The 253746-nt window shown below is 42.4% G+C and overlaps 1 protein-coding gene across 13 annotated transcripts; it reads left to right on the top strand.

The window, feature by feature from the left end:
• The first annotated feature begins 26662 nt into the window (after window positions 1-26662).
• esrrga (estrogen-related receptor gamma a) lies at window positions 26663-243337 on the top strand. 13 transcript variants are annotated; one of them, XM_037542216.1, is made up of 9 exons: window positions 33883-34070; window positions 149502-149624; window positions 163221-163349; window positions 179709-180127; window positions 183271-183399; window positions 212169-212279; window positions 215664-215846; window positions 235949-236218; window positions 239344-243337. In XM_037542216.1, the coding sequence occupies exons 2-9, from the start codon at window positions 149593-149595 to the stop codon at window positions 239586-239588; spliced, it is 1518 nt and encodes a 505-aa protein (XP_037398113.1). In that variant the 5' UTR covers window positions 33883-34070; window positions 149502-149592; the 3' UTR covers window positions 239589-243337. The 13 variants fall into 13 exon arrangements, with proteins under 13 accessions (XP_037398118.1, XP_037398113.1, XP_037398117.1 ...); XM_017720328.2 differs by lacking the exons at window positions 33883-34070; window positions 149502-149624 and adding an exon at window positions 151709-151981 and having other exon boundaries at window positions 179712-180127; window positions 239344-239588; XM_017720333.2 differs by lacking the exons at window positions 33883-34070; window positions 149502-149624 and adding an exon at window positions 151710-151985.
• Window positions 243338-253746: the final 10409 nt, after the last annotated feature.

The following is a 253746-nucleotide window of genomic DNA, read 5'->3' on the forward strand; positions in this document are numbered from 1 at the left end:
TTCAGGTTCTTGCTTTCTTCTTCTTCACAGTGCAGCACATGGGCGTTGAGGACGGCCGACCGCTTCGCCAGCGGCACCGAGTCTGTGGTCCTGGATTACGGTGAGCTGCAGGCTGAGCTTGCTAAGTGCTGTATGGAAACAGGTTCCTGGTGTCGCATAACCTGCCATAATGGTGCGTAAGCTGCATCAGGAGCATCGTCAGCACAGTCACTTCGTTCTCTTCGAACATATAGAAACCTCTGAGCAGCACCTTTGGCAGAGACCAGGTGATCCTGCAACATCAAGAGAATGTTGTCCCAAAGTGACACGGCTTCATCGCGGTCAGGCACTAGAGATGAAGCTCAAAGGGGAGTCCCAGTTATTCACAATTTCAGCGTAATTTTGCTGTTGAGATGTAAACTAAGACCTTCAGGGCAGTGTGAGGTGCATAATAGAGAAACTCAGCGTTCTTTACGGTGGTGATACAAACCAGAGGCCCAATGTCTACAATTCAAATATAGCATTTTTTGCATCCAAAATGACTGTATAATATAGAATATGTGGAAAGATTTGTAGCCATTTCACCAACGCTGGTTCCATTCACCACTATTTCAAGTCTGACTCTTTAATGTTCTGCCTTTCACATCAAACCACTCAGGTGCAACCCCAATTCCAAAAGTTGGGACGTTGTGTAAAACATAAATAAAAACAGAATACGATGATTTGCAAATCCTTTTCAACAGATATTCAATTAAATACACAACAAAGACGAGATATTTCATGTTCAAACGGATAAACTTTATTGTTTTTTGCAAATATTCACTCATTTTAATTTGATGCCTGCGACACGTTCCAGAGAAGTTGGGACAGGGGCAACAAAAGACTGGGAAAGTTGAGGAATGCTCAAAAAACACCTGTTGGGAACATTCCACAGGTGAACAGGTTAACTGGAAACAGGTGAGTGTCATGATTGGGTATAAAGGGAGCGTCCCTGAAAGGCTCAGTCGTTCACAAGCAGGGACGGGCGAGGTTCACCACTTAGTGAACAACTGCGTGAGCAAATGGTCCAACAGTTTAAGATCAACGTTTCTCAACGTGCAACTGCAAGGAATTTAGGGATTTCATCATCTACAGTCCATAATATCATCAGAAGATTCAGAGAATCTGGAGAAATCTCTGCAGGTAAGCGGCCAGGCAGAAAACCAGCACTGAATGCCGTGACCTTCGACCCCTCAGGCGGCGCTGCATTAAAAACCCACATCATTCTGTAGTGGATATTCCCACATGAGCTCAGGAACACTTCGGAAAACCACTGTCAGTGAACTCAGTTCGTCGCTCCATCTACAAGTGCAGGTTAAAACTCTGCCATGCAAAGCGAAGCCACATATCAACACCACCCAGAAACGCCGCCGGCTTCTCTGGGCCGAGCTCATCTGAGATGGACTGACGCAGAGTGGAAAAGTGTCCTGTGGTCTGACGCGTCCACATTTCACACTGTTTCTGGAAATCATGGACGTCGTGTCCTCCGGGCCAAAGAGGAAAAGGACTGTCCGGATTGTTTTCAGTGCAAAGTTCAAAAGCCAGCATCTCTGATGGTGTGGGGGGGTGTTAGTGCCCATGGCAGGGGTAACCTGCACATCTGTGAAGGCCCATTAATGCTGAAAGGTCCATACAGGTTTTGGAGCAACATCTGCTGCCATCCAAGCAGCGTCTTTTTCAGGGACATCCTGCTTATTTCAGCAAGACGACGCCAAGCCACATTCTGCACGTGTTACAACAGCGTGGCTTCGTAGTAAAAGAGTGCGGGTACTAGACTGGCCTGCCTGCAGTCCAGACCGTCTCCCATTGAAAATGTGTGGCGCATTATGAAGCGCAAAATACGACAGCGGAGACCCCCGGACTGCTGAGCAGCTGAAGCTGGACATCAAGCAGGAATGGGAAAGAATTCCACCTACAAAGCTTCAACAATCAGTGTCCTCAGTTCCCAAACGCTTACTGAGTGTTAAAGGAAAGGTGATGTAACTCAGTGGGAAACACGCCCCTGTCCCAACTTCTCTGGACCGTGCTGCAGGCATTAAATTCAAAATGAGTGAATATTTGCAAAAAACAATAAAGTTTATCCGTTTGAACATTAAATATCTCGTCTTTGTAGTGGATTCAGTTGAATATGGGTTGAAAAGGATTTGCAGATCATCGTATTCTGTTTTTATTTATGTTTTACACAATGTCCCAACTTCACTGGAATTGGGGTTGTACTTTGTTCATGGCTTTTTCAATTATGCAGACGTTTTGAAAAATCAGTGGAATTCCCTTTAAATCTCTTAAATCCCAGGCTTATTACTTCCTAAGGCCTGTTATTCAGTAACTGCATGGAAAACAGTTCAAACTGCCGGATCTGTTTACAGTAATAGTTTGTTCAGTGCAGTGTTTTTCCATCTAATCCCAGTCTGTTGCCTCTCTGGCGTACGGCCGATTACCACGGATGAGAATTTCAGCACATTTCATTGTTGCTATTCCCTTAGCAAACTCTGTAAATTTACTCGGGGATCAGACAGATGTTTCCTGAGATTCACCCTGAAGATTTATCCTCACTGTAAGTGTTTTTAGATTAATCAGTCGTGTGTTAGTCGCCGTCTCTGTGGCTCTATTATTAAACCATGTTACTGCAATAGCAAGCCAGGCTAAAGTACAGCCTCCACCCAACAGGGTTAGGTTGAAGTCCACACTTTCTGATTCATCAAAAGCATGCTTATGTGTTCGTGTGCATGCGACTCAGCCTTCTTTCTCTATTCATATTCATTTTAATACTGATTTTTATGGGATTAGCTTGTAAAGCTCATCTGGTTCAAACAACATAGGACGGTATGGATCATAGGACAGTTTACAAGACTTGTTAGCAAGTCTACTAAAGTGGGTCCAAGTTTTTGTTTAGGTTGTTTTTCTCAATTTTTTAAATTAATCAATTAAAACAAAATGTTTTCATCTCCACTACTTAATAAAAAGTTTTTTGTTCTCTACTGTAGGAAAATGACTGGTTTTACTGTGCAATTACAGTTAGTTATATTACTTTCACAGTAATTTACCATATAAACACTGGGTAAGATTACTGTGATATAGCTGTATTTTCCTGTATTTGTAAATAACAGCTGTAGCCCAGTATTGTACATTTACATATCGCTGCTGTTGGAAGAAAACCTCCTTTTTTGACATTTTTCTTTTTTGACATAATTTTAATAAGCCTGATGTTCTTTACATTGTGTATAAATTACATGATGAATGGACAAAAAGAAATGTCCCAAAATGACTTAGAAAAAATTCTGGTTCCATTGACTTCCATTAAAAGTGAAGTCGGGTTTTTCCTTTTGCTGTAAAGTCGCCATTTTGGAGATACGAGGTTTTCTTCCGACAGCAGTGATATGAAAGAAAATGACTTGAATGAATTTTACCAGGCTTATACACTTTTTAACTTGAACAAAAATATAGACAAGACAAACTACAAGACAATGAGTCAGTAGAAATGACCATCTGTGTTTACCATAGCTGCACTATATATGCACAGCATATCCCAACTACACACATTTAAATGTAATTTGCTGTGTTATTTATAAAAATAAGCTGATTTCACAATGAAATGATGAATATTTTTATAGTAAAAAGTAAATGTTAAATAGCGGGGAATGATTAACGTGTTCGATGTTTGAGGAAAATGACCACAGGACACAGATGCAGATAGAGATTAGGCTGGAAGGTTCATAGTTACTAAGGTTATTTTCACAACACAGCTGTTTTGGTAGCACTTGATATCATAACTTTATCATCAACTCGTATGATGAGTGTGAAGGTTTATTTCAAGGCATCATTCTGGCTAGAGCAGACTCTGGGTGCCTGTTGAAATGAGCCCTTGTAAATGTTTATGTAGGCTTTTGTCAGTTGTCTCGACAACCTTATATAGGTGTCCTGCAGCCATATGAACACTGTCTTACAGTAAGGTGTGCCCAGGTTTTAGAGGGAGCTGTGCAGGGTTTGTGTGCGCCTGTATTTCTCTGTATATGCAGAGAATCCATAACACTCAGCACGAGCAGACAGATTGCCGAGAAGCCGCGGAGCTGTCCCAGGTGCTGTTTTGTTGGATGTTCTTGTTTATGAATTATTAAGGATGTCCCATTGACTAGGCTTTTCTGCTGATCAGTGCCACACAGGGTCCACACTGGCACGGCAGAAAGGATCTCGTTGTTCCTGTTTGATGTCCCTCTCGGCTGCATTTACTGGCTTAAAACGAAAAGTCTGGCGTCCTGGCCAGGGACATCGCTTATGCATAATACCCTCCTGGCGCACAGAACTGAGCTCATCGTGTTTTTTTGGCTTCTTTTTTTTTTTTGGAGTCACATTCAACTTTGCTGACCTGTGCACGTTTGACGATGCCGCACATGTTTGAACCAAGCGGGCGGATAAACTCCACACTCAAATTGGTGCGAGAAAGCAGTATATTAATAAGAAAACAAATCTGTGTTTTAGTTGTATGTAAATCGGAATGCAATTTGCAGGGAGAGTGTCCAATGGGACGCTGCCGTAACGAGCAGCCGTCAGTATCGGTGAGGGAATTTTGCGCATATATTTATTCAGCAACTTGGAGCACATCTGTTGCTGTGAATCATAATTTGAGTCGCAGCTTGGTGCCCCCGTAATTACAAAAACCAAATACCTTTGCTCTCACTTAAAAGCCTTCATCTTTCACGCACATCAAACAGCGAACAAGAGATATGGCTTCAAAGCAGGTCCGCTTTTAAGGTAAACTCCGCTAAAGGTGAGATGAGGGTCTAGATGGTTGGGGTTGTTCCCTGTGGAATTGATTTAGACAGCCGTTCTCTGCACCACAGAGTGGAATGCATTTTTAGATTTGTTTTCATTTTCTTATGATTTATCTTTTCCTTTTTTTAAAACATGGTGTTTTGTTTTTTTCTGCTTCCTTAGGGAGATGTAATGGAGCATTCTGGTCTAAAAGTAGCCTGTAATGCTGCACTGCAGCCCTTGGCCTGTTACTACAACTCCCAGCATGCATTATGCTGAACATGAATAAAAACATCTGTGGTGCACGTGATACACAGCGCTGTCCTCAGTTGGTCACCTCCCTTTTTTCCTTTGTTCAAATGAGTTAATGAGCATCTAGCCATAAACATGTCGAACATCTCAGTCCAGAGTTTTCACCGTAAAGCATTTGGCTTCCTAGCTTTGCTTCCATCTGAGACACATTATCAGAGCTTTATTATCAAGCACTCCTTCCTGTGTCTCTAAGCCAGGATATCCCACAGGACTATACGACTGTAAGGCGAGCAGGCGTGTTTTAAACCGGCGTAGCGATGGTTCAACTGTTACTTTGGCCAGAACCTCATTTGAACTCTGAGCATGCCTTCATCCTTTATACTGTCCTAGAATTATGGAATTTGCTTCATAACTGTGTAGCTCTACATTCACACTCACAGTTAAAGTATGGAGGAAAGAATTAATCACTCTGAGAGTCTGTCCCCTCCTCCAATCACAGCATAGCAGCAGTTCAGTGTCATCATCACTCAGCCAATCCACAGATAGGGTTTAATTTTTATTGTTTCGTTTGCAGTGAAGTTGGTTTCATGTTCGCAAATTTAGATTTGCTTTGAAACGGTGTGCGAAAAACAGGTTATGTTTAAATGATCATTGTTAGCAACAGGACAAACAGTTCTCCCGTCGTTTTCATTGAAATATAAGTAGAACACACTGTATTATAACCTCTATGAAAGATAAGCAACCCTATACAAATGGTGGTGCAAATGGCAAACATAGGGGTCCAAGCACTAGGCGTCATTATGGAGCCAGTAGAACAAATACTGGCAAACTTGGTACACACTGACGTTTTGATCTTGGTATTGTGAGTAATCACTTTTTAACAAAAAAATAAGAAATTCCCAGAAAACTATCATTTTTGGACATAACATGCATTTGCATAGTTATTGAACTGCTTATTGAATTGATGCCACCAGACGCTGCTACAGGGGTTTTTAAACTCTTCACCTTTTTCTTTGCTCATGAGTTTGTCTGTCCGATATCAAGTGCTATTCTGATCAATTGTATTGGAAACCACCTTCGTGATGCAATGAAAAAGCCTCTTCATACATTTATTTATTTATGTTCATTCTGAAAAAGGACTTACGACTGAAATGTCAAGCATATATTTACAAAGGTGGAAAATGAGAGTACGCACAATTGGCTGGTGCAGTGAAGCGTTTCAGGGTTCCAGAGGGTTAAATCCTAAACAGTCCAGTCGTACAGGCTTCAGCAGTGTTACTCGCTCTGGCAGCATCTTCCCCTGTTTCTGTAGACTTTTCAATACCTAGTGTTTTATATAAAACAGACCTGATAGAGCCGTTAGTCTTTGGAACATTTTAAATAGTAAAATGCATCTGTATTAATGTGCCGCAGGAGCCGGATGGATTCTTACCAAAAGTGAGCCGTTTATGTTTAAGCACCTGTTTTTCTTTTTTTATTTACCCACTTTTCTTTCCTTACAGTTTAGTTACAGCCTTTGTCCGTTGTTTCCAGAGGTTTCCCCCGTATCATGTGTCATCATCTTTCTTCTGAGTGTCTCTGGTGAGGCCCAGGCTTCAGGCAGAGGTTGTTGCATTGCATTGGTTTCCCGTTGACCGCATTCTGACCTTAATCATGCACCTTCAGACTGTTCCCAGGTCAGCTGAAGAAGGACGACTCTGAACAACACCGTGTTGTGATGTCTTCTGTCGCGGAGGAGGCATGTCCCGCACGGAGAACATGGGAGCCTGAAGATAATGCCCCATTCCATATTGATGCCTATCAGCCCTGGAGATGGGAACCATGTTTCATCCTGTGAGATCCTCCGTGCTCCTTGGCAGACGCAGCCCTCGCTGCATAATCATATTAATTTATGCCCTGCATCAATTATGCATTCAGATTCTCCTGATAGCTTGTCACTTTTTATCCATTAGTCTTTGTGCGCTGGGTGGTGGGATGGGTAAATAAATAGGAAACACAACACGCCCTGAGATGCTTCGGGGGGGTTTGAAGTGCGAGGGGGTGTTGGGTTGGCGAGGCGTCCTGATGCATTTGTGGAGATTTAAGGGTTATTACACGAAGAGGGGCGGGGATCCTTAATTCTTCTTATCTCGTTTGACACCTCGGCAGGTTTGTTAATGGCAGGGAGGGCGGGGCCCACGGGGCTGGAGGTGTCACATCTGAATTCTACTTAACAAAGAGGAAGAAGTTCACCAGGAGCGCCGCTGTAAATGATCACGCCGAGGAATGCAAATGGTCCCCGGACAAGACAGGCCACCGCTCCAGTGACAAGGCAATTACCTGAGAAGAGGTAACTGGCATGGTGGGGTTGAACGAGACAGTGTTAGGCTGATCAAACGCCCTTAAAAACAGGATTCTTCAAGACTTCTTGGATTGGAGATGAAGAGTTCATTAGCAAAAAGCTTCTTTTAAAATATATACATTTGAATCTTTTAAAAAACAAGCTGGCTGTGGTGTTAATCTGAACCCTTAATACACTTTGAATGCTGTTATTGTTCGCTGTGAAGGCCTTGCAGGTTCACGTTCTACAGCTGAAACAGTCAAGCGCCAGCACTGCTTTCAAGCAGAACCCGATAACTCTGTTCAGCCAATCAGCGCTCAGTATTCAGGTCAGATGATGTAACACTGCTGCCAACTGTTTTCAGCAGAACCTCATTTGGCTCCTTTCTCCCTACAAAGTGCAGCATGTAGGTCTTAGAGTAGTAACTACTGCAGCTAAACAGAGCCCAGTGTCTCTAACAGAGAACCACTCTGATTCAGTCATGTGAGCTCAGTTACATACTGGACATAAAGCCCAATGTTTGGGTGTAGCAGCAAAAACTTGAGCAGTGAGCCGTTTGAGTTTCAGCCTTAGGACTTTCTGAGCGGTGGTCTTATACCAAATCAAATCTAATCAAATTTATTTGTTTTAGCATGAATGTAAAACCCCCAGGTGAGCAAGCCAGGGGCAACAGTGGCCAGGAGAACCTCCCTCAGAGCTGAGGGAGAAACCTTGGGAGGAACCAAGGCTCACCAGGGGGGACCCGTCCTCCTCTGGTCAGACTACCTACAGAGTTATTAGTGTTAGTAGTAGGAATATAGATTTTTAATTCACTGCACATTAATGTTGAGCTAATCAAAACAACCCAGCTGCAATTTGATTGATATTTTCCTGGAATGCACAATAAAAACCATGATTTATGAACATTAATTAAACAGAGATATCTGTTCCTGCATGCGAGAACTTCAGAGACAGCTGAAGGAGAAACTGAGCGTAGGAACTTTACGTTATGCTGAGGTTCTCGACGCTCTGAACGAGCTACGAATAGAGGCCCAGGTGGAGAATCTTCAGGCTGAGAACACGAGTGTAATGCGGTCAGTCGGTCAGTTACAGGCCAGGTTCTTTACAGAAGCACACATTGGTTTTTCTGTGCCTCAAAGAACCCTTTACGGAACCTTTATCTTTCAGAATGTGCTTATGAGTTTGTTTTCACAAGAGGTCAGAGAGATGATCCAAGAGGGTCACGTAAAAAGTCCTTAATATAAATAATGTATTATTATAAATAAACAACATTAACAGAAAAAATAAAATCCATAAATATAAATAAAAAATCTAAATTGAGCAATAATGAAGAACCACCACCTTTGGGTTCCTGAAGACCCTTTCAATGGATTGTTCTTTAAAGGGGAATTCCACTCATTTGCAAAAATCTCTGCCTGATTAAATTGTTACTCATTACTAAAATCCTTCATGGTGTTTTGGTGTGAAATGCTCTGTTCTAGAGAAACTTACCGAGTCAGAATTGTTCACAGTGGTGGTGATAGGAACCAGATGGCTGAAGCCTCTAAAAGCTCCCTCACAGTTATAAAGTTATGAGAAGAAAAGCTCACAAAAATCTCCAAAGCCCAAGACGGTATTTTACAATAATAATAATAATAATAATAATAAACAAGGTTTTTGCATAATTTTGCATTTTTTAATCCATTCATGGTGGGACTGTGGATGCAGGGTGTTAAAAGTAAAATCAGAATGGACATCACAGCCGCTGGTTCCGTTCACCCACGCTGTAAAGGAATCTGAGCTGCTTTTAAGTTTCATTTGGAAAAGAAATTTGGGAAAATCAACCCTTTTAAGAACCATTACTGTAAATAATAATCAAGCTTTTTAAAGCTCTATATAATATAAAGGTCCTATACCAATTAATGCTGTGCACGTGTGGAAGCTTCTCTTCGTTTGCTGTGGACCCACGTTTTCTTTTTTCATAAGCGACACAGCTTTTTTTGGTTTTGGCAGGACAGTAGGAGCCACTCCGTCAGTCTGTGCTCGCTGCTCATGGCAAAGCTCATTTGTTTAAGTATATGCCATCTGGATAGAGAGTTAATGAGGAGTGTCTCTCCCGGGCTAATAGAGCAGGCCGACTGCGGTGACACCGCCCTGGCTGGAGCACGCTGGGCGTGGGGCTGCTGGAGGAGGCGCCCTGGCTTCACATCAGCAAGAAGGGTTAGATAGAATACTTTGAGCATGCAGTGACGGCTGAACTCACTGTCTTAAAGGTATTTAGTAATGTATTCTACTGCAATAAATGACACGCTCAGAATACATTTCAAACACATATTAATAAGGCACATGGAAAATATCTGCTGTTGTCATTTTAACTCACAATGAAGAATATTTACTTATTTAAATTAAGTTATAAAATACAGTAATTTGGCCCTCACTCGCAAAACACCACTGCCATCTCATAACTAAGCAAAAAAAATGTACAAATATGAAGTCTTGCACTGGCTCATCACATTGATTTATCAGTCTACTCAGGCTTTAGGAGCTCTTTGGGAAGTTTATAAAGTCGTCCTTCTTTAAAGTATGTCTTTACACACTGCGCTGATTTTTTAAAAATGGTTAATAAATAAAATAATAAAATGATGGTGTTTCTTTTAAAGATTTAATTGTTTCTTTTAAAGATTTTAAGCAATCTAAATGCATTCTAAAAAAAAGCAGCAGTGTTCTGAATACTGGCTTTATAAAACGTAGCCTGGCCTCAGTACAGATGCTTCATTTCTGTATTCCCAATACTTCTAATCCATTACATCCCAGCTCTGTCAGCAAGCAGCACCGGAGGATGTGCTTTCCCTGCTTTCCCTGTGTTTGTACAGCCTCAGCCATCATTATTCTCAACGGGGAATTCCACAGATTGTCCTGAATTTCTGCAAAGTTCAACCACTGAGATGTAAACAGAGCCGTTTAGAGCGGTTCGGTGTGAAACGCTCTGTTCTGGAGAAACTTACCAAGTCAGAGCTGTTCACAGTGGCGGTGATAGGAACCAGATGTCCAAAGCGTTTAATGGCTTTAAAAGCTCTCACAGAAAGTCTTTACATGAAGTGGTTATGAATCCACTGCCTGATGCCTGAGACACTGTTTTACTATCGCTTTGGGATTAGATTTCACTCTAAACATTGTTTCAAAACACATTGTGTACCTGCAGGACATTGTAAAGCAAAACAGTCCCCAAAGAAAACATTAAATTCAGGTTACCTGCTATTTTACTAACGTTACACCTGAAGACGGGAAGTGGTGGGACACCCCGTTAACGAAGCCCTTCATTATACAGCAAACAGTGACTGGTTAGTACCAAAGCCAAAAATACTGTCTATTGCTTTTCTAATAAAAAGTGATGAAGAAAAAAAAATAGAGCCGATCCACAAGATGCATGTTGATCGTACGTCTCACAGAAAAAGTACCGAGCTTTGTTTCAGTCTCAAAGGTCCCGCAGGGGGTCATCTTCATTTGAACACTAACAAGTTCCCTAAAGAACCTTTAAATGGATGATTCTTTCAAGAACCCCAAAATGAGATGTGTGAGGGGAGGAAACTGGCACAAGGGTTCTTTGAGCAGTGCCACCGAGGAACCACTTCAGGTTCCCTGACTGAAAAAAAGATTTATGAATGTAAAGAATCTTTTAATACCTTCCAATAAAAATGTTCTACAGCAACATAAGGATCTTTTCCAGAACCTTTACATTACGTGGAGGTTTTCAACACTTTTAAAGCGTTCATACTCACATATTTCACTCATAGAACTGGTTCTCTAAGGAACCGTGCACTGAAGGGTTTTAGGGAACCAAAATTGGTGGTTCTGTAGTGTTGCTGAAACGTAACAAACATACAAAGGCACCTTTATTTTTAAGGTGTTGTGTTTAAGGTGCTCCTATACCGACTCTGAAGGTTACGTCCAAGCCGAGAACCATTTAGGTTCCTTTATTTTAGCGGTGTTAGTGTTTTGTGTGGACGGTTCTGCAAAGAGAACAGGTTGAGAGAATGAGTTAAAATGATATTTCCTTTTAGATTTTAAGGGAGAATCTGAACTGTTCACAGTGGTGGTGATAGGAACCAGAAGTCCTAAGTGTGAAGCTGTTACATATAATGGTTATGAGTTCTCTGCCCGAAGCCTGAGACGCTGTTTTATAACGGCTTTGAGATGAGATTTTATTTTTATTAAACACATTTATGGTAGAGAAATACATGTCGGACATTATACATTTTGATATAGTCTCCAGTGAAAATGTACTCATTTCAGCTTGACTACAATTCTACCATTATTTCATATTAAATATAGCTGAGCAGACGCATATCGGCTCACTGGTCATTTTGAAAGAGTCAGTAAAATGTCTATCTTTGCGTTGTAAACAGGGTGACCCCTGGTTCCCATCACCACCACTGTAAAGACATCAGTCAGTAAGTTTGTCTACAGCTCTGTTTGTGTCTCAGTGGATAAATTATGCAGACGTTTCCTCTTTATCGTACTATTTTAACGTCAGTGTGAACATCACGTTCATCACACTCACTCAGGAGCTTTGATAGAAATGTTATTTTTTTCTCAGGATATGATAAAACCTCATTACCACGCCAGTAATGACTTTACTGTCCTGGCCCTTGCTGTTAAAATGTGAGCAGGTTCTGCATCTGCAGATTCAGTAAATGGAGTTTCTCTTATGTAACAGGAGGAAGCTGCGCTCAGGTTACCGCAGGCTGGAGTTACACTTCAATTAAAGCCCAAATGCAGGCAATCTGAGCCCATTTCAGCCTGAGAGCTTCAGCACTTTCTTATGTTACACGGCGACGGGATAGATATCCAACACCTCTCATCATTTTCTGCTCATGCAAAAAAAAAGAGAGAGAGAGAGAGAGATGAATGGATGGATGGATGGATGGATGGATGGATGGATGGATGGATGGATGGATGGATGGATGGATGGATGGATGGATGGATGGAGGTTTCCTCTGAGGCCGTGTGTGTGTCCTGCTCTGGACTTTTAATTCTCAGGTCCACATGTTTTAGAATTCGGCTCTGTGATGATTCTGAGATCAGTTGGGTTCTTTTATTAAAATCACGATGTAGTTCTTTGATGTTTTGTAAAACGTTTCTTCTCGTTTTAAAACAAGTGTCACAAGTAAAACAAGGATCAGCTCCTTGTGGTGAAACAACGGGTTGAGGGTAATCGGGACATGTGGAGGTGAGTAAGAGGGGAAAACTCTCCCTCATCATGATGCTGCATTAGAAATCACTCAGAGACGGACCACCACACACCTTCTTCTGGGGCTCATTAGGAGCAGAACGCAGTGACATCATCTGGAACTGTGACACCGCAAAGAACCACTGAAATGCACAAAAGGATCTGATCTATGATGTAAACCCTGTTCTATTAGTTCTGTAGCACCGAACAGGGACGTAGAACCGTTTTGGGAATATTTAAAGCCCACTGGACTTGGGGGGAAAAGGCGTGATAAGGACACTCCTCCACCACCACACTTTCAAAATTTCAGCACCATGGACAGCGTGTTTCCCCCCAACGACTCCTCACTGTGATGTTGCTGATGCTGGTAACCAGCCAGGCTGAAAGATTCTCCCGGATAAATGCGGAACCAGAACCCAGAGCTTTGATCGAGCTGGATTAAATTAATATACGAAGACTTTAGTGAGTTTGTAGAAGTTCAGATGCTCAAAGCTCGATCAGCGCGGTTTGGGTTCTGTGATTGATCTGATGGTGAATGAGGTCCATATTGTGCTTTTTCTGTACATTAATGTAAACATCCGAATAGTTGATGCTTCTCTTTAAGGATGTTTTCCTCTCCACTTGAGCGCTGTTCAGTCCAAAGAGCAGCCGTCCGCTCAGGGAACGTTAGATTAATAAAAATAAAGGCCTCTCTGAGCTTCATTACTGCTGATTACAGTGCTCAATGTGGGCCTGTGCGAGAGCGCGAGACTCAGGGAGAGAGAGACGGACCTGATGGATGTTTTGACTCGGGCGTCCCAAACAGCAGCTCCTCTCTCCTCTTTCAGCAGGACGGAATATTCGGCTCTTTATGCATCAGTTTATGGGCCGTGAGATTAGATATGAATATGAGCCGCGACCGTCAATCAGAAGACAACTTAAGCGCAGATTGGGGTTTGGGGTTGCAAGGAAATGACTGGAAAAAGGAGGGAGGCTGAAGTTTTAATTAATTATTATTATTATTATTATTAATATAAATATTAATATCAGCCAAAGTCGCCTCTTATAATAACTACTCAATGTATAGTTCTGAGCGTGCAGAGTCGGAATGACCTGCAGCCTAAAAGCGTTTTTGTTTTGATGTGTTAACGTTTGTAAATCGTGCATTGGGTGAATAAAGGCGCACGAGGAAATGATCAGCGGACGATGCTTTGAAGCAGCAGGTGGAACTCTGGACAGGTCATTGTCACAGTCTATTTTATAGTCTGTAGCTTATAGTCTGTAGTTTATCGTCTGTAGCTTACAGTCTGTAGTTTATCGTCTATAGCTTACAGTCTGTAGTTTATAGTCTGTAGTTTATAGTCATTTATAGACTGTAGCTCATAGTCTGTATCTTATAATCTATAGTTTATAATCTGTAATTTATAGTCTAGTTTATAGTCTGTAGTTTATACTCTGTAGTTTATAGTCTGTAGCTTATAGTCTGTAGTTAAGTCTGTAGTTTATAGTCTAGTTTATAGTCTGTAGTTTATAGTCTGTATCTTATAGTCTGTAGCTTATAGTCTGTATGTTAGTCTGTAGTTTATAGTCTGTTGTTTATTGTCTGTAGTTTATTGTCTGTAGTTTATAGTCCATAGCTTAGTCTGTAGCTTATAGTCTGTAGTTTGTATTCTATAGCTTATAGTCTGTAGTTTATAGTCTGTAGTTTATAGTCTGTAGTTTATAGTCCATAGTTTAGTCTGTAGTTTATAGTCTGTAGTGTATAGTCTGTAGTTTATAGTCTTTAGCTTAGTCAATAGTTAATAGCCTGTATCTTATAGTCTGTATCTTATAGTCTGTAGTTTATAGTTTGTAGCTTATAGTCTGTAGCTTATAGCCTGTAGCTTATAGTCTGTAGTTTGTAGTCCATAGTTTGTCCATAGTAGTTTAGTCTGTTGCTCATAGTCTGTAGTTTGTAGTTCATAGTTTGTTGTCCATAGTTTATAGTCTGTAGCTTAGTCTGTAGTTTATAGTTTGTAGCTTATAGTTTGTAGTTTATAGTCTGTAGATTATAGCCTGTAGCTCATAGCCTGTAGTCCGTAGATTATTGTCTATAGTTTATAGTCTGTAGCTTAGTCTGTAGTTTATAGTCTGTAGTTTAGTCTGTAGTTTACAGTTTGTAGCTTATAGTATGTAGTTTATAGTCCATAGCTTAGTTTGTAGTTTATAGTTTGTATCTTATAGTCTGTAGTTTATATTCTGTAGATTATAGCCTGTAGCTCATAGTCTGTAGTTTGTAGTCCATAGTTTATAGCCTGTAGCTTATAGTCTGTAGTTTATAGTCCATAGCTTAGTCTGTAGTTCATAGTTTGTATCTTATAGTCCATAGTTTATAGTCCATAGCTTAGTCTGTAGTTTATAGTTTGTAGCTTATAGTCTGTAGTTTATAGTCCATAGCTTAGTCTGTAGTTTATAGTTTGTAGCTTATAGTCTGTAGTTTATAGTCCATAGCTTAGTCTGTAGTTTATAGTTTGTAGCTTATAGTCTGTAGTTTATAGTCCATAGCTTAGTCTGTAGTTTATAGTTTGTAGCTTATAGTCTGTAGTTTATAGTCCATAGCTTAGTCTGTAGTTTATAGTTTGTAGCTTATAGTCTGTAGTTTATAGTCCATAGCTTAGTCTGTAGTTTATAGTTTGTAGCTTATAGTCTGTAGTTTATAGTCCATAGCTAAGTCTGTAGTTTATAGTTTGTAGCTTATAGTCTGTAGTTTATAGTCTGTGTCTTATAGTCCATAGTTTATAGTCCGTAGTTTATAGTCCATAGCTTAGTCTGTAGTTTATAGTTTGTATCTTATAGTCCATAGTTTATAGTCCATAGCTTAGTCTGTAGTTTATAGTTTGTAGCTTATAGTCTGTAGTTTATAGTCCATAGCTTAGTCTGTAGTTTATAGTTTGTAGCTTATAGTCTGTAGTTTATAGTCTGTGTCTTATAGTCCATAGTTTATAGTCTGTAGTTTATAGTCCATAGCTTAGTCTGTAGTTTATAGTGCGTAGATTATCGTCTGTATCTTATAGTCTGTAGTTTATAGCTTTTAACGGCATCTTATTTGTTTATAAGCAGCAACTTTTCACTGGCATCTTGAAGCTCCTCCTCATTGCTCTTATTCTCTGTGTGTGTTCTTGTAGTGCTGCACTTGTGGGGACCCCATGTCCTCGCTATGAATGGACTATATGAAATTTTTCTCAAGTGAAGACGCTTTGCTGGTCCTGTTGTTTCCACCACAGTTACTTTTTTACAAGAAAACATAATAAAACATAAACAAAAACACAAACAAAACAGCAGAAAAATTGCCTTTGGGACACTGAGGTTAGTTTTAGGTTTAGGTTTAGGTTTAAGTGTGGTGTTATTTAGCTACAGCAACGAAAATCAATAGAAACCTCTGTACGTCCTCATATGTATAGCAAGACAAAGATGAGTGTGTGTGTAACTTATAATCATGGTCAGCAGTCTATAGGCACTGCAGTAAATGACCATGAAACAAACAAGACATCGGTAAAACACATAAGGAGAACAGCCCACGCCGTGCTGCACTCTTATCATTAGTGGATTACGGGACTTTTCCCGTAGCACAACTGCGCATGCTCCTAGTCTGCACGCTGCTTTCATCTGAAACACTTACCGTGGGCTGAGGAGGGAAGGGAGGTCAGAGGAGGTGAGAGTTGCTCTCCACTCAAATGGACAGCAGGTTTAAAGGCATGGAGCTCCATCAGAGTGACCCCCACCGGCCAGCGTGAGACTTTTACTGCCTGAGATTCACGCACAGGCAGATTTCAGCACTTAGCCGTCTTAATGCCCCCCCACAACACCCCACAACACCTACCCCCTCACAACACCCCCCCACCCCACGCCTCACAACACCCCCCCAGCCCCCCCACAACACCCCCCCAACCCACGCCCCACAACACCCCCCCCACCCCACGCCCCACAACACCCCCCCACCACACCCCCCAGCTGGTCCACTACACAGCGCTGAAGTCAGGGAAATCTGACACACCGTGGATTTTAAATGTGACTATATTAGCATTTATGGCTTTTCCTGACCTCCAGCTTATAGAAGTCACGAGCATGCACATTTATATTTATTAAAATGGGCCATTCTTAAAACTCAGACACACGTCAGTCTCATATCACCACATATATAAACATACATCTATTTAACAATATATGACAGCATGGATTACATGTATAGATGTGTACATGTATTACATATAGATGATCATATGAGCACATATTACTCAGAAATGGACTTTCATGTTTTTATTGCATGTGTGCTGCTCGTTTCGATTTTTTGCATTAAAGAGGTTTTTGTATCAGTCAGTATATCTGATCCCTGACATACATTCCAAAATACTGTATTCTGTTTTACATATATAATGTATATGTAAATATAAGTGTGTGTATATATATATATAAGTATATATATGAATGTAGATATATTTGGAGTCTTTATGATGTCCGTGTCTTTGGCCATACAGCGGGTCTCAGTGTGTTGAATATTAATATCCATAATGTGTGTTGGTTGATCAGCCGGTCGAATGAGCGGCGGTGAGACCAGCTTTACACACAGACAGAGTGACGGACAGTGACGGACAGTGACGGACACAGCGGTTTGGTCAGGAATCACAAATCCGTCACAAACAAGGCAAAACACAAGGACACGCGCACTGCGCTCGTGCACGCGCGTGTCTGAGCGATCGGACGGCTTCCGTTCCTCCGTTTGTCCGTCCAGTCGCCTCCTCGCGTCCCTGGATTTACTGATCGATCGCCGCTGTAATCCGGCGATTACATCTGATTTCATTTTCAGAATAATTAAAGTGAACCATCACTAAATCGAGAGGGGGGCGGAGTGGGGACCCCTCGGATGAAGGTGTGCGTGTGGGGGAGGGTGGGTGGAGGTGGTGGAGGTGGTCTCCTCTCCCCGAGAATCCTGATTACGTGATTAGATTGATAGGCTGAAGGCCAGACAGATATGATTAAATTAGCATATGACAGAAAGCGCAGTTCGCGGTAAATCCCGCGCGGCGGCGGCGGCGGCGGCGGCGGATCACAGCCCTGCCGGCGGAGCTGCATTAGATGGCAGCAAAGAGGCTTTATTCCGCTGCTGTTGCGGGACAGCGAGCTCGCGCAGGACACCCGGCTGATCTGTCAGATCAACGCGGAATGAACAGTTTGGCAGTTTCACCAGATCCTAAAGCCCTGAGCGCCCGAACGCGCTGCCGCTCTTCTCTGGGACTCATTAATAAGCTAAAGACCCAGAGCTCAAGCCCTTAAACTCCCAGGTTGGGTGAACTATAATACATATCATATTATTACATATAAACTATAACGCTTATTACTCAGGAACTACAGGGACTTCAGTGCGCACTGGCTGAGCTGGTCACAGTAAGGACCCTGGTCATGTAAGGAGCTCATCTGGAGCATTTTCAAGTCTGAAAAGCATGAAACAATATTTAGGAGAACAAGCTACACTAAGTACTGTAACTTATGGTACACACCGAGATACTTAAGTAAAAGTATTGATGCTTGGGTAAAATAATGGCACGAGTAAAATTCTTCTCCCAAAACAACTTGAGGAGAAGAACAAAAGGACCAGGTGAAAATCTGAGTGACTTGGAGAACTTCAGTGAACCGTCTCGGTCCATCCAGCATCTCCCAGCCTAGAAACTGAAGACCGTTCGGCTTTGTTCTCGCGCTTTAGCCTAAAATAAAATGCTGAAGCTCCAAAGTCAGAGGTTAGTCCAATCCCAAAGCAGTGCAGACGCTGTTACCAACAAAGCACACTGAAATGGTCAAGCGTAGCTGAGCAAGAAGGAGGTCCACTGAGGTAAAAATATTAGAAAATCAGGAGAAACAAAGCCGCCAATATTTTACTCAAACGCACGAGTAAGAGTTACTAGTCACTACCCAGCTCTGGGAACACGTGGTCATGTCCAGGCTTTCTGCCAATACGATGTTATATGACCCTCGGCTTTTACCAAGCTGCCTTGTTGATGAGGATGATGAAGGAGCTGTCCGAGGTGCTGAACGTGCTGGAATCCCTAAAATCCCTATTAAAATGATCAGAAGCACAAAACACTGAAGGTAAACAGTTTCCATCAGGGAGAACTGAGTGGCTCTGAAATCACTTTTTACACACAAGCAAAGTTTCAGTTTCAGATTTATTTACAACTTAGTTCCAAGTTTAAGTTGAATAAAAACTGGCTTTAAACTCAGGATCACAGATGAGCTCCTTTACTATGTTGATCTGTAGGCGTCTGTTCATAAACATAAACCAGCCCAAACTCATTTACTATAAAATGAAATGGTGTTTGTAGAAATTCAGAAAAAAGCCGCGTCAGTCTCGACTGCATATGTGGACATATTTCTATATTGAGCTCTATTTACACAAAGTTAGGTTAGTTCATCATTTATGTTGAACAGACTCTCCCAAAGTTTTACGCTGCTGCGCTGACGTTGAACCGCGTGCTGCACTGGGTCGGTATGACCAACAGGTCAAAACCAGCTCTAAACAAAGTGACCGCTGGGCCCTGATTGGTGCTCTGGCTTTGCGCTTCTTTCGTTTTGACCTGTTACGTTTTTATACACACAGAAACCAAAAGGAGCGACAGATTTCTCAAAATGTAGGAGGAAAAAGTCGGATATTAGACTCTGAAATGTGGTGGAGTGAAAGGAAAAAGTCGCCCAGAACGGAGAAACTTCAGTACAGAGACACCAAAAATACTAAAGTACAGAAACTAATTACATTTACTCAGTTACTCAGTTACTCAGTTACTCAGATACTCAGTTACTGTCCACCACTGGTACCATGAGCAGATATGGGTGTTTGCCAAGTGCTAAAATATCTGCTGAACTTTAATTCTAACATTAACATGCTGTGACTCTGCTTTTCACTATGGATCATTTCAATGGGTCTTTTTAGCAATTTGAAGGATGACCTGCTGTAGTCTGATGAAGCATATATGTGGAAAAGAAAGGATATAAAAATGTATTTAAAGTTATTTAGAAATTAGTTTTACATGCACCACAAAATATTATCAATATTTCAATATCATCGCTGCCCAAAAAATACATACCAACATTTTTGCTGATTTTACTTCTCTTTACCATTTGAACATGTGAGCTGTCCTTTATACCATGTACGAAATTCATGACCAGTGGTCCAGCAGAAATGCTCAAAATCACTCTCACATTAAAAATGAAGGTTTTTGAAGCCGTTATCTCCTCCTGTATAGTACATTTGGAGCTATTGGTGGCGACGCAGCACACTTATGGAAATGTGTCTCTATATGAACATCATCACTCCAATTCCTGTATATGTTCACATTTTACGACTGCATATTGTTTCTGAGTAAGTGTGCAGAGAGGTCGTTATTTTTATAACAACCCAGAAATGATTATTCAATAGCATTGGGCCTTCTCAGCCATAATGGCCAGCCTCTTGATTGATTCACCAAATTTATTACCCAGAACCAATTAGACTTAAGTTTAATAAATAAGTCATAAATTCAATCAGCGGAATATTATTGGATTAAGATTCATCGTTTAGGTCATGGAAATATATTTCTTCCAACTACATTATCAGCACTGAGCCATAAATAACCCCAGACTGGGGCGGATATCGCCAGTGATATCATTACTGCGTAAACAAAGAACACACTGTAACCACGCGACTGAATCGCCACAAGGTGGAAGGGGCAGAAAATGGAAAATGCGCGAGGGAGGAGGATCCACTATTCCCGGGGTGTAGGATGTGTTGGAGCAGGGGCTTGCGTTTCCACCCAGGGGAGAGATATATGGCGGGGCACTTGAGGAATGGACAAACTGAGGGAATGGCTGGGAAGGCTCTAGGCTGCTCTCACCTCCAGCTTCGGTGGACGATCTAAAACAATACACCCTGCGCTATATCTGTCATCTAATGGCTGGCGTCAGCCTGTCGTCGCCCGCTTCTGCCCTGATCTCGCCTCTGAAAGAACAGTATGGGCCCAGGTGGCAGCGATACAGCACCGTTACACTGCGTCTCCAGTTTATTAATATTCCCTCCCTTGAGTTTCACTGTGCATTGGAGACTGAAGGTGGGATACGACCTTTGGCGCCTTGTCCCTGTTCGAAGTGCGCTTTCGGAAGTTAAGGGCGCAACAGAGATGCGGAACTTTTCCCCTTCGTCAGCACTTTATGGGGATTCGGTTGCATGTTAGTCCTCGGTTTGTGTCTTGGGCTTGATTGATTGTTCTCTTTTAATTGGGAGACCGGTCTCCTTCAACTTCTCCCACTTTCTGTTTAGCTGACTGGCAAGTGTCTGAGCATCACTTTCATCGAGCTGCTCAGACAGAAACTTTACTTTTCTCCGCTCAGATTTGCAGGGACGTTCATAAAGAGCTCTGTAAAGGTGCCAATTTGGTTATTTTAAACCACACACTTAAGTGAAACTGCTCAATAAAAAGGTTCTTTAAAGAACCAAAAGTGGATCTTCAGTGGCATCACTTCAAAAAAAAGCCCTCTTTAGTAAAGAACACCTTTATTTTGAAGACTGTTATTTCTGGGCAGGTACAGAAACTACACAAAAATGTTTTGTTGAAAACAAATCTTTAAAAGGAGACTAAATAATGTGATTCAAATTTATTAGTGAGATGTGTTTTTGTTCAAAAAGGCAAGAGTGCTGCCCCTTAGAGGCCATTCTGTTGGTGGAATGGAAATTGAATTTAATTTATTTAATTACTCTCATCAAATAAAATAGTGCTACTGTCAAACCGCGCATCTCAATTTTTTGTGTTCGTTTTTCATGGCATGGTCTGAAAATGCCAGAAGTTCTTTAGTGTGCGAAAGTTTCATGATGAACAGACGCACAGAAATGATCCAAAATGGCTTGGAATAAACATTTTCACTTTAATTTACATCAAAAGCTAAGATTAAGATTAAGTGACCCTTATTAGTCCCTCAGTGGGCAAATTTCACCTCTGCATTTAACCCACCCGAGCAGTAAAACACCACATACACACTAGTGAACACACACTAGAGGGCAGTGAGCACATTTGCCCAGAGCAGTGGGCAGCCCTATCCACAGCACCAAGGGAGCAGTGGGGGGTTAGGTGCTTTACTCAAGGTCACTTCAGTCACGTACTGTCGGCTTGAGGGATCAAACTGCCACCCTTCCGGTCACAAGTCTGGCTCCCTAACCTCCAGCCCACGGCTGCCCTGTAAGGTTTTTGTACAACAGCAATGATATATTTTTCCAGTAGCTCTGTTCATCAGCGAAACTCTTGCTCTAACATGTTTTGATAAAGTGTTGAGCTGCTAGTGAGCAATGAGGGGTGAAAAGGAGGGCGAGAACCCCCTGCTGTAAAAACTAGTCATACATCTCCACAAAGACAGCCAGGCCAGGATACAAGACAGCACCAGACCGCAGCTGACTTGATATCAAAAGTCTCGTACTACTGCCTGTGTTTGCGTCTAGTTTAGCAAGTTATTTCCATCATTTTCATCTAACAGATGTATTTCAACAACATTATTTGCAAAAAAATGCACAGTTCTACTGACGGACCTCCAAAAGAGGCCATAACTGCACTTTATGGCTACCGGGAAAAAGGCTGAGTTAGCCAGTGTCAGCTGCATTCAGAGGCATGTATACACAAACGCTCGTACCTACCACAGGTGTAGCGGTGAAAGAGTCCCCCCAAAACGTGCCGTTAGAGAGAACTAGGCATCTGAAATCGGACAGAGGTTGACTCTCACTTAAAAAAGCTTCGTATTTGATTTGCGAGTCACATTCTGCCTTTTTTTGGTCACATGGCCAGTTTTTTGTGGCTTTCCAAAGCAAGAGAATAGCAAGTTAACTCCTGCGTGACTGTCCAGTGCTGTAGGCCCTTTTCCTTTAGCCCGTAAAACCCCTTTCTCGCGTCTAAACCTACAAGCATTAAGTACTATTATTCTGTCTTACAGACCAATTCTATCGATTTTCAAAATTTCTGCCTAATGAAAAGATTAAGAAAGTCTGAAATGCTGCACTGAGGAGAAGCTTACTGAGTCAGAACTGTTCACAGGGGTGGTGACAGGAACCAGATCTCTAATCAGGTTAAAGCCTCTAGAAATTCCTTCACTGTAGCTTATAGGAAATGGCTAAGAATGCACTGCCTGATGCCTGAGACATAAATTTCATCTGCACTTTAGTTTAGAATTGCCCAGTAAACAGAAATACTACTGTTTACATACATGCAATACCCTCATGTGCAACACCACAGCTTACATTCACATTTATGGCATTTGGCTGACGCTCTTATCCAGAGTGACTTACAGTTTGATGATTTTACACAGGGAGGCGAAGGTGGTGTTGGGAGTCTTGCCCAAGGACTCTTATTGGTGTAGTGTAGGGTGTTTACCCCAGTCTACAGCGTAGAAGACAGAGGTGTTACCCACTACACCAACCAACCACACACAGCTGCCACGTCCTTTTATATCCGCACTTTTTATTTCACTTATTTTATTTTTTATTATTTTATTTAAAATTATTTTAGCTTCATTTTCTACTTTTACTTTTCTTAATAACTTTAAATTACATAGTCTTTCTTTTAATATTTAGCATTTAATATTTTCATTAGTCTGTCATGCATCCCTCTGGCTCAGAGGTTTCCATGGACTCCAACTCCCAGAATCCTGTAGGAGATCACATGACTCTTGACCCTCCAGCACGCTCCAGTCACAGATCTCTCTCACCTGAATACTGGTCTGTAACACCTGCTGACCTCTCATTAGCTTTAGTATAAAGCCCGGGCTTTGAGTTCAGCTTTTGGCTGATCTTCTGTATTTTGACTCGTCTGTTTTTGCCTTTTGTGATGTTTGTCTGTCTTTACTCCCCGTCCCTTACTGGATCTGACCTGGTGGTTCTATCACGTTACACAGTCTATATTTTTGCTTTATTCCTAGTTCAACTTTCTTTGTTTATGCACTGTATGGCCTGCTACCCAATTCCGTTGTGCCCTGTGCAGTGACAGTAAAAAATCTTGAATTTAAAGTAGCGTTTGAGAAGGTTTTGGCCTAAAATACATTCATGGTGAAAAGGTACATGGAGGGTGTTCTGAGGCAAAATCTCAAAGAATTTACTACTTGGTTAAAATAAAGAGCCCAGATTTAGGAGCGCTCTGCATCACGTTCAACACTACAGGTTAAAAAGATGTGTGGCTTCACTGGTCATGTTGGCTAGTGATTAAAATGGCTCCATTTCCATTGTAGTCAAAGTGACTCCTGGTTCCTGTCCACCACTGTAACTATTTCACATCGGACCACTCGGAGTCACGCTGTTCACATCTCAGGGACTGAATTACTTGGAAATTTTGAAAAACTGGTGGAATTTCCTTTTAATGTTGCCAAGTAACAGCATGTTTGATGCAATCAAAAGGTCCAGTGAGCTGAGCTGAGATGCAGTTGAGGAGCTGCTGTGAGCAGAAACTAGAAACAATGCGACACCCGACAGAGAAAAGATCTCCAATCCCTCAGAGCTCTAACACCTCACTGCAGTGAGAAAACAGCCAGATAGCAGCTGCTGCTCGCTTCTGATACTTACACAGAAAAACCTAAACAGCAACAGGACAAGAAGAGCACCTGATACATTTCTAAAATGGAAAAGCTTTGAAGCGTCTATTCACACAGACTCCAATATTCTGTGTTTTGAAACTGTTTAGTAAAACACTTCATAGAGTTCACACTTCAAAAGCAAACCTTCCTTTCAAAGTGTAGCATGTGTAGCATAAACTTTACATACATACTGAAGAAGACTAAGATTAAAATGGGATATTACTTACATACACTGTATTGCCAAAAGTTTTCACTCCCCCATCCAAATCACTGAATTCAGGTGTTCCAGTCTCTTCCGTGGCCACAGGTGTGTAAAGCCGAGCCCCTCGGCCTGCAGACTGCTTCTACAGACATTAGTGAAAGAATGGGTCGCTCTCAGGAGCTCAGTGAATTCCAGCGTGGTACCGTGATCGGACGCCACCTGTGCAGCAAGTCCAGTCGTGAAATTTCCTCACTACTAAATATTCCACAGTCCACTGTCAGTGGGATTATAACAAAGTGGAAGCGATTGGGAACGCAATGCAAAGCGTGGAATGCAGTGGTGTAAAGCGCCGCCACTGGACTCTAGAGCAGTGGAGACGAGTTCTCTGGAGTGACCAGTCACGCTTCTCCGTCTGGGAATCTGATGGACGAGTCTGGGTTTGGCGGTTGCCAGGAGACGGTACTTGTCTGACTGCACTGTGCTGAGTGTAAAGTTTGGTGGAGGGGGGATCATGGTGTGGGGGTGTTTTTCAGGAGTTGGGCTCGGCCCCTTAGTTCCAGTGAGAGGAACTCTTAAAGCTTCAGCACCAAGAGATTTTGGACAATTTCACGCTCCCAACTTTGTGGGAACAGTTTGGGGACGGCCCCTTCCTGTTCCAACATGACTGACCACCAGTGCACAAAGCAGGTCCATAAAGACGTGGATGAGCCAGTTTGGTGTGGAAGGACTTGACTGGCCTGCACAGAGTCCTGACCTCAACCCCACAGAACACCTTTGGGATGAATTAGAGCGGAGACTGTGAGCCAGGCCTTCGCGTCCAACATCAGTGTCTGACCTCACAAATGTGCTTCTGGAAGAACGGTCAGAAATTCCCATAAACACTCCTAACCCTTGTGGAAAGCCTTCCCAGAAGAGTTGAAGCTGTTATAGCTGCAAAGGGTGGGCCGAAATCATATTAAACCCTATGGATTAAGAATGGGATGTCACTCAAATTCATATAGGTGTGAAGGCAGTTGACCGAATACTTTTGGCAATATAGTGTAATTACAGACAACTTTCTCTTGTGCATTATATGGCCAAAAGTATGTGGACATGTGACCTATATGAGGTTTTTGGACATCTCATTCCAAAACCATGGGCATTAATATAATGCCGCGATTTCACAGCACTTACAGTTGACTGGGGCAGATCTAGCAGGGCAGAAATTTCTCTAACTGAAAGGTGTTATCCTGTAACAGCACCTCATTTAGAGTCACTGAGCTCTTAAGTACAACACATTCCGCTGCCTATGGAGCTTGCATGGCTATATGCGTGAGTTTATGCACCAGTTAGCAATGGGTGTGGCTAAAACACTGATTCCATAATTAGAAGGAGTGTCCACATACTTTTAGCCATATAGATATACATATATTCAAAGAATTCTGGTAACATGCGCCATCGAGTATTATGGGACACTTAAGACCTAACCCTCCTGTATTTATTTTAGGTAATCTGTAATAGTGCTTAGCAGTGAAGCTAAGTGATGGTTAATAGATAAACAACAGGAAAGAATGAGGTTTTGTGGGAAGTTGGTCCTTAAAGGAGAATTCCACCTTTTATCTTCTGTTCTACTGTTGGGGTGTAAACAAAGTCATCCAGAGTGGTCTGAGGTGAAAAGGTTCATTGTAGAGAAACTGACTGACTCGGGTTCTTTACAGTGGTGGTGATAGGAACCAGACGTCTGATGCGTTTAAAACGTATTTTAACACATCTATTTTAATCCAGCCGTGGTGGATGGGCACGAAAACGCAAGACAGACCCCAAGGAAGACATTTTCCACAACTGGTACCTTCATCACTGTTACGTATAGAACTTTCTCTGGAGGTTCTGGATGGTAAATAAAATGTCTATATATCAGTGTCGTAGTCATGGCGACGCCTGGTTCCCATCAGCACCACTGTGAAGACATCAGTCTCTAAGTTTCTCTGCAGTGAGGCGCTTCATATCAAACCTCTCCGAATGAGTCTGTTTACACATCAAGGACTGGGATAATCAGAAATGTAGAAAAATGGGTGGGGTTCCCCTTTAAAGTGGCATGTATTAGACTGCGGAGCTTCGCGATGGGTTTAGGGACTTGTCGGTGGACATCTGGGTCCAGTACGTGCGCAGTGCTTCAAATATGACCCAGAGCCTCTTTAGAGGACAGCGGCGGCGCTCCAAACTCCAAACGTCACGGCGTTTGAGGAGCGCGTGTTTGGAAAGCCGGTGGGCGCGCGGCTGCGCGGCTGGGGTCGAGGCTGGCCGCTGAAGAGTTTTGGGAGCAGTCTGTACCTTTAAGCGCCGGTGTTCACCTGCCTGCCCAGCACGCGGCTCGCCGACAAGGTAACTGGAGCTTTCTCTCTTAAACACGGCTGAATTTCACACACACGCCGAGGCTTCTGCGCCTCCGGGCTGAAGCAGGTCAGCCGCAGCGCCGCCTCAGAGGAGGAAGACTAGCGTCTCGGTAAACAGCTCGTCTGAGTTCGTAGCGCAGAGGAAGAGCGGGATTCTCGAAAGTCCGGTAGCGTTAACTCGCCTGCGTCCTTCAGAAGTGAAGAGCCTCATCATCGTTTTGTCCTTGAACGGTTCGGTTCCGGTGGGCACGCTTAGGTCGGGTAACGTGCGCCTGAGGTGAGGAATGCAACTGGCCCGGGACAGCCTCGAGTCTGACCCGCTTCAGAACCCGTCCAGCCGTGCGTTTTGCAGCCTAAACGCGCGTCAGTGCGCGGATGGTGTGCCGTTGGTTCGGATCTGCCGCCGCGTGTCCAGCTAATGCAGCTGAAGCTCACTCTATTATGTCCAAAAGTTTGTAGACACCTCCTCCTTCGAAGTTTAAAACTGCTGCCTTCAGTAAGTGAGACCTGTGCAGAGCTTTTAAAGGGGGTTCCACGCACTTTTCAACATTTCTGCCCCATCTGAGATGTAAACAAAGGCGCGCGGGGAGGTTTGATGTGAAGTTCTGTGGTTCTAGTGAAACTCACTGAGTCAGAACGGGTCACAGTGGTGGTGATAGGAACCAGACGTCTACAATTTCAGTGACTCTAAACGTTATTGCACAAAATGGTTATGAATACATAGCTTTAAAATTTTGGCCATTGTAAAGCAAAAGAGACCCCCCCCCCCCCCCACACACACACACACACACACACACCACCCCCCCATATTGTTTTCATATTTACTGCTATTTTACCATCATCAGTATTACATATAAAAATCTCTGATCGTTGTGGAAATAAAGTGACTGATTAAAAAGGCTACAGATTCCCTGACCTCTGGTTCCTGTCCACACCACTGTAAAGAATTCTGAGCTGATGTTTCTCTGTAGTGAACCATTTCACGCCAAAACACTCTGAATGAGTTTGTTTACATCTTGATCGTTGATTTATGCAAACCTTTAGAACAGTTGGTGGAATTCCCCTTTAAATATGTTTTAGGACGCAATGTTATCTGATATCATAAAACAGGTTCTCGGGCATCGGGTGGAGTGTCACAACCGTTTCGTGTAGCTGTCTGCTTCACTATATCACCACCACTGTGAGCTGTTCTCTCGCTTCTCTGAGCTTCTCTGGATCAGAGCCGTCCACATCAAACCACTCTGAATGACTGTTTACATATCAGCAGTCAGATTATGAGTAAACTTCAAAAGATCGATTCTCTATTGAGGTCATATGACATTTCTGGACGACTCAGAAACCGTATGCGTGGTCAGTGTCAGTGCATTAGCATATTTAATTTGCAGCATGTTTACATAATATACATCAAAGGCTGCTTTTTTAATCAGGATTATAGATGCAGCCCATTTTCTTTAATGCAGGTGAACCACTGCTGTTATGTGTTTATACTAAACTGGGCCTTGACTAGTAGATCGGTTTGCCCCAGCAAAGCGTAGCTACGTGTCTAAATGTTTGTAAACGCCTGCTTTTCAAATCAAGGGTATTCATAGTGAGATTTGCTGCAGTAACAGCCTCCACTGTCTGGGAAGGTTTTACACTAGAACTTTGCTGTGAGTGTTTGATTGCATTCGGCCACAAGAACATAAGCGAGGTCTTGGATGTTTGGTTCTGGTTCACTCCAACTCATCCCAAAGGTACACCGTCAGAAATAAAGGTCCTAAACTGTCTCTGGGTCAGTTCCCCTCCTGTCACTGGGGTGGAACCCTAAAGGCTTCATCTCAGTCCCATTAGTCAGGGAACATAACTAGAATTAGAATTAAGAACCATGTGTCTCTGTGTCTGCACACTGTGAAATTAGACCTCTGCATTTAACCCATCCAAGCAGTGAAACACCCACAGACATGCACACTAGTGAACACACACACTAGGGGGCAGTGAGCACACTTGCCCGGAGCGGTGGGCAGCCCTATCCATGGCGCCCGGGAGCAGTTGGGGGTTAGGTGTCTTGCTCAAGGGCACTTCAGTCATGTGCTGTCAGTGCTGGGGATCGAACCAGCAACCTTCCGGTCACAGGGCTGGTTACCTGACCTCCAGCCCACGACTGCCCTATAATCCACTGAGATGATCTGTTCTAAGCTGGAATGACTCCACACACCACGCCTCGCCTCGCCTCCAGGCTTTTATTCTACTGCTCTGTTTTAAAACATTCGGTTATGAAAAGGAACAAATACCAACTTTTCACCTGGAGAACCTGATTTAAGCTCCACAATCAGACCTTAAACCCACTGCTGGAGCTTTGTGGGAACATTTTTACTGTTTGTACCTTGATGAACGAAAAATGTTCCTGAACAGATCCTTCTTTTCTGACAGTGTATTGGATGGAGCTCCATTGCACCAGAATGCAGTCCTGCTGCTCCTCAGCCCAACACTGTGAGGCTTTATAGCCCTCTGGTCAATGCTTGGCATTGGGCATTCTGACCATTTTATCGCTCTGCTTTATCTGGAGATTATACAAGCTGCCTGTGCCGAGTTGAACACTTGTGCTGTAAATTGGTGCCTTAAAGAAGCTTTATTCACTAATTAGAAGGGGTGTCTGGATACTTTTGGACAGTGTATCTCTATCTCTAATGCCTCATTCACAAATCAGATGAGTTGAGCCTGTCAGTGAAGGGCAGCCCATTCTTCAACACAAGCAGCGTCACTGCTACAGTGTTTGCAGTGTTGGTGCCAGAGACGGTGTTTAATTATGGAATATTTATGGACACTCAGTTGACCTTAAGAACCCTTTTGCATTAACCAGTACCACTTTTCTGCATAATAATAATTATTTGTATTTCCCAAACTGTCATTCTGTCTGTCTGTTGACCAGTTTCATGACTACTGGCCGTGCACGGGGGACCATCACAATAGAGCCTGTGGCATCAGGGAGACTCAAAGCAACTGACCCCTCTAACATCTTTATTGGGCCCTTTATATCGCAGCTGACGCAGTTGTCCAGAACAGTTGTTGCCAAACGTTTTTAATGCCAGTGCCTATATGGACACTGTTAGAAATAAAGGTACAGCAGTGGTTTTAAGGTTATATAAGTTTCTCCAAAAGATGCATATCGCTGTTGTTGGAACAAAACCTCATCTCCCCCAAAATGGTCACTTTCCAGGAGAAGGAAAATACATACTTTACTTTCAATGTAAGTCAATGGAACCAGAATGTTTTCCAAGTCATTTTTGGCCATTTATTTTGGTCCATCCTTCATGAAATTGACACACAATATAAAGGCCAACATGCGTTTTCAAATATTGTCAAAAACTGAAAATCGACAAAAAAATGGAGATGTGAGGTTTTGTTCCGACAGCAGCGACATGCATATATTTATAAAACTTAACGTTCTAAAAAGAAGCAATGAAATAAAAGACTGGAGGCGAGGCAGGGTGTGTGGAGTCAGTGCAACTTATAAAAAACATAACTGGTATGGAATATGATACAGTTATGTTCCCTAACTAAAGGTACTGAAGCTGTACCCTTAAGGGTTCCACCCCAGCCTCCTCCCCACCCTCTCATTCCCAAACTGGGAGCCGCCACTGGGCCTTGACCCGCAGTTTGAAAACCTCTGCACCAACTTCACTGAGACATGGCAATAGTGAGTAAACAAACAAATTACATTAACTGCGTTTACACGGTTATTCTTTAGTTTATGAATCTAAGAGTTGTTTAATAGACTAGTCCTTTTATAGCTCTGTATACATGCACGCCAACACAGTCTGACTCAACTGTGGCATGAATTGCCCTCTTCTTGTCACTTCTAAGTTTATACTCAAATGAGTTTCCATGTTTTAAAGGATCTGTATCCTTTCATTTTGTTTATTTTTCTCAGAGATGCTCTTATAACTTTTATGTGGGTTTATGTACCAAAACCAGCTTTTATTCACTTTTATATGAGACCTCCTGAGAATTAAACAAGCCGTTTTTGTTACTGTGCCCTTAAGACTGACATATGTAAACGAGCTCTCATCTAATTGGCTGCCCTGTATTGTGCCTCATTTTTAGAGCAGTCTGGGCTGAAACACTCCTTATAACTTCACTGTGAATGACTGGGGCTAAACTGCTGTAGACAGAATAGTTGGATATATGAATGGATGTGAAAATGTGTTTGTTTTGAAACTTTAACAGACCCTTATTAGTCTCACAACAGGGAAATTTTACCTCTGCGTTTAACCCATCTGTGAAGTGAAACACCACATACACACTAGTGAGCGCACACACACACACACACACACACACTAGGGGGCATGAGCACACTTGCCCGGAGCGGTGAGCAGCCCTATCCACAGCGCCCAGGGAGCAGGTGGGGGTTAGGTGTCTTGCTCAAGGACACCTCAGTCACATGCTGTCGGCTCTGGGGATCAAACCGGCGACTTTCTGGTCAGAGGGGGTTGGTTCCCTGACCTCCAGCCCACGACTGCCCCAATATGTTAACAATGTTTACGTATTACATTAAAGTTTTTCATATCAAAAATGTGAGGAAAATTCAGTTTTAATCATCATTTAATCATCAGGTCCTAAAATCATGTCATAGTTAGACTGGTAGTCGTGGTTAGACTAGTATGGAACTATTGATGAGCGTATAAACATCGTTTTTATTTTCACATGGAGCTGCATTCATTTCTCTTTCTGTACACTATAAGATCGTAGCTCCGCCCTCTGTTTCTGACCCTATGCCTTTCTGCATTCGGCTAGTGCTTTCGAACAGCCTTAGGTGGCGTGTTTAGGTGCAGCTGCAGGTTCCGGGCTGTGGAAAAAGCGCTCCTTGCTTTGGGTTCCGTTGTTTGCACACTCTGCTGTGTCTGTGGCTTTCCTGCAAGCAGTCACACTTGCGAGCACCTGAAGTGCTGATTTATGAAGAGCTCAGGAAGTGTTCCTTTTGCAGAAATGTGAGCCCTCCTGAAATAGACGTTTGTTTGTTTGTTGTTTTGTGGGGTCGAACAGGGGACGATCTTTACAGCAGAAGGTCCAGCAGGGAGGGGGGATGTTCAGGGTGTATTGAGGGGTTGGGACCACTGCCTCCAAAGTGTCCCACCAGCTTCAGCCTCAAGATACATTTGTACACAGATGGTCACCACCTCAGCCCTGTGGACTCTTGATCAGCGGATTTTTTTACTGAATTCAGTGGACAGGAAGTCTAGATGCTCTCTGAATATAACATGTCTGGTTCATTCTTCACTTTTCAGCCTATAGTTATCAGTTGTTCGTTTGCGCCCATCAGAAACGTTACAACAACCAGTGATGGTGACAAACGAAAACTCTAAAGGACCCCAGTAATTCAGTGAAAACGTAGGGCAGGTTAAAATACGCCAACATCATTAGCGTCTCTTTCACTTAGGCTAGTGTTTTGTTTTATGGCCCTTCATTTAACTGACAAATTAAGGTCTTCTCAGTATGGAGAGCCGGAGTTCACCGAGTTAACTGATGCTCAGCCAGGCTTAAAAGAGACCGTGTTTGTTGACATTAACTATGTCTGTCTATGCACACAAGAGCCTAAGTTCTCATTTAGTCTAGGGAAATGGACCAAACTAACAGTTAAGTGATACTTTTTTAATCCACAAACGGGGAAATTCCACCTCCGCATTTAACCCATCCGTGAAGTGAAACACCACATACACACTAGTGAACACACACACTAGGGGCAGTGAGCACACTTGCCCGGAGCGGTGGGCAGCCCTATCCACGGCGCCCAGGGAGCAGTTGGGGGTTAGGGGTCTTGCTCAAGGACACCTCAGTCACAGACCGTCGGCGCTGGGGATCAAACCAGCAACCTTCCGGTCACGGGGCCAGTTCCCTAACCTCCAGCACACGACTGCCCCCCTAGTTGTTTGTGAAATTTTGAGTCAGTTGGGATGGATGGTGGCTTTCCATTAGCAGCATTTGGAGATCTCCAGTTTAATCATGACCCGTATCTGCTTTTGGCTTAGTGTCCTAACACTTACTTGCAAACGTGGATGTTAGGAGAGTGTTTTCTACTTGGCTTTCGTTCAGTTGGGCCCAAAGTTTGGACTGATATGCTGTGCTGTAGCTGAAATAATGTCAATTTGCATAACACATTGACAAATTAAATCATTCTTAAAAGCAAAAAAGATGACCGACGTGCCCTGAGACTGCGGACTGTAGGCTCCTGTTGATTTGTCCCGTTGAAGTGCTGAAGTTATCCCAGACAGCTGGTCCTGTGTTGAGGGTAATCTGGACAAATCCAGACTATTCTTTGTATACAAATGGTTTGACTGGATGAAAAGAAGCCGTTTAAACTTCAAAAGAAATACTAAAATATTGTCGCTGTCGGGATTAAAGTCTTTTGCGGTGTTTTTTTTACACCGCGCCAGCTGCGCTTCGTGTTGCGATAAAATTCCACAATCCAAAATTACTTATCTCCCACAAACATGTTTATTGACCTTCTGTTGAAAAGCTACTGCTTTGGAGATATGAGATTTTGTTCCGACAGCGATGACATGAATACGCTTGGATTCTTGGACGTTTTGTGACCAGGAACAAAATCCATTGTTTCCTCATCGCACAACCAAAAACCAGGGCAATCCAGGGAAATCCTGGAGGGGTGGGAACCATAAATGCAGTGTCGCCCTCTTTTTTACTTCCCTTTATTTGCTTGTTTAACAGGCACAGTGCAGGCTAATCGACTGCACTGTTTCATGATGTAAAAGCACCAGATTTGACTTCTCATCTGCTGTCCCTGGGCAGGTGGATGCTTACAAATATGAGCAATAAAAGACAGTCAAAGCCGTATTAAAGGGCAGAGACTACAGAGCATCTCTTCTTCTGCAGCAGTCAGAGCTGCGCACCACTACACGAGCATGACGGGAGCAAACTGGTCAGCTAGTAATCTTGTTTTGTTGTGTTTTTTTAGTTGTTTGTTGTTGTTGTTGTGTTTTTGTTTTTTTTATCTTCCTCTTTCTCCTTTTTTCTGTCTCTCTCCCTTTCTGTCCTCTCTCCTTCATTCCCCTGCCCCTTACTTGCCAAGCCAGGGTCCTGCTTAATGATTTTGAGAGAAGCACTGAGCAGCCCTTGATTCGGACTAGCCGAGGGAAAAACAGGCAGGCAGGCAGGCAGGCACCCCCCCTTCTCTGTGTGTGTGTGTGTGTGCATGTGTGTGTGCAAGTGTTTGTGGTCGCTGCACTGAGGAAGAGGAGGAAAAGCGAGAGGCAGCCGGCGGGCGGACGTCCTTGTCCTTGGGAAGAAGAGAGAGAGACAGAGAGGGAGAGAGAGAAGAAAAAAACAGAAAACCTGCACACGAGAAGTCATTGAGGCAAGCCAGGATCCAGCGTAAGTAAGGCACACATACCTCTGACTGGCAGAGACGACGGGGGGCACGAGGGACCCGCTGACCCACCAGGCTGCGCTGAGCCACCGTGCTGCTGCTTGTGTGGCGCTTGCTTCTTTAAATGCCTAATGCTTTTGACAGGGGATTAGGTGGGACGCAAAACGCCGTATGGCTCTAAGTTAGGGCTGCCAAACTTTGTTCACAGCCCGGGCAGCTTTGTTATTATAGGACCCTTTTTTGGCTTCTGAAGGATCTTTTTTGCCATATTGTGGTCTTTATTTCTGAGGTCGTTTACAGTGCTGTAAGTTAAACGTAGTCTTAGGCACGTTTCCATAGGCGCTATGTTGGATTTCTATGGCATGCAGATGCATGTTGGGCCACATTGTTAAAATAAGGTGCTTTGGAGTGAAGCCACTTCCCTGAACATGTGAACTGAATGGCTACAAATGGTTGAACCTAAAGTGGCTCTTCTATGTAACCGAGCCAAAGAGACTGTGATGTTCAAGCATGCGTGATTTACGCTGCAGATGCAGTGATGTTGTCAGGTTTGGGAGCTGCTGGTAAAGCAGGGATGCAGCAGTGCAACATATCGTGCTGTATCGAATTGCATTCGTGCCATATTGTTGCATCATGACCCCATGTTGGTTTGTGGCTATTGTGTTAGCTTGTGGCCAGTGTGTTAGGTCAGGACACTATGAAGCACAACTTCTGTTTCTAATAGTGCACTTTTATAATGTTGGACGTCCTGAAAAACTGAAAATGGAAACATTTAACATATTAATGTGAGGCGCAGTGCCAGACACTCTTTATTGTAGTGTAACGTATCACAGGAATGGACGATACTTAGGGTGACCCTATGCCTAGCCATACAGCAAAAATATCATATAATGATACATATTTGGCGATAACATTAATGTAGTCTGTAAAAGTGGGTGCTGTGTTGTGTTCCTATGGTATGAAGTTGCATGTGGGCCACTTTCCTGAACATGTGAACTGAATGATTACAATACTTGAAAGGTTATTTAGGGAACCTGCATGATTTAAATAGTAGTAAATGCAGTGTTAGCAGTTTTCAGGACTGCTGGTAAAGCAGGGATGTATCAGTACATCATATCGTATTGTATCGTATCACCTCACTGTATCATGACGTGCGTGCTAGCTTGTGGCTATTGTGTTAGCCTGGGGCTTATATATTACCTTAGCTTTAGATCAGGACACTATTAAGCTTAAACTTTCCTTTTGTTGCACTTTTATAATGTTAAATACTCTAATAAGCTGAATTGAATGCGTTAATGTTGCACCTTGGAGCTCACTTGGTTTCGAACGCTCCTTATTTTTGCCGTATCAAAAATATATTAAATTTAGACAAAAGTGTGTCATGGGGTGGGCAATATGTGGGGTGACCATACGTCCTCTCTTTTCAAAGAACATCCTCTTTTTGGGAGCTAGGTCAGGATTATGGTCACCAAAAATGGTCACCCTAGTGACGTGGCAAAAATATAGCCTGATGTTCTTACAGACGGTGTCCACGACTTGGTCAGAGAAGCGAACTGTTTATCACAATAGCGTTAAAATATTCTCATATTATCCGCCTCTGATTACAGCTCTGTGGTAAAATGTCACACTGTATGTAGTATCCGGATGCTGATTGCCATAATTTAGCATTTTATGATAACTGTAATTATGTAGAGCATGAAGGAAAGTCACTGTAGCCATATGCCGGCCAATTGAGGTCACTCGCGCAATTAAGCACACTCAGTTAATTAAACATTTAGTGGTCAATCTCGCCACGTATTTGGCTCGAACTTTCACCAGCTGAACAGACATTCCGTGCCTTGCTAGCATTGCTGGTCAATTTTTGTTGGCTTCTTTTGTGGCTAAACTGCCTCTGCCTCACTCTGCTTATGCATCACTCCCTAATTGATACCCGGAGCCTTCTGAATGTAGCTCATCTATTAATACCCTCAGCAGTGATGCCTGCCACAGCACTGCCGCGCGTTTGAACTGGAAACCAAAGATCCGCCTGTCTGTAAACTGCTCACATCATCAACTTCCCGTCCGCTGTGCAGCCGAGTGGGCAAAGCCGTCCGGTCCAGCAGCCGACGCCTTTGTACAGGGATTGGCCGACAGCGCTGATCACATGTACGCCAACATGTCAACGTCTCCGCTCTCTTCTCTTGGTGTTACAGAAAGCACTTTTTCTTTTTTTTAAATAAGGAACCCCCCCCCCCCCCCCAAATATTGTTTCAAGTCTTGTGTTTGGACAGCATATCTCTCTGTTCCTTTTAAGCCTCTATTTACTTCTAATCCATGGTTTGCTTTGCAGAGCGAAAGGCTTCTGAAATCCTGTAGACTTAGAGCAAAGTTGATCTGCTGATTAGTATTCCCCTGACATAATGTATCTGTCAAGTTTTCCGGACTTCTTCCTTCTTTCCAATGTATTCTAGGGCATGGGCACAGAGTGGGCCTATTTGGTTTAGCTGGATTTCGTTCGCGGTTTGCGAGAGGACCCTATGCATTAATGGGCGAATACCGAGGTCTTTTGATTTCCCATGAAGTTGGTCATCCGAAGCCCACGCAGGCACTCAGTCGCATACGCATCTATTAATTGGCTTGGAAGGAGATGTTTGGATAGTTAATCCATCAGATTAATGCATGCTTCTGGAAAGATTTATTTCTTCATGCCAACCGCTGCCCAAGTGTCCCTTAAAGAAGTCGTCAAGTACTGGACTATTATTGAGTGAAATACTGCTTTGCTGATCTTGTAGCGTTGAGCAATGTTCTGCATGTTTATTCTGGGTGTTGTTCTCCTGCAGTTATTCTCTGGGTTTATTCTGACAGTAAAGACTCTGAATGTGAAGGCGGGGCTAATTCGCCTTTGCGGGGAGGAGGTGTGTCAGAGCAGACAGGCGCTGGAACTGAAAGAGTGCAGACGTGAGCTGAGTGTAGAGCGAGCTGTTAGCCCAAAGCTTTGCTTATTGAACGCTGTGGCTGTAGCCGACTACAGCCTTTTAATAAAGCACTACAACTTGTGCATGACCTGTGTCTTCTTCCATAGCGGTAAATGCTACATTTTCAGAATAAAGCCAGAGAATAGCTGCAGAACACAACAAGCAGAATAAGCATGCAGAACATTTCTTGAGCATGCGCCAGTAGCATTTCTTAAATGCTCCGAGATTGAGCTTTAGATGCCTGTGGGTTTGTTGCATTGGTAATGCAGTGGTGTCCTTCGGTTCTCATACATCCCAACTTCCAACTTTGCTTGGGTCATGTCTGAAATGAGGCTTCTCAGAGGGAATTAATCTTCAGTGCTTTGTTAGTCCACACTCTGAAGTATCCTTCACCTCTTGAATAATTAACAAGCAGCTAAACAGTCTGGTAGATAAATCCAATCAATCTGAGAGAAGCACACTGTGGAGATATTGCTTGGCCTGCACTCATAAAGCATCTAGAGTAGGAAAGGATGCCTGTACACCTGCCGTAGGAAACCTGTTTAAGAACCATCTGCTGAAAGATTCTTCAGGGAACTAAAAAGGTTCTTCTGTGGTGCTTTTTTTGGAGAAGCATTCCACTCGATTGTAATGTCATTGTTGTGTTACGTTGTATTACTTTATATCACTCAGCCTCGTTGGTTTGACAGAATTCATACTTTTTTTTATTGTTTTATTTCATTGGGAAAACCTGTGACGTCAGCCGATCATGACTGCTAGTCTAGCCACTGATTTATAGGCTAATAAATAGGACCAAGCTGGCATTAGTGTAACTCACCTTAGTCGTTAGACAGAATTATAAAGTGGTTCTAAAGTCAGACTGAGGTAAGGTGTTGAGGCTTGGTGTCCTTCTCATCTCATTGGTCATTTCTGTCATTTATATGGCTGCGATATGATATTCGGCTTCCTAGCAGTGACATTACCTGTCTTGCAGCTGCCAAAACTCCAACCCAAAGCAGCTGTAGTTTTTACCTTCAAGGTACATCATCAGACTAGTTTTCCTAGTCAGTAAACCAGGAAATCTAGAGGCTACTGCAGCACTGCTATTGTGCTATAGCTCAAGCGAACAATGTTGTGATTTTAGCATTTTTCATTTTGGCCACCGTGTCCATTTAAGGGTGTAGGACCTAATCGCTCTACAAGCAGTGGAGAAGCTGAGCCCAGATTAGTACAAGTGGCAGAGACCTCCTGAGCTTATTTAGGAATGGCCAGAAGAGCACCATGGCTACTCCGGGATTAGCTGTGAGAAAGCCTTGATTTCCAGGTAACAGTGTTAATCAGATAAAGCAGGTCGAGGCTCTGCAAGCACTCGGCCTGACTGGGAACTTTCAAATTCAAGCCAGTTGTCATCAATGCCGCAAATGAGAGAACCACAGTCGTTTCTTCTTTACACATGATGCACACAGCGGATCATTTGACCCTCATCAGCTCCGCAGCGAAACTACAAAATCCACATCACTGTGAACTATTAGTGACTCTGGGCTTTCTAGTCTGGCAGCTGCAGCAGTTCTGGACTGCATTTTTAACCATGTATTATTTAGATATTAACTTTAACACTTATTATTTATTACCTGCTACAAATGATTTGTTACCTATGAAACTGTATTATATTATATAGAGGCCCTTAAAAGAACATTCTAGCCCAGATGAAAGATCAAAGTCATTGATACATTTGTTGTAAATGTACCATTTATACACTTAGAAATGTATACATGTATAATATACCTCCTGCAGCGGCGCCACAGTCATCCCTGGAGCGAGATCTTTCTGGTTTCAGGATAAACACCTTCTGATGATGTGTCCTGAAGGTGGGAGGAATAAATGGGTTTTGGGATGAACGCATGAGGCTTAGCTAAAGCAGAAGGAAGCCACGTTGCGGAATATTACGTTTGTATTGTTTAGCCACTACATCAATGGTGGAGGAGGCGGGGTCCCGGTTATTGTAAAGGTATGATGTATTTGCATAAGGCATGTTGGGTATTGCAGTGAGACAACACTGATGGAGGAAAACACAAAATTAGATACGATGAATTCTGTAAAACCGAATAATGCAGAACGTCATACGACACGGCGAGTAACGTACCGGATGTCTCCGGGGTTAAAGCCTTTAGAGTTAACACCAACTGATTAAAACCAAATTGCTTGCTAAAATGTTCCACATCAAATGTGATTTTATGTCATGTTGAGCAGAGATGCAGGTGAGACTGGAGTGATTCTGGACTCTGCAGTGCCAGAGTTGCCTGCGAAAAAAAGAAACATAAATTCTGTTAGAAGCTCCTCAAATTTTCCCTTCTTGCCCCTTTTCTCCATTTATAGAAGGCTCCCTGCGTTTTCTTTAAGACTAAGTGTGTTACACCTTCCCTCAAACTCTTAACAGATCGATACCTATAGATCCTCTAATTGGAAGCCATTCGTTATGGGGTTTATAAAGCTAGTAATTATTGTGTGTAATCTTGCAGAAAATTAAATTTAGGGTTGTGTACACTGTATTGGGGAGAAGTTTTGCTCCTTTTTCCCCTGCTGTATTCACTATCTGTCAGCTGTTCTACGGCCCCACTTTTTCATGTCTAGTGCTGTGTGGCCAATTTTAGTATTTCTAGCATAATATAGGCACAGCCAAAAGCTCAGACTGGGAACTGCAGTAAGAAGCAATTGTTGGGGGGCACTTAGACTACAAGCGGTAATGGGATTATGGCCAAAAATTTAATACGGAGGGGTTGTTGCGTGGGAAAACCAATAATGTAAGCCTGAATGAGGGAAGTAGGAGTATACTCTTTATAAAACGGTCTGGAAAAAGGGTAGTCAAAATGGTAATATGGCCTTATGAATACCTAAATAAGATGTTTACCCCAAGCAAGTTTAAAATGAGGTTTAAATGAAATATTGTCTGTAATAATTGTGAATGTGCTGATTCAGGGACCTTTATAACCCTTAAGGTCGTATGGCATTTCCAGAAGACTGCTAGGCAGAAATGTACGTGGCTGCAATGACAGCCTCAACTCTTTACACTAGATGTTGGAACACTGCTGTGAGGATTTGATTGCATTCAGCCAGAGCTTTTGTGAAGTCAGGTACTGATGTTGAGTGGTCAGTTCTGGAGTACAACCTCCACTCCAACTCATACCAGAGGTGTTGGAGCCCGATGCTGGAGGACTTTATACCCTCTAGCCTACGCTTGGCAGTCCGCATGCTGAGCTTAGGGTCACGTTCAGCTGCTACGCAGTGTCACAGTCTATTGGCAGTGCTTTGCTATGAGATTCATACAGCTGTGTCAGCAGTGGGTGCACTGTAAAGTAGCTACATCGACAAGTTAGAAGGAGGTTTTGGATGTACAGTGTATTTAGTCACTTGTTTTACATTGGGACTAACTGATGCTGTTAAAGTGAGTGGACTTGGTCACTTTATGGTCACAGACTGTTTAACTGACCTGCATCACCTTCTCACTTTCATAAAAGCAATACAGGTTTAACTGGTAAGCTTAAACACAGAGCAGTTAAAATTACGAATGCATATAATAAACAAACACCTGAGACAACATGTTATAAACACCACAGAAACCTTCTACTGATGGAAAATCTGAAAAATATGAGCCAGTTAACCAAAATGATATTTATATTAGGGGTGGGTCATATGGCAAAAACATTACTTCATGATACATCAAACATTTTCACAATACACAACAAAATATTGCAATATTTCATTTCAGCTACAGCGCTGTGTGGAAGTTTTAGGCATTTAACCAGTTTCCCTCAGCAGTGAGTTTCTCACAATATACATCAGAATAAAGTCGTATTCATAATTCAGATAAACAGAAAAACAATAAACAGTAACAAGAATTTCTCGGGTCCATATTTTTCCTGGACACCTTCACAGCCGCCACAGAGACTCGTTAATATCATCAATTACATCATGAGCTCAATTTACTGAGCACTGATTGGTCAAACCAGGAGCTGCTTTATAACTACATATAATACTGGACTTCCTCGAGGAGGAGAGGCTTGGAGATGGGCTAACAAACACACCAACATCCAGAACATCACTGTTTATTATTATATAATATCATTATTAATTAATATTCTGTACATTTAGTTTATTCAAATATTAACACTTTTCTCAACAAATAAACACAAACTACACAAATAAATAGATTTTGAAAACAAGTCTTGGGGCCTCAGACTTTCACACAGTACTGTATATATACTGTATTGCACTGATATTGAACAGGCCCAATTATTCTTTCTTTGAAATAAAACATGCAGGTCTGCGTTCTTTAAGTAATGATGATATCCAGTATGGTCAGGAATCATATTATGACATCTTTTTTTTTATTATTATGATGATAGATATCATTACATTCCCCACCCCTGATTTATGTTATTTAAGACTTTGTGACTCTGCTTTTGATATTTGAGTTTAGGAAATGTGACAAGTGAGAACTGACCATCATATCATACCTTTGGAGTCTGTTTAATTAATAAAACTTACATTATTGATGACCTTAAATTATATTGCTCAGTATTGTTGGTTATTTTAGGCCCTTAAGATAATGTATTGCATCGCAGAGTTTTTGAGTATTTGGTAGAGCCCAGATATGAATCTGCTAACTGTGCATCTCGTGCATGTCATGGCGTGTGCTTGTGAAACACCAGCTTGCATAAAACCGTTCGCATGACATGCTGTTTTCGTTTCACGTGCTATTTTCAGGTATTGAGAGTGTGATATTCTAAAAGCTGCAGTAAACATCTATGGCTGAGCATGAAGGTCCGTTCATTCACTAAAAATCCTCTTATTTCAGTGCAACACTAGCGACGCTGCTGGTCCTGGAAAACTGAAAGGCCAGTAAATTCAGGCAGATGTGAGCACAGCGTAAGTGTATCCGCACCAGCCTATGTTTATGCCAAACGTCCATATTGTCTTGCAGGAACTAGATGGTGGTAAATTACTGGAATCAATCTGATGAGAAGCTCCATTCTGTGGCGTTTTGCAGGCGTGCTCAATACTCGAGGGCTGGAACAGGTGTAAATGCTGATCGAACGGATCGTAACTGAATATTGTTCTGCTCACATTTCAGGAATGAGCCACATTACCTGGCTTCAAAGACAGCAGCGTTCCTGAGTGCATTAAGTAATTTTGCCTCTTTAACATGCGGGAGACTTCTTATTCCGGTCTAGATTTTAGAATTGGGCCACCAACACCATAACCTCTCACACAGTCTGTCTGCATGGTGATATCAGTCAAAAATAGCCCTAGTTTCTAGCTCCAAAAGTCTGCCTCCCCCCCACCCCCTGAAAAAAAAGTGCACAATATTTTGACTAAGGCTCATACGAGGCTTTTTACTGTGCTAACTTACCAGTCAGATATGCAAATTGGCTTTTGTTTAGCTGCATAAATGAAAATTGCTAATCAATTTTACCCCTTATTTCATGGCCTGTGGTTCCTGCCCCGCCCCCACCAGCTGGTTAATCATGCACAAGCTGAACACTTCATTACCCAGGACATGTTTGCCCCTCAGCGCTTTCTCGCTGGTAAATTAGTTCTTTCTATTTATACAGGTAAGGCAGGTCAGAGGTCTCCGGGTTGCGAAAGGTAAGGGGATGAAATTAATATAGCGGCGGGCTCTTCTGGCCGAGAGCCTCCCAGAAGAAAAGCCCTCCAAACTTAAACAGTTTCATAAGGAGAAATGAATTGGCACCGTAGGAGTGCGCCTCTTTTTTGTTCCAGCCTCGGATTGGTCCCGCTGTGTTCTTTCCGTGCTCCGGAGCACTGCCGCTCCTTTGAAGCCGGTGAACTGGATTCAGAGAAGCCTGTTTCCTCCACGGCGCCTGTCCTATCTGTCTCCACACCTTCTCAGTGCTAGTGGTGTTTGTGGTCTATGCGTACGCTTCTGTCGAACTCTTCTTAGGCTGCATTGAAGCGCACCATTTTGTTCTGGTTCATCGTTCTGATGCCACTTTTGGTTCCCCAGCGCAGCGGATCTCCAACTGGGGGCTGGGACTGGGAGGCACTAAGGGGGCTGAATCTCAGAAGTTAGTAAGTTTTCCTTTGGTCAGTTTATTGAATCTGCTTTGGCCATATTTAAAAATGTAATAGCTATTTGAAAAAGGTAGATGCTGCATAACACGATTCAGTTTAAATACACGCCAATCAATCCGAATTCACAGCCATATTTCACCCAATAATCCCGATATCTGTCATGTCACAGAACCGGACCACGTCTCTCGGTAGTGAAATGGAGTGTCTCGATAGGGCATTGGGCCTCATTCTCTCACCGTTCTTCTCAGTTTTTCAGAGGATTCTGTCATTCACCCGTGTTCTCTTAGCTGGGGTTTGTTCTTGGGTAACAGCAGAACCTCCACACACTCAAGAGCACAAAGGTGAGAACAGTTCTGTGCTTTATCAACACGTCATGTGTCTGACGAAGATATTGGTGAATGAGGCCTCTTAAGCGAAAGTACTGACTGAGGGCAGGGGCAGTTGAGGGTGGGAGGCACCTGGTGGCGTTTGGCCCACAGGGGGCACATAGGCGCTTACTATCAACAAATAAGCATTTATACTAAAAATATTTGAGAAGTGCTACTTTAGGAAACCATTCTTTAAGAAAGAAACGTTTCTGTAAACCTCGACATACAAAACACAGGTTTTAATGATCATTTTTAACCTTACGCTTCCATTCGGTCCCAGTCCCGATTTCCCGAGAGCATCGTAGCACGAAGATATTTCTTAAATGGTAGAACGAGTATTACACTGAACACTCTCTCTACCAGTTACGATGATCTTAACACTAAGATGCTTAGAGAAACTGGACCCAGAGCAAAGTCAGCTCAAACTTTACCCCATGAAATGAGTTTTTTGTCAGTGTTTCATTTCTTGTGCACACCTGTCCTCGAGAAATCAGTCGGTGAGACTGCTCCATCTGCAAGACGAGACAAATATTTTGGACATGTCAGAAATCCATCCCCACAGTCTCAACTGTATCTTAAGGACATTGCAAATCAAGTCCGGGAGAGCATAACTGGCCTCTCTCTCGGGGTGGGTGGGACACTCCTCCCTCTCCCTACATGCTTCAGTAAAACATGGAATGTCTTTTACAAGCTTCAAATGTCCATATGGAACCTAGAAAGGGCAAAAATTGTTTATGTGAATTACTGTTAGCTTAGCACTAAAGATATTGGACATTTAGGCCCAAACTGATGGCCTAGATCTAAAAGTCACAGGTCAAGACTGGACAAGAAACTCTGTAAATAACCAACGTTAAGAATGAGATGCTTTAAGCATTTAAGTCACATCGTGTACATTTGGCTCAAATGAGATTGAAGTTTAAGGAACCTCCACATAATGTCAAGATACCAAAATACCCAAGAACCACAACGCCGAAGCCAAGATCTGTTTAAGAACCTTTCGTTTTCAGAGCGTACAGGATGGTCCTTTAAATAGCTTTTGAGCCTCCTAAAAAGAGTGATGTGTCCAGTAGAAGTGTAGGGGGCTTCATTGGGGCTTTATGGGGGATGAGTTGAAAGGGATCTGTTTCAAAGGTGCTTCAGATGAAGAGCCGGTTTGCCTTTAGGTCTGTTGACCTTGGTCACACTGGGTATGGGGCCTGCCCATGTGCTGAGGCAACACATTCACCCAGGCTTAACCCCAGCCTTTGGCATTAGCCGAGGTGCGCAGGGGTGTCGAGTGGCACGTGAGCTCCACATCTTTCTTCCTTCTACCGAAGTGACACTGGCACTTCATTGAGCCATCTCTCCGTTTCTGTAGAGGGTCAAGCCTCTTATAACAGGAAGTATTAGTGCAGAGTGGATAGCTCCGAGGTTGCTTTACGATACCCGCTCCCCCAAGCTCTTCATAGAGAATTAGCCCATGCCAGTGCGCTTCTGCCCCACTCAAGGCTGGAGCGGGGCAGCTGTAAGGAGATTCAACAGCTTCGGTAAAGCCTTTAGTGGAGTCCCTCACTCGCCATCTCTTCACTCGCCCTTTATCCAGCCGACAGCCCACACCCTCGCCCATCATCTGTCTCCTAAAAATACTAAAAATACGCCGCCGCCTTCCCCTGGTCCTGCAGCATCTGATTTCAACTTGGAGGCCTATTTTTAATCCACGGCCGCAGCGATAAGACACTCTGCCATTTATTCATTAAGTGACCTGGCTGTGCCGTGCTGTGTCATATTTTCCCTTGGCCCTCTTGCTATGTGCGGGAGTATGGAGTGGGGGGGGGGTCATCTCCTCGCTGTTGATTCGCTCGCAGCCACTGGACCTTGTATCACATCACTGCTCAAGTATTTTCATTGAAACCAGAGCACCCACATCACGTGTATTTACATATAAATATACACCTGCAGCACAAGCCGAATCAGGGCGAGTGAGGCGGGGGAGGAGGGGGCTCCATGTTTTTTTCCATTCCATTCCTAGCTCGCTAATGTTTACATCCATTAATAGCTAATTCCCTCATCTTAGCGCATTTAGACTCACGACGTGTTTGTAATGCTTGGCAGGGTAGGCAGTGGAAAGTAGACGTTTCAATTACTTGCGGTAGGGATTTGGTAGAGTTTGGCTTGTGGTGGGAGTGAATGAGGGGGGAACGTTTGTTGTTCTTAAGTGGACACCAGCAGCTGCTTCCCCAGCAGGAGAGCAGGCGAAGATGGACTCCATTCTTTCCATTTCTGAAGTGTCCTCCACAGTGGACAGCTCTTGCCAAAATGGTTGCAGGATTTGAGCATCTAACTGACCTGGATTCCTGCGCTCTTGGTGGCCCTGGGTCAGTTGCCTGTTTAATTGCTAACATAACGTCCCAGTGTGATTCATACTGAAAGATGAATAAGACGGCGCAGGCGGAGAGGTAGGGGAGCTTTGCGAGAGATGGCCTTGGCTTCACCGCAGGTCGCGTATAGATTGATGAGAGGTTTCAGCGAGTGCTGTCTGTAGGGTATGCAGGCGGGGAGGGGCTCGGCTAAGCTGCGTTTCGTTGGAGTTCACGGTCGTTGACCTCCATGTTTCTATGTAAAGAAAAAGCTGCGTTGTTTCATTGTTATTTTTGGAAATTGGAAGCAGCATATATTCCAAGGGCATTGATGAGCTGTTGAAACCTTTTCAAATTCTGTTCAAGGGTCTTTCAATGTAGGAAAAGTTCACCTTTCAAAGCTACCTTTTGAAAATCTACCTTCACATACACTGCCCTCATTTTGTGCCATTCCAAAAAGTGTGTTCAGTTTAATGTGCTATGGAACGACGCACGACGTTCCGAGACTATTCCTTCAGGCTGCTGGCCTTTGGCCCTGATAAAAGATCCACCTCTGACATTGGAGCAGGTTCTTTGCAGACTTCTCAGAATTATTCTACAGGATTTCTCCACACAAAGATTCTACCAAAGAACTTAAGTTTAAAGTTATTTGACCAAATACTTTTGGAATCACTGTACATCCATGCCTGTTATACTTCAGAACATAAAAAAATCTAAATATTAATAAATTAACTTTCACACCAAACTAAGAGCAGAAGAGACCACAATCGTAAAGACTGCCCAGCTGAAATATTGACATTTCTTAGCCAGACAAGTGCCCAAATGCAGACGGTGCAAAGTAATTTAATTTAAATAACTTTTGAGCACTGAAGCATCACCAGCTGTTTGATATCTTTCTTTGTGGAGATTCATCTTTCCGACCCACACAAGCAAGCTTTGATAATTGATCATTCGACTTTGAATATTTCCATGTTGAACTGCTGCTGTAATACTTTGGAAGGAAGCATATTCACCAGAGGGGAACCCTCAGGGTCCTGTAGACGGCTAGTGATTTCTGAGAGCTTAAAAATACATGTCTGTAATGTTTAGTTCATTTCTATTCAGTAGACTCTATTCAGTATTCAGTAGACATGCCTGTACTACTCTTGTTTCAGTATGAAGTTTTGGAGCTCAGTGGAAAATTGGCCAATCAGAAATAGTTTTTCTTTGTGGTAGATGCATATATATATATATATGTGTGTGTGTGTGTGTGTGTATAATATAGGCATGCTCTCCTATTGGTTAGGACTGCAGGAGTTGATGGGATATCCTAATGCATTAGATCAACTATTGGCATAATTACAAAGCAACAGAGGAGTCAATAAATTTTTTCATTTAATTTTATTTCATTTTGGTAGGACCAATTTTGGACAGGATGTCCCTCCAGGCCTTCTGGAAGTTCTAGATACTCTGAATGCGAGCAGGAGCCCAATCAATGAGTTGATAGAACTGGAAGACAGGGGTGGCAGCTCTGTACCAGGCTTCTCTACTGAAGTACTCACTGAAACTGTTAACATGTCCGTCACAAGCTTCGTATGTCTGTGGTTAATCTAGAACTGCCAGCTTACTGCTAACACACCAGTAGAATCCTCCAGGGATGCCAGCAGAAATTTGCATTGCTGTGCAGGTGTTTTGCTCATGTTTTGATTGACTTTTGACATTTGTGGCTCAAATTGAAGGCCTAGCTCTAATAATCACGGTTCACACTGACATTCGTTCGTGGTAAACTATGTTTGTGATGATTTCTGCCATAGTGAACTGCGCTGTGCTCAGGAATCTGTCTATTCTGGAGCTTTCCTTCCTTGGAGCCAAAGTAGAGCAGTGGCTGGAGAGCCGCTGTGTGTACAGTGGCCTCCTAGCAGGGAGCTGCTCTGGCTCCAGTACAGTAGATAAGGCTGCGGAGTGCTGGGGGAGAGCGGGCGCTCCCAGAGTGACACCAGCCACTCTGTGATCTGGCGTGCTTTCATTCGCTGGCAGATTAAAAAGCCTCTCGGTGCGCCCCGGCGCTGGAGCGCCGCGCGCTTTTCCCGCACTCCCCCTCCGTCAGGGAGAAGCAGAAAGAGGCAAACGAATGAATCAGAGCCGTACTGGAGCTCTGGGTGCCGCAGGCCTTCCCTAACAGCCCCTCTCCCCCCACCCGTCCTTTCCTTTATCTATCTAATTCAATTGCATTCTATTTGTCTAGCACTTTCTGCAATACACATTGTCATCAATCTGTCTCTTCCTTTCTTCCTCACACAGAAACAACACCCTTGGTTCACAATAAAGGTATAAAAAATCTACTGACCGGACTTTTTTCCTCTTGCTTTTGCTGTGTGCAGTGTCGGCGGAGGTGGAGATGGAGAGTTGCTAATCCGTGGCGCTGGCCGAGCGGAAAGGGCAGACATATTTATAGCAAACTGAATCACTCGCCTACAAATGCACAACAAAAGCGCAGGCCTGTGCCATTTCGGCGCTCTACAGTACAATTACAGCAAAGCTCCGTGCAAATATGGCTTTGAGTCGCCGTGGCCTGGCTCTCTTCGCGCTTCCTTTCCAGCGGGACGCTAACCTGCTTTGAGGAAACAGGTGGTTCACACACAGCGGCTATGCAAGCACTATTCTCGTGCTGATCTTGTTTCCTTATCTGTGTTCAGTGTAAACGAAAGTGCTCACCCCCTGCTTTTCTCTCTGTTAGTGGTTTAGAACTGCTTGAGTACATGAACACAAGCATGAAGCAGCAACTGTCAGCACTTAGTAATGCTAGTTAGCCAGCTGTCAGTTTTGGGTCACTGAGATTCATCTAGACACCAGCTGCAACACGAAAATGCCACCTTGGAGTTACAGCTCAGCTGATTCCCTGTTAGCTGAAGCTCTATACACTTTGTGTGTACAGAGCTTCCAATAGGGGTCAAGGCCTACCTTGTGACCCATAGCCGTGGTGTGGTGGACACAGCGTCAGCACTGATTGACTTTGCTGAGACGGATCCATAGACACATCACACTGGCCACAAACAGACAAACAGAGCAGAACATCAGTTCAGTCCAGTGAACGCAGTGTGTTCTTAGTAGTGTACCAGTAACACTGAATTTGCTTATTTAAGTTGAATATGTGCAAATGACTTTAAAAAATGGAGTGATTTCCACTGAAGACCCACTCCTTCTGCTGCATTTGTACAATGTAAAAAATGAAAGATCAGCTTAATTTAATGGTTAACATGCATTTCCGGTTTTGTGCAGCAGACATTGTCTCAGAGTTTTCTGACTTTTGGGCTTAACTTTAAAAAAAATAAGTATCTAAAATTCAGTTTATTAACCATCGCATAATAAATTTATATCGGATTGTTGTCAGTGAACTCTGGATTTTAGGTCACCGATACTGAGCCACGTCAAAAACAACATTGTAAATAAAATTGAAAAAGTTGGAAGCCTTTTTTGGAACTAAGCATTTTATATTGTGCTAAACCAACTAATCCCAAATTCATCGCTCTGTCAACAATACATTTTATATAAGCCAAATGTTTTACAGAAATATGAAAAATCCCCAATAACAGTATCAAACAAGGTCCCACTTTATTCAGGTAGTAGTAGATTATGTGCATCTTCAAATTATTAACAAACTATCTGGTAACAGTTTACAGTTTAATCCCAACAGTTTTAGGACTAGGACCAGGTTGAAGGTCAGCTTTAGGTGTTGAGGTTGAAGGTTAGGATTAGGGCCAGTTTAGAGTGAGAGAATGGTAAAGTGTATATGTATATTGACATGCTGTAAAAAAGGGGGTAAAGTAAAATACCGAAGAGACTGGATTGTGTACTCCAGCTCTGGTTTTGAGTCACCTTGGGTCCTATTCTAAGCTCTGTTATGATTCTACTTTATAAACATTGTTTATTTTTAAGAACGCTCTATTTTTAAGGTTTATCAGGAGTTTCAGAGCCCCTGTATAAGGCAGAAATGAGTGTGAAATAGAAGTCACAGTGGAGTAGCGTGAACGTAAGTGTGAAGCTGCAGTATGCTGCACTCTTTCCCATCTCTTACACTGTGTGTGAGTGTTAGTGGAATGTACCTGCCCTGAGTGTGTGAGTCTGTGTGTGTGAGTGTATCTTGCAGTGGCATTAGTCAGAGGAGGTATTTTGGGAGTGCAGACTGTTGGCTCTCAGTTTGAGCTCCGTCAGCGTGACATTTTCATGAATCATGTTGTTTCGCGGAGATGCATGACTTTCTCTCTCTCTCTCTCTCTCTCGTCTCTCTGAAGTGAAGCAGAGAGTTCTATTTGGGTGCAGGAGCACCTCACTCTGCACCCCTCACTTCCACCTTGGAGGGGGTTACGCACCACTGCTGCTTCTCCAAAAAGAGAGTTCTCCTCTGGGCCACTGGGACAGAGACGTCCCTCCGGACTGTGCCCACGAGGCAACTCCAGCGTGCATCTGTTTCTGCTTTGTGCTTTTACTGCTAACGTGTCTTCACTAGAACCTCGTCCTGGCTTTGAACTTGAGGAAATGTGTTCAAGTGAAATTTATGATCTTTGACCACAGCTTGAGGCTTGACTTAGACAGCTGTGTCGGATCAGACCTAGAGGAATTAGGGGACCAAGGACAAAAGGTTCTAGAGCCGTATTGCAGACATTTGGCAAGATGTTTTGCAAATTCGTATTACAGAAGAAAATCTTATCCTAATTTAAGAATTATGTCTTAATTTATCTCAAGTTAGGGAACCCTGTACTACTCAGTCCGGCCCGTTCATCAGTTGTTATGTCTGGTGGCTATTCTTGACTGTTAGAGCTAGGACTTCAATTTGGGCCATAAAACAGAAGGAAAACAACACCTCAGTGACAATGCTGACATCTGCTAGCATCCCTATAGGATCCCAGTAGTTTGTGAGCGGGAAGCTATCAGCGATTTGCACGAACACCTTCTGTGGAGGCTGAAGCCTCTTATTCGAATTTTCCCGTTCCACCTTAAACAGTTCAGCAGTTACATCATGACGCATTTATGCAACAGAATGTAACATGTGCAGCATTTAAGGTGGAACAGAACATTTGTTGGCACCAGAGTGTAACTGCTGCACTGTTTAAGGTAGGACGGAAATTCAGAAGGCAGTTCTAGATTAAATACAGAGATTTGAAGCTTCTGAAAGACATTACATGCTTTGCTTCACACTTGTGACAGACATGTTCGTTTACCTTGTAGCAGTTTAACAGACTCTGTCAGTAGTGAGCTCTGATATACAGCTGCTCACTTCCCATTGAGTAGGCTGCTGTTCACATTCAGTCACTGATGTGTCCAGGAATTCCAGAAGGCTTAGCCTGACGTTCAGTGACATTTATTTTTAGTTCCCAGGAATCTTTCAGACTTCTCCGAAGGCCTGGATTGCTCTGAGGTTTCCACTCTGCTTATGACTGTTACCAAGCAACCAACAATATGTGCTCAGCTGAAATGTAAACGCGTAATCAAATAATAATGATGATAATAATAATAATAATCAAAAAATAAAAAAATGACAGTGAACTGGAAGAAAAGTAAAGTTCGTAATATTTTGAATGCGCCCCCTGCTGTAATGAGCCGTCGCTGCCCCCAGTTTCAGTTTCCATTTACCAAGGCTTTATCGTGTGAGCTTAGCTAACATGATTCCTCCTATTAAACAGCACCATGGTCAAATTGGTGTCCTCATTATTCACCATCACTGCAGTATTTTACTTCATCAGCATTAACACAAACAGATTAGACAGAAAGAAGATTTTTTTACCACAATATGAATAAAAGTGACTCCATTATACCAGCTATACTAGCTATATGTGAACTTGTTATACTGGCCTTCAGAGTTTTATAAAACAGCTCTTTTCAGTAGAATGGCTAATGGTAGATGCGTGGGGTTGTTTGTTGTGCTCAAAGATTTGACAATATTTAGGAGATATTGTCTAGTTAGACTGCGATGGACTGGCGACCTGTCCAGGGTGTATCCTGCCTTCCGCCCGATGACCGCTGGGATAGGCTCCAGCACGCCCCCGCGACCCTGAGGGAGAAGCAGCTTAGAAAATGAATGGATGGATGTCTAGTTGGAATGCTTTTGTAATACAGTTTTCTTATCTGGCGTTAGGGTAAGATTATCAACTTAGGAACTGTTTTTATGTAATAGCTAATTTCAGTTCTAATTGAAGTTGTCATGGTGACTAGACTGATTTCAGAGTTAGGACGATTCTGTAACATGGCGACTGATCACCCCTTTTCTGTTTTCCTTATTATTCTGCATTTAACAACGTGTAGAAAACTTGCAATTGTGTGGCTGCCATCAAATAACCTTTTTTAAAATATATATATATATATATATATGATCCCAAAAATTTAGACTGTGTACCACTAACTAGTTCTGTCCTTATTTGGGAATAAATGAAAAGCAGGAATTTCTAAAACTATTTAAAAAGACTTGGAGATAATGACTCTTAACAACTGTGCAAGACATGGTAGACGCACAAATGGTGGCCATCGGATAAATGGTGTTTAAAGCTTTGACAGGCACAGGAAAATCAATCTTACAGCAGACCTGAAAACAGCCACAGATGTTTATGATGCCTGTCCTTCCTGTGAGAAGACAACTCAGTTAAAGGATGTGTAGCTGCTGAGACGACAAAGAACAAGTTTGCGTTGGAACGTCAGAACTGGACGTCTGGTCAGCTGAGATGTGGAGTAATGTTTTGTGGACTGTAGAGTCTAAATTTACAATCGAGATTAATTGAATCAAGCAAGAAACCAACTTCTTAGACTAAAACCTGGAGGTGTGGAAAAATATCCCTGCAGATTTCTTTGAAAAACCGAAAACAAGAGTCTTGAAAGAATGAAAGCTGCAATAAAGCAAAGGGTGTGCACAGTAAATAGTGAAAAGTCTGATATTATATTTAGTTGTGTAGTTTTCTGTAAAACAGGTGTTTTACGCTTTTTTCCTGATACTGAAATAAATGAAGCGGTGGTCTCTGACTTTTGCACATTACTGTAATTGTAATACTGTAAACGCATTATTATCGGTGGGACTGTTCCTTGGCCACATCATAAGATGCCTGGCCCCCTTGATTGCTAGCAAATGAATTTGCCTCTTATATAAGCCATCAGATAAATGTGAGCACATGTGTGGATTTGTGTGCGCAGACATGTGAATAGTCACCGAAGTTCCCACGACTCGGCAGCCAGTATGCTGGCAGCAATAATACGCTGTCATGAATATGCTTATCTTTACACTTGTGATGACAGTGTTGATTCCATGTGAAGGCGCAGAGAGCTCTTCATGCTGGATGGCGAGCGCTTGTACTGGCACAGAGAAAATGTAGCTGTCTGAGTCTGAAAGTAAGACGTTGCTCCCTGTTTTGCGCACGTTGTAGGTTTTTCTTGAATGGTGAGTGGCTTGGCAGATGTCTCTGGCCGTGGAACATGATGATGTATATGGCAAAGATTACTCTAGAGCCCCAGAGGAACCTTGTCATTCCCTGCTACTGCTCTTCGGACCAGCAACACCTCAGCTCGCTCGCTTTTGCTTTCTCTCTCTCTCCCTCTCTTTTTCTTTCTTTCCCTCTCTCTCTCTCTCCTGCACACACACACATAAGCTCACGCCCAGTGATATCTTCCTCACATCAGCAGTTGTGCTGGGTGAACAGAAATGCTTACACCCAGCGTTCTGGCTCACTCGCCCTGCTATCTCCCAGTGCGGTGGGGCCTGGTGGCTTTCTTTACCTGCGATGAGCAGGCAGATAGGCAGTGGAGCAGGTAGGCCAGCTGTGGGCTGGGGCCAGGAGAACCAGGTGATAGCCCTGCTAGATATAGCAATGGTAGAGGAGAATATGGCATGGACAGCCTGGACCCCATGCCTTTGTTTTCAAGCTTGGCCTGGATTGCCGCTGCTCTAGGAGGGCCGATTCCAGTTAGCACAACATGCTCAGAGCTTACCTTTCGGGTTGCTGACTTCATCTGAAAACAGTCAGATGAGCAACTGGTTAAGGGCCTTGCTGGGTAGAGGAGAGGGTGGTATGGGCAGCCCCAGTGCTGCTGGCCTGCTACTTCTGAGTTTTCAGGCTTAGGCCTGATTTCTGTTCCTCTGGTAGGGCCAATTCCTGTTTGACCAGTACAGAGGATCTGAGGTCACCTTTTGAGTTGCCACCTTCGTCTGACTGGAGTCTGGGATCCTTTTTCCTCCTTTTTGGTGCATTGAATTAGCTCGTTTGCACTAGTTTACAAAGGGTGGCAATGCTGACTGTCAGCTTATAGGTGTATAGGCCTGTTTCACAAAAAGCTTTCAGCTAAAATTTAAATAATGAAATAATAAAACTTCTAATTTGATTTTTTTCTTCCTTGTGTTACATGTTGTATACAGTTTAGGGCTTGATGTTTGTTTCACATCAGAAACTTTTCATTTGTATTTATTATTGTATTATTTATTTATTTGGTCATATAGTCATATGTGTGCACAGGTATAGCTGGGTTACATGTATAAACCGTTACTGTATAAGCCTTTCGTGCTCAGATTACACCACGATGCTCTTGCTGACCTTCGTTGGCTCTTTAATGAGGTTTTCAATGATATGTTATCGCCAAGCTCCCACTGCTGTACCAAGATCACTCAGACTGGTCTTCCTCCTCGTTGTTGCAGTTCTGGCCCAGATGTGGACGTTAGCAGGTATTCAGGTAAATCATCTTTTAGTTTGTTGCAGTTTTACTGTTGAATACTTTGGGCAATGCTTAAAACCTAACATTGAATATTAATAAATTAGCCTCTTCGCAATTTGCTGAAGTGGTTGTTGAACAAAGCCATGTTCTTACGCAGAGTCGTGTTTAATATGGTAAATATGTTTAATTCTGACTGATTTGCAAACTAATGCATTAGATCCTTAGTTAGTTTTCCCTACTCCAAGCATGACTGTGGTGGAGTCGTGCTTTGCGATGTCTCTGAGTGGATGGGATGTGTGTTTATGCCATTTATGCCACCACGTCTGTTTACCTTGTAGTTCATCGCTATTAAAATCAGGGGATCAGCTGAACTGCATGAGCAGGTCTCCTGTGCTCTTGTAAGATAGCAGGCTTAAAAACGCTTGAAACAGAACCTCAAAGCACCAAGCTTCTTTAACAGATCCTGGTTTTTTCTTCAGCAAGTAGAGAAAATGTGACATTTGTCAGGTTTTTGTAGCGCACTGAGCATGTAATTCTTTTTGTCGGCAAAGTTTCGTCGTTTTGCTTTAAGTGTAGTTGACAGAAATAATTAATTAGCATTGCAGACTCCTACCTGAATCGGCTGTGGGTAGCAGAAGCCGTCTCGCCCGAAACAAACACTTTGCGGTAACAATGGCATCAAACACGGGAGTTTATAAATGTCATGTTATTTTGCAAAATATTCTGATAAGTTTTATCTTGATGCCTCGCTGTGAAAACTCTAAAAAGAGAGCTATGAACGTTGGCGCACAGTCAGACGTGTTAAACGGCGCCCGCGGGACCTCATTCGTGTAAGGCTCCTCATTTTATCTGTCAACCTCGTGACGTCTCTGGAGAGACGGGACGAGGTACGCGTTGGCACAGATTAATGGACGCGTTCCCCCCTCCGTACTTATTATAATGAATTAATTCAGCGTAGACGCAGCAGCTTTAGAGTGAAACATTTCCACGTTTGAAGGGAGCGGAGCCCAACACGGAGATTTCCTTTCCTTCTTTTAAATGGGTTTTACGCCATGGCCTGTAATCCTAGCCCAGCCTGTACTAGCAGCATATTTTTGGAATAAGAGGTCACGCTTTATCAAAAGGCTTTTGACGATCCTCTGCCTCCCAGTATGTCTGCCGAGAAGCCCCGCAGCCTGTCTGTACCCAAAGATTCTCCACAAATGCAGCTCGTCTTTCCATGAGGCTGGGCTGGGCCTGTGTGAGAGAAGCTGGGCTCCACTGTGTCGAAGGATTTTAACCTGCATTGCACTCAGTAATGAAGATGTCCACCGAGCAGATATAATTCAAAAGGCCAAGGTTCAGAAGCTCCAGGGAATTCTGCATCTACAGGATTATTGCCTCTCTCTCTCACTCTTTCTCCTTCTCTCCCCCAACCTCCCTCCCTCTATGAAGCCTGGATATATCTTTCCTTCCCCCTTGCTGAGCAGAATGGTGGAAGCGACATCTGAAAGCCGATCAGTCCACATAAAAGCAATGTGAGGGCAGTGGGTATGGGGCCTAGACTTTATCACAGCCCCCGCAATCTAGCAGTCTGACTACGTCCTTACTTTGGGATGAAATATATCGTTCATGTACCAAGATCAAAAAAGCTCATTTTTTAATGAATAGAGAAAAAGTGCAGGGCAACTTTTTAGGGATTTAGGGATTTAGGGATGTCCCGATCACATCTGAAAGGTCAGTATTGCAGAATTCCCAGGCATATTTTGTATTGACTGTATAAAGACAAATGAAATTTTGAGTTGCACAGAGATTAAATATAAATAATATTACTGTAAAAATGTAACACAGCAGCAGCAATAAGAACCAGACGTCCCAAGAGTCTAATGCCTCTAAACGCTTCTATCATTAACCAGTGTTGTCTTATCTGGGATTTTGCTTTAAGAACACGACATGAATCTGATGGAGACTTTTTCTATGCAAGTTGCTGGGAACATTTTCAGATATTAATGAATGAGGCATGTTATTTTTGTGAAAATCATATATATTTACATTTATAATGTAATCATTTACATTATATACACACAGGAAGGTGGTCAGAGGGGCGGTGGAGTTCGAGTCGGCAGCGTCTGAGATGTTTAAAACGCAGAGTTAGAAGAGAAAAACGTCTCCCAGTGAAAGCCGCGTTTTACAGTAGGAATAAATGGAGCTCATTATGCTGGTAGTGAACTACGCTGCCTGACTCAGCCGCCTCAGAACCAGAGAAACGGACCTTAAACAGGAGTCAGGACCCTGCTGGGGTTCATCCTAAAGTCAGGAAAGGATTTAGGAGGTTTAGTCCAGTTAGGATGTTTGTGTGACGCTGTTTTCTGATCTGGAGTTAATGATGAGATCATGAAGGGAGGATCTGATATTCTGGAATAGCTACTGAACTGAATTCAGTCCTACTTAAAGCTATATATATAATTTATGTTCTGTACACATTTTATATATGTCACTGTTGTTGGATCAAAACCTCGTATCTCCAAAATGAGAACTTTATAGGAGAAGGAAAAACCTACTTTACTTTTAATGGAAGTCAATGGAACCTTTTCCAAGTCATTCCAAGTTGTTTCGGTCCAGTCTTCCTGAAATTTCCATGCAATGTAAGGAGCAACAGGCATTTCCAAATATCTCAAAAACTGAAATACAACGAAAATAGAGATATAACTTTTTGTTCTGACAGTGACATGCGCGCACACACACACACACACACACACACACAGACACACACAAACACAAAACCCAGAGCTGCTCAATAAACCGTCACATCAAATCCCCTCTGAATGTCTTTGCTAACAGCTGATATCTCAATTACTGAATTATGCAGAAATTAAAAATAGAACTCTCTTATAGGGCCATTTTCTCTATTTGCATCATTTACTTTTAAAGTAGTGTCACTGTAAAATAAAAGAAGCAGTTCAAAGACCCGAATGTATCGATTCGGGGTGTGGTGACCTGTACCTAGTCTAACATAACTTGGAGGAATGAGTGGGTCAAAAAACATGATCCCTCTCATCCCTACACAGAGCAAAATCAGGGAGATTGTGGATGAAGACATGCTGTTCAGCTGTGACTGTAAATAGTGTTTATGCACACGACTGGATCATGTAGCTGTTATTATAGTACCTCATCAGACTCATTAATGCCAGCGTCTGTTGGCTTCAGTGGGATTTGTTCAGCACAGAGGTCCCCCATCCTGACGTCTTTGCTTTATTTGGTGCCAATATTTGAGCCGGTGAGTTAAGCCATAAGTTTCATGTGACTGACCATGTTAGAAACACGGAGACCTGACATGGTAACAACACTGATTGGCACCATTTTTCTTGGTTCTTCACTTGGTGGTCATGAAAACAGCCAGCATGTGTTGCTCAAAGCTACACATCACAAACTGCTGCTTAAATGTTTGTGTACGAGCGTTTTAAGATTAGTGCTCTTTGTTCAAATGTTTTAGAAACAAAGCCCATGACTTTTCAACACCAGATAGGATTTGTACCATTTGGCAAAAAGGGCTGCCCAGGTTTGCTCAACCAGCCAAACGGTGTCCCTCTGGTGAGAATATGTGAAGGCCTACATAGATATTCTGTAGAGATGTGGTGAGGTGTCTAGGTATGATGTCCAGGATCCAGTCTTGGGGTCAGAGTCTGGGCTGTCCTCTCCACATTAATCAGTCCTCATTGCTCTGCTTCAGGAGTTGGGCCGTGCAGCAGTAGTCCCAGGGCCGCAAATCCTCCTGACCTCCACTGTGACCTGCTGGCCCACTGCTAAACAGAGGGCTCCTCTCCACCGGCAAATAAATACAGCAAGCTACACTTTACAGTCCACTGCAGCCCCTGAGACCAGACCCCGTTCTCTAGCCTCTCTCTCTTTGTCTGTCTGAGTTATATCACTGCACAGTATCATATCTTGGCAAGTGCAATGATCTTAAATCTGGTCAATGTCTAATCAAAGTTTATTTTAGAGATCTTTGTAGTCGAGTCCAAGTCAATACAGAGACCAGGGTCTGTATTACAGGAACTTCCTCTCTTTTTGTCAAAAGATCTGATGGGTCAAGAAAAAGTTTTCACAAATTCGAATTCGAACAGAAGCAAATCAGATCTTAATTTAGGAATCTTATCTTACAGCATCTTCTCTCCAGTTAGGAAATCTTAACTTACTCGTTTGAAGTGGACAGTTGACTGCCACGTATGTTACCGTACGCACAGCTGAAACGTAAACACGGCATCAAAGCAATCAAGCTAGTCAGCCAGACATCTAACGGTTACTGCCGTTACTGACTTAAAAAGGTCAAATAAAACTAAAGCGTGATAAACTGAGAGTTAATATTGTATCAGCGCCCCCTGCTGTTTATCAGAGCATCTGTGCTCCACAGTTTCAGTCTCCATTTCCCAAACAATTTAGCCGAGCATGCTAACGTTACTCCTCGTAATAAACAGACACTCGTTCAGCTCCGCCTCCTCATTATTCACCACCATCACTGTAATACTCCATCATCTACATTAACACAGGAAGGTGATCAGAGGGGGGGTGGAGTTCGAGTCGGCAGCGTCTGAGATGTTTAAAACGCAGAGTTAGAAGAGAAAAACATCTCCCAGTGAAAGCCGCGTTTTACAGTAGGAATAAATGGAGCTCATTATGCTGGTAGTGAACTACGCTGCCTGACTCAGCCGCCTCAGAACCAGAGAAACGGGCCTTAAACAGGAGTCAGGACCCTGCTGGGGTTCATCCTAAAGTTAGGACAGGATTTAGGAGGTTTAGTCCGGTTAGGATGTTTGTGTGACGCTGTTTTCTGATCTGGAGTTCATGATGAGATGATGAAGGGAGGAGCTGATATTCTGGAATAGCTACTGAACTGAATTCAGTCCGTAATGAACTCGTCATGGTGTCTAAGCAGATAAGATACGTTTTCAGACTTAATAAGATTCTGTAATACGGCCCCTGGAGTGGCCGAGAAACAAGACTGAGTCTGGTTTCAGATTTTTTTCAAGTAAAAAAAAAAAAGTGCAATTTGTTCGATGTTAATTGTACACTCATTGTTCTTACGTATATATTATATAAATTTTAGAATTGAATATATAGTCTAAAACATTGCTACATTGTCCTTTATGTATTAAAGTAACAATGGCTGTTGTAGGGAGAAGTTAATGATATTACATGGCCACATAAAACAGGGAAAATAGCTGAAAATACAGCAGAAGATATCCAAAGTTTAACTACAGTAATTGATGTTGTTTTTAAAAAATGTAAGTCAAAAGTTCAAAAGCATAAAATGTTCTTACAACAATCTTAAAAGACAAATCTTAGAGACATCAGCCAGATTTAAGATAATTCCACTTGCCGATATGTCACTTTTTGCTGTGTGGGAGTCTAAATGCAGAGTCTGCAGGGAAGAAGTATTTGTTTTTTGGGGGAACGGTACTGAAGCCATCGCCTCCATTTGCAGTGCAATCCTTCCTACCTCGTATCATTAGCATGTTGGTTTAGCGCTTGTTATAAAAAGCGAAGCTGTCTCCGGGGAATCTCCACACGCTCACAGCTCACACAGCACCTTGAAGAGAAAACGCTGCAGGCTTCCTTTTGTTTAGGTTAGTTGAATAGCTGGAGTCAAGCATGTCACCTGTGTTATGTTTCCCCCTCATGAATATTCAGGGAACGCATCTTCGTAGTGAAAGTGCGAGAGAAAAAGAGGAGCAAGCAACTTGGTTCTGATGAGTCTTTGTGGTCTGTTGTGGTGGCTGGCATGTTTGAAGCCTGGAGAAAATGGAAAGCTTTCGCTCGGCCTTCGCAATAATGGAAATGTATGCAAGAGCGAGACGGAAAGAGACAAAACAATTCGGCGAAACTGTTTTGAAGCCGAGCGGCTGATGAGACTGAAATGCCTCAGTACGTACACATGAATATCTGCATTTGCACATATGGTAGCCTGTTGTTTTTGCATTACATTTGAATTATTTTGTGGAGTGCCTCCCTAAATTTGAGTCGTCGCCCCTCTGAACATTCATAAAAAGCTTTAATCGGGAATATTGTTCTACTGCTCAGATATTGGATTGGATTTTTGGTCTTAATAGCTGCTACAGTTTTAGTACAATTTGTCATCTTTATCAATGTTTAGTTGTATCAAAAGAAAGAAGAGGCCTAGTTTAGCTTGAGAGATGCTGCGTTGGGTCAGTGGCCTCAGATGTCTAACTGGTATGTTGAGTCGGTGGGGTTCTGCCTAAGAGCAGTGGCCCCCTGTGAGTTTAGCATTTTTTAGAGAGTTGATAAAACAGAGTTCATAATTTCTTGAATTTTTGTTTGTTTTCTTAAGAACAGACTTATAACTAAGACTTGGCTTCTCCAGACGAATCTCTTGGCTGTTTGTTAGCTGTTGTTACCCGGTTCATCGGGAACACGCTGTTTTGTTTTTGTGCATGTGTCTGGTGGGTCACGTGGGGCCCAGTGGCTGTGTGTCCGGCTGTGTCCCTTATTCAGCATGGCGCCGGGGGGACAGATGGGGCCGCTGAGAGCTGCCCGCAGCAGTGGAGTGGCCCAGACGGGGAAGCGCCCCATTCACACCTCGAGCCGCTGCTTCCAGCCCAGGAGCAGGAGGAACCAGGCCATGCTCTCCTCCCTGCCATCTTTCTCTTCCTTTCTTCTGGAAAGTCTGGAAGCATCATTGTTCTGCAGTGCTTCCAGTGAGTGACCTGCTTTCATTCTTCACACACACACACACACACACACACATATATATATATATATATATATATATTCAGTCTGTCAGGCAGTGAAAATTCTAGTGTGTGATATACTGTCATTGGTTATTTGCCAATACAGCTTTCAAAAGGTGGAGTTTTTGCATTTCTGGGAACAAAACCAGCAACTCAGAATTGAATAATGTTCCTAGAAAGCTTCATGATCAGACGTACAGAGACCCTGTGTTCAGGTTTTGAATCATGCCACTGTCTTGCTTCTACTGATTGCACTTTCTTTGTGAGACTGACCAGCGACTGACTGCCTGAGTACATGGTCTTTTGTATGTCTTTGTATGTGCTCAGGTTGTCAACCCTTGGTCAGTCTCACAAGCAGAAGGTGTGGGGATTGGTCCCTTTTTGAATCATGGCACTATATTGCTTCTACTGATTGCAGTTTTCTTTGGGTCAAGTGTTAAGTTGACCCTTCCTGTGTGTAGCCTTTGTGCTCTGAAAATGAATAACCTCAAGCTACAGGGTTTCATTTGTGTGCAGGAATGGCCAGTTATAGATGGTTAAATACACAGACGGCATATCACATTTACTATCTATAAACTACACAAGAATTAAGTTACTGTAGCTGGACAGCAGCTCAGATGAAGGGATGTGTGGTTTCAAGGAAGACTGAGCATATTACCAGCTGTGTGTGTGTATCTCTACAGGGCAGAGTAACCCAGCGTAATGCTTCTTATTGAAAAGCAGTTGTGTCGCTGTGACATGGAAATTTGAATACTAATTACAAAATTAGGGGAGACAATGTAATTTGGTGGGTGCTCAGTTGAGAGAGCATGATGCCCGGGGAGATTTCCCTCACAAGAGTTTCATGCCACTGTACATAACTCCTCTTTCCCCCCTTTTTTAAAATATATTAGCAAATGCCAAGTTAATGAGCAAAGTTTTTCTTTTGCTGTGGAGGCGCATCACTTTCAGCCCTGCTGCACACTTGTAAATTAGCCACAGAGTGCGCTAGCATCACCTGTTGAGATGCCGTCTGGTGTGTGAAATGAGCCTCCCGCTGAACCTCGGTATAGGTGGAAGTTGCCCTCGGTTGCAGGTCTCAGATCAGTTTCACAGATCCCTTTCGGAAAGGCTCGGGCTGAAATGTGGAGAACAAAATCTGGTCCTGCGTCAGCCAGAAGAGTGAAAGCTTACCTTGAGCCTGAGGCTTGGAACCTGACTGGTTCAGAAATGGGCAATCAGTGACATAGAAACTGGGCCTGAATATACCTTCTGTAGAGGCACACTGAGGAGCAAAGCTTGCACACAGAGAGCACTGTCTGTCATTGAGCCCCGTTGATTTGCCCAGTGCTAATTCAAAAGCATCTGAGGCGAGCAGCTCTACCTGTCTATGATGCTTCCCTGCTGAAAAGGTGTAATATAATGACCAGACAGATCCGGAGTCTGCACCCCACCCCCCCATCCCCCCACCCCCCCACTCCCTCGTCTCCAAGCATCTCATGTTCTCAGGTAGCATCTAATCTAGAAACGATATTGATACGACCTACAGAAAATACATAAATAAATAAATAAATAAATAAATAAATAAATAAATAAATAAATAAATCACTGCTCTCTTTTGCCCAAACTGAGGCTCTTAACCCTTAGTGTTCGCTCTGTATTCAAAACAAGGGCAGATGAGCGTGTCCGTAGCCAGAGTGGGGTTTGAAAGAGGCAGGCAGGCAAAAAATGAGGAAAAAGGTTTCAATTTCTAACAGAGTCATGAAAACCCAATTAAGCCTCTCTGCAAAGAAACATCAAGTACTTTCACACAGCGGCTGCGTGCCTGTGGGAATTTGAGTAAGTTCAATTACTTTGGGATTAATTTGGGGGTCAGGAGGGTTCATCTGTGGAGTGCTCAGAGTGGAGGATGGGGGAGAGCGAGAGGCTGACTGGTGTGTTGAGTCTCTAGTAGTGTGCTGGTTTCTGGTGTAAAAGAGCGTAGCTCAAATGAGGAACATCGTCTCCTGGGTGGATTTCCAAGTGACGCTCCGCACACAACTGTGAGCAACTGTTGCAAACTGTTCCACATATTTACATTCGACCCAATGAGAAATTAAAGCAGAGCTGAATTCATTGAAGGGTAACAAAGGCAAATTTGTGCGAAGCGATGAAATGAAAACTCATCTAAAAAGAAAAAGGAGGGGCTTTCAACCGGCCAGGCGTTGGTTCCATCACCAGGAGATCATGAGTTCCATCTCTGGTGATGATACAAGTTTTGGAGTCCAAAACAGCACAATTGGCCTCTTTCACTGGGTGGGTAGGATGGCCCTTCACCTCCCTCTATGTGTACATCACTCAGCGCAGCGCCACCATGCTGGCCGTTCAGAACTGGCGTTTAACGCTCTCCGCTGGGTGGTAGTGGCACCTTGCATAGGTTGGATTCATATGACTCGTGGAATCGTGTTGTGCCCTAGTCTTCAGCCTCCAAGTGCAGTAGTATTGTGTGATTAGGGCAGACCTCGCTAGGTGGAGTTGGACATGACTAAACTGGGGAGAATATTGGAAAAATGACAAATAAAAAAGAAAAATTGCAATTTTCTGCCCAGCTGTTTTTGTTTCCACTGTTGTTTTTGACGTGTACCTTAGGCTTCCCTGACTTCTCCATGACCTACAGATAAGGAATTATGTTTATTATATATTTTCACATTTCTGTATCCTAAAGATGTGTTTGAGCAGTGTCTATTCAGCTCTCTGTAAGTGGCAACATTCTTTTTTTAAAACACTCCCATTTCCTCCCTAGTCTAACTACATCTCTCCTCCAAGCTGTTTGTGTCTGTGTCTTGTAAGAGGCCCATGAGTAGAATCTGTCACGTGATACTAAATTGATGCATAAATGCATTTACATAATTTTAAGTATCAACAAACGTTTTTCCACTGAAGCTGAACCAAAAGTTTTGTTGATATTCATAAAATATATCCAACGATTTCGGTTTCCATAGCCATATCAGGATACTTTTTGGCGCTTAAAAAAGTCAGTTGTATAGAAACGTTAGGAAAGATGGGAGGTAGTTTTTGTGTTGTGTGAATGTAACCGTGGTGACAAATTTGTCAATGTCGCTTTCAGCCTGTATGGTTTAGAAAGAATTCGATGGTTTAGAAGATTAGAAATGAGCAGATCAGAGGGACGGTGAAGGTGGAGCAGTTTGGAGATAAAGCCAGAGAGGCCAGGTTGAGATGGTTTGGACATGTGTTGAGGAGGAATAGTGGATATATTGGGCAAAGAATGTTGGAGATGGAGCTGCCGGGTAGAAGGAGAAGAGGTAGACCTCAGAGAAGGTTTATGGATGTAGTGAAGGTGGACATGGAGATGGTTGGTGTGAAAGTAGAGGAGGCAGTGGATAGGGCAAGATGGAGGCAGATGATCCGCTGTGGTGACCCCTAAAGGGAGTAGCCGAAAGAAGAAGAAGCTTTCAGCCTGTATGGTTTTGATTATCTGCAGTAACACAGCCCATGTGGCCAAGCTGGACTGGGTAGTCGGGAGAATGGCTAGAGTTGGTAGAGATCATCAGATTCAGGGTGTGATTTGTATCTGGTGCTCGTTTACACAACAGGCTACTTTTCCCGTTGCGTACCAGACTTACTAATATAGCAGTAAGTGAATCATGGGGCCGTCGTGGGCTGGAGGTCAGGGAACCAGCCCTGTGACCAGAAGGTCGCCGGTTCGATCCCCTGAGCTGACAGTACGTAACTGAAGTGTCCTTGAGCGAGACACCTAACCCCCAACTGCTCCCCGGGCGTCGGGGATAGGGCTGCCCACCGCTCCAGGCAAGTGTGCTCACTGCCCCCTAGTGTGCGTGTTCACTAGTGCGTATGTGGTGTTTCACTACTCGGGTGGGTTAAATGCGGAGGTGAAATTCTCCTGTCGTGGGACTAATAAGGGTCACTTATGTGAAGCTAAGAGCCAGCTGGCCAGCTTGATCATCTCCCATAGCAAAATAACTGAGAGTGTGAACGCACTGAACATGTTCAGTTTACTAGCAATAAAAGAAATCATCATGTAGCTGGTGGTTTTACTCTGGCCCTGGTAGGTGGAGTCTAAACAGAGATTGCTAAAATTTCTCGTTAGGTTTAAAGAGATTTTTACCAACATTTTGAAAAGCTTGTCCAGCTTTGCTGCAGTCACTGTGGATCAGTGTATTTGTGAGTGGAGCTGGATAGATGAATATACAGTGGGTATACAGTATCATTGGGGATATATTAATATTATATTATATTAATATAGTATTGTACGTTAAGAGATGTGGTTTATTGGATGAGTAAAATAAAGTTAGTTTTCATTGGGATGTCCTCCTAAACCTCTCATTCGCTAGCGTTCTTATTCCTTATTCCGCCCTAAACGTCAAGAAGTTTTGCTTATCAGCCTGTAAATGTATATCGTACAGTAGAGAAGCTTCCTGAAAACATCTTTTTTTCTCCTACCCAGTGTTCCAAATGTAAGATTCCTATTCCAGATAGCGTTCTCACGTCAGAGGCCTCCTAGATAAGATGCTTTTCTCGCAGGAGCTCAAGTCAGCATTTTACCCCATCTCCAAACTTTGACTAACAGAACAGGAGACAGTAATACAGAACCTGAGGTAGAGTATGAGCTGGCAGAACATCTAAAATTACCATCATTAACTCTTTCACACAGACACAGAGAAGAACTGAAGGATTCTCTACCAGCTCCTGGTTTTCATTTAATAAACAATCTGAATATCGTCTCTGTTGACACCATTTAAAAACATCGCCTGTCTTTATGTTGTGTCTATTTCATAAAAATGGTCCAAAAGTAGTCTGAACATATTTTTTATGTTATTATACATTAAAAGTTACATTGTTCTCAAAGCATTTCTGATTTTTCTGTGGGTTTATATACAGTGGTGGACAGTAACTGAGTAACTGAGTAAATGTAATTGGTTTCTGTACTTTAGTATTTTTGGTGTATCTGTACTGAAGTTTCTCCATTCTGGACTTTCTCCTTTCACTCCACTACATTTCAGAGTCTAATATCCGACTTTTCCTCCTACATTTTGAGAAATCTGTCGTTCCTTTTGGAATTTTACCTTGGGTGTCTCTACTTTATCTCAGGTACGTGGTTTGTGTACTTTGTCCAGCGCTGGTTTATAAATCAAAAGTCATAATTCATTTTTACATTCCTTTTTCAAAGCTCTGCTTATCCGATTAAACAGGCTATTTTTGTTATTGTGCCTTTAAGACTAACGGATGTAAAGTGTCTCTGTTCTGATTGATCTGCATGGTGCCTCCTTCAAAAAGCAGTCTGGTCCGAAACACTCATGACATCAGTGTGAATGGGCGGGGCTGAAGTGCTGTAGGCTGAGTGGGTGAATTTATGTTAAAGTGTTATTTTTTGTGAAATCACAAAAAACAGTGAATTCAAAGTGTCCCAAAGTCCCAAAACAAAGAGTAGAGTCCCAAAACAAACATGAATGGACATATATACGCGCAATCTCTGCGGCATAACAGCCCAACTTCACTATATTTACAAGACATTTCATTAGTTTTATTTTCCACATTTTCCTAATTTATACCTTTATAGAATTTATACATTCTCCAGAAAGTGGGAGTCCTAAGATTGTGCACCAGATGGTAAAAGAGCATGGATGTGAGGGAATTGGGGCAGGGCTTAGAGGTGGTGTACTTTTGTTAGTGGCATATTTTGGTACAATCCAGCAGCAAAAGTTTAGCAGGTTGTCCCCAGACAAGCTTTCTCATTATGGGATCACCTCTGTCCCTGCGAGACTGTGCTACTGCATTGGTCTAGAAAAAAAACAGGTGCAATAATGCATCAGACCAGTAGATCCTGAACAGAGCAACACTGAATTCTCTACTGGCAACAAAAACGTTTTCCAAAGCAGCATAAAGCCGTGGTGTGATGATAAAGGAAGACAGCATAAAAAAGTGCTTGTGTTTGCTTACGTTTCGCTTTCAGCAAAATGCAAATGCCTACCCGCAAAGTGATTTCAGAGCTGCTTGTGTAACCTGTCGAGTGTTTCGGAGTGTGCTGTAGCTGGTAGGCATCTACAGTGGCGGCAGGAGTAGCTATTCCAATGTTAATGAGCCTGTTACAGGGACGTAGCCCTCTTTTATTCTCTCCGCAGAGGCCGAGACGCATTATGGAGGTCCCTGTCAACTCGTTTTAATGCGCGCCGTTCTGGGCAGGGGTCAGCGTTCTTCATAGAAGTGACTGGTTGTGGAAAGGCGCCTCTCAGAGATGGAGAGGGCCGCTGGAGGAGTGATCTGACATGTTTTATAAAACAGTGTCATGAGGCAGCCCGTTGAAGTGGAAAAATGACTCGTTGCTGCTAAACCGCAACAAATGGAGGAGAGAGGGAAGCAGAGAAAGAGAGAGAGGAACTCAGAAGCCTGTGTCATGCAAGATGTGGAAGAGTAGAACTGACGCGGTTGATGTGGCAAAAATGCTCGTTTTTGGCCGTTATAGCCAGTGAGTGGACGTGTCACAGATACAAAACCGAGGGCTGCGGTTTGGATATTAGCTTCCATTACCTGTAGGCTTCATACAGTGTATGTCTAGCAGGTACCACTTCACCTGAACCCTGATCAAACATGACATGGCAGATGTCAGATGCTGTCTTGAGTTTTGTAATATAATGGTCATGTTATCGTTCCTGGTAATTGTCTTGACATATGTGGCCAGAAGTATGTGGACACCCCTCCTAATGTTGTTTCAGCCACACCCATTGCCGACAGGTCTATAAAATCAAGCACACATTCCCACAGACACACTCCAAAATCTTGTGGAAAGCCTTCATAGAAGAGTGGAAGCTGTTATAGCTGCAAAGGGGGTCCAACTCCATATTAATGCGTGTAGTTTTTGAATGGGATGTGCAACAAGCTCATTTTGGTGTGATGGTCAGGTGGCCACATACTTTTGGATATATAGTGTAAGTCATAATGTTTGCCATAACCACTTATTTCACATGCTTATTTTTGCTGTGCCGTCTAGTTTGCCCTTATGACATCAGACATTATGGCATATATCATGTCAAATAACAGTGATGGTACTATGAATATTAATCTGTCATGACAACTCAAGTAATATGTAGCAGGTTTCAAGTTACCATCCAGCGTTTCTTCTGAAATCATGAGTATTAATAGGGAGCTTGTCCGCCTTTTGCTGCACTAACAGCCTCACCTTTTCTGGCAAGGCTTTACACTAGATATTATAACATTACTGTGAGGATTTGGTTGTATTCAGCTGCAAAAGCATTCTTGAGGTCAGATGCTGATATTGGATGATTAGTTCTGGTTCACAAACTCCAACTCATCCCGAAGGTATTGCTCCATCACTCCAAAGAATGCTGTTCTACCGGTCCCCGACCCAACTCTGGGGGCTTTATACCCGTCTAGCCGACATCTGGCATTGGGCATAGTGATTATAGGCTCATGCAGCTGCTCAGTAGCATCCCATTCCATTGGCAGTGCTTTTCTATGGAGATTAGACAAGCTGTAAAGGCCTGTGTCAGCAATGGTTTCAATTTAAAGTAACTGAATTCACTAATTAGCCAGGCTGCATGGACTCTTTAGGAAATATAGTGAAGATGCTGAGCAAAACTGAAGAAACAGCCATTGCAGTACATGTCATAAAACCTGATAAAAGGAAAAAAATAGTGAATCTGATTTTTTGCCAAACTGTCGGCCACATAGTCTTCTAAACATGGAGCATTACAGATGGAGCAATCACCAGCAATTGACTTAACTCTAAATGTAAAGGTTTCAGACCCCACGTGGACAAATTATGGGCACTTAAAGGGGCCATTCCAGCCTAAAACAAGCATTTAATGTTATTTATTATGTTATGTAATATTCTGTGGCACATCACTGTATCCCACAGCCTTCAGCTAAAATGAATGATTTATGACCCACTGGGAAATCCACTGATATAGAGGCTAATAAACACACATGATATTCAGCTTCCTAGCAGTAAAAACTGACTCCTGGGACTTCTCTGGCACCGCTGGAGTTGATGTAGCAACGGTTACATTTCTCCCGTTGGCCGGAGTGCCGCTTCATCAGTGACCCGCGACAGATTCTACCGTTTCTTTCTTTGGGAACCAACTGTATTCAGCATTAGTACAGTCAATTATGCTCATAATCCATAAAACATGAAGATAAGATGATGAAATGATGTTTGGAGTATTAGCGTGATTTACCTATGAAGGCCTTTTGGACTCCCTCCACTCTCCCTCCAATGTAGACTGAAGGTTTCAGAGCCGACTTGGGCAAAATATGGGCACTTAACAGTGATCTGTGACAAATTCTACCTTTTCTCTCTTGGTCAGAATTGCTGCATGCACCACTGGGGAGATGTAATCTGTAAACATTAGACTTTCATGTTTGGCTGTGCGTCTTCGCCCGGTTGCTGGCGATGTGGGTGGGAGCAGAGTGCTGCAGTGGGCTAAAGTACAGGTTTTGAAGCCCCGGCACCTCTAAATGGAGTTCAAGCTGTCATTATCTGTCCACACAGATAAACTCAAATTACACCTCAATACCTCGGCTGTTAAGTTGTTTTCTTTGTCGTGGCGCTCTCTCTGTCTCTCTCTCTCTCTCTCTCTGTCTCTCTCTCTCTCTCTCTCTGTCTCTCTCTCTCTCTCTCTCTCTCTCGCGCTCTCTCTCTCTCGCTCTCTCGCTCGCCCCGGTAGGGGAGGAGAAAGTGTCGAGCAGGTGCATTCACGCAGAGGTAAGCACTCGGCATACGTAAGTGCAATTCCGAAATCATCGTCTTGCTGAGAAACACTTGAAATTGTTCTCTAATGGCTCGGGCTTTGTCATATGGCTTTGATTATAATGTGAAAATTGCATTGCCATGCCTTCAGCGCCGGATGGGATGGAAGCGTAATTGGTACGTGCATCGAATGCCTCCTTGTCAGAGAGCTAAAAGGGGATACCCCCCACCACCACCACCACCATACCACCACCCCCCACCCACCCTCCCGACCTGGTGCCCTGCTCTCTGCATTTCCTCCGGTCATCTCTAGCATCTCCGTCAGCCTGTCACAAGTTTTCTAAGTGGGTTATCTATCAGCGCTCTTAAATATGCGTATCTCCTGCAATCTCAGCCACGGCTGCTGTTTCTCTGCCTAGATCACACCAGTTATAATACAATTGCTATGCAGAGGGTGAACAACCTCTCATTTTTAATATACATCCTATTATTTATATATACATTTATTTGTCTGTGCTGTGATAGGCGCTTTATCGTTGACCTGTTACTCATTTAGGATGGTTGAGAGTTCTAGGCCTGCACATAAATACGTATTAATTTATTTCTTTAACATGCAAATGGGCAGAACGAGACCACCCCGAGTTGCAAAAGTGCCTTTGTTGGTGTTGTGGTGGGCAAGAGCTGCCATGCACACGTAGAAGAAACAGGAGTGTAAGAGTCCAGCGCGGCATATTGTACCGATCAGGTTGAGCCTTTTACTTCAACAGGTATCTAACGGTACATTCAGCAGTACTTAATGATCCTACGTTATTTAGAGGGATTTGATTTAAATTGTTTCCACAGAAGCTCAGTCAGTGGTGGTGATTGGAACCAGACCCCTGAAGAGGTTAAATCCTCTGGAAGCGTCACAGACAGATCTTAAATGATTCTGCGTAGACTGCCTAAAGCAACTCTTACCATCATCAACATTGTAAAAGCTCAGAAAATGTGTGTAGGTTCACTGGTATTTTTGGATAGTATAGAAAATATAGAATGGCAGTTTTTGGTTCCTGTCACCAGCACTGTAAAGAAATCTCTACAGTGAACCATTTACATCAATCCGGTCTGACTGTTTACATACTAACGCCTGAGTTTAGAAAAATCAGCGGAATATTAGCTCAGGGCTAACGTACAGTATAAGCACACGTAATTATAAAATATTGTACTTTTCTGATGTTGAATGCTCTAATAAAATAAAGCATTAATGGAAACATTAATATATTGACATAAAGCAGATTTTCAGCTGTTAATGTTGTATCAAAAATGTGTTGAATCAAGACTCCACTGTATCATATTGAACCAAATTATGGATTTTGTGAATCGTTACACCTCTCGCTCATTATTGTTTCCATTTTTTTCCTTCTCTCATGCGCTCTCTCATTTTTGGAAGCCCATTCCCTCCGGGTGGAGGAGAAAAACGCCTCCTTCTCTGTTTCCGGAAGCGTTTTAATCTTAACTCAGCGTGTGAAAATATTGACTTCGTACTGTGAAGTAATGGCTGACACCCTTTACACCCTGACCTCAGAATAATGACTCTTTTTGAGATGTTGTGATCGCATGTTGAAATGATGAGTTATTAAATTCTAAGACAGTAAGTCACTGTTATGAGATACTAAGGGGGCTTTCACACCTACCTCGTTTCCTCCAGACCCCCCGACTCTGGCAGGTGTGAAAGATTCCTAAGACCTCAGTCCAGACCAACGGACTAAAACGTGGTCTGACCAAAAGAGGTGGTCTCGGTCCAGATCAAACTCAGCCATGGTTGGGTTCGTTTGCACTTTCAGAGCTGTTGCAGAAAGTTGAGGCCAGCTGTCATCACCCATTAAATAACAGGAGAAGAAAAGGAACCAGAGGAGAAGTGGAAATGAGCCGCGCTGGTGGTGCGTGGGGAGAGGAGAGGTGAAATATTTACCTTTAATTTGATCCAAAGAAAAAGTTTCTAATTTTCTGAGCGGATATTCATCTTTCTCCACTCAAACGGAAAGTGTTACCCACAACACGTCGGTGTCAGGCGCTCCTCTACTAGCCAATCAATGGCAACTATAGGGAGGCGCAGCCTGCATAGGGGACGTTGACCGGATGTAGGTGTAGGCGTGTCATTCAGGGGTCTTTAGTGCTGAAATGTAATGTAAAATGTGTGCAGTGTAACAAAACCATGACGCTTGGTTCGGACCCTGATCCAGACCTTCAGGTGTGAAAATGCCCTACGTCATTACTTTGCTACAGCAAGTCATTCTTTCCACATAGTTTGGTCAAAATTTTGAGAACATGAGTCATTGGTTTGACAAATACAGACATATTTCATTCTCAGAAGACATTTCTCTTTTAATGTGCTTTTGATTGAGCTCTAATACTTTACCTTTAATAAGCCAATGTTAATAACACTTTAATAACAACATCATTTTCTTTTTATGTTTTTATTTTGCTTTTATGTACATCGTACTTCCTTTTAATTATGTCTTATTACTTGTTAAGCTACTGTAACTGTGATTTTTCACTTGCTCGTTGATTTTCTTTTGCTTTGTTAACATAAAGCATATTGAGTTGCCTTTGTGTGTCTAATTAATATGAATTTCAAATCCCACTCAGTGATTCTGAAGCACTGCCCACTGGCTTCCAGCATACGTCTTCTGTTTACATTTCTAAATGTACGGAATGTGGTAATCTATAATCTACTGTAAAGGTAGAGATTAGATTAGGTTGAAAAGGTATTCCTTTAATATACATTCGGTTGAATCTAAGTCAGATTGTTGGTATGAAGGTGTAAAGGTGAAGGTGAGCATCTCTAAAGCATCTACAGTGAACCGTCAAGATAAAGTGCTGCCCTATTTTCCCCTCAGCTATACCTCTGTATGATTTGGCTCCAGGCGCACTCTCCCCGAGCCGCCGTGTGAACAGCTGTTTGGGTCATTTTACATTTCTTCCAACCTGCACCCGTTCGGGCTTTTTGTCTTTTTTCTCTCCCTCCCCTCACTCTCGCTCCTCCGTGCTGTATAAACCCTTTTGAGGAGGAATATTGTTTGGAGGTTGAGTGTGCAGCTGCACCTGTGACGTGAAAACAGCCGGCAAAAGAGCGAGGCACAAAAACGCACACATGAAAAGCTCTGTTTTATTGATGAGCCCTTTTTTTGTTTATTTTAGCTTTTGAGAGTTTGAGTGAGATCAAGCAGCACATATACACACATTCTAATGCACAGCTAGCCAGGAGGCTGTAGCATCAGGGCCTGTGTTGCTTATCTGTGTGTTTTTGTACTTGTAGAACTGAAACGTACAAAAACCAGAGTAAACTGTCAGAGTCAACAAAACGGATCTGATCTTTTTTAAAACCTGCAAGGTTAAACTGTTTACAAAGGTTAGAACATGATATATAGAAATGGTCATATATATGAAGACTTTACATCCGTTTAAAGTGCTTCCAGTCATTTTGGGAGACTCAGATTTTCTAAGAAGTTCTTCCAACAGCGTTAAGTTGTATTTTCAGGTTTGCGGGATCCAAGAATCCCAAACACATTCAGTGACGTTGAGGTCTGGACTCTGGGGTGTTCTTCTTTTCTGGTCTGTTTCCTTTTTGTCAGTAAGGACTACTTGACGGCTACACATCCTTTCAGACCCATAGTACTGAGTTGTCATCTCACATGGGAGAGTGGACAGAACCACTTTTCACATCTGTAATAAAAGTCTTTCATCTCTCAAACATTAACGCTGTGACTACCATGTCCTGACATTGTACAAAAACAAGTGTGTGTGTGTGTGTGTGTGTGTGTGTGTGTGTGTGTGTGTGTGTTTTCTTACGCAAACACACTCTAATAAATTCTCCCTAATTCATTTTTTATTCTCCCCAGGGAGCAGCCTGCAGATTTGTCTCAACAGAGGAAGCATCGGGTTACCTCCTCTAAATAATTGATGCCCCTTGCTTCTCTCCCAGCCGTGGCCGAAATCTCAAAATATTCACTGGCCTGAGTAAATATGAAGATTGCCGCAGAGAGAGAGAGTTTGTGTGTGTGTGTGTGTGTGTGTGTGTGTGAGGGGCAGTGTGGCTGATGCACTGGCACTGACACAGTTTTAAGCCACTGCTCTAACTGTAATGGTGCTTTTCTCCGCCACATTAAGGCTGCATGCAGGCTGAACAGGGGTTAAGTGGTGTGTGGTGTATGTTTGGTTGTCCTGTTTTAAACTCACTTTGCACACACACACACACACACACACACACACACACGCATGTGTGCATCTCACCCCAGGGGACTTCTGCATCTATTGTTCTGGCACGAGACCCTGCTGCATATTCAGGTGGAAGTGCCAGCCAAAAAACGCAGAAGGCTTCGGTACTGAGAAAGCGTAAATGATGAGGGGTCCTGTGGTCAAGCGCACTTAATAACTCGCCACTTTCCTTTATGCTTTCGCTTTAATGACTGAGAAATGGCCCAGGTCCCATTGTTGGTGCCCACCACCCCATACTGCTAATTTTGGCTGTTAATATTTCACTAAAGTAGCCGTCATGCAGGATCTGTATTTGTTTTGTCATGATGAGGCCTGTGTGAAGGTTTCGTCTGGGGTGCGTTCACTCAGGGCCGTGTTCTGCACGCTGGGAACACCGAGCCCTGATTTTAATACAGGTCACAAAGGTTTACTTGTTGGTTTGCAATAAAATTTAACATGATAAATAAATCTTGCATTTCTTCTTTGTAAGATAAGAACTGGTAAACACTCCATCACTCCAAGTGAACATTCCATACTCATGTTTTAGTTTTACATGCATGAGGGGAAAAAGCCGTGCTTTGACCAAGTGATGCTCCTTATGTCCCTAGAACATTCTAGTAGTTTGTTAGTGGCAAGCTAACGCTGTTCGGCTATTTTAGATTAAACACAGACATCTGAAGCTACTTAAATACATTCTGTTTCCTCTGGTTTATGACAGACATACTAGCAGGTATTTATCCTGTAGAAGTTTCACAGTGACTCAGTGGCTCTTTATGCTGATGGTTAATAACCTGGTGGGCCTTCTCTTCAGCTCTTTAAGCAATAACCAGTAGGAGAGGTCATGTAACTATTTCTACCTAGAACCACAGAGAATAATGATTCCTGATTGGCCAGTTTCCAGTATTTAAAGAATTAAACTCCATCCAGAGCCTAATAATAAAACAAGAGTAGTACTGTAATACTTGCAGAGTTTAAATGCAAGTATGGAGTTTAAATAAAAATGGATTTAATTAGACAGACCTGTCCAGGGTGTGTCCTGCCTTCTGCCCAACAACTGCTGGGAGGGGCTCCAGCTCCCCTCGCAACCCAGAAGAACCCCTGATGAATTGATGAATCAGTGGCCTGATGCCTGTGACATTTGTTGTACGATACTGTAAGAAGGTTTTAGCCTGAAATAGACTATGTTTCAAAAACGTATTCACTCCCCCATCCAGATCACTGAGTTCAGGTGTTCCAGTCACTTCCATGGCCACAGGTGTATAAAGCCGAGCCCCTCGGCCTGCAGACTGCTTCTACAGACATTAGTGAAAGAATGGGTCGCTCTCAGGAGCTCAGTGAATTCCAGCGTGGTACCGTGATCGGACGCCACCTGTGCAGCAAGTCCAGTCGGGAAATTTCCTCACTACTAAATATTCCACAGTCCACTGTCAGTGGGATTATAACAAAGTGGAAGCGATTGGGAACGACAGCAGCTCAGCCACGAAGTGGTCGGCCACGTAAAATGACAGAGCGGTCAGCGGATGCTGAGGGGCATAGTGCGCAGAGGTCACCGACTTTCTGCAGAGTCCACCACTGCAGACCTCAGAACTTCATGTGGCCTATTTATTACATGAAATGGTTATGAATCCACTGCCTGGTGATTGAGGCGATTTTTGCAACAAGATTTTGGCCTAAAATGTTTTTTTTTTTAATCCATTCATGGTGGAGTGGACCCTGCAGGCTGATATAGGGTAAAATAGTCAGATATGCCATCATTTTACCAATTTCAGCCTCACGCATAAACCCTCAGAAGACACATGTAGGTTCACTGGGTCTCTTGAATAAATAAAATGCTATAATTTAGTTTGTGGCTGTAAATGATGACCCTTGGATTCTATCACCACCACATCAAACCGCTCTGAATGACTTCTACCACTGAATGATACAGAAATTGTGTATTATTTCTCCTTTAACTTAAAATTTACATCATTTTCTTAAAATTTAAAAGAAGGCCCATTTTGATGGGCAGTGTGCGAGCAATGAAACCCCTCTTTGTACTGGCTGTGTTGAAATCTCGGGACGGGTAAAGTGATCTTCCTCAACACGTCTTCTTGAAAGAAATGGAGGATGCCTGTGACGGGTGTGTAAAGACTGCGATATTAGGTGTGGCGCGTGGGGATAGCGTTTCTGCCGTTAAAAGTATTGCGGTACAGGAGTTCTCTTACCAGCCACCTAATGGAACAGAGATGGACAACACAGCTGGGTTAGGTGACTCCCGCTTTCTCCCACATGCACAAACACTTTATTTCATTCTTCTTCCATATGGTGGGAGTCCACTTAAGCTCTGCTACAACACACCTACACACAGCATAGACATACACACAGGCACACACTCGTCTGAACCACCCACTCAGCAATCCCACCAGATTAGCTCTTAGAGAGGCTTGTCAACCTCAGGTCTCTTCTTTTCTCTTCTGGTTTCACCTCATGCTGACCCTGGCTACCAATTAGCGTCCTCCTAGGCCCCCTTTCTCTCACCTCTCATGCCGTGTCTGTTCACACTCCCTGGCCGCTTTAGCTAAACGGCTGGGTGGGAGTCTCCATAAACGGGTTAATATCTCAGGCTCAGGTCCCTCACTGGCTGGCTAAAGGTGAAGGTTTTAGTCCCCCGACTGTTGGATGGACTTAGTTTGCAGCCTGGCCAGATCTGTAACAGGGTTAGGGTAACAGTTCTACAATTTAGGGCCCAGTTTGGCCCATAAAGTAAATTCATCATCATTGGTAACTGTCCTGGATACAAACCGAACTTTTAGAAATGTTTTCTGAACATTTAATTGTGAAATTTGATTGTTGCCGGCCTCCATTTCAGAATTACAATGAATTTGTTCAGATTAAACATTAAATGTCTTTGTACTGCGTTTGTTTACATACAGATCGAAGTGGATTCACAGATCACTGCTTTCTGTTTTTATTTGTGTTTCACATTCTGGGTCTGTAAATTACTAAACCTGCCGAGATTTTCTCTTAGTTTTGTTACACTATTCAAATGTAATTACATAGTCAAAACAGACCTTTCAGTTAATGTCATATTAATTAATAAATACATAGAAAATGGTCATATTAAAACAACCCATTGTGTCACATCATTAACAATAAGCCAGATTCTTGATTCTGTGTAACCTTTGAAGTGTAGTGAATTTTGCCTGCCTCTGAATATATATATATATATATATATATATATATATATATATATATATATATATATATTTATATAATATTTGCTGAATAACATATTTGAACAAAAATATGGTGCATTTTATATGTTATGTTTTATTTTACTTTAGTATCCTAAACAAACTCAGCAAATACAAAGAAATTGCCCTAAAATTCACAGAAAAATACCATATTTCAGGTTGTTCCTTGTACAGGATGTGTTCTCTTACTTTCACTTAATCAACAAGATGTGTTTGAACAGGGGGTGTTCAGACTTTTTCATTCTATATCGACTGCACTGGGATTTCTGCCTTTTTCAGTATCATATGTGGCAAAAATGTAAAGGATTTTTCTTTCCACAACACAAGATTTAATAAAAGGCACATTGTTGTTTTGACAGATTGCAGTTCTCTGCAGGAAGTACAGGGGGCGACATGGTTTCACTGCAGCATCAAATAAGGAATCATTTCTTTCACAAATTGAACCTCCCAGTGAGGGGAAATAAGAGGGAATGACAGGAAAGGCATCATGTTTCGAGATGAACTTTTTAAGGCTGATGCAATTTCTGACATTTAATCTGCGTTTCTTACATGAATCTCCTGATGTCTTAATGCTGTTGTGTTTATTTGAAATCACAGGGCATCCAGCAGCAACAAAAGCCTTGTGCAACTTTTACACAGTCATAAAAAAACAAGTTTCTGATTCTACATGCTGATGTGGCCAGCAGGCACCACAGTTCTTCTGGCAGCACAAAGCCGAGGTCTTTAATGTTTTAACTTATCGACTTCACTTTTTTTTTTGTAAATATATACTCATTCTGAAATTGATGCCTGCAACATGTTCCAAAAAAATTGGGACAGGAGCAGTTTAAGACTCTAAGAATTAAGACAACAATGTTGAAAAAGTCTTAATTCATCGCTTGACTCAGTCATTATTACTATTACGTGCCATTTCTGACTCGTATGAACCCTCTGAACAGTGATTCTTCTGAATATCCTGTCTTCAGTTTGGATCTTCAGGCTCCTCTGTGGCTGTACCTATCTTGTAGCTGGTCATTCCCTACAACTCTTTCAAGCATAATGGTCTTCTTAATGGCTTGTTCTCCTCAGAATAGGTCCAAAATAAGAAATTCAGTTTGGTTATCTAGGTTTCGAGTGAGAGATGAGGCTTCATTTGTTTGCGTATGCATTAGCTTGTTCTGTTTGCTGTCCAAGATTCTCTCAAAAGTCTTCACCAACACCGGAGTTCTAAGGCATCTCTAGTTTTCCTGTTTTGCTTGTTTAATGTCCAGCCTTCACATCCATGACGAACCACAGAGAAAACCAGCTCTGATCTTTGTTTGTTGAGATTGTTGAGAATCGTTGCATTTAAAGATCCTTGTTCTCCGAGTGCTGCTCTGTCGTATTTCTGGAGTGCTGGATCCTCTGTTTCTAATAACTGATCTGAGTCGGCAAAAGCTGTCCACCGTCTCCACATCTTCTCCATCCATGTAAAGTTAGCCGTCTTTCCTCTCGTCGTACTCAGATATCCAGGAAAGCTTTATGAGCCTTTATGCTTTTATGAGCAAGGAAGGGTTGAGGCTCGCCGCTCGTGTCTGTCATGGTACGGGTGAGTGTTAGTGAGCAACTTGCACACCTATGAAACCTTTGAACTGAACGTGTTTTGAAGTGATATATGCTGCCTTTTAGATGCTTTAGAGACGTTACAACAGTTAGAACAGCATGGCTGCATAGTCACAGAGTGCAGGTGCTCAGCTAGTCTGCCTGTCTCCTCGCCCCATACAGTTCCACAAATGAAGACTTTAAAAACTGCTGAGTGACAAAAAGTTCTGCTTTTAAAACGGGATCGGTTCGAGGCTTCGGTCCTCAAACGTTCGTGAAGTGCTGGTAAAATTAAACGTGATGTAACCAAGTGATAAACATGCTCCTGTCCCAACTTGTAAGGCCGAAATAAAACACGCTGATTGGCCGTCTGCTGGTTCTAATCTGATTGGATGAAGGTGCTTCCCTTAGTCTAATTAGTTGTGTTTAACCGGAGTGTTGATACGGGAGAGTTAAATATACAGCTTTTTCTTCTTTCTTCAAGAAGCTCTTGTTTACCCAGCGCGTAGGATCTGATTACAGCCGTACGATCTGTTCTTTGGGCCTCCGGAGTAAAGCCTATAGACCCATGATTGAAAGCCTGCGAATGCAAACCCTCCAGTGGTGGCTTAGCAGAGCAGTGAGAGAAGCTTTGACACTAACGCAATAGTTTGTGTCTGACACTCACCCTTGATTTTCTGTCTGCGCGCTTTGGTGACACTGCGCAAGTCACCACACACCTATACACACACACACACACACACACACACACACAGACACACACACAGACATCAACACACCTACATACACACACACTCACACACCTACACACAGACACCTACACACACCTACACACAGACACCTACACACACCTACACACATACGCACACCTACACACACACACAGTGATTCTTTCTTTGCCGTGGTGGTGGGGAATTAACTCGGTGGCCCTGTTTGATCACGCCTCAGCAGTTCCCCCCCCCCACTCTTCTGCCGGAGCCCTGGGGCCTCCACTGTCTACTGCTGAGCTTCACAGCACAATCACATGTACTGCTGTCATGTTCCACACACGAGCTGGAGGAAGTACTGACTGAAGCGCTGGGAACTGACACTATTCCTGTAATGAGGGAAAGGCACACAATCCTGATTCGATCCTGATGGCTAATAAATATACCGTCACTGTCGTAACACCACCCTAGAGTGTCTTCACAGGAGGAGGAAAAACATTAAACGACGGTAACACGATTACTCACCCGAAACATACAGTACCGTGAAAAACGTCAGAGACTCGTTCATTTGTTTAATTAGCGATCAATACGGCTGCATCATCAACTGACGCTTGATATTTAAACACCTAAATATCACCTTTTCCAGTAGGCCTATGCAGTGTGTCCATCCAAGTTCAGTCTTAGAAGTTGGCTGCATTTTCTGCCTCTTACAATCCAAGCAGTCACAGACGTATTCAGTGATGCTGAGGTCTGGACTCTGGGGTGGTCAGTCCATTAAGAACATCAGCAGCTTCTTTTGATTTCCTTTTCCAATCTCCTACGAAAAATCTCGCTGTACTTATTGGTCGTTTTGATAATTGGAAGTTTTATAAATTAAGGGTTGTCTTTTACGCAGTGCTGTATTATTTTTTTTAAAGCAGATAATGTTTAAAATGGTGTAAATAAGAAAAAAAAGCTGATGTGTACAAGTTTAAAGGTTATTGGTCATTTATTAAAGACGGCGTTGAACTTTGAGTGTTAGAGCTAGGCCTTCAGTTTCAGCCATGAATATAAAAACTTCTGAATAATGCTAATTTCTGCTAGCTACCCTATGGGATTTTTAGTAGTATATTAGCGTTGAGCTAACGCTTGTGCACATGAACATTTTGTTTTGTGGCCATTCTTCACAATCTAGATTAAAGACATGAAACTGGAGGAGGCAGTGAGCACACTTGCCCGGAGCAGTGGGCAGCCCAATCCGCAGCGCCCGGGGAGCAGTTGGGGGTTAGGGGTCTTGCTCAAGGACACCTCAGTCATGGACTGTCGGCTCTGGGGATCGAACCAGCAACCTTCCGGTCACAGGGCTGGTTCCCAAGCCTCCAGCCCACGACTGCCCCTAAAACCCGGTTACACAGTCAGTGACGTATATAGGACTCCTAGAATAATGCGATCGCTTGATTCCACTGTCAGTTCCCGATTTTGCTGGTGGATAAGTTGATATGTAAGGCTGTCCAGCGGCTCTATGCCACATGGAAGGAAACTCTGTCTGGACAATTTTCTGCTGGACCTTTAAGATTTTAGCCTTTTTGTTTCCAGCCGAAACGTAACAGTGCAATAAGAGTATTTCTACGGTTCTTCCAGAGTTTGAATACAGCAAGGCTGATTCTGTTAAATAAAAATGAACCAGAAATTACAGTTGTATATTTTTTTATTCCAGGAAATGACTCGTCCTTCTCTGAAGGCCTAGAAAGCCTGAGGGTTCTCCGCTGATGAAGGAGTAGACTGGCTCTAACGTGGTAGATCTTTTTTAAGCTCTCCAATATAATCAAGGCTATGGTGGAAGCACTGGCCAACTAAAATGGACACACAAACACTCAGACCCTTGAGAGGGACAAATTAGGGCATAGGCAGTCATGATTTCCTAAATAGGGTCAGTCATGAATGTATTTTAATGCATCATGTTCCACATTTCAGTGAGTAAAATATATACATATACAGCAATTCAGTGGAACAAACAAGCATTTGACAAATTAAAGTGGAGACGGGACTTTTTCTTTTCTGATACTGATACTTAAACCTTGAGTGTCGGCCGATACGGACAGATCTGACATTATTCCGTTAAAAACGAAAGAGCTTCAAATTGAGCTGTTTTTAATTGAAATTGTAATCTGTCATTTTGACCTGTATAACTGTGTGAATGTGTGCTATTTCATAGATCAATGGATTGATTTGTTACAGGATTGGATTTTATTTGTAATAAAATTTCGTTGTATTACCATGAATGGTGGTAATTTTTCATAATCAGAAATGTGTGGATGTAGTTACTATTTACACACAAACACACACACACACACACACACACACACACACACACACACACAGAAAAGCAGTCATAACTAATGTACACTGATGTTTATTGATATATATGTGCATATGTTATGTGTACATTGGTTATGACTGCATTTCTATTTCTATTATGTTATTGTCCCATTCAATTGCAATATATAATAATCTAACAGCTATAGACACTCATCATTATATATCATTTTTAAAAACATACAGTAAAATGAACAGATCAATACGATCAATACAATTCCAAAAACTGAAAAGAGCCCAATACAAAAATGATTGAGGGAGCTTTGAAATGCATTAAACACGGCAGACGTCTGCTCCCTGGTTCCTGTCGCCACCACTGTGAACAGTTCTGACTCGTTTTTCTGGAACAGAGCGTTTCACACTCTGAGCCTCTCTGAATGACTTGGTTTACATTTCAAGCACAGCCTTACTGAAAAAAAACTGAGAGATAAGTTGAATTTCCCTTTCAAGCCTGTCATAACCTCTGCTATAAGCAGCCAATGGCTGCTTTCCTGTGTCCAGTTCGGTCCAGTATAACTGAGTGGACTGCTATCTCGCCTACTGAGAGACGTGGAAGTCTTCCTCAGGTTGTCGTGCTAAGCTGTGCTGGTGAAGCTGTGCTGGTGAAGCTGTGCTGGTGCAGAGTATTAAAGCTTAATTTTTTAGGCCTGGCTGACACGAGAGGGGAGGAGAGAGGAACTAAGAGAAGAGGAGACTTGAGCAGAGTGCTGTGTGTGTGTGTGTGTGTGTGTGTGTGTGTGTGTGTGTGTGTGTGTGTGTGTGTGTGTGTGTGTGCTGTCTGGGGAGCTTAGCGTGAGACATGGAGGAATAAACAGAAAGGGCAGTGTTTGGGCTGCACCTCTCCTCCTCTCCCCCCTCCTCCTCTCACTGTTTTCTCTCTTTCTTTTTTCTCTCTTGCTCATTTGCTCTTCCACTCACTATTTAGATCCCTCTCCGCTGCTTTTCTCCCTCCCTCCCTCTCCTCTCGCATCTTTGTGTCTATGTGAGGCGTGTGTTTGTGTGCATGTGCGATCGCGCCACTCTGTGCTTTGGGGACCGGCAGAATGTCTGTTTTGAGGACAACAGCAGGGGGCTAATGAAAAGGCTTTGTTGATTTTAACGAATTACCAGCCACTGTAGCCAAAATAAATATAATCAGCTTTTTGGATTAGTTGTCACAGACGATTTTACCTACTGACGGTGATTAAATACCCGAGCAGACAGAGCCGACCAGTTCTCTCTGCCTCTCTCTCCAGTGACCCATCTCCCTCGCTCGGTAAAATGCCAGTAAATAGCAGCAAATAAAGACTTGGAGCATTAGTTATCTGAAATAAACAGTGACACCCTATATAATATTGGGTTGAACTTCAAAGGAGTTTTGTTGCAGCAGAATGTGGACTCCAAACGCCTGCTTGCTCATGTGTTGGCATGGGGAGCTGGGTATTCAGGCCTAATGAGACGTGTGCTTGCAGTTTTTTGGGCCGCTGTTTAGCGGATTTCGTTTCTGGTGCACTGTGAAATCGATCTAATGTGTTGTAGTGTTGTGTGATTGGCTGGCGAGAGTGAGGTACAGTAGAGTAGAAACAGTGGGGTCAGTGACTTTAAAGGGGCAAAATAAAATAAACCAAAGGAAATAAATGTATTAATCTCTACGTCAGTTGTGAACGTGCCTTTTTAGCACCTGACAGCAGTGCTGCCGTCTTTAGAACGAGATTGTTTTTAAATGCTAGGAAAATCTGCTCCTGATGTGTCTTGCAGTTTGGAGGAACTTCCAAAAACAAGTGCTTTTGGGTGAAGTTTTGGGGTCAGGCTGTTTGAATGCAGAAGGCAAGCAGATAGCTAACATCACTGCTGAGATGAATGCCTACTGCAGTCACGAATGAGAAAGGACATTATTCAGAGAACGGATTACTCAATCGACAGAAAGGACAACAAGCTGAAGGCTAAAGCAATGTAGCGGGACAAGTAGACCTCAGATTGGTTTGTTTTTCTCGCTTGAGGCTAAAACTTGCCTCTGGTTGTCTCTGGAAAGCTCATAGTGCTCAACATGGTGTCTGTTTACTGCCCTTCAGTAAAATCAGCTGTCTGTTAGAGCTTGTTGTGGAGAAATGCGCAGTAGCCAGAACAAGCTGAAAAATCTTTTTTGCATTATTTGAGATTAAACGCTACAAACTATTTATGCTGCCAGATTTGATCAGTTTGAATATGTTTGTGAAACATTAATGTGGCTTTTAGTTTCAGTTTTATAGGTCTTTCCCCATTCAAAGCGATAAGAGCCTGGTCTTATCTGACTGGAAATAACTGCCCAGGGGTGTTGCTAAGATGACTATCAAGTGGATAGGCTTTCCTATAAAGATGTTGCCTGTATTTATTAGCCTATAGATCAGTGGATACACTAGCTTTCAGGATTAGTTGACACCACAGGGATTCCCTGTGGTTGTATGACGCAGACACCTGTAGAGTCCCTCTATTATTGGCATTGCTGGACACTGAAGGACGACTGACAGTCAAGCTCTACTGCTACCTGCTTCAGACCAGCTGCCCACGCCCCAGCTACCGCCACCTGCCCTGGACTAGCTGCCCACCCTACACTGAAGTTCTCATAGACCCCCAGCTATTCCTACTACTAATACTACTGCTATTAATATTAGTAGTATAATAACTCTGTAGGTAGTCTGACCAGAGGACGGGTCCCCACTGGTGAGCCTTGGTTCCTCCCAAGGTTTCTTCCTCAGCTCTGAGGGAGGTTCTCCTGGCCACTGTCACCCCCCTGGCTTGCTCACCTGGGGGTTTTACATTCCTGTTAAAACTTTATCTTTAGTTGAATTCTGTGAAGCTGCTTTGTGACATCATCAGTTGTAAAAAGCGCTACAAATAAATTTGACTTGACCGTAGCGACTGTACATGACTGGCAAAGTCACACACATTTCATACAAAGCTGGAAAGAAAGGTCTTTTCATTTACTGCATTAAGGCTGGCAGTCATATTTTAATCAGATGTATTTTTTTTTTCTCAGGCTTTCACGAATCTCTATTGATGATCAAAAACATAAAAATGATACATAATTGTTACTTCTGAAGAAAATATAATACTTTGTACAGAATACTATACATCAAATAACATTAGACACCAGTTTTAGTCTGGAATGCAAGTTTACAGTAGCAAGGTGGTGAATACGAACGAACAGCCTTAGATTGGACAGTTTAGTTGAGACTAAACCAACTACTTTTTGAATATATATATATATATATATCAGTTTTAACTGTAGAAGCCACGAAGATCCCGTCCCTTTTATGTGCAAGAAGACTTAAAAGTGTCAGCATCACTGTTGAGATATTGGAGCAAAAAGAGAATCAGTGGTTTTGCCTATTCCCAGCACTGATACTCAGGCAGTGTGTATGCATGTCTTTTGGGATTTGGTGGGAATGCTGAGGGGATGAGCTGGGATGGCTAGCTTCTGCCAAAATGACTGTACCTTAAGAAGTTGTTCATCCAGACCTGCTAATGTTGCTAAGAGTGAGTGAAGGCAAGCAGGGAGCAGTTAGTGTGGTCTTATTTGCATGAGACTAACAGGATTCTGCCAGCTTTCATTCAGTCTGAGCAGCATTAGCACTTTTTAGGTGAAGTCTCCTGTGAAATGGTGAAGGAGCGATAAAACAGATCTTATCTTTACATCTACCCGCAGAGAACTCTGCAATCTGACGCACCTAGACTGACTGCATCCCCTGTTTTATTTACACCTCTTTTGTTTCGCCCCAGCCACAGTTCTTGCACGGTCGTCACTTTGTACAGAACTCTGCATTTATTTGGCGCCACCCCGTTCATACATGCAGACACGTTCAGGTATAAATGCGGGTCCCGTTTCTCTTTTCCTCTCTCCTTTCTTTCCGCTGGATTTGAGGAATTTTTTGACAGCCGGCCCGTTCGCATTTGCACCCGCGACATGAAGCAAAACGATCCTTCAAAGTTAGCGGCAAGTATGCAGAGAAGTTGAGTGGAGTCTCAGAAGCCGAGATCTAAGACGAGAAGAACAATGGGCCTCCCCTGACAAATAGTTAAAAAAGCCTTAAGACTCCAGTTTAGATCTGTAATGTCATGGTGAATACAAATGAAGGAGCTGTCACTCTCAATTTGGCTGAAGGCCTTTTGATGTTTCTCTTCTGAGGGCTGTGGCTACGAGGGGGAAACAGGTACCCAAATGCAGTCCAGGCCACTTTTTCCAGTTTAGCCCCATGTCTGCAACATAATCATGTGGGAAAAAAAGCTCCCAGTTCCAGACATTAGTTCACAGAAGACAGTACCTTGTTGAAGCGTGTGGGTGTGGACACAAATTACTGGGGATCTGAACTACTGCTCACTTTTGGAATGAGTGTATTTGAAATGCTAAGAAGAAAGAAAGCAGCGATTAGTCAATTCTGTTTGACCTGTATTGAATTAAAAACATTTAAAACTTTAATATTTTTTTTTTTCTGTGCTCTTTCCAAATTTTATGCCTGTTACATGTTCCATAAAAGTTGGGACAGTTTTGCTTTTTACAAGACTTAAGAATTGTTTTGGGACCAAATACATCAATTGGTCCAGTTTTGAAAGTGCAATTTTTGCCATTCTCCCATACAGGAGCTTCATTTTCGTGACTGCAGATCAACCAGTCTAGCACCCTCACTGTGATTATACAGCCATGTGGTTGTAAAACATGCAGAATGTAGCTTGCTGTATATCTATAGATCTTTCAGTATCAATAGAGGCTTGACAGATGTGCTTCCACCCATGCCATGGGCACTAAAACATCTATGAACCATTACACATCCTGGATTTTGAACTTTGGCCTAGAAACCACACATACATGACATCCATAAACCAGCAGTGGACAAAGTAAACAAACCATGTACCTGAGTTAAAGTACATACCCACGGTAAAATAATCACTCCGGTAAAGTAGAAGCTCCTCCCTTTAGACCTCCACTTGAGTAAAAGTACTAAAGTATTTCCCTTCAAATGTACTTAAGTATAAAGTAAAAGTACTAAAAGAGTAATTCTGGCTCTGATGTCCTGTTATCATTTTTATAACCAGACTGGCTTCATGAACTCATTTCAGGTGAAAGTCCTCCAGCGTCTCTCTTGGTAAACCAGTCTTTTAATAGAACGTCATTAATTAGTGACGCTGACGTCTATTAAAATGATCAGAAGCACAAAACACTGAAGGTAAACAGTTTCCATCAGGGAGAACCGAGTGGCTCTGAAATCACTTTTTACACACAAGCAAAGTTTCAGTTTCAGATTTATTTACAACTTAGTTCCAAGTTTAAGTTGAATAAAAACTGGCTTTAAACTCAGGATCACAGATGAGCTCCTTTACTATGTTGATCTGTAGGCGTCTGTTCATAAACATAAACCAGCCCAAACTCATTTACTATAAAATGAAATGGTGTTTGTAGAAATTCAGAAAAAAGCCGCGTCAGTCTCGACTGCATATGTGGACATATTTCTATATTGAGCTCTATTTACACAAAGTTAGGTTAGTTCATCATTTATGTTGAACAGACTCTCCCAAAGTTTTACGCTGCTGCGCTGACGTTGAACCGCGTGCTGCACTGGGTCGGTATGACCAACAGGTCAAAACCAGCTCTAAACAAAGTGACCGCTGGGCCCTGATTGGTGCTCTGGCTTTGCGCTTCTTTCGTTTTGACATGTTACGTTTTTATACACACAGAAACCAAAAGGAACGACAGATTTCTCAAAATGTAGGAGGAAAAAGTCGGATATTAGACTCTGAAATGTAGTGGAGTGAAAGGAAAAAGTCCATAACGGAGAAACTTCAGTACAGATACACCAAAAATACTCAGTTGTCTGAATCATCAGACAACAATACATGTTTCCACTCTACTTCAGTCCATTTCAGATGAGCTTAAGCCCAGAAAAGTCAGCAGTGTTTTGGACGTATTGTGACGTATGGCTTCCACTAAGCACAAGACTATCTATCACAAATGTAGTGCTGTCTGAGGGATCGAAGGTCCTGAGTATTCAGTTGTGTGTTTTGTCCTTTATGCACAGATTTCTCTGGATTCCTTTAATCTTTTAATGATATTATGTGCCTCTATTATAGAGGGTCAAAAATAAAATCTTGTCCATCATCCATGAGGAATGTTGTTTTTGGAGTATTTGCTGAAACATTTTTGGAGAGCTTCAACCCGTCCTTACTCATAAAAGACTAGACCTTTCCTGGAAGCTCCTTTTATACACGAGCATGACTGCATAACGTATTTAACATGTTTTCTGAAATGGATTTACACGCCACCCCTTTCTGTTTTTATTTGCATGTCACATATTGTCCCAACTTGTCTAGAAAACAGCTGAATAATCTAATAATATTCTATGAAAAATTATGGTTATATTGGCTATATTTGCTTTTACATGCCAAGATATCATTTTTTGAGGTGCAAAGAATTTAACAGAACCGTTATTTCCATCAAATCCAGTCTGATGTTAGCTTTTCCATGCAGGAAACTGTGAAAGGGGGACTGACTATAGCAAGCTGGTGTGTTTTACGCCGCAGTGTCAGGGGAACGCCCTCGTATGAAGGAATAGCCGTGGCTGGGATGAAGGTGTGAGCCCTGAGAGCTACTGACATTCGTGGTGTGGAAAACGTTTCTGCTAAGGCTAAACAGAGAAGGAACAAATAGAACCCGTGCATTCACTCTCACTCACTCCCCACAGAGCTGAAAGGAGAACTGCTGTGCTCAAACCTCTTCAGACTAAATCTGTTAAACACCCATGGAGGTCCTGCAGAAAACGCAGTGTTTCAGAGTTTCCCAGTGCTGGACCAACGTTCTGCACAGCTTTGTTTTTTCCCTCCTCTAAACTGACCCAGCACACGAGGGGCTTGTTAATTAGTTAATTGTTGAATCAGGAATACTAGATGAGGGAAAAGCACAAAAATCTGCCGATTGTGGTCCCCTGGACTGGGATTAGGAGTGAGGCCTGAACAATGCGAACTTATGTGTCCAGTACCAATTTTGAGGAGATAAAAATTGCAGTGACCAACAACATTGACCCTAATTTCATGTTTATATTTTAAAATTTCCACTTTATACTCTATATATTTATATACTTTTTTTTAAATGTGCTTATTAACAAATAACTGGTAGGGCTGACATAGTACTGAGGATCAGGGAGGAGATGAGGTGCTGATGGGGACGTCGAAGCGTTGTTGTAGGAAACTGACAGTACAGATGGGAATTTACAGGGCATTAGATTGGAACGAGGTGCGAATTCAGGCATGGTCCTCCTCCTTTGGCACCACTCCACCACCCCACTCCACCCCCAATTTCACTTATTCCATAACTTGATTTAGCAGTACTGGAATTCTCCATATTCACTCCATGTAGTTTTTAGAGTTTGCATGCAAATTGGTCTGTGTTAGTTTGCCATAACTGAATATGTTAGCGTAGAAGAAAGTGTCAGTAATGTGGGCTGTGGTGCTCAAAGTCAGTGAAAAGTCCAAAATGTGTTTTCAGCGTTGAAGTTAAAGCAGTTCGGTAGAATAATCCATATGTGTTTTGAAAACAAACAGCAACTAGTTGTCTGGAGAATCTTTGGAAATCAGCTGAAAATGTGTGTGTGTGTGTGTGTGTGTGTGTGTGTGTGTGTGTGTGTGTGTGTGTGAGACAGAGAGAGCTTTGCCCCCTGTGTGACTCCTCCACGCAGGTGAGGGCTCAGCGGTGCCCATAGGTGAGGATTAGTGCGCGAGGCTCCGGACTCATTACCAGTGGGTTGTGGGTTCAAATCCTAATGAATATTCATTCCAGATGATAATGATGATCCCATGGTTCTTCAGCCCCCTCTCCCCCCACCCCCCCCTAAACACACACACACACACACACACACTCTGCAGTTCTGCTCCCCTCCCCCTCCCCTTCTTGCTCAGGTTGATAAAACACTTGCCAAGCTGGCATCCCCTAAGAAATTATTAATTATCTGGTTAATGTGCACCAGGCTGTGAGTCGGCTGATTAATCACCAATAAGGGGGATGCGTGCTGGAGGGGGGGCTCTATTTTCTTTCTCTAAGTAACTCTTCCTCCCTCCTCAGCCCCCCCCCCCCGGACCACAGACACATCAGCTTTTGTCTTATCTTTAAAAAAAATTCTATGCCTATAGCTCATGAGTGGTTTTTATGTCTACTGATTTCATTCAAGTGCGATTCTTTAGGAAATCAGAGTTTATAGTATTATTGAATACAGTATGCACTCATTTTGCACGTATGGGATACTGGGAATGGGTATATTTACTGGTCACAGTGGATATTATTAATTAGTACCCTGATCGTAACATGTTTGCTTGACTTTAGTGTTTAAATCTCAGATGTGACTTGAAAGAAAATACAACCCCATTTCTAAAAAGTTGGAAATTACTTTATATTTAACTGAACATTGTACGAAGACAGCAATATGAAATATTGAAACTGAGAAATTGTACTGACCATTTTGAATTTGATGCCAGCAACATGTTCCAAAAAAGTTGGGACAGGGGCCTGTTTACTGCTGTGTTTCATCACCTCTTCTTTAACAGCGCTTTGTAAGTGTTTGGGAACTGAGGAGACGCTGCTGTAGTTCTGACAGTGAAATGTTTTCCCATTATCATGTTTTTTATTTCATAATGCCCCGGATGTTTTCAGTGGTGACCGGTCTGGACTGCAGACAGGTCAGTTTAGCACCTGGACTCTTTTAATATGGAGCAATGCTGCTGTAATACATGCAGAATGTAGTTTGACATTGTTTTACTGAATAATCAAGGCCTTCCCTGAAAAAGACGTCGTCTGGATGGCAGCATATGTGCACTAATGCCCTCTATACCATCACGGATGCTGGCTTTTAAACTGTGCACTGATAATAAGCCAGATGATCTCCTTTCCTTCACTTTAAAGGTTCAGCGTCCATGATTTCCAAAAAGATTTGTCAGACCACAGGATACTTTTCCACTTCACCTCAGTCCATCCTGAATTAGCTTGAACCCAGAGAAGGCGGCAGTGTTTCTGGATCCTGTTTATATATGGTTTCTTTTTTGCATGTTAGAGTTTTAACTTGCATTTATGGTTACAGAGACAGTTGGCAGTTATTAGTTGTGAGATGTTTCTCCAGATGTTTTTAGCATTACACAACTTTATCAGTCTTTTGTTGCCATGACACATCACCAAATAAAACATGAAGGGAGCTGTACTGTCAAGTCAAGAGGCTTTATTGTCATTCCATCTATGTACAAGTACACAGTGGAGTAAAATCACGTTCCTCCAGGAACATCATGGAGCAACATGGAACAATATGATATTATACTGAGAGATGTTAGAGGAGAATTTAATCTCATTGGCCAAGAAAGGAGGGAGGATGAGCTTACAGTAAGAAAAAAAGCTGTAGGTAATAAATGTATGTGATGGATTGGTCTTATATGTTCTTCTCTCTGTGATTCTGCTTACGCGTTACCCTCTCTCAGTCATACTCAGTTTTATCACTGGTTGTACACAGGTTTGGTCAATAGTTTTTTTTTTTTTTTTGCTTACTCCGTGTCCCCTGGTACCAGTCGTGCTGTGTAGGTCTAATGTGGTGACCTGGGCTGGACTTCAGTAATGGAGCTGCAGTGCTTTTCTGAGTATAATCTCTTGCGTTTCTCCGTCCATCAAATTGCAGGGCCAGATTTTGGGGTCCATTGCAAACAGGCCTTCATATTTTCCTTTCTGTTGAAATGCGTTAACACAGCTAGTTTGCTGTTTGGGACTGTTTTGCACTATGTCTGTGTGTGTGTGTGTGTGTGTGTGTGTGTGTGTGTGTGTGTGTGTGTGTAAGAACATTGCTGTGTGAAGCCATTGATCTCTCACTGTATCTTCCAGAGAGAGCGACCTCTTACCCCCAGCTGGGATTAAACATTTAATAGCGTATTACAGCATTTAGCCCTAGTTCCAGCCACCATAGGCTTAAGTCTCTTTTCCACAGTCATCTCTTTCTCTCTCTCTCTCTCTCTCTCTCTCTCTCTCTCTCTCTTTCTCTCTCTCTCTCTCTCTCTCTCTCTCTCTTTCTCTCTCTCTCTCTCTCTCTCTCTCTGTCTCTCTCTCTCTCTGTCTCTCTCCAATCTGTGAAATTGGGAAGGAATGGAAGAAATTGCATTGTAAACGAAATCCCCAGCATGCAGCATGTGATCTCTCTCTCTATTCTAGCCGAGCTGGTTAACAGCGAGGGATGGTCCGAGAGAGGATGTGGGTTGCCCCGGCCTGGTGCTCGCCAAAATCCCAACAAACATTACATTCCCCTCGCTGACGGCAGGCTCGACTGAGCCAAACAATGTTCAGGGCTCCGGGTTCAGCATTTGCATTCGAATTATTTCTGCCGCTAGTCCTTCCAGGCCTTCCTGAGCACAATACGATAAGTAAAGCCAAGTTTACTTTAGTTAATCGCTGCTATTCCCAAAAGGACGGCAGATAAGGGAGAAGGGAGGGAGGAGGAAAGAGAGAGAGAGTGAGAGGGAGAGAGAGAGAGTGAGAGGGAGAGAGAGAGAGTGAGAGAGAATGACAGTCTGTGTGGGTAAACAGGAGGAAAACAAAAAAGAGTGCAGCACTTTCACATTTTGGCTTATGGATGGGGTTTTTCAAAGCCCTCTGAACATTAAGCTCCTAAGTGGTAATGAACCACTTAAAAGTATGTTTGGTGACTTCACAACAATGAAGTGGGGACCCTCACTCAGTATTTGAAGAAATAATTTTGTTTACTGTGTAAAATCTTTGTAAAATAATGGAATAAAACTTTAACTTAACTTTAATGCTCATTTCACACACATTGTGCAATTTTGGACTTCGGCTGGCCAGTTTGTGATAGAATGTTCATACGACGTGAACAAAGAGCAGCTGTTGTAAATTAATCAAAATGACTGTATGAAAAAGTTGCTCTGAACTCAGAATCCTAACGGAATGATATTTACAAGTCACTGCCATTCAGAAGTGTGGCTTCACTTTTAATATTACTATTTATTTAATTTTTAATATTTTTAAATATTTATTTAATATTCTCTCAAGTAACTTTAGAGCTTCTCTATTGGTCCATTTATCGTTAAATGTTCTCATAATGTAAAGAGTAAAATGCTGCAATGCTGCTGTGAAAAGTGATTGTATGTGTGTGTGTGTGTGTGTGTGTGTGTGTGTGTGTGTGTGTGTGTGTTTATACCTCCACTCTGTTATCAGATTATCTAGGACACCGCTGGCTCTCTGTATGCGTAATATTGTGACTGTGTTGAGCTGCTACTAAGCAATGAGTTGAAAAAGGGGCAGGGTCAGAACTCCTGCTGGACAAACAGTTTATCTCTCCACAATAAGAACTGTGCTGAGATAAATCTGCACTGTTCTTGATTTCAAAATGTCATAAATAAATAGCATTTAAACACTTAATAAAAACACTTCTAATATTATAAGTCAAACATTTCCATCAATGTACTTTCCACCATCATTACTGAAGAAAAACATGCCTAGTTTAGCAGAGAGACGTCCAAAAGGGGCAGAAAGTGGCATTTTAATGCTGCTGTGAAAAGGGGTAGAGTGATCACTAAGATAACTACAGCATCAGAGCTCACTATGCTCCCATTGGCTCGTATACTGGGCGACTGCCTCATAGTATTGGCCTGCATGGCAGTGGTACCTAATGTGGCTTGTGGTTGGTGATTCAGCAGTCTGTGTGTGTGTGTGGCTGGGTGTGTGTGTGGGTGTGTGTGGCTGGGTGTGTGTAGGATATTTGTGTGCCCGATTTCTTCGTCCCCACACACACGTTCCTCCAAGACTTAAGCTGCTAATGAGAACCAGGGAACAGAGGTTAGCAGGGACTAAAAATAAATGGCTGAATCGGAGTTTGCTCAGTGGTTTTTCCCATTGATTAGTCGCGTGGCTAATGCATGCTCATTCCTCAGCTGAGCGCTAATTAGCATGCGCTCAGCACACCACCAGTTGACCACCAGGCTCTCCGCGGGGCCCCACCCACCGCTGTGCATCCGCCCCGGGTTCTGACGCATGGGCTAAGCCTCTGGATGGAGAGCCGGGCCAGGCCCATTTGTTCAACACCATTTTTCGTTTTTGTAACTTATTGCCTTTATTTCATACCTAAATATGAACCTCGGATATTTTCTCTACACTGCAGCAGTGCAGTCCAGCAGTGCAGTCCAGCAGTGCAGTCCAGCAGTGCATTGTGATGGGGTGACTTTCTGAAGCTCCTGTTGATTTATGCTACTTTAAAATATGTTGTTATATGTGGTCAAGTTTCAAACTGTACCATTTACTACAGTCCATATAAGGAAAATAAAAAACAAACAGCCTGTTTCAAACTTATTCTCATTCTGATGTCACAACAATGAACACATGACCACCCAATCAGCCTCTAGCAGTTTAGCCCACCCATTCATGCTGAAGTAATATGGAGGGTTGCTACTGCAGCAGTCTGTAGCAGAGTTACTGGAGCAGAGGATGTGTGGACAACAGTTAAACGTTGTGCTGTTCCTGGCCATCAGGAAGCCACCGTATCGTAGCCTTCCAAATATTCCAGACATACTAATGCTAGACAAAAATAATGCTAGCAGAGCTCTCTGTCAGACTAAAAGACAAATGTGGCAGATTAAACGATGTTCTGAAGGAATTAAGGAGAATTAAATGGCCAACATTAATATATGAAAACAAATAAAACAGTAAACTGAAGAGTTGCTGTTACTGCAGCAAAGGCGGATAAAGTCCTGATTAATATCCTTGATTTCAGACGTCTAGACGTCTACAAACTTTTTGACATATAACGTTTCTTGCAATAAATAAAGCACAGGTGAAGCCTTGGTGTGGCGTGAATTAAGATGGGTAAGTTTGATTTTGATGAACGTTGTACACATTATGGATCATGAATGCTTTGATTCATGAAAACACTGACCTGGATGCTCCTGGCAATTGTAGGTTCTTGAAAGAGCCATTTGCAGACTGCAGGCTTCTGCACTGCAATGGCAATTAGCAGCAAAAGGTGAATCGCTGTGTTTTAGTAATAATATATCAAACTTCAAGCGCCTCTGCTCTCCATGGCCGGCTTTTACACTGAAACTGTGTCCTGAGTTCTTTACCGTTCCCTGCGATTGATTAGGCCATCTACATATGTACAGCAGTGCAATGCTACTCTCCTTTACATTCAGTGACATGGTGCAGTTAGTCAGTACAGCAATGATTTAATGGCAATGGCAGCCTATAGGGCTGTGCAGTGGTTTTATCCGACTCGTTGCATGCATGCCCCCCCCCCCCCTGCCCCCCCCACAAAAAAAGCCCTGACGTGCTGCTATGGGAAGCGTTTGAGAAAGTGCACGGCAGTATCAGAGCGGCCACTTAGAGGGGGATTAGGTTCTCGTCGATGTGCCTCCGAGGCTGTGCTAAAGTTACCTCCTCGCTGGCTCTGGCCATTGACTGCCACTCTAATGGCCTGGTCTGGTTCCTCCTGATGGGCATTGACTGCTGGACTGATCAATATGGGTTTCCATCCCTGGTCCAAGCGGGACGCTCAGAAGCTGATAACCGGGTCCAAACACCAGCCGTGACCCCCGGAAGCGAATGAATTGCTGATTACGTAGCACTCTCACTGGGGATGCCCCTTGTTTATTTTTTCTTGGGGTCAAACGTCAGGATTGGTTTCGCTTTTACTCAGGCAAGACTTGTTATTCGCCTGCAGCTTCAAAGCTAATGCTAAATACATTACATGGAAGGGAGGAAAGAGTTATTTAGCATTTATAAGGTAAAGCCTTTGCTCAAATAGACCAAATTCCAGTGGCTCAAAGGCCACGTCTCTGAAACAGCTACCGCAGGAAGGATGCTGCGTACAGTACCGCGTAATACTCTCACTGGATCGGTACAAGTTGGTATTTTAAGGCACCATTTTATTTTTTCCCCACATTTCTATTCTTTGCCACATTACCTCACCACATTAGCCTAGCGCTCGCTTCTCCCAGCGTTGGCATCCAGTTTCCGGCCACCATCCCTCCCACCCCCACCCCATCCACAGCAGGCGCGGATCAGATCTCAGCCCCCACTCAGAAAGACAATGATCTCCACCCTGGAGAATGTGCAGTCAAAGCTATCGATCACCTCTATTCTTGGCCCTCCAGCGCGCCTGGTCCGGGCCCCAGCCAGCTTCCTCTACTAAAAACCTTAGCTCCAAGGGGGGTGGGGACGTCCCACGCCGAGCACAGAGTGAGATTCTCAAATATTGACTGATTTTGCTTCTTAATTTTTTCCCTTCCTCACTGCATTATGCAGAATTCCTGATAGTCTTCACATCGGGTTCACTCGCGGGTCCCTTGACAGTAGCGAGCTTATTAAATGTAAGAAGTCATGGGCTTTGTTTTATTTTCTGTCAGTGGTTTGGTATCATGGGGTCTTCCCGGTGAGTTGAGCAGAGGAGTTATGATGAGTGATGCTTGGGAGGAATGCGAAGGGAAGCCCATCAGCATGACAGTCCAGGCTGAAACTCACAGGGATTTGGAAACCCAACCCTTGCTGACAATTCGGAACAGTGGCCCTGGGAGGAGACTAGGCGACTTGTTGCAAAACCCTTACATACCCCCCCAACACCCCCCCCCCCACCACCACCACCCCCCACCCCCACCACCCCAAAACTGAAACAGAAGCGCACACCCACTGTTATGCCTTCCTTATTCTTTCTTTCTCACCCCCCAATCCATATGGAAATACGTGCCTGCCATTATTAGTGTATTTCTTTAGACGTGTCGGGAATTTGAAGCTCGGGGCTACAAAAGTGGCAGAGCTTCAATTGGCGGCAGTCAGGTTAATAAATTCTGAGATGCATAAATCAGTGAACAGGGGTGATTTCCACCCCAGCCCACCCCCCAATCCCCCACCCCCACCTCTCTCTCTCTCTCTCTCTCTCTCTCTCTCTGTCTCTGTCTCTCTCTCACCCACCTCTTTTTTTTTTTGCTTTTCTTCTGCTCTCTGAAAAGAGGGGGCCTTTGGAGGATTGTTGTCTATCAGGCCAGAAAATGGAGAGGAGAATGCCTTCAATACCCAGGGCTGGTTAGCAGATTGTCATTTTTGGGTTTGATGTTCCTGGGTCTAATTGTCTTTCATGTGAACAATGGCGGCAGCCCTCTGGTGAGCCGCGGCGAGTGGAGGAAGAGGGAGGGCAGCCCGTGCATAGCAATGTCCTTTTTTATTATTAGCTTGTGAAATTAGCAAGCTGGAAGTCGTTACAAGGATTTCTCCCACCTCCTCCCCTCCCCACCGTATCTCCCTCATTCCCTTTGCTTTTTCCTCTCTCTCTCTCTCTGTCTCTCTCTTTCTCTCTCTCTCTCTTTCTCTCTCTCTCTCTCTTTCTGTCTCTCTGTCTCTCTCTCTCGCTCTCTCTCTCTCTACGTGTCTCTCTCTCGCCCATTAATTGCAATGCAGAGTCGAATTTGTTTGTGGACTTGGAGACAATAGCACAGGCGAAGGCTGTGTTAATAGACTTTTACTCCTAGCCCTGCACTTCTACTCCAGGCCCTAATAAGGTGTCTGTCGCCGAGGCGGAATTTGTTTAAAAAGCGTGGTAATTGATGTATTGCAGTAAGTGTGAGCGCGGACCGGGTTGATTAATGTAGGAGTGAGCTCGTGTTAGTGTGCGTGCTTTTTTTTCTCTTTTCTTTTTAAGGCCTCTTAACTGGGTCTGGTGAAAGTGGCGAGTGCAGCCCTGTAAACTACCTCATTGCAGCTGTTAAATGAGCTGACAGCTGCTGATGTCTCACGGGAGCTGCTGTTTTCTTTTTTCTCTCTCCCTCACCTGATCAGAGGAAGGAATGGGGGGGGGGGGGGGTGAAGGCAATACATTGCTTGTCAATAATTGCGGCACTTAAAAACCTTATAGAGGTTTTTTTCCACTCAGGCTATGCCGCTGGGAGTAAGTCTCAAATGCTCATTTAGTTTCACTTTTATGCCCCAAGAATGACTGAAGTCTGGGGCACAGAAAAGAGGTTTTTTCCTTTATTCCAGTTGTGATTTCTCTTGGTTTAGTTTAATGAAACAGAAACAAATCTAATGGAAAATGGACCAACGTACTCTGCCGCAGTAATATTGCCTACATAATATGTTGTCGCTGTCATAACAAGACCTTTTATATATGAAATGGGAACTCAGGAGAACATTTTTAACTGTATTGAACATTAATGTAACATGTCATTTTGGACCAGTGTTACTGGCCCGTTTATCATGAAACGTTAAAAGTTCAGTTGATGACGTAATCAGGCAGAAACTCGAAGGCTTAAGGACATTCGTGGTGTTCCTGCTCATATTCATGTAAGGTTAACTTAAAATTCTCAATTTGTCATTTGCCAAAGGATAAGCCGTCATCTCCGCGAAGCTTCTTACCTCATCTCCTGAATCTGCCATTAAGAAGCCTTGATATTCTGAGGGAAGAACTGACCGGACATGATAGTCGTATTTACTCCCATTGCCTGACCTTAAGACGTTAGAGGGGAAAATGATTAAAGAAAGCTCTTTGAATTCTCTAAAATACTTTCAGCATTTCAAAAAATTCTTTATAATTAAATCATTAGGATATAAACAAAATCATTCAGAGTGGCTGGATGTGAAATGGTTAATTCTAGATTAAGTCCAAATCGTTAGAACCAGAGCAGTAGAACCACACGCCTGAAGTCTCGCTCACAAAACACTATTTTACCACCATCAGCATTACATATAAAAACTCTGAAGGCACATATTCATCAGTCATTTAGGAAATTCAGCTCCAAAAAAGTTGCCACCAATATCTTCCTAGGTTTTTTCTTAAATTTGTTCCTAAACTGTCAGATTTATGTCGTGTTCTTAAAGCGCAGAACTGTTCTCACCTTTGTGCTCTTGAGTGTGTGTAGATTCTGTTCTTACCTAAGAACAAACCCCAGATAAGAAACATGCTGAATGACCGAGTCTTCGGGAAGACTGTGTAAGTTGGTTTTAAGAAGAAGTTCTCCGGATTCCCACCATCATTGGATATCAGCGCATAAGCTTGGGAATATACTTGGATAAACTCTTATCAATGAACATTGATAAACATTGAACTTGTATTGTTGTCTGGTGAGTCAACTTTTTATATTGTTCACAGAAATAATATATATTGTGTTCTGTGGGCCAAGGAAGAAAAGGTCCGTCCAGCTTGTTACCAGTATAAAGTTTAAAAGCAGGGACTGTCATGATATGGAGGGCACTGGGGAGTAACTTCATCTGTGAAAGCACCATTAACACTGACAGACAGAGACACACATGTTGGACACACACTGCCTTCTAGACATCGTCTTTTTCAGGGACATCCATGCTTATTTTAACACCAAGAAACACCAAATACTGTCCCCAGTTTCTTTTTAATTGGGTTTATAGTGAAACGGCTATTTTACTTTGTAGACATTGTTTTTCTGCACAGTGCAGTCTGCACATACAGTCCAGTTCTTTACCACAATACCACAATGCACCACACCTAAAAACAGAAGAGCTATGAATGATTGTCACATTCAATATGACTAAAATATCTCACTGTCCTCTATAGGCGCTCTTTGTATCCAGCACTAACTCAGGGGAGAGTGGATTGGATGTGCCGCTAACAAACGCTATATGCTTAAGGCAACGGGACCTCAATTATAAAACAGCTCCACCAGTCATGGGTTATCCTGCACAAAGCGTCAGTCCCTCCTGCGCGCACACGCGTGTGTGCGTGTGTGCGTGTGTGTGTGTGTGTGTGTGTGTGTGTGTGTGTGTGTACACTCACACACACTCACCTCACAGTAAGAGTGGCCTCAGGCACCCCATTCTAATTGCCATGGCCCGACAATATGGCAAAGCAATGCCTTTGTTATCGGCCCTTTGTGCGCGAGAGATCCGTTGATAACTAAAGCTAAAAGGCATGGAAATTCCTCCTGATAGAGCATAAATATCAGTCCTCCCTAAATGGTCTGCTGGAGATAAATATGCTTTTAAAACAAATGCTGGTGTTGTTTGTAGATTTGATATCAAGGCTTGCTTGCGGCTGGAGGCTGGGGTCTCCAATCAGTCACTTCCTAATCGGATTGTTAAGTCAAATATATCCAGATAGTGGTGGGGTTTTCTGCTGTTTGTGATATTCAAGTTTCTTTAGTGTACGTATGTATGTGTGTGTGTGTGTGTGTGTGTGTGTGTGTGTGTGTGTGTGTGCCCTCTTACACTCCAGATAATAAACACTTGCTGGAGTCAGGTGTCTGGCCTTTATCGTTGGGACAGATTAGCCGGAGATTAGAAACACTCGCGCACATGCACACATTAGGCCCGTCTGGAAGTGGAGGGCCGCGTTCTCAAGCTGCTGGAATCGACTTCATCTGAAGTGGCAATTTGCCTGTTTAGATAAGCCTTATTGGCTTTTTGGAAGAATATGTCAAATTGACATTTTTATAATTATGCTTTGCCTGAGACTCATTGTAGCTTTCAGAATGAATGAGTTGTAATGGCACCCGATACTGCATTCACTGTAATGTCCTGAACAAGCATTTGTATTATTGAGAAGTTGGTAGCTTTTTTCCTTTTTTTTTTTAGGACCTACATTACCATAAGGAATGTATGTATAATGTTCTATTGTGAATATGCATGGGGAATTACATATGGAATTTACTTTTTTTGAGCCTTTTAAAGTCTTGCCGGTCTCGAGACAGCACTCGACGTGACTACAAAACAGCGCATAGAGGGAGGGCAAAAGAAAGACAGAGTTAAGAGCCTTGGGTTTAGTGAGCAATTTGCTGTGGTATGTGCTTAGAGAGACTCACTACTGTTAAACCGCTAAACCATTCGCTCTCGCTCTCCATCTCCATCACATTCACTGCAGAAAAACAATCAGCCTGTGGTGTAAAACAGTGAACCCAGGTTTAGAATAAACAACGCAAGTCCCACCCATAATGCCTTTTATGATCATTGCTGTTGTCATTTCCAAAGACAAAGTCAAATACCCATGGACCCTCTCTCAGAGGCATCACAGCTGGGGGAATAACCCATGGATAGAGGGGCCCTCAAGGGGCCTGGACTACAAAATTCACTTTGGTGTACGATTTTTAACTTTCCAAGTGATTCAAGTCAAATAAATACTGGCAAAATATATGGACTATTCTACCAAATTACATCAAACTTAAGTCCCATGGTAAAATAACTGTTTAAAAAACTATAACAATTCAAATTAAAATATTTAAAATCAGTATTGAGAGCTTATATATTCACAAGGACTGTATATTTAAACCCAAGGTATTATTGAGATGGTAATAAGCTAAATATATATATATATATATACAAAACAGTATGGTGACAGTCCTAAACCCCTAAATTTCTTTGCGTTTGATGTCAGTTTTATGTAAAATTGTACTATATTGTTAATTAGCAGTTTCATTTTTAAAGAACAAAACTATCCAAGTTCTGTCCCACGTTTTCATGTCTCTACCGAAACACAAGGGGTTTTAGTCCGTAGGCGGAGTCTTTTTTTAACCACACCCCTGCCTTTTAGAGCAGGAAGTGAGCAGTTAGATCGTTAGATTGAAGTTGCTATAACAACAAAACAAAAAAGTGTTATTAGATATTAATCATTTCTCACTCGCTGACTGAACCAAGCCGAGGAATTGAATTAAAAGTGGAGATTTTAAACTCTGATGTTTGTGTTTGTAATAGAAAACAGAAATAATAACCATCTTTTACATTTTTGCATGATTTTGTCTTTGCTTGGCAGTAAAACTGTTGGTACAGAATGTAAATCAAATGTAATTCTTTGTGTAACTCATCATGTAAATACACTCACACACACACACACACACACACACACACACACACACACACACACACACACACACACTTTCTTAGCCGCTTCTCCCTCAGGGTCGCAGGACATGTAAATATGTATTATGTAAATATGTAATACATTTAAAAATGACATTTGAAAAGTATAACAAGAAACAACCCAACTAAAGCTTGTTCAAGTCGTTTTATTTGGAGTCCAGTAAAGCAACTTCCTTAGCTGATGAAATTATTTTCAAACATTTTTAAGAAATGACAGTGGGCCGTACAGAGACTGCATTTGCACAGGCATCTCCCTTCATAGAAAACCTTCCTCTCTCCTCTTCTTCCTCCCTGCATTCCCCGTCCCAATTACGGTAATGTGGTGGTGTACCAGCAGGGCTAGCCGTTTCCCCTTCCCCAAGTCCAAGCTCCGGCAGCTCCGTAATCCGTTAAAAGCACTTACGAAATTGATGTTAGCGCCTCCTCGGCTGTCGACCGGCCCGAAAGCGGCCCAAACTCTGAGTCGCCTCCCTGTAATTGGATAATCAGAATGTGATCGGCGTTCAGGGGCTCGGATTATGTAAGCCTGACTTTGTGCCTGCTACCCCGGTCAAGGCCTTTCGCAGACTAACCCTGCTGACCCCAATGCGCCTAAGTGGCTTGCCTCATACCGGCCCGAAAGGAAAGTCCCAGTGACTGTATTAAAGCAACGCCCCGACGCTTTATTAATTTCTGATGTATATTTATATGTGGTGTCTGAGGGATGATGGGGAGGGTGTACTTTTAGTGAGTCTTCCTTCTCTCTCTGTTAGAGGGGAGTCAGAATTGATCATGTGAGGGTCTAAATTAATTTCAGGGTGACTGTTGTTTCACTTTCACTCGATTGGAATTTGTCACTTTGTTTTGATAATGCATGACATGGAATTACACCAGCAACTGCGATGCGTTAAATTTACTTGTGCATTACTAAAACATAGTTTTGTCTTACATTTGGCAGTTCGATGTAATATATTTCACTGATATGGAAATTTGAATAAAGTAAACTCAATTCTTCGCTTTCTCAGTGGATTAACGATTCATTATAGTATAATTTTGTAGGCACAGTAATCCACTGTTAATCTGAAGGTGTCAGCTTGTCGGGCAACACGGCTCCACTTTAGCTGGAACTGATTTGGCTTCGGGTGCTGGACTGGATGTGTGTTGGTAGTTTGCCTGTTTGGGCAGTGGCTCTGATTGAGCGATATTGGGCTGTGGAGCAGGGAAGTTCATGATCCTCCGCACCTTTTAAGAGCATCAGCAAGTGTGAAAAGAGATGATTACTGTAAAATGGTCTCATTGTGTCTCAGCGCTGGCTTAGTTGTGCTTGAGTGCGCTGAGCTGAGAGCAGAGGGGAGGGAGAGAGAGAGACGGAGAGAGAGAGAGAGAGAGAGAGAGGGAGAGAGAGAGAGAGAGAGAGAGAGAGAGAGAGAGAGACACAGAGAGAGAGAGACAGAGAGAGAGAGAGAGAGAGAGAGAGAGGGAGAGAGAGAGAGAGAGAGAGAGAGAGAGAGAGAGACAGAGAGACAGAGAGACAGAGAGAGAGAGAGACAGAGAGAGAGAGAGAGAGAGAGAGAGAGAGAGAGAGACAGAGAGACAGAGAGAGAGAGAGACAGAGAGAGAGAGAGAGAGAGAGAGGGAGAGAGAGAGAGAGAGAGAGAGAGAGAGAGAGAGAGAGAGAGAGAGAGAGAGAGAGAGAGAGAGAGAGAGAGAGAGAGAGAGAGAGGCCTGTCATTGTTGTAGGCATGCATGTTTCTTTAGTTCACACTTTTGCCTGATTTTCTTTTAACAAACATGTTTTAAATGTAGAAAAACGGATAAAAATAGAGTTAAAATTATTCAGTCTGCATTTTTTAATATTATATATTTTTAATTATTCAGTCTGCATTTCTTAGTGATCTCTTACCACCTCTGGTTTGAATGATCTAATCATAAACAGAACATTCAGGCTTTTCCTCCTTTAAATTCCTCTGAGTGTGAATGCAGTGTTAGCACAAGGTGTTAATAGGCCCATAGAATTACTGCTGCAGTAAAACCCTGGGTTTTTGAAATGGTAACAATTTTGTAGGAGAAGGATAAAAACCTTCTTAACTGCAATGTACCTTAAAGCTACACTACGTACGCTCTGGGGATTTGGAGACCCCTCTGGTGAAAATGTGTAATAGCATGCAACTTGTGCAAAAACATTCTTTAATGTCTTTAACAGGGGTTGTGTTTCGGACGCCTTGCCCAAGTGGATGAGCCTGATGTCTGTGAGCGTGTTAAAAGAGTATTCAAAGAGAACTCAGTCCAAAAAAACAGATAATTGAATTATTGATTATTCATCAGTATAGTTTAGATTTTGCATTTGAGACCTAAACATCGAGTCTGACCTACTATGTTATTACTAGTTGAGGCTTTAGGGGGAGACTCGAAGCAGCACAAAGACACTGTATTTCAGCGTATGCTTGGTTTTTTATCTTGACTCGGTAATGCCACCCTAGTGCACCTTCAGTGTAACGAGGTTGTATGCATGTATTTATTTATGGTAATTTTGTTTCTGTTGGTCCATTCATCACGGAATGTTTACACGATGTAAAGAGTAGTCTCACGGGACCAAACGTGATCTTATAACAAGAATGTCTGAGGATAATAAGAAATTTTGGGCTAAAGGTGCGTGTGAATGTAGACTTACTGGAGGGGAACAAACTGAGTGTGAAATTACTAACCCAAGCCACGCCTCATGAAGGCGGAGCTCAGAGAAGGGGGCAATGGTGCGCTCGTCAGCATTGTCCAGCGCACATCAAGCCTTTTGTTAGTTCATGAATGTAAAGCGAGCTGCATTGCTGAAGCTTGGCTGAAAACTTGGCTGAAATATCCGAAGTGTGCAGACATCACACTATACGAATAAACATTACCGTGTTATTGCAAGGGAACGGCTTCATTATCAAATGATAGTATTTCATTAGCTAGCCTGTTTTAAAAGAGTGCAGAAAAATGGAAAACATAAATGAATGTTATTTTGCTGATGAACAAAAGTCAAAAACATAATCATTGTTCACTGTTTTTCATTCCACACTAGCTTATAATATGTCTTTCCTTCAAACTCCCAAACGTTGTTGGATCAGCCTCACGTTTCAAATGATTTTATTCAGTATATCATCACTTTTCAATATTTCTATGGCACGTATGCAGTATTTTTGCTCAGGCTATAGATTTATTTATGTAGTGAGTCATCAGCCCTGAATGTCCTCTGTTGTTTTTCGTACACTGTCACATGATGTTGCTCTTATCGCATCGTGGTGCAGGAAACCATTGACTGATTTACAAACACTAAGATTCCATAGGCACATGGACATCATATCAGTACAGATCGAGTCGGGTCCAACAGCTTTCCAAACCTTCCTTTTTGTTTGGCCTCCGTACAGTCTATATATAAACGGTTCGATGTAGTCCTTATTCCTTTAGGATCATTATGTTAAACATTGTTCTGAGCGAACTGCTTTTATTCTGGACATTGAGCTCTGGACCTTGTCTTGACAAGGTACAAAAACAAGCGTGTGTATTTGTGTGTGAGCGAGTTTCATAGCAGAGCATTAACTGATGGTGCAAACCTCCGGGACCCTCCTCTGGTGACCCTGTACACGAGGGATCAAATCCCATCTCTAATATGAACCCAGTGCAGAGGGAAAGTTAATTCTGGTGGCTGGAGCAGCCGAGATAACCACCGGCTGTTTTATGGAGCAGCGTAACACACACAGGCCTTGCTAAGCCGCCGCTGTCTGTTAGAGTCCGGCTTCCTGCAGTATTGTGCTGTGACAAATGATCCAATTCAATCATAACAGCCAATCTGTAGTGTGTGTGGCTGGATGTGCTTGAGAGAAAGCGTGAATTTACCTCTCTTTATTGAATCTAAGAGTTGTCCAGAGGACCAGGCAGTCCATAAATGGTCAGAAACGACAGGTGTCGGCTTTGCCCAGTCAGAATATTCAGATGTATGCGAATGTTTGAACACCCCTGGTCAAATGACAAGAGTACACGTCTGCAAAATTTACTGTACAATTTTTATGTATTTGAGTTTAACATGGATAAAAGCAAAACATGAAATATAAAGTGTGTTTTTGATTTGTTTATGTTTTGTTTTATCCTAATATGTTAAATCCAGAAAGTAAATAGAAATGATGCATTAGAATGTGCAGAAGTGTGTTCTCGATAGAGGATGTGTTCATTTGACCAGGGTACCTAAACTTTTGCATACGACTGTAGGGAAATTTTGACCTTAAACAGTCCAAAACTTTAATATAATGTGTTGTGTATTTTCTTTTATTTGTCAGGTATTTTGGAGTACCCCTCAGCCTCATTGGTTTCATAGAATTTATGACTTTATTCCTTTTTCCGTATTTTAGTTGATCAGTGTTTTTTCATTACAATTCCCAGCATGCATTACACATATACATCACATAGCCATTTGGAGTCGTGGTGTCGATCCTGACTGGCAGCTTAGCAACTGGTCTACAGGCTAGTATATATATATATGGTATACTATATGGTATATATATACTTTATGTGTATATATATATATACATATGGTTACTTTCTTAGTCTTTCAGCCTGAAAAAGAGAAGACAAACTGAGGTAAGGTATGGAGATCAGCAGCTACCTTGCTTACTTTAACTTTTAGCTTTTTAACCCTCACCTGACGAGACTTCTGCAGCTGTAGGTTGTGAGTAAACATGTTTCCAACAGATGTAGCAGTAAATTTCCCTGTAATGTAATGAAAGCTAATATACGAGATTCTATTCCGCGTGATTTTGGACACTTTGTGTTGGTCTATTCGTCATGAAAGGTCTAAACAGCGGAAAGGCAGCCGGTGTGTCTGTGTGTGTGCAGCACCGGCCACCCGCACACAAAACCAGACAAGGAGACGTGGGGGTCGCTAGAAGTTAGCGGCAGGGCAGAAAGCCAAGCAAAGAGGCAAAAGTGTGAGCCCCTGGCCCCCTCCTCCAATCCCCTCCACACATGTTGGGGTGCTTTCAGATTTATGGCTGGGCCTGAAGTCTGTGGTTCAATGGTGGCTCATCCATCGTGGGGTGCTGCTGTAATCCCCACTCCTCCTTTTGGGGGCGAAGTGGAGGGGTTACGCGGGTTTGCTCCGGCCCTTTCCTCTAATGGGGTCCCCTGGCACAGGACATGTCATCTGCCTAGAAATGGATGGATCTTCGAGCATCAGGAGAACCAGCAGTGCACTGGCCAACACACACACACACACACAGATTCTCTTTCTGACAAAGACACACATTCAGGTGTTATGATTCTCCTTTGTTAAAAAAAGCATCTGCCCTCAGTTTGGCAAAAAATAAATAAATCAAACAATTTTGTCTGAAGTTTGCTTGTTTAGTTTTGCACTGGAGCTTCAAGGCTAGTGCAGCTAATATCAGTGTGCAAACCGCCCGCCTCGTTCCTCAAACACATACCTCACCTATTCAAGTAATCTCAAGTACACTGTCAGAAATGAAGGTTCTGTTCAGGAACGTTTCTCCTTCATCAAGGTACAAACAGTGTAGATGTTCCCTCAAAGCTCCAGCAGTGGGTTTAAGGTCTGATTGTGGAGCTTAAATCAGTTCCTCCAGGTGAAAAGTTGGTATTTGTTCCTTTTCATAACCGAATGTTTTAAAACAGAGCAGTAGATTAAAAGCCTGGAGGCGAGGCGAGGCGGGGTGTGTGGAGTCAGTCCAGCTTAGAACAGATCATTTTAATATGAAGTATAAATGTATATGAATATAAAAGGCATTGTATGTTTTATTTGAAGCTTGTTACAGATGTTAACATATACTTTTCTTTACAGTGACTGAGTCAGACCAGCATAGAGCTGCCATTTCCCATTTCTAACAATTGATGAAACCCATTCTTTAGGCTTGTATCCACACCCAGTAACTGATCTTACTAGTACTACTACTTGCAGAGTAATACACCAAGCATGATAATTCTGTTAAATAAAAGTGAATACAGACATGCATTTTTTAATATCTAGAAATCATTAGTCCTTCACTGATGGCGTAGAACAGGGGTCGGCAACATGTGGCTTTTTTACTGTACAGCAGAATTAGATTTGTAGATTTGTAGCTAAAAATAAAATAATCCTCTTTTGCAGATAAATAAAGTTCTGCTGATCTTTCAGGACAGTTTAACAATAAATGGTCTTAAACGTTGGAGTTGATGTTGCCTAAATCTGCTAATACACCAACCTTGAAGGTTGGCGTGCAGACTGCTGGTCACACAGCAACACAGACAACGATCTCCTAAAGCTAGTGGATAATAAAAAAGGCAAAGAGAGAGATTTAAGATGAACATTAATAATTTGGAGACAGACTTATTTGCGTTTATAATCACTCCAGCTGGTTTCCTGATACGTTTAATCTGCAATGAGAAATTGACAAACACCAAAAAGTCACAAAGCTTAAATTTCTGGTTCAAATGTTCCTGTTCCACCTTAAATGGTGCAGCAGTTACATTCTGGCACGTCAGGCACTATTTAAGGTGGAGCAGAACATTCAAACAAGGAGCTGGTGAATAAGAAACAACTTCAGCCTTATAAAAAAAATCGAGACATTTTACAAGAAACTGTTCTACATTTGTGGAAAAGTTTCCTGCTGGAGATGCGAGAAGAGAGGCAATAGCTGAGCTAAGCAGAGCCAAATAAGTCTGGGTTTTCATTTTGTTGCCTATACTAGTACATTAGCATGTACTGAGACATTCTTACAGGCAAGATGTTAAAATGGACATAAAATGATTAGATTTTTGTTGAAAGGACAAAATGGCTCATCTTAACGTTTGGGTTGGGACTCCCGGCCTAGAGGCCTATAACGGTTCTCCCTTGCTAATTGATAGGGTATAAGCTGGTTAGGTACATTAGCCTCAGTGCTCCAGTGCAGAACTAAAGAAGCAGCCTTAAGGCACCAAATATGTCTTGGTTGAACGAATTTGGGGAACAAATTGTGAAAATGAGATTTTTCGCCAAACTGTTCCTTCAGTTTCTTTGTCTGCATGTTGAAATGTTTTGGACAGACAGTTCGCAGTTAGTGAGGAGCTGGTTAAAGCTCCTCCTTAAGTAGTAATGACATGTCCAGCCCTTTAAAATAACCGCCTGCATCCGTATCAAATGCACAATAACGCCCACTCCCTCTTCATTCTCTGCCACTTAATTGACACCATTAATCAACACGAATCTCATTAGGGTGAAGCTGGGCAACTGGAGAGGCAGACCTGTGCCCTCCCTGTCCTCTCAATGTCCTCTCGTCTCTTCCTCCCATTCTCTTTCTTTCTTTCTCTAACTCTCTTTTCTATTCCTTCCCTGTCTTGTTGTCCGTATCTTCACTCGCATACTGTTTACCCGTTTCCTCATCTGTTCCGCCTCTTCACTGAGTCTGTTCTTCTTTTTCTTGTCCTCAGTTTGTGTTCTAATCCATATTACCTTCCCTGCACCATCTGTAGCTCATCACCAGTGCATGATCATGGTTTGTTAAGTTTGTTGTTAGATGTGAATCATCATATGGAGCCGGCTTGTAACTCAAGCACTCACTCACGTATAGCAGCCTGAGACTCTCCACAAGAGGGCGCCATTAGCAGTTAAATTGCTTTTGATGCTTCATAAGAGAATTCATAATTCACACGACCCTGTATGTGCTTGTTAAACCAACGTACACCACCCATCAAATGTTTCAGACATTCAGCGTTTCAGAATTTCTTTATTACAGTTGTGACGGTTGTGTTTTCTATGTCAGTTTGCAGTAATGTAATATTACACAGACAGTCACAGCTCACACAGCGTATTCCCTTGTTGTGATGTCAGCACACACCAGGTGTTTAAAGCATTTTGGAGGTGAATATGAAGCTGCAAAGTATAGTCTTATATAGTAACGCTATTTTATCTTGCATTTCTCTTATATGGTATAGTGTAGTGGGCAACACTTCTGCCTTCTACATTATACCAATTACACCCTACACTAGACTAATAAGAGTGCTTGGGCAAGACTCCTAACACCACCTTGGCGTCCCTGTGTAAAATGATCAAATTGTAAGTCGCTCTGGATAAGAGCGTCAGCCAAGTGTAAATATAAACAGGACAGTATCAAGGAAAAATTCATTTTTCTTGCTCTTAAATAAAAAAAAACCTAAAGTTGTATGTAAACCTTGTTTCAAAACGTATACAGTCCTCAACTTTGCTGCAAAACCAGCTCAATTTGAATAAATAGTTTTTTGTGATGCCATGAAAAACAAAACATCTACATATATTCACCTAAAGACTAAACCAGAGTAGCCCCACCCACTTATGCTGAAGTTTAAGGAGTGTTTAAGTACAAGGCAGCCAGTGATGATAGAGCTTCTGGTAAAAAAAGGGAGGTTGGACAATAAAGTCATGTAAAATTAATTACACCTCTTTTTGTTAAATAAAACCTCACAAATATTGTGCACAGTGCAAGACTAATGTAAGAAAATGTAAAAATAAAAGCGATGCTCCCAAACTTTTGATGGACAGTGTACAGACAGATATCCAAAGATATATATATTTAATTTTTAATGGTGAGCACAGATTTACTGTCTCACCTTACACGATCATACACAGGCTTCCTTTCCTTGCCCAACTACTCACTCTTTGTCTCATCACTTCCATCAAGCCACTGCTCCATCTTATCACAATCCTCTTGTTAGTCAGGTGGCACTGCACATGCCGAAACATCCAGCGCGCCCCCCGGTCTCTTTCCGCGGGGCATAAATTACACCCCCAAACGCCGGCTCGTCCCCGACTGCTTCCCCCAGTTATGGATTGCAGCGTTCTGGACTTGACAGGAACATAATTAGAACTCTTGATGAAATCTGCAAAATTATTCCTCGGTGGCTTCAGTGGTCCTGAAATGTATCCATATTTGTCAGCGGTGCACTCGCAGGCCCTGTCGGCACACAGCAGTAATGGCTTTGTTCATTTATCCTGTAATCTGAGGGTGATGGAGGAATAGTTAGTCGGATAGATGGATGGAGATGTGGTGGGGGACGGTTACCTTTGGAGAATAAGAAAGCAGACGAAGGAAAACATGTCGGGACGCTGTCTTGCTCCAAGCGAGAGTGCGGTGAAAGGCAAGATGATGTCATCAGATTGGATCTTACAAGCGAGCAGGTTGAAGGTGATGTAACACTTAAAGGTGGAAAGACGGGACTCGCTCGAAATGTTTGTGCTTAAAGATACAGAAATGGCTGAGTGTCAGTCTTTTCCTTCTGTTTACGTGTGTTTCAGTAAAAGTGTCCTAATACTTTATGTAGCCTGCTATGGAGTTTGTCTTACCATAATTCTTGTGGGCCCACCCGTGACCTCGTAAGAATACATGTCTGGGGATAAGCTGTTAAACTTCTGAAGCTTGAGAAATTGTTGCGCTGCTTACAAACATACACTCCTAAAACCTGCCCCCAGATTCCTCTAGTGCATGCTCTATTAGCGTCTCTAATGCATAGATAGACGAAAGGACAGATGGACGGACGGACAGACGGACAGACAGATAAAGAGATGGATAGATAGATGGATGGATGGATGGATGGATGGATAGACAGACAGATAGATAGAGGTGCAGGTAACAGCATATAATACAATAAAATAAATAAATACGTGCAGATATTGGTATTGAAATAGTGTGTCCAGGTGTGGAGTGTGCAGGTTTGGAGTGTCCAGATGTGCACGATGTGTGATAAGGTGTGCAGAAGTGCAATATGTCTCATTTGTGATTTTACTGAAGGGGAATTCCACCAACTATTAGAAATAATTTTTGCATATAAAGGATGTTTTTTACAGTGATAGTGGTGGGAATCACCAATGTCTACAACACAAACAAAGCCATGGTATCTACCATCCAAAAAATCAGTGAATCTACACGTCTTTTTCTATTTAATGCTGATAATAGTAAAATAGTGGTACATCTGTGGATGTGAAGGAGATTTCTTTAGGTTTAAGTTCTTTTTTTTGTCATATCCAATTCCACCCACTAGGACTACCCCACCCATTGGGACTACCCCAATCACAAGATACGGCCAGCACTAGGAGGGTGAAGGCAAGCACAGGCGTCCTCCGAGACCTGTTCGATTTCATCACAAACAAATATAGAGCATTTCTATCCATTCTGTCCATTCACTATGATTTTTTGTGTGTGACCCAAAAGGCAACTACAGTTCTCAAAGAAAAATCACTTTTTTGGACAGCGATGGCACTCGATGGCCTTGAACGCCTTAATTATGGTAATATCACTTTAATGCAAGGCCTTGAGTGGCTTATGGCTTTATTTTCCCTCAGGTCTACATAACAGTCACAGTATAGTGCGCAAGCATGTTCTGACTGACAGGTATCTCTCAATTCCTGGGCCTGTGTTAACTGCATGACTGAGAAGTCACAACGAGGCCGAATCTAGTTGTGATCTCCTAATTTGTGAGATCTTGTCTGTTTGAGCTGTCAGGGATTCAGCCTGACTTCTCTATCCCAGCGAGGAGCTTGATAAGCACAGTTTTCGCTGCTCCTCTCTGCACATCTTTAGTTAATTCATTTCACTTCTGTATTTGGATTTGCTGTGCCTGGCTGTCTCTCTCTCTCTCTCTCTCTCTCTCTCTCTCTCTCTCTCTCTCTCACCACAGGTAGAAGGCTCTCGTCCTGTCAAAGGCCGTGAAGCGGGGCAGAAACCCAACATGTGTGTTTAACATGGGGCGAGAGAAAGGGGGTAGAGAGAACAGCTCATTTGAATGAGAAGTACAGCCCGAGCTCATATGCATGGCAGCATTAAAAAAGAGAGGGAGGCGAATGGGAGGAGGGGAAAGACAGGCCGAAGATGCCGAAGAATTGAATATGGATTAGAGGGATGAATATTCTATTATTTCGGCCCATTCTGCTGATCTCCCCTTTGCTGCTCGGTGCTCCAGATGAAATATATTGATGTGGCACAGAGCAGGCGGTTTCCGGAGCTAGCTGTGGAGTCGCAGGGAGACGTGTGCGGGTGTGCCACTTGAGCCGTGGATTACCCGCCCCACCGCGGCCGTTCCCTCAGACCTGGAGCCAATTTACGGCCGGTTTTTCCGCCTGCTTGCCTCTGTTTCGGAGTAATGAATGCCGATGAGCTAGTCGCACCATGGACAGCATTAGCCGCATCATGTATGGACCTGGCCTTAAATCCACATTGCTCGGGGTAAAAAAGAGACCGGAGATCCTCTTCACCCTTTGTCTGCATTTGTAATCTCTCAGATGATTAGGAAAGTCTTTTAAACCCCCCGTCTCCGACATTCCCCCATGAAAAAAAGCCCACAAATATCCTTAGGCCTGGTAGTGCATGCATACATTGTGAGTATATGCTACATATGTAGATGGCCAGAGGCTTTTATAGACTAGCAGCACAGCTTAGGTTCAAATGTGGGTCACTGGGTGTCTGTGCAGCTTGGAAAGGCTTGTTTCAGCCATGTTTGTGCCAAAGCTAATCTTCTCTAAAAGTCAGAATTCATTCCTACCGCTTTGGGGTGGTGCATAGCGCTAACTAGTGGCTAATTAGGTAGTGAGAAAGATTTGTAGATTTTTTTGACGGACGGAAGCTGAGCTTATTTCCTCTAATTCCTCTAATTCCTCCACAGAACTCTTGCCTGATACAGAACTGTGAAGCGATCGTTTTGGCACATGTCATTTGTGCCCAGACCTCAAAATCATGAAATATTACTGCATTTCTAAGTGCAGTTAACTTCCATTTTAACAGAGTGGATGTGAAGATGGGCCAGAAAGATTTTATTTTTTAAATCTCGTGAAATAAGGTGGTAAATACGAGTTTTCTCACTTAATGAAGCTCGTTTTTAAAAGACTTTTAAAACAATCTTGAAGTCATTACAGATAAATGACTAAGTGTCAGGAGGTGTTTTTGAGGAGATCAGATCTAAGACAACCCACTTGTATAAGGAAAGGTAAAATCAAAGGAACATTTTGAAAAAACAGGAGGTTCCAAAACTGGGAGATAAACACTACTTGTTCCCCAACAAGTGTTACTGTCCATCCTTTGCTCATGAGAAGACAGCTTATTGCTCATGGGTCTGACAGGATGTGTATCTGCTACTAAATATAAGAAACAGACAAAAAACAACAGACTAAGCACTTCAGAACCCAGACCTCAAAATCTTTGCATGTGTTTGAGATTGCTTGGATTGAGAGTGGACATTTGTTTTAACTGGAAATGAAATGGTGTATGACTTCTGTTTGGTGCTGTATGTTAAAAGAATCATGCAAAATGAAAATGAAGACTTCTACTTATTTCTTTTGTCAAGGTTTGCACTGCCGTGTGCCTCTATAACGTGACTATAAATGAGATGAAGAGGGATGCAAATGCTAAGTGTGTGTGTGTGTGTGTGTCTGAGTGTGTGTGTGTGTGTGTGTCTGAGTGTGTGTGTGTGTGTCTGAGTGTGTGTGTGTGTGTGTGTGTGTGTGTGTGAGTGTGTGTGTCTGAGTGTGTGTGTGTGTGTGTGTGTGTGTGTGTGTGTCTGAGTGTGTGTGTGTGTGTGTGTGTGTGTGTGCGTGCGTGCGTGCGTGTGTGTGTGTGTGTGTGTGTCTAAGTGTGTGTGTGTGTCTGAGTGTGTGTGTGTGTGTGTGTGTGTGTGTGTGTCTGAGTGTGTGTGTGTGTGTGTGTGTGTGTGTGTGTGTGTGTGTGTCTGAGTGTGTGTGTGTGTGTGTGTGTGTGTGTCTGAGTGTGTGTGTGTGTGTGTGTGTGTCTGAGTGTGTGTGTGTGTGTGTGTGTGTGTGTGTGTGTGTCTGAGTGTGCAACAAAAGACTGATTTAGATCTTTTTAAAACCCCCTGACTGGCAGGGGTACACCTGCTTAAGAGCTCCATGTATTCTTCAAGGGCAGTGTCTTCCTATGGAAGGTGAGCGAAACCGGAGCCTAATGGCTTTCAGAGAAAGAGTGAGTGAAAGGAAAGTAAGGTCAGAGTTGCAGTTCCAGTCTCCCTCAGAATGTACTTCAGTTCTGTTATTTGCAGCGTGGCCTAGAGTTGGGCTGCACCAGCTGTGATCCAGTTCAAACAGCAAAAGTATGTAATATGTATAGGAACATTTATTAAGCATCAACTACATAACTGATACAGCCCATTCCGTGTATCCATACAGTCATACATTCCCTTAAACATATTCAGTGTGTTTTGCATTCAGACAGGATAAAATATCTATTCATGAAACTAATCATTTCACAATTACCAAATTCATTAAAAAATAACATTGTTTACCTGGTGCTTTGACTTATTTATTTTAAAAAACCTACTGCTTACCGAAGTCAAAAAGTTAGTTTACTGTTATTTGTCAGAAATCTCCTTTCAAGATGCCTCCTCACCAGTTATTATGAATAGAGACCATTCTAAAAAACTCATTTTTGTTCTTTTTTTATTTAATCAGTATGTTTATTAGTTTTTAAACCACCCAATCAAAGTTACATATAATATAGATACAGCAGTACAAACTTCACCCACAGCAATCCCAATCAGAAAAAGAGAAAAAAAATCAAAACAAAACAAAAAAAATCCTAATTTGTGTTCTGTCTGCTAAAAGGCCTAAACAGTTCCCGTAAGGTTTTTAATGCTTGGACCCCTATAATTGCCACTTGTGTAGTAATTTGTATAGGGTCATTTTTTATGGTATGACCACAGAAATGTTCTATGGTAGTTTCAGAGAAAAATTACCTGGTACCCTGACATTATTTATACCTAAATAAACAATTTAGGATTTCTTAGTTTTTTGCAATCAGTTGCTACTACTTGACAGGTAATTCTACCCATTTTTCAATAAATACTGCATAATTCAGTGGTAAACAAAATGATTTAGAGTGGTTTGATGTGAAATAGTTAATTGCTGAGAAACCTGTCAACTCAGATGTCTTTACAGTGGTGGTGATAGGAACCAGGAGTCCCCACGTCTAAAAAACATATGTAAACATTTTATTTACCATTCAAAGCAGCAAGCGAACCCACACGTTGTGCAAGTGTCAATATGTGATGGTGCGAATAGTGAATAGTGGTAAATCTGGAAAAAAGTGCCTTCTTTGTGACTATTTTGCCTTACAACACCCTGCAAATCCTCTCTACTGTAAAAAAAAATCTAAAAATGATGTTTTTTATCTTATTTTAAAGCTAATGTAAAACAATGTCATACTTTCTGAGAAGGGGCTTTTAGATGCAGCTTTATGGATGTCTGGTTCCTATCACCACCTCTGTCAGCTATTGTGAATGGTTAGTTTCTCTAGAAAAGAGGATTTTACATCAAAGCACTCTGAATGACTTTGTTTACCACTGAACTCTTCAAACATCTTAAATCTTTAATTGTGCAGAAATTTAAAAAATGGTGGATTTGTTATCCAGTTTTAGTTTATAAAATCATAAAAATTAAATATAAAAATAATGTCACAAAAATAAAAATACATAGGTTCATATAAGCGACCATAATCTGCTGTGATTTTCTCCTTGTTGACAGCGCAACAGGAATCAAGTTTAAGAACTCTTTCAATTTACAAGATTCACGTGAACAACATTCATCGTTCGAAATGGCAACTTATGCCAAAAGGGTGATGAGTTTGCTTGTATTTCAGTGAATGACATGCTTGGCAGTGGTGAGCGAGAAGAGAAGAGATTAAAGGATATATATTTTTTATTTCTGTATTTTTGTATTAAAATTATTCACAGTTGTAGTGATAGGGACCAGATGTCTGAAGAGTTTAATGCCTATAAAAGTTCCCTCACAGTAAGACATTATCATATAATATTTTTTAAGATAAGTTTAGGCCCATAATGTATTTTTTAAATCCGTTCTTGCTGGGGAGATACACGCGGTGCGCTATATGGCAAAAATGTGTACCACTATTTTACCATTATTAACATTACATATACAAACTCAGAAGGTATTGGTCATTCACTGCGCACTGGTCATACTCTATTTGTGCTGTAGTCAACGTGACCCCTGGTTCCCATCACCACCATTGTAAAGAAGTCGGTAAGGTCAATAAAGTTTACTAATAAAGTTTACTTTGACCGTTTCACATCAAACCACTCTCAAAGACTTTATTTACATCTAAACAATAGTATTATGCAGATAGAAAGAGTGGAATTGCCCTTTAAGGGGCCACGTTTTACTTGGCCCAGGGCCCCTGTGGCCCCATCCCTGGGTATTCTCAGATGATCTGGTACACGGTTTGTCTTCTACATTGCTTTGTTTGGTCTTCCACAGCACAGGTCTTTCTTTTAGCTCCACTGGAACTCTATTAGAATCTAGTATGAGGAAACTACTGCACGAGGAGAGAGAGTTAAATAGATTCTGTGCCGTACATGCAAACAGGTCCTGTGCTCCTTCTTCATCTCCACAGCCATCTCTGTTATAAAGTTGTACAAGCGTCTAGCAAATTCCTTCTCCTCCCTTTTCCTTTCCCTTTTCTTCCTTCTGCCCCTTTCTTGCTCTTTCATCTCCACTCCTGTCTCCTCTCCATCCTCCAACCCCCGATATATTAATTCTCTGTTGACTTTTCAGCAGCCAGAGGGGGATCTGAGGCTTGGCCAATTTGTTCTGACATAAAGAGATGTTTAGATGTAAGGGACATGCTATTGGGAAAGAAAGAGAGAGAGAGGGAGAGAGACAGGCGGAGCAGGACTGACATGACGCCTGACGTGTTTTGGGGGACCTCCCTCTCCCTGCTGTCCTGCTTGAGTGGCAGCATCTAATCTGGAGGGTCCAGAAAACGGAGGATCCCCTGGGCTTTCTGCGCCCGGCGCCTCGTTACGCAGCCCTTCCGTGCGGACCACTCTCCTGCCTCTCCTGTCACCCTGCATCTCTCCACTGCTCCATCGCTAACTGCTCTCCAAGCTCAGTGCAGAACAAAAGATTTCCTAGATAGCAGGGCTGCACAATACAAACACAATTCTGTTGGTACAAACCGTGATTACAACAGAACTCGCAATATATTGAAAACACCTTAGTAAGTACTGTGCAAAGGTCAGAGACCAGCGTTCATTGATTTATTTTCCTGTCAAATGGCTACTAAGTACAGGTTTGTGAGTTGGGACCATGCTTTCAACATACAGTGGCAGTATGAGAGGAGGCCGATTCAAGGAGGGGACAGAACTCTGAGAACTTAGGCTTTATAAATTAAGGCATTGGTGTCTTTATTGGACTTTTCCACAGTACTGTACCATAACGACGTCGTTTCTCAAAGCTGTTGCATTTATTTTGATGTATAAAGACTCAAACCAAACAAATCTTCTAAGCTGCTTCTCCCTCTGGGTTGTGGGGAACGTTGGAGCCTATCCCAGCCATCATTGGGCAGAAGGCAGGATACACCCTGGACAGATCGCCAGTCCATCACAGGGCAGCAAGGAAACATATACGTAAATACATACATCAGATTTCTATGCAACTCTTATTTTATTTTATTATTGTCCTTATTTTGTTGTAAATAGTCGAGATTTAGCTTTAATTTTTATTATTTATAATGTTGATAAGGTTTATACTGTTTCCCGTTTCTACTACTGAGTGCCTCACTCCTGTTACTCTGCTGCTGCTGTAATACTGTGAATTTCCCCACTGTGGGACTAATAAAGGATCATCTTATCTTATCTTATCTTATCTTATGCTTTTTATTATTATTATATACAAATCAATAATCAGGCCTTAGTGATCCGAATTCTGTTCTGAGCGTGTGCACATAGTGAGAGGAAACACAGAAGTACACAGAAAGCTCCAATTCCACATGCTGATTCATTTTACTATGGACAACATGGACATGCTGCCTACTTTAGGCAATGAGCCAGTGTCTCTCAACGTATAGCCACTTAAGGCTATGGTGAAATAGGGTTAAGCATTATTTTTGACCAAAATGATTTGTGTTTCTTAGATCATGTAAATGCCTGGATTCATCCAAACATCCACAGGTGGCCCAGTTTTGGTCAGGACGCTCATAGCATTCAATAAAACATTTAGCAGTTAGTGAGAAAGTTCATGCAGCTTCCTGCAACATCAGCATTGCAAAGGCCAATGTCACGAAACCAGTTGAGCCCCTCCAACGAAAAATTATACATTAATCATTCCAACTTTTTTTGATTAGCAGTTATTTTACATTAAAAAGCCAAACTGTGCTCCTTGTTTCATTTTGAATACATGGCATCAAACAATGCCTTACCATGCTTATATGATTTTTACAGAAAGTGTCATATATGCTATTCTGTGCAAAGGCTCAATTAAGATGATATATTGTGTAGACTTACTAGACAGACACCTACTTTACTCTGCTTTAGAGTAGCTATATTAGCATTTGATTTGTTACTTGCTTTTTTCTATTAGTACTCATGCTTATTCTCAAAGCTGCGCTAGGTAAGATTTGGGGATTTGGAGACCTCTCTGGTGGAAATGTGTAATGGCACACAACTTTTTGAACATTTTTCAGTTGTGCTTCAGACCCTATCCCTGATAACTGCAAGCCTGTTGAGAGTATTCAAAGAGAACTGAGTCAATACTTGATGAAGGACATGAGGGATGTGAGTGAATGATGTACTATTGTCATCATGTCTTCATCAGTATAATGTTGATGTTGCATTTGAGAGCTAAACATTGAGCCAGACCTTCTATTTGAGCCTGTGCATGTGACACATATATGTTAACACGTATGAAAAGATCTGAAAAAACTCCCGACCTGACGTCTTCGCCCTTAAATGACTATTAATACCATAATTTAGTGGGTTTTTTTAATTTCTTGTGACTCTGCAGTGCTACAGGGAGATTCACTCGAAACAGCCCCTGAATATTCTGTAATAACTCTCACTAGGCTGAATCCATCTGAACAAAACAACACGCTACGAGCTCCTCAGTATATGGAGCTTCAAACAGGCCGGGATGCCCCTGCGTCGGAGCGATGAGGCAGGCGCCAGGCAGCCGTCGCGACATTTAACCTCCGTTTGGAACTTCTAGGTGCACCAGTACCTCTTTATGTGTCTGGCAGAAAACTGAGATCACTTCCATGCAATGCAATCAAATACACACTTGCAAGGTATGTAGCATATTTTTTGGGTTCAGAGTGCTTCATCCTAACAGAAGTTGGGAATATTCGAGGCCTCCTTCCCGTGAATCTCCCTGTTCTTCTTTTAATTTTACAAAAAAAAAAACTTACATAACGCAGTTTGAATCATTTATTGCCTGTTACTCTTCCTTTTGGCCTTTGCCATGTTCGACTCATGGTGGAACACCCCACATGCAAGGTCTCTACACCTAAACAAACAGATTATCGTTCATCAGCAATGTGAGAAAATTCTATAAACAATCATTAGAGCCACTGCAGGCGGTTCCGTAAAAGCTGGATTGAAATGTAGCGTGAAATCATTGCTAGCACTAGTTCAGCTGCTGATGTTAAATTAATGTAGGTTATGCTATGTCACATCATAAAGCGGACACAGGCATGTGTGTCTCCTCTCTCCTCTCTCTGGCACTGCTGTGCATGTTGCTAAAGATATGATAATGAGGTCAGAACGTCGTTTAGGCTGTGTTAATTGGAATAGTAATTAGTTTAACTGAATAATTGCCTTCATTTACAATACGACGGAAACAAGTTCAGCTGCAAGATGCAGATTCCCTGCCACGCTTTCCCTCCTTGCATATAAAACGCACAATAAAATTGCTAGAAGGACAAATTACTGCTTGCTTACAAAGTCAGGTCTGGGATAGATTTCCACTTCCAGTGTTGTTACATGGTCACGGTCTGTTTGCTGGTAGGCGACAGCTCTTTCTCGGGTGGATAGACAGAACATATGCTTCAAAAAGGAACTACTGTCATAGCCGGGTAAGAGGTGATCCAGACAGTGCTAACAGAGACCGTGGCTTCCTTTGTCTTTGCGCTGAAGCACTAGCTTCAAGCAAAGCTATTGTTAGCTGTTCGGGGCCTGCTCTGACTCTGACTCCAACCGAACCATCCTTTTGCAGAACGGTGGAGGAGCAGCCTGAGTTGAGCAGAAATACATTAGCACACACTCTGCACCCCCGAAGCCCTTTTCTCCTGCAATTACCACGTATGAAAATTCTCAATGGTGTCAAATGGAATTAATTAAAAATGTAAAACGGTCATTAAGAGAATGTCGCGGATGTAGACCCACCGGAGAATCCTCTTTTCAGGTTCAGTAGCCTGAACTAGACACTCCACTTTCCACAAAAAGGCCACACCTCTCACCCGCCACTTCCTGCGTGTTTTTAATGGGGGGGTGGGGGGGTGGGGGTTGGGGGTCCCGAACGAAGCAGAAGGGGGCTTCACCTCATGCTGCAGAGGCTGCAGTTTCTAATTTCAGTGCCGGTGCGGCAACACTGTGCTATATTAAATCACGGGGGCTAAACCTTGAGAGAAGCCCGCTAGAATAAATTAATTGAAAGGATTAATGATGGATTTGCGGCAGCTACAGAAGAGAGGGAGACAGTTTATAGGACTCGGAGAAAAGTGGCTCCCTTAAGCTGCTGGAGATGAGCTTAGGGGACTCAGCGAGAGCTTTTTTTCCCAATCCCAATCATTATGAGTTTGGGGGAGGGGAGTGTGTGGGGGTTGCGTGGTATGTATGGTCGCCTGACCACCAAACCAAAGTTCCTCCAGTGTGTGAACTCTCTCCACCCCGACTGGCCGTATTATGACGATGTGCGGCTAATTAGAATACGGCAAGCGCGCGGCTCTCTTAAACGCATGCTAATTATCTCTTCCGCCGCCCATGACCGGAGTCAGGAGGTAATTGGCCCACAGCAACGTGACAACTCCAATCATCTCCTGAAATTAGTCGCCCTTTACAAGGCCGGGCCTGCCGCACTCCCCCTTCTATAGGGAGAACAATCAATTTGATAAGTGGCCGTGCGCTCCATTGTTTCACATTAATTAGACTAATTGCGGAGGGTTAGTCTTTGCAAAAGGCGGCTGTTGCTTTGGAGGAGGGTGGCCCATTAAAACATATTTTCGAGTGTCAATTTTTTTTTGTTCCCTCCATTTCTTGCCATGCATTACAGCAGTAGTGTATCATAATGATTGTAAAGTCAGAACCGGCTGGGGGCTCTTATATGAAGTCAAGGCACTGTGACTGTCCTAATGATTGAATTTAACAATGTGGGCTACGTCCCATAAACCATGTCTATGCATAAGGACAGAAATATAGGACACATCTTATTCAGGTAGCAGTAGCCCGGAGGCAACTTCACACTTTATATTTATTCCTGCATCTGTACCTCAGCTGATGATGTCATTTAGATTTGTATACGTGCAAATCAGCATGTTTATCTGAGGATTTACTACATTGTGTGATTGTACCGTCTCTGATTATGAAAACATTATTATGGTTGTGATTTCTTGTTTTTCTTCACCTGGCAGTGAACATAGCATTTTACACTAGTACTGTTCACTAAGAACGGCTTATATGGTCAACATATGACATACGTGAAGACCTTCACTATATAGTGGGCCTTATTCATAGAAGTTGCAGTTTGATCGTTAAACGAACACACACAAATTTCACTGCTTTGTTATTCATAAGTTTGATATTTGGCATATTTGTATGACCTAACTCACGTCTTGTGGAAGTGTGTGTGTGTGTGTAAATTTGAGGGTAATAGTAGGTAATGAGAACCTCTAAAAATGGTTTTGGTTAATTAACCCAAACTATTATCAATATCATCTACAATACCAATAATAAAGATAAAAGTAGACAATAACAGTCATGAAATATAATTGTAAAAAATAACCACACTACACAATCACAACCCTCTGAAACAACAAAGACAAACAAAAAAAAGTTTTGTTTATTTTCGTCTTATTCTTTCCAGTTGTTTTAATTAGAAACATTACAAATTTTGGTGCCGTGCTTGACCTCAAAACTCCACCTTGAACATAGATGAGCCACTGAATGCTGTAGTTTTATTGTATCCCCACTAAAACATCTGCATAAATTACATGAATTAGGTCATGCTTCTTGCATGCACTGGTAGGCTGGCACTTGATTTCATGCACTGAAGCCGAGTCATCATTTGCACTCAAATCTCCACTTGTTTCCACGTGGAACAAAAGTTTCATGAATCAGGTGCAAAATAGTCAAGTCATTAAAGGTGGTCAGATTTGTGCTCTCGTTTACACAGTTTTGATGAATTGTATTTCATTTTTTCTGAGGTTTGCAAATAATCTGGAAAGGACAGGATGCGCCTGCAAAACAGCAGCGGCGCATTTCAGAAAGGCTTTTAGAGGTTTTAGAGGATCCAAGGTACAACCATCTAAACGCTGTTGGGAGCTCACATCAGGAGACGGAGTTCAGTCTAGTGTTGTCAGAAGGTTCAATCCCTGGTGATAACACAGCCATTCGTGGTCGGAAGTACAAGAGAGCATAATTGGCTTCACTCTCTCTGGGTGGGTAGGATGGTTCTCCCTTTTCCCCATCACTGAGCACAGTACTAGCCTGGGGGTCTGTTAGCTAACGTAACCGAATTGGCAGTTAGTGTTCTCTTCCAAACATGTTGAGCTGACCAATGATGTTGCACTAGTGGCAGTTCAAAAAGATGTGGTGGCTGGTTTCATGTGACTCGGATGAAGCAGCTGCAGCCTACACCATTCCAGCTTGGTAGAACTGTGTGATGTGGGAGACCCTCAGTTGTGGGTGAAACTAGTAATGGGTAATCTTAAAGAAAAAAGCCTTTAAAATTGCAGTTATTTTGCAGAAATAAACAGTTTAAGAAGGAACCAGATGATACATAACAACAATGGATAAAACTAAATACAGAAATTTTGATGATGTAATAATAGGCTGACATCCAGTTGGCTACCCCTGCAGTTTCTATTCACTAGCTATCATTACCAGGCTCTGTAAATCTTCTCACAGGTTGGACTGTATTTACAGGTTTTATATCATAATATGTGCTTGATTCAGAAATGCATATTAGCCAGGCATAATTTTCGTTTTAAATTATTCTCAGTTTCATGGGATGTTAAAGGGTATCGTCTCTTGCCCATAATTTTCTGTTGAGGATCAGGTCATTAAAAGGGTCTGTAATCCAGCGAACAGTGGAGGGGCATTTTTTTGCTGCGTTGGAGGTTCCTTCGGAAGCATATTGCTACTGAAGCAGTTTGGGAGTAGCAATTATAGTTTTGGACACGTCATTGATTTTCCCTCAAGATTACATATTGTGTCAGAGGGCTTACTGATTGCGACTGTTCTGAATATGTTGGCTGACTTTGTGCACTGTTTAGCCTGCATAATGACTCTTTCCTTGTGCTTTTTTCCCGTCGTTCATCAGTTTTCTTGTTTTAGACACTGGATGGTTTTAAATGAGCAGATTCTAGAGAGGTGGCAAAGAGTTACTCACTACACGGCAAACTAAATCAGTGAAAGAGATGGCATGTCAGACAAAGTAATTTTTTTTCTAGATTATGATATTGTGTGATAATGCTCTTTCATATTTTGTAAGGCATCAGAGTTCTGCTCTTGTTTTCAGTCCCTCTCTCTCTCTCTCTCTCTCTCTCTCTCTCTCTCTCTCACGCATTATGATTCTCCCCTGTGCTCTAAACTGCCGCTCCTAGCAGAACAAATCTTTACTCACTTAAGAGAGTGTCAGTCAGAGACGGCGGTGGCTCAAGGCAGCGAGTCTTGTTAGCCCCCCCATTTCCCTCCTTCCCTCCCTCCCATTCTTTCCTCACTTCTTCCCAGCCCACTACACCTGAGTGAGGTATTGATGGAACATCAGGGAAAAAGCAGCGTTAGTTTGACACTAACACGATTGCCGCTGTTTCTGTCACGCTGTGGCTTAATTCTGGTGCGAGCACACCAGTTTAAATCATATTGCACCTTTTTCTAAATAACCATCTTCTTACATGCATCTTATGCATTTAGTTATGAAGCCATACTACTTCTTTCAGTTGTCTGCCAATTTAAATGGTTTATAATGCATTGTGGCAGCCGCTGTGGTATGCGATAGATTTACTATTTTTAGGAAGCGGTCCCCATAGGGTTTCAGATTTGTGATTCCGGGGCTACATATTTATCTTTCCTTGAGAGGGAGAGAGCGTCTGCGTTTAGTTGGAACCAGTGTGTTATCATGTGAGATGTGAAGATTTCAGGCACGTTTGTAGTAGTGGTGAAGACAGCGGGCCCAAGTACCTGCCGGCTCCTTAGAGACAGCCGAGGTCCCCAGAGAGCTACTTAAGGAGAAGAACGATGCCGTGCTTCATCTTTCCTCAGGCTCTCGCACTTAACACAGCATCTTCGTACAGACGGAAGAAAAGGCCTCCTCTACCAATCCTGGGGTGTAATTTTACCCCCATTGTCGTGACAACGATTTTGCTGGCCTACATCGAACCACGGCTGCATGGGAACCTGATTTTGTGTGGGAGTGCAGGAGCGAAGTTGGGGGCAAGGTGCTGAGGTCCCAGGGAAATTCTGTTGAGCGAATACTTAATTCAAGTGGTCTCACTTTTACTGAGAAAAAATGGGTGTCCAACCACGAGGCACCACATGCACACACTTTGAGGTAAGATGATGAAGTCAGGTACATCGAAAATGTAGATAGATTACCTGACTTTCGTCATGGCCTATAAGAAGCTAACAAAAAAGCACATAGCACAGTAGCTGTACATGGGGAGCTACAAAATGGGTTTCCATGGCCGAACAGATGAGCGCAAGCCTAATATCACTATGCACAAACCCAAGCGTCTGCACGCCACTACTGGACTCTGGAGCAGTGTAAATGTGTTCTCTGGTGTGATGAATCACACTTCACTTTCTGGCAGTCTGGTGGACAGAGGATGCAGGGAGAACACTACCTACTGGAATGTGTAGTGCTGACAGTAAAGTTTGGTAGAGGAGGAATAATGGTCTGGGGCTGTTTTTTGGGGTTTGGGCTCAGCCTCTAAGTTCCATTGAAGAGTGATGTTAATGCTATAGCATACAAAGACATTTTAGACAATTATATGCTTTCAAAATTGGGGAAGGCCCTTTCCTGTTCCAGCATAATTGTGCTTCTGTGCAAAAAGCAAGGTCCATAAAAACATGATTTGATGAGTTTAGTGTGGAGGAACTCCAGTGGCCTGCACAGAGCCCTGACATTAATCCTGAACACCTGTGTGGTGAATTGGAACTTGGATTGCAAGCTAAATTGGGCACATTTTCCTATAGATACACTCTAAAATCAGGCTCATGTAAGTGATAGTCAGATGTCTGTGAACTTTTGGCCATATGGTGCATATAAGCCATCTTCAATAGCCACTGTGTTCTTTATTGACACCAACTGTTTAATTGATTGGGCTGTTTGGCTATATAAGTAGGGCTCTACTAGGTCAAATCTATTTGATGCCCCCTGTCTAAATGTTGCAAGACGAAATAGCACCCAAAGAAAATTCATTTTGGATTTCCCACGATTTTACCATCAACATTACATCCAAAAACTCAGAACACTTGTGTGGGTTCACTGGCCCATTTAGAATGTAAATAATATGCCTTTTTTGTGTTGTAGACACCAAAACCCCTGATTCTCATTACCACCACTAAAAAGAAAATCTGAGCTGGTAAGTTTCTCTACAGTGTACTATTTCACATCAGACTGCTCTGTTTATATCTGAGGAATTGAATTATGCATAATGTAAAATTTGGTGGAATTCCCATTTTACCCCAGTGTGATAATAATCAGACTATTTAACTCTATCAGAGCACAAAAACATATGTCCCCTGCATTGCTTATCATTCCTTTTCCTTTGGACACCAGCTATTTGCTTTCAACTGTAACATTTCTGTTCAGTTTACTCTCTTTTGATATATCACACTTTCACTTCAAAGTCCAGCTCCACCGGCAGTGGATTTTTCCAGTGAGGACTGAGTCATGACGTACATGTGTGTTTATATAAATATTTTTGGTCATATCTCTATCTGCTTATTGTTGGCCAGTCCTGCACTCCACGCAAGGCAAGGTTGCAGCTCTTGGCATGCTATCTCGGAGGAAAAATCTCGACAAGTGGCTTTATCTGAAATAGAGAGAAGGTGGGAAGCATGAGGCACGCTAAAGTGGACCAAATGTTGCTCCTGGCAACAGCAGATAGGCCCAACTCAAGTCATGTGCCTGGAGAAGAAAAGTGCCATTAAGACCCGGTGCCTGTCTGTGGCTCAGAGTTAAACAGAGTTCTGTGCGTTAGCCTACACTGACTCACTCCGTAGGCCTTCATACAACTCAAAAAATGTAAATAAAAACAAAATGCAATAATGGTAAACCCTATATTTAGTTGAAAATAGAGCAAAGACAACATGTCAAATTCTGAAACTGAGAAATTGTACTGTTTTGAAAAATATATGTCCATTTTCAATTTATCGCCAGCAACACATTTAAAAAAAGTTGGCACGGGAGCAACAAAGGAGTTGTGTAATGCTAAAAAACACCTGGTGGAACATCTCACAACTTATTAGGTTAATTTGCAATAGGTCAGTAACAAAAGTAAAGTTGGGGAGGGGTTCACTGCTCTTGATTCTACAGTGGAAATCACTGCATGGGCTCAGAAACACTTTTTAAAACCACAGTTCATCACTGCATCCGCAAATGCAAGCTAAAAGGATACCAAGCAAAGAAGAACCCAAATATAAACAGGATCCAGAAATGCTGCCACCTTCTCTGGGCCTGAGCTCATTTAAAATGGACTGAGGGGAAGTGGAAAAGTGTCCGGTGGTCCGACGAATCAACATTTGAAATTCTTCAGGAAATCATGGACACTGTGTCCTCTGGGCTGAAGACCACTCAGCTTGTTATCAGTGCTCAGTTCTAAAGCCAGTATTCATGATGGTTTAGGGGGCATTAGTGCTCATGGCCTGGGTGACGTGCTCATCTGTGAAGGCTCCATTAAAGCTGAATGATATAAACATGTTTTATCAACATCTGCTGCCGTCCAGACGACGTCTTTTTCAGGGAAGGCCTTGATTATTTCAGCCAGATGATGTAAAACCACATTCTGACTGTATTACAGCAGCACTGCTCCGTATTAAAAGAGTCCAGGCGCTAAACTGACCTGCCTGCTGTCCAGACCGGTCACTACTGAGAACATTTGGTGCAGTATGAAATGAAAAATACAACAAAGGAGATCCTGAAACTGATGAGCAGCTGAAATCCTGAATCAAACAAGAACAGAAAACATTTCATTTTCAAACTACAGCAGCGTCTCCTCAGTTCCCAAACACAGACAGAGCTGTTAAAGAGGAGGAGATGAAACAAAGGCGGTAAACAGACCCCGTCTTTTTTTTTTTTGGAACATGTTGTTGCCATCAAATTCAAAACAGGTAAATATTTTAAAAATACTAAACTTTCTCAGTTTCAACATTTGATATGTATCCTTTGTATTATTTTTACTAAATATAGGGTTTAAATGATTTGCATATCACACTGCATTCTATTTTTATTTACATTTTGCGCAGCATCCCAACTTTTTTGGAAATGAGGTTAATAAGTGCAGAAAAAACGTCTAACATGGACAAAAACCACTAAATATCAATTGTGTCACTGCACATTTTATGAGAAATGCTGAAAACATATTGTTTACCATGTAACCATATGCATAATTGCATTTGAATGTGCGTATTTCTCTGGAAATAGTCAATTTACTTGCAGTTGGGTCAAATAGGTCCAATATGGGTTCAACTGCACAGAAGATTTTACTCAGATTTTTTTGTCTAAAACAAATTAAAAAGTAATTTATTGGCGATCTATTGGAGAGCATGCGTCAATTAGTGAGACTGTTTGAAGTGACCACTGAAGGAGCAGCATTCTGAGACGAGGTTCCTCCTCCTCTCTGTTTTGAAAGAGCTGAGAACGCCAGCAGTGGTAACTGGATCCATGCTGGACATTAGTTAACAAGGTCAGAACTCAGCACTCTCTCTCTCTCTCTCTCTCTCTCTCTCTCTCTCTCTCTCTCTCTGTCTCTCCCTTTCTCTCGCTCTCTCTCTCGCTCTCTCTGTCTCTCTCTCTCTCTCTCTCTCTCTCTCTCTCTCTCTCGCTCTCTCTGTCTCTCCCTTTCTCTCGCTCTCTCTCTCGCTCTCTCTGTCTCTCCCTTTCTCTCGCTCTCTCGCTCTCTCTCTCGCTCTCTCTGTCTCTCCCTTTCTCTCGCTCTCTCTCTTTCTCTCTCTCTCTCTCTCTCGCTCTCTCTGTCTCTCCCTTTCTCTCGCTCTCTCTCTTTCTCTCTCTCTCGCTCTCTCTCTCTCTCTCTCTCTCGCTCTCTCTCTCTCTCTCTCTCTGTCTCTCCCTTTCTTTTTCTCTTTCTCTCTCTCTCTCTCTCTCTCTCTCTCTCACTCTCTCCCTCTCTCACTCTCTCCCTCTCTCTCTCTCACTCTCTCCCTCACTCTCTCCCTCTCTCTCTCTCTCTCTCGCTCTCTCTGTCTCTCCCTTTCTCTCGCTCTCTCTCTCGCTCTCTCTGTCTCTCCCTTTCTCTCTCTTTCTCTCTCTCTCTCTCTCTCTCTCACTCTCTCCCTCTCTCACTCTCTCCCTCTCTCACTCTCTCCCTCACTCTCTCTCTCTCTCTCCGTGTCTCAACACTCTCCAGTAGGCAACATGTGAATGCTCATGATGATTACCCTTCAGCTTAACCCCCTACAGCACGTTCACCCATCACACTTACAGTTCTAGTCATAAGTACATGTATTGCGTACAAACAGATGAGAGGCAGACGCGTAGGCCAATCACTGGAGCTGGTTCAGTCGTTCATTTATCAGTTCACCTCCTTGGCCTGCCGCTCTCAGCTGAACAGTGCTGTGATTTCCGTGGCTGCTTTGCATATCCCATTAATATTTTAGTGCAATCATTCACATCTGTTTGACCCGAGTGTGTACATGTCTGCCCCCACGTTACTTGTAGTACAAAATGCAGTTTGCATTTAATGATTAAAGCCCAACCCCGAAAGGCCTCTGCAGAAAGAGGCAAACTTTACGAATGCAGCGCAGAGCGATAAACGCAGAGTGTACAGGGTTGATGTGATAACTCAGACTGGAGGAAACCCTGTTGTGTATATTCAGCGGTGAGGCATACTGGTTATGATTCAGTACAGCACTGATAATATTTACACTGCAAACACGTCCCCATCATTTTTATTTTTATTTTTTTGATATATCTTTATGACTGAGTTTGACTGTATGACTGACATTTTTCAAACGCAGCATGGAGTCACCCAAAGTTTGGCATGTTTGAGTATTTACCTGCATTTGAAGAGTTTAATAAATAACATTAATTACCCTCGTTTTAGTTTTCTTCCCTCTGCATTTAAATGAACAAAAATCGTAAGGCAAATTATTCAGTAACTGCATGAACTAAATGAAAATTGTTATTTTATAAATTTTATTTTTTGTAAAAGCTCCTCAAATTCACACGTTAAAACGTGTGTTTTATGATCTCCACACGTCACTATACACTCATAATTCACTGCTGAGAGCCAAAAATCTGCGCCGCTCTTTGTGTTGTTCTCTAAAAGTGATGTTTCCAGAGCAGATCACTGAAGAGACGCCGTCTGTTTATAGTTTAGAGCCCAGATTTGGGGAAAAACGGGTCGACTTTCAGTAGAAAAACAAACTGAGTTCAGCTTCTTTTATTATAAGGGTTTAAAATGACGTCACCGTCTATTAGACTGGAGAGAAGAGCTACAGCCTCACACGACGCCCAGCTTCTGAATGGAGCTTATGGAATATGAACGTTATGAAGAACATGATGGAGTGCGATTTGGATCCACTGGTGGTCCCGAGGAGCTGAAGAGGTTAAAAAAAAACATTATTAAGCTTACAGTTCTAATATTGTTTGGTAGTCTAAATTGTGGGATGGTTCCAACCCCTGTCCACACTGTAAAATGATTCAGGGTTTTAACATAAAAACGTAAGTAACCTGATTTTCTAATGCCGGGGTTTATCCCCCGCTTTCTGAAAGGTTTTGTATAGTCTCTCATATGGAAATATACGGAGCACCGCTGGCGACGTCCTGTATAAATAAAAATAATGCATGGCAACGCCTTATTAACAAGTGGGAATGAGTTCCTAATGCATGGCCACGACTTAGTAAGGTATGGGAATGAAATGATTAAGTCGTGGCCACGACTTAATCATCTCATTCCCCTCCTTACCAAGTGGTGGCCACACATTATTTTTATTTATACAGGATGCCACCAGCAGGGCTCTGTAGAAATGAAATACATACAGGAAAAAGAAACACTAGCAGATTATAAACAATAATACTGCATTTCATTTTCATACTTGTATTAATGTATTTTCCCCGTGGGTGTGAGTACAGGCCTCAGGACGGTTTCTCCACCTGCACCTCCACATCAGGAAGCTGATGTGTTAGTGTGGCTGAAGGAGGACTTCATCCAGCTCCTCCATGCCTGCGCTCTCCCGCCAGCGCGAGATGTTAAAATTTTAAGTTTTAAAATTTAACGGAAGAGCGCGAGAGCCAAGCCAACGGTCGTGTGAGGAGTTCCAGCTGGCTACCTCACAGCTGAGACAAATACCTGCTTCAGGTGTTCTGGCGGTCATTATTTCAGGTAATATTCGGTCTGTATTATTAATACAAGCACACGTTTGATTCTGAGCACTTCGTGTTAATTTAACACGAACTTTTTTAATTTGAGCAGGCTAGCTAGCTTGGCTAACCTGAGGTAACGGTAGCTTAGCTATCCTAGTGCTGCCATAATAAGGCGCCGGCTGTTAAGGCCGTTTTTCATCTGGGCGTTTTACAGCGTGTGGATGTGACGGTAACAGCAGACAAATCTCCGATAATAGGAGTTTGAGCTTCAGCGGTGAACCTGTCTTGGCCTGGTAGCACCTTACTAGCCTAGCCTAGCCTAGCTAGCCTGACGCTAGCACCACTCCGTGCACTCGCGGGTTTTCCTGTCTGTAATAAAAAACTCTTTGCCGTCTGTCACCGACACTTCCGAGGCATTATCATATATATCCTTTTTCCCATCGGATCGGTTGGCGAGACCATCTGAGCTCCATTGTAGCTCGTTTAAACATCAAATTTAACCCTTAAACAATGGATTAGAACCATGAAACACCGTGTGTTTAATACCGAGCTTTTAATCTGAGCTCAGTGACCCCAGCAGACCCCTCTCAGCCGCACAGCGTCACACCACCGCGCACTTCACTGGGCTTTCCACTGTAGCCTCATTCACTGCACACATTGCTTAGAATAATTCCGTTTTTAAATCACTTTAATCAGCTAAATACGGAGCCCCGCTGGTGACATCCTGTAGAAATAAACATAAGGTGTGGCCGCGTCTTAGTAAGGCATGGGAACGAGATAATTATGTCGTGGCAACGCCTTATTAACACGTGGAAACGAGATCCTAATGCGTGGCCATGACTTAGTAAGCCGAGAACTCGTTCCTACGCCTTACTATGTCGTGGCCACGCATTAGGATGTCGTTCCCACACGTTATTTTTATTTATACAGGATGTCGCCAGCAGGGCTCTGTAGTTAATGTATATTTTTATGCAATTAGATTTCAGTGTAGGGAAAACTGCTCCTTCAGTGGGAGCTGGTGTACGGAACACTGACGGCACAAACCGGTGACACAGATGACACTGTTTTCTTATTTCCAGTAAAGTTTTGGCCCAAATGTGACCAAACAATATATATCTTGGTTACTAGGCAGAGTCCAGCCAGTCATTAACCGTTTGGCTTCGGGTATTTCCACCATAGCTACTGAAACCCGAAAAGTGCCGAGAAACTGTCCGGAATACAGCACTCTGGCGTTAGTTACCGTGACCGTGTTGGTTTATCTGGTTCTGACCAGCTGTGCCACCTTGTCAGAATATCAGACTGCAGCGTGTGTTTGTTGGAGGCACTGTACTTAAAACTGTAGGATATTTCTGTATCCTAAATCACCTTAATGAAAAATGCTGCCTGCATTTAAATTACAGACAGGATATTTATAGCTCAGCACAAATCTCTGTGTCCCAGCATTTAGGGAATAAAGAGGGTATTTGATTTGAGTAGCCTAAAGCACCTTATTGGGGTAAGTAGTTAGTAATAATAAGCGGAGTCTGTACTGAATTAACTTTAAAACACCTTTTAAACGTTTACATTGCGAAGCTGTCATGCTGATACAGATGATATTGGCATGCTTGGTAGGACTATTTGATGGGGAGGTCAACTTGCATTTCAGGAATAAAATAGAAGTGTGCTTCTGTAGTGTTGTGTCTGTGTTGTTGTGATTTTGCAGTGTTTCATGTTTTTTTTTCCTGTCCATGTCCCCAGAAAGTTGGTGACACGGTGGATATACATGCAGCCGTGTTTCACGCCGGGTTTGCCCGAGATTAGAGGTGCGTCTTGCTGTTGTATTGGCTCTGATTACCTTCTGCTCTCTACAGCATGTTATCGCGCTGGCCTTTTCTTGCAAGTGCTGGGACTGGAGCTCAATGCCCTAATAGTTGTCATGCTGCTTTATTATGTATTTTAATATTCAGTTGTCTGTGGGGTTTTTCAAATGTGTGAAAGTTTACAGATTAATTTGTACATTTTTTTTTCTTCTTCATATTAATTACTTATCAAATCCTAGCACTTTTTATCTTTTTTTTTTCTTTATGAGTATTTTTAAACTACATCACTGTCATTTTCCTCCCACAGTACCTGAGCAAGATGGATTGAAATTTTAGCCTCTCAGAGCCTTCCGTGCATATTTATTTTCTCTGACATTTTAATTATTTTGAAAGATCACATAAAATGTCCACAAATCCGACCCCTAATTAATATTGTTCCCAAATTAAAACAGAGGACTTTTGGGAATGCTGTCATTTTCAAGGTTTTACGGAAGAGTGGGGTGAGGGGTGCATATTGGAATTATGTTTCAATCAGCAGCCGTGAAAGAATTACTCGTATACTTCTGACTGGCTGCATTTACCAGGCGGCCTGCAATTTACCGCCATTGTGTCTGGCAAAACCAATCAATGAGGGAGCTATAAATTTCCCCACCGTCAAACAGATGGATTATGTTTTTGTATGATTGTGAAATATTAGCACGAGGATGCAGGTTTGCCCCAGTGCTGGTGCTCTAACAGAGACCGAGATGTACATACATACATACGAGCGTACGTCGCTCTTTTCATGGTGAGCGCATGTGAAAGACTGTGCATTAATAGTCCTAAAACTTCATAGATGAGTAGTTTGTTTTTTTTTTAATTTTTGCAATCCTTACTTTTGTATGGGTGTGAGGTGTGCTAACGTCACATTTACACATGAATTGGCATCAAATATGCTTTGAATAAGTGTGAATGTGTCTCAGAGACTAATGTGGTACTCTGTCCAAGGCCTGGCTGCTTGGAGTGGACGTCCCATATTCATTCTATGAGGATTTTTGTTAGATTGTACTGACAGGGCCCTTGTAGTACTTTTGTAGTTGTTGTTTGGGTCTGTTGGTCCAGAGCAAAGCATTCACAATGACATATGACATCAAACCATCGTTGTAAATAGAAGTCATACAGAGAAAAAAAACACAAATAATTGGGCAGGTTTTAGAGGATACAGTAGTGTGTGTGTGTGTGTGTGTGTGTGTGTGTGCGTGTGTGTGTATGTATATATATATATATATATATATATATATATATATATATATATATATATATATATTTATTAGTGGTTTTCTGGATGTTGGTGTGTTTGTTTACGTTGGTGTGTGTGTTTACTCATCTCCAAGCCGCTCCTCAAGGAAGCCCAGTATTATATGTAGTTAAAAAGCAGCTCCTGGTTTGACCAATCAGTGCTCAGTAAATTGAGATCATGAATTTTGACGACGCCAAATTTCTCACGCTGGGGCTGAATCTCAAAGGGCTCCCTGCTCCGTATGTAGCTGGTGCACTATGTATGCACTATGTAGCACTAGTAATTTACGTACTGACTCCTGCACCCCAACTATGCAAAACATTGCTACAAATGGTCATTTGGGATTCATCCACATTCATACTTGACAGGCAGTGACTATCTGACAGCAGAAAATAGAATTTCTAAACTTAATGTGACACAGTGCACTATTTATCTAGGGAGCATGGAGCCGTTTGGGATTCAGCCTGGATTTGAGGTGACTTCTGACTGTAACACAGACATTTGAAGACATTCAGGTGACATTCTTTAGACTTTTATATTGTCGTTTTTCAGTGAATCATACTGTAAGTACTTTAATTCAGACCTGTGATATTAATGTTGGGGGTTGTTTAGTATGTTTGCTCTCTTTCAGCCTGTTAGCTAGCTGACCAGCCTAGTTCTAGTTAAGAACATAAGTTGTCAGCCCCTCAGTTTAGACAGACTTCATCAGTACACTCGCTGCTGTGTGCGATCAGCATTAGAGTCAAAGATAGGGTAGCAGAAGGGTTTTTCGTGCTGTGGTGCAGTGATACAGAGTTCGGTTGTTGTGAGGCGGTCACAGCCGTGGTATATCGTGGACTTTACAACGGCTTCAAACACAGCTCAGCCAATCAGATTTCAGGACCGGAACTACCAATTTTATAACAGGCATTTTATAATGACTTTGAAAGTGTCTCAGTGACACTTTAAAACCAGAGCTATCTATTCTATTATTACTGTACGAGAGCTGATGAAAAGATGGCAAAAGGCACACGTGTCAAAGCGTGTCAGAAAATTGTCTGCTTCGGTCTCCAGAGACAAGAAGCTGATTCATTCTGTGTTCAGTCCATTTGCAGATCATTGGTCTGTTTTCTGTTCGTATTTCAAACAAACCACACCAAAGTTTGTTTGGAAGCAGACTGGGAGCACAGTAAAAGAGGAGGAGCACAACAGTTAAAATTAGTTAAAATGGGAGCCTGCTCACTTTTTCTGTTGAACCACACTAACAGAGCAATCGCACCAGGGTTTGTTTTAAGTGACACATACTTGCCAAATGTCAACATGCCCTAAAACCACTAATCCACCCGCATACATATACATGACACAATGCATTGCATCACAGAGTTACACAAAATATCTTCACCCAACACCCAGTCTGTGTAAACGAACATGATTTTTTACAAACATGTCCTTGAAAACCATGCACACTTCCTCTTTTTTCTTCCTTTTGCTCTTGAAAGGAGATCCTTGTGTTTCTTGCGATCTTTATTATTAGTGGAATTATTCACCGGCGGCTGAATAAATTGAGCGTAGAGTCTGCGCTGATACTCCTTGCTGGCATACATTTGTGCTCAGTTAACAAAGAGCCGGAGATGCCGAATCCCACTGGAATCGTGCACTCATGTTCTGTTTGAAACCAACATAATTAAAGTCACCCTCTGAAGTAACCTATTTATATAACGAAAGCTCCCTTACAACGGCTGACTCCTATGAATAACCCGTAGGAGGGCCGGTGGTATAATTACTTCACATTTCTAATTTAGGTGAGGGAATATTTGTTATCAAATCGGGGAGAGGGAGCGAGTGAAGGGGGGAGTGCAGATGAGGTGGGAAGGAGTGGTATTAGTTTCGAGTGAAGGGACATAACAGGATCTTTGGAGTGCTTTATGGAGGTGTGGCAGTGGCTGCTTTGGTCTGGGGTCAGGACACACACACACACACACACACACACACACACACACACACACACACACACACACACACACACACACACACACACACACACACACACACACACACGTTTATCCTACACAGGCACCTAACTTTAGACAACTGTGATGACCACTCTGTCATCCCATTCTCTCATGACATTTACTCATCCAGGCTACTGGCCTTTCACCGAGAGACTGATCTGATTTGCTGCCGTAGAAGAGTGCATTTCAGTTTATTATGTGAATGAAACATATGGCTGCTCTTGGAAGAAAACCTCGTATCTCCAAAACAGTAACTTCCCAGGAGAAGGAAAAACCTACTTTAGTTAAGTCAATGGAACCAGAATTTTTTCCAAGTCATTTTGGGCTGTTTCTTTTGGTCCATTTATCATGAAATTTACACACAATGTGAAGGTCAACAAGAATTTTCAAATTATGTCAAAAACATAAAAAGTGAAAGTCGCAGGCCATCGTTTATCTATTTGATTGAAGAAATCACACTTCAATTAATTGATTTCCAGCCAAATCAGCCACAAATCAGTCCAAGTTATTCATTTTTCACAAGAGATTTCTGAGGAGACTTTGGAAGTGTGGAAAAATATCCTTGCCGATTTCTTTGAAAAACCAAAACCAAGTCAGAACAGAACAGAATGGAAGGTGGTGGACACACAACACTGATTTTGAAATGTTTATATTTTAGTTGTTGAGGCTTCTGTGTGATTTCCTGTTATATGTATGTATGTTTGTTTTTTCCTGATGCCAAAAACTGAATTTGTGCCTAATGGCTTTTGTGATGGGAAATTGTTAATTGAAGTGGATCTCTCAAATTCTGCACACTGTTAAGCAACAATGAGGTGCACACAACTCGACTTTGGCTGTTTCCAGTAGCCCTTGCAATGGGACTGAGCTTTTGGTGAGTTGTGGTAAGGGGTGTAAACACATTTTCTGATGTGTGTGTTTGTGTGTCTGTGTGTGTGTGTTTATCATAAAGCACAGCAGCTCTCCAGGTGCATATTAGTGATAAAGAAAGGTGAGGGGCTTTGTTCTTCTTTAACGAGCCGTCAGACTTCAGTTCCTCTATCTGAGGGAAGATTGGTGGACTCCCTGGACACACACAGTTGTAGCAAAGCCCAGACGGGGCTGTTTGTGTGTGAAAAGAGGAAAACTTATAGAGTGCACTGACTCTAGTCCATGCTGAAGAGAAATGAAGAGATTTGACCATTTCTTTCATTTTTTTTATTTTGCAGATTTTCATAAAATACCCATGACACACAGCATTATAACACCTGTTCTTCTTTGGACGTATATATTTATCTTGCATATTTATGGAGGAAGCTCTGGAAAGAGTGTAAATGCTGGTCTTTGCAACCTGAGCTCATAGAGAACTTATAGCGGTTGTTATGTGGTAAAACAACCAGTCAAAATAGCTACAGTTAGTGTGTTTTTTAATTTAAAATGGTATTTATCGTTATATGCTTGAACTGTCGCAGTCTTAGGATACATTGGGTGTATTTTTTTGTATTATAATCAAGATTTTTAGGGGTAAACATTTAATTTATTGGCTAAACAGAAAGCTGACCAGCTTCAGCTGTTTGAACATTGATTGGTAGCCAGCCTCATGGAATGCACATAAATACTTTGGTGTGACTGATATTAACAACACTTTCCCAGCCAACTGATACGAAGTCAGGGGATTATTCAGTCAGAGCTGTTTGCTAAATCTACAGGGTGAGATTACACTGAGAAAAGTTACTCTCCGTCTAAATGAACAGTGGGACATTTCTCAGGCTGGGTATTGTTAAACATTTATGATTAGCGCTGCACCAGCTAATCCATATTATCAATAACATTGATAATAAAAAGTATTTGGCGACAAATCAAGTTATCGATTAGTTTACTTAATGGCATTTGCGCTTCTCGTTTACATAACATAATTGAAAGAGGGAAATTGTCACAGTTTCCCGCCTTTGTCCCTCTGAATGTGTCTGTTTCCATGTGCCTTTTGTTTTCTTGAGCCATATGCTTTTGTTGTTGTTCTGTATCGTCTTCTTGGTTCTGCCCCATTGTTATCTGCTCCACCTGTCTGTAGCTCCACCCTCTCGTTCTTCTCAGGTGTTGTTAGTTTTCCCTTTGTGTATTTATACTCCCGTGTTTGGATTAGTCCTTGTGTTTCTGGTTTTATTATGTATTGGGTTTGTTTCTTTTTTGAACCTTTGCTGTTCTGTTTTTTTGGACTTTAAGTCTTACTTCTGTAATAAAAGCAACTCACACATACGTCCAGCCTCTATGCCTCCAACATGACAGAAATACAGAGTGCAGACTGCAAATATTATATCGCTGTTGTCGGAAGAAAACCTTGTATCTCTAAAATGGTAATTTTACAGGAGAAGGAAAAACCATACTTTACTTTTAATGTAAGTCAACGGACCCAGACATTTGGACCATTCATCATGAGATGTACGAACAGTGTAAAGGGCAAGTTATGTCAAAAACTGAAAAACATCAAAAACTGAGATACAAGATTTTCTTCCGACAGCAGCGATATGCTGCAGTTCAGGGTAAAAAAAAACCACCAAAACTGAAACTTCACTTAAGCATCATTTAAAAAAAAAAAAAAGGTCTCCTGTAAACACTGCATCCGCAGCAGAAGCTCAACATGGTGAGATACTCGAATCTTATTTTAACTGCAGTCAGAAGTGAATGCATGGTAATTTATCATGTATCATTTTGGAGAAATACATAGAAAGCAGCCTGTCTAGGACTGCCATATAAAATTTGTTTGTGTTGTTCCTTTATTGTCTCTGCACCTTTCAAAAACAGATATTTTCTGTTGCTGTGCCTTGATAAAAGCCCTTTTTAGAAAATATGAGTAAGAAAATAGAGTAGGTGAGAAGAATAATTGTATTTTTAACTTGTTCAATGGAATATTAATGTCAGATTTATATGTGCAAGATTTCAGTTCCCAACTAATCGACTAGTCAGTCATGATGGACCAACTCAAATATAAATAAAAAAATAACAAACCAAAAAAAAAATTCAATATCTGTAGTAAAAATCCACTTTTAAAAAAAGTAAATGATGATATGCCGTCTTTCTCTTAATTTTACTTATTTCTTCTTTTTTTTTTAATGGGTTTAGTCCAGAAGTTCCAGTCACAGTGTGGTACACAGCAGTCCCAGGTTTGAGACTGTGTGGCTACAATTTGCAGTCGTATTTGTATAACCACTGATGTTAACATGTCAGTCATGAGTGTAGACAGAAGTAGCATTCTTATTGAAATCACTGACTCTCAGTACTACTGAAGTCATTCAAAAGGATTGAATTTCGGTTCCCAACCCTAGACCTTTCATAAGCATACAAGATAAAGATCATTTCAAGTGAACTGCTGTGCTCTATAGTTCAGTGAGAGTTTTTCATTATAACAAATTTTGAGTCGAGAAGTTCTTTATACAACATAAACAAAGGTGGAGTTTGATCATGTCAGCACGCATTCTAGTTTTCCATACTTCATTAATGTTATCCTGCCAGCTTCCATTGTAAACAGGCAGAGTAAAAGGTGCTACTGAGGAACCCTGTTCGCTTTTTGCCATGCTGCTGTGGAGTAACAGGCTCTGTGACATTTCCATGGAGTGTGAGGGGAAAGCAAGTGTGCCTCTTCATATTAATAGTCTTTAAGCCTCTAAGTGGTTTCTTTTATCTGAAGAGCTGGGGTTGGGGAGAGGGGGGCATCATTAAAATGACTTGCTGATTTAGAAAAAGAAAGAAAGGAAAAAAGTTAACAAATAGAGTCCCAAGCTTTTTCCCACATGTGGCGGTCCTGCCTTTGTATTTCCTCACTCTTCTCTTTCACTGCTTTGTGCCGCCCATCTCTCCCGGTGCTCGGCTTACGTGTCTCACTTCCACTCTGCTTCTGACGAAGTGTGCTTATGCTGAACGAGCCCACTGAAGACGCCGGCGGCTGAGAGGGGCAGACGGGTCCCCAAGGCTCTGGAGACAGAGTAGAGACAGGGGTGCACACAAACATGCTCCTTTTCTCCATCAGCGTGTTTAGAACAAGCAGCCCATAAGTGCGGTGGCGCAGAGGGTGACTGCACTGTGTGTGTGTGTGTTTGTGTGTGTGTGTGGTGTGTCTGTGTGCATGTTTCTGCTAGGGGACCAGGATCCCTCATTAAGATTCCTCTCCCATGCAGCTTGGCTTTGGAGGAGCTGTATGAAGATGTGGGTATAGTCTGGACTGAATACGCCCACCAGCTCTCTGAGAAGTCAATTACCACTTTCATAAAGGAGGGGACTTTTATTAGAGAGGGAGAAACAGAGGGAGAGAAGAGGGCCATTACATGCACGCTGATCTCCATCGCTTACTAAAACTGTTGTTTTTCTTGCTAGTTGTGTTTCACATCAGAAGAATCCACTGCAATGGACATTGTTCCCCTTGATAAGCTGACTATGCGCTCGTTTTGCTCTTCCAGTTCTAGGAATTTACATCAATTAATGAAGTAGTTTTTTGGGTTAAATAGATATGGCTTAACTCCAGTGTGCTGCTCATATGGAGTTATGATTGTGGTGAGGCTCAGCTGATAGTGACTGTCTCCAAGGTGTGAGTTGCACTCATTGGGGTTGGGAGATAAGCAGACTGCAGCTGGCCAACTGTGATCTGTTAACCAGGCCATGCTCAAAAAACCCAGTGGTAGTTGCTTATGCTAATGTGTAATGTCTGGAAAATGTTTACTTGGGTTGTTGTTTGGTTTTTTTTCCTTCATGCATATTATGCATGAGCACTTTTTGAGATTTTATTGAAGTCTGAATACTATAGTTTTCTGAAGTGTACCAGAGATCCTGATACAGATTCCGATACAAGAGCTTTTTTACTTTGATGTTATCAGTGTTATTGTTTGTCATATGTTTAAGGTTGTTTTAGTGTCTAATCTTCCAGTCACTAAGCATATCTGTATCTAAACATATCTGTAATGGAGGCTGCACCTGAATTGCTGGTGTGTGACCCCCCCCTGAGCTTTCTCACCTGATGCACTGTACACTGTACTGTGTATGTTTCCAAGTTCACCCAGTTTACAATGAGACTTACGAGAGACACTGGGCTCAAATCTGTGGTCCAAATATCATTTGTAAAGCATATGGCTTTAACATCTAGCTGGCTATGCCGCTAACCGTGACAACGCTCGATTGTACACTTTGGATATAGCCGTCTCTGAATCTCTGCAGTGTATGTTCTGGATGCGGGACGTCCTTCCTGGGTTTTAAGAGCTCCAACAGGCTGCAAATTCTGACATGTTCCTATACAGATAGCGGTGGGTCATGGAGTATAATGAAGTTGAGCTGCTTCTCTGAGATCCCTTTAGCCTTTGGGTTGTGTGCTGGAAGTTTTTTGTGTTTCTGGAAAGCATCAGTGAAAGTCTGTACCTGTTATCAGCTAATGTTATTTACTCACTCAGTTACAGACTGAAGTTGCCGTGGGTTCATGGTAAGAAGCGGAATGGGATCTGGATTGGCGGTGTGTCGGTTATGCTATAAACAGTACATGGGTCAGCCCTATCTGTCCGATATCCGATGAGCAAAGTGACATTAATATCCGACCCGATACCGATATGGGATCGGTTCAATTCCATCTCTAATGTGTACATGTCTGATGCGTTTAAACCCAGTACAGGATCAGATTTCGTGTGTGTTAAGCAGTAAATCTGCCAGACCTTGGGTTGGTCTTTTTTATGACCTTCTAAATCTGTGAGACTTTGATTCTTTATGAACTGTTGAGGCCAAATGTTTTTAATTGTTGGCTAGAGAGAGAAGCAAAGTATTCTCTTATGAAGTGATGACGTATTGAGTTATGGCAACTCCTAAAATAAATTGCATGCATTGTACAATTTTTTTCTGTAAAAAAAAAACAAGAGTTACAAGTGTAACTAGGGCTGGGCATTGTTTGCAACTCCACACTAAGATATGTCTCACAATATAAGCACTGCAATGCCATACAAAGATAAACAGACTATAGGTACAACAGACGTTTGTGGACAATATTCAAAGTAAAAAAAAAATAGAAACAGAACAATAATAAGCAAATAAGACAGGATGATAATGACATTTTTATTCATTTATATTTATGTTTTTCAAAAATGTTAGTTTTTCTAAGATTTACCTTAAAGTTTCAAAGCTACAAGAATTAGAAGTAATGTCGGAGGAGCTTCTAAGAACTATATTATTGGTGTACAGTAAAACCACTGCTATGTACTACAACACTTGACCTAAATGCTAATCAAAACAGGCTATAAACTGAAAATCAGATGATTACACGATTCAAGAGTTACACGATTCTTACAGTTTTGTTTTGAACAAAATATGAATTTTATTATGCTTCTTGTAGGAAGGCTAAGTAACCCCAGCCCAGAGCATATGCTTTGAACAGAGCTGCTCTAGTATTCTATAATAGGTGGAATATTCCAGACAGCTAACCTTGCCTCTAATTAGTGTCCGGTAATACCGTGGTCAGTGTTGTCCTGCAGGGCCACACACCTGTCTCTGTTCTCCCGGTTTTAAGCCAACCGTTAGTGTGAATCCTCCTGACCTCTCCCTGGAGAAGGACGTCTACAGAACGCTTCTTGCACATGGGGAGCCCCGATTGAGCTCTTTGTCCTGCAGAGGCCAGGGGGGCCGTGGGACGGTGCAGAGGGAGAGGGCCACTAAAGCTTGTGAGCTTTAAGGAACAGCTGCAAGGGCAGTGAGGAGCTGAGAGGGGTTCTCTAGAGAACTGAAGAGAACCGAACGTGGGCAGCGGCTGCGTCACATTCTCTTGAAATTAAGGTGAAAAGTACAGTACTTAATTGCCTGAAATCAGATGTACCTTACATGTTTTTTTGACCTGCTTTGAAGATGCTGTAGTCAGTGGAGGTTCAGACTTGCTCTTTGTGTCACTATGCGAACGCTGTGGTTAACGGGGTCAGATCTCCATTCAGAGCAGGGCCAGGGAGGCCTGGAGCACTGACAGTGGAGCGGCAATTTCACGAGGAATATTTAACAGCCTCCACCAGCCACACTCTTAGCTCAACATGTGCACGCTTGAATATTTCTTTGTATTGCACTTGCATTTTTTTGGAAGGACATTGGATTTACCCCAAATATTGCATTCTATTCAAAGCATATTGTCCACTTTGTCAGCTCTTGTGTTGACATGCTTTAATATAATACACTCTTAGGCCCAGTCCCATTTCTTCTTTTCGCCCCTGCCCCTTGTTTTCGAGTGTAACCCTAACCCCTTGGAACTGAGTTACAAGGGGTAGTGGTTGAAATCTTCCCTTATGATCTGGGACATTTAGGGGATCATACACCTTCAAAGAGGGGGGCAATTATTTATTATCACCCCCAAGACCCCCCCCCCCCAATTCTTCAGTGATATGAAGCTGAAGTCAGATATTCTCCAGCTCCACCTTAAATGGTGCAGCAGTTACATTCTGGCGCCTCAGGTGTCAGAACTGCCGGACTATTTAAGGTGGAAAGGGAAAGTTAGCAAGCTAGCTGCCGAGACATTAGCATGCTATTAGCGATTTTTTTTTTATGCTTGTTATGATGAAAAACGACCAAAATCCACTGAAACAACATTAAACTAAGATAAAACAGTGGTTATCGTAATTTAACAGAGAAAACTCTCACATTTGTGGGTTTCTTTGGTCGCACACGCAGCCATGCTGCCAGTTTTTCTTCTTTTTTTTTTCTCATATCTCTCTGTTTGGAGTCTCTGAAAAACCTCCATGTAGCTCCAACACTTCACCCTCCCCTCTATCTCAACAAGAATCAGGACACCCCACCCCTAGACATGAACACACAAAACAGGGCTAAGGGCTCAGTGGTAGGGGCGAGGGGTGAATGGGATTGGGCCTTTGTAACCTTTTGCCCAAACAGCAATTGCTCAAGGTATTTGTCTGTTTCCAGTCACTGGGCTTGTTAAAGAAACTGCGTGCGTGGGCCTTAGTAGAAGTGCCATATACTTCTGTTGTTTTAGATAACAGAAGAATGTTACATTAATTACGTTAGTTATACGTAAGCTTTATGTAGATGTAGTATTTTCTTATGTTTAACAAACTTATCTTGCTTATGTTATACAGGAAGAACAGATAGCAGTTCACTGCAGCTTATTACGTAGGTCTCACGCAATATTGTCTCGGAACAACGCAAGCATATCAGTTGTAGTCTGATATGGTGGCATGTTTGCAGGCAAACGTGATGGCATCAGAACTACAGGAGAAGGCTGGCAGGTGGGAGGTTTTGGAACGGAGTGTGCTGTAGATATCTGAGCTGTGAAGTCTTAATTGCAGCCCTAGATAAGGATTAGAAGGGTCTCCCAGACATGGTGATCTGCAAATACCTTGGCCTAAAAGGTGCTTTAATGCCCTAATGTGTATCGCATATCAGGGCCAGGTAATTAAGTCTGAGCGTGCACGCTCAAGTGTGTGTGCGCGTGTGTAATATGGCTGGAGATAGTGATAGCATGTGCAGTCGTTTTGATAAAATGCAGCTCCACTGTACTGCTGTTTTTTGACATTTGAAAATACGTCTTGTTTGCAAAACATTTTACACTATAGAAAACATTAGTTGTGTAATGAAATCAGATAGAGTACTGTTCAAAATTCAAAGACCACCCTCCATTTTTTAATGTCCAATAAATATGGCTCTTAAGTACAAACTATTTATTTTTTGTCAATCGAGAAAAAAGCAGGAAACATTAATTTATCTGATAATTAAACAGAACACCTCCACACCTAAGGATAATCTCTTTTTTTTTAGTATTTACTGAACACATTCAGTGATCATGAGATCGGGACTCTGGGGTGAACACCATCAGCTTCTGTCTTAGTTAAATTCTCTCAGAAATGGCTTCTTGACAGCTACAGATCTACTCAGATAGATAGTGTTGAGTTTTCTTCTCACAGAGGGATGAACGGAAACTGGGTTTTTTCAGATCTAAAACAAGAGTGGAGCTTGATTTTCTAAAACAGGGGTGTCCAAACTTTTTTTAAAGAGGGCTAGATGATACTGTGTTAAAAGACAAATATGGTTTTCAAAATATCATGAATGGAATCTGAGCTTTCTGTGAGCTACCGTGTTTTCCATCACTGTATGAAAGATGCACAAAGCATCTTTTATTGTTTGATTGTTCATTCAGAGCAGTTTGGATCGATAAGTGCTTCTAATAAATAATTAAATTGTTTAAGAGTAACAATACAACATGTCTAATCTATTATTTGTATTCCTATTCAAGTGTTTACTTGTTGAAAAATATAATTTGTGGGACATCTAAACAAAGATCTATACGTTTTTTGATTATACACAGTATAGCCACGTTTTTTGTTCAACTTTAAAGGGTTAATATTTATTGATCATCTGAATTTGCTCTGATAATAAGTTTTAGAGCTTTATGTCTGTAATCTTGACTAAACGTTGTTCACAAAATGAAGCTGCAGGTCTGGTCAGCTGCCATTAGGTGAAAGGAAGAACTGCAATGTACTGGCTGGCGGGCCACTTATAATACCCTGTAAAACAGAAGCCAAGGGCCAATTAAAATGTGTCAGTGGGCTGTATTTGGTTCTTGGGCCAGACTGATGGTGACAGTTATGGTGTCTACCAGGTCTTGCATAGTTGCTAGGAGTCCTATTATCTCTGTGTCTTTGCGTTGTTATTGTTTTTGAACTCCAGTTTTGGAAACTCTTTTTTTCACTTCAATTATGCTTTGACTTTCTCCTTCATTATGCAAGTTGATTATCTCATATATTAAAACAAATAACTTAATGGCTGTACAAAATGCATTTGGCTAAAATTCTAAAAATATTTCAATCAGTTATTTACCCACTGCTTGCATCTCAGTGGATTTCTCCAGGTAGATGCCTGTATATCATATCTCCATTTTTGTCATTTTTTTAGGTTTTTGACATAATTTGAAAATGTCTATTAGCCTTTATGTTGTCTGTTGTCTGTTGGCCTTACATTTCATGAGAATGGACCAAAACAAACGACCCAAAATGACTTGGAAAAAATTCTAGTTCCACTGACTTACATTAAAAGTAAAGCAGGTTTTTTCCTTCTCCTGTAAAGTCACCATTTTGGAGATACAAGATTTTCTTCCGACAACAGCTTTGTGTACTTTAGGGTCACAGTTTAGGGAGGCTAGTCACTCGGGGTGTTCTCTGAGAATATTGAGATGCTCCCACTGGAAACAAGGCCAGAGTGGCTCATGCCATGTCCAAAGATGCAGTTAGAGGAAAAAGTGAGCACGAGGGAGGGAGAGGAAAAGTAACAGCAGTGGCAGTATCAAAGAGAGGTTAGCAAATGCCGCGTTCCGAGCTCTCCGCTGTCCCTGGAGCCCCCGCTAGTCTGTTATCACCCAGCCAAGCAGGGGGGCTTTGAAATTGGCACTTTCCTTCATGTGACAATTGTACCTGCTGATAGGCCATTAGATTACTTAGCCACTCGGCCCTTTGCGGCCCACAGTAACCCCGCTTTATTTTCCCTTTCATAACCGCTGTTTCACAGAGCTGGTTTTCCACTCTGCTAGGTGAGAGGTCTGTTAGAAGCAGTGCTGGTGAAAAAAAGACCTTTTGTGTCCAATGATTGCCTGACATAGTTGTGTGTGTTAGCTGTGTTTGCGTGTGTGTGTGTGCGTGCGTCAGTGAAAAAAAACAACTTGAAGGAAAAATGGAAAGCTGTGTTTTTAATGTTGTCTTATTTGTCATTGTAATGTTTACATTTAAACCTGTGAGTAAAATGTTATTGCATTTTTAGTTCATTAAAAATGTAATTAGGCATATGCAGTATTTTATGCATATATACATTTTTGTTTAAAATTATTATATAATGATATATAATACATTATATATTTTATATATGAAATAGCTGCAGAGCATTTTACATACTCTATTTATACATACAATCCATGACAGTGCTGTGGCAGGTAGAACAATAGAGGACACATCTCACACACACACACACACACACACACACACACACACACACAAACACAAAGCACTGACCACATCACAGCCAGTAGCTCCCTCTGTTGTCCACTGCTGAACTGCATGGAGCAGGGCTGTCCTAACGCAGAGCTGCCAGTCTGCCTCCAACTTCCCACTGAGAAGCAATACACGAGCACTGCAGTCCTCTCACATGATCACACACACACACACACACACACACACAGCTTCCAACAGAGTGTGTTACTAAACACATCAGTCCTCTACCACACTCATCTTTCGTAACTCCTGGAGGCTTATGTGTATCTGTGCTTACATTAATGTGCTGTGGTTTTCTGTATCATTCTGTATTCATATAATGTTCCTCTCTTGATAAGCATGAAGTAAAGTCTTGTCACTATGCAATGAAATTCACCTTCAAAACCCTTAAAACAGGACTGAAATTAATGTTATTTATAGCTAACATTTTTCTTTTGATTCAAATGCTTTATATATTTGACTTTTTAAAAAATTAAATATCTTGAAGATGATATAAAATTTGGGGCCTGTGCCATTATCTGATATTGTTCGTGTATATATCTGCCTGTGCTGATATTGATGCTGATATGTAAATATTTTACAAAATATAGAAATTGGCACTAGATCCTCCTGGATTAGCTTTCTTCATAACATAAGGGTTACAACCGCAGTAAAATGAATAAAATTGCACAGTTGCCCAGTGTCAGCTAAATGATTAGGTCATGTTTGAAATATTGGTCAAATCTGAACATCTATTCGATGCTGATTTAAATTTTTTTTCAAATATCTTTCAATGCCAATATGATTCGGCTGTCGTTGTGCATCCCTAATATTTATTGTTTAAACTAAGCATTGTCTGTTTTCATTGCTTTAATACTGTCATCAGTAGAAGAGGCCCCTGTGTTTCTGTGTGCACAGTGCGGGTTGGAATGGTTCTGAATAAGCGGCCTGCCTCTAGAATTTATTAAGGCCCAATTTTGACAAGTTGATTTTAAACAACTCCAGCGGCGGCCACATTGACTGCATGCTTGGCGGCCGAGCTGGCTGACATGTGACCTGTGTGAACTTGCCCTCCCCTATTGACTGCCGTGATTGATGCTCCGCCGAGCTAGCCCTGATAATTCTTAGCCGCGTGTCAACAGCCAGTGACCAAAGGGGTCATCACTTGTCTTTAACATTTCACACACACAAATACAACCGCACACCAGCTCTCGCCACTGATGTGTGCGCGCGCACACACACACACACACACACGCATAGACGTAGGCGCTTGCATACAAACAAAAGAGGCCAGCTCAAGTTAACAACAATTTTGAGGCTGTGTGTTAGTTTTGTTGTCTTTTTACGCTTTTTTTTCAGTATTAGCTCTAGTCTTTTGTCTGCCAGCTCTCGAATTGAATATCTGCCTATCTCTGCAGGGAGATCGTGCCTCACTTTTGGAGGCGAAGCAAGACGAGACTCGGCGGATGTAAAACACACACGGCAGCGAGCCATGGAACAATGGAGGAAGGAGCTGTGTGAAAACTGCTAATGGAAACGAGAGGCAGCTATTGACACGTATCGACAGTCGGGGCAATCAGCCCGGACTGGCTGTGCATACTTAAGTTTAAATGTATTCAGCAAGGCTGCAGGGATTAAAGCCTATTAATGACAGCCTGTAGCAAGAAGCCTGCCTCAACAGTCTTTCAGCAGCCTTTTTTTCTTGAATGACTTTATGCTAAGGGGAGAATGTTAGCTTAGCATAGGGAAGAGTTGGCTATGCTAGGACTGAAGTAACATGATCCGGTGTCTTTGCTGGTATTAGCCATGGCTGTATTGATATAGTGACTTGTGGGATAGGATTTTTGCTTTTTTTGTTTAGGGGCTACTGATAGATGGACTTAGGAGGCAGGGAGGTCTTGTTCTTCTTGATCACAGTCCCAAGGGGTCTTTTCTGTAGCAATAAGTCCAGTCCATCTGTTTTCAAATAATCGAGAATGAACACCTCTGAAACTTTTTTGAGATTGTTTTTCTGCTCAGTCCTGACAGATACACATGCAGAAGGCGAAAGCATTTCAAGGAAACACATTTGCAGCATGGCCAAAAATTCACATTCAGCTCCTTCTACTCCCTCCCAAGCTGTGTAAATTAAAACGTTTGTTTCTTCTTCTTCCCTCCATTCTAGTGCATCTGAGCTCTGAGAGCACCAGCCGATTATGCACCGTGTGTCTGAGCACGCGCCCGCCGTTTGATCCGCACACATCTTAATATGAGGAATGTTGGTCCCGAGGGATCTCTCGGAACGCAGGTATCCCTCCTCTTGCCTTTCAGGCGCTGGCGTGCACGTTGTTTCTCTCCAAATCGCTCGTCTTCCTCGATTCAGTGATGACACCGTGTAATTAAAAACATAGTTAGAAAATGCAGTGCCATTCTTTTAGTCTGGAAGCCTTTGAAAATGAGCTTTAGTATTTTTTTGATCAGTGGTCTTATTTTTGTGATGCTAAGGAAGAGTTTACATTGTTTAAAAGCAACCACATGAATACATTAGGGAAAGTTTCTGAAGAACTTAAAGAATCCAAATGCACACTTTGTGTTAAAACGCCTTTGTTAGACTCACTGTGTCCTTCAGCAATGGCAGAATCCATGTGCTTTCACATTTCATTCCAGGAAACAGCCTAATTTCTTCATACTCTATAAATCCTACATCTTTTGATAGCAGTTTTTTTGACTACATTTTGCTTAAAAACGTTCTTGCTTCTTTGTTTTGTGTTCCATCTCGTATTATACAAGCTTGTTCACCCATTTTATAAATACACTTATGTGAAGATTTTAAGCTCTGATGCAGTTTGGTAAAAAAGCTTCTTTTAACACTTCTTAGCTTTTTAAAATCATTCAGTGAGTGGGTTACGTTTATTTCGAAGTCCTCAGTATGAAGGCATCTCTGCATGTCTGCAGATAGACCACCAAGTACAATATGCATCAGTGATAACTTGTAATTACAAAATCCAGATCATCACTAACGGTCTGCCTTTTTAAATCAAGTGATGCTAGTCTCTGATATAGTCACCTTTAATTGATATAAAGTACAGTCTAAAGACAGATGATGTGCATGGATCACCCTTGACTATGACTATAGAAGATGCTTGGTTTTCTACATTCCCTTAGAATCTCATTGGGCTTATTTGAGCTTTTGTCTAAACAAGTTTAACTGCTATGTGGTCTGTTCTAAGGTTTAATTTTTGGTGAGACTCAGGTTCAAATCTGCAGCAAGTTTTTGGAATACAAAAGGCCGGCCAGAGACGATTTGGGCGGCGGCATGGTGGGGCAGACACAATAGTTAGCTGGCCGCTGCGGCTCCTGAATTTTCTTATCAGTGGGGAATTGCGCTGCGCTGAGAACCCAGCAATATCTTCCCTGCTGCTGCTGGAAATGCAGCGAACATGGTGACACACACACACTCGTGTGCACACGCCAACACACATATACACGCTCAGAAACAGAGAGGTGCGCAAATGTGGCCCAATCATTCTGAAACAAAGGGGAGTCTTTGATCTTTTCTCACGGACCCCCCCCCACCTCCATGAATGATACAGCCGCTGTAGTGTTGGTCCAGCTTAGAAGGCTTCTCTTCCTTATGTGTTATAGTGTGGAGTACTTTTTGCCAGCATTTCTCAACTTATGCCAAGACAAGTTGGGGAAAGTCTTTGGCACAGAGAGTCTCCCTCACTCCAGGGCTTGCGTTTATAGAAATCAGTTAGCCCAGTATTTGCACTTGCCACGGTTCAGAGCTTAATGAAAGTGCTTGTTCTTTCAGTTCTCTGTGTGGATCTACTGGTGTGGGATCTTCCTTGTGCGGGACAAAAGGAGCTATGGAGGGAGGTGCGGGAGAAAAAGAGCAAACACATTGCTAGCAGGACAAAGCTTCATTTACAGTGTTTTGTATCAACAAAGTGAGCGGCTTTATCTCTGTGCTTGACAGCGTGAGCCGATAAGCAGTGCTGTAGGAGAGACATGCGCTGCCTCTTTAAATCCCTCTGTCTCTCTCTCTCTCTCTCTCTCTCTCTCTCTCTCTCTCTCTCTCTCTCTCTCTCTCTCTCTCTCTCTCTCTCTGTTGTCTTGCTATACCTCCCTCTCTCCCCCCCTCCTTTTTTCTGTCTCTCTCTTTCTCTCTCACTCACTCTCACTCTCTCTTCCCCCTCCCTTCTTTCTCACTGGCTCTCCCTGGTTTGTCCCCTCCCTTTTTCCCTCAGCTCAGTCTCTCCTCTTGCACAGACAGCGCCTTGTCTGGCTCCAATTGGCTGTGAAGGCACCAATCTGGCATCAGGAAGGGCCGGGGGGACTGCATATGCAAAGCCTCGCTTCATATTAATGAGCAGCAATCGTGGCTTTAAGTCCTTGATTAGAAGAGTGCAAGAGCTTTTGGTCCCAACTGGCTGTGCCTATAGGCTTGTCACTAGGAGAACGCTTTCTGTTAATTGCACTGCTCAAGTGACGGGACGGTGAGAGGAGGAGGAGAGAGAGGGAGAGGGAGAGAGAGAGAGGCAGAGTAAAAAAAAAAACAACTTTGATTTATAGAAGGGGTTGCTCAAATGATGGTCGCAGAGCGCAAATGGAGTCGGTAGAACTTTCGCTCCCCGAGTGTTTCTCTTTACACTCTGAACAAGAGTAGGTAAATTTTACCATTTTTTCCATTTCTCTACTTCTACCTGTGACTGCCTGACTTGTGTATGTGTTTGTGGGTCGTGCTTGTGCTAGTCGAATGCGTGTGTGTCTGTTACAAACAGTTTGCATGTTTTTTGTATGGTACCTGCAGTATATGTCTTTCATTGAGGAACTGACCACTAGCGTGTAGAGGTAGCTGTCACTGCGGTCACCGTCAGTTAGTGTCTGAAGCCGCGCTGTGCTTGTATACGTGCGAGTGTGGATGGGTGAGTGCTGGTGCGCGGCTATAGGTGCACTCATCCGGTGTTAGTGCTTACCTGTACGTTAGGCTTAGCTGTGTGCTCCTTCATGCCCTGTCTCAAAACCTACCTGACCAACGTTTCTTTAACAGCATAAGTAGAAGAAAACAAAACAAAAAAACCAGGTCAGTGAAATAATTGTTTAGTGGGACGCTGTCCGAGAGGGAGCGCAGTCGAGGCAGGGGATTGAGAGAAGAGGGAGAGAGAAGCAGAAAAAGTGGTCTTAGAGCAGTAGAGGTTGAATTGCAGACCGGCCGCACAGCATGTGGTGCACCGGAGGCGTTAAAGACGGCGTGCGAGAGAAAGTGATAGAGAGAAAGCGAGAGAGAGAGGGACAGAGTAGAGGACAGACAGGGAGGGGGAGAAGTGGCCCTGCGCTTCAGCTCCGTCTCACTCGCTCTCTCCGCTGTCAGAACGGCGAGAGGAAGCCCTGATAAAGTGCTCTATAAATCACTCTGAGCTGAAGGGCTTGTGCCGCTTCCTTTAAGTATTTTTTTCAATCATATTTTTATTGTGAATCGACCACGTTAATTCCTTTCTTCCCATTGTTGGCTGTGCCAGCCTTGAGAAATGTTGAAACTTTAGAAATCTGTAGTATTCTTATAATGTATAATATGTATTCTTAATTTAGTTATTTTACAGAGGTTGTGATTTAGTTCTGTGTTGTGAAGAATTTCGCAGCAAGTTTAAAAAAAAAAAAAAGTCACTCTGTAGTCTATACCTGGCGTAGATACCGTCATCAGATAGTATGTCCATTGTTTTATGCCTCGAACATTTCAGGCCAACAGAAAAATGACAGCGAGCAAGACGAGCGGCGGTGATGATTTAACGTTGTTCTAACTATTAACCTCTGGCCTGGGTTACAATGGAATACTGATAAGATGGTGCAAGCAAAGCCGCTGTGGTCAGCCAGCGCATGAAACTGAGACATGCATGCGGGCCAGTCACCCGTGTGTCCACCTTGTGTGTTGTCCAAGCAAGACCAGAAGACTTAGCGAGACTTATCATAGGTGCAGCTTGTTATTGTTTAAAAGATTTCACTTTTACATAGAAACATTTTAGCCTGCAGGAATAAATGAAGTGTAGGACTAATAGTGTAATAACTAATAATGCAGATGTTGTTTGGATCAGTGTACCCTTGGCTCAGGGGTCTGTGCGACAGTAAGTTGTGGGATCCAACTAGAACAGCTTGGCTGCGTTTTACCTTCGGCATGCTCATTAGACTGACTGGATTAAGGCTTATGAAAGTAAATGCGGAGATAAGAACATCGCTTTTCCACAGCTTGTATTTTTTTTTTCTTTTCCTCATTTGGTGCCTACTTACCGTTTGATCTTTCCTTTTAATACAAATTAACTGGTGATATTCTAATTAGTATATTAATGGTGGCAATAACAACAAGTGGCGGTTTAGCTATTATCATAATTACACGCGCTTACTGCCCTGCATGTACATTTCATTTGCATGCTCGTTTTAATATTTATGCACACGTTTCCAAATGAGGTTTGGGACAGATTCAATATTTCAAAAGCAGATTTCACACCCCCTTTTTTTCGGTAAGCGTATTTGTGTTTCAGTTTATTTGCTGGAAAATGTGATTTAATTTTGCCAAAATAGTACATTAATTTTAAAATCTGCATTTATATATTTTTGTTATGCTTTCTTGTCTAATTTTTTAAAAATATGGCTGTACATTTTCAGACTTTTGTGAAATGTGTGAAATTTTGGCCACGTCTTTTTAAGAAGAGTTTAAATTAGAGGAAGTACATCACTGTATGAACACAAACAAACGGTGTTTATTTGATGTTTTTATGACTGTAGCATATCTATATGAGTAGTAATAATTCATTTAATTTATTTCAATTGTTTTACATTTTTCTGCAAATCCACCACAACTGTATGAATAAATGTGTATATATAAAAGAAATAAATTGTAGTGTAATTTTGAGTATACTACAAATCTTGTTTATTCTTTTTTCCATAAATTTCTCAAGATTGAAAATCTGTATTTAGGCCAGGTTTACAAAGCTAAAATCAAGTGACAGCGTCCACTATAAAAGCAGCAATCAGGGATGTTCTGTCTTTGATGCTCAGATCACCTAAACTATACCTGGTGTCTTCATGAGCACTCAAGCATGTGCAACCTTTTGTCGCTTGATGGTGAATTTTCAGACAGCGCAGACCAGCGGTGGCCCTTGAACAAAATGTGATGATTTTGAGCTTCTTTCCACCTTTTCTCTCTCTTGTTCTTGCTCCATACGAGAGGAAAGAGGGTGAAAAGCCCCAGAGGCAGGGATCAGAGAGGAATAAAGGGAGATTGCGTAAATTAAATTCCTTTTAATCTCCTTATAAAATCATTTACTTAATTTGTCTGTCAAATGATGTCAATATGCACACCACTGATTTATTTATTCAGCCCCCCCCTCTCTCTGTGTGTGTGTGTGTGTGTGTGTGTGTGTGTGTTACCAGCATTGTTGCTTTTGAGCTCTGATTCGGGGCTCTCTCTCTCTCTCAGTCCCCTGTGTGAGAGGTGTCATGGTTTGTTGTCCGTGTGTGTGTGTCTGTCTGTCTCTGTGGCCTCTTGTCGATTTCTGTCTGGACACTCTTTTGTCTTTACGCTGTCCTGCTTATAGAAGACAGAGCTCTGCCACTTCCCCTTGTTTGAAGGGGTCTGAGGCATTCCAAGGGTAATTAACTTGAGTTAAAAGAGACAGAATGCGCCCCCCCCCCCCTCCACCGGGAAGTCTTTCAGGAGAAAAGAAGGGATGAGAGTGCAGTAAAGAAAGAGGGGAGGTATATTTCTTGCCTTTTGTTCGAAAGGTGCAATAAGTGGCCTCTTGGAGTGTGAGCGCACACATGTACATGTAAAGCAGCCGCGAAAGTCACATGCAGGTGCTGCACGCTTACGCAGCTGTGGCATGGAAGGGGAAAAGGGAGCAAGGGCAGATGGTATGATCGTCAGTTTGTGTGATTCATGCTCAATCCATCTTTTATTTGAACAGAAACACCACCTTTTTTTTTTTTTTTTTTTTTATAAAGAAAGATTTTTTTAAGCGCGCCCACACCAGCTAAAGTTCACACAAGCCATTACAAACCTTCACGCTGTAATTAGCAGTAATCTATTACGGCCCCAGCCTGGTATTAGAAATATCTGAATATTTGAAAGAGATTTTTTTTTCTTTCACCTTTTTCCCCCACTTTCAAATTCAGTTTCCCTGCTCCCCACTTGTCTTCCATCCACATTTATTTATATATGCCTGCCTGCTTACCTGCCCCTAATTTCCTATATACATTCAAGAAGTAGGGAGTAGGTGCATTTGGCTTTGTACCGTGGGACGATTAAGTTACAGGAGGTCAATAGAGGCTGTGGTCAGTTCATAAGCAGGAGGGGGCAGTTGGGTCAGATAAGTGTGTAAAAATAGGGCTTTCAGTCAGAGCGTTCCCTGAGGCCGGCTCTGGACGTTCAGGTTCAGAGGCAGGTTTTGTAATTATTTCTCAGTTGTGCTAAAACACCATTGTGGAACGGTACTAGCTTTATTAGCTTTATTATTTGCTTGTTTTTGGTTGAAGCCGAGGCTTAGCCAGTCCCTTGTGGCTGGAATATCAGCTGGTATCAGGGCTTTTAACCCCGTACTATCACGCTGACACATACATACGTGTGGAATTTGTTAGTGCAACTGCTCTCTGTGCATGGGAGTGTACGTGCACTTCTTCATACCAGAGAGAAGCTTCTGGAGTTAGAATCTGGATCTTAACCGCTGGATTTGGGCAGATTCTGATATTTCTTCTTACCTCTACTGCTCTTGTATTAAATGATGAAATTGTCATTGTCCTGTAGCAGAGAAAAGGAAATGAATGGCCGTGTGGGCTGGTGGCTGACAGTGAAATATTTCGCCTCTTTCCCCTATCATACTTCATTTGTGTGCATGTGCGTGTGTGCGCCAGTGACGGGGGGAGGGGGGGGGTGCGTGCTGAGTGGAGAATGACAGGCTGGATGTTCGCCGCGTTGTGACCAAATCTGCTTCCTACTCTTGCTTTCAGTGGGACAGCAGGATGTATTTAGATCTCCTTTTTTTCTCACCGAACCCACCTCACACGCTCTGCACCTCCTGTCCATCTATCCATGCCTTTCTTTCTCAGTCCTCCTTTATCTGCGCTTTTTAATGGTTGTAGTAAAGTAATAGGCGCAGAGGTATGAAAGTTTATCTGGGATTTTATTTAAATTGCATGCAGTGACTTGAATAATTTTGAGTGAAGTTGTAGAATGTATGCGAGTTCGGGGCCACTTGCTTTAAACATCTTAAGAATTTGTTTAAAGCTGTGCTTTTAAATTTAAACGTTGCTGCACATTTAAACTGCTACACGTTAAACAGAGGGTCTGAAACTCAATTTAAAATTATGGATTTTTTTCACTTTCCACCAAAGAGTTTTTACACAGCTCAGGTAGAGGAGGCTAAAATTTACAGACGTTTTATGCAAGTGATTGCTGGTGTACGGTATTTAAGTGTGAGTAATAGAGAAGCTACATCTCGCTGTTATCGGAAGAAAACCTCGTATCTCCAAAACGGTAACTTTACAGGAGGAGGAAAAAACGACTTTACTTTCAATTTAAGTCAAAGGAACCAGACATCTTTCCAAGTTATTTTGGGGCCGTATCTTTTAGTCCATTCGTCGTGACATTTACACACAGTGTAAAGGCCAACAGGCATTTTCAAATGATGTCAAAAACTGAAAAACGACAAAAAGTGAGATACTGAGTTTTCTTCCGACAGCAGCGATATGCTAAATACAACAAGTTGACCATATCTGTCATGATTTATGTGCGCAGGCATGTGTGAGGTAGATGCCCTACTGTAAGGCCATCACAACAGAGGCAATTAGATATTCATCCACTGCTAATTCGATGTGATGCACCTAATTGAGCGTTCTCTACTACGATTTAACGTGCAGTGCAACTTTCTTTTATTCGCAAGTGACTCATTTGGTATTAAATTGGGTATGATTTATTTACACTTACTGAGCAGGATTCCAGTTCGTGTAAATTCGGACCAGCGTGATTTCTCTGTCCATAGATTATCTGAGCCGTTCTGATTGGAGGCTTTTGCACAAATCTGCTTATGTGCTGCAGTGTTTCCAGACAGTAGTGGATGTACCTGGCTGCAGGGGGATATGGCATAATGTGAACCTGTTTCCGGTTCAGATCTGGGGACAGCACTCGCTCACATGTACTAACGTACGATGGCACATCTGTAACACGCTACAGCTGTGAAGGACACTGCAGAATACTGCAAGCTTATGTTATTGGTGAAAGAGTAGTGGTAAATATAAAGACGCAGAGCACAAATGACAGAACATACACAGCGTTAGTATTTGCGTGCTGCTTTCACCACCACTAACCTTCACGCACACACATACACGTACACTGAACAGTAGCATTCCTGTGGAGAGGCTCGTGGTCGGGGACCGCTGTGTCCATGCGCGCTCCCCCTTATTAAAGCCGACAGTCCATCTGCCTCGTTGCGGTGCCGCTGTACCCCCTTCCCCCGCTCACATAGCCCCCCCCTAAATTTGCCCTGTCCCGTTCATCAGTGTTCAGCCCCCCAGAGGTTCAGCCCCACGTCTCCCTAACACATAATAACAAGGACCCCTGCCGACACAAAAAAAGACGTGGAACGTTCGTCCGGCTGCTGTCCTGCACAGCCGTCTCTCTGCCTTGGCCTGTGATTATAATCTGGCAGATTAGACAGAGTGAGGTATTAGGCATTTAAGTGGTCCAGTGTGGTTCAGTTGCCTAGTTCTGTCTTTTTTTTTCTTTTTTTTTAATGTGAATGTTTATCCATGTATTTTGCTTTGAATTTCATACATGTATCAGGATCAAAAAAACAATTCTATTTTATTTCTATTTTATTCAAACCTAAAGAACACTTAAAGAGCAGGTTTTTATTTTGGTTTACTGAGCTCAGGTTAGTGTTACATTGGGGGATGTACATAGAAAAGTCTTGTTACATATGGGTATATTTACATAAATGTAAATATAGTCTTGACCTTAGAAAAACACACACGTGTGCAGAGTTAAATGATTTGGGGAAAATATCCACTTGCAATTTTTCTGGCTCACAGGCTCTGCATTATTAGGTTAAATTTTCCCAATTAAAAGTGATTAAGAAAATATAGGATATCATTAAAATTGCAGTTCTTGCCTTTTGACTGCACTTTTTGAAATTGCAGTTTTGATATAAAAATAATTGTTCAGCCTGTGTGTGTGTGTGTGTGTGTGTGTGTGTGTGTGTGTGTGTGTGTGTGTGTGTGAGATGTACACATATGTAAGATGCAGGGCTGACCTGTAGAGAGTAATTAGCGGGGTGTGTGTGTAGCTGTGCTGCATGACCCGTCAGAAGGGAGCAATAGAGATATAGACAGAGAGGGAGAATGAAAAGGAGAGAGAGAAGTGAGGGGGTGACATTTGCTGTGCTTTGGGCGCTCTCTGCATTGGGAAGAATGGTACCTGTCTAATCAATCAAAGCTCCACCATTCACAGATGGAATAGCAACACATGAGTGAGTTGCTGAGTATCAGCCGAGACACACACACGTGCACACACACACACACACACACACACACACATATATACATACATACATGCACGCGCGCACACACACACACACACACACACACACACACACACACACACACACACACACACACATACATACATACATACATACATGCACGCGCACACACACACACACACACACACATGCGCGCGCACACACACACACACTTGGCTTAATTCAGCTCATTGTCCTGTGTGTTAATCTTTGTCCGAGTAAAGGCTACGCTCACTCGTTCTGACAGGAGCATGAAATGGGTTCAGGTAGAATCCCAGCAGTTCAGCCCTCTCTAGCCAGCTGCCTGTTACTCTTTACTGTTTCTACTGTCCAGGCCTTTGTAGAAAAAACACCCTGTCCCCACACACACATACATACACAGTTTCCTCTTCCATTATTACTATTGTCTATTAATGTATCTGTTAATTTAGCTGGTAGGAGTTTGATAACACCTTAAACAGAGTTAAAGTGAATTGAGATGTAATAGTAAACAGCGATACCCCAATTTGGGATTTGTAAGCTGATGCCAGCATCAGATGTTTTAAATGCACATATTTGTCAATGCTGATTCATAAACATGTATAATTTAAGGAAATTGGGACCTGGGTTAGCATTACAGAGAAATATAACATTTATTTCTAGAGAGTTACTTGCAGTAAAATGAATAAAATGCAAATATTTTTACACAGTAGCCCAGCATTCACAAACCGTCTGGTCTTCCGGAGTTTAATAAATAGATAAGCAAATACCGTCTTGAAATATTGGTCAGATCTGAACATATAGTTTCAATTTAGATAAATAGTGCCACAATATGACTCCATTATCGTTGTGCATTCCTAATAATAATAATAATAATAACAGCCGTTTATTACTAATGGTAAGGTGCATACTAATTTCACATGAGCCTAAGTCTCATGTTCTTTATTTTAGTACTTTTTGTTTTTTTTGTTCTTTCTTTCCTGTCTTTTAATGAAAGCTTTTAAATGAATGGGCAAATTTGCTGACGTTTTGCTGAATCCTTACAAACTGCTCTAGTAATGTAGTGACACACCAGCTGAAGAGATAAGATGCATTCTTTGCCTGAAACATGAAGCATGAACTGAACTCACATTCTGTAGAGTGCTAATGGGACTTCAGTACCACATCGCACAGAGATTGTCTGGTGATACAGTTATTATTACACTAAAGCATTTACAAAGGTCATATATTAAAGGTAATTCAATTTTATTCCTGCTCCTTAATTTTTGAACTGAAATATTTGCTTTGTGTAAAAAATTCAGAAGGTGCTGTGTGCATGCGTGCGTGCATGTGTGTGTGTGTGTGCGCTAGTGTGTGTGCGCTAGTGTGTGTGTGTGTGTGTGTGTGTGTGTGTGTGTGTGTGTGCGCGAGTGTGTGTTGGTTTCACGGTCTGCGTCTAGGAGTCTGTGTAGGGATGCCTGCTTGTGCATGTCTGATTGTGCCTGCTTTACTTGTGTTGGGTTTTCCCACTTCTTTGCTTACCAATCAGAAAAGTATTTTTTCCTTTACTTACAGTACATTTACTACAGTACATATGTGTTGTTTGCTTATTGCTGTTAATCTCTTTTTTAAGGGCAGTAAAGAAATATTGGCTTTTGATGTCATTTTTTCCATGTGTTCATAAAGATATGCTCCCTAGCAAACAGGACGGGTGTTCTGTTCCACAGTGTAATCTACTGTGATTGTAATTGTAAGGAAAAGCAAAAAGACGGTCGTATTTACATCAGAGTTTTTTATTTTTTAATATATTTAGTTAGCTTCATTGAAAGGCGTATAAATGGTAGTTGAAAGGTGCAATGGCGTTGCGGGGCGTCTGTGGAAGTTGCCGTGTCTGCAGAGCAGATCGATTCCTCTGCTCACTCGACCAGGACTAACGCCAGCACATTACGCGCATGTGCCGCTTTTTCCACCAATATGCCCTGACTGCCTGTCCAGCCCCGACATAGCCCTGCACCAATCACACACTCACAGTGTTTGTGTGGTGATCTCACACACACATACGCTGTCGTGAGTGCAGCTCATAGCCCCTTCACCTAGCTGTGAAATTAGAGATAATTGTAGAGAGAATGATTATAGAATAAAAGCCAATATGCACCCAAAGCATATTACTATCTATGTCTTTCTTATGATGAACATTACCAGCTGCCTCACTACTTTTAGGTTGTGACTGACGGGCTAATGCAGTTCTTTAACCGACCTATGATAAGGTTATAATATTGCTATAGTGAACATGTAATGTTTAAAAAGCGCATAGCACAAATTTTTTGATGTGGAATGCAAACACTGTTTCAAAGCATACTATTCACTTCCTAGTCAATACAGTCCATAGGGAAACTGTCACAAAAACCTACACACACACACACACACACACACACACACACACAGATATATATATATATATATATATATATATATATATATATATATATATATATGATACTGGACAGCAAGAAACAGATTTTTTTTCATATATCTGCCCTAATATTATTTTGGTACATCACTATTGCCAGAAAAAAACCTCGTATCTCCAAAATAGTAACTTTGCAGGAGAAGAAAAAAAAAACTACTTTGTTTTTAATGTAAGTCATTGGAACCAGGCTTTTTTCCAAGTAATTTTGGGCCATTTCTTTTGGTCCATTCGTCAAGATATTTAGACACAATGTAAAGGACAACAGAGATATTCAAATTATGTCAAAAACTGAAAACCTGACAGCAGCGATATGTTATAAGATATAATAAATATCCACGTATAAGTGGAAAAGTGTAGGAAAAAAAGGAAAAAAATCCTACAAAGATGTTTAAGGCTCTAGAAATTTTTTTGTAACTTTCCACACTTTAGCAAAAGAAAACAGAGTGAGACAGCGAAAAGGAGCACTATAAGAGCGAAAGCACAGAGAGAGAAGACAGGTAGAGCTTCATGCTTGTGCTCTCTCCGGCACACGCCGGAGCCGAGTATTAGTTGAGTGATTAGTTTCATTACTCGGAGTGTGGCGTGCGGCAAGGCCCACGCCGGCTAATGACATTGAACGTGTGTGCTGAGTTGGAACGGAGAGGGAGAATTAGGGAGCCTCCTCGCTTAATGAGAGAGCGAGCGTGGCAGACTCACTCAGTGTGTTTCTCCACACTCCCCACCAGGAAACCTTCCCCACCTTAACTCTTTTTTGCAGATACTCTGCAGTGAATACACTGAGACCCTTTTGCCCCCCTCTCCTCAGTGACTGCGGAAACGGTCATGTGGGATGCGCCCCCTCACCGGTTTGTTCTGCAGGCTCGGAGACTGTGGCGTTTAAGCCTCGATTCATTTGCCTGAGTTTGCCTAAACATTTCACTGTGCACACAGGATGGCTGGAGCAATTACCATTGAATTTTCATAAGTGTGCCACAGATTGGCCCGTGACTTTGACTGATCGGCCCATTGCTCATACATCTCTGATGTCACCCCTGAGATTTTTTGGTCGTTGGCTTTTTAACGGACACTCAAGGGTTTCGTAGGACTGTAGAAAACTGTCCCGCCGTTGGTTTAATACCTTAGCGCCTACTTTAGAAGTATCTATATTAGACATATTTCTAAATTAGAAATCCCCCCATTGTGGCACTAACAAAGGTCACTGAATGTATCTGAAGAACCAAAAATGGTGTAGATTGCAGTTATCAGTACTCCTACAATTAAAAACCAGTGTTATTGTGTGGGACCAGTTATGGTATACCAGTGTAAACAATATATTTCCCTTCATTAGAATTAACTAACCCAGTGTGGTCGGATTTACTCCCCAGACTCTGCACTTTCTGTCTCTCTTGTTTTCTCTTTATCTCTCACTTTGCTACATTCTTGAATCCATCAAAAGATATAGACATGCATGACGTCAGGCTTTTCCCCATCCTTTGCTTCTTTAGGGCAGTTCATTGCCCTTCTCTGACCTCTTCAGTTCCGAAGGTCTGTAAAAGCCACAGGGTCTCCCACCCTGACGTCCAGGAGATCAGGTCGTGTGCCCGTCTCCCAACACTCTTCTTTCATCCCCCCCTCTAAAGCATCACATTAAACTGTCAGGGAGGTTTTCAGTTAATGCCAGACATTAACAAACGATACCTACTTCTTCCCATCAACAGTGAAAAAGCAGGTTGTTAAAACCACAGAAAAGAGTGAGAGAGTGAAGAGTTTTCTGTATCCGTGTGCCAGGCTCTGCATCAGTGTCTGTCAGTAGCGAGTGGCTGAGTTGATTTTTTTTTTTTTCCCTTTTTTTGTGTCAGAATTCCTTACAACATCTCTCTGACCCTCGTCTCTTTCATTCCTTCTCTTGCTTCTTCCCTTTGTTTTGTAGAATGAATGTATCAAAGGCCCAAGTTAATAGCGAAGATAAGTACGCCAAATGCGGCACGTGGAGAATGCAACAGCATTACGACGTCGAGGCGAGTCACATGCGCGATGCGCATGCACTATATAACCAAAGGTAAGGAAGGAAAAAATAAAATCATCAAAAGCCAAAATCAGTTGACTTCTGTGTTTTATGTTTGTTTTGTTTCATGTGCTGCAGGACTGCTTGCCAAGTTGTTTTGCATTTGCTTCGAACAGTTCATGCAAGGCTGTGAACTGCTAGCTGTGTGTACAGTGATGTGTATGTGTGTCGTCTGAGTTTGAGAGTGTGGGCTGGCAGTAGATTGTTGGTTTCATGGGGTTGGTTTTGCTTTGGTGCTTGTGTTAAGCTAAGCTACTGTGTGGATGCGCCTGAGAGAGAGAAAGAGAGAGAGGGAAAGAGAAAGAGACTTGCCATCTGTCTCACCTGCTGCATGTAGGTGTCCATCTGCTTTGGTCCAGTGCAGCGTGGAGGCTTTCACCACACCAGCTATTCCACACATCACACTACATCTCTTACACTATCTACTACACTATCGCTACGGGCCAGAGACAGAGAGAAAAAGACACATGCAAATAGGAAAAAAAAGAATGGATGAACAGATAAATAATAGGTAGGTAGACAAATAGATATACACGTAGATATTCACAGATAGATAGATAGATAGATAGATAGATAGATAGATAGATAGATAGATAGATAGATAGATAGATAACAGGGAGAGAGAGGGAGTTAAGTTTATGGGTGTGGGGGTGCGGAGGTTGGCAGTGCTGTGCTGAGGAATGTGTTAAATGCTTGAAGGATTCCGATTAGCATATAAATTTAGATGTATGAAGATCATTGCGTCGATCACGAGTCACTGAGTTTTATCTTGACTTAGTGGAGGCTGATTTGCGTATAAAATACAGCCAGATGTGACCAGTTAAGGGTCTTCCCTCTCTTTGTCTTATGCTCTCTCTCACTCCCTCTCCTTTGCGCTCTCTCTCTCTCTCTCTCTCTCTCTCTCTCTCTCTCTCTCTCTCTCTCTCTCTCTCTCTCTCTCTTAAATGGTTTTGTTTGACTATTATAATTTGAGGTCACATACATTATACTTGTGGTTATTGCTTTGGCCATTAAGAAAGGGTCAGGGAGAAGGTTTCTGCCCCTGCATGGTCTGCGTTCATTAGTATTTTATTGATGTATTTTTGCGCATATTCTGTTTTATTTTCCTCACCTTTTTGTAATAAAAGACTAAGAAAACAAAGTTTTCGAACATAACCTTCACCTGTCCATATGGTCCATATATGGAAATTAAACTGCTAGTTTTAATGAGTGTTTCAGCCTGGACTGCTCGTTCTGAGACGCACATTACGGGGCATTCGGCACAGAGACCTTTTACATGTATCAGTCATAAAGACACAATTGAAAAAAGGTCATGGAAAAATTTATTATGACTTTTTGCAAACATAAAACAGACAAGCAGTAGAAATGGACCTCAGGAGCCGAAAAATTAAATTCAAGAAAAATGTTGGAATTGTGTCCTTTAAAAGTAAGCATAGTATAGCATAATTCTGCGTGGTTTCTTACTGAATGTAAATTAATAGCTTGCACCCGACAGATTTGGGCTTGGCATAACTGTAGTATTGCATTTCATATCTTATGCCACATAACTAGCACCTTATAGCTTATGTGCTCTGTTTGGTCATTGTTTTATCTTTTCTAAGCAGGGGCAATTTTATTTCAGCGTGGGGTATCGCCGCAGGAGCCGTGGTGATCTTGGATCTCAGATATCTGGCCTGGTTCATATTTGTATTGGCCATAGTTTTCTAAAAAATGGTGCTGATCATGGAGGAGTCTTCTTCAGCCTGCAGATGTGATCTGAGATTTTTGCTCTTCATACAGCAGCCCTAAAACCATGGGCTGATGTTTTTGGAGTGGTGTTTTCTCTCTAATCCCCTGAGTGTGTATCCTGCTAGTTCTGCTACTGTGTTCCCCACACACACACACACACACACACACACACACACTGGCATCTCGACAGGATATTTTGGAGGTTTAAGCAAAACCTTTTAAAAGGGGGTGACTGTGCTTTGACTGTAGGCCCTAAAGAGTATTACGTCAATTGGATTTCGGGGGGGTTAGTCTGGGTCAAACCAATTAGACTCCATTCGCATGCAAAAGGCTTCTCTGCTTTAAGCCAATCAGGCTCACGTTACTGGCATGGCTGGGGCTTGTGTCGCTTGACGGACGGGGCTGCCATCGGCTGGACAGTCACGCCACAAGCACAGAGCAAAGCATGCTGGGAGCCGGAGGACAAGGTTAGCTCCATGAACATCTTTGTTTGGTGTGGCACACTGTGAAGCCAGGCATATGCATCGTATGTAATCAGATACCTGCTGTGCTGTGGAACGGATAGTGTGCAGCAGAGACAGAGGAGGATGTTGGGAAACTGAGTCTTTAGCAGCTTTTTTTTCTCCCCTGCATCATGAATTTAAAATGGAAGTGAAAATTTTTTCGTTCTTATTTATTCCAATGTTCGGTTTTATTAAACAAAGGCTTACTGCCCAGATAAATAGCTGTACATACCATTTTTAACAGTACTGTACATTGCAGTTATATACATTTTCATTGTATATCAGTACCAAAATCAGTACTATGCATATCTATATTGTTGCGTTAAGACAATCCTATATATATTATAGTATTAATTTAACACCACTCTAATGTAGATGCATTTACTGCTTGGGGTGGTCATGAGTGCAATATTCTGCATCCACATTATTTAATCTGAATTACTATATTCATTATAATTGTTGTGTTTTCTGTGTGGTTGTGAGGAGTGTTGTTCTTGGTTGTTGCATTAAGCGATATAGCGTTTGTGAAGCAGTGTGGTAGTGTGTACAGCCTCTGCCTACTCGGCCATTCATTTATTGCAAACCGCAGCAAGAGTCTAGTATTTCCACTGAACTTTCAAACGTGTTGGGTGATGTGGTATCCTACATTAATCACATGTTTATTGTACATAACATTAATTACATTTTTCTAGAAATGCGACTATGCTAGTTATTAACGGCATTTTTTGGCTGACGCTCTTATCCAGAGCGACTTACAATTTGATCATTTTACACAATTGGCCTGACTGCATGTCTTTTGGACTGTGGGAGGAAACCGGAGAACCCGGAGGAAACCCACGCAGACACGGGGAGAACATGCAAACTCCACACAGAGAGGACCCCGGTCGGGGAATCGAACCCAGGCCCTCCTTGCTGTGAGGCGACAGCGCTACCCGCCACGCCACCGTGCCGCCACCAGGTTAACCATACCTGGTGCTGCAGGCAGGTATCTTACCTGTACAAAAAGCCTCCTGTGTTATTGTGGACATTACTGGGCATTCTCAGACCATAGCATCAGGTTTCAGATACCATACAAAAGAACTTCCCCCGAATAAAGCTTAAGTAAAATCATGTCTTGGCTCGTGGGCATCGAGTGAAACAAGCTATTCTGAGGTAGGCGTCAGTCTAAGCTAAGCTGAGTCTTGAATGGGGGACTTTGTGTAACGTTCAAAATCCTTTTCATCCCTACTAGATTAATTACAGTTTTGTGGCCAAATTAAAAATAACGTTATACGAAAACCACAATGTTAAGTGATCTTTGCTTTTATTATGTTCTTTTATCTTTAAGATTAAGCCTCTGCTCCCACATCCATTTCAGTTTCAGGCACGGTCATAAAAATGCTGGACGAAAAGAAAGCAGACATAACAAATATGCCACCACCATCACCACCATCACCACCAACACCACCATCACCACTACTATGATTTACTGTGATTATTCTTAATTAGGTTACCAGAATAAGAGGACTGTTACCAGCACAGGCCTAATGGCATTCAGTAACACCTGGGCCTAAAAAATCTAAAGGACAGGACACAAACACACACAATCATGCACACTTACACAGACTTAGATAAACACGCACACACACACACACACACACGCAGGTTGACCAGATCACTTGAGGACAGCAAACCTGCCTGCTCTTAGACCTTACAAAATAAATAGACAAATAAACCCCCTTTACTGAAATAGACAGACATCCGCCTTTTGCTACACATGCACGCACGCACACACACACACACACACACACACACACTCACTCCCTCCTAAAAACTCACACTGCTGAGTTTGAGAGTCTTAACCCCAGTCCTTGGATCTGTGTGTGATCTTAACCTATTATGAAGCCCATTGCAGCAGCTGGAATGAACTGATTTATTTTATTTCTCTCCAGAGATGTTATTTTATTTATATGATCAAATACAGGGAACAGGATTGATTTGCCAGGGGAGCGCTTGTTACTGTAAATTTAGCAGCTTGTGTAATAAACTGGATTGCCTTAACCCAGATGGGGGAGTGAACAGCTTTTGGACGCGGCGTCGGGGTGAAGATTAGATTGCAGTTTATGGTGGTGGAGGATTATTAGGTGCTGATGTTGATAATGAAAAGCAGCTCTTTCAGGAGTGGTGGCTGGCAGTTTGCTGTGTCTTTCTCAGACAGTAGCCGCCTGTCTGAGATGTTGATCAGTGGGACTCGTATTTAAATCTGACTGTGTGTTACAGAAACAGGGTCGACCAGCTGCATTAAGGACACTGTAATGAAATTTTGCTAGGTGCTTGTCGATGGCATTGACAACCCAACTGTGTGCAACTGTCCTATTTGTGTGCGTGTGTGTGTGCGTGTGTGTGTGTGTGTGTGTGTGTGTGTGTGCGTGTGTGCATGTTAGAGTAACCTGTGCTTTTATATAATTTCATTGAACTTATAAAAAGAATAAGAAAAATCACAAATAAGATTATTTAAATGATAATGATCACTATTATAAATACCATTTATTACAATGCTTATTTTATAAAATATTTAATAATAATAATAATAATAATAATTATTATTATTATTATTATTATTATTAATAATAATAATAATAATAATAATAACAATAACACATATTTGACCTTTTATAAAAGAAAATACAGAATAATTGTTCATTTTGTGGTGGAGTTAAAGCAGGTTGTATATATCTTATTGTCTTTAAAGGGGATTTCTGTGGAATCTTTGCTTAATTAAGTTGCTGAGATGCAAACAAAATGTTTAGAGTGGCTTTTGATATGAAATGGTGCATTTTACAGAAACCCACTGACTCAGAATCCTGTACCGTGGTTGTGACAGGAACCAGGGGTTCTGATGGCTATAGCACAAATATAGTCATCAATTCTTTACTATCCAAAACAACTGGTGAACCTACCTAATAATGAACCTACCTATAATGTCTTGCCTTACAATGCGCTACTTATACATTTCAGCTGTTTATTTAAAAAAATAAATTATACATCAAAACATTGAGAAATTGGTGTCTCCGGCATCAGCCAACATATTGGTAACCATTTAGCTTATAACTCTGTGATTAAGTTTTTAAAGGCACGAAATGTCTCAGATGTCTGGTTCCTGTCACCGCTACTGTGAACAGTTCTGACTCCGTAAGTTTCTGTGGCGCCACATCAAACCACTCTGAATGGCTTTGCTTATATCTCAGCAATTGAGTTCTCTCAAAATTTAGAAAAAAAAATATTTTATTTTATTTTAATTTAATTTAATATTTGGCTGCTTGTGTTTTTATACGTTGATATGTGTAGGTTTGGTATAGATTGACTGATGTGATACAGTTGTGTTGTTAGTGGATCCATCTGAGTATTTTAACATAAACTCTCACAGGCATTGAGTTTAGTGCAGGCGTATCAGTGATTGCCTCTGTGTGTTGAGATTGAAAATAGCTGCTGAAGGATGTGGAAGTTCCTGTATACGTTAATGAAATAGTGCTGTTAGCATATGAGAGAGAGAGAGAGAGAGCGAGAGAGCGAGAGAGAGAGAGCGAGCGAACAGACAGCGATGGATCTTCGCGCCGGGTTAAGGCCGAGGCTCTGTGAGCAGGAAGTGAGGCAGAATGGGTATTACAGAAGTAAACCCGATTATGGGCGGAATGTGAATTAGATTTGGTAACAGATGGTGGTTGGTGTTGAAAATTTAAGATGCTTTGCAGAGGGTGGAGTGGTGGGGAGGGGGGACCGCTCAGTGCATCTTCACCCAAGCAGGGGTTGGTACGGGGGCTTGGGGGGGAGTGATAGACGGCTATAACTCACAACAATCCCGCCTTGACAGCCAATTTCAAGATTCTGATCTGGTTAAAGACACGGCTTTCCCCGCTTCGCTCACTGAAAACAACCGCTGCCCCCTCCCACCTTTTTTTCCACCTCTCTTACACGCTTGTCATATTTCCTCGAATAAAATCCTCTTTAACCATCTGTTTAATAAATTGTGTTTTTAATCCCCAATTTTTTTCAGCTCCCCCCCTTTTTTATTATTATATTTATGTGCAATTTCATTTCATTGAGACCATGGCTCATCCTCTCTTATCTGTCCCGTGTTGAGTTGCCTTCAAATAGATGAAGGGTTTTTCTCAGGGAGGAAGCGGAGAGGAAGGAGATTTTAGGCATATTACTTGTTGAAAAATGCCAAAGCTTATTTACTGATTCTCAGGCTTGTGTTGCGGAGGCCTGTCAGTGAGAAGTCACTCACGAACCTGGTGATAACACTCATAATATGACTGCTCTACAAACTAATAATTACATCAGACTTACTTACATCCTGCTCCCTGCAGTTTGACTAGCTGCTGTAGGAATTGACATTGCTGGGAACTTTGGCATATCTAAGTGGGTAAAGAGTGCAGGACAGCTTACTTGTCATAAATTTTTTCAAGGGCTGTCACTATAAATTATATTATTAATTGAGTAATCTATAGATTATTCTAATGATTAATCAAGTAAATATTTTTTTAAATCTAGAACCATGTTGCCAGCTTTGTTTTGCACACTGTGGAATCACACCTCCGCATTTAACCTATCTGCAGTGAAGCACCCACATGCATGCACACTAGTGACCACACACACTAGAGGGCAGTGAGTACACTTGCCCAGACCAGTGGGCAGCCCCATCCACGGCGCCCGGGGAGCAGTTGGGGGTTAGCTGCCTTGCTCAAGGGCACTTCAGTCATGGACTGTCGGCCAAGAGGTTCGGGTTACAGGGCTGGTTCCCTGACCTCCATCCCACGACTGCCCCCCAATAATAAAAATTGGCTTAACTGAACAATAAGAAACAATGCATAGATTCCAGCCTATAATTCCAAAATGCTTTATTGGGAAAAAAAATAATTTAAAGAATATATGTATGTACAGTGATTAGTCTACATCCATTATAAAAATTGTTGTTGTTTTACTGTTGACACATCATTTGCTTAAACAAAAGCGCAATATAATGTTCATGTGCGTTAAGACCGACAGGGTTGTCTGTCTGTCATTTCATTGCATCATGAGAAGTAATTGTTTGTGGTGGACACAGAACTTTGAACAAAAGTGGCAGCAAAGAGATGTCACTCTGAGGCAGCAGTTCCATAAGGAAAGGTAAAGCTCCAGACTAAAGCCATAAAAGGATAAAAACAGTGCATGGGACAATGTTAAATATGTTTTATGGTGTTTCCTGGATGATGTGGTGAGGAGTAATACTTAAACTCTGTAAAATATACAGTCTTATAATCAGTAAATTGTGCCAAAAGTAGGAAACGGATAAATGATTAGAATCTAGTATTGAGAAAACCGGAACAGTGATACATTGAACAGATGTCAGCCACAAGGTTTTAGAATTATTTTATTAATTGTTCAGAGATTTTAATAAGCAGTTAACAGCCTTAATTTTCAAACTTCTTGTATATTTGATGACACAGTTATTAGAATGTAGTTGTGCGGTTAGTCGATTAATCAAAAAAAAAAGTTGACCGATTAGGTTAATTGATCCTGGAAAGTAATTGTCAGTTTTTGACCCAATGTATAAAAACACTACATGGCCAAGATGCTTAGAAATGGGTGAGTCTATCAGGCTGTTTCTTACTTTAAGATAATTTTTTATGAAACTGTTTTCATGCATATTGCTAATAATTGCTGATTCGTCAGGATGGTCAATTAGGAGAAAAAGTTTTTAATGGAGTAATTGACTTTGATTGAGAAATTGTAACTTTTTGATTAGAGGAAAAGAGTGAGAGGTGTGTGTGTGTGTGTGTGTGTGTGTGTGTGTGTGTGTGTGTGTGTGTGTGTGTGTGTGTGTACCTTTTAGTGTGTGTGGTGTGGAGAGGGGCATCTTACCTGATAAAGCTAACACATCTCATCGGCACACTTATCTCATCAGCCTGCACAGGAAAATGACCTAAATCATCAAGATTTTCATCTGTGAAGGGGCCAGAACACACACACACACACACTAAAAGGCGCACACACACACACACACACACACACACACACACACACACACACACACACACACACACACACGCGCGCGCTAGTCCCTTATCGGCTTTGGATCATCCCAGCCCTGCAGTGTTGTCAGTATGTGTTAAGAGGAACACTAGGTTTTGTACCAAACCTTTTACTCTCTGTAACACAATCAAATTCTATACATTTCAATAGAAACAGAGCCATTAAATGAACTGTTTTGCCCTTTTATGCACACACATATACACACACACACATATATAATGTGTGTGTGTGTGTGTGTGTATATACCTGAATGTTAGATTTTCATGTTCTCCTGTTGCATATTAATTGTAATTATGTCTGTATAGTTTGAACTGCTAAATAAAAATAAAATACTGATCTCAGAGCTTTGCTCATTGCAAAGAGCTGTCGTGCTTCCAAAGACATTTATTACACTTTGGCTTGTCTCGATTCCCGACTCAGGCCGAGACGGTTTTATGGGCACTCGCTCCCTCGTACAAATGTGGTTTTGCCATTATCACATTGATTGCATGTAATCAGAGGTGTTATTTTGCAGCCAGTCATCGACAATGAAGTGAATTACTACTTTCCCACCCAGTAATGTTATAACAATTGATCTCCCTGCGTGGTGGATGAAAAAGGCACAGGGCTTTCCGTGTCTGTGTTGGGATGCTGAAATAACTGTAATCAGACACCGTGGCCCGCTCTCATCTTCTGTCTATATGTCTTCTTTATGACCATCTATGCATCCTTATTACACTCTAAAGACGTATTATGACCGTGTCGGATATTATAAAGTATTCTTCTGTTCGTGGTTATGTTTAAATTCTGTCTTTGGAAGTGATCAGTGTGCAGAGAATTGGTTTAGAAAACTGCACCTGTGCTGTCCAGTCTTTTGTTTATGGGATAGTAAAGCTGTCCTGCATTTGGGTCACATGCATAGGATGAGCTCACACTGCGTCATGAAAAGGCACTTGGCACTTGCTGTGTCCCCCCAGCAGTTTTCCAGGAGCTGGCTTGTGTCAGAGTGTAGCCTTTATCTTCCTGTAATCAGACAGCCTCAATTCTGATGGAGGGAGTTGGAGGGAAGAGAGAGAGAGAGAGAGAGAGACAGAGACACAGAGAAATAGAGAGAGAGAGAGGAGAGTCTCAGTGGCTGCACCTTAATGCAATGATTGCATGTTTGGGCTCTGCAGTTGTCAAAGCACTGAATCAGTCAAACAATCTAATGACACCTTGTCATTGCCAAGTGGCTTGTGTTTTCCAAAATTGTTTTCCTGTTGATTTGCTATGCCTCGCCTCAGAGAGAGAGAGAGAGAGAGAGAGAGAGCTATGTGGAACAAAAAGAAGACAATAATCTCTTTGGTCTCACTTCCCCTCAGAGATTTAACCTTTATGGGAAAGGGGGAGCAAATGATGCCTCTAATATTTGATGTTAGCAGGTGCCTTGTACTTTTTAGTCCTTTGACTGGGACAGTATGTCTAAGACAATCAAAAAAAGGTTGCTGGTGGTGGTGGTAGTAGTAGTAGTAGTAGTAGTAGTAGTAGTATTTATTATTATTTGGGATGTAATGATAAATTGATTAAGTGTTGTGTCAACTTTTCAGTTTTGGTCACATAATAATTACCATGTTGTAGTTGTTGACCCCTCAGTTTAAACAAAGCCAGGCTCTTTAATCTGGTTTTGGGCCATTTACTATATATATATATATATATATATATATATATATATATATATATATATATATATATATATATATATATATATATGTATATGTATGTCTAGTAGGCATAGTAGGCAATAGCGATGTTTGAATGTTGTTGATGATGGACAAGTAACCTAAGGGCAATGTGCAGAGAAGGCAAGGCATGTTTTGGGAAGGTAACTGAGAGATAATAAGATCGGACTAATTTACCATCAAACAGCTTGTAAATATATTGGGAGACACATTCCTTTAGGAAGTACACGGGCGTGCGCTCCAGCAGTCAGCTTTTTCCTGTTTGGTAGAGACAGAGAGGGAGGTTTAAGAAGCTGTATGTTCTCTCTGTTCTCCACAGTGTGAAGCCAGTTTTAACTTTCTATTTATTTTACTGTACATTTAGTTTGAGTGTATAGAGTCAAAAAGCAAATGCCGACATGCTTTGGAACTTCAGGTTGCCTCAAAATGACTCGCTGTACTACAAGAACCAAGCAAAAAGGTGACTGATGTTACTCTAGTGCTGGTCTAACTAATACAAATTTTTTCCTAAAAATTAGCATCTCCGTCTGCAGCTGGTTTTCTTGAAAAGAGCTAATAAATGATATTGAATAATATGTACACAATTTTTTATAAAGTTTTACTGGTAAAACATTGATATAGTAGGACCTTTAAAAGGCTACAGTAATGTAAACTCCCAAGTGTCTCATGCCTAAATCACAAGGGCCTAAAGTTCTTTTAATGTCTGTGTTAAAAAAAAAAAAACATATACACCAAAATAGAATAAAAAGCTAAATCTGCAACAGACTGCTTTAAATTAATTTATTCATTCATTCATTCATTCATTCATATATTTGGCAATCATATTGATTAAATCATCTTGTCACTAGAAAATATCGTGCTCATTTTTTTTTACGTCACCCAGACCTTGTGTAGCGGCGCCTGTCAGAATCAGTATGTCCCACGGTCCATACAAGGAATGCTTTTTCTTAGCCAAAATACATAATTCAGCTGTTGTGTATGCTCATGTGTGAGCATATAAGAAGTATTTTTACAGTGTCTTTGAACATGGTCATATTCAGAACCAGCAAATGTTGTGCATTATTATTATTATTAGTGTTATTAGTGTTGTTGTTATTATTATTATTATTATTACTTTTTTATTACTTATTAAATATTAGTAAATGTTTGCGAGCACCGGTCAGTTTCAGTACGTGTGCCTAACTGACCCGATTACTGTCCCCTGTCCCTTGCCCACAACATAATTAGAGATGACATTCTCAGCAGTTCACAGACATATGCTAACACTTACGCCACACATAAATAGCCAGCACACTGCACATCAGCCTGTGTTCCAGTCCACCCAGCGCTGTACTCTGGATTCTCTACTGCAGTATGTGTATCGATGGTTTCGTACTCTAGTACTTGATTATGTAGCTTAATGCACAGACTAAATTTAACTGCGAGCCATTTTTAAACGAGCATAACAATAAACTTATAACAATACAGAACAGTTGATTACTTTCATCCATTTTTAGAAAATCTTGTCTCCCTGCAGTACTACGGCCAGCCTTTTTTTATGCCTTCCACTTGACGATGATTATTTCCATTCATAAGCTTAAACTAAATTTTAGTGCTTTTCCCTGTAAAAAACTTCTTTTGTTAATGGCGCACCACGGAATTGAAGCCGGCGCCAGGCATTGCTGAAAAACAGATAAAATCATTACCTCTCAAATAGTCTCTTCTCTGGCAGAAAGGGCTTTCTTTTCTTCTAAAATATAGGCTTTACAATTCCATTTCTCTTAGAGCTAATGCGAATTTTACTGCCTCTAATTTTAGATTCAAGTGCAGCCTAGAATAAAAATCCGTCGTCTGACAATTGAATTTATAGATAGTTGTGAATATTGCCGGCTCAGATTAATGGAGTCATAGAATTTCAAAGAGCGGGAGGGAGGGTGGAACAGAGAGAGAGAAAGAGAGAAAGAAGAAGAAAAGGGAGAGAGGGGCAGAGAGTGAGAGAGAGAGAGGGAGAAAGAGAGAGAAACAGGCGAGGAGAAGGAACTTTTGGGCCAAGTTAAAGAGCCGTCTCCTGTCGAGAGACTTAAAGCAGTTACAAAGTGTTATAAAGTAGAGAGTGTTACAATGCTTCCTCCTCCTCTTTTGTTCTTTTCCTCTCGGACTCCACGTTCTTCCTCTCATGCTCTGCAGGAGTGTCAGCACCTTTCCTCTGCCACCCAAACCAGTTCGGCCCTGGTGCCATAAATAGAACAGGAGATAGTGTTTATAGTGTAAATTTGCTACCAAGAACAGGCTTTTCTGTTTGTAGCCATTTTAACCAGCTTTGTACTGAGGATAAATACATGAGTTACTCCTGGAACATTTCCAGAATGTTCTAGAATGTAGTCTGTCACCTTTAACACACTGGTACTGTGTAGGATTGTGTGTGTTGTGGGGGTGCAGTTATAAAAATAAGAGTATTTTCTTTTCAGAATTGATTGTCCTGTCCTGTAATATACCCTACAACCTGGATTAAATCAGCAGATTTAGACCAGAGTTCGTACTCCAAAAAGCTTTAATGGGACTGCTGCTATTCAGAAGGCAGTAAAATGTGTGTTTCCAGTTCAAATGGCAGCCAGAACCAATTCCCTAGTATCCCACAGTTCCAGGCTTTTAACCCTTTAAACTGCAAGGACCTGTATTTGAGCCCACAGGTAAAATTCCTGCGCTCATATTACAGATTTAGCACATGTTGATACAATGCAGCGTATATGTATACATGTATCGCGTTATATCGTATCATATCGTATTATATTGTTATATCATGACTGGCCTGTCAGGCATGTAGCGACTGCTTGTAGCTAGAGCACTATATTGGGACAGTAAAGCATAACTTTTATTTCAAATGTTGTATTTCTATCATTTTAATTGAATAATCACATTTTTTAATCATTAGATTATTATTTCATATCTTCACACGTTTCCTATTAGTTATTGAATAATTTATTGTAATTACTGAATTACAATATGTTTTAAGATTAATTAAATTTTATAATTTTATAGATTAATTACTAAATTATAAGCCCGTGGTTTAAAGAGTTTAAGAAGTGGAGTTGCGATGCTTGTAGGGTGAAAATATGGGGGGGAAACACCATAATACCTTGAGATTTTCATGAGATACAATATGCATCATGATAGCAAATCTCAGAAAGATAAAATAAGTTGGAACAGACAGAAAAGAGGTAGTGCTATAATCAAAAATACTATCAAAACTAATCCATACAGTGATTGTTATTTAACGTTTTAATTATGCTCATTTTGTTATGAAACATGCAGTTGCTCAGTGTTCGTAGTTACTGTCGATATCCACAGTATGCTCGGATAACTGTATTATAACGTGATTTTAATGCAGTTGGTCACAATAACAGTAAAAACGCCCTCCTTTCTCTTTCTGTCCCTCTCTCTCTCTTCCACTCACTCTCTTATTCTCTGTCTATCTCATTCTCTCTCTGTCTGTCTCTCCGTCTCTCGCTCCCCCTCTACTTTATAGGCCTTAGAAGAATCCATCTTTTACAAGCCAACTGGCTTTTTAGAACCCTCATTTAGAAGCGGGCTTCCTTAATTAAAAAGACCTTTGTGTGGTCTTGCAGCCTGTCTAGTTTATTTGTCCTCCTTCGTCTCCTGTGTTAAAACCCGCTCCCCGGCCTCGTCCATGTAAATCTTCAGTGAGTTCCTTTTTTGTCTATATAACGTCTTTTTCCCATCGCTGATGTCTCAGGTTAAAGCACTTTGACACAGAGGCGCTCAAGTGTAAATAGGCCGGTCGAGATTGTACGTACACTTGTGTTTTTTGAAGTGCGTGTGTTTGTATTTGCATATACTCTCATGCTGGGTTCCCGAAAACACAGCCACAGTCTACGGGGATCTTCACCAATAAATGACTGCATTGTGGTCATGTTGATCTTCATTCGCTCCTAAATTAGCCAGGCCTAACAGAACCGTCCCTGAAACCTCCACTCCTGGTCCCTAGTCGGCCAGATTGCAGGTCCTTTGGATGGTTGTCAGGGGGGATTGCTAATCCACTCTTCCAGGCCTTGCAGCTTCCTTTAAGACAGAAGAGAGATATCTATTAATTACAGCACTCATTAATAGGCCAGTCTCCTAGGACTGAGTGCGCCTGTGTGAGGGTTGAGGGAGGTGGGGCTCCACTAAATGGGTTTGGCAGTATTGAGCGGTGAAGGGGGGTGGGGGTGTAATATGGAAGGGCTTGCTCTTTTGTTAGCTTTTAGGGTTTGTGTGTGTGTGTGTGTGTGTGTGTGCATGAGTGGGTGTGTAATTGTGTCAGTGTTGCATTTGTGCATTTACTTGTCAGTTTCTTGTTGCATATACCTCTGTGTCTGGCGCTCTGTGTTGACTGGCTGTGAGTGAGGATGATGAAGCTGCAGATCCGCTCCACACTGATTACATTCATGTAGAACAAGTTGATATTGACTGCGGAATGAGTGATGGCGGCAGGCTTCAGGCAGCGTCCCTCTTCTCTGTCTGCAGCCCTGCACCCAGCTATTTCTACAGGCTACACCAGGAGATCATCTGTCACGTTGCATTTTGATCACCTCTTTATTTATTGTCAGGAGCCGATAGTTTTAGTGCTGTATAGTGTGCACGATCAGTTTTGGCTCTCTGAGGAACTTTAAAGACTCGATTGTACACTGTTGTATTGTTTCAGTTCATTATAGCATCGAGGTTTCAGTTCTCATCCAGTTAATGAAATGTATTTTGTATACAGAAATTAACTGATATTTCTACACACACACACATTTTCTAAGCCGCTTCTCCCTCAGGGTCACGGGGTAACTAATATATTATGTTACTTAATTCTAGAAGCTACGTTTATTAGTCCTCAACCAATCAGCATGTCCTGCACACTGAAATGACCAGTTCCATCATTTAACTCTGTAACCTCGTTAGTTCTTTGTCAGACTTTTAGCCCAAACAGTGCTTGTGCATTTTTGGAGCTCTTAAATATTCTTACCCCCCTACAGCAAAGTACCCTCACAGCCAAAGCAACCCATTCCAACAGCCATAACATTCTCACAGTCAGAACGGAACTCACTACATTCAGTCAGCTTCAGGCTCTAATGCCCCACTCTGCTACCCCCACTACAGTCCTAATACTGTCCACATATATCTCAGCTAAAACCACCAAAATTCTGCTTTATTTGCATAAACTAAGCTTCTGGTTTTCAGACTTAATGGCTGCAACTTTGCTTACTGCAGAAAGTGCATGCAAGACTATCAGCACAATTAAAATGTTATTATACAAATGTGACTAAAATTGACGTATGGAGTGCCTTTGAACACTTTGCCATGCTGCACACAATGTGTGTGTGATGAAGACCAGCAACAGAACCCTAACCCTAACCCAACAGAGACAAATTAGTATTAAATCAAACATTCACATCAGTCATTTGTGGAGTACTTGGGGCACAAAGTTGGGGAAAATGGTATATTTAAAATGTCTTGTCTAAAATGCTTACAGACATCTGTTTTGTTGAGTGACATAGGAAACAAATTGCTAAAAAAGTATCTCCTGTTGTGCTATAATATAAAAACTTACAATATTTCTGAAAAATATTTTTTTTGTAATATTTATGAAGCAGAAACTTTCGCATAGAACTTGCACACATTTACACGTATTTTTACATATATACCAAACATTCATATACTCGATAATCGATAGTAAAGGTAAGATGTAGACTCCTGTTAAGCAGTGTTACAGATAAAATTTGTCCTAAATTAGTTGCTGCTTAATTTCAGTTTTGAATCAATGTTCTTGTTCTTAATTTAGAAGCGTAATAATTATTGTAGTGCTGAGATGTTCTCACTGTTTCTTTTTGTCTATATAATACATCTTGTGGTGCGCTAACGTTTTTGTGCTGGTGTCACCACTCTAGCTCCGATCCTCACTGGCATGTAGATATAGAATCACTCAGACGCTTTAGTGAGGCCCAGGGGAGCCCGTTGCACTGCGTTTTACGCGCCTCTCCTCTTATGTTTCCTCCCAGAGAAGTCATTAACACTGGGGAAAAATGGGACTAGGTTTCTGAATTCACAGTTGGGAGGCTTTATGTTAGCTGCTGAGTGCTCTCTTTTTTCCCCAGGTTTTGAAAGAGAGCGACAGAGAGAGATATGCTAGAAGGCTTTCTTGAGCATTGTGTGTCAGAGCCTGGGGCTTTTGCTGCCTTTGTTTGTCTCTGCCAGTCTGTCTGTGACAGGAGGATGGCGTGCCTTGTAGCCTGGCCCAAAAAACACGATAGAACACAAAGACTTTATGTTATTGGCTGTCGCTTTCTGTTCCCTTCTGATGGCTGAGATAATGACGCGCACTGTTTTGTTTTTCTGTTTTGTGTCTCAAGCAGGCTGCTCTGCAGAATGTCCAGCAAAGACCGCCACATTGAGTCCAACTGCCCCTCCTACATTAAGACTGAACCCTCTAGCCCTGCCTCGCTGACAGACAGCGTCAACCACCACAGCCCCGGCGGCTCTTCGGACGCCAGCGGCAGCTACAGCTCTGCCATGAACGGCCACCAGAACGGCCTGGACTCACCAACCCTGTACGGGCCGGGCGGTGCGCTAGGCCCCAACGGAGCTGGTACCAAGCGCTACGAGGACTGCTCCAGCACCATTGGCGAGGACTCGCAGATCAAGTGTGAATACATGCTGAACTCCATGCCCAAGCGCCTGTGCCTGGTTTGCGGCGACATCGCCTCGGGCTACCACTACGGCGTGGCCTCCTGTGAGGCCTGCAAGGCCTTCTTCAAGAGGACCATTCAAGGTTGGCTTTAACCCTCCCTCAGCCACTTAATGGAGGAGCGGGTTTTGGAGAATGCTAGGCTTAGCCCAAACATGATTTCGGAGTGGGTCTAGTAAGAAGGCCAGAGCTTAGGGAAGGAGTGTAAATCCTGGATGCCACAACACAGAGTTTAATACTGTATCTCATTTAACACTCCTGATTGAACTCAACAGCTAATTAGTAAGGCCTTCCAGAGCATTAGAACAGGGAAAATTCTTAGCTTAACAAAGCTATGGTCCTTCCATACCTGAGTTTTACATCCCTGTCTTAGGGGATAGGGGAACAATACAAGACACTTGATTCTTAGAGTCAGAGCAGGACAATCAACAATATACACTTAGCTGTTCAAGCTGCTTTCTTTACAGTGGAAGAGTGAGGTTATTTATATTAATAGAAGGTGTAGTATTTAGTGGTGAGATGTTTTCAAGGTGAAGTATTATTTTATTGCCAAAACCTATATCACACATTATAAAAATGTTTTTTTAATTTGTGTGATAAGCATGGTATGTCCATACATTGAACTGGGTGCAAATAATACTCTAAAAATATAAAAGGATGAAAAATATAATGAATGAACAAGTGGGTCAGATATTATGCTTGGCTCGTGCAGGAACCAGGCCCTCTGATGCTAGGAGTTTGACATATTGGTATGTTTCATCCCATTAGCCAATGAAACTCTTGGTAATTTCCAAACCTGCCTCATCCAGCTGGGTGTTTATTGACTTCCAGGCTGACTGGTTTTGGATGCGGGAGGAGTGTACGGGCGTCAGGAGCTATGGCTAGGTATGAGGTGTGGAGTAGGGGGGCCATGGCATGGCCGCTGCGGCCACTCTGTGTCTCTGGCAGCTGGTGTAGAGGTGGCACCCCTCCAATGCCACCTGACAACCTGCATCTATCACTTCCCAATTGAGCCACTCAGAGCTACGTGAGAGAGAGTGGGCCACCATGAATATCAGCCTGTAGAGCTGCTTCTTGCCTATGAAAGCTTCTCTCCGAGTTCCCTCTTCCCATACAGCTGTGGTGTAAGGTCAGTCCAAGGCCGCAGTTTGGACATGAGTCAGTAATGAGCTCCATTGGCGTTTGACTCAGATTGATGAGTGATGGCATGTGGTATGAAGGAAGGCAAAGCGCCCGGGATGCTTTTTTAAACACATTGAAGCCTCTCGGCAGGTCCTGAGTGATAGACAATGAACATTACACTAATCGAGTGCCGCCTTACTCGAATCATGTTGCTCGGTTCTGGCAGCTCTTGGGCCCATACTAAAAACATACACTGCCACACATAATGGAGCCTGCAGTGTTGATATCCAGGACACAGCTCCTGGGCCATTGACATGCAGCAGCAAAGGGAAAGCTTGCACCCTAGATCGGTGAGGATTTTTTTCCACCTTTAAACATTCCCTTCTAGCCAAGACAACTGTCCTCCTGAGTTGCCCAGCACCTAAACATGCATCTCCATTTAACACACACACACATGCACACACACACATGCACACATGATGTGCCCAATCCAAAGACCCTAATGGGACCTGGTGATTACCTGACTAATGAGTATTGGACCTTAGTCTAATGGACATGCATACTTTAAATACTGTTTCCTGTTGAATTAGCAGTCTTGAGCGTTCAGTCCCCTTGCTCACACTGCTAATCTGCTTTTTAATGAGGAAACATCAGTTCACAGAAGAGAAGTCAATACAAATCAGTGTTTACAAAGTCTGATTAACTCTGAAATATTTCATCAGTGAGAAGGTCCCAGACGGGGCCTATGTTAATTGCGTGTGTGTGTGTGTGTGTGTGTGCATGAGAGAGGGAGATTGCAACAGTGAAAGTGTAACGTGTGTGTGTGAGTGTACGTGTGTATGCGTGCTATAGGCACTGCTATTACATATAATCTCTCTATACAGATAATCTAGGTTTTGTTAATTCAGTCTCGGTGTAGCTCTCAAATGTACTTTGTGTCTCTAAAATAGGAAATGATGTCAGCAAATATAACATGGTAGAAGATGTCTGTGTTTGTGGGTGTGTGTGGGTGTGTGTGTGTGAAATATTTTGTCCCAGCATTTTTTTACCTAACCTGTCCTTGGTGTTTAGACTCCAGCACCCCCAGAGTCCCAGGAAGATGAGCGGCTTAGATTTTTTTTTCACCTATCAAGTGCTATGCAGTTTCTGAGAAGAAACTATATCTAAGGAGGCATATTATAAATCTTTGTAATAATTAACACTTGCACATTGGCAGTTTGGCATTTTAAGTGCCATTTCTTAAACATATAACAGCAGTCTTACACACCAAACACGACACAAAATCGCAAAATATTCAGACATGATGTTTTATATATCAGCGTTTGTCAAAGAGCTCTAATTGCTCCCCGTGTAGATTGTCACCAAGGCAATGTCAGGTAATGTTGTCTGTAAAAGTTTGCAAAAAACTTTTCAGACATATAAAATAAGGTTACATTTTCACTGTCCAGATGATTGCGATGGGTGTGCAAGATATCATCAGTTATACCCATTTTTTAATTAAATCACAAATCACACAAATATAAATTGTGTGTAAAGACATTTGGCTGCTTTTAAAGACACATATTAAAGCTATTTTCGGGCTGATGATGAAAAAGGATGTTCCATTTAAAACGGTCTCTGTGAGCCACAACCAGAATCATGACCAAGCTAATTTACTTATGAGTCTGTATTTCTTTGTACAGGCTGAGGCACACAGTCATTTCTCTTTCTGATGGCAGTAATGTGAGGACATACCATGGTTTTATGAAAAATGCTGCAGTAAAATGTGTTTTCCTATCTCTTACAGTTGTTATTTGAGCGCAGCTAGATTTAAAACCAACACTGTAATTGGTCACTCTTAGGTTTTCCCATCAATACTAATCTTTAATCAGTGCTAATATTTTTCTCCAGCCTTCCTCCTGGACGGCTACCATTCTAGAGTTCCATTCCAGCTCAAATACAGTAAGACCTTGATTAGGTGGATTATATGTTTTAGATTAGGAATGGAACTGGAATAGCTCTTCCAGAAGCAGGGTTGGAGTCACTCGGACACGGTCATAGTGTTGTACAGTAGGTTCCGGTCTTAAGCGGTCATTAAACACTCTCCTTTTCTTTTCTCTCTACATGCCTGGCCACAGGGAACATCGAGTACAGTTGTCCCGCCACCAACGAATGTGAGATCACCAAGCGCCGACGGAAGTCCTGCCAAGCCTGCCGTTTCATGAAGTGTCTGACCGTTGGGATGATGCGAGAAGGTGAGAAGAGGGAGTGAGAGAGAGAGAACGAGTGAATGAAGTGAAAAAGTAAAAATCATATCCTGTTTTGGCTTTGCTTTAGTTCACAGCTCAGAGGTAAGGAAACTGCTCATTCAGTGGGGAAAAAGCCCATGGAGAAAATAAAAAACAAAAGTGGGGCAGGTCTAAAAGTCAAGGTTGAAAGCAAGGAGCTGCCCAGCACCTTGCCTTTAGGTCTCTCCTTGTCAGCCGCATGGCAGCTTTGGCCTCAGCCCCTTCGGCCCACTCTTAACTAACAAGCGAGCTTCTTATTTAGAGACCTGGCCTCCAAGGCATGTTCTCGGAGCTCTGTTGGGAAGACAAGCAGTTATGTTGAAGCGGCCGATCTCCTGTGGAAATGCTTCAGCTGATGCTTTCTCAGAAAACATACACGCTCTGACATTGGGAGTTTGTGGAGGTCTAGCGCCTATGTGCTAAAAAAAAGTGGCCGCTGTTGTTTTGCACTGCACACCATACGATCATTAAAATAAAGGTAGAAAAGTAAAGGTAGGTTATTTAGAGAGATGCCATAGAAAAACCACTTCGTTTCCTAAGGAACCTTTCAGGAATTCTGCAAAGTTGACAGTTGAGACATAAGCGAATTGTTCATTGTGGTCTAATGTGAAATTGTATTGTACCAAACATGGTGCAATGTCTACAACAGAGAGAAAGCTTTTGGCAAACAGCACATCTATTTTTTATTTACTGTCCATATTGACTAATGAATCTTCATGTCTTCTGAGTTTGTATTTATAGTGTTGATCATGATAAATCCATAAATGGAATTGGCAAAAAGAAAAAAAAAACAAAACTAGACCAAAACTATTTCAGTGCTGTCTCTTTAAGCGTTCTCTCAGGCAGTAGTAGCAGCATATTAGTAAATGTTTTTTTCTGTAATAACTGTTTGTGCAGTAGCTTTTGGAGTCAGGCGACTGATTCTCAACACCACTGTGAATAGTTCTGACAATTCTGGTTCTGAAAGCCACGTTTCACGTCAAATCACTATAAATTACTTTATTTATCTTAAGGACTTAATTGTGCAGAAATGTAAAGAATTAACACTTTTAAAGAATTCGATTGAATCACATTGAAAGGTTCCTCAGGGAAGAACCCTGTTTAGCACCTTTACTTTTAAGAGTGCATATAAATGTAACTACATCCCACTGCGTTCTGCTCCTCTCTCGTTCTTTCTTTCATTCTCGCTGGAGTGGACACAGAGTATTCCGTCTGTTTCCGATCGCATTGCCGTCATACATGCGGTGAGGGGAGATGAGAAAGATTGTGAGGGGAAGGTTCTGCTTCTGTCACTCACGAAATGGGACCTGTTTGAAACGTGCAGGTGTGTGTGGAGGTGCTGACAGGCCTCATAGTCTCAGTGTAGAGCCACAGGCCAAGCAAAAGAGTGTGTGTGTGTGTGTGTGTGCGTGCGTGCGTGCGTGCGTGCGTGCGTGCGTGCGTGCGTGCGTGCGTGCGTGCGTGCGTGCGTGCGTGCGTGCGCACATGCTTTCCCTGTAAGTCATGATCAGGTAGACTGCGTCTTATTCAGAGAGACACACACACAAACACACACTGACTTGGACACACGTATTCAGAAGCCTGCAGCTAGCTTGCCTCATGTAGACCTTAACGGTCAGCTCACATTAAACCAAAACAACACAGCTAGGGAGTAACAGCAGGCACAAACACCCCACAGGTTCACATTTGTGTGTGTGTGTGTGTGTGTTTCTTAAACCTACAGTCAAGAGACCACTAGACATTTTTTTAATTTCCAGTCAAGATAACCATAAAGTACAGGTTATTAATTTTTCAGTATTAGTGAAAAATCAGGAAACATCTTGATTAAAACTTTACACAGAAGCTTCAACAACTACACCGATTTTTCTCTTCTTTTTTCTGTATTTTCCCCTCAGTAGCTAATGTCAAGGTCTGTGCTCAGGAGGAGCTGCGAACATCAGCAGCGTTGTTGTTTTATTTGGAAATTTCCTTTTTCATCTTTTTCCTTTTCTCAGTGAGGCTTCATAACAGCTACACATCCTTTCAGACCCTTAGCGTTGAGTTCTCATCTAACAGTGAGAGGATGGACAGAAACACCTGTGGGATTTTTTAATTGTTTTTCTTCAGTCTCTCAACGATGAAAGCTTTAAAGTGCTGTTCATCTTTTCGCTTGCTTGAGCAAGTCGAGAATCTTTCATCTAATCTCTTCGAAAAATCTCATGAGAAATTAATTACTTGTACTTAATGTTCATTTTAACAGGAAATTAAATGAATAAGTAGTTTCTGCTTTTTGTACAGTACTGTATGTACATGCATTTGTCTCTGTATATAGGATTTGAAATGCAGCTGGAAATGCATGCTTGTTTGTCTGTATATGTACGTCTGAAATGTTGCTCTTTAACATTCTCACTCGCGCACGCACACACACACACACACACACACACACACACACACACACACACACACACACACACACAGCGGTCCCGTTCAGTGTTACCGTAGGCCGATTTGCCTATGCGACTGGTGCTGGTGACAGGTAGGTAATTGATACGTAGGGGCCCGTTTTCAGAAGGCTCTGAAGGATGTAGCTGCATGTTTGATATGGCACCTTCCCCCAAGAGCACGCAGACAAATAGCAGCCTTTTGTTCTCGCTCCTAGCCACCCATACACACATATATCAAAATGGCACCCTATGGCATGGCCATTTGTTGTAAAGTGCTTGAATTTAATACTGAGGTCTCCCTCTACATATGAATAAGGGTCATTTGGAAAATTGATTCATCAGTTTTTCATATTTTTGCTCTTTGCCCTGGAAACATGATCTCGTCATGTGAAAGAAACAGAAGGTGGCACAAAAAGCTTAATTCTACCTCACAGTTGTTTATATAAACCTGTGCTATTACCTTTATAGTGACAGCCATTGTTTGTAGTCACTTTTCATTTTTTCCCCATAAACTGTGCCATCATCGGTTTTAATGGTAGTTTAGTCTTGCAACCCTGAAGCTGATTAAACTTAGCGCTGTCATCTCAGGCCCATGCAGGTTTACTAGTGGACGCTAATCATGGCTGGCTAGCTGCAGAGAGGTGTGGGATAAGTCGATGTGTCAGTGGCCGTAGCAGGATAAGTACTGAGAAGCGGAGACTTGTGTGGGGGGGAGGTGGGGGGGTTGAGTGCTTAGCAATGGCCAGCAGCTTGCTGTAGGGGAAGATGTGTCTGAAATTAGCCCTGTCACCCCAGGGAAAGAACGTCGGGGTGGGGAAAGGATCAGTAATCCAGATCAAACAGGATCCCTCACACAAACACACACACACACACACACACACACACACACACACACAGTTGTGATGAAATCCCTTCTCTTACTGGGCCAAACCCCACAGGGCTCCCCAAACCACCTAGCCCGCACTGCACTGGAAAGAAGTGCAACACACACACTCACACACAAACTCATACATATGAACAAGGAGAGCACAGCTCCAAACTCACTTCAGGGTCCACACACTCTCACCAAGTTACAGAACCCTGTACACAAGCACCACAAACCGACAGACACACTTTCTAGCTACAAGGAAATTGCTGCTTCCGACTACCTCTCTGTCTGACCCTGGGGGCTAGCCACCTGCCGTGCGGCTACCTCCAGTCACCCAGCTGTAAAATTACATCCACGGGTGCACAGACAGGCTGAGATATGCCCGAGAGCCTCGAGAAGAGCCGCACTAACCTACTAAATGCTAATGCTAAAGCAGCCACAGACACTGTGCGCTGAGGAGGGAATCGAGTTGCTTGTGGCTGTGCTGGAGAGGGCTCACAACATGCTTTTGATATGAGAGCATTGCCCACAGAGCAGAACATACACTCAGAATAGCTTAGGTACAAATGTACACACACGTTCACAAATGTGCAGTAGATACTAGGGATAAGCGTTTTAGTCAGATTTGATATTCAAACTTTGCATTATTCAAAATCAGATGTCAGGTTGACGCCACTCAGCATCTAACTATTACTGCACTACATTAATCCCAGAGCAAATTATATATTTAAATGATTCTGTATTAAATGCATTAATCCCAGATCAATAACGTGATCTTTTAGCTTGAAAACGTCAACTTGGGGACGAGTTAGCTAGCTGATACGATAAATTCACTAAATTAAAATTGCATTTTTATTCCACTAAGTCTCGGAGTAGAGTGTAAAGTCAGCTTGAGCTTCCTGTTTGTGGGTAGTGCTTACTTGCAGTGCTTCCTACATGCTGTAGTTGTCCTCGTATTACCTCCTTCCCTGTGTCAAAGACACTCCTCTCCTCCAGTGTGTTGCAGCCTTTAGTGAGCTGCACTTATTAATATATTTTTTTACACTTTAATGCCTGTTTGAATACTCAAACATTCTGATCTGACCCATCTCTAGATCCACATAATATCAGATAGACTAACACAAATGATGAATGTAAACTTCACTTGTGTCGGCACAGCATCTCTTCCCAAATGCGTATGGCTGAGCGGAATGTTCTCTCTTTGGAATAGGTGTGCAGGAATGGTGGCGATGATGATGATGATGCAGGATACTCATCTTTCATGTCTGTGCCCACAGATGGATGCACTCCTCCAGAGAAACCTTAATGTGTCTCTTACATCTTTCTCTCTGTTTTGCTCTTTCGCTCTGTTTCTGAATAATGTTCCTCACCTTGCAACTGTCACTGCTCTACACTACATAATGTAGTTTTGGCTACTTAAGCACATCTTCCACATACATGCTATCGTGCCATTACAACATACTTGCCTTTTTTTCTCAAAAGCTTCCAACATTCATTTGTCACTTCCTCTGGGAGTAGTAAAGCACTACATTTTTCATGATATAAAACAGACATTACCTTCAGGTCTCCCTGGTGCTTCCCACCCCCTTTCTTTCTCTCTGTTGCATGTGTACACACAGCTCTGTACTCCCAGCAGGGACAGAGAGAGATGAAGCTCAGTCTGGCAGCGATGGGATACACCTTCCGAATATGTAACACCTAATTCCTGAAGTAGGCAATTAGACTCCCCCAATTATTTGGCCATGTTATAGCAAGCATCAGTCCTAACGAAGGCTTTGGTTTGGGATTCTGACAGCACAGGCTCTCTCTGCTAAACCATCTCTCTGGGGAGGAAAGCCACAGTGGAAGCAAAGCAGCCAGACCTGCTATATATGAGTGGTGCTGAGGTACCTATCATTTCTCTCACACCAGCTTATATACTTGCGAATCTGTGTTAGTGAATGAATGAGAGAGCTGCAGTCATCCAAAATGAGTCTTATTAGTCCCTTTTCAGAGATCTGCTAGTTCCACACCTTCTCCCTACACCAGTTTCTACCACACTCTGTACTCTATAGACCGTACTTGCTGTGAGTTAGTGTATCCAGAAGATTTGTGCACCAGTGATTGCTTTCTTGTTGTGCAGTTCGGAATGCTTCAGGTATTGTAGTAACCATACAAACAATAGTTTAATAACTGTTTTAGCTCGCTATTTCACATCTTAAATCAATCTAGATACAGCCACATGGATTAAAATAACCCCTCTTCAGTTCTTTAATTCTTAAATTAGTCTCTTTTTCCATTTATTGTGTGGCACGATTTACTCAACTGACAATGATGTGACAGGAGGAAGACAGCTCAGTCAGTCGGGTTAAGATTACGATGCTGTTTAGAATTTTTTTTCTCCTCAATCTTTTATTACTTTACATCTCTCTGTGGTACAAAGCGGTTAGCTCTAATGGTGATGATTTCGAGCTGTCAGACTTAAGTCATCCCAAGTGTCTTTTGGAGAGAAGTAGTGTGCAAGGCTAGAGAGAAAGAGACAGAGAGACAGACTGTCTCGTCAGGAGTCCCATGGAGTGCATCTGTCTCACCTCCTCCCCTCCTCTGCCACTGTTTTGTGTTCCCACACCATCTCTCCATCTAATCTCTCCCTTTCTCTTCTTCCCCCCCCTTCTCTCTCTCTCTTCCTCTCTCATGCTCACACACCCTGTCCCTTCCTCCACTGCCCATGTCTCACTCTTGCACTCTTCTCTCCCTCTGACGGAGGGCATAAATCATTTTGCTGTCAGCAGCAAAGCTCGCTGGATTATGCAACGCCGCCATTCATTTAGAGCCCAAGGAGAGGACCCGTCTGAGACCACCATCCACCCAGCACGCTCCCCCACCTCTGCTTCCCCGAAATAGAGAGCCTCTGTCTTAAAGAGGGCTCTCTAGGGGGTGATATCATTATGCAGTCATTTTCTTGCTCTCTCTTCCTTTCTCTCCATTTCTTACTCTGGTTTGTCCTACTTTATTTCTAGATAGCACTCCTGCCTTTGTTTCTAAATGTCAGTTTTGGCATCTTTTTTTTTTTTTTTTATACAGCCGGTTTGGTTTGCAGTAACTGCTCTAGGCATCGAGTTCCCTAGTTCATAGCTGTTTTGGTTGCTGCCTGCTTGTAATCTAGCTACAGTGAACAGTGCTAGATCCTTCTTGGGGTCTGGGGGTTTCTGCAGTGAAGAGATCAAGCTGAAAAGACACTACATTAGAAAAAGTTGTGCTGGCCAGCCAGCTGCTCTCTAAAGGTAAACTATCTTGACACTTGGGCTGAAAGACCACACACTAAACCAGCATCACCAGCCAGAGATGCTCCTGTTCCCAGACTAAAGTCCTGCTGATACATGGACTATAATTATGTCATACAACACCGGAAGCTACTTGGCATGTGCATCCCAACACATATATGCACTCTTTGCTGTTTGTCTGCAGCTGAACCTGGCTCTTCAAATGCAACCTGGAGAACATTGAGGGAGGATAGTGGTGGCTGCACAAAGCTCTTTAAAACCCAGAGCATGTTCTGTGCACAGGTTGAGTATGGGGCTTAAACAGCTGGAGATGCCCCCACCAAGCCAAACCCCCTTTTTGCTATTTCAGAGATCCCCTCTGGCACTGCCTAAAACGGCACACATAATTAGGGCATTAACTCCAACTTAATTGCTGAGAACCTTTCTTTTTTCAGTGGCAAGGGAAAGGTCAGATTCGTGCATTTTCTCTATTGCATCTCCGCTGAGGTAGCAGAAGCTTTTACACCACAAAATGCTCTCTGCTCATCTTCTTTACCCTGCCTTTCAGTCTTTCTCCAATCCTTCTTCTACCAGATCTCCTTTTTCCTCTCTTTTTCCCTTGGTGTGTGCGATCCCCAAGTAAATGACCTCTTTAGACATTTGTATAAAGCCGCCAGGGGGATTGGTGGAAGTCCATGTGCGGCACGCGAAGAACAGGCAACTGGAGCCAAGAAGAGAACATTTCCCCAGGCTGCTGACTTTGGGAGATTCCCAACCTCTGTTTAGTGCATTTCTTGCTCCTGATCCTTTAGAACCAGGCAGAGGGACAGCTGGAGGTCTCTCCCCTCACCACTCCCCCAGGGACAGAGATCGAGCCATGGACTGGGTTATCCTCCCTGACACTCTTGCTCTTAATTGAGGCAGACTTACTCCTGAAAGAAAGCTTTCCACAGCCATGTCATGATTCCTGATGCATTTGAGAACATTCCAGAAACACACAAGTGCCTGTACTTGATTGGAAGTGCTTCAAAAACTAGCTCCGGCTTTTCTTTCTGACGTATGCCTTTTTCTTCCTCAGCCCTTAACAACTAAAGGAAAGACCATGATTGTCTAAACACCAGTCGTGACAGTTTAGTAAACGATAGTGTGGCACAGTGTCGCAGAGATAGTCGAAGGCTATCTCTCCTGCCAAGTGATCCCAGCGGACCAGAATAAATGCATGCAGTGTGGTGAATGTATCCTAGCTCCAGCCTGCTAGGAGCTCTTAGAGCAACTGTGGCAGCTTCTGATTGAGTGGCTCCCAAATAGATCCTGGATAACTTCCAGGATTTCTGCGTATCCATCAGCACTAGTCCTGGACAGCCCTCTCTCATCCACAGTCCTGAAGAATGCCCCCTGCAGGGATGTTTGTGACAACTTTGTCCGCCACCTTCTGACCTTTAAATGCTTCTCTAATGGTGTTTGCCGCTGCACAAGTGAGGTGCAGCCATTCACTTAAATGTCTGCCATTACAGTGCAACGGTACCACTGCAGTGTCCGCAAACGAGACGTGATCTGCGTCCCAACCCACACTCTGTGCGGCCCAAGTCTGCCCAGCATGGATTTGCCTATGTTAGCCCAACGTGGCTGCCTCCTTCTGCTTTGTTTTGGTAATTTGTGAGCAATTTCCTTACTGGGCTTCACTTGGGCGTGAAGGCACCAGCCGGACAGGGCTCTCCTGCATGTCCAGTTCTGCACTGCTGCCTGCAGACGCCGGTTCTTTGCATAGTGGGGGCCCACGCTGGGTCCCACAGACTGCACTTTTCCAGCCGGCCGGGCTGATTTGGTTGCGGGGGGGAGGGGGTGGCGCTTTTGGCAGTGGGCACTTCACATGCACAGCTGGCGCCCACAGCCTTGTCCCTATTCCTCTTCGTCCGGATCGGCGCTGGCGGCCACGCCGTGACCTGATCACAGCCTTCTGCTGTGTGGAATGGCTCAAAATGCATTTACCTTTCTGTTTGGCTTATCTTCGCTTAGCAAGAAGTAACACCTACGCCACACACTCACACAAAAAAACATTCAGGCACACAATCTCTGTAGGCACATGATGTGTATATCATCACACCCTCTATTAATCTTTGTATGGACTGGAGTGGTTGAGGAGAAGTGGGCAGACGTGAAAGGCAGAGGAAGAGGTTGGAGTGGCATGCTGCTCTACCAGAGGCCTTGGGGGGGCTGTGCAGGCTAAATTTGGCTCAGTGTGGACCTGCTGGCTTTGAGAGGCTAGATAATAGCAATCTGGGAATGGCAGGGGCTGGCAGGCAGGCAGTGCTGAGGCTGAACATTCCTGCAGTCAGAATGAAACTCATTCAGGCCTCAGTATTTGTCACCACACAGATTTAATACTAGTAATCCTCCAACTTTAAACATAAACATGACATCGCATTGTGTTTAGTCATGCAAATCAGTATAATGTAAAAGCCCAACACCTACATTACACCCTTGCCTTGCCATGCAACATCCACTCCGGTAGTATCATGTTAACAACACTACACTAATACATTTTGTTTCTGTCTTTGTAAGACACTCACAACTGAATAAAGTAAACATTGTTAGTCTGTTCAGTTCGAGTGACAGTGTGCACAAACGAGGTTGCAGTTAAATAGGTCATGAGCATTAAACAAAGCATTATAAATGCATTTCTATTCGGAGTTGCTTCTCTATGAGGCATGTCACTGGGCACCTGCTAATTTCTCATCCAAAAATAGTAACGAAACGACCTGTTTAATTTGATGCAGTGCGTTCATCTTTCAGCACCATCCCCATGGCTATCTTGGCCTCCAATGCAGGATATTTCTTTTATTTTCTCATGTTCCACTTTTGTTGTAAACTGACATATAACTCTTGTTGCGTAACGATATGATTATTTATTATTTGTTGGCTTAAATAACTAAAAACAACTATACCTACTACAGTTGGCTGTGTTTTCACTTTGGCTGTTTGAAAATATAGAGAAGCAAGAACATATGGTGTTCCATCAAAAAAAATGCCATTACAAACTCTTAACAGTTCAGTGTAGCTGACCCTTGACAAATGTTTCTCACACACACACACACACACACACACACACACACACACACACACACACACACACACTGTTATTGTGCCCCCTGTACACCTGTCAGTTTCACACTGCGGCAGTTGGAGTGCAGAAGCCGACTGACAAGTGAAGGTTCTTTAGAGGAAGAATTAGAAGGTTGATTTTGGTGGGTCATACCCTCATCACTTTACTGTGTCCTCAGTCCTTTTACTGTGTCCACCGTCAGTAGTCTACCAAACACATGAACTAAACAGTACTGTGGATGAATATATGAGTATTTGTTTAGATTGTTGTTTCACAGTTTAACTTCCCTCGTCCACTGAAGCAATTGCCCCTAGACTATTCTCAATGCAATATCAATAGCAGCCTATTACAAGGGACTCACTGATACCCTATAAATGAATTCATTTAATTGGTAAAAAGTTTCAAAGCACATAGAAAAGTGTCTGGAGATTTTGCATGCAAGGTGGGAAGAATTGCCAAAAGCTGGATGAGATGAAGTACCAGACCCCTTGTTGCTCCAAAATTCTATTGCGGCTTACAGTGAATGATAGTGGGGTAAATGCTAAAGTTGGGAAAATGTCATTTGTATGATGCTAACTGCTTCGACATTCTCTTATTATTTGTATTAATCAGCATTGGATCAAATATTCTGTTAAGACCTGGATCATGTGGAACAAGGAACATAAATGTGTATCATATGTAGTTATTGATTAATAAATATTGGTAATTCAAACGACACCTTTGGAGGCAACTTTTGATGAGGCATGCTAGCATTTTAATAGTTCTAGACACTCACACTGTAAAAAAGGCAGGAACCAATGGCATGGTCTAAAAGATTCAGCAAACACATGGGGCATAGAGAAACTGCAATTACCCACTTACCCTTCCACAGCCAAACCTGTAGCAGCCTGCAGCTGTACTGCTCCCACCTCAGCACAACCCCATCAGCCTTCGCCTCCTGCTTCATATTAACCATAGTGGCCCACCCCCCAGCACCATCTCGCTGTTCTCTCCTTCGTCCCCCCACCCCCCACCCCCGCTCCACTTCTCCAAGGCCTGCCAATACAGTCGCCCTCCATCAGCCAGAGAGCCAGTGTCACTCAGCTGCCTGCCAGCACTGGACCTCCTGTTTGAAGGCCCATGCCACAGCAATCTTCCAGCTCCTGATAGATTATGACCTGTCACAAAAAAGCCATGTCAGTGGTGGCTGAGGATTTTTTCGGAAGTGGTAGGTGTGTTGAATGCTTGTGTTCACTTTATTGTACTTTACAGTGCATGTGGATGGAGTTTGCAATTGGCTGGATGTGAGAGTACAGTAGCCTCTCTGAAATTTGGTATTTTGGTAAGGTCTCTTGCTTCCTTATCTCTGCACAAATGCTTTCCCCTAAAACACACACGCACACGCACACACACGCACACACACACACACACACACACTAGGGTTCATCTGCTGAAAGTTTTTCCTAGGCCAATAAAACTATACCAATATTGGTTAATGGTTAGGCAAAGAAAACAATTACCAGTGAATGAGGCAAGTATTCATTTGCCATTTCCCCTCCACTCTCGCAAATGTGGCAGCACAAATAAAGAGAGTTTGATTGGTTTCACTTAATACACAGTCAACCAGTCTATAGCACTGTGGACAGGACACATATAAGCTTTAACTGGTTAAATTCTTTATCCCATACATTTTTCAACCACTCCAGTAAGGCGGTAGATGGGACATTGAGATTCTACAAGTCATGGTTGCTTTACTGATGCACATACATCACAAAAAAGCCTTTTAATGGCTAGAATACAAGTTAAAATCAAAGTAATTGGGAAAAATGATTGGTCTGATTGTCAGCCCCTACTACACCCACTTGTAGCCTCTATCCGCTTTCACTGAATCCTTAGACTAGGGAGAGTGTGTGTGTGTGTGTGTGTGTGTGTGTGTGTACATACATGTGCGTGCACACGCAAAGTTGAGGAGCTTGGCCTGAGACACAGGACTGATGAGACTTTAATTAGATCATTTAGTGGCAAGGAATTGTTGAGGCAGAGAGAGGCCTTGTTAATGCAGGCATACAGCTCACTAAGTAGCTCTCCCTCAGCCGCTGTAATAACCTAACCCAGCACACACACATACACACGCACACTCCTGACAGCTACCGTAAATAACAGCCTTTAGAACTGAACAGCATTTTGCCCAAAAGGGTTTGAAGATTTTGTTTGTGAGTCTGATGTTTGTCAATATGACCCTCTCTCGAGTGTGCACTTGAACAAGTAGTTCACATCGACTAATGGGTTAGCATCAGAGCCTACATGAAGGGGACTCAAGGGAGGGGATGTGTGCGTTTGCGTGTGTGTGTGTGTGTGTGTGTGTGTGTGTGTGTGTGTGTGTGTGTGTGTGTGTGTGTGAGAGAGAAAGAGAGAGCGATAGAGAGAATGCGCTGTGATATTAGTGGTGTTATAGGAATAAAATCCGAAGCTCTGCACAACGTTAGCCTTGTGGAAATTAGGTCACCGTAGCTGATTAGCACTAATGCTAATTATATTAATGGCACACCTATGCCAGGATAGACCTTCACACAGCACACACACAAACAAACTGAAACAGAAATAGTTTCCAGTTTAAAGTCATCAAACAGGCAACAGCACAAGGGAAGACGAAAGAGGAAGAGGGAGAGACGATGTCGCATCAGCCCTGAAATTACATTGTACTTTGACAGATTGTAGGCTCGTTTTGCAGGAGCAGCATCATCTCATTTGCCCCTGTTTGGTGTGGAAGTGTGTCTGGAGGAGAGGAAGGCACTCCATCTCACCTCTAATCGAATGGCTGGGGGAGCCACGGTGGCGGATGGCCACCTGCCCACAGCCCACACCTCACTGATCTGCTCTCATTGAGTCCACCGTCAGGCTGAATCACAGCACAAATCGCATCCTTTTGAGGCCACAGTGCTGGCTGCTGCTGGATTCCCCCACCGCCAGTGGCCATCTGCTTTTAACACCTCACTGTCTTTCGGAGTTTGTCTACCATCATGTTTTCTACCTCATGTTTTAATGCCAAAAAGAACACCATAACTGCACACTACTCATGCAGGACATAGAATTGTGTTTGTACATGTAGTAGGGCTACACAACATTGTTTTTTGATTGATATCACAAAATCGCCTAAACCATATTAACCCTTAATCATCTTTCCAGATGAATGTGGGTGTTATGAATCAGAGTATTCAAATGATAAAAGTAAATTATGTCAAAATAATGCGGTCCAGTCTTAAACCATGTCATGTTACTTACAGTACATTACTTGTACTGATTCATCAGTGCAGTTGTAATACATTTCAAGGCATATTGCCATCACAGCATATAACAGTGTAAAACTAATACTAGAATTTTGTCCATGTCATACAACCATATTGTGTACATACTACACAAAAATGGCTATTATTGTTGTTGCTGTTATTACTTTTATTATTAGTATTATATGTCATGAACATTTTTCTGTTAATAATAACAGTGACAATTCACTCTCTTTCCCTGAGTCCTGGTTTATCTTGTCATTCCTGATAAAGACATGGAGGTCATGTTTGAGTGGCCGAGTTTCATTTAATTCCAAACAGAGTGTAGAAATGTTTAAACAAACTCAGTCTATTGCACATTGTTAATTCTCCCTTTCTCTCGTCTATCCCTCCCCTACTCCACTCTCCCAGGTGGAGTGCAGGGCTCTGGGTGAAAGCAGTTTGAATACGCTGCATTGTCTAAACATATCGGCCTGCCAATCAGTCACCTCAGAGCCCTGATAAGAGTGCTCTTGTATTATTGAGTCAACAATTGGGAGGCTCTGTCGGCCCAAAGATAACACCTGCTTATTCCTCTTGAAGGCATGGTAGAAGAAAGGAGCCATTCGCGGCTGCCTCGTATAACCACCTCAATTACCATAAAACCACTGCCATAGCCCAGCCTGTGAGGACAGCTCGGCTGCCAGGAGAGCCAGGCACAGCTGCCCCTGTATATGTGCGGGTGGCAGGAGAAAGACCATAAGATAAGCAGCATGTTTCCAGTTATGAATTCCAACATTTCAATTATTGGCTTGTCGCCTTCATCATGGCTCTGTGGCCCCTTAAAATATCAGGCCCTGCTTCTGATTGGGTTAAAAAATGAAGGATGTCCATTTGTAAAAAGGGCCCTGCATGCTACAGCTATGCCTTAGGGTCTCATAAGAGCCTTGGAAGGGAAGCCACTGCCCAGTTAGCTAGGGCTCCTAAAAGACCCACAGCAGTGGCTGTGTTGGTTTTCATCTGATTCTTGTTTTTGTTTGTTTTGCCCTTGCAACAAAAGCATGAATCTGTCGATTTCCACTCAGCACAGATCCTTTTGTATCCAGTAGAGCAGTCCGCAGCTGTTTGAAGTGGGAGAAATCCAATGGTGATCCGATCAAACGCCATCCAGATATTGGCTCTCAGCAATATCCCCGCACCCGAAATGATTGCCGTTCATCACTTTATCTATTAAGTTGCCTGAGCGTTTGACAGCTCGCCATTGACGCCCTGTTGAGGAACAGGCAGGCCAGGACTAGAGTTTGTACACTGGTCCACATCACACAAAATCTGTCACCATTAGTCTGTGCCCACTCACCAAACTCAAACCAGGGTGGGATTTGGCTCGCTGGCTCTTCAGGATCTTTGTTTTTAGATCATAGTGTATATGTGCGAGTACGTGCGCACGTTGGAGGTTATTTCTGGACAGTGCTTGATGTAATAATTAAGGAAAGAAGATAACTTGGTGATTCCCAGCAGCCTTAAATGAGTTTTTTTTTTTTTTTTTTTTTTTCCCCTTTTTCCTCTGCATCCTTGCTGTATCGTTTCCCGCTATTGCATGTAGTGAAGCAGTACTCTGGACACATTTCATTATAGTCTCCACTCTACTTCTGGTCATCTTCTAATATTTGAAGGCTCATTTGTTAACTGGGAATGGTCGCTTTACTCCTTGCCCCCTCCTCCCTTTTTTGTGAGCTTTGGAAATATAATTTTCAATTTTTAATTTGATTCATTTAGATTAAAATCATTAATCAGGACTGAAAGTGAGTTAATTTTCTGGAAAATAAATGAGCTTGTTCAGATGACTCTTTATTAAGGGGTGGGGGGGGCTGTGGCAGACTGAAGGAGGGTCTCATTCAGGTATTGACTTCGCTCTTAGGAAAAAGGGAGGGAGATGAGCAGAAGGACTGACAGAATATACCTGGGTCAGCTTTTTTAAAAATGCATCTGTATATTTCTGACACAATTTATTTGCGTGTATATGTGCGTTTGGAATTGGATCAACTACAACTAAACTATAGCTGAAGCACTGCAAGGTGTTTTTGTCAAAAGATGCTCAGGATACCCTGCATTACAGCAGCTACTGGCCACTTCAGCCTTTCAGCTCAATACAGCAAGCGCTTTTAGAGAACGAAGGGTGTGCTTGCAGGTTTTTGCATTATCCCTCAGTAATGTCTTCACGTGGTTTTACATCTGTGCACAGAAAATTCACGGTGTTGTATAAATAGATTTTAGCTTGAGTATACATGGTTAAATGACAGTTCCTTTAAAAATGTCCATGTAGGTCAATCGTTAAAGTGTAATCATTCATTCAGAGTGGTTTGGTGATAGCTTACCAAAGATATAGATAATAGATAGATAATAGATAGCTAACATCCTTCACAAACACACACACACATGCATGCTAAACATGGTTTGTTTGTCAAGGTGGTCATGTCTGTTTACTTGTTGGTGGTCAGCACATTTTCACAGGATGCAAATCCTCACTGAGGGCTAAGCCGAGCACGAGCGGAAATCTTTCACAACACACTCAGAAAATTCAAAGCAGCCGGCTCCAGTGTCCGTAAATTCAAAGCACCGCATTCCGATATTTAGCTTCTACAGCTGCCCACTCAGAGTGCTGGTGGCCCCACTAGGAATTCTGGAGAGGTCCGCATGGAAGATCTGAACACACAGAGCCGCACAAGACAAATGCCATCAATATTTGCCTCACTCTGTAATTACATTATGTCTGAAAAAAATATACATATATCCGCGAGGGGTCTGGCGTGATTATGTTTGAGTGAGCGGTAGGGAATTTAACAGCTTTAAACATCAGAAAACTAAATAGAAATTCTTATTTTATGCATGAAGTGCAACACAGAGTGCACTTGTTCCACTGCTTAGTGGGCTACATTTACAGCGACGGTGAAAATAAATTCTCATTGGATTAGTAGAGAGATTGAGATGACAATGCCTAGCACCCCTCCCCATGCCTTTTCCCTGTTTTTGTCTCTCTCTCTCCCCTCCTCTCACTCCTCCTTTCTTTCTCCCAGTGAAAATTTAATAACTCATTCGTGGAGGACTCAGGGGATCTGGCAACCAGCAGTCCAGTTGCTTGGCCATGTTCATTTGTTCCTGGCCCATTTGCATCTGATGTGGAAACTCTGGCGGTTTTGCAGCCAGCACTGCGCTCTTCCACCCAGAATGGGGTTGTCCCCCACACAGCACTGAGCCTTGGCTCTCACCATGCACTTTGTTTTCTTCTCTGTCAGAGGGGCACAGTTTGGTTCTAATAAAGGTGCGCATAGTGGTGGAGCAGTACAACTGCAGAATAATGCAGCTTGTGCAGGGAAAAAACAGGTCCCTCTCAGGAATACTGAAGAACAAGAGCAGGAATTGTTCTTTTGTGTCTTCAGCTGATGGGCTTGGCACTTACTAAATTTTCGGTTTCGGTTGATTCTACTGTAAAGGCCTCAGCATGTTTCTTGTGGGGATGACGTTCGCCTATCTTCAGCAAACGATATGATGTAATTGCAGAGAAAACGAACAACTGCAGATGTCGTGCAACTCTGTGTACGAAAACACTACGTGACACAGCCTCTGATCGGTCAGTAAAAAAGAGACGTGCCCTGAAACACAGATGTCTTTCAGGAGCTTTGTTTTGCAAGAAGTATGCTAAGTGCTTTGGCAGACATGCCAGTATTTCACTGCGAAACGCATATTTGTTAAATAAACTGTGAATATCTCCTAAATTATTCAGTAGTACTAACTGATAGTAAGCACCTAAACATACAGGTTGACTTTGTGTTTGCCAGCTTTTTGTTCTATAAATAATGGCATTATTCTGGACTTGCACATCACCATAGTTAGAATTGTGATGGAATCGTTTTCCACCGGTCATGAATATTTATCATAAAATGCCATAGCATCACCTGCATTAGTGGAGCATCCGTGATGGGCAACGTGAAGCCGCAGAAAGTATGTGAGGTTGTAAGCTTGCGCTTTCAGCTTCTCTCAACCTTTGAGAATTTCGCTGCGTAAAAGTATGCTGAGGTCCTAACTCTGAGTTCTATGGTTCATCGTATTCCTCTCTATGCCTTCTTGGACTGGACTGGCATTGAATGATTCATGTCAGAAATCGTAAATGATATCTTCTCAGGGTAACGTTATGAAGAAAGTGTATCGGGTTTCTAGACCAGTATCTTTCTGCCTCACACCCGCCACTTCTGTTTTTTCCTCTTCTCTTTTTCTTGGACACCCCATGTAATGTTGACTGTGTCTTCCCTGGAAACCTCTTGCTCCGTTTCCTTTTTACTGTGAACCGGTAATCTGGCAGGCTTAACTCCAAGCTTGATTGAAATCCTTTCCGAAGGCACAGGTTTGTGTTTGAAGGGGGTGGGACGGGATACAGGCTTATAGGCCATGCTGGAGTACTCATGCAGTAGAAAGTAGGGTGTCAGCTTTGTTTCCACATAGCACCCAGCTACAACTTTGTTTGGATGGATGGATACATAGATGGACAGAAAGATGGAAGAAAGGATGGAGTACAGTGTAATGCATCCTCATTGAACTACTGGCTATTTTAAGCCAGGTAGTAGTGGAAAGCATGCATGTACTTACAAACTGACTTGGTGCCCCCCTCTGTGCTCAGTGTGAGCCCACACACCGTGCATTCTTTCAGCTTGCCTGACCTACGTTTCAGCCCCAGGTTAACTTCTCTGCTTTTTTAACGTAGAATGCATATCCAGTCAATCAAACAGTAGCTAGTTTTATGGCAACAGTATTACTAAGGAACCTATATTTTAGACGCTTTGCTAAACTTACCGTTTAAAGTCACTGGACCTGTTAAAAAGCAATACTTACGGGCACAAGCTTGACATGATGGAGCAGCTGACCCCTGTTGAATGGTCTTCTGTTAGCAACGGTAGAGGTGTCAACAGCTTCCATGTGTACTACCAAAGGTGACATTCTCATATTTTTGAACATGGCCAGGTCTGGATATAAGCTCGTCTTGATAGTATAATAATAATCCAGATATAAATCTATAGTTTATTCCCTGTCCTGTTTTGTACACAATACTTGCTATTTTTGTACAATTTTGAAAACATACGGATCAATCACAAACAAGGTTTTCAAAAAATGACCATTTCTATCACAATCTTATTAAAAAGGACATGGTGTGCATTTTATATATAATATGTATGCATATATTTGGATTTCTATCTATGAGAATTTTATATCTAGTTAGTGCTGTCAAAGCTTTTAATGCCCTTTTTTCAGTTATTAAATCTGTACTGGTCTGGCTGTCCTTGAAGTTGAGTTTATACTTCATATTTTTTCAAATAAATAAGCATTATTATAGGAATTGCACATTTCAGGTCAGACCACTTGACATGGTAAGCTGAACTATTCTAACCATGACTCAGAAATAAAATTTTTTCCAGAATTTGTGAACTACTGACCTTAGCATTGCACCATGAAAGTCACTTCATGAGGGTCTTCTTTATGATGCAAAACCCTGGCCGGCTTTCATAAAAAACATATCAAAATCAAAGTCCTTTGTGCCGCCTGACATTCAAGGAAATAAGAACTTGCGGACAAGGGTTGTTAGTAAGTTAGGTTCTTTTAATACCTTATTTTTATTATGCTTTTTTATTTTATTTTAAAGTTTTCAAACACGTCATTTTATTTTGAACTGGATCATTTTTTATGTCATAAATTTATTACATTGTTTTTGGGGACAATAATGGACTTGGACACAAAAAAATGCACGCCATGTCCATGACTCATATATATTATATATCAAACGTATATCAATTTGAACAGGCACAACAATTAATTTTTTAATATTTCCCTGTTTTGTAGCCTACACTGTTTAACAACTTTTGGACATTTATGAGGTCTAACTGCCAACATTTCTTTCATTCAATATGTTTTTTGTCATTTAGGCCAAATAAATAGTGGCCTGATGTCTATATGAAGATTCTATGCCAAGTTACTCTGCAGTCAAAAATGCAGTGAGAGGGGCTTGTTCCCACTAATAGCTTAATCAACACACTGACTGGCAAAATGCTGTCATTTATTGTCATTCATAAATATCCATTAGCTAATAATTTAGTAGATAGCAACTCATTTATTCCATAGCCTTAGGCTTACGTGCTCTTTCAGAGATGGTGAGGTGGCCTCTGTAGCTGTGGCAGAGATTGTGTTATTAGGCCCAGCCTTTGGAAAAAAACACCCAAAGCAAATTGCACTGAAACTTAGACCTTTTCAGGCCTTACTGGTTTTTTTTTTTTTGTTTGTTTTTTTTTTTCCATTTAAATTTTATTGGACACAAAAAGTGCACGCCATATAAATGACCCATACATAATTTTATTGTCTTTGTTCCAGTACAGACGCTCTGGTGCAATGTGTGTAGTGGACACAATAATACAGAAGCAGAAGACAGAGCAGTATAAGACACATTGGGCCTCATTCACCAATATCTTCCTAAGTCGGCTAAGAAGGTCCTGAGGAAAAGTCTCCGTCAGATTCATGTCGTGTTCTTTAACCTCATAACCGTTCTCACCTTTGTGCTCGAGTGTGTGTAGATTCTGTTCTTACATAGCAACAAATCCCAAATAAGAGAACATCAGTGAAAGATAGAATCTTAGTGAAAACTGCGAAAGTGGGTTTAAGAAGAAATTTCATCTTATGAACTGTTGGTGAACGAGGCCCAATGCTTTATGGGAACCCTCTCTTCTGACAGATGATTTTAGAGAATTAAGTATTACATTTTTTGTTTTATAACAAGGCTTAAAGGTTGAATCTGGTGCTTTCCTAGAGGGAGAGCAAGAAATTTTTAAAAAAGAAAAAGGTACAGATTTGGGTTCTGATAATGAGCCTTTATGGATGTTTGTTATTTTAAACAGTGGTCTTCTTCACTGTCTTAACTCGATGTGCTTTTTTCTTAAGTCTGTCTTTTTCGTCCTCCTCTTCATTGGTGTTCTGTAATAGCACATGCCCACTGACGTCTCTGGCTGTGCCCGATTGATTAATTTTTTTAAAGAGCCACAACTTGCTGGTAGCTTGATTGCTTCGCATACGCTTCCTTGTAAAAGTGCTGCAGACGGCTCACAGGAATCCACGTCACCTATGAAATTTGAAACAAGGCTCGTAAGATGTTTATGGTCATCTGTGGGGTTCTAGTAAAAGAAAAAAGGTGGTTCATTTAAAATGAGGCAAAAATAAAATTCTTCTCTTCACAGCTCTGAACAAGACTCATGTCTGTCAGCTTAATTAAAACAGCAAGATGTCATGTAATCAGATGTGGATTTACAATAGTGTGAAACAAATTTCTCAGTACTGTTTTCCACCTCTTTTCCTATGTGAATTGGTGGGTGCGGGGCCAGAAGTTGTCTTGGTGCTGGATGGACTACATTATGCACTGTTGGGGTGCAGCAGCCAGTATTTAAATTCCTATGTAGTGCACTATGTAGGGAGCAGGGAGCAATTTGAGATTCAGCCCCAGTGTGGGAAGAGGTGTGCCGTTAGCTTGGTGCTGAATAAGACTGGAAAACTAAAAGAGGCACTAATGTAAATTAGCTTTAGTCGTTGTGGTGGTAATTTGGTGACCAAAACGCACTTATAAAGCCAGTGTTTCTGTGTTAAACACTGAAATGATATAATAATATTAAATGACAAATGGATATAAAAAAAAGTCATGAAATGACCGCGAAATACAGTGTTGGGATCGTCCTTCTGCTCGTTTAACAGTCCATGGTTGCTTGGCAACAATACCATACTCTAAAGGAGCTGCATTTCTTGGCGGAGTTCTTGTTTATGTTGATTATTATTAATAATAACTTTATACTTACTAATAAATTGTGTATTTAATGCTATTCTATGTTGTGTGCCTTTTTATATAAATTCACAGTAATGCACAGCCTCTTGTGGCTTATTGCTTAAATGGATGCACGAATGCCGTAGGTGATAAAACTACTGTAGAGTGGCCAAATCTGGTCCTGGAAGCCCAGAGACCAGCAAAGTTTGTGAATTTCCCTGCTTAGACACACCAGAGCACAGAGCAGTAACCTCATCTAAAAGCCCAGCACTTCCACCCTTCAGGACCGGAATTTGCCACCCCTGCATTAGAGGGCTGCATGCATTTATTGTATAATTGATAAATATAGGAATACAGTAATCCTTCTGCGAATTCTTTTTGGGTTGATTGAAAGTTACTTGGAAGAGCTGAACCACATACAGTACTTCACATTGTTAACGATTCTATCCTTATTGAAATAGTAGGCACAGTGCAGCTTTGGCAGCCAGCAGACTGTGAAGCAATGTTGTTTGTCAACGGCACTTCATACAGCCCATAGATACGCAGTCAAACAAACCGTCGGCAGCCCATTGCATTCACGCACGTGTGTGAAACCCAATCTAGCAGTGGAGGAACATGTGCAGCTTGGCGCCTCATTGCTTTATAGTCGCAGGCAATAGTTGGCCCTTCACAGGACAGATGCATTGTCACAGCGAGCGTTCTTGTGCAGCTTTGTTGCAGAGTGTATGAAGGGCAGGACGTGCCTGTTAGCCTTGAGTTTCAGGCGACATGGTTGGCTGAGGAAACGGAGCCAGAGCCATGAGATTAGCCCCCACCCGAAGTGGGGAAGTTTGCTTCTAGTACAATAGCAAATTAATAACTCCAGAGATGAGTTGAGGCAAGATGAATGCCTTCTGCTTTAACTCAAAGCACATAATGCCAATTAAAATTTAGCTCTGACCATTTTGCACTAGTGCTAGTTGCACTAATGCATGTCTTTGACCAGTGTGACATGTTGTAGAGTAACAGTACAACATAGAGTGGTTGGTGTAGTGTAGTGGGTATATAGTGGTTGGTGTAGTGTAGTGGGTATATAGTGGTTGGTATAGTGTAGTGGGTATATAGTGGTTGGTGTAGTGTAGTGGGTATATAGTGGTTGGTATAGTGTAGTGGGTATATAGTGGTTGGTATAGTGTAGTGTGTATATAGTGGTTGGTATAGTGTAGTGGGTATATAGTGGTTGGTATAGTGTAGTGGGTATATAGTGGTTGGTATAGTGTAGTGGGTATATAGTGGTTGGTATAGTGTAGTGGGTATATAGTGGTTGGTTAGTGTAGTGGGTATATAGTGGTTGGTTAGTGTAGTGGGTATATAGTGGTTGGTATAGTGTAGTGGGTATATAGTGGTTGGTATAGTGTAGTGGGTATATAGTGGTTGGTGTAGTGTAGTGGGTATATAGTGGTTGGTGTAGTGTAGTGGGTATATAGTGGTTGGTATAGTGTAGTGGGTATATAGTGGTTGGTATAGTGTAGTGGGTATATAGTGGTTGGTATAGTGTAGTGTGTATATAGTGGTTGGTATAGTGTAGTGGGTATATAGTGGTTGGTATAGTGTAGTGGGTATATAGTGGTTGGTATAGTGTAGTTGGTATATAGTGGTTGGTATAGTGTAGTGGGTATTTAGTGGTTGGTGTAGTGTAGTGGGTATATAGCGGTTGGTATAGTGTAGTGGGTATATAGCGGTTGGTATAGTGTAGTGGGTATATAGCGGTTGGTGTAGTGTAGTGGGTATATAGCGGTTGGTATAGTGTAGTGGGTATATAGCGGTTGGTATAGTGTAGTGGGTATATAGCGGTTGGTATAGTGTAGTGGGTATATAGTGGTTGGTTAGTGTAGTGGGTATATAGTGGTTGGTGTAGTGTAGTGGGTATATAGTGGTTGGTATAGTGTAGTGGGTATATAGTGGTTGGTATAGTGTAGTGGGTATATAGTGGTTGGTATAGTGTAGTGGGTATATAGTGGTTGGTATAGTGTAGTGGGTATATAGTGGTTGGTTAGTGTAGTGGGTATATAGCGGTTGGTATAGTGTAGTGGGTATATAGCGGTTGGTGTAGTGTAGTGGGTATATAGCGGTTGGTTAGTGTAGTGGGTATATAGTTGGTTGGTTAGTGTATTGGGTATATAGTGGTTGGTATAGTGTAGTGGGTATATAGTGGTTGGTTAGTGTAGTGGGTATATAGTGGTTGGTATAGTGTAGTGGGTATATAGTGGTTGGTATAGTGTAGTGAGTATATAGTGGTTGGTATAGTGTAGTGGGTATATAGCGGTTGGTTAGTGTAGTGGGTATATAGCGGTTGGTATAGTGTAGTGGGTATATAGTTGGTTGGTTAGTGTATTGGGTATATAGTGGTTGGTATAGTGTAGTGGGTATATAGTGGTTGGTTAGTGTAGTGGGTATATAGCGGTTGGTATAGTGTAGTGGGTATATAGCGGTTGGTTAATGTAGTGAGTATATAGCGGTTGGTATAGTGTAGTGGGTATATAGCGGTTGGTTAGTGTAGTGGGTATATAGTGGTTGGTATAGTGTAGTGGGTATATAGTGGTTGGTATAGTGTAGTGGGTATATAGTGGTTGGTATAGTGTAGTGGGTATATAGTGGTTGGTATAGTGTAGTGGGTATATAGTGGTTGGTTAGTGTAGTGGGTATATAGCGGTTGGTATAGTGTAGTGGGTATATAGCGGTTGGTGTAGTGTAGTGGGTATATAGTTGGTTGGTTAGTGTATTGGGTATATAGTGGTTGGTATAGTGTAGTGGGTATATAGTGGTTGGTTAGTGTAGTGGGTATATAGTGGTTGGTATAGTGTAGTGGGTATATAGTGGTTGGTATAGTGTAGTGAGTATATAGTGGTTGGTATAGTGTAGTGGGTATATAGCGGTTGGTTAGTGTAGTGGGTATATAGCGGTTGGTATAGTGTAGTGGGTATATAGTTGGTTGGTTAGTGTATTGGGTATATAGTGGTTGGTATAGTGTAGTGGGTATATAGTGGTTGGTTAGTGTAGTGGGTATATAGCGGTTGGTATAGTGTAGTGGGTATATAGCGGTTGGTTAATGTAGTGAGTATATAGCGGTTGGTATAGTGTAGTGGGTATATAGCGGTTGGTTAGTGTAGTGGGTATATAGCGGTTGGTATAGTGTAGTGGGTATATAGTTGGTTGGTTAGTGTATTGGGTATATAGTGGTTGGTATAGTGTAGTGGGTATATAGTGGTTGGTTAGTGTAGTGGGTATATAGTGGTTGGTATAGTGTAGTGGGTATATAGCGGTTGGTTAATGTAGTGAGTATATAGCGGTTGGTATAGTGTAGTGGGTATATAGCGGTTGGTTAGTGTAGTGGGTATATAGCGGTTGGTATAGTGTAGTGGGTATATAGTTGGTTGGTTAGTGTATTGGGTATATAGTGGTTGGTATAGTGTAGTGGGTATATAGTGGTTGGTTAGTGTAGTGGGTATATAGTGGTTGGTATAGTGTAGTGGGTATATAGTGGTTGGTATAGTGTAGTGGGTATATAGTGGTTGGTATAGTGTAGTGGGTATATAGTGGTTGGTTAGTGTAGTGGGTATATAGTGGTTGGTTAGTGTAGTGGGTATATAGTGGTTGGTTAGTGTAGTGGGTATATAGTGGTTGGTGTAGTGTAGTGGGTATATAGTTGGTTGGTTAGTGTAGTGGGTATATAGTGGTTGGTTAGTGTAGTGGGTATATAGTGGTTGGTTAGTGTAGTGGGTATATAGTGGTTGGTATAGTGTAGTGGGTATATAGTGGTTGGTATAGTGTAGTGGGTATATAGTGGTTGGTTAGTGTAGTGGGTATATAGTGGTTGGTTAGTGTAGTGGGTATATAGCGGTTGGTATAGTGTAGTGGGTATATAGCGGTTGGTTAGTGTAGTGGGTATATAGCGGTTGGTATAGTGTAGTGGGTATATAGCGGTTGGTATAGTGTAGTGGGTATATAGCGGTTGGTTAGTGTAGTGGGTATATAGTAGTTGGTTAGTGTAGTGGGTATATAGCGGTTGGTTAGTGTAGTGGGTATATAGCGGTTGGTTAGTGTAGTGGGTATATAGCGGTTGGTATAGTGTAGTGGGTATATAGCGGTTGGTTAGTGTAGTGGGTATATAGCGGTTGGTTAGTGTAGTGGGTATATAGCGGTTGGTTAGTGTAGTGGGTATATAGCGGTTGGTTAGTGTAGTGGGTATATAGTGGTTGGTATAGTGTAGTGGGTATATAGCGGTTGGTATAGTGTAGTGGGTATATAGCGGTTGGTTAGTGTAGTGGGTATATAGTAGTTGGTTAGTGTAGTGGGTATATAGCGGTTGGTTAGTGTAGTGGGTATATAGCGGTTGGTTAGTGTAGTGGGTATATAGCGGTTGGTTAGTGTAGTGGGTATATAGTGGTTGGTTAGTGTAGTGGGTATATAGTGGTTGGTTAGTGTAGTGGGTATATAGCGGTTGGTATAGTGTAGTGGGTATATAGTGGTTGGTTAGTGTAGTGGGTATATAGTGGTTGGTTAGTGTAGTGGGTATATAGCGGTTGGTATAGTGTAGTGGGTATATAGCGGTTGGTATAGTGTAGTGGGTATATAGTGGTTGGTTAGTGTAGTGGGTATATAGTGGTTGGTTAGTGTAGTGGGTATATAGCGGTTGGTATAGTGTAGTGGGTATATAGTGGTTGGTATAGTGTAGTGGGTATATAGTGGTTAGTATAGTGTAGTGGGTATCACCTCTGCCTTCTACCCTGTAGACTGGGGTTCAGTCCCTGCCTGGACAGTCACCCTACACTGTACCAATAAGAGTCCTTGGGCAAGACTCCTAACACCACCTTCACCCACCTGTGTAAATTGATCACATTGTAAGTCTCTCTGGATAAGAGCGTCAGGCAAATGCTGTAAATGTAAATGTAATATCGATTGAAGCAATACAGCGTATACAACAAATCGATTGAAACAAGCCCCTCAGTTTGATACACAAAGGTATGACTGAAACAAAAAGTGCATGAAGTATAAAAAAATCACACAAGCAAGCTTAGGGCTAATGTACCAGCTTGTGGTTAATGCATTATTCTAAAATATTCCACTTTTAAATTGTTGAGCGTTCTTTTAAACAAAAAATGGAAGTGTTATCGTATTAGCATAAGGGGGTTTTTTAGGCATTCCTTATTTTTGCTGTATCAAAAAATAAATTTTGATGGATTTGATGAGTCCTTACACCCCATTCTCCTCTACTTGCAGTTTTCCAGAGCTAGACTGAGTCAATTAAGTACCCTACACTGGATACTGATAAAACTCATATCACATGCTATAGGAATACACAGTAAGGCAGTTCTTGTTTATTAAAGCAATACATTTTTGCTGTTTTAATTTGTTTAAACGGAGTGTAATTTTAAAACGAGGGTTGACAGTTTCATGTCTGACAAAGAGCTACTTTTTTTCACTGCTCACTCTGTAGCTGTTAAAGGTGGTGGGGTGTTGCAGTAAACTTGGACTGGAGTGTTAGTAACCTGACCAGGCTAATAAAAGCTCCATAAATCTGGTCGGCATTAGCCAGGCGGCAGATGAGGGTTGCGAGAGGGGAGGGCTGGGAGGGTGGCAAGATGCAGGTGATGCCATTACAAGTGGGGGGCCGCTGTAGCAGTGAATTAGCCCAATAAACCTTCCTGCACACCCCCTGGTCTTACCCCTGGAGCTGTAGTCTGGTCCGGTTACGCAGGGCCTTGTTAAGATGAGAAGCTGTCAGCATCTGAGCGTTGTGTGTCAGTGCATATTTTGGGGGCTGGCATCAGCCCGCCGTGAAGGTGACATGACATCTTTTTAAGACCTTTGTCCTTCTTGTGTACAGTGTGTTGTGTGTATGTGCGTGTGTGTTTGTGAGGGTGCATACATGAGCATGGGCCCCCCGTTGTATGTGAGAACAAGTTGTTTGAAGGAGCTCCCTCGTCCTGTGGAGCAATGTCAAATTCTCCATGAATGACACAGCCATGGCAAGGGCAGAGACAATTAGTGTTCATTAAGGTACGTCCCAAAACAGAATAGATGTTGTCCGTCCTTAACACAGCGTGCGGTATATTCATTAACCTTAATCAGTGTTGAGATAGATATATGGGCATACATTCAGAGTTCTAGACACCAGGACCAGTTACTGTCATCAGAATGTGTAGATAACAGATACATTAGTGATTTATCAATAAACAGACATCCATTCCCAGATGCAGATTCCAAGCTAATTCAGATATATCCTCATTCCAGAACTGTGTGCATTTTAAGCGTTAGCCCGGGACTGACCCAGCATGAAGTCCTGTCCAATTCCACTTTCCCTCTCGTCGGCTACATGAAATGGCTCCTGGGCCACCTTTAAGTGGTTTCCACGGAAACCTCCTATCCCCTGGAGAGGTTTGCATAATTAAATTAAGGCTCTTTTGTATGTCAATTAATTAAAACCAGGGGACAGGTCTTTAAGGCGCGGCACTCGGCCGTATCAGCCAGTGAAGTGGGGGGGGGGGGGGGGATTCTGAGTGTTTACGCAACCGTCACACCTCAGTGAGTTACCAGCCCCTTACGTTGTACTTGCGGGGGTAGTATTGACAGCTGCTTAGAGTGATGGGAGGAAAACTATGAGGAGGACAGAGGCTTAAGGAAGCCTTTCTGTGTGGACGCGGTGCAGTGTTTAACACGGGTGTTCTGGCAGGACCAGATTTACAGGCAGAGCTATGAGGATTTATGATCAGGCCCATGGGGAACCACTGAGAGAGACCCTAGAAATGTGTTGCAGTGTTCATTCCGACATTATCTAAGCAGCTGTACTCTTACACCGCATGGTGTTTCATACTACTCCAGAGAACAAATCTAAGCAAATAAACAACTGGCTAGTTTGTTTTTCCCCTCATTAAAGCCTTTCTTTACATGAAGGTTTAAATAGGCATGAAATGTTCTTGACATTCACATGTTTCTAAGCGAAACTTGGTCTGAACCATTAGGGTCTGTCTGGCTGACACAGAATGATCTGTTGTCACTTCTCTAGATACCTTCTTTGATTTGTGCAGCAGAACTCAGAACTCTGAGTTGGTAATTATGGAAGGGATAGTTGTGGTTTTAAAACATCTTTAAAATACCCCCCCCCCCCCCCCCCACACACACACACACACACACATATCACTGCTTACGTCAGTTGTATTATATGTTAAAGAACAAATGATTTTTGATGGCAGGTGCTTTCACTGTAATTTCACCCCATTTTGCATCAGGGAAGAACTTTGGTAATGCGCATATGGCTTATTGCTCTAGAATATAACAAAATGTACAAGCCCAATAATCTTCACTTCATAAAAGTGGTTGTGATTGGAGTGATGACAAATATGTCAATGTGAATGCCATAACCGTAGCAAAAATACAACCATGGATCTTATTTACAAATATCAGGATTTATGAATTACTTTGTAAATAATGCAAAAACATCTAGCTGATGTTTAAGAGAGTCAAATCTGACAAATCTGCACTTTCAACCTTTACTGTGGCTTCAAGCGGTCTCGCACACACACGCACACACACACACACACACACACACACACACACAATCACTCACAGGCAGAGAGCAGGAGATGGGCAGGTGTGTGTCCGGACATCACATGGAGAGAGCGGCCGTGGCCCTATCTGTCAGCAGCTGGCCATCTCCTGTCTGCAGCTCTGAAATCGGCCCTGACAGCTGCTGCTCAGTTTGGTTGAACCTGCTGCTGCCATGCCTCAGTTCTTTTAAATTGGTGTAACAGCTCTACCCCAAAGTTTTATTTAAGCAGTGCTTCATCCCAACAAGGCTAACATGGCTAACCACAAATCAAAACTAGTGGGCACAGATTAATATGACCACATTGGGTACATGTTAACTGCCCCCTAGCTAGCAGCATTAGTAGTCCTTCAGCCAAGACACACCTCTTGGTGCTAATGTGACACGTGCGGTGAGCTGATGTGATTTTCTTATTGTCTCTGTCTTTCAGGAGTGCGGCTGGACCGGGTGCGCGGCGGCAGACAGAAATACAAACGCCGGATAGACGCAGAAAACAGTCCCTACCTGAACCCACAGCTGGCCCTGCCACCCAAAAAGCCATGTAAGCTCACACTTGACCTGCTTACAGAACGTGCTCTGTTGTAATATCTATCTATCTACGTGTATATATATATGTGTGTGTGTGTGTGTGTGTGTGTGTGTGTGTGTGTGTGTGTGTGTGTGTGTGTGTGTGTAGATTTGCTACCTTTATATTACAGTAATGGAATTATGTTTTTTTTTTTTTGTTAATATTTTAATTAATCCTTTTTATTTTTGCATCTTTGTAATTGCACACATTCTTCATATCTAATTTTGTGCAACCCAGTGTACCTTCAGTGTCCATACTGTAGTCATGTCCCCTGCAGCAGGGAATAGGGCAAGGAGAGAGAGCGGGACAGAGACACAGATGTGGTGTGTGACAGAGCCAATAGACAAGGGATGTGTGCACGCATGCGTGTGTGTGTGTGTGTGTGTGTGTGTTTGTGTGTGAGAGAGGGAGAGAGAGAGAGGGAGAGAGAGAGAGAGAGAGGCCTAATCCGGATTAAATCCAATCTGGCAAAGACATCAAACCCGCAATACCGGCTCTTCCGTGCTGTCTGACTGCTCGGCAAACAGACAGCACGGCAGCGCTTAACAGATTTGGCCCTAAAGCCTTTTTACTTAATGCTAGCATATTCTCCTGGAATACAATATGCTTTTATGCATGATAGCGGCAGAAATAATCATAATTATTACAGCCGCAGAAATCATATTAGAAACACAGGGCACTGAATAACCTTCCATCTAATCCTGTTGATCCCCTCTGCCAGGGTTAGCTTTATTTTCATCTATCCAGACCAACTTATTTCAAGGCTTATTCTCACAGTCCAGCTCTCATCCAATTTCATTACTATGATTTCTTTTCTTTTGTTTTTTTTTTCTTCTCATTCTTGTACCCTTGCCTGGCAGAGAGCTTTTGGCGCTATGGCTTCCAGCCACAGGGGACAGTAGTGTAGGTAAAGCTGTTCTGCCAAACCTTGTGCTATACTGCTATTACAGTCGGTGTTTGAAAGCTTAATCAGACTAACTCATCAGTAGTGTAAGTTTATCATGTGATAACCAGCACTGCTTCAGATGCACACGAGTGTTAGCATTTTTCAAACATGGTGACATATTTGGAAAGCCCTGCCACTGGCAGTGATTTGGAGCATATGTATTGAGCAGTCTTGCTCACAGGCTGTGTGTGCTGTGCGGCCTCACGCTCCCCCTCCCCTCTCTAAACGGGTGGGAAGGGGGCTGAGCGTGGCCACAGCCTTCCTGATCGATTATTTGCACATAACAAAGGCATGGGGGTTTAGAAATTGGGTTGCATTGATTCTAATTAGGGAAACATTAAATAAGATTTACCTAGAGATAGCACAGCTCTCTCTCTCTCTCTCTCTCTCTCTCTCTCTCTCTCTCTCCCCTATCTCTCCTTTCTCTCTCTCCCTCTCTGTCCCCAGGAGTGGAGAGACTGGGTCGATTGATTCGGCACACACACCCCAACCCCCTCCTCCCTCTTTTCTCTCTCTCTCTCTCCCCCTCCCTCTTTTCTCTCTCTCTCTTTTAATCATTTTCTTAATCTTGCAAGGGTAGTTAATTGTTTTAAATGTAATGGCGTATTGTCATCACTAAATAAATTCCATTTTTCGAACCCAAATACAACTTCTGGCATTATATTTGGAATTGAAAATTAAATAAAAAAATTTGATAGTTGCATTCCCAGTTTGGACATGTGGGCTGCGACTACTGAATATTTTCATTTTTGAATATGCTATTAAATGTTAACTCAAGTGTTCTACCAAAGTAGAAGTAGGGCACATTTTACATTAATGCCAGAATAGGAAAAAAAAAAAAACATTTGCCCAATCTGGCAACCCTAAACCAGTGGCTGAGGCTATTTGAACAGAATTTAGCAGTGCCAGGTAGCAGAGGATACATCGTCTTTTTAACCATCATCTTGAAAATAAAAACTTTTTGGACAGCTGGTCAATAAACAGGGGAGTAATGAAGGCTTTTAAGATTGGTATTGGAGAACTATAACGCCTGGTAAAATCTAAGTAATTTTCCTACAGATCTGGACAGCTGACTAATGAGCATGCTCCCATTCATTCAATACAACTGAGAGCACACTATCACAAAAAGATGTTGAGAGAACTCAAAATGTCGAGGTAACATGAAGAGTTCAACTAAAGACAAGAAGGGTGACATTTCCATTAAACACACGTTTTAACAAATATTTAGTGAATAATCTGCACTGCCAGGAGGTCAGTCCTGCTTAGGAGTGAACTAGGAGACCTTGGGCGCAGATTCCTTACAATTAATTGGTTTACTTTTGTAACATGTCTAGACTGCAAGTCACTCTCAATAAGAGTGTCTGCTGAATGCTGTAAGTGTAATATAGGCTAAATGCCCCTCTTATAAAAACTATGATCTTATTTTATATATGTATATTATATAATACCGTGCATGATAGCTGGCAGTACATAGCATTAGAAAACGTTTTAACTGTAACTGAAGTTAAAACTGATACTGTCGCACACATTGCAAGAGCTGTGTGATGTCTGTCATTCTACTGTGCAGAGCTGACAACTGCATACCACCAGTAACAAGCAAATGTTAGTATTTGGTTTGTTAAACAAACATTTGTTTCCCAACGCAAGTTCATTTGTGCACAAGAGTGGTGTATGTGTTGGATATTGAAATGGGTTTTCTATTTTTTAATATTTGAAATATCAGATTTATCAAATATTATCAAATGTTGCAGCCGTAGTTCAAATGTCACATTTATACACACATTCGAGACATTTTCATTTTGGTCTACACACACACACACACACACACACACACACACACACACACACACACACACAGATTGGGTTCTGTCTGCTTATCATATTGCATTGCTATAGATGATTAAACACCAAATTAATAGTAAGACTGTCACTAATTACTTCTTCCAACCTCATGCACAGATGTGAATGTGATTTGAAATGTTATTTTTCTTATCTGAATGTCTTCTATAACAAATCCTTTATTAATCACCGAGCACTGCAGTATTGAGAGTGTAATTCAGAACATTCTTTTTTTGCATTGAAATAAATGCAATTTTTCCAAAAGGTAAAAAATGAATTCGGAGCAGAGTGACTCTCTGCCTGAGTTTTTAAAATGAGCACCTGCAGTAAAAAGCAGCTTGTAGTTCAATTTTGTGTCAAAGCGAATGAGGCTGAGCATTCATTCAGAGAAGAAAAGCTGCCAGCGCTTTAACAACTCTGTCGGTCTCTCCTGGAGGAAGAACAGTACAGTCAATAGTTCCTGTTGATCTGCTGAACTATTTGCTGATGAACGCCTCCTTTTCTTTGTGACCGTGCTCGTATAATCCTATTCTGTCTTTTTTTTGTGTTTTCTCCTCGGTGTTCAAATACAGTCCCCTTTGGCTGCCTTGCAGATAACAAAATTGTGTCGCACTTGCTGGTGGCTGAGCCTGAGAAGATCTACGCCATGCCGGACCCCACCGTACCGGACAGTGACATCAAGGCCCTGACCACGCTCTGTGACCTGGCTGACCGCGAGCTAGTTGTCAACATCGGCTGGGCTAAGCATATCCCAGGTACCGCCAGAATGCATTCCTTCCCTCACTAAGGCAAAAAGAATGGTCTGTAGATGCGACCTGTTCTATTGTGTAATATGAAATCTAAAAAAATAGTTTCTTTAAAGCATGCATTTAATTTTTAGGTATAAACGAGATTCAAAGGGCTGTCAATTTATTTTGTTACGCCGTTATTACGCTGTTCATGCATAATTAATCATAATTAGGGCAGATACTACGTCCGTACCACAGCCCTGCCCCACACAAACCAGTCTCTTTAGTGCCTGACCAACTAACGGAGCAGATTAACTAGGTTTAATCATTTTTTAAAAAGCACATTTCACACTTTCCAAAAAATAAACAGTTACACAAATGAAAGAGATCTTTGCCAAGAAGATCTGCATCTGGGGGGCTGGTATAGTGTAGTGGGTAACACGTCTGCCTTCTACACTGTAGACTGGGGTTCAATCCCCCACCTGAGTAAACACCCTACACTACAGCAGTAAGAGTCCTTGGGCAAGACTCCTAACACCACCTTTGCCTACCTGTGTAAAATGATCAAATTGTAAGTCGCTCTGGATAAGAGCGTCTGCCAAATGCCAGAAATGTATCTCTACTGTCACGGGATGTCTAAAAAGTGTAAAGTGTACATTAAGCTCTTTCTGCAAAATGTCTTAGCTTGTCTGACTTAACCATGTATTGTATTGTATCTGGCTTTTCACTCAGGCCGAAGTATTGCTTAGGATTTTTATTCCAATCTGACGAATTGATTAATGATCATGTTGTCCCAAATCTTTAGCATATTGAGATTTAATATTTGCAGTCGAGTTGCCGAACCCTTTAGCCGTATTTGTCCCTACCTTCGGCTAAAGGATCTTTTCCACAAGCTGAATAAAGCCTGTCCAGCACTTTAAACTAAGCTACATCCTGTCAATCACAGACTATCACCCCAGCAACCGCTGACACACTCATGAGGTCAGCACTTTTCCCTTTCTCTCTCTCACTCTCTCTGTGACAGCGGAGAGGAAATGAGATCAATTTGTTTAGTTTTAGCCTAATTCCTCCGTGCAGAACGGCTAGAAATCTAAAGGAGCAGACGCGGGCCATTTTCTCCTGCCCGGTCGCCTTAGCGGCAGACCTGCTGAAAGGATTGAAAGGACGACATTAGCCATGAACAGTAATGGCTCCAGTGACCATGATTGAGAGAAGTGGCCCTTTCTCTCTCCCCCCTCTCTTTCTCTTTTTCTCCCCCATGTTTCTCTCTCTCTCCCTCTGTCTCTCTCTCTCTGCTGCTTTACTGCACATCTCCAGCAGGCGGAATGAGGAATTTCCACTAATCTACTTAACAAAGGCCTTCTTTTTGTGCTTAATCTTGAGCCGTGCTGCTGTGCAGAGTAGGCTAGTGCTCCGTTCCACTCCCCGCCTTTTGACAAGAGCGCTGCCCAGAGGTGGCTAGTTGTCTGAATGAGAGGAGAAAGCGCCCAGATTAGAGAGTAGCTGGCAGTGAAGTTGGTAGAGAATAGAGATGAAGTGCTGGTTGTGGAGGAGGCTTGGCCATTATTGACGTGCTGCTATCAGTATCAGCATCGTAAAGCACCGTTAATTAGTGGCTTGTATTATATTGTTAGTTACACAGCTCTATTGGTTTCATGCTCACATGCTCATCCAGTCTGTTTTTACGCAGACTGATGAACTGACCAGTCTACATGTATAGCATAAGAATTTGTACATTTGAACAAGAAACACCATCATGGTTATATATAACAAAAAAGAGCAGCCAGTTGTGACCTTCAGCATAAGAATATGACATGTTATGCCACAAACATCATGAAGAGAACTGATGCAAAATAAGTCCAGTCATATGGTGCCATCATATCTGACTGCTCACTGTCGATAACTGACTGAATGTCAATTTTTGACTGTATTAAATCATTTTTGAAATTGGTTATCAGAATATTTAGCTCTTTAAATTCAGTGTCAGCCTGCTGGACCCTCCTTTGTTCCTGAGCATGTTTTTTTGGTTACCCTGTGTGGTGTTGCTACTGGCAGGGCTGGCACCGAGCATGCCCAAAGTGGCACGCAGGGCGCATAATGGACTTAAAGGCGTCTCGGGCACGAGAAGCAAGACCGGGGCTTAGTGTCTGCTGCTCAGTGCCAGATTGCTCTAGGCTGGCCCTGAGGACCGGAGGTGATTTCACCCATAAGCAAAGCAAGAAGCCACAGCAGCATAGCTAAAACTGCTAGAATGAGGAAGCTTCTCATTCTCTCTCTCTCTCCCCATCTCTCGCCCTATCTCTCTCTCTCTCCCCCCCCCCCCATCTCTGTCAGTCTCTCTCACTCTCACTTTCCATCTCTCTCTCTCTGTCTCTCTCTTTCTCTCACACTCTCTCTCTCCATCTCTCCCTCATTCTCTCTCTCTGTCTCTCTCTTTCTCTCACACTCTCTCTCTCCATCTCTCCCTCATTCTCTCTCTCTGTCTCCGTCTCGCTCTCTCACACACTCTTTCACTCTCTCTGTCTCTCTTGCTCTCTCTCTCACTCTCCCTCTCTCTCTCTCTCTGTTTCTCTTCACATTTGACTGTTTTACATTTGAGCACTTTTCAGCCAGGCAGAATGCTCTGTTTGCAGGACTGTGAGACCTGTGGTATCTCCATGTGGGTCCGTAGATTTCATAAGCCTAAATCTATTCCCAATGTAAACAGAGGACTCTGTCAAATGGCATTCTGTTTGTTTGTTTGTGTGTGCGTCTATACGTCTGTTCGGCGCTGGAGATAGTTCCTATTCTGTGTGGCCACATTGGGCCGGGAGCGATTGCTCAGCAGAAGAGAGATGATTGTATGATTAGAGCCCGGCAGGCAATTCGGGCTATGTTTGAGGAGAATGGAGTCTCTGTGTCCCGCGCTGGTCGTCCCGCCACTCTCATCTCCAGCAGCCTGCCTTCACACTGCTCCTACGGCCAGATGAAAACTTGACTGCCAAAGGAAAGCGATCTCATATCCAGATCTAGTAGGCAGAAAGGCTTGGTGACCCTCTATAGAAGTTTGTCTCTTGCTGTCTCCCGTGTATATTTTTTTCTCTCTCACCACCACAAACTCATTTCTTTCAGAAGTGGCACAAGTTCAGTGAATAGTTCTCTTTTAACCTGTCCTATCTGTGTCCCCTTCATCTAAACATGCGTGCCTGTCATTTTTGTCACCCCTCAAACTCTCTGCCTGTTTCTTGATGTCTGGTACAGTATTTTTTTTTTTTTAATCAAATTGATGAAGGTCTCCATTCTCCCCGAGAGAGCCCCGAACCAATTTATCGCTCATGATGCAGCGGCTGTGTTGCTAACCGTCGTAACAAACTGTCAGGCCCTCGCGCGGGAGCTAATTTGAAGTCATTAGGTGTGTGCAGCGTGCGGGCAACGATTTGTTACGGCGGTTAGGAGCACGGCTGACATTTCTGAGCGCCTTCGCCTAAGATCTGTCCCAGGCTAGGAGCAGGCAAATTGTAAACTAATTTAAACATCACTCAGCATTACAGGGGCTGCCGTGGCGGCAGCTCGCTGGATAATGAAGCAGTCTGTGTTTTAGATGCCACGGCTCGAGCTCTTTCGCACATGCTCCACCCGCTTCTCCCTCCGTCCTCTTATCATTTACATGCATCTGTAGGCCACAAAAACGTTTGAAATGTTGAGCTGTGCTAGAAAACCTGCCACACTTTCTCTAAGCCTGGCAGACATGGAGACCCAGAAGTCAGTTTTCAGAAATCTGATTTTAACTGAATATGGTGGGGGAACTCCACACAATGCGGATTGGGAAGAGGAATCTCATTTGACAGATTAAAACATTTGCTGGCTAATTTTATTTTAAGCATTTTAAGCTGCATGTCATTGCATAGAGGGAGGCGGGCCAGTGTACGCTTTAAAAAGGAGAGCTGGAAAGACCCATTGAAAATGCCTTTTTTATCTGTAAATAGAATTAGAGCCTTTTCCACCTCTCGCTGGGACGAAATAAAAAATAAATGAAAACGTGCTGTCATACAATTGTGACATGCCTTATCGGAGCAGAGGGGCGCACAATGGTGGGCCAGTCGCACTTGACTTGACGTGCGGGTTACAAGAATGGACAGTGCGCGAACTAGCAGGCGCCTTTTTAGCATGACGGGGCGCCCACTATTAGAGCGCCTTTATGGCGTCTGAAATTGCCCAGGCTTCTCCCATTCTTGGCCATATCTCGGGGACTTTCTCTTCCTTTATTTCCCTTTCAATTTTCCCCAGCACGCGGATAAGCGTGTGCTAACACAATATGATTGAGCTGTAAAATGGAAGCCTGTCGTCTCTAATCTCTTTTATGTAGATACTGAGGTACTGCCACACTCCACTTCATTCCTCTCTCTCTTTCTTTCTTTCTCTCTCTCTCCCTCTCCATCTCCTTCTGCTGCCTACTCTCCCTCTTTCTCCTCTATTGTTGGGGGCCACAGCATTTGTAATAGCTTCACATGAGAGGGAGAGAGAGAGAGAAACCGAGGCAGTCAGAGCCAGGAGACTCCAAGTCAAATATTGCAGCTAGCTTTCAGAGGCTGTAATAAAGACGATTACGTGCTCACTGGTCAGCCGCGTTGTTGTGCCGCGTGTCGGATTAGAATATTCACACCGAAACCTCGTTACAGCAGGATGATTGGGGGGGTGCTTGGAGGTGCTCACTCAACCCCATCTCGGCTCTTGATTGAGGTGTCATTATTATTGGCTGACCTGAATATAGGCTTAGTCCCTGAGCCTCGATACAGACGAAAGGAATTAAAGAAAACTGGCAGACCGAAGCACCGTCTCCTGCCCCGAGGCTGGAGCCGATCTTGGTGCAGCCCGTGTTTTTATTTTGTTATTTGTTTCATTTATTTATTTCATTCCTCAGCGCTCTCAGGCACTGGAGGCCTCAGAAGAATGTCTTAATCATGGAGGTAGAGCAGCGAAGGCGAGGGATTTGTAGAAATCTCAGGTTTGCCTTGGCTGTAAGTCCTCATCCCAACCCCCTAATCTTCACTATGAAGATGCATAAGGGCAAAATGCATCTGCTTCACCAGAATAAGTCCTATCCATTCGGGCTTCACGCTGTTGGACGTATGTGAAATTACAAGCTGTTGACAAACAAAATGTGATAAGGGGAACATGTCAAACACAAAAGTGCTAAAATATTTTCATTACCTAGGTTTTTTTGGGAGCTGGGTAGTAAAGATTGAAAGGATGATTATTACTGATGTACATTCTAACTAACTTTAAAACTCATTATGGTAACATTATTAAATAGTGATATTGTATATCATTAGATCAGTGAACCTAGCAAACTTGGTGGAGGAGGAGTTCATCAGATTCAAACATTATTATATAGTGCCCCGGTACTGTATCACCAGTGATGTACTTGCTGGAGGACCCCCAACCCCTTTAATACTTCCTCTATACGAGAAATACTAGCCCCTGTACTCCCACCCCACCCCCTCTCCAACCAATCTCCAAATGAGGGCTTGTCTGTCACCGCCCCCAGCCTGACACTCTGCAAATATTGATTAATAGATGCCCTAAGCTCCTTTTAGCAAATCAAATTTTCACTTTTAGCTGGGGCTTCGCTCCCCATACATTCAGCAAAGTGAGACACACTAAATTAAGTCTGACACTCGGAGAAAATGGCTGGAGAAACAAAGCAAATACAGCAAAGTATGTGTGTGTTACAGTAAATGGCTAAAGGTAGTGCTGATGTAACTTCACTTTAACTGCGTGCTGTTCATCATCACTGTCGGGTCATGTCATCAATCTGTGATTGCTATCCTGGAGTCGGACAGTAAATCGTTAGTGAAATTAGGAGGTTCCTCATGCACTTCTGTCTGTACACTCCTTGGAAGAGAGGGTTGATGACCCCATCCACATGAATCTGGATATTTTGAAAACATAGTTTTGGCTCTGCATTTTGACTCCCGTCCGCACGAGAATAGAGCTTTTACCAGCGGTAACTATTTTTCATGTGGTCAGGCAAAACACGTCTTTTTGTGAATGTTTGCATCAGGCCGTTAACTCGCTCGTGGCTGCAGCTGATATTATTTATGGAGCATTCAAAATCCCTCTTAAATATTGTTGATTTCTGGTTTGTTTCTGTGTGCAAGCTAATTTGGGAGTGACTTGGTGACTGATAACATGTTAAAAATTGAGTTTAGCTTTACTTTTAGTTTTACTTAACTTGCTTACTGCAAATGATGAGAGAAGATTAATTATGTGGAGATTGAGACAGACTGCTTCACACACACACACACACACACACACACACACACACACACACATCCAGTGGAGAGAATTTTACATATTTTCCTCACTTTAGTTTTCTTCATTATGTTATTCTTCCTACTTCTGTTACCTTCATGTTTCTTCTGGTATTCTGGGAGAACCAACTTGTGTTATAGACAGAATTTAGCACCAAGGTCCATGAGATCCAGGCACATGGAAAAACGGACGCCTAAGGAATAACACTGCAAATCAGTTGAGAAAAGTACATTTAAGTGAAGCTAAAATGATGTTTAAGATGTTTGGCCAAAAATATCTTTTTTTTTGTTATATGTTATACGTAACATGTTTTGTGTATGCAAAAGGGAAAAATTGTTTGAAAGCATTGCTAGACAAATATATTTATCGGAGAAGAATTTAAACTAAATTATTAACTTTATGTTTCATAAGTTACTTTATTTACTTTATTGTGTTTGTTTTATTTGTTACTTTACTACGACGGCTATTATTGTTGCTACACAGTAATTTAACTGGCTTTACCATTAGAAATATGACATATGGGCGATAATAGGCTCCGTTTGAGACAGAAATACGTGAGGGTAACACCTTGACACTGTGGCTTGGGTCGAATACATTATTACATACTTTTGTCAGGCTCAGTTCAGGTTCGGATTAAAAACTTTATGCTGTAGATCAGTTTGGGTTGATTAAAGTTTATAAGACGTTACTGATCTGGTTAAATTCCTGGCAGTCATTAAAGACTATATAATGAAATAGTGCTCATGTTAACTCATAAGCTTCATTAGTAAATGAGCTTTGGTTCTGAGTCATATTTCACATGTTCATGGTTTAGTGCAGACTACACAGTTGTGATATCAAGACCACTACAGTCACTTCTTGATTGTTTTATGTTCTTCAGTCCGTTCTCTCATGTGTAAGCTCCGATTATTTATTAGCTGTGCTAATAAATTTAGAAGATAGTTACTGTGTGTGACGATGGCACAAAGAATAATAAAGGTGAAGTATTACTGAAAATATTCCTTATTATATGTGTATGCCAGCAATTTTTTTTGTGGCTGTCATGAGGTTCATTCAGACTCCTTCTAACTTTGAAGTTGGAAACAATGCCCTCTATAGCACTAAATCTAGAACAGCATCTCTCTGCACTGAGCTTGAATCCCTCTCACAGGTACTGATTGGACAATTGCAGTTAGATTTTTTTTTTTTTCTTACGCATAGCTTAGCAATTCATTCTAAAGAGGAGAATGACTGGATCTTGCAGAATGTAGCATGTTTTTCAGTGGGATTGATACTTTTAGGCCCTCTTTTGCCCGCAGAAAACAAAACCGAGGAATGATGAATCTGTAGACTGTAAACACAAACACACAGCCCATCTGCATGTGTAGAAAATGGGACTGACAGAAGTCATGCTCATATTGTGTTTACCGTCCGCCAGGCAAGCACCTGTGTTTGTTTTCACATCACAGCTCTTGGGGCAGTGTGTGTGTGTGTGTGTGTGTGTGTGTGTGCACGTCCCCTTGCATGTCCCTCTTCATAAAGGACACATTTGTTTTGTAAAGTCCACTCGTGTGCTGCCTTAACCGGCTCCCTTCAGCCTGAGTCTTGCTTTGACAGGAAGCACATTTCCCCACACCTTCTGCCTGCGTACGTAGTGGCCCTGCGTCACAACCGGCAGAGGGGGCGGCCCTTTGTGATTGCTAGTTGAAAAAACAAGGCATTATCGCTCGTATTTTCCCTCTTATTAGTTTGATTACATTTGCAAATCAAATCAATCCATCAGACAGTTTGTGAAAAAAGGAGGCCGCATCATCCCGCAATCTGAGGGGGCCTCCTAGTAATCTCCATCTAATAAGATGCAAATGTGTCACATCGGTAAGTAACCAATAAATCACGGCCGCATTGCCGCCAATCATTAACTATCCAGACCAGCAGTCAATTTTTTAGTATTTTCAATTTGCGATATGCTGCTGGAATATAAAGATAGATGGACGTAATTACGCAAAACCAAACTCCATTTCAACTCGTCCTCGGCTCTCCCTCGCCTCCTCCGGGGCTCCATCTCCTACAGCAAATTTACTGAAGGTAGAAAAGGCTTGTCATCACATGACATTATTTTTTCTGGTGGTTCATGCAAAGTTCACCAACAGGGCCTGAAATGGCCCCACCCCCCCACCTCACCGACACCCCCAAACCCCACCCCAAAATAACAATTCAGAGGGGGTATCCTCTCCATCAGACAATAAGCAGGCAAGAAAATGGGATTGGATTCGAGCTGTTGGCTGGCTCTGAGGAATTATGACTTTGTGTGTGTGTGTGTGTCTGCGTTGTGGATGTTGGGGTGTGTGTGTGTGTGTGTGTGTGTGTGTGAGCGCGTAAAGACTGTGGGTTAAACAGGCCTCTCCTGACATGGTGACTTGGAGGAAGGATGCGCTTAATCGGGATGTAAATTATTATCGATGCGGTTGGGCTCTGGCGACAGGGCCATGTGTGAATAGGACCCACTGTGTTACTTATGAATAAAATGATTGGACTTATTTATTCCCTGGCACCGAGCACTTTGGACAAAGCACAACTGCTTGCAGTAAGGCCACGTTTCTCCTTTGTCCACATTACGATCACTCAGAATTTTGCTCTTATTTTGCTGTGGCTCTTCCTTCTCTTGTTTTTTTTTTTTTTTTTTCCAAATCTTCTCAAAAATATCTCCTCAAAACGAGTGACGTGTACTTAATGGTTTGCCTGTAAATTTAATTAAGAAATTTAATGTGGAAAAATATATAGAGAGAAGTAACTGTATATAGGTAGATAGATTCAGTGAGTACAGCCTTTTTTGTTTATTTTGTTTTTGTTTTGTTTTTATATGTGCATAGTATGCATATTTCTTTCTCTGGCTTTTCTTTCTGTCTCCGTTACTTTCGCACACACACACACACACACACACACTCAGGGAATCAAATAGCCTATATCTAAGTGGCCCTCTTTTTCCCATCATTTTTCACATTTGAATTTAAATTCAAATTCAAATATATGCAACCCTACAAAATATTCTGTCTTCCTCTTTTCATTTATTGAGTCTCTCTCTCTCTCTCTCTCTCTCTCTCTCTCTCTCTCTCTCTCTCTCTCTCTCTCTGCTTCTTTTGTTGGAATCCCTCTGGTAGAGAAAGAGCGCTCACTACAGTAAGCCCTCTGTAGTTCTGAGGCTAAGAATCCGTTCTGTTGAGCAAACTTGCATCAGCATATTCTTCCCCTATTCTTTTCCCATTGCATCTTTTGCAGCTCAAATAGGCTCCTGTGTGTATCATGATGTATGCTTTCATGCATTTCTTTATTTTATTATTCTGTCTCTCCTGAAGTAGCAATATGTCATGATGTAGGTTCCTTCGCTGTATTTCAGTTTTTTTCTTGTGTACATGTGCATGCGTGTGTTTGGATGCAGCTATCCTATTGTTCCCTGCTGTACCCACTCATGCAGCCATGTTTGCATAGGCACATATATCCAGATTTTTGTCTCTTTTTTTTAATTGCATAATGCAATTCATGTGTATCTCCAACTCATTCTCTCCCACAAGCAAACACATGTGCTCCTGTGGCCCCCACCTTTTTGCAGTCCTGCGTTAGCATCCATGCTGTCGGATTTATAGTTTATCTTTATCTGTCGCTTCATCTGTGGGTAGCTATTACAGCAGGCCCGGCCGGCTTATTGTTTGGGCCCTGATGGATCTCCACGTAGTCCATCACGCGTGATCGTGCGCCTGGAAAGCCATCGGGCCCGCCTGATGATGAAATACGAGCTATCAGCCTCGGTAATGGCTGTAAAATTTCATAATTACACGGCCTTTATTGCATTGCATAATGACCCCGAAGCAGTATGAAACAATTAATTAAGATTTTCAGCCGTGCCTTTTGCAGAAATTAAAAGGTGCTCATTGCCGCGGAATGGGGGGTAGGGTCTCGTCTTGAAAGCATTAAGAGCATGTTTTAAGCGCAGATTCTATGATGGCATGCTATTAAAAGGCCCACTGCTCATTGATGACTGTTTGTTGTTTGTGTGTGCATGTAGATGCAGGCATTCCCATGCTTCTGTCTGATCAGGTCTGAGAGGTAGGTAATCCCTAAAATAAAGATTGAGAGGCGTCTGTTGGAAAGATTGCATTTTTTCCGTTTTTGTAAGAAATGATAAGCGTGACAGAGGAATGCTGTGCCAGGCCTGTTCCAGTTATGCAAGTTATTCTGCTGTTTCTGGAAGGAATGTGTTGTGGAAAAATGAATGGTCATAACTAAATTCTCTTCAATTCTGACAATTAGGCTTTTTTTTTTGCATTTTATTAATTTTGCTGCTTTTGTAACCGAGTAGCTGAATATGTATTGAAAAGCATTTCTCTATCGATGCTAACGAGGGAGATTGAATCTTTCTACATTTTATGTATCGGCATGAGCATATATGTCCATGAAAAAAATCACCGTTCTCATATTGTTGGATCCCTAATTATTACCCACTGAAGTTGACTGCAAAAATTCCATCTTAATTAATAGGTTTCTTTCTTCATGCACTGTTGATTAATAGTCTCAGGAGTCTTTCTGTCCTGCTTCTGAGAGGAATGTGGCTTTTTTTGACTTAAGAGAGTCTAATTGTCAGAATCGAAGAGAATTCACTGATGACTATTCATTTTTCCACTGCACCAGTTTGAGGTTTGATACCAGGAAAACGAGTGAATCAGTGGTGTTTTCTGCGGCTTCTCCTGCTGGCATGAGTTTGTGGCCCTTTGAAGCTGTTCTAAGACCAGTTTTGCCTTGTCGCTAATAATGAATAACATTCAGATTTGGATAAAGAAACTAAAGCACTGGCCCTAGGTCAGGTCAGCTTTGCACAGAGCTCCAGGACAGGACAAGTTGCTGTGGTTTGTTGTGATCTAATGAAGAAGGAAGCTCACAATGGAGCCTGATGCATTAGCAATCAATATATCTGTGACATATCTTTAATATATCACTGAATCGCTGCAGTGGCTGAGCACAGCTCATCCTACGATGGCCACTGTGCTCTCCTTGGCCCAGAAAAGAGGAAGTCCCGCAGGTAGGGGTGACACATATCGATAGCTTGGTGGTGAGGAGGCTCCAGAGCTCCTTGTACAGTATCGTAATACGTCCTAAGAGGACTTCCCCAAAGTCCTTGTCATTCTTACAAACACCAGCACAGGAAACAGCAGAAGGAAGCAGGAGTGAAGGAAAAGTTATTCCCCCAAGGACTGAGAAAAGGACAGAATCAGGAGTGCTGCTTTTCAGCCAGATCAAAACATTAGCAGATAGGGAGCGCTGGTGTATCACTGAGGCAACAAGCATGAAAATGGTTTTCTTCACTAAAATGTGATATTTGTAAACTGAATGTTCCAAAATTTACAAAAGAGTAACCTGTTAAAAGCACTAACAGGGTATCTGCTTGTCCATAAAAAGTGAATAAATTAATTTAAGGATTTGTATTGTTAAAAGGTGATATGTGACAGTGCAGTGCCACTGGCTGTAATCTGGCTGATGTGTTTATTTACAGTGTTAACACTAAGAAGGCAGAACGATGCTGGAATCATATCAGATGATAATAGTTTTTTTTGCTGTCAGACAGATATTTAGACGTGACTGATAAACCGATATTGGTGATGTATTTTTGCTTTGGATGAGATGAGATGAGCATTTATAGGTGCTGCATTTGATTAATTTTGCTGCTTTTGTAACCCAATAGAAAAAAAAATTATTGAAAAGTATTTATCTATTGATGTTAACAAGGGAGATTTAATTTTGTTACATTGTATAAATGTTTATGTATCAGCATCAGCATATATGTACCTGAAAAATATCACCGATCATATCGTTGCATCCGTAATTATCACCCACTGAAGTTTGTCCCTGCACTGTTTATTAATAGTCTCATTAATCTGTCCTTCATTATTAGTGTTTATTATTACTAATAATCATAACTGCATTAGATCTGGTACTATAAACTTCTTCAATTTGATTACCTCTCTCCAAAACCCATTTAAAATATGACAGCTTGTATTTTGTCTGACACCCCCAAACCTTTCCTTGACTTACCAATTTCCTCTAAACCCCCTCACCAAGTAGCCACAGCCACAAAAGCCGCTCGAGAGAGAGATGGAGATTGAGCAGGATCGGGAGAGCGGGGTAATTAAAATGTAAATATTGATATTTCATTGTTTGAAATGGCTTCCCGGCACAGTTGTTAATGTCACTCCATCTGTGAGAGTGTCTCTCATGCGGTCACTTTATTATAGTCCGGGGAGCCTCGCCTCTCGCTGCCCTGCCACAGTGTAGCACCGGCTCGTGGCAGCTTCGTTTTCATATCTAATTAAGTGGAAAAGTACAGTCCGTACAGTAATCCGTGGCATCTTAACCAGCTGCCTGGGTATATTTAGAATTAATCTCCACCACCAATCGGCCCTAATGTATGCAATTAAGAGGCTGCCGATTGCTAATTAGGTGCATTAGAATCAAGCGGCCTCGTGCACACTTTGTGATTAGCCGACTAGGCTGCATCCCCCTTCCCCAGGGCAGGGCCAAATCCTGCAAGGGAGAGAGAAAATGTATTGGCAACAAGATATCCAACATAAATTGGAGTCAACACTTCAGCCAAATTTATGAAGACACAGCAGTTTGAATAAAATTGCTGTTGTATTTCTTTTTTCTTTCTTCTTGATGTTTTGTAAGAGAACAGCACGGTTTGATGTCAACTTTGACCTCATCACTTATGAATTGTCAGTGCAGTGATATTTGCCCAACCTAACTGCAACAAACCGCATGTGACAGAAGAAACAGACTCTTATTGTTTCAGAAAAAAAAGAAAGACCCAGGGGAAAAGCAGTCAGTTAGAGAGGGCGGGAAGTGGGGATGCTGAAGGGGCTGCATCTTCAGATTTCAGGATTCTTTTACAGCAATTGCCAAAAAAAAAGGTGAGCCTATCTGAGCTTAGTAAAGATCTATATGTGCTTGTTTGTGTATATATATATATATATATATATATATATATATATATATATATATATATATATATATATATATATTTTTTTTTTTTTTTTTTTTTCATTTTATTTTACGTATTATTTTCTAAATCTGCAGTAGCAGGCACTGTTTAAATAATGCTGCATTTTCAGCACAGCAAGCTGAACCGCATCCCTTGCAGCTTTGCGGGCTTGTCCGGAAGTAGGAAACTTCTGAGCCCCAAAGCAGCTTAATGTTGTTTATACACTTAAAAATTCAACTTAATGCGGAAAACATAATCTACTATCAAGTTTTGAATACTTTATTCTTTTTTTAACCGGATCGCTATATCACTCAATGTGTGTATGAGAGTTGAATCTCAGCGTGGAGATTTCCGCACCACATGACAGTGTAATTGACCAGAGCTCAGCTCATGTGCATAAGGTTTGTCCAGAATCAGTGAGAGCAGAGTGAGTGTGGTGTGCACCAGCAGTGGGATGTGTATATTGTTTACTCTCACCACATTATAGCACAGTATGACACATAGTGTTTAATGTAAATAAACCAGCATCTTTTGCATGATGCTTAAAGTTTCAGCACCTCAACTCAAAACACCTTCCCACTTTTCTCAGTCAGTTCAGACTAACTCATTAGACCAGTAAAGGGGAAAACAGCTGTTTAGTATTGACAGAGTGCTAAATGGATGGAGATGGCTGTGGCAGTGTTATGGTATTTTCCCTTAGAAATCTCTCTCTCTCTCTCTCTCTCTCTCTCTCTTTCTCTCTCTCTCTCTCTACCTCTCTACCTCTCTCTCTACCTCTCTCTCTCTCTACCTCTCTCTCTCTCTGCCTCTCTATCTCTCTACCTCTCTCTCACTCCTCCCCCTCTCTCTCTTTCTCTCTCTACCTCTCTATCTCTCTACCTCTCTCTCACTCCCCCCTCTCTCTCTCTACCTCTCTCTCTCTCTGCCTCTCTATCTCTCTACCTCTCTCTCACTCCCCCCCCTCTCTCTCTCTACCTCTCTCTTTCGCTGTCTCTGTACCTCTCTCTCTCTTGCTCCCTCTCTCTCTCGCTCCCTCTCTCTCTTGCTCCATCTCTCTCTCTACCTCTCTCTCTCACTCTGGTGTTGTTTTGTAGAGATGAAAGGCTGCCGTGATGAAAGCAGAGAGGTTTTGCTTTGTGTGTGCGCATGTTTGTATGGCTCTTCCCCTCCGTCCCCCTCCTCCATTCAAACTAAAGACCTGAGAGGCTGTTTACACACACACACTCGCACATTTGTTTGCCTTTTCATGTTGGTTTTTGTTTTGCGCGTGTGTTCGGTAGTTCAATATTTGCTGTGAGACTGACGGAATTGAGGACGTATTGCATGTGGATATGCTAACAGCGTGCCAGTTTAACTGACGTGAGGAGAGGCCCAGTCTCTCTCTGTGGCTCAGAAAATACACAAACACACACACACACACACACACACAAATATATGGTATGACTGATGAGTATGCTTTTATTCTCTGTTAATCCGCTTAACACATGGAAAAGAAAACTCTTTTCTTGCTTGCTTATCAGTTTCCCTTGTGGCCTGAACTGCGCAGTTTTTGCTCAAGTTTACAAACCAGTGTTACTTCCTTAATTCTGTGTTTTTCTTTAGCCATTTTAACGGCACTAGTAATTAGTGATGCACCAAAAAGCTGAAGCAGAAATCCAGGAACGGTAGAGCAAAAATAATACAGAAAACCAAACAAAGCTGACAATAAATAAGGGTACTTCATTTAAACTTGTGCCACAAAATCCAGCTTCCTCAACAACACAACTATAGAGAACAATTGGTCATCCAAAGCAATGAAGTCCATTATTATTAGTAATACTTAGTTTTTTGGCTCTGACATGTTTATGTATTTTTTTTGTCTACAGATGGCACAAGTGTGCTGTGAAGGACCTTTCTGTATGCTTCTGTAATTTTGCTTTATTCTGCATATCATGCAGGATGCTGTGATTTTATATGGTATCAGATCTGAACTGTAGAATTCCTTGTACGTCCTCTCAATACTTGGCATGTACAGTGATTACACATCGCTTGTCTGGTGTCCCTCATTAGAAAGCAGGAATCACCCCACACATCTGTCATTTTCACTGTTGATCTGCTGCCTTTGTGCTGACCAGCATAGGAAAGCAAAGGAAAGAAACTTCCTTCTTCTTCCTATTTCTTATTTTTATTACTGTTAAATAGATTTGTGAAGTCTGACATTTTGACACCTGATTTTAGGCCTATGTCGTTTTTTCTCCCCTACCGATGCAATATAATAGTAATATAACCTCCTGTCAGAATGCGCGAGCTTAGATGATGAGCTGGTTCAGACCTTCGTGTACTGGTCCACTCTAATTGGGTCAGGAAGCCGTGTGTCCTGTGGGCGATGGTCTTTATTGTGTTCAGCGTGTGGTGGCTACAACATCTGAGTAGAGGAGCAGAGTCAGAAGAGACTCATAGATTACGACAAGATGTCTTCTCAAGTCTCCACCACATGCCACCAAAACAACACAGCTTCTACCACATTGTCTCAAAGCAACACTTACACTTTTCCAGCCTCCTCCAACTGGATCTCGCATAACGGCTGCAGTGGGGACTTCTAGGTCCCCAGAAAAGCCCAATGAACCAAAAAAGCTCATTTAAAACTGTTCGGGTAGCGCTATCTTACTACTAGAATCCCATTTGGGATTCTTGTTGTTGTTGTTGTTGTTATTATTATTATTATTATTATTTCTTGTTTTTGAACAAATTCTGATGTGTGGCCTAAACTGAAGCCCTGCTTCTGATAGTCACAATTCACAACTGCACTGCAGCAGTTTTACATAACAAGAAAGAATTGAGAATCATAATCATTTCAAAAATATTTTAAAATTGTTTCATTACTTGTATTTGTATCATTATGTGCTAGACAATATAACATCTATATCAGTATACTGGTGTTTGTGTCATACAACAATCTTGCCAAATAAACAGTAGGTTTCCTTTTGTGGTTTCTGTCTTGTTAGCATTTCCAATACTCTGTAAGGATTCTTTGGCATAAAAAAGACGAGAGCAGGTTAAAACCAGCTAATTCAGGTTTGTAATACTTTCTTCTAGTGTAGAGTAGCAGTACTCAGCAGGAGTTCATTCGATTTGTTAATGCAAACTTGATCACTTGATACTGTGATAATATGATATATTTGTAAAGGACTATGGTATTAAACTGAATCGATATCTCCCAGCACTAGCATCATTTGAGTTATTCTGAATTGTTCTGCAACATCCCATGGCTTCTCACAAGCTCTGTTGCTAACCCACTTTGGCAGGTTGGCCCAGTAGTATTACTGTATCACATCGGCAGTATTTTGTGCAAGTGAATTAGTCACGGTGCCGTCGTTTTGACAACGTGTGAAAGCAAGCAAGCTTCTCAAGCGCCGGACGAGAGCAGAAAACGTCAAATAAACAGGCAGCACGGCTGCATGATAGAGCCTATCAGTGCATGCTCATTCATCCGCTAAGCAGGAGAAAGCAGGCGGGGAGCGAGAGAAGGTGTATGTGTGTGTTTGCTCTGCGTTTGTATAGGGATGGGCAGCATGACTGAGGTGAAGGCTGCCCTGAGGAAGAAGAGGAGTGTGTGTGTGTGTGTGTGTGTGTGTGTGTGTGTGTGTGTGTGTGTGTGTGTGTGTGTGCGCGAGCGCACCGGTAGGCCTTCTCAGCAGTGTGAACGTGCAGTCAGAAGAGATTTGGCAGACGTGCGGGCAGTGGGTGCTGTGAGGCCTGGTGCCTAGTGCTCCTGCCCGGTAGGGGTTAACTTCGCTTGGCTGCACCGCAGCCTCTTTCTGTCAGCCCGCAACACACCACGCCCGCACACACACAGGTCCAACGCTTATTCCTTCTGAAAAGCCACCACTGATTTAACAAGAGCTCAGCCATCAGATACTTTCAAACGCTCTGCCCTTCACACATTCCAAATGCTTAGCCTTTTCTCCCTCCTCTGCCGCAGAGTGCAGCTTTGGATGGACAGAGGGGCAAGATGCCAGTGGCAGTGGTCTCCTCTTTGCAGCGTGTTGGGGGGTGGGGGGTTGCAGGCTGAGAGAGTTAAATCGAGAGGAGGCTGCTGAAGATAGTGCTTTAGATCAGATAATAAATACCCCTCGTGTCATCTGGATGAGTCTGTCTGCTTTGTGCCTGCCAAGTAAAATAGAAATCTCAGGTGAGGTTCAAAAGGAGGAGCATATTTGCACATTTTTAGATATTAAAAATGAAATGACATGTCTAATTAAATTTTTTCTAATATCTAATTAAATAATATGTAGAAGATGGGTAAAAAATAAGTAATGGAAATGGGATCAAAAGTTTTGTTAATATGTCTTTCGTCGGCTCGGGATTGGCCGAGGTGTCAGTAATGGCACAGATGTTTGCTCAAAATGTTCCAAAAAAGCAAATAATGTATATGTAAGTATATATAATTATCATATATATGATGTATATCATAATTTTCATATTATATTGTTATATAATTTTTATACAATCTGCTCGTGTATTATGTGATTTAAAAAATCTGACTGTAAAGAAATCTGAATCAGAATCATAGAAATTTACGATTGGCACATGCATAATGTTTACGATGAACTAACCCGTTACGAGTAAATATGAACTAATGCAGTTTCATTACATTATTCCTGCACACGTTTACTGCTGATGATGATGGTGGCAGCATTTAATTCAGCTCTTAGTGATCTTTCCCACGCAGCCCACACCTCCAAAGGTGAGGCGCGGTCACTGTTACCATGTGGCTCTTTTGTGAAATTGAATGAGTGATGAAAAAAGACAGACAGAAAGAAAGAAATAAAGGGACCCCGGACGCAACTAAAAAGTTTGTGCCCGACGTAAATGTCAATAGAGAAACCTCTTCCATCATCGGCAGTAAATTCACATTGATGCCTCTTTTCTTCGCACTATCGATCCGGCCATGAGAACGCAGATTTGTATCTGTTAATTAATGCGTCCCGAAACTGCATTTGTATTAATCAGGGAGATAAGAAAAATTGGATGCCCGCACTGGCATGACAACCGTAAAAGCGGGGGCCGGCCCCCCGATAAAATCATTGATGGACCTCAATAAAGGTGGGGTCGGGGGAGGAGGGAGGGGGGGAAGTTCCCCCTTCCACTCAATAAACTAATCATCCGGCTTTTAATTATTCTGTGGGGAGATGTGTTGGAGATTGGGGAATGTGTAAATCTAATTATTTACTAACAGCAGTGACTGGGAGGGAGGGCTAGGGGGATGGCACACGGGGAGCTCCAGGCTATGGGCTCTGTCCATCTGCCACTGCTGTCCTCTCTGCAACCCCCCTCCCTGCCTGCCTCTTTGGCTTTGTGTCCACTAACCAACACCACCACTAGTGCCGCTGCCACCCTCCAGCGCTGCCTCTACAGTGGAATATTACCCTTTAATTTTGTCATTGTCATCTAAACTTGGAACAGTTCGCCGAACTCGTGTTTATGTGTTGGTTCATTGTAATGACAGTTCTGTGACAGGTGAAGATTTCAGTCGAGAGAAGGAGAGAAATGTATGGGAGGATTCATATTTTTAGCCCATGCCAGCTCTCATTGGAGCTTAAACTCCTTTGCAAGAATGCAGCAGGGTCTGACATTAAAGACCCCCTTAAGAAATTCTTCACTAATCCCTTTTGATGATTTTATTAAGTAGTGGTGGACAGCCCTGCCAACTGGCGCTGGGTGCGCGCCCACCAGCAGGCCAGGAAGTGCACCAACTGCTCAGCCTGCTCCTAATGAGATCAGAGATGTTAACAGTTTTGGATAATAAATTAGCAGTTGTTAGAAACAATAGCCTTAAACCTATACATAATGAGCTCCGTGCCATTCACGATCAACTCAGAATCAGAGAGCGAGGGAAAAGCGGGGGAAAGTGAGCGGTTTCAGCCACCTTTCGTCCAGGTTGACGCTTTTCAACAGTTGCTTTGAAGCATCTCTCTCTATGCCTCCCCATAGCTGCTTGGATAAGGGCTCTTGCTGTTGTTAACGGTGACGCCTCATCTGCTCTGTGCCAGGCTAAAGAGTGAGAGGGAGAGAAAGGGGGAGAGAGAGTCGTCAGATGGGCCTCCAGTATTGTGTTGTCAGTTCATCGCCTGGCCCGGGCATGAGCGGAGAACTGGCGTGCTGCTGTCCAGTCTGTCGCGCTGGGGCTCTTGCTCTCTGTCGTCTGCTGTCCATGTGGACGCTGGAGGGTGATGATGCTCCAGGTTGACTTCCTGCTGTCAGTGGAGATGTTTGTTTGTGGCATCATGAAGATTGAAGTTCTCTTTCAGAGATCCAGCTTTCATACATCGTCAAGTGCTCTCATGGTTTTTTAGCGCAACTGAAAAAAAGAAAGGAAACTAGAGAAAGGGGGGAAAGGCGAGGGAGAAAATGGAGAGAAAAAGAGAGAGAGAGAGAGAGAGAGAGAGAGAGAAAGAGATACGGATGAGGCAAGAAGGAAGGAGAAGGGAGTTTGAGGCAAGCAATTAGTCTTTCAGCTAGTGTGATGGGAAGAATTGATCCATGCTGCATGTTTGGGGAGATAAGGAGTTCCCTCCCACAGGATGCCCCCTAGCCTGCCGCACGGCAGGAGATGAGAGCCGAGCCTCGTGCTAGGTGCATCCCCTCCTCTCCCCTCCCTCTGCTCTTCTCCTCCCATCACAGCTTCAGAATGTCAATGCTCTTCACCAACACTCTCAGCAGGCCACTGCCAAACCTCCCTAACTTCTTGCACAGATTCGGCCAGTGTGTTGTTCACTCACTGGAAGGTTGTTGAAAGGCGAATCAGAGGTAGGACCTGAGTTTGAGGCCTCTTCTGTGTTTCTTGCAGGGTTCTCAACGCTGTCGCTGGCCGACCAGATGAGCCTCCTACAGAGCGCCTGGATGGAGATACTGATCTTACGCGTGGTCTACCGGTCACTGCCGTTCGAGGACAAGTTGGTCTACGCTGAGGACTACATCATGGACGAGGACCAATCCAAGCTGGCTGGCCTACTGGACCTGAACAATGCCATCCTGCAACTGGTGAAGAAGTACAAGACCATGAAGCTGGAGAAAGAGGAGTTTGTTACTCTTAAAGCTATAGCGCTCGCGAATTCAGGTGACTAATTAATTAATTTCTATATGTATGTTGGTTTGGTTTGTCATCTGAATGATGTCACACTTAAATTATACAAATATGTCAAATCTTTTTTAAAAATGTAGGAAAAAATCAAAAATAGTATTCCAGATCACTTCCATGCGTCTTGATCTCTGTGAATAAAAAGTGGGTCAACCTCTCGCAAGCAGTTAATCTCACATAATTTGTTTCAAAAATACTCACAGGCACCTTCCTCTGGCTTCCTGTCTCTACATTCACATGAGCACAGCCTCCCCTTCTCCCCCTAGAGTCCTCCAAAGGCATGCCTGCAGCATTAGCATAAGTCCATCTTCAGGTACCTCTTAAACAAGGAGCCCATCACTCTTCACTTGCGTGTCGATAATTCGCACTGATGTGGGGGCCGGGAGGGCTCCCTTTCTTTTGACCCCTTCTTTGAACTTTATCTTGGTCACTGGCCAGCGACCCTCCCACCACCCCTCCAACCCCCCCCCCCCCCCCCCCCCCCCCTTTAATTACAAGAAGGAAACTGTCAATAAAATCTGTTAAATGGGACGCAGTGAGCAGCTTGAATGGTAGGGCAGCTATTTGTTCAAATTCTCGAGCGCTCAAGGTATTGACAGTTTGTTTTCTGAGGCCATATGTGACGATCAATCTCCGGCTGGGCCTGGCCATGCTGAAAAATGAAAAAGCAGATTGCTCTTGCCTGCTTGCGGATGTCGGCCCGGCTCACCGGACGCTCAGGGCCTCTCCTGCCCCAGAGTGAGCCCTCGAGGGGGAGAGGGCGCGCAGCTCTTGAGAAATTCTTTTTTAATTGATTTAGTAATTAACAGTTCATCTCTCTTGTCGATGCCCACGCGCACTGAGACCGATGGGATGGCGATTGTATGGAGCAGGCGGAAGCGGCTGGAGCGATGTGCAGATTTATTCAGAGAGACTTGCGTCCTTCCTCTCCTTCTCTGCACATATGAGGGTAGACATGTTGCCCAGCCATGCATTATTGCCTGGTGGCTGCATGGCTGTGTTTTGTAGCCTGCATTAGTCTTTTCCTGTTAAATTGGTTCCCTTTCTTTAGTAGGACATAAAGCCTCTAATGGTATAATGATCCTTTAAGCAGTCTTAGGATTCAGCTTTGAACCAAGATGCAGTAAGAATTTTACATACTGTCAATTTTTTCCCACCCCAGTCTTTCTCTCGTGTCACACTCGAGGCTTTGCTTCTGTAGCACCTCACGAAGCTCCTCTCCCAGGAGAGGCATGCGTCATACCAGAATTCAAAGGTGTGCCATTTTGTCACTGTTTTAGAAGAAAGAGCGAGGACACAGAGAGAGTTCTGGACAGCTTCTGTAAAAAATAGTGCACCCTGCTGTTCTTTTGCCTTTACAGCCCTGAAGTGCTGTAACAGCAAACCTTTTTGACGGGTAATCAATTACTCATCTAAAGATTGTGCCCAAGCCAGATAATGCTAAATGCACTTTTGATTTAACTTTTCCTCTCATCATATAGTTTCATTATGGAGAATTTTTATTGTGGCAGCAGCTCACTTTGTTTAACTTGCCATAACAAAAATCCCTCCAAGCTTTGTCCTCCAGCAAGTTACTCTCTTCCTTTAAGAAAATATACTGACAGCAAATACTGTGTTTTAAAGTGGGAAGACTTCACTTCTCGAGCCTGGACAATGATATATATATTTTCTAGAATGATGTAAGTTGTCTACCGTTGCCGCTGATGTTTAGATTGATGGTGCTGCTGGCGTGGCATGCTTCATGGAAAGCTGCAGTTAAGCACTTTCCTGGCAGGGATTTTGGTCGCGTCGTGGGTCACTTTTCAGATGGCCGGAGCCCATGTGACTGATGGACAAGACCTTCCTCTCTGAATAGTAGATGGGCCTAGAGACACTCAAGGCTTGGAAAATTGAGCTGTTAGCTGAAGCAGACAGCCTGTTTGCCCTTACAGCCCCAAAATAGAGACTCTGCTAACAGGGGAAGCACACAGGGACACCCACACATGATCTCTGTCTTATCAATACTTGACCCTACAGTTATTATTTAACATGTATGTATTGATTCTATCCAAGGCATGAATTGTAATGACTTGGTCGAAGCCCTATGTGTGTTCTGACATGTAGCCCTTAGGGAATGGGCTAGGGCTGACATGGCAGAGCGCAAAACAAGTCGTGGGGCTTTGTGGGTGGTTGTGTTGATGGTAAAAAACACACAAAAGCACTGATTTACCAGTGTATTATTTTACGTAGGTTGACTATATATGCATTCATTAATATGAGGACTTTTTGCACTGGAATTCCTGAATCTGCGCAATAAACAGAAGGGCGTAACACTTTAGGAGCACTTTTTGGCAGGACCCTCAGTGAGAGTTTTCAACAGAGAGCAAACTCACAGAGCACTTTTGGTTAAGGCCTTTAGCTGTCTGAGACTAATTGCATTCGGAGAAGCACACGGGGCTCCAGCATGCATGCGTGCCGTGCTAACGAGCAAATATGCAAATGAACCCTGTTTGACATTTCTCCCAGACAATGCCAGTCAAGCGGAGGGATTGACGCCTGAAAAGTGGCACGTTATGTCCTATTGCTTAGGCGCGAGGCCCGTATCAGGTCGCCTACAAACGTTGTTCCTGTTGTGCATGCCATTCATCAGGCCCACGGAGAGCCGTGTAAACACACGGAGAAGACAATTCCAGTGTTTAACTCTCAAGTGTGTGTTTAATAACCGGAGAATGAGCTCTGCCTTGGCAGAAAGGACGAGTCAGTCTCTTTTCCCCCCATTTATCAGCACTTTCTCTGCAGGTTTATTAGTCTGTAGAAACAGACTCGAGAGATTAAATGTCTGTGATTGAATCTTTTGACTCTCAAGTGTCTTTTTAATATTATATAAAGTACTTGTGGATCTTTGTAGTAAAGTGTTCACAGTGATTTTGCTGGAATGTGTATGAAATCTGAAATATGAATCAGTCACTAATTACACAATCTGTCATTGCTTTCTCTGCTACACAGTGACTGAGAAACAGAAAGAAATGGTTCTGACGTTCTCCAATTGTTTCTCCATTACCTTCCTACATCTTCAGATCAGTTTGCTTAACAACTGGTATAACAGAGTTTGTCTTGTTTGGCAGACTCCATGCACATAGAGGATGTGGATGCAGTGCAGAAGCTCCAGGATGTTCTGCATGAGGCCCTGCAGGACTACGAGAGCAGCCAGCACGTGGAGGACCCACGCCGGGCCGGCAAGCTGCTCATGACCCTGCCTCTGCTCCGGCAGACCTCTACCAAGGCTGTGCAGCACTTCTACAGTATCAAACAGGACGGCAAGGTGCCCATGCACAAACTCTTCCTGGAGCTGCTAGAGGCCAAGGTCTAGCTCAGTCCCTTACTTAGGCCACACCCCTCGTTTGGAAAGTGGGCGGGTCATATCGATGACCCCACCCGTTTCGCCAGGCAGGCAGTGACTGATTCTCCGCTACTGACGGTGAAACTTTTGTCTATAAACGGTATCAAATAATGACAAGAAACAAACATAACCTTTATGGTACTCGTAACTATTGACAGTGATACATACATTACGGAATGATTAAAGTGTCGTTATTGAGAAAAATGTTGAAGGGGGGGGGGGGGACTGCTTTCTCTATTTAGCAGTGGGACTTGGAACCAGCTTTTGACTTGTTTTTCTCCAAAATCTGATGCAGTTTCTAGAGCTATCGAAAACATTTTGTTGATTTTCACAAAACCTGGAGCCGAGAAAGATCAGCCCTGCCAAAGGAAGGAGTTCCACTGAGTTGGAAGCCAGCAAACTGTACTGTCCTAAACCCATGTCCAGCTATCATCTTATTCGAGGAACCTAGGAAGAATCCCTCTTTATCAGACAGCCGCAACAAGACGACTTGCAGTAGTATTACCACCAGACCTCACCGGAGCAGTTAGCCAAACAGAGATTTCTTTGGTTTTGTTTTATTCTTTTTCTTTTTTTTTTTATGCCTTTTATTTCCATATTTGAAGAAGCTGCTCCTCTCATTAATTTCACCACAGTCACCGGGGTTTGATTCCCTTCTGGTTTTTTTCAAGTCTTCCAAACACTTCTAGCCACTTTTAATGATTTTATCTGTATCTTTTCAGGGAATAGCCTGAGCTTTAGTCTCTCATGCAATACAAAACAAAGAGGTACTGCGGTGGACAAGGAATAGACTAATTTATTTATTGATATTGTTTTACTGTGTTTTATTTTGGTGTATTTTTACTTCAATGAAGGGTGTAAATAGGCTTTGTGGTATGGTCATCATACACAAGTTTTGTTCATAAATGTTACTGGAACTGATTGCTTTTCTACCAGCTTGACCACTTACGAGTCATAAAAATAAACCCTCGCGATCTTCTCCAAGCAATATATGTTCTCCTAAAAAGCAGAGGTGTGTAAATGTAATGCGATTTCTGTTAGTGCCCGTCTTCTTTGGGAAACTGAATTTCCTGCAGCTTTAGCTTTCGTTTCTGTGCTTGATATAAGATGATAGTTGACAGAAATGATGGCAAGAAGGACCATAAACATTAACTCATATGATATATGCATTTATATTAACCCCAATCTCTTTACTTTTATTGGCATTATTTCATATCAAAGCAGTTATATGAACTTTGTGAAGCAAGTTAGCACTTAGGCGAGACGTCACCACTACTTGGAGTAACGTTGTAGCTCTAGTTTCATGTCGGTCCTATTTTTTATGATGAATAGAGGCTCCGATATCATGATGTAATCTTCACAACCAGACATTTCTTTAGCGGAGAAGCTAAGTAACTAAGCAAGCTATCCACAGCACTCATCTGAAATATGTCAGTATTAGTATGGGGTATTTTCTGAATATTCTTAAACGTTGTAAATTGTAAATTAACAGATTATAAAACTAACCTAAGACATTTTATTGGAACAAAATGAAAAAAAAATGTAGTTCAGCTTGATGTTTCATGTCTGCTGTGCTTTCTTCTGAACCATTTATTTCTTTTTCTCCCTCCTTCTGTTCCATGCAATGATGTTGTGTGCTTTTCGTGGTGGTTCCAGTTTTTTGTGCTGTTTTTTTTTCTTCTTTTCTTTCTTATTCTTTCTTTTTTTTAGAGACAGGGTAGATAATAGAGACACTACTGGATGTACAAATCCTCAGGAGACGAGTACGATGGGTTCTCAAATAACTTGCTGAAGAAAAAAGACTTTCTAGTTCCTGCTAGATCAACAAGGTCCGCAATCAATGTAATCTATACTGATGTATAAGTGATTTAACAGTTATTTAAAGGAAGGAACAACATATATTAAAAAAGGGATCATTTTGTCTAACTACTTTCCTGTAGAGTAACACTGTATATCTTAGGTTAAAATGAATAATACGCTTTTGAGTATCTCAAAACAGTAGTGGATTTTTTTTTTCCACTTGTTTTTTTTTTTCCTCCTTAACAAGACGCTGTACATAAGGCCTTCCATGCTAAACAACTTCGTTGTAATATTATCTTTACTCTTTGAGGCTGCAAAGGGAAAAAAGAAAAAACTTTATGTTTTGGTGTAGGATCAGTTTCCAAAACTATCGCTTAAACTTTGTGTGCTAAATAAAAATGAAAAAAGGACTTAAAGAATAGATTTTTTATTTTTATTTATTTTATTTTATTTTATTTTTTGGAATAAAACGGGGATGGGATTTTATTTCATTTCTGTTTCCTCCCTTCTGTCTTGTTCTATAAATACCGTGTAATATCTATCATTAGCTATACAGAACTATAATTAGATTGTGCTTTGGAGAGGTTAGTGTAACGTAACTGAACATTATTCATGGAAACTCATCAGATGAAACGGTCAAAAACAGGAGGGTTCTTGCTGTTGATAGGACGTTGGCACTTTCATTTTTTTACACAACACAACTCGTGGCAGAAAGGTGCTGTTTCTTTGTGATTTTTTTCTTTCTATCCTGTTGTCTGTTACGTTGTCTTTACCATGAAAAACGGTACTGAACACTAAGCAGATGGAACTTAGGAAACCGTAACCTGCCAGCGATTTTAAGCTGAGCTTTTCAACCACTTTTAGTTTCGTAATGTCACACAGATGTTGCAGCAAGCAGTCCTGGGCCTGTGTGCACTGAGTGTGCTGACCTGGGGTCAGCTCTGTTTCTCTCTGTCTGGTAATATGAACAACAAAACGAAACTGATCCTAGATCAGCGCTCTTGCTTTAAGAAGTCTGGCGCATAACCCCTGCTCAGTCTTGAGGTGCATTGAAATACTGACCTTTTCTCAGATCGTTCACAAAGCTTTCTTATAAACGGAGCATCCTCGCAGAAGATAAAGCGTTTTGTGAATCTGTAGTGACCATCATTTTGGACAGTATACTCCACGAGCAGCTTAGATCATCAGAAGGCTTTTGCTCTGTGTCTTTTAGCGCGCTACTCGAGCCCTGAGCGCAGAGCGAAGTGTAATTTAGCCATACCGACGACTTTTTTCCAACATATTTTCTTATTTAAAGCAATACGACTGTGCGGCAACCAGGTGTCGCACTTTGTGATTGAATTAGATCAAAATGCTGTATTTATTGGACTATTTTGCAATTTAAGGAATATTAGGAACAATAATATGAAGATGTACAAACAACTGCTATTTTTTATTATATATGACGTTATGGGCGTTGGTTATATTTATTCTCGTGTCGGTGTCTGCCAAACGCGGCGAGGGGTTTCGCGGCGGTCGAACCTGCAAAGTGTGGAAAACACTGATGGAAAGGAAGAGCTTGAGGAAAAATATATAAAAAAAAAGAGAAAAAAAACAACCTTATAAGATCAATAAGATAATGATATAAATTTCAATCCAGGAGTTGCTGAAACAGCCTGTAGTGAGAACCATGTCTGTAGTTCTAGATGTGCTCCACATCAGTAAAATAATTAACTGTATATTTTTGTGATGTGTATCATACAGTGTGCTCCAACGATTCTGTCCATTTGTGTAAATGTATTTATTTTACATTGTATATATTGTTCAATGCAAAAAGAGAGACCTATGATTCTGTAACTACGGTCAGTTCAGATGTGTAACTCCAATTATGCCTTTCAGGATAATGGTAGAGCAATATTAAAACATGCTTCCAGTTTTGACTTCGGCCTGCTCTTCTTTTGCTCTCCTTCCATTTTCTCCACTTTCTAATCTCACTGTTACAGGGCGGTGCTCACCAGTCCTGGTCCTGCCTTCCTGTAGAGTGTAGTCCCGACCACAGTCTGCCACACCTCCTCCAGCTAATTAACATTTCAGATGTCCTTCATTGGCTGGATCGGATACGCTAGTCTTAGGTAAGGAGGAGGCAGCACTTCAAGTGCAGGTGTGCCCTAAACACTCTGGATCTCCTGGAGGAGGTTTGGTGACCACTGCCCTAGGGGTGCGATTCTGTTCACCTGACCTTTTTCACCTTGGTAGTTCATGTGCCTGGTCATGTTAAGCATGATTAATCACATCTTATCAATTACAAGATATTATTATTGCTTTTTCTATAACCTCCCATAAAAATGATGTGCTCCCATGAAAATTGCGTCCAATTCACAGACTTTAAAATATCAAAATGCCAGTCATAGTCTGCATAGAGGCAAACGGGGCCAAACATTCCTGCTGATGTCCAGCAAAAAAGAGGCCGGTGTTTCTGAACGTGTCCACAACTGAGCGCATGTATAACGAAGCACCTGCTTCAGAACAGGTGCGGTTACTGAGCTCATCACGTTAATACCGTGACCTCCATTAGTTACCTGAGTTTAGATCTTAGTGCTGTATGAGACGTTCTGTAAACTCAACTGTACAAGTGGCTTCCGTACTGGGGCAGTTTTAGAACTGCTCTCTTTTAGAGTAAACGGCTTGTATCCTACATTTTTCCTTATTTTTATGCACCAAAACAGTCATAATTCATGCTCAAACACTCCTTACAGCCTGAGCGTGACTTGGCGGAGCTAAACTGCTGTAGGCGGAGAAGGCGGATATATTCAAATGCAACAGTTTTCATGACATCATAGAAACAAATCATTAAAAACAGGCTGTTTTCCCAGCTTAGAGTTGATATATTGATTGTACTGACTGAGGATGAGCATTTAATATGTGCATACTACATCCAGCTAATTTTTAGGAAAATTAAATTGTTTTATTATGTAGGCCTTAATGTTTCTGTAGTGATATAGAGGTAAACTTGACTCACTATACAATTTACAATGTTTAATGTGAAAGAAGGTGTCTTACCACACACACGTCATCTTCTAAGTGACCTGAAGATTCAAGGTAGCAGTTCCGTTTATAAATGTAAGAAGCATAAACAGTTACATTCTGTCAGTTTACACATCGGTCAGGCGTAACGTTCTGACCACCTCCTCGTTTCTACACTCACTGTCCACTTTATCAGCTCCACTTACCGTATAGCTGCTCTCTGTAGTTCTACAGTTACAGACTGTAGTCCATCTGTTTCTCTGATACTCTGTTACCCTGTTCTTCAGTGGTCAGTATGACCAACACAAACTGCAGCAGCAGATGAGCTGTCATCTCTGACTTTACATCTACAAGGTGGACTGACAAGGTAGGAGTGTCTAATAGAGTGGACAGTGAGTGGACACAGTGTTTAAAAACTCCAGCAGCACTGCTGTCTGATCCACTCAGACCAGGACAACACACACTAACACACCACCACCACGTCAGTGTTACTGCAGTGCTGAGAATGACCCACCACCCAAACAGTACCTGCTCTGTGAGGGTCCATGGGGGTCCTGACCACTGAAGAACAGGGTAACAGTAACAGAGTATCAGAGAAACAGATGGACTACAGTCTGTAACTGCAGCTATAAACATTTTTCACCCAGAAGTCACTCAGAAGTCAAGCAAAGCAGCAGAATTTAGTAGTTGCTTTTGCAGTAAGAGGTAACTTGCTTGCAGCACCTGTGTGGCAGTGTTTGTGGCAGCTCAACAACCTTGTAAGTTAACGGATCCAGTGATATGTGGAGGAAAGGTTTGTGCAGGATGAAACGTGCCAGATCTGGAAAAGGGTTGGTTTTTTTCACGGACCTCGATAGCTGCAATTTTTGAGAATGCTCCTTATTTCTCCCATAGAGAAAAACTGCTAAGACCAAGGGTTTCTAAAGGTTCCTAAAGGGTTCCAAAATCATCATCTTATTTTCTTGGCAGATTCCCCACATAGACAACTGCCTAGATTTTCCAGAGGGCGACCGATTCGAGCTGTGCTACTTCGAGGCAGAACATGAGTAACGTCAGCAAGCTTATCACTTGATCACAGGCACCTGCTGCCCCCATACTCTTCTTATGTTTTCTGGTGGGGGGGAAAAGGGCCACCTCGACATTGTTTGCTCTTTTTGCACTCTGTTGGCAGGCGGCCTCGCACAGCCACACTTCATTCTGCCATGGCTACAAATATTATTGCCTCGGAAAAGGGGGAAGAGAAATGGTGGATGGGAAGAGAGTTCCTGACAACTTGATGCAGCGTTTGAGGCATGTCCACTCAGAAAGTAATCAGCCGCTAAGCCCTCAGGCTGCCGAGCAGACACATTGATGTAAGACAACACTCTACGCAGAACGACACGGCCTGGCTGGGCTCGCTCACATCCACTCAGGCCCACTTCTTAGGCCGAATCCCAAATGGGATTTCCACACACTGTGCACTATTTAGGTGAGGAAGCTATTATTCCTTGACCTAAAGTGCCCTAGCTATGCACACTACATAGGGAGCAGGGAGCCAATGGAGAATCAGCCTTCTTCAGTCATGCACCACGAGGAGAGAGGAGGCAGGAGACGACAACAGAAGCCACTGGCGAGATTCACAAATCGAATGGCAAATCTACTGAAACACTACATGATTTTGACAGGCGAAGCGCAAAATGACCGACGACAGCCACTGTGTTGAAGGCCTTGTCTTTCTTTAGGGTACGTCAGATGTTTTGCAGCTCAAGGAGTGAAGGGGAGAGAAACGCTAAAGACTGCATGCTCTATAAAATCATCTGCCTTCTTATACGTGTCATAGCTTATAACGTTGGGAGACGTTTAATGTTCTGTAGCGAAAGCGTTTAAGGCTTTAGAGAGAGGGAGCAGTGACCTGCAGGCAAATATTTTTCAAGAAAATGACGTCACCCCAGAAGGCCCCAGCGGCGGCCTGCTTCTCTTTTTTTTTTACCCACGTTTTATGAGTTGTGCTGCGGCACATACGTTTTACTCATGGCTTCTGAGTTCATTTATTTTATTTTATCTTCATACCATTGATTCATTATTATGATACAATAAAAGCTACTTGAGCATTTCAGCTGCTGAAGACTGTTCTCATTAACCTTGCGAGACGCTGAAAGTGCTCCATGGCATTCCTAATGGCTCTTTTAACTCTTTCCCCTCTCGTATGTATTACAGAGAAATTCACTTTCACTGATGGAGGCTTTTCCTTGAGAACGATTTCAGAGAAGCTGAATAGGTGACCCGGGATGTGCACGCCGTCTCTTCGTAAAGGCGATTTTTCACATTTTCAGTGTAATGCAATGGATAAGATGTAAACAAAGTCATTCGGAGTGGTTTTCAATACGCTGCCTGATATCTGAGACACTGTTTTACCAGTTTTTCCAAAAGCTTTTGGGCTAAAATGTATTAACGTTTAAATATATTCATGGTGGAGAGATGCAGGTGTAAAATAGTACCCAAAGAAAACTCCTTTCTTCATATTCATCAGTATTTTACTGTTATAAACATTACATGTAAAAACTCAGAGGACATGCAGGACCACTGGTCATTTGGATGAAACGGCCTCTTTTACAGGTTAAAATCCCACTCATGAGCTGAGCAATGAGACCCACGCATGTAAGAAAAATGATGTGTGGGAAATTAAAGATTATGGAGTTGAACCAGTTAAAGCATCAAGGATTGCGTAATAAACACACAACACAAAGGTCCAGATCGGGTCAGTTTTGGGCTCAAATCAAATCAAGTCAAAGATTATTTATATAGTGCTTTTCACAGCAGGTGTTGTCACAAAGCCGCTTTACAGAAAAATGCAGGTGTGAGCCCCCATGAGCGTCGCCAGAGGCGAGGAAAAACTCCCTAAGAACGAGAGGAAGAAACACTGAGAGGAACCAAGACCCAGAAGGGGAACCCGTCCTCCTCTGGACCGCACTGGACAGCAAACAGCATTAGTGTAAAAGGCCCAGGTCAGTTTTGGACTTGACGTTCGGGTTCGGGTTGTGTCAACTTTAGACAAAATTTCATTGAGCTTGAGAAAAGTTGGGACCCGGACTCGGATCAATAGTTCTCAGGCTGTGTTCACGTTCAGACCAAAATTTCAGGACCTGATAAAGATCTACTATATTTCCCTGGATCCCTGGTTCCCATCAACACCGCTGTAAAGTAAATCTGAGCTGGTAATTTTCTCCACAGTAAACCATTTCACAGCCACTCTGACTGACTCTGTTCATGAATTATGCTGAAATATTAAAAAACTGCTTCCCTCTTTAATCGCGATATTATACAAGCTGCTCCATTAGGCCCATTAGAGTGAACTTACTCTACAAGCAGATCTCTGGATATTTCCAAATATCCTTTATTTGTCCTCAAATCTTTGTTAGTGTTGTGGTTTAAGCCTGTGACGATGCTTCGCCGAACCCCGTGAGGAGACACGGAGTCACCGGTAGGTTGTGACTGAATGGGTGAGTGGAACGCAGTTGCAGGCTGAAGATGGGACGACTCTGAGTAGGTCTTCGTGTTTTTAAGGTGAAAACGTACAAAAGAAAAACTACAAACTCAAAGTAAGTGGCTGTAGGACTGTTGACTCTTCGGCTTAGCTCTTCTCCGTTCTCCTCAGCTTCCTGAGTATCCTCGAGCTAGCTCCCCCTACAGGCCCTTTCCCCTACCTCTTATAGGCTTAGCCCCACCCCTGCATCACCTGAGCTGAACCATTCCGCTCTGCAGGGGTGTTGCTGTCCTGTAAGAGTGGATTAAAAACAAGGCTAAATCAGAATTCCCTATCACAAGGCCTTAATATATAATATTAGCGGTACGATGTTTAATTTAGTGCGCAGGTGTTAACCTGCCTCACTCTGTTTCTGTGACCTGGGTTAGAGACATCACCCCTCTCATGAGCTAGACATGCGCCCTCCGGCACACTCGTGAGTGGGCTCCGTCTGATCCGCCTCCCTCCCTGTTTCCTAGTGGACTCAGACAACAGGTGAGTATCACAGGTAGGTGTTCGGGTAAGTATCACACACACACACACACACACACACATATAAACAGTCTCTGGTGATGGGCAACACGTTTGCCTCATCACAAAGCCTGAATGAATAAATCTACCAGCTATCACTTGCGTTTTTAGTGACTGTTGGTCACTGAAATAAAAGAAGGTGCTACACAATCATTTTTAAGTGTCCAGATTGTGCTATATTGCCTCCAGCTGTCGTTCTAGTTCCAATCAAAGGCATATTAATTCTACTTCCCAGATGCTCTGCAGTATTGGAAAGAGCTGAATGTGCAGTGTGGTTGTGCGATGCTCCAGGCCCGTCTCCTTTTCCAAATCACTGTGTTTCTTGTACGTGTGGGTGTGTGTCCCAGCTATGCCGTGGGGGTTAAGTTCTACTGGTGCCACAAGCATGTGTGCGCCATCATCTGTGAAGTGCTAATGTGTGCAGTTTCGCCCTGATGGCGTTTTGTCACCGAATCCACCCAATTTATTCTTCAGTGTCAGTGCGGGGTGCCTCTCCTGGGCCCGGCCTTGCTGATGGCCCAGACTGCGTCGTGGTAATGGCCTTTCGCAGGTCTCCGGCTCCCCCGACGCCACTCCTGCCGCGGAAGGAGACGCTTCTGGGGCCAAATATGTTCGTGTACAGTCAGAGAGGCAAGTGTGTAGACCCGAATCCTGACAATGTGCAAAGACGACGACTCCAGGCTGGCATCTCCAGAGACCTCGCCCGTCCCTCTGTTCAGCAGAGGCCAGGCGAGTGGCGATGCCCTCTCAGTTCCTCTGTCTTTTGTGAGAGATAAGTAGGGCAAGAAGAAAGAGCTGGAGATGACTAGAGTGATGTGGAGTCCAGAGCTTTGGGGAACATTGTTCGGCAAGTATGAGTTTAAAACTTTTGTTTTTGTATTTTTCTAATGTCATGTACCTTAAATAAGAAGAGAAACCTCTGGACTTTATGGAGGAACAAACATCTCCCAGAGGAAAACAATATTTCTTAAGACTGTCTCAGAGAAATAAAGCAGATCTCAATATTATATTAATGAAGGATCACTGATTTCTGAAGTTTCTCCTGAACCTCCTCAGGAGGAAAGAGGAGATTAACGTCAGCGTCTCACTGTGAGATGTTCTGGTGATGAAGGAGAAAAGCGTGTTCGCTCTGTTCTCATGGAGATGTTATTAAGCTGAGACTGAGCTGAGACGAGTCAGACGCTAAAGAGTTAATCCACGTTTGACAACATTTTGATCAAAGTGAGGAAATCTGAGTTTTATTTCTCAGGAGCCGAATTTCAGAAGCAGGAGAAAACAGCTTCAGTCTCACTCTGATTTCAAACTGGACGTAACTGTGTCCAGGATTCTCATTTAGAGTATTTCTTCCCTCTGGCCCGACAATCAAGATTGTTGTACTATTTTCAGAGTTTCAGATGTTTGTAACTCAAGATCTCACTCAAATAGGAACCGAGGGAACTTGCGGTTCTAGTTCTAGTTCATTTTTCACCTTGAGTGGCTGGAACAGTCCTAATTCAATCCCCAGAGCCGACTTCTGGGTTCAATCCCCAGAGCCGACAGCACATGACTGAGGTGTCCTTGAGCAAGACACCTAACCCCCAACTGCTCCCCGGGCGCCGTGGATAGGGCTGCCCACCGCTCCGGGCAAGTGTGCTCACTGCCCCCTAGTGTGTGTGTTCACTAGTGTGTATGCGGTGTTTCATGGACGGGTTAAATGCGGAGGTGAAATTTCCCTGTTGTGGGACTAATAAGGGTCTCTTAATCTTAATTAATCTAACTTAATTAATCATCTGAAAAAATTAGAATGTGCTAAGTTGTCATTGGTTTCCGCTGCATTAGGTCCGGATAGTAACCCTCTTAATCAGACACCATTTTTCAGGGAAATGTATTAGAAGCAATTTGTAAAATTCACAATTCTCGATTTGCAAAGCATGATGGGTGAAATGGTGCAGCCTGCGCCTCGATTCTCTCTAAACGGAAGAAAATCTTTAGCAGTGTCATTATTCCCAGCTTCAGCGTGGTAACATATTTTTCAGTAGTTAGTTCTTCTTCTTATCATCGGTGATCATTTTACCCCCCACCCTGTTTTACACGTCTGTTAACATTCAATACATCGCAGCTGCTTAGAAGCAGCTAATGACTTCTCCTCAGCAGAATCCCGTTCCACCTCTGAAAGTACTTAGTGCTGAAATGTAACCGGATCACTCGAAGGCGATTAATTGCCATCCATGTAAAAGGCGGGTGGACCGTCTCCTTCATGCAGGATGAAATGGATAAGACGGCTGCAGGCTATGTGGAGGCATCAGAGGGTCGCACTTACACGTTTATTTGCACTTAAAACGCTTTAGTCTACATTCGATGAACCATTAATTCAGTTAGTGCACTTTTACAAATAGTTTGGCGTGTCATGTGGACATGACTTAGTAGCACTTGAGAACCTTTTCACCAAAGGCACAAATACAGCAGCTCAGGCTGCGGGACATGAGTCACGGCTGGACTCGAACCAGAGCTTAACATCTGCGTCTCTTGACAGTGAGCAGTGCGGTGGCCAAGATTGCTGGGAACGTCTGACGGTGCCGCAGTCTTCGTGTGGTTTTTAGCACAGCGTTGGCATAACATTGGTCTTTCCTTGTTAGCTGGGTGGCCAGATTTCTGGGTGCGTATCAATGAAATTCTGTGTCAAACGACATTTTATTGAAGCATTTATTTGCAGTAGAAAACTTCTAGACCTGGAACCTGCCGACAAACGTTCCACACAGTACAAAACTATACAGCACTGTGCAGAAGTCAGAGACCACCATTCATTTATTTAGTTTCCAGTCAAAACAGCCTTTAAGTAGAAGTTGAGCAGGAAATACACTGCATGGCCAAATGTATGTGGGTATCCCGCCTGAGTTCAGGTGTTTCAGCCACACCCACTGCGAGCAGATATATAATAGGACTCGTGACTTTCATAGGATGGCACATTTCACACTAATCTGCTAGGTCTGCCCTGGTCAACTGTAAGTGGTAAGCAGTAACCGTTCAAACTGCCTCTAGAAGGAACATCAGCCCAATAATGTTCTTAATATAAAAGCTTTATGAAACGGGTTTCCATGACTAGCAGCTGCACACAAGCTTAAGATCACCAAGTGCAAGGCCAAGCGTCGGCTGGAGTGGTGTGAAGCGCCGCCACTGGACTCTGGAACAGTGGAATGTTCCACTATCTTGCAGTCTGATGGTTCTGGGTTTAGCTGATGCCAGGAGAACATTATGTACTACAAAACATAGAGCCAACAGTAAAGTTTGGTGGAGGAGGGATAATAGAATAGAAATATATTAAAATAATACAATAACATTTTATTCAATTACAATGCAATATTGTGGCAACAGTTTGGAGAAGATGAGTTCCATAAACGCATGGCCTGATGAGTTTGGTGTGGAGGAACTCCACTGTGCTGCACAGTTTGTGCTGGTCATCCTCTAGTCCTTCATCAGTGCCCACAGGACGCTGCCCACAGGACGCTGCCCACAGGACGCTGTTGGCTGGATATTTTTGGTTGGTGGACTATTCTCAGTCCAGCAGCGACACTGAGGTGTTTAAAAACTCCAGCAGCACTGCTGTGTCTGATCCACTCAGACCAGCACAGCACACACTAACACCCCACCACCACGTCAGTGTTACTGCAGTGCTGAGAATGACCCACCACCCAAATAGTACCTGCTCTGTGAGGGTCCATGGGGGTCCTGACCACTGAAGAACAGGGTAACAGAGTATCAGAGAAACAGATGGACTACAGTCTGTAACTGTAGAACTACAGAGTGCAGCTATATGGTCAGTGGAGCTGATAGAGTGGACAGTGAGTGTAGAAACAGTGCTATATTGTAATCAAAGGCCAGCTTTATTAGAGATTAATTATGCCACTCATCAGCTGTTCTTCTTTTTTTAAACAACATCTTGTTACAAATGGACGTACAGCATTTTAGAAAGACACTTTCCTGCATGAGATATTTCTGTCTCTCGGTTTTCCTCTTGTCTGGGTTCTGCTCGGGCCTAAATCCAGAGCCGGTATGTGTTGGTCTCTCCCCCCTGTGGCGCAGTGAGCTGAGCTGCTGGGATCTTGTGTGTGTGTGTGTGTGTGTGTGTGTGTGTGTGTGTGTGTGTGTGGTGACTCTATACTCCACAGCTCATTGTGTGTTCTGCTTCCTAGTGATCTTCAGCTGAAACTCTGAGCCAGCGCTGGGCGTATGGACTGTCACATCTGACAACTCAATATCCGACCACCTGACGGCAGACAGAGGGGCAATCTGAGAGACGATGCAGCTACACAGACCCTCTATTTACTCTCAGACTTCAGGTACAGGACCTCCAAGCTCTGCAGCAATCTGCGACAAAGTGCCACCCACTGCACACGGGTAAAGAAGCATTGCATGGTTGTCGTGGTAGTTACTCAAAAAAGCAATCCACTACTCTCAAACTGGAATGGGCTACTTTACTCAATAAAAGCTACTCGTGTTACTTATTACTTTACTTCTAAGTAAAACACACAAGTAACTAATCACAATAAACACCATTTATAAAACAGTTCAGTCTTTGCCTTTGAATAAAACACAGATTAAAATGAGGAATGGCTGATGCTATTGGAAAACCAAGATACTAGCAACTGGAAACAGCTGCCTCGGAAATCTTTAAAAATATAATGTAAAGTTCAGTTCAGCTGCTCCAGAATCAAACTCAGTTTTCTCTGTTTAGGTGATCCTGGGACTCTCTCTTCTCCAGTGTAGGGATCTTTATCCATCACTTTCATATTAACATGTGAGAAACTTTTACTGATTGCTGAAGTTTCTGCCGTTTGCTTCGCCCTCGCAGCTCTGCTTGAATTCACCATTAAAGTCATGCGGTCAATTGATGCAGGTATCACACAAATAATGTACACTGACAGGCCCGGCTACAATACAGGAGGCTGGAGGTCAGGGAACCAGCCCTGTGACCGGAAGGTCACCGGTTTGATCCCCAGAGCTGACAGTATGTGACTGAAGTGTCCTTGAGCAAGACACCTAACCCCCAACTGCTCCCCGGGCGCTGTGGATAGGGCTGCCCACCGCTCCGGGCAAGTGTGCTCACTGCCCCCTAGTGTGTGTGCTCACTGGTGTTTCACTTCACGGATGGGTTAAACGCAGAGGTGAAACTTCCCCTTTGGGGGACTAATAAGGGTCACTTAACTTAAAATAGTTCTGCTTTGAATGACTCTGTACCTGAAGTATGTTTAGGTCATAAAATGAATGATTGAATATTACATTTTACTTCAAAACCCTACCAAAGAAATCGTAACA

The sequence above is a fragment of the Pygocentrus nattereri genome, chromosome 10 (assembly GCF_015220715.1).
Source record: "Pygocentrus nattereri isolate fPygNat1 chromosome 10, fPygNat1.pri, whole genome shotgun sequence".
Lineage (NCBI taxonomy): Eukaryota > Metazoa > Chordata > Actinopteri > Characiformes > Serrasalmidae > Pygocentrus > Pygocentrus nattereri.

Bases quoted from the DNA above. Each gene is read 5' to 3' on its own strand.
- esrrga (XM_017720327.2), top strand. From the start codon at position 151,926: ATGGAGTCGGTAGAACTTTCGCTCCCCGAGTGTTTCTCTTTACACTCT. The intron at 183,400-212,168 runs GTGAGAAGAGGG...TCTGTCTTTCAG, and splicing joins CGTTGGGATGATGCGAGAAG to GAGTGCGGCTGGACCGGGTG. The intron at 236,219-239,343 runs GTGACTAATTAA...CTTGTTTGGCAG, and splicing joins TATAGCGCTCGCGAATTCAG to ACTCCATGCACATAGAGGAT.